Below are 288,358 nucleotides of genomic sequence, written 5' to 3' on the forward strand. Positions count from 1 at the left end.
TTGCTAGGTGGTAGCCTTTAAATCGGCCGCGGTCCGTTAGTGTACGTCGGACCCGCGTGTCGCCACTATCAGTGATTGCAGACCGAGCGCCGTCACACGGCAGGCCTCGAGAGACTTTCTAGCACTCGCCCTAGTTGTACAACCGACTTTGCTAGCGATGGTTCACTGACAAATTACGCTGTCATTTGCCGAGACGATAGTTAGCATAACCTTCAGCTACTACGACCTAGCAAGGCGCCATTACCAGTTACTATTGATGCTGTGAAACATGTACCGTCAAGAGCGACGTTCGCCATTTATGGATTAAAGTTAAGTATTCCACCAGCTACGTCAGTTTTTTCTACAGTCTAATTTCCTAGTCCTATTCCAGACCTCACGCCAGCCTGCGTGCGCTAAAACGCGTGCCTTTCGGCTTCCTCTCATACCGGTGTTGGCTCTCCTGCCAACCCACAACATTTATATCTGCATGCAACTGATCAATTTTTTCTGGAGGTTCATGAATTAAACGAAGGGTATCATCCACGTATCTGATTCAATAAAGTAGGCTGTAATTCTTTGCTACAGTCTTTCTAAGAATCCGGCTTAGCAAGCTTGGTTTATCAAAATGGTTGGTAGGGCGCCTGACAATGGGTATCCCACTCGTAGCCGTTCTTCTTGTAAATTGTTGTAACGTTATCATGATAAGCTGTAATTCACTTGTATTCATATAATTAGTATAGTGTATAGTTTGTAGTGTTTTTCTTTAGTTAATCAAACAAAACAGATAAACTGTTTTATGCGATTGAAACCTCGATATATTGTATGTTATCTACTTATAGAAAATAAAAAGAGACAAAGAAAAATTGTAGCTTATCTCCTCACCAGAGTTATTTAAGCTGCCTGTCGAGTGACGTAAACTTGATCTTGATGAGAAAAGAGTTTTTTCTTTGATACTGACAGTAAACTGTATGCTACCATTTTTCTTTTTTTCTAACATTAAAACTTTTGTGTGTTTTAGTTTTTACCCTTCGAGCACCGCTTAGAGATGTTGCTTGCTGGGGCATGGTCCGACTGCTGCGTCTGGTAGCTTGGGTATGAGTTTGTTTGTACCTGCTTATGTAATGGGTGAATAAATGCGGGTTGAAAACTGTAAGCAGTTCTGATGTTAAAAATAACACGTCTCTATGTGCCTTTGGCTATTTAGGGGCCGAGTATTTGAGTTTCGTTGTTTGAGCTACTCTGAAGGCTACTGATAATTCGTGGTGCATATACTATTAGAGGGATTTGTTTTGAGTATGTGCCTTTTGAATAGCAAGACCTCACAGGGTGCATAATTATACACAATATGGAATCGTTCTAATTGTGTTATTGTGTCGCTAAGGCAACAGATTTTTAATGTGCACTACTGTTATGTATGTTACCTGCTGAAAAGTGTCATTAATAGCTGAGTCAAGGTGCAGCTTGTACTTAGGCTAACCCTCATTGATACATTTTCTCTTAATTTGGCCACAACGATTGTTCACGAACTGCGCGTGGATATACGTTTGTTATTTAGAAACTTGATAAAAGTTATAGTGTCGCTATGTTTTCATCTATCTCAGCACTGGATTTTGTGTTGCAATGAAGACTGGCGTTCAGTGTGGCCGGCCAGTTTACACCGGCACCTTGAAGTTAGGTCACAGGCAGCAAATGTATTAGAAGGGTCTTTTCAGACAACTTGACCTGTGTGTGTTCTGCAAATTAATATTTTTTAGCTACCTTGTCGTCACGACTAAAGCAGGGGTTAAATATTTTCTGATTTTAAAACCTCTTTTAATTTGGTGACTCTTTCTGTGGTTCTTTAATTTATTTGAATCTTAAAGGCTGCTTTTCACCATCGATTAGTATTTTTATTCATTAATACTGATCATTTATTTCACTGCTGTTTTATCATGGGCGCAGTTATTGTACATAATATAGATATTTTATGCATACAGATCCAGTAAACAATAATTTTATGATCTACTTACAAAAAAAAACGAGGGAGCACAAAAAGACATTTCCTTTCACAGGAATTGCATACATAATTTTTGACTGGTAACTTTTTAGTAGTGTAAGTTAAGGTGATGCATCACTCTAGTGTTAAGATGTGACAAAGGTATTAAACATGGCCATTTTTACTGCAATATTTTTTCTGCTTGAGATTTGTCATGTTTAGATATAAGTTATTGCATTTGCTGCTGCTGTTTGCCAGGCATAGCGCTACTGAATTTCACTTTGTATTACTCTGTTAAGCCAGTTTTACTACGGATTTATTTGTCTTGTTTGCTGCGCATTGCCTTATATTAGTTGTAATATTGTATTTGCTGCTTGCTTTGCTACTTTGCATTTTTTTTGTCATTGCTGTTTGCGTTAATTGTTTTGTGCTGCTGCAGTGCGTCGTCCTTTAGTTTAGCATCTGGGCTCAGTAGATTTAAGTTAGATTAAGATGGGGTAGGCTATGTAAGAGAACGAGTTGTGATGAATTGGAAGAAATGTATTGAGAAGCTATAAGAAAATGGTTTGGCCAAAAAAGTATTTTGAAAGAGGATATGAACAAAATAGTAGGGTTTAGGGACAACAGGTTTAGGTAGGATTTTCTTGGAAATAAATGATGAGGTAAGATTTTGGAAAATAAATTAGGTAAGAAATATGTGGACATATAAATACAGAAAACACGCTTGGATTGGACTTTTTTTGGTGGAAAAAAATGTTGAAAAAAGACGAAAGATCTATGGAATGAAGTTTTGGGTTGGACTGCAGTAACAAATCTCACACTGAAAACAAACCCTGTCCTGTACTTTTGTGTTATTACGCTATGTGAATTTGTGTTTGTCCTGTCTTTATGTGCTTAGCTCATAAGATTTATGTTGTAGAGTTTTTTTGATAATATGTTATTTACCTTGTAAATATGCTTAAACATTATTTATTCTCTTTTTACTGCTCATGTGTGAAATTGATGTTTCAAAAGTTATTCTGATCTTTTATGTATGTACATATGTGATAATTCCTGTAACACTGATGTATATGTTTATTTCTATTGTTTTGTAAAGCCTGTATTACTACAAATGTTATCAGTATTGTTATGTTTTTAATGATGTATTTTGTACCTTTGTTATTGTATTCTCATGTTATAATATTGTAATTGACACCAGTTCAGCAAATTATGTAACTTGTAAGTTACATTTCACTGGTCATAGTATATGGACAATATGTGAGAAGTAGGGACTGATAGTGTTTGCACGTGTGTAGATAATTCAGCAAGGGACTGATTAATAGCATTGCTGGTTCTAAGGAGAATTCTAAAAACTTTGTGAGTGCACAAGTGGTGGTTTATGGACTTGCTATATTGTTCGCAAGACTCTTCGATGGTGATTGTGTACCTGCACAGTTGCAACAGATAGCTGCTGGCCGTCTCTACAAGTACTACAGTGGGTCTGCATCTTTGATGGCCCACCAATACCATTATTTCTACGAGGACTGCAGTGGGTCTGCACCTCTGGTGGCCCACCAATACCGTAATCTCTAACAAGACTACAGTGGTCTGTTCTTGGATGACCTACCTACCAATATTCTTCATAACTTCGACTGACTCTGCTGTGGCCCATTACCTGTCTGCATGTCAAGAGTCAGCACTGTCTTTCCATTGGAAGGACAACACTACTTCTTCAAGACTGCATGGAAATCCACTACATCCATGTGCATTTTCTTTTACTGCTCAGACTTTGAGAAAAAAGAAACACTGCAATTTTACTGTGATGAATGATCAGGACTGTCTTTATGGACTGTAAGAAAATTTTAGCTTTTGACCAACTTTGTATCAATAAGTGTGTGCATTTGATTTCTTTGTTATTGCAATTATGATTATAAAAAACTTTTTCGGATCTGTATTGGCCAGTGCCCAAAACAATTTGTAAAATTTTTTGTGGGGAGCATGGGGGCTATGTAAGTAGGCTGTTTAGGTTTTTATATTGGTAACGCCACGTAGCGCTCTGTATGAAAAAATCACTGGCTGTGCTGTGTGCAGTCTGTGGCTAGTTTGGATTGTTGTCTGCCATTGTAGTGTTGGGCAGCTGGATGTTAACAGCACGTAGCGTTGCGCAGTTGAAGGCGAGCCGCCAGCAGTGGTGGATGTGGGGAAGTGAGATGGCGGATTTTTGAGAATGGATAATCTGGAGGTGTGTACATCAGAAACAGTACCTTTGTACGAATGGATGTCATGAACTGCTATAAATATTATGACTATTAAGGTAAACACATTGTTTGTTCTCTATTAAAATCTTTCATTTGCTAACTATGCCTATCAGTAGTTAATGCCTTCCGTAGTTTGAATCTTTTATTTAGCTGGCAGTAGTGGCGCTCGCTGTATTAAAGTAGTTCGAGTAACGAAGATTTTTGTGAGGTAAGTGATTTGTGAAACGTATAGGTTAATGTTAGTCAGGGCCATTCTTTTGTAGGGATTTTTGAAAGTCAGATTGCGTTGCACCAAAAATATTGTGTGTCAGTTTAAGCACAGTCATGTATAATTTTTCTAAGGGGACGTTTCACATATTAAAGAGCGCCAGATATCTCGAGTTCTTTGATCCTTTCTACTCACAATTAACAGATACAGAGAAGCTACATCCAGTATTCCAACAAAATATAGCAACCGAAGCATGGCTCACATCACCAACGTACTCCCTGTAGACAGACTTGTCAGTAGAGGCCTCCGGCACACAATGTCCCCGGAACTGACATAGTGTGATTTTTACTTATGGGACACCAGAAAAAGCAAAGTGTATGCTATTAACGCTCACACAAGAGATGATCTTAAACGGAATGTTACTAAAGAAATTAATAACATCAAGCCTGCACAGTTACAGCGTGTTGCTGTTAACGCCATCATACGAACTCAGCGATGCCTGTACCCTAAGGCCGCCACTCCTGGTACCTCTTATAAACAGGTAACCTCGTGTTTTTAACGGCATTACTATTATCTGTTCTCTAATAAACAGGTGACTTCATGTTTTTTAAGCTATTACCATTTTAGGCAGTTCCATTGCTACTTGAATCTCGGGCGTGAGACGTACCGATATTTCGTGGGACATCATGTACTTTCGAATGCTACACAGGTAGCGACAATACTACTAGCAACAAAGATCATATTGCTCAGATCACCTGAGGCGTAACCTATCGATTAAGTCTCAAAAATATCCAGTGTAACATATTTAGTGTAAAAGTATATGGTTGGGCTCATCATATATAAACAGAATTCACATCACTCTTATCTAATACCAAAAATGAGCTAGTAACCTTACACATTTTTCAGAAGCAACCACCGGTCCACAAACATCATTAAAACGGTTCCTTGAGCTTTTATGCGTGTGATGTATTGCAACAGAGGCATTTAATGTCGTACTATAGACCTCGTTAATGGTCGAAGAGACAATTTGCTCAGCCAACAAACCGGAAAGAATCTCCGCTATCTGGTTGCGGGGGCTGTTCAAACATCTGCTCCTGGGAACGCTGTCGAAGGGGCAGAGTCTGGAGGGGAGGGAGGAAGCAGCAGGGCTAATTGCCTTTTGCTGGATGCATCTGCGGGCGCACCAGCAAGGGGCAAAGGCACTGGCAATTTTCGACACGAAGTTATTGGGCGGAAATTAAACCTGTTCCCCTCCTGTTTCAATACTCTCCATACCCATGGCTTGGACACAATAAACGGCGAGCTTTTAGACCCATCACGCGGAACGGAGTTGGCCTACTAAATGTCATCTCGTCACTTAATTGCGCCTCGCGCCAATCTCGTCCGCTTTCCTGCCCCCTAGAATGACAACGCAGCCATCTTTATTAATATCGTAGACGGTACAGACAGTTAGTTAGGAATTTTTTCATTTCACTTCGCTGTTACCCCTCCCTTCCCCCAGTAAGCTCTGAGATTTAGTGACTACTTTTTGTGCTGTTATTGCAGTTGCCATTGTGTCAGACATCTGTTTGTAGTAGTTGTAAAGTAGCAAAATAGCCCGCTTCCGAGATTACACTAATGTTTCCAAGACCACCCTGAAGATGTGACACTAATGATTCCATATTTTTAATGCTTGCAGAACTGAGTACCAACATTGACTGTGATTGGAAAAAAAATTGTATACAAACAGGAGCTTCAATGGAGAAATAAGACAGCCAACCTATTGCTAACAGTTGTTTGATACATTGCCTAGGTTTCAACACCTCTACGAATATCGTCATCAGAATGAATATTAGATGCCGTAAAGCTACATTGTGAGAAGACAATACTCGACTTTTAGAGCAGACAAGCTGAAGGTTAAAGCAGACAAGCTCAAGTCAAAAATTGAAAACGTTCCAATCTTTGGTACATTTCTAATTTTTAATTTTTTGACTTGTGCATATCTGCTCTAAACTCCGACTACTGTCGTCTCGCAATGTATCTTTACAGCTTTTAAATTTTAATTTTGATGAAGACGTCCTTAGAGGCGTCTAAACCTAAAACACTGCATTAAACAATGATTTTCAACCGGCTGACTGTGTTATTTCCCGTTGAAACTTATATACGCTTGCTGAAAGACAGCCATGTTCAAAACTGTAACAAAAACGAGCTCACCTTTCTGAATCACAGTTTCATTTACGAAGGGCCTTCAATAAGTAATGGAACACGTTTATTCTCTGCCAATTTCACATGAAAAAGTGCCGAACTTGTGGTGCGACATCGTGGAATACTGCAGCTTCCGACTGGCAGCGGTACTATACGTAGCCTTCAAAATGGTGTCTGCAACGGAGGTGTGTTCCTAGCACAGATCTGTCATTGAGTTTCCTTTGACGGAAAACCAGAGCATCGCATTCGTGGGAGCTTGCACAACGTCTAACGAAACTTGGCAGTGAACAAAGGCACGACGAGTCGCTGAGCGAGGCGTCTGTCATCATTGCAACAAGGTCACACAAATCTGTCCGATCCCTCTCGAGCCGGCCGACAGCACACAGCCTTGAGCCTGTGATGCCGGAACACGCTGACAGTCTCATTCGAACTCATCGACGAATCACAATCAAAACACCTCCCTATCTAACTCGACGTCCGTGTTGCTAATGCTGACACACTCGTCCGCCAGCTGGGGAACTCTGAGGTGTGTGCCCACTGGGTTCCTCCCCGCCTAATACAAGACCATAAAGGACAACAAAGGTCTACCTGTGCGGACTGCCTGCGCTTTACCAGGCTGATCGTGAAAATACACTAGTGGGCATTAAAATTGCTACACCAAGAAGAAATGCAGATGATAAATGGATGTTCATTGGACAAATATACTAGAACTGACATGTGATTAAATTTTTATGCAATTTGGGTCCACAGATCCTGAGAAATAAGTACCCAAAACAACCACCTCTGGCCGTAATAACGGCCTTCATATGCCTGGGCATTGAGTCAAACAGAGCTTGGATGGCGTGTACAGGTACAGCCCCCATGCAGCTACAACACGATACCACAGTTCATCAAGACTAGAGACTGGCGTATTGTGACGAGGCAGTTGCTCGGCCACCACTGACCAGACGTTGTCAATTGCTGAGAGATCTGGAGAATGTGTTGGCCAGGGCAGCAGTCGAACATTTACTGTATCCTGAAATGCCCGTACAGGACCTGCAATATGTGGTCCTGCATTATCCTGCTGAAATGTAGGGTTTCGCAGGGATCGAATGAAGGGTAGAGCTACGGGTCGTAACACATCTGAAATGTAGCATCCCCTGTTCAAACTGCCGTCAAGAGGTGACCGAGTCGTGTAACCAATGGCACCCCATACCGTCACGCCGGGTGATACGCCAGTATGGCGATGACGAATACACGCTTCCGATGTGCGTTCACCGCGATGACGCCAAACACGGATGTGACCATCATGATGCTGTGAATAAAACCTGCATTCGTCGGAAAAAATGATGTTTTGCCATTCGTGCACCCAGGTTCGTCGATGAATACATCATCGCTGGCGCTGCTGTCTGTGACGCAGCGTCAAGTGTAACCGCAGCCATGGTCTCCGAGCTGATAGTCTATGCTGCTGCAAACGTGGTCGAACTGTTCGTGCACATGTTTGTTGTCTTGAAAACTTCCCCATCTGTTGACTCAGCGATCGACACGTGGCTGTACGATCCGTTACAGCCATGCGGATAAGAAGACTGTCATCTCGACTGCTAGTGATACGAGTCCGTTGGGATCCAGCACGGCGTTCCGTATTACCCTCCTGAACCCACCGATTCTATATTCTACTAACAGTCATTGGATCTCGACCAACGCGAGCAGCAATGTCGCTATACGATAAACCACAGTCGCAATGGGCTACAAACCGACCTTTATCAAAGTCGGAAACGTGATGTTACGCATTTCTCCTCCTTACACGAGACATCACAACAACGTTTCACCAGGCAACGCCGGTCAACTGCTGTTTGTGTATGAGAAGTCGCTTGGGAACTTTTCTCATGTCAGCACGTCGTATGTGTCGCCACCGGCGTCAACCTTGTGTGAATGCTCTGAGAATCTAATCATTTGCAAATCACAGCATCTTTGTCCTGTCGGTTAAATTTCGCGTCTGTAAAACGTAATTTTCGTGGTGTAGCAATTTTAATGGCCAGTAGTGTAGTTTCTCGGATATCGTCACAGTCCATGAAACATTGGTTCATTACTTCTAACCGGAAACAAACGGAACCTATGGAGTGGAGCCTCACCACCTCACCTGCGATGTTCAAAGCCGCATCCTCAGCCGGAAAAGGCACAGTAACATTCTTCTGGGACTCTGAAGAAGTTATTATGGTTGATTCAATCCTTCATGACGCCACTTCAGCGTGTTCGTCGCCACAAAAAATTGCCAACGTACTTATCACTTCCATGACCACGCAAGGCCTCACAAAAGACTGCACGTCCAAGAGGAGCGTACAATACTTCCTTAGATGGTTTTCCCTCATACATCCTACATCCTGGATCTCGAAACTTCCCACTTCCGTCTGTTGGCACAATGAAGAATTTACTCCGCAGGAAGCGGTACCTGGATCGTAGCTAAAAGAGTGGGATATAGTATGATGTATTGCGATCCGGAAAAAAGTGCTGCATTGCTTGTTGAACGTTCCTTGTCGTTTGGACTTCTGCGAGCCATCGAATGAAGTAGAGTATCGAGAAGGAAGTGCCTGTTTGGTTCGAAGACATTAAGGATTGCCAAATCAGTATGGGATTGAGTTTGAATAGAACGCATTGATATATCTCTGGGAAACTGTTTTACCATATTGCCATCTTTTGGCTCAGGCATGCCACAATAGATAGAAGAGATAGAGAAGATCCAACGGAGAGCAGCGCGCTTTGTTACAGGATCATTTAGTAATAGCGAAAGTGTTACGGAGATGATAGATAAGTTCCAGTGGAAGACTCTGCAGGAGAGACGCTCACTAGCTCGGTACAGGCTTTTGTTGAAGTTTCGAGAACATACCATCACCGAAGAGTCAAGCAGTATATTGCTCCCTCCTACGTATATCTCGCGAAGAGACCATGAGTCCGCAGCTCGTGGTCGTGCGGTAGCGTTCTCGCTTCCCACGCCCGGGTTCCCGGGTTCGATTCCCAGCGGGGTCAAGGATTTTCTCTGCCTCGTGATGACTGGGTGTTGTGTGATGTCCCTAGGCTAGCTAGGTTTAAGTAGTTCTAAGTTCTAGGGGACTGATGACCATAGATGTTAAGTCCTATAGTGCTCAGAGCCATTTTGAGGCCATTAGGATAAAATCAGAGAGATCAGAGTCCACACGTAAGCATACCGACAATCCTTCTTTCCACAAATAATATGAGACTGGAATAGACGGGAGAACCGATAGAGGTACTCAAGGTACCCTCCGCCACACACCGTCAGGTGGCTTGCGGAGTATGGATGTAGATGTAGATGTAGACACACACGCTGAGGAGACGGAAGTCTTGGAACAGCTATATATACAAACACAAATGGCGGTAGTATCATGTACACGAGGTATAAAAGGGCAGCAGACTGGCGGAGCTGTTATTTGTTCTCAGATAATTCATGTGAAATGGTTTCCGACGTGAATATCGCTGCACAACGAGAATTAATAGCGCGGAATGGTAGTTGGAGTTAGACACATTTGATATTCCATTTCGGAACTCGTTACGGAATTCAGTATTCCGAGATCCACAGTGACAAGTGTGACTAAATTATCGAATTTCAGACGTTACCTCTCACCACGGACAAGGCATCGGCCGACGGCCTCCACGTAACAACGTAGTGCTGCGACGTTTGCGTAGAGTCGTCAGTGCTAACACACAAGGAGTACTGCGTGAAATAATCCTAGGAATCAATGTGCTAAACACGACTAACATATCCGTTAGGACAGTGCGGAGAAATCTGGCGTTAATGGGCTATGGAAACAGACCGATGCGAGTGCCTTTGGTAACAGCACGTCGCCTACATCGCCTCTCCTGGGCTCTTGATCACAATGGTTGGACCCTAGATGTTTTTAAACCATGGCCTGGTCAGATGAGTCTTGATGCCTGGTCAGATGGGTCCCGATTTCAGTTAGCTGATGGTAGGTGTCGAGTTTGGAGCAGATTCCACGAAGCCATGTACACGAGTTTTCGACATGGTGCGGTGCAAGCTGGTGGTGGCACGATAATGGTGTGGGCTGAATGGTGTGGGCTGTGTTTACATGGAACGGTCTGAGTCCTCCGGTCCAACTAAACCGATCATTGACTCTAAATTGTTATGGTCGTCTACTTGGAGACCATTTGTAGCCATTCATGGATGACAATGCACCATGCACTGCGCCGCTGTTAACAATTGGTTATGGACAATTCGAGCGAAATATCTGGCTTCGCAGAACTCCTGACATGAATCCCATCGAACATTTATGGGATATTATGGAGACCTCAGTTCGTGCACAATATTCTAGCCCGGAAGCACTTTAGCAGTTACACACGGATGTAGAGGCACTATGGCTCAACATTTCTGCAGTGGTCTTCCAACGACTTGTTGAGTCCGTATCACGTCGAACCGCTGCGCTTCGCCGTGCAAAAGGAGGTCCGGCACGATATTAGGCGGAATCCCATAACTTTAGTCACATTAGTGTGTAACTTCAGGATGGAGAGCAGCGTCATGCTCTAAAACGAATCAGTAGATACTTGAAACACTTGTTCCATTTAAGTTTTCAGTGGCAACCGTCTGAATCAGTGGACGAACAGTGTCATTGTTGATAGATGTAGAGAGAGCTTACTAGAAACGTGATCGGAATGTATGTTATATCCGTACTAGTCATCTGTGAAACAGTATTAGTGATTCTACGTCCACATAACTGACTCTGGTCGTGAAAGTTTGCTATTCTACGTCCACATAACTGACTCTGGTCGTTCAAATGGTTCAAATGGCTCTGAGCACTATGGGACTTAACTTCTAAGGTCATCAGTCCCCTAGAACTTAGAACTACTTAAACCTAACTAACCTAAGGACATCACACACATCCATGCCCGAGGCAGGATTCGAACCTGCGACCGTAGCGGTCACGCGGTTCCAGACTGTAGTGCCTTTAACCGGTTGGCCACCCCGGCCGGCGCTCTGGTCGTGAAAGTCTGCTCACAGTGTGCCACGACGTGCATGTGATAGGCGTAATCGGTGAAAGACGATATTAACCTGTTGTGTCATAAAAAAACCTGCTATGGTAAATAACAGAGGTATTTTATACACTCCTGGAAATGGAAAAATGAACACATTGACACCGGTGTGTCAGACCCACCATACTTGCTCCGGACACTGCGAGAGGGCTGTACATGCAATGATTACACGCACGGCACAGCGGACACACCAGGAACCGCGGTGTTGGCCGTCGAATGGCGCTAGCTGCGCAGCATTTGTGCACAGCCGCCGTCAGTGTCAGCCAGTTTGCCGTGGCATACGGAGCTCCATCGCAGTCTTTAACACTGGTAGCATGCCGCGACAGCGTGGACGCGAACCGTATGTGCAGTTGACGGACTTCGAGCGAGGGCGTATAGTGGGCATGCGGGAGGCCGGGTGGACGTACCGCCGAATTGCTCAACACGTGGGGCGTGAGGTCTCCACAGTACATCGATGTTTTCGCCAGTGGTCAGCGGAAGGTGCACGTGCCCTTCGACCTGGGACCGGACCGCAGCGACGCACGGATGCACGCCAAGACCGTAGGATCCTACGCAGTGCCGTAGGGGACCGCACCGCCACTTCCCAGCAAATTAGGGACACTGTTGCTCCTGGAGTATCGGCGAGGACCATTCGCAACCGTCTCCATGAAGCTGGGCTACGGTCCCGCACACCGTTAGGCCGTCTTCCGCTCACGCCCCAACATCGTGCAGCCCGCCTCCAGTGGTGTCGCGACAGGCGTGAATGGAGGGACGAATGGAGACGTGTCGTCTTCAGCGATGAGAGTCGCTTCTGCCTTGGTGCCAATGATGGTCGTATGCGTGTTTGGCGCCGTGCAGGTGAGCGCCACAATCAGGACTGCATACGACCGAGGCACACAGGGCCAACACCCGGCATCATGGTGTGGGGAGCGATCTCCTACACTGGCCGTACACCACTGGTGATCGTCGAGGGGACACTGAATAGTGCACGGTACATCCAAACCGTCATCGAACCCATCGTTCTACCACTCCTAGACCGGCAAGGGAACTTGCTGTTCCAACAGGACAATGCACGTCCGCATGTATCCCGTGCCACCCAACGTGCTCTAGAAGGTGTAAGTCAACTACCCTAGCCAGCAAGATCTCCGGATCTGTCCCCCATTGAGCATGTTTGGGACTGGATGAAGCGTCGTCTCACGCGGTCTGCACGTCCAGCACGAACGCTGGTCCAACTGAGGCGCCAGGTGGAAATGGCATGGCAAGCCGTTCCACAGGACTACATCCAGCATCTCTACGATCGTCTCCATGGGAGAATAGCAGCCTGCATTGCTGCGAAAGGTGGATATACACTGTACTAGTGCCGACATTGTGCATGCTCTGTTGCCTGTGCCTATGTGCCTGTGGGTCTGTCAGTGTGATCATGTGATGCATCTGACCCCAGGAATGTGTCAATAAAGTTTCCCCTTCCTGGGACAATGAATTCACGGTGTTCTTATTTTAATTTCCAGGAGTGTATGTATTTTTACTAATATATTTTAGCATAGATATTGATTTCTCGTTGTAAGCTCTCTGTTTGGTTTTCACAGAGATATGTGGCAAGGGAGCGACGTCCATTTGGAGCGATCGACAGCCACGCCACAGAACTGGCTGTCTGGCGACCGCATTGCGCAAGTCCACGATCGCTATAAGATGGCTTCGGACGACTACGTCATCGTTTCGACAGTGATAAAATTGGCCAAGTGCGAGAGCAGAATTCGCGTACTCAGGTTTCCGTACAAGCTTCTCTATGTACACACACCAAAAACGTTTTCCACCACCCCGATTCCCAGAACTCCTGAAGATAGACGTTAACTTTGGAAGTTGTATCACAGTCACAGTCCCTTTGTCATTTCAGAGATGTCACAAAACCAGCCCAAAGATGTAAACATCCATGCATGAGCAGCGCCTATGAGACGAAGGGGGTCCGACAGCCGAACAGTTCCAGTCAGTCCACCACGAAGGAGGTACACGGCTCTCCCTGGAGAGTCGATACCGCAGTTCGATCGCGTCTGCATTGTTACTTTGTGCCAGGAAGGGCTCTCAACAAGGGAAGTGTTCAGGCGTCTCAGAGTGAACCAAAGCGATGTTGTTCGGACATGGAGCAGATAAAGAGGAACTGTCGAAGACATGCCTCGCTCAGGCCGCCCAAGGGCTACTTCTGCAGTGGATGACCGCTACCTACGTATTACGCCTGGAAGGAACCCTGGCAGCAGCTCCACCATGTTGAATAATGCTTTTCGTGCAGCTGCAGGACGTTGTGTTACGACCCAAACTGTGCGGAATAGGCTGCATGACGTTCCACTTCACTTCCGACATCCATGGCGTGGTCCATCTTTGCAACCACAACATGCAGGTGGGACCAACAACAAGCCGAATGGACCACTCAGTATTGGCATGACGTTCTGGTTCAAATGGTTCAAATGGCTCTGAGCGCTATGCGACTTAACTTCTGAGGTCATCAGTCGCCTAGAACTTAGAACTAATTAAACCTGACTAACCTAAGGATATCACACACATCCATGCCCAAGGCAGGATTGGAACCTGCGACCGTAGCGGTCGCTCGGCTCCAGACTGTAGCGCCCAGAACCGCACAGCCACTCCGGCCGGCGGCATGACGTTCTCTTCATCAATGAGTGTCGCATATGCCTTCAATCAGACAGCCCAGTCAAGCTGCACGCCTTAGATGCACTGTCCAGAGGGTGCAGCAAAGTGGAGGTTCCATGCTGATTTGGGGTGGCATTATGTGGAGCCGACGTACGCCGCCGGTGGTTATGGAAGGAGCCTTAACGGTTGTACAATGCTTGAATGCCATACTCCGACCGATAGTGCAACCATATTGGTGGACATTCGTCTTCATAGATGACAATTGGCGCTCCATAGTGCACATGTTGTGAATGACTTCCTTCAGGATAACGACATCGCTCGGATAGAGTGGCCAGCAGGTTCTCCAGCCATGAACACTATCGAACATGCCTGGGATACGCTGCAAAGGGCTGATTATGGGCGACGTGACACACCAACCACTCTCAGGGATCTCCGCCGTATCGCCGTTGAGGAGTGAGACAATGTGGACCAACAGTGCATTGACGAACTTGTGGACACCATGCCACGATGAATACAGGCATGCATCAATGCAAGAGTACGTGCTACTGAGGTACCGGTGTGTACAGCAATCGGAACCCTCACCTCTGAAGGTCTCGCTGTACGGTGGTTCAACATGCAATGTGTAGCTTTCATGAGCAATAACAAGGGCAGAAATGATGTTTATTTTGATTTCTATTTCAATTTTCTGTAGAGGTTCCGGAACTCTCGGAACGAGGTGATGCAAAATGTTTTTTGATATATGTATATAGAAAGTTCAACCACTCCAGGAATCGAGAGTCGCCACCATTTTTGTCTTTTGGTAATAGTGGTAAGATGTCGGTCCAGGAGATTCCAAGATTTGCGATAATTTTTTTTTAATTTCAGTAATATAACCGAGACATAGAGTCATGCAAGAGACCTTTTATGTGATAATCAGTAGTTCTCCATTCAAGATGACCGCGTCGCAATGACAAAAGTCAGACATCACTTTTTGCCCATATGACGCGTTTCGGAATTCATCCATCATCAGATATCCTAGAGCGATTACTGCGTGTAGCTATGGCAGGCCAGCTACGGTCGCAGGTTTGAATCCTGCCTCGGGCATGGATGTGTGTGATGTCATTAGGTTAGTTAGAGTTAAGTAGTTCTAAGTTCTAGGGGACTGATGACCACAGATGTTAAGTCCCATAGTGCTCAGAGCCATTTGAACCATATGGCAGGCCACTCTACGAATATTTGTATCACAATCAACTTGAAACGTCACATCTACGTGCAACCATCGCTCCTAAATATCTGGTGATTGATGCATTCCGAAACGCGTCATACGGACAATAGCCTTATTCCTTGTCTGATGTCTGACTTTTGCCACCAGTCAGCCTGAATGCAGAACTACTGATGGTTTTAACTTCGAATTTGACGTAGATAACACATGACAATGGAAATATTCTTTCCGTGTGATATAAGTGAAGATCAACCATTTTCGGATTTTTTCATTCACTTTTATTGTGAAACCTTCATTTGCGCCAAATTTCATCACTTTACATCAAAGGGTAGTCACCCACAAGGTTTTGATGAGTGAGTTTTCGAGTATCAAAATATGTGGTATAAATGGCTGTACATTTTGATTGCATTGACTAAAAAGACAACGTTTATTATACCTCCAAGGAAGGTACACCTTAGAGTGTCTCATCAATTTCAACTTGATTCGTCTATCCATTTCTCAGAAACAAGCGTAGTAACAGACGGACCAACAGACACACAGCCAGATGAGATATAAAAAAAAATCTGTTTGATATAATTGCAAATTCACAATTTTTGGATTTTTTCTTTTGTTTGTATTATGGAATCTTCCTTTTGTCAGATTTCATGTTTCTAGCCCAAAGGGAAGTACCGTGTAGGAGTTGATGGGGAAGTTTGCGAGTATTAAAATATGTAACATAAAAGGCCGCATCATTTGACTGAACTGACTTAGAAACTTCACGTTCGTATACCACCAAGACGCAAAAAATTCAGTAAGTGACATACATTTCAGCTTGATATGTGCACCCGTTTCTTAGAGGAAAGGGTTCCTAACTGTCTGACAGACCGATGGATAACAAAGTGCCCCTATGAGGGTTCCGTTCTTACAGACTGAGGAGCCAACCCCAAAAATTCGAAAGACTTTAAGAAATGATAAGTAATGCGTCAGTTCATTCTTGATATTTCTTCCGAGTAACGTTTATAGTTAAGTTCTCTACAAATTTATGTAAAATGTGTTACATGACAATATAGTTACTCCACGAACGACGAACTACTGATAACCTTTGTATTTACTACAAGTGATTCATCAGAGAAAATTTTTCATTTTAAAATGAGAATATCTAGATGTATGTAGACACGACTGAATCAGCGTGAAAAGTATATTTTATTGTCTTCAAAAAATGTTTTACTACGCGAAAACCCGTAGATAAGAGGCGTTCGATGATTGGTATGATTTTATTGCGTAGAAGATATGTCAGAGCATTGAGGTGTTGGTTCATCGAATATCTCGGCTTTTCTCTGATTAATTGCTCAAAAGGAGTCTGGCAGGAATAGCTAAACAATTCTGAAAGTCTGTTGTAAGGTGAAAGAGACAAACATATTCAGACCCATCAGTATAGCAAATACCATCTATAACGTTTAGAATCTCTGTGGAAAATTACCGTACACCACAGCGTAAACTCTAGGGTTTACGAGAAAAGGTACTTTATAGAAACAATGGCAATTAAAAATAAAATCCCTTTCAAAATGTAAAGCTGATCCGAACATTGGAATTTCCTTAAGCGCATTTAGGACAATGACAGTGGCTTCATAATTATGTGATTGCAGTTTCAGCAAATTAAAACTGATAAAAAGCTACTTAAGGTCAAACATGGGTTAAAAAAGATGGCCGAATTTAGCTGTCTTGCCAACAGAATTTATCACATCTCCTAAACTTGCCGTCATTGACATAATAGAAGAGTTTGCTTCCCTCAAAGCAAAGGAAATTCAAAGTAAATTTATAATAAAAGCAATATCAGGAAAGGTTTATTTTCTCATTCTTAATTACAGCCATTTTCCTTTTATTTCCAATCAATAATTTATGCACTATTTATAATTTATGGTTAGCAAATAAAATCTGTTCTCTATTATACACCATACTAAGGCCAATGAACAGCATCTCGTCATATGCGACAGTGATTTTATTTCACTTTTATTTCTTTGGATAATTTTTTTAAATTTTCAATTCATTTGCTACAATGATTACAAAAGCCACGACTTCTCGTCTGTAAACAAAAGAATGAAGCGTAATTTTCATAAAGCTACGTGTCACGTATATGTTTTCAGCTTCGTTTCTGAAATTAAACGTTTATATTCCACATTAAATAATTTTTCCGTACAATGATTGTCTAACGTGGATGTTGTGTACTCATTACAGAATTCTTTACGTAACTTGACAGTGTACCTACAACAGCTCAGCGACATACCACTAGCATTGAAAATGAAACGAAATGAAAAAAAAATGTCTATTTTGCTCTGTCGCAGTAAAACAAAAGCGTAACTTGATCGAAACAATTGGAACTAGTGCCTAAAAGTAAGAAAAAAGTACCGCATCTAAGTGATCTACCAAAAACACAAATCACGATTGCAGTCAGTTTTTCGTCATATACTTACTATTTTCATCGTACTTTCGCTTTAATTACTGTTGGTAACAGATTAATACTGACGTTAAAGTATATGTACATCTCCATAAAACTCAATACCTTTCATACTGTTGTGAAACAAACTCATATATATTATTCCATCTTTATTAAAATTCGTATTACTAAGCGTATTAGTTCCTTAGAATCACACAAAAGAAAAAAAATTAAAATCCCGATAAGACGTATTTCCTCTGTACAGTGGGTCAGGAAGAGTCTGAAAAGCTTTTAATGGAGCTGGAGGGTAGGCTGAGCTGGGAAATAACTGTTAAGAAAACAATTTTCCGAGTTAATTAGCATTGAGGGTGGCCGTCAGACTGTTACGCGCGCAAATTCAAGCAGCCGGCCAGAGACAGTGTCGCCCAATATATTCTTCGTCTGGTTTCCTAAAACCGAACAACACAGCAATACAGAAATTTGACATGGGACGGTAGTAAGTATAAAGCCCGAACCAAAGGCTGACTAATCTCGCAATATCGTTTCGGACCTCCTTTTGGCCGACGTAGTCCAGAAACTCACGTGGCATGGACTCAACATGTCGCTGGAAATCCCTGGCAGAAATATTGAGCCATGTTGCCTCCTCATCCGTCCATAATTGCGAGAGTGTTGCCGGTACAGGATTCTGTGCATGGACTGGCCCTCTCAATTATGTCCCATAAATGTTCTATGGGGTTCATGTTTGGCGATCTAGGTGGCGAAATAATTCACTCGAATTGTCCACAATGTTCTGACAGGACGTAATATCATCCATAGCAATCCCATTGTTGTTGGGGAACATGAAGCCCGTGAATGGCTGCTAATGATCTCCAGGTAGCCGAACTTAACCATTTCCAGTCAGTGATCGCTTCAGTTGAACCATTCCGTGCAATCACAGCCCACACCATTACCTAGCCGACACCAACGTGCACAGTGCCTTGTTCACTACTTGGGTCCATAGCTAGGTAGGGGTCAGCGCCCCACTCGAACCGTAGCTCTTAACAACTGAAATAGTGTCTCACCTAACCAGACCACTGTTTTACAGTCGTCTGAGGTAAAACCGATGTGGTCACGAGCACAGGAGAGATGCTGATGCCGATGTCGTGCTGTTAGCATTGGCATTCGCCTCGGTCGCTTGCAGCCTTAGCCCCATGACGCCAAATTTCGCAGCACTGTCCTAGCGGCTACATTCTTGGACTTCCCACATTGATTTCCACGGGTATTTAGCGCAGTGTTGCCGATCCATTATCGCTGACAAAACTACGCAACAGCAGTTACACTCCTGGAAATTGAAATAAGAACACCGTGAATTAATTGTCCCAGGAAGGGGAAACTTTACTGACACATTCCTGGGGTCAGATACATCACATGATCACACTGACAGAACCACAGGCACATAGACACAGGCAACAGAGCATGCACAATGTCGGCACTAGCACAGTGTATATCCACCTTTCGCAGCAATGCAGGCTGCTATTCTCCCATGGAGACGATCGTAGAGATGCTGGATGTAGTCCTGTGGAACGGCTTGCCATGCCATTTCCACCTCGCGCCTCAGTTGGACCAGCGTTCGTGCTGGACGTGCAGACCGCGTGAGACGACGCTTCATCCAGTCCCAAACATGCTCAATGGGGGACAGATCCGGAGATCTTGCTGGCCAGGGTAGTTGACTTACACATTCTAGAGCACGTTGGGTGGCACGGGATACATGCGGACGTGCATTGTCCTGTTGGAACAGCAAGTTCCCTTGCCGGTCTAGGAATGGTAGAACGATGGGTTCGATGACGGTTTGGATGTACCGTGCACTATTCAGTGTCCCCTCGACGATCACCAGTGGTGTACGGCCAGTGTAGGAGATCGCTCCCCACACCATGATGCCGGGTGTTGGCCCTGTGTGCCTCGGTCGTATGCAGTCCTGATTGTGGCGCCTACCTGCACGGCGCCAAACACGCATACGACCATCATTGGCACCAAGGCAGAAGCGACTCTCTTCGCTGAAGACGACACGTCTCCATTCGTCCCTCCATTCACGCCTGTCGCGACACCACTGGAGGCGGGCTGCACGACGTTGGGGCGTGAGCGGAAGACGGCCTAACGCTGTGCGGGACCGTAGCCCAGCTTCATGGAGACGGTTGCGAATGGTCCTCGCCGATACCCCAGGAGCAACAGTGTCCCTAATTTGCTGGGAAGTGGCGGTGCGGTCCCCTACGGCACTGCGTAGGATCCTACGGTCTTGGCGTGCATCCGTGCGTCGCTGCGGTCCGGTCCCAGGTCGACGGGCACGTGCACCTTCCGCCGACCACTGGCGAAAACATCGATGTACTGTGGAGACATCACGCCCCACGTGTTGAGCAATTCGGCGGTACGTCCACCCGGCCTCCCGCATGCCCACTATACGCCCTCGCTCAAAGTCCGTCAACTGCACATACGGTTCACGTCCACGCTGTCGCGGCATGCTACCAGTGTTAAAGACTGCGATGGAGCTCCGTATGCCACGGCAAACTGGCTGACACTGACGGCGGCGGTGCACAAATGCTGCGCAGCTAGCGCCATTCGACGGCCAACACCGCGGTTCCTGGTGTGTCCGCTGTTCCGTGCGTGTGATCATTGCTTGTACAGCCCTCTCGCAGTGTCCGGAGCAAGTATGGTGGGTCTGACACACCGGTGTCAATGTGTTCTTTTTTCCATTTCCAGGAGTGTAATTTCGGTCGTTAAGGGAAGGCCGCCGGCCACTACGTAGCCCCTGGTGGAAGGTAATGTCTGAATTTTAGAACTGTCTGCTCTTTCCTGACGCTGTAGAATACTGAATTCCCTAACGATCTCCGAAAATGAGTGTCCCATGCTTCTAGCTCCAACTATCACTCCGCGTTCAAAGTCTGTTAATTCCCGTCGTGCAGCCACAATCACGTCGGAAACCTTCCTCACATGAAGCACCTGAGTACAAATGATAGCTCCGACAATTCACTGCCGTTTTATACCTCGTGTACACGATACTACCGCCATATGTATATGTGCACACCGCTGTCGTATGACTTTTGTTACCTCCGTGTACGCTGTGAGAACAGCTGACACTAATTATTGCATCTGGAGGGGCCGCTCGAATTTGCCTGCGCGAGGTCCTCAGTGACTAACTTCAATGCTAATTAACTCGAAAACGATTCAAAGTATCCAATTTTATCAACAATTATTTCTCACCACAATCTACCCTGCAACACTCTTACAAGCTTACCAGACTGACGCTGACCACCCTCTATGAAAATAGTACCTTAGTACCTCACATTGAGTATAACAGAACGTATATCATTTCCATTCATCTCTCATATTATTCCTCCTTTCCATCCACATATATCATCAACATTGTGTTCCCCTACAAAAAGAAAAACTTCCTTTTCTCTTAATTCCGCCATCAAAGTCGTATAATATTGGTAACCCGGAGGTTCTGTTTTCTATAGCTTTGGTAATAGTTACATTCATCTCGTTTGGGTCTGCAGTTTTAAGAGATCGCAGTTTTCTCGACGAGTAAAATATTTCACAGGCATTCGTTCATGGAGAGTGTTGTGTCTAGACAAGACAGCCTAGACATAATGAGAGGAAGCCGAAAGGCACGCGCTTAAACTCACGCAGGCTGGCATGAGGTCTGAAACAGGACACGTAATGAATGCTATAAAGAAAAGTACGTAGCTTCTGGAATACTTTAATCCACATTTGTAGAACATCGCTCTTGATGATACATTAATAGAATCTCAATATAAATTGAATACGGCGCCTTGCTAGGTCGTAGCAAATGTAGCTGAAGGCTATGCTAACTATCGTCTCGGCAAATGAGAGCGTAGTTGTCAGTGAACCATGGCTAGCAAAGTCGGCTGTACAACTGGGGCGAGTGCTAGTCAGTGTCTCTAGACCTGCCGTGTGGCGGCGCTCGGTCTGCCATCACTGACAGTGGCGAATCGCGGGTCCGTCGTATACTAGCGGACCGCGGCCGATTTAAAAGCTACCACCTAGCAAGTGTGGTGTCTGCCGGTGACACCACAGAGAGTTATACGAACCAGAAAAATATTTCTCAATCCAGTCTTAATAAAATCAGTTCTGTTTTCCTTATATTATTTCATTTACAATATTTTATTGCGTACATACGTCCGCCTCCGTAGCGTAGCGGCAGCGCTACCTGCTATCACGCAGGGGGCCCGGGTTCGATTCCCGGCAGGGTCTGGGTGTTGTGTGTCCTTCATTATGATTTTCATTATCATGGACTCGCAAGTTGCCAAAGTGGCGTCAACTAAAAAGGACTTGCAACACGGCGGCCGAACTCTTCCGAAAGGGGCCTCCCGGCCGTCAATGCCATCCGATCATTTCCATTGCTTGCATACGTCATTTATTCTCAACAATCACTCGACAACTAAAATTACTTAGAAAATAACCTCGTAGCACTTCAGGGCAAAAAGTACGCTTACAGCGTGCCATTCCATCAGCTTGCACTATCTTCATATCACTAAGTCTCAGACCTGAATAGCACACGATCATCACAGTTGGCGCCTGATGGGAAAATGTGTTGTCAAACGTGGACATAAAGTTGTAGATGTCATGTTATGGCACTTTATTTATAAACGTCCGCCTTGATAACTTTAATTGTACATTTCAGAATTACCGGTTTTGACCGCTCCCATCTTCAACCTGTTAGAAAAAGAAAAACATTGAAGTAACTAAGTTCAATTACCCGAAGCAAAATCGAGAACAGACTAAGTGATACATAAGAAATATAAATTTTAATATTATTAACACCCATGCATTCTGCCTGTACATACCACAGAAATATTTTGACGTAGATATCAACGTCACAATCTACAATCTAGGTACATAGTAAGTGGCAGTGATGGCCCGTGATGAAGGTTTATTTATACAAGTGAGGCCAGTGCAGGACACTGATTCTAGTGCGCGTGGATAACCAGTATGGTATACTCAATACTTAAAATGTACTGTTTGAAGCAGTTTCATAAATTGCCTTATATGGCTAAATGAGCGTCTGCCAATAAAACATCGACTGACATAAAACATGTTAAGGTAGAAACCATACTTAACATCTACATCTACATCTATATCCATACTCCGCAAGCCACCTGACGGTGTGTGGCGGAGGGTACCTTGAGTACCTCTATCGGTTCCCCCTTCTATTCCAGTCTCGTATTGTTCGTAGAAAGAAGGATTGTCGGTATGACTCTGTGTGGGCTCTAATCTCTCTGATTTTATCCTCATGGTCTCTTCGCGAGATATACGTAGGAGGGAGCAATATACTGCTTGACTCTTCGATGAAGGTATGTTATCGAAACTTTGACAAAAGCCCGTACCAAGCTACTGAGCGTCTCTCCTGCAGAGTCTTCCACTGGAGTTTATCTATCATCTCCGTAACGCTTTCGTGATTACTAAATGATCCTTTAACGAAGCGCGCTGCTCTCCGTTGGATCTTCTCTATATCTTCTATCAAACCTATCTGGTACGGATCCCACACTGCTGAGCAGTATTCAAGCAGTGGGCGAACAAGCGTACTGTAACCTACTTCCTTTGTTTTCGGATTGCATTTCCTTAGGATTCTTCCAATGAATCTCAGTCTGGCATCTGCTTTACCGAAGATCAACATTATATGATCATTCCATTTTAAATCACTCCTAATGCGTACTCCCAGATAATTTATGGTATTAACTGCTTCCAGTTGCTGACCTGCTATTTTGTAGCTAAATGATAAAGGATCTATCTTTCTGTGTATTCGCAGCACATTACACTTGTCTACATTGAGATTCAATTGCCATTCCCTGCACCATGCGTCAATTCGCTGCATACCCTCCTGCATTTCAGTACAATTTTCCATTGTTACAACCTCTCGATACACCACAGCATCATCTGAAAAAAGCCTCAGTGAACTTCCGATGCCATCCACAAGGTCATTTATGTATATTGTGAATAGCAACGGTCCTATGACACTCCCCTGCGGCACACCTGAAATCACTCTTACTTCGGAAGAGTTCTCTCCATTGAGAATGACATGCTGCGTCCTGTTATCTAGAAACTCCTCAATCCAATCACACAATTGGTCTGATAGTCCATATGCTCTTACTTTGTTCATTAAACGACTGTGGGGAACTGTATCGAACGCCTTGGGGAAGTCAAGAAACACGGCATCTACCTGTGAACCCGTGTCTATGGCCCTCTGAGTCTCGTGGACGAGTAGCGCGAGCTGGGTTTCACATGACGGTCTTTTTCGAAACCCATGCTGATTGCTACAGAGTAGATTTCTAGTCTCCAGAAAAGTCATTATACTCGAACACAATACGTGTTAAAAAGCACATACAACATGTATAGAGTAATAATAGACAGTTATTAGCCTGTCAGATTAAATAAAACATAATTACCTAAAGGCCAGAATAAAAAGTTTAAAATTAACAACACATCCATCTGTCGAAACCATTCAGCATGACAAACAATTAAACGTAACAGTAAGTCTAAGATAATTAATTTAAAAAAACTGACTCTAAATTAAGATCTTCATAGTCGATGACACATTAGGAGTTGTATCACAGTGGTGCCGTCTCGTGGCTCTCCAGTAAGAAGTTCTTGTTTTGCTGTGATGAAGTTTGCGGAAGAAGGCCAAGTCTCTTCACCGGTGGTGGTCGGCGCACACAACCACACTCCAAGCTGCGGCGGTGCTCGACGCTGCTCAGACCAGCATGTTTCTGAATACACTGAAACAAGCATTCAAGATAAACTCATTCTCCTCATTCAGCTTCAGCCCGGTTGGCGCTTTCTTTGTACGTAAACTTCCACTTCTTCCAGTATGTTCAATAATTGTCCTTTACGTTCCTTCTGCTACACTTCGCCGGCCGGTGTGGCCGTGCGGTTCTAGGCGCTTCAGTCTGGAACCGCGTGACCGCTACGGTCGCTGGTTCGAATCCTGCCTCGGGCATGGATGTGTGTGATGTACTTAGGTTAGTTATGTTTAAGTAGTTCTAAGCTCTAGGGGACTGATGACCACAGATGTTAAGTCCCATAGTGCTCAAAGCCATTACAACCATTTGCTACACTTCCATGTTATCCTCCATTCTCTTGCTATATGTTTTGATTTATCCAAATGTGTGCCGAATGTGCTCATGTTTTGGCTATATGTATGTTCACTGAATGAGTCCAGAAATTTCTTCCTGTCTGCCCAACATAAACCAAACTTGTCACAATCTTCGAAGTTGAACTTATAGATACCAGTGTCTCAATATTTATTGCTGTTGCAGCCAGCTTTTTGGTGTAGCCTAAAACAAGATGAACCCTTAGTTTGAAACCCTAACCTTGCGGGGAATGTTTTTCTAGGAATATGGAAGCCTTTTTCGTAGACAGAAAATTATTACAGCATTCTTCGTCTGAAACGTCTCCTATTCCTAGCAGACTTGATGTTTGCAACCTCGCATACCTAGTAGAGCCTATACATGGAGTTACTCTAGGCCATAAGAGATATAACACCTATAAATGGGTTGGTGGGTCTCAGAGGAGCTGCATACTGCACAGATTTCAAAAAGTCGCTTGGCCTGTAGAGCTCGCTATTGCTCAATTTTCTTGTATTCATTCATTAGTGCTAGGATCTTTTGAGTAACTGGTGTCCTCTGTGAGTAACATTTTCCGCTAACGATAGTGTTGTTGGATTGTAGTTTAGGTGGTGCGTATGAGAGAGTTAGTTGTATGAAATCAGGGCATTAAGATGGGTCGACGAAGACTGAATAGCCGAGACGAGTTACGGTCTTACGACGAGCGCATGCCCCAAACCCTCTCTGAAGTTGTTATAATTCTTGGTGTATCGATTTAGATTGTCCAGCGTGCTTACACGGAATAGTGTAACACTCGCGTCATAAGACAACGTCATAAAAGACACTCCTGACCTGTAGGGGCAAAGACGTGTGTCACTCCTTGTTGAAAAATTCGACTTGATATCCGTGAGCAATAGGTGCTGTCGGTGAATACAAGTCCATCTCTAACAGTTCCCTCGCAAATATTGCAGACAATGAAAATTCCAAAGTAGGTATCACGCTCTTAGTGGCACGTAAATATATACTCCTTCTCTGGTTCGGACAGCGCAGACACCGTGCAGCAGCTGACAGGAGGCATCGAGTGTGGTCGATTGGTAGCACACTTGTCTCTTTACACACGACACGTCCGTTGATACAATTACAGTCCAATGAGGCGTTTAACCTTGTAACACCGAAAACGCTGGATGCATGGCACTTGCTACCGATCTATAATTTTTTTGAATTGTATGAAAATATTTGTAATTTAAATGCTTTCTTTCAATAAGTAAGGACATTGCTGCACTGTATGTGTACATTTAGGTAGAAGTCTGTTGACGTTTCATTGTATTTGTGTTTTACTGTGAAACTTATAAGCTCTGGGAAACGCCAAAGGATTTGTGGTTTGCCTCGACTAGCAACGATAATAGCAGTGCTTGTGCGTTGTAAAATCTTTGGCTAGGGGGTTGTTGCTCAGAGAGCGCGGACACAAAGCGAGAGACGGGTTCCAGCGCTTGTAGTGTGCGGAAGTGTGGTGTTAACGCTCTCGCAGTAGAGAATACCATTTCGGCGGCATCATGTACGAGCGCCGGTCAGAAGACTAGTAGCTGGAGGAAAGACAGTGGACGGGCGGAAGAGGCTGTATTAATTACGATTGCCAATTCCTGTAAGATCCTACCGTCTTCAACAACAGCAGCAGTTCCAGCAACACAGATTCGTCGCCGGCTCCGAATTTCGTCGCACGCACAGCACTGAAGTAAGACAGTCCATTGGTAGAAAGTATTAACGGCTAACACAGCAGCACAACTGAATGTGATTTGATTAATGAACTTTATTTAAATAATAATCAGTTAACTTCAGAGCAATTGTGTCCTCATTGCCCCCAGACATTGTTACCAAGCAGGGTCCTTGTTCCAGTTTTTCGTTATATGCTAACCGAAGTTCGAGAATCTATCAATGGAAAAAATCCAAATCAAAAGAAAATGCACAAAATAAGAGCGTGGAAGTTTTATTTATTTTACGTATAGCTTGGAGGACATGGCTGTTTGGTTTGGTACGTATTCTAGTATTTAATTCTGTTCGAGTCAGTAAAAAAGGCTCAGCTGTTCAGACAATAATATGAAATCCACTTTGAAAATTAAGTAACTGCAAAGTAAAAAGTGCTTGCCTTTCTCTAAATTTCTTTGATGGCGTTATGTTGAGGTCTGTGAAAGTCATTGTTCACGTAACGAAGTTCAGTACTAACATACAGTTTAAGTGGATATTTTCAAATAATTACTCGATTGTCTTTTTCAAAGTTAATGACAAACTTTACGTAAAAGTTAATTCTCAGGATTCTTTATCTTTACATACTCACTTAAAATTAGTGTCAAAAAACGTGACAACCTTCAGTTGCCACGTCAGTGTTTAATAATAAATGTTTTTATTTCCCATCATCTTGTATAGGATTTTATATAAATCGCCCGAGTGGGCTGGCGACCGTACTTATTTCCTTTTCGCTAATTAGTGTAACTATTGGATTCGTGATGAGTGGTACCCCTTCTCTGTCCAGTGTTGTTCGTCAGCGAATGCACAAAAGAACTTTCATTCTTCAAAATTGTAGCCCTACTCGGTTCAATTACTTTTTTTTTTTATTTTTAGTAGACTTTTCTGTCAGAGAGATCGGTTGTACACTTTCCCCCTACTTACCGGTATTACTTCCTCGGGAAAGATAGCCTTATCAAATCAGAAAAATTCCATTAGGTATACACGCGATCCGCGGTCATATTTTATATCGCAAGCAGGATAGGTCGATTAGTAAGGGGGAGATTACAACCTGCTCTGTGTGGAGGCGTGTGCATGATATAGTTTAAGCCGGAGGTGGTTCTGTGAGGTTTTGGAGGTTATTCGTACCACGAATCTCAACCAGAATAACTGTTTCCATATTGTCGTTGGTCCTTATTTATAATCTACCAAAACAAGTACAGTGTCCACAACCCTACATGTACAATCTAAGAGAGGACAAAAGGAGGGCGCACCACGATAGATTATCCGAATGGGACGGAAACTGGTGGCTGTGATGGGTATATACAGACAAACAAGTGATTTTAATTTCAGAGAAACTGGATGATTTATTCAAGAGAAAGCGTTTCACAATTGAGTTAGTCACTAACGTGCTGGTCCACCTCTATCAGTTATGCGCTCAGTTGTTCGGCTCCCCTTTGATTGGTAGAGTTGTTGAAGTCCTCCTCAGAGATGCCGTGCCGAATTCTATCAAACTGCCGCGTTACCTCATCAAAATCCCAGCTCTGAAAGCTCCTAACGTTCTCAACTGAGGAGAGATACGGCGATCTTGCTGGACAAGGTAGGGTTCGGCAGGCATGAAGACAAGCAGAAGAGCCCCTGGCTGTGTGCGAGCGTGCATTATCTTCTTGAAATGTAAGCCCAGGATAGCTTGCCATGAATGGCATCAAGACGGGGCGTAGAATATCGTTGACTTACCGCGATGCTGCAAGGAAGGCGCGGATGACAACGAAGGGTTCCTGCTATGAAAAGAAATGGGATCCCAGACCACCGCTCCTGGTTCTTGAACCGTACGGAAGGCGACAGTCAGGTTCCTATCCCACTGCTGTGAGGGGTGTCTCCAGAGACGTCTTCTCTTATCATCGGGACTCAGTTCGAAACGGGACTTAGAAAAGTTCTGCTCCAGTTAGTGAGATTCCATGCCGAACACGTGTCTTAGAAAATTTTACGTGACCTGATATCGTGAGGTGAGGTACAAACAGTTGTTTGTAGTATTTACTGTAAATGACAGTGGTGTTGGTAACACTATAATGTAATTAGAACTAAATTGCAACTGAATGCCAACCGCCTTCGGTTGAATGGCAACCACCCTCATTACGTTACAAATGGTATCGAACACACAGTGTTAACCACAACAACATACTAAACGACACTTGTCGATATTCAAAGGCTGTATTATAACATTAAACCAGTAGGATCTCCTATACTTACGACGTTGTTGTGGTTCACAGTACACTTAGGTACTATTTATAGTGGAAACTTGAACAGAGGTAGGTCAGCAGTCAATCTACTCCTCTTACTGTAAGCTTTACTTACAGTATTCTGCGACTAACACCATTAAAATTCATAGTTCACAGAGAAGATCTGTGATCTTTTGGAAGACTATGCTAGTTGTGCGGAATCTACTTACCATGTAGTGGCGTCACCTGCATATGGCATGCCTGAAGAAACTTATGGCGTGCCTTCTTCATCAAATTAAAGCCTGGATGCGATGTAGTACGGTATTAGTATCGCATCGAGGGTCGAGTAGCGTTTTTGGGAATCATTGTTTTGCTCATGAGAGAGGATTCAAGTTGCCACTGTTCGAAACATCACAATCTCACAAATTTAAAGACTGTCAATTCAAGTATAAACCTAGGAATTATAATTAAGAACAACTCTAATTGGGAAGACCACATAGATAATGTTGTGGGGAAGGCAAACCGAAGACTGAGTTTTATTGGCAGAGCACATACAGGTCTAGGAAGGAGACTTCCTACGTTCGTTTTCTATTATCGCAAAATACGGGAGAGAGTATCACGGGTAGGATGATTTGGAGCTGCACTCTTTCAAACAAAGACTTTTTCGTTGCGCCAAGGTTTTCTCACGAAACTTCAGTAACGAACCTCCTCCTCTAAATGTAAAAATATTACATTGTCACCAACCTACATAGGGAGAAATGATCATCTTAATAAAATAAGAAAAATCAGAGCTCGTACAGAGAGATATAAGTTTTCACTTTCCCCACGTGCTGTTAGGGAGTGGAATGGCACAAAAATAGTCTGAATGTGGTTCGAAGAACCCTCTGGCATGCACGTAAGTGTGAATTGCAGAGTGGTCATGTCGATGCTGTTCTTTACTGCGTGGGTATTAAAATCAAACGCTCCTGTTTCGAGTCATGTTGTACTTATATTCGTACTACTGGTTCTGATACGAGTATTTTTTCATGTGTGTTATGCCTTTAAACTGAGGACAGTAGCGCTATATAATAATATATTTAAATTTGGACGACAGGCTTAGTTGTCAACCAGAACAAAAATTTAACTCTCTTTGGTAATGCTGGATTGAATACGGAATTATACTTTTACTTCATGACCGTGCCGTATTTGGCATAAATTTTTAATATCGTTACAAGAAAATATTTCGCATTTGAGTCGAAACTGATTGTGTGAATAAAGCTACAACATAACTGACAGCTGATGTGCTACATTTCAATCAATGTGCAGTATTTAATAGGTTGAAAAAGAAGTTGCTAAAGATCTAATAATATGCAAAAAATAGCAAACTATCACTGCATTTGATGATCACAAGTTTTCCGTAGTGATTTATATAAGTTGTGGGCCTTAATTAAATTATATTTACGTCCATACTCTGCAAATCACTGATAAACTTATGGAAAAGGGCTTCCATAGGATCCATTCACGACCTTAGCGTGGGAAGGTCAATAGCGTTAACACCTCTGAGCACCCTGTTGTTAGTATAATTTGTCTTTTCGATCCCAAGGGAATCTACACGTCTATTGTTGCATGGTACTCATACATTCATCAATTAAATCTAGTTCTTGAAACTTTGTAAATATGCTTTCGCTGGATAATTTACATCTGTCTTCAAGTATTTGCCAGTTCAGTTTCTTGAGCATTTCTGTGGCACCCTCACATTCGTTAATGAAAAGAGTGATCATCCGTGCTGTCTTGATATGTATATGCTCAATATCTTCTTTTAGGCTATTTGATTTGGGTATAAACGCTTGAGCAGTATCCTAGTACGGGTAGCAAGAGAGTTTTTGTAAATAGTATTCCGCAGCCTAATTGGGTTTCCCTTGTGTTCTACCAACGGACGACAGCCTCTTACATGCTTCAATCGCGAAAAGACTGTCATCGTTCCATTTCATATCAAAGCCAATTGCAACAACTTGGTATGTCTGTGAGTTGACCACTTCCTGTTCTATCTCACTGATGTTGTAGTAGTAATATAGCACGGTTTTTCGTTTTTTGAACTGCAATATTTTAAACTTCTGAACTTTTAAACCAAACGGTCATTCTTTGCAACTCTTTGAATTTTACCAGGAGTGTATTTATGTAACTTTTTTCAGTCAGTACTATATAGCAGGTAAACGCAACATCTGCGAAACGTTTGAGGTTGCTAGTAATATTCTCTGCAGGGCATTAAGTACAAGAGCCATGAACCCAACACAATGGGGTACACTCGAAGTTATTACACATCTGTCGACGTCTCTCCAACGAAGGTAACACGCTGCATCGTCCCTACTGAGAAATTCTCAAGACAGTCACAAATTTCGCTTGATAAACCGTACGATCACAATTTCAATTATAAACATTGTTCTGGTACTGATTAAATATTTTTCGGTAGTCCAGATGTATGTATCTGCTTGGAATCCTCGTACTTTCAGGATGTCACGTGAGAAAAGTGCTACTAAAGTTTCAAGAATTGATGTTTACGGAATCCATGCTGATTGACATGCGCCAGGTAATTGTCTTCGGAACACCTTATGTTTTAGATCAGAAAATAGTTTAAGATTGTACAATAACTGATTGTCAGTATTACTGGACAGCTGTGGACCACTTCTACTTTCATTCCTATAGATGATAGTGACTTATGTTTTTTCCAGCTACTGATCCCGCTTTTTTGTTAGTTAAAACGAGCTTTACCGAATTTTAGCGTTTTTAGTTGTTTCTCAACGTGACTGACAGTAATATATACATCACTTATCTTGGTTGTGGCGAGAATTAAATTGGTCCATAACTCCCGGAATTTCTTATGAAAAAGAAAATTTGGAAACAGTGTTCAACATTTTTAACTTTGTATTAGTATCCACAAATTCAATTTCAGTCACTTCCATGAGCGTCTGGACGGCTGAGTGGCAAGAAACTATAGCTCTGAAAAGGAGAAACTGGGTACGAAACAATTGTACGAGATGCTGATCAGAAATGGTTGAAAATGGTTCAAATGGCTTTAAGTACTATGGGGCATAACATCTGAGGTCATCAGTCTAATAGACTAACCTAAGGACATCACACACATCCATTCCCGAGGCAGGATTCAAACCTGCGACCGTAGCAGCAGCGCGGTTCCGGACTGTATCGCCTAGAACCGCTTGGCCACAGCGGACGGCGCCGTTGATGGTTCAGGCCGCTATGCCATACTGAAACCTGTACACTGTGGTCAGTGTTTCTTCCGGCTTGTGGCACTGTAATTGAGCGGAGGGGATGGCGAAGTTGTTGGACGACGATATCATCCTGACTACTGTTGACTTTGGGTGAGGAAGACGAAAAACAACTGAAGAAACGGAAGTGGTTTTATCAGGCGAGGAAAAACGCAGGGCTGTAGATAGAGAGATGCTGAGTGAAACGCATTTGACTGCCGAGAGATCAATGCGCGATGCCTTCAGTGACTATTGTAGCAGAATTTTGTCAAATGATCTTTCACAGAATCTACATTCTGGTCACATGTGAAGGCTGTTAGTGGCTCAAAAGTGTCCAGCCGCTAACGAAAGAGACAGGAACTGAACCAAAGGGTAGGAAACCAAAAGCTGAAATGGTTTACTCTCTTTTCAAATGTTCCATTACAAAGTAAAACCCAGGAGAAATGCCTTAGTTTAATCTCCATACAATTGAGAATATAAGTGAAATCAGTATTAGTGTTCGTGGTGTTGAGAAACACCTAAAATCGTTAAAAATTAACAAAGCTTCAAGGACCGATGGAATCCCTATCGGATTCTAAACTGAATTTTCGACTGAGTTAGCCCCTCTTCTAATTATAATCTAGTATAGATGACTCGAACAAAAAGCGGTACCCAGTTCTTGGAGAAAAGGTCAGGTCATACCCGTCTACGAGAAGGGTAGTGAAAGTGATCCACAAAACTATCGTCCAATGTCACTGACATCAAATTGTTGTAGAATCTTAGTACATATTCTGAGCTCAAACACGATGAGGTATCTTGAACAGAATGACCTCCTCAATGACAGCCAACATGGATCCCGGAAACATCGATCATATGAAACCTAACTTGTACTTTCCTCAAACGACTTACTGAAAGCTTTTGATTAAGGCAATAGGTTGAACATTATTTCTTGATTTCCGAAAAGCTTTTGACCATGTACCACTCCTACACTTATTGTCGAAAGTACAATCATATGGGGTATAAAGTGAAATCTGTGACTGAATTGACGACTTTCTTGTAGGGAGGACGCTACATGTTCTCTTGGACGCAGAGTCATCGTCAGATGTAGAAATAACATTGAGTTTGCGTGAAGGAGGTGATTTGGTACCCTTGCTGGCTTATGTTGTGTATTAACGTTGCTCTAGTGTGTGGGTCGCATACCAAATAGGACTAACAGGTGATACTGAACACATACAGATAAGGGCAGCACGAATGGTCACAGGTTTCTTTAATCAGTGGGAAAGCGTCACAGAGATAGTGAAGGAACTGAAACGAATGTCTGAAAGTGTCGTTAATAAAAATTCTCTATTTAAACTATACTGAACTGCATGTGACTGCTTTAGTCTTTAATGAAACTAGCATCTGACTGCGTATTTAACTGAACTGAACTTTATCTAACTGCATGAAAATATTGTTGGAAAATTAATACTCAAAATACACATCTGACTGCATGAAAGTTTAGTGGTATAAATAAATGAAAGTCACCAACCTGCATCTGACTACGTCTGTGGACTTAGCTCGTGCACTGCCTCCCGTTTAGCCGATAATAAAACATATATTCAACTCAGCCGTAATGTCATTCTAGATAACTTTACTCATTTTGGCCCTGTTTGTTACTTAATAAAATTCCTGTCCTGATCTGAATAATTTGCCAACTGTGCAATGGCATATAGATTATTTTACTCTGATAAATGAAATTATTAGCTTTAGTCATGGGAACTTTACTTTAATGTACCTTTTGGTTCAATGCAAGCACAGGATGCGGAGAACGACATAAGGTGTGAGATGAAACCTTAATTTTATCTAAAAAATATTTATTGTTCAAACTTTTAAGGCACATGTGAAAAACTAAAAAAAAAAAAACTTCTATAGCTTGGATTTACGAGAAAGTTTCACAAAACGCTTATTTCATCAACAATGGGATTTATATCTAGTTTTTAGACATTATTTAACCCAAGAAAACCTATTTTATTAATTATTCTTTCTAGTTTCCCCAGGTATGTGCCGAGTTTCGCTCAATATGTAGCTTATTATGTGCGTAGCGCCAATTCTTACTCTGATGTCACGACCCGGCTGCCTCCTGCAGGCATCTAGCTCCGACTCGAAACACGTCTGCTGTCTCTTCGCATCTCCTCACCACTACTCAAACTTTTACCGCGTGCGCCTAGCTCTGTTAGCTGTCAAAGATCTTCCTACTCGAAGATGTACTACTCGTCCAACCTTGCGGTTGGGAACTATCGATATTTTTCACTGGCTCTATCCTGATCGAATCTCAGCACATACCTTTCAAGTCTCTTGAAGATGGACGTAAACCGTCCCGAGAAAGTCTGTTATCAAAATTTCAAGAACCAGCTTTAAATGGTGACTCTAGCAATATACTACAATCCCCTACGTGCCGCTCACATAGGTATCGAGAGGATAAGAAGGGAATTTTCCTCTCTGTACAGTAAACTGATGGACGGCATAGCGGAGTTTTATGAATGTTTCAGAATGATAGAAAATTCATTCAACTTGTAATTGAATATGTTGAAAGTTCGTGATCAGAGAAACATACATTGGAGAAAGGCCACCACACCAAAGAGAAATGCTAACCGTCTGCTTGAGGTTAGTAATGTAATTAACACACTCTTTGGCAGTTTATTGGTAATTAAATGTATTAAATCAACAGTCATCATTTTTGACATCTGTTATATTGTCTGGTGCGTTTTGTTTTGTTTCGCGCGATACTGGTTCATTACGGTAACACAGCCGGTGAAAGCTTCGTTTCTTACATCCGTATTGTCTACCTGTTTCCAGATATTTGGCCGTTGCAGATGCTCTAAACACCATATCAATTAATTATTGCGTAGGACGTAGTACGGTTCACAAGATCGTGTGAGAAACCTGCAAGATAATTATGGAAAGTATGACGGATGAACTGATGCCTACATAGAAGAAATGGCTAAGTACTTTTATGATATGTAGACGCTCAGTGTAAATTTATTCCAACTGACACTGGTACAAATGCAAAGCACAGTGATGTTTTTTTCTTTTTTTTTCATTTCAAAATCAGGTAAAGTGCTTCAAAAAGTCTCGTTCAAAGTACCAGCAAATTCTACCATAGCCAAAAACTGATATTGATGAAACATTTCCTCTAAGAACGTACTTAATGACCATACCCTGGGGATGATTTGAACGACCTTATGCATTACTTCAACTCTCGTCTGAGTCGTGGCAGGTGAGCATTTTGAAGCAGTTTTGGTGCATTGTCACCAAAAATTTTTTGTTGTAGATGGATTCAAGCCTCTCCAAAGTATGATTACATAATTATGGCCATTTGCCTACTGCATAACTTTATTAAAAAGGACGATGGAGCTACATATAATTAGGCCAGTCAGCAAATTGATGTGAGCATTGCGGTCGTCAGACATAAAATTTACATTTACAAGGTGTAATGTGGCAGAGTAAATGAAGGTCAATTTCGCATATTATATACGAGTTATAGACATTGTAACGGAAAGGTGAATATGTCACCTAACTACTTACTTCGGCAGTAGTGGGCAGATTTGCCTATAAGTATGTAAAGCAAAAGGGATGACACTCAAATCGATGGTATTAACACAATGCTCCTATATAACGCATGTCAGTGAGCAGAAGGTGAAACAAGCAGTGAGACGAAACGTTGTCTGTGGAAGCCAGCGTGGGAAGACGCAGAGGCCACACTCCGGGAGGCACTACGGAAAGCTCTTACGGGGGGCTTCCTGCGGTGGGAGTCAGCAACCAGACAGGTGACGCATACTGCAGACCAAGTAATGGGCCACCCGTAGTAGGACAGAAAGAAGCTTTAGAAAACTGCGTTTCGAAATTCCAAATGGATAAGAACAAAAAAAGTGATTCAGTTGATCATGTGAACAGCGAATGGTACACATGTGAGCGTGCACGAAACGTCAGATTGGCAGAAACGGGCTAGGAAAGAGCAAAGTGCCGAAATATCGGAGCAGTTCAATGGTAGGGCCCTTGCGATTGGTAGAGATAGTATACACAAAATAAGAGCAACGCTCCCATTGGTTGAAAAAAGCCGTGACATGGAGAATGAAAGAATCCATGTGGGGAGAGAAGAGAGTTCGGCTACGAGAAAGACAAGAGAGATATTTTCAGAGACTCTTCTCTGAACTGGCATCAAGTGCAGAATGGAGCGCATTATGCTCTGTACGACACAGAGGAGAAATTTGAGTGAACAGGGCGTTCACTGCGGCTGACATTCAGCTAGATATTAGCTGTAGCATCATTGAGCTCCCACTGTGGAGAAACGAACCAGCCACTTAGTTAATTGTCCTTGTGGGACTGGGAGGGCATTTTAATATGCACACTGCCTCAGCCATACACGTGCATTTCGCCATATTCCAAAACTAGCGGTGAGTGCATGTTTTCTCACATCACGAGAAACATAGGGAGAATTTCTGCTGAGAAAGTCAGCAAAGGATTAATTAGCTTTTATAGGAATTTCAGTGGGCGGGAGCAGCCATGCAGACGACAGCCCATCGCATCTACGGTAAATACCGCGCTCAGAGGTGTAAACTTGTTAGTTCACCAGCTTGCGTCCACTGTAAACTCGAGCGACCTTGGGTAATCTTTTGCTCAGCTTTTCACTAAACTAACCATCCTCCGTAGACTAGATTGTCATCCTAAATAGTACCTAACTTTGAACCACAATCGGATGATTTATCTTAGTACTGGCCAACATCATGACATAGTCCTAAGAATAATTTTGTAAAGAAACTTCTAGTTAAAATTTACCATTGTGGTGTTTAGGATTCTTTCACTTTTTGAGGATGAGATGCATTCGTTTGACAGGTGTTGTAACATGGTCACATTGTAAACTGTGTAAATGCTTGTATTTCTGTGATAAGTTTGTAACATTAAGCCAAAGTTATTTACAGCTTACACAGGTGTTGTTGATCAGCCATGAACCTTACAAAGGAATCACATTTTATGTGAGAGTAATCATCACTGAACACTTCTCGGTCTCTGCCTTGGTTACCAAACCCCCTAGATACGAGAGTTGTTCCGAAAGTAAGGTCCGATCAGTCCCGAAATGGAAACCACAGTAAAAACCAAAAACTTTTTATTAGCAACAGTTACACACACCTTGCAGCTACTTCTATAAATAGTCGCTGCTATGACTTAGACATTTGTTGTAGTGTTGTACAAACTTCTCTGTATCCTCATCACAAAAAGCAGCCGCCTGTCCTTTCCGCCAATTCTGTACGCTGTTCTGCCTTTCGTTGTTTGTGCCAAAATGATGTCTTCGTAGCCAGCACTTCATGTGAGCAGAGATGAAGATCGGAGTGAGAGAACCAATGACTGTATTGTGGGTAATGAAACACTTCGAAAACGCTACAGGACTTCTTCATTATCCCTGCAGAATGTGGCTGAAAATCGTCGCGGAGAAAGAAACGCATGACGTTAATGTTATGTGCACTACATAGCTTCAGTTGAAATCTCTCACCAGATATTCATACGTGGCGGGAGACACTATTTTTTTAGGAATTTATAAGTGATGACTTTGCGCTCTGAACTGAAAAGAGCGACACAATTGTGCAAAGTTCCATCGGATTTTCACAGTAGTTTCCATTTCACACCAAATCGGACCTTACCTTGCGAATACGCCTCATATAAGGAATTGTTATGTGTAATGTCCTCAGGTTGGTTAGGTTTAAGTAGTTCTAAGTCCTAGGGGACTGATGAACATAGATGTTAAGTCCCATAGTGCTCAGAGCCATTTGAACCATTTTGAAGGAATTGTTATAGCTATAGCCAACACTATCAAAACACTAATATTAATCTTTTGTTTATCTTGTTTGTATTCATTGATGTAAATTCAGAAATACACAAGTTTTTAAATTCCAGTTTTTTTATGTTCCTATTTTACTCCAGAATGTATTCTTCAGCTCTGTGTGAATGTATTGGGGGCTGGAGGGATCATACAACATAGGATTTTCGCGCACTAATTCACGTTTCTGATGATCAATTACTGTACCACAACACAACAACCTGACGCTGCCACTGCAGCGGAGTGAGGAAATATCGGCCGTAAGAGATACGGCGATCAGCATACGGCGTCGGCGGGAGAGCGGTTTGTAGTGTCAGGGTCACGCCACGAGCGAGTAAGAACACTGTCCTTTAACCTCCTAGCTAAATACCGTCAATCACCTCGGCAGCCTAACGGGGTGGTCACGACACTGTCACAACACTGATGTGTATAAAGCAACCTTTATAAATTCTAGTATCACATTACGCTGTGTCTTCATTAGTGGGGTTTCGTTCTAATGGTCTATGTGTGGGTATGACTTTGGCTGATCATTGTCGACCCCACTGGTGTCGAACTTTACCACGTGCAGCAACTTCGAGCTGCACCTGATCGAATTTCGCCGGCTGCCATATTAATATCGGCTGCGGCCCCTGAGCCGCTTGCCGTGACAGCGCAGTCGGCGCCAATAACCGATCGCCGCGCAGCAATACCTCAGCACAGCGCCGCGCGCCGCACGCAGCACGCAGCATCTTTGCTGATATACGGCCCCACGCAGCCCTGCCCCCGCCTGCCGCCGCGGCTTCTACAAATTTATTGCTCCCAGGTTGTCCCTATATGCGGGGGAACACAACGGGGCGTGGAGGAGTGAAAGAGACGACGAATTCTTCTCCGCCTACCCCCCTCTCCGTCTCAACCTGTCCGCTTCCTCCGCGATCACGCTCTCTCACATTCTCAAATCAAGACTCATTTTCACTTTCATAGGGCTCTTGTTACTTATTTATTTCATGTTTCATTTATTAATTTATTTTTCTTTTTGCATCCCGTTTATTCAGCGAATTTTTCCTCGCAATACGTCAGAAACATCTTGTTTGAATAAATGTAATATCTTTTTTTTTTTCCTTTTACGGACAGTTGCTAGGAGGTTTCTTCCTCCTTCATTGCTTTCAATACGCTGTCATCAGAGTATCTTCCAACTAGTAGTAACTAGATTCTCCACAGGCACTCTTCCGTCGCTAATAAGCACATTCCGTCAACAGTGTCCAGTTTTGATAGTCTTACACCAACACTTTAGTGGTAAATATGGTAATAAATTTCTGTTATTTATATTCAGTATCAAACAGTATTTGTTGTCATTGAAAGCACGTTTTGATGTTGAAAGTGTCTTTAAGACATTTACTGGGTTTACTGGTAGTTTCTATTTATTGCCTTTGCATTGGTAATTTCTTTGCTTTGATAGAAAGGTTGTTTGAGAAGATGCATCTACTTTAAACAATGCATCCGAAGAGAAGTTAATCAGACTCCGTGATTTACAAGAAAGTGCACAGAGTCGCCTAATAAAGGAAACTAGATTCTACGTAAGTTCCCTTCAAAAATCGTAACAGTTTCATACTTCTTTACTTCTTTGACATGAAATTTGATAGAACCGTAACTGATTTCTTGCATTTTGAAAGGACGCCACTTGAAATCTAAAATACTATATTTTTCTTCTTTTGGGTTACCTGTGGCAATGAATAACGTTAGGGCAACTGCTCTGTGCAAATTACTGTTGTTGCAGCTGCTGCTATTGAAAGCTAGTAAAAACGCGAGTGTCATTTATAGAGCTGCAAACTAACTACAGGTTAGCTCCGTGTGCAACGAGGTCACGCAATGTGTCTGAAATTTAAATTTCAAATGTGAAAGTTTATCTAGTGAATGACAAATATGTAGAAACTGACGATGACATGTTAAGTTAAATTAATGCTGATGCATTTGAAATGTGTACAGGCAAATTTAGAAAAGTCATTTCAGCCGTTCTGCAGATCGCGTTGGCGCCATGTGTAGGTTTCTGCCAGGCCATATCGTTTAGTTGGCATGGTTGCATTGTTCGTCTTCTTCTCGTCACTGACGCCACTAGGTTTCGCAAGCGCTGTCTGTCTGCTAGCAGCGGTGTTTATCGATATGTAGTTCTGCTGCGCTATCTATGGGGCGACTTTATGCCTCTTCTGTGTGGTGTGAGTGTGCAGTTTGGCTGGGGACGTAGGAGCAGCGAGGACCGCTCAGAGCGACAACACGCCAGGACCCCTGGCGGCGTGTATGGACTGTCACGAGGGTGCAAGTCCTCGTCGGAACCGGATCCTGCATCTTTGAGATCATTGCAATTCGTGTAGAGAAACCTCCACCATAGTTAATGTGGTGTCACCGCCAGACATCACACTTGCTAGGTGGTAGCCCTTAAATCGGCCGCGGTCCGTTAGTATACGTCGGACCCGCGTGTCGCCACTGTCAGTGATTGCAGACCGAGCTCCGCCACACGGCAGGTCTAGAGAGACTTCCTAGCACTCGCCCCAGTTGTACAGCCGACTTTGCTAGCGATGCTACACTGACAAATAAGCTCTCATTTGCCGAGACGATAGTTAGCATAGCCTTCAGCCACGTCATTTGCTACGACCTACCAAGGCGCCATTACCAGTTTATATTGAGATTGTAATTACTGTATCATCAAGAGCGATGATCTCCAATTATGGATTAAAGTTAAGTATTACATCAACTTCGTACTTTATTTATTAGTCTCAACTCCTTTAATTGTTCCAGACCTCACGCCAGTCTGCGTGAGCTTAAACGCGTGCATTTCGGCCTCCTTTAGCAACACGGTGTTGGCTCTTTTGCCAACACATCAGTTAAATCTCGCTATTCTCCAGTGACTTGGGTTCGTGTTACTGCTCATAGTGTTGCCGATTCGAAAAACAGTGAGTGAAGTACCTGGGGAAGGCTGATCTGATTAGCCTTACTGAGCTTCTTATTACTGTTTACTATTTTCAGCTTCTTACACTGTTCTGCCTTGTGGCCGCTAACGCCCCAGTTACCTGCCCTGGGGATTAGTGTATGTAACGGCTGTGTACATTTCCTCGCCTTGCCGCTGCTGTCTAGTGAGGCATGTAAGTTGGACAGCTTCTTCATTGTAGGTTGGGTGGCGTTCTTCTACCTTAGTGGTAGTCATTCCTCATTGTTCTGGGCGCTCAAAGCCACCGGTTCCGGCAGTGGTGTAACTTTACATCATGCATTTGTTTTGTTGGATGTCAGGTAGCCTCACCAAGATTATCATAAGTCTCTTGTTAGATTGCCACTAGTCCGAGTTACCATCTTGTGATCTGAATGCAACTCTTGGCTGCCTTTGTCTTCGCCCGCGAGAGTGTCTTTTGGTGTCACCTTCTCAGAGGTCGATTCCTGGAGCACCGTCTGTCACTGGCCCTTGTGTTTTATTTTTATTGTATTATTAAGTTACCATCATTTGTCTCATCTGTTTGGCGATCTGTTGTTTGTTTTGTTGGTGCCAGTGAACACGAGTTGAAGACACACAACGCAACCATTCCAACGATACTGTCTGGCAGAAACCTACACACGACACCAATGCGATCCGCAACACGGCTCATCACTTTACAAAAGTATTCTTCGTTAAAATCAAGAGCTGCAAAGAAATGATATTACGTATGTAATATACGTTCATCGCAGATTACGAAAGGTAGCACCAACTAAGTTAATCTTTCCCAAATTGTTGCTAATGTTACCGAATTAAGAAAAGTGAACAATCTCGGTGATACCAAATTGTTATAATAGTGTGGAGGCAGCAGCTCGCGCGCAATTAAAGCAGAGAACATTATTTCCTTATTGTAAAGTATTCATGAAGTCAGTCAACAAATCTTTCTTCCTCACGGTAAGGATTGCCATGCCGCTATCTCGGTCGTGTCTCACTTCACGATTACCCAATGCGAAATGTCTGTCTCTGTGACCATCATCATGACTGAGCAACCGACGCAGAGAGTTATATCAGACGCAGAGTGTAGCGGACGATGTGCACTGACTGAGAAACAAAGTAAGCGTGACTGCCGTCTGCGTATCCGAATTAGAGGTCAAGCTGATTTTAAACCAACAGCCCTTTCAGTGGTAGACATCTCTTTTCAATTTGTAGGCAGCTTGTGTTGCCATTTTTATGTGCGTGAGTAACAAAATTTATCAACTGATTTTATTTCATTTCATTTAGTTTCCGTGTTAGATGTTAATGTAATCAGTGTTTTGCTTTCTTTGATAATGTTTTACTGTTAAATTTGAGGTACAACTTCTTCAAAAGTTTATAGAATGCTCAGCACATGTTTTAGGACAGTGGCATATGCAAATAGTATGAAACTAAATCAGATTTGTTTTCACATTGAACATCTTCGTAGCTCCTTCGATGAAGAGGTTATACAAATTTTAATTTTAATTTTAGCTTCAAGTTGTTGTTCTTTAATACCTAACATCAAACTTGGGGATTTTTATGTCTCGTATTGTTCTTCAGTCTTTCCAGTCTAAAAGGGTATTTCTTAGATTCTTTCAGATAAAAGAGTCAAGTATTTTTTTAAATCAATAAAGCCTTTAGATCCCCATTTTTGGTCTGCAATTATTGTAATTTTTAAAAGTTTGGTTCGTTGTGCAATCTAACTTGTCGTTTAAAGTCGATATAAGTATTTTAGGCACGTATGAAATTAGGTCTTTCCCTGTATATTTGGAGTAATCTTTTTATATGACTTTCCTCGTTTCAGTGAAAGCTCTAAATAGCACGAATAATGAATACTCACTTAACATTAGGATATCAAATGAAATTCAAATCACAAAGCGACCGTAGGAGAACTGAGAATATGCATAAAAATGTTTATGCTACGCCCTCATTATGAAACTGTTACATTTACCAAGAACTATCAATTAGCCTGAGTGGGATGCATCAAGAGATCTCAATCCAGTAACGTACTTACAAAAATGCATTAAGCTTTTATTAACATAATTTATCAGTTGCACATATTACACTTCCCACGGGATGAGACTCAGCGGAGAGGTTTCTAGTTTAGTCGACAGTAGTTGGCACAGTTTGTGGTGATCAGAGTCGCAAGGTTCCCATTTCTCCCTTCCTTGTCGGTCATTTCACGAAGATGAAATTTTCTTCCACTTCTTAGTAAGGCTCCACCTCCATGCCATGCGGTAAGGACTTCGGCTACGTAGATGCTTCATGTTTTCCTCCGATCGTGCTGGCTAACATTCAAATATCTCTGCAGTATTGAAATATACAGCAAGAGAAGAAAATGCAGAAGATCCTCAATTTGGAACAAAGATACTAAAATAAACGTTGGCTCTAAGTTGGCGGTGCCTTTAATCAAGACCTAGGAAACTTACAACACAACTTCTTTAGTGGGTGTACTTCAAAATACACAGATTGTGAAAAAATTGATGAGAATTTCAATTGCACCTACAACTGTACAGTATACGAAATTCCCTGGTAGAGTCCTAAGCCTTTCATGTCGTCCGCCACAATTACCTCTCTTGTGCTGATCTCTCCTTCCAAGAGTAGCACTTAAAATCAGCATCCCGAAACTCTGATTTCTCCTACAGCCTTACAGCACAAATTTTCCCCTCTACAACTCCCTATAGTATTAGCATGAAGATAATCCCTGATGACTTAGCACATGTCCAACCATAATGTCCCTTCTTCTAGTTAATGTCTTGATTCGAGTAATCACCAGTGATGCTCAGGACCACATAACTTTCAGCATCCTTCTGTAACATCTCACTTTCTTCCATTCTCTTCTTTCCTTCATCACCCGTTCCACATTGTTCACTAGCGTGCAAGATAGTGCTCCACAACTACACATACCGAAATCTTTCTTTAAAATTAAGACCTGTGTTTGATTCTTGTAGACATTTTTTGTTAAGTATTACTCTTTAATCTTCTGTATTTTACCTCCATGTTTTTTTTTTTTTTTTCGTTTGAGAGACGCAGGAGGAAGCAATTTATCGGTAGACTGTCCTGGGAATGGAAGCCCACTTCGTTGTAACAGTACGCCTAAGTCACGTTGTATTGGGCAACGATTCTGCGTACTGTCTGTCACTACAGTTGGATGAGCTCTCCTTGACGCTTTCGCTCTTACTAAACGAATATGTCACGAAACACGCTGCTCTTCTTTGGATCTTCTCTATTTACTCTGTCAGTCCTCCCTGGCTAGTGTCACAGATTGGCGAGCTGTGTTCAAATATTGGTCGAAAATGTTTTTGTAAGCTACCTCCTTCGTGGGTGGGCTACACTTACTGTTGACTGTCTGACACATTCAGAGGCTGTTACTCGCCTTTCCTACGAATGACCTTTCTTTCCTTTTTTTTTAACGTTCGGTCCCCTTTAAATCGTTCGTTATGCATACAACCAGATATTTAACGGGTGAGACTACTTCGAGTACTTAATAAATTTGAATGGTCCATTCAGCCTGTTTATGCGCAGTATTTTCATTTAGGCTGAGGGTCAATTGCTAGTCCCTGCACCAAGCGTAGAGCCTCCGCAGTTATTCCTGCGTTTCGTTATAATATTCCAGGGTTGCGACTTCCCTAAATGCAACCGCATCCTCCGCCAACACCTTCATTAAGCTTCTAATACTATTCACATAGTCATACATGTATACACTGAAAAATAATGGTCCTAAAACAACACCTTGGACAACGCCCGAAGCTAAACCTACATCTGAAGGTATCTCCTCGTTAAGAATGGCGTGCTGTGCTTCATTTGCTAAGAACTCTTCAGTCACAAAGCTGATTTAATATTCTGTACGCATATACTTCTTCATTAAGGAGCAAACACCACTGGGCTTTCTCGCACGTCTTGCAGGAGTCAAAGATCACGGCATCAACGTTAGCGCCGGTACGGTTATTCGCAGACTTTCATATCCTCTCTGATTTCCTCTATCCATCCTACTTGTTGTTTCATGTTCGAGTTTCTCTATAATTTCTCCACGTGGTGCCCTCCTAATGTGACAAAAAAATACATACTTTATTTTCTTACAGTATATGTAATGGGCTCCAGTTCACTGTATGCCACTTCATTTGGCTCTATACACCATTGGCCGTCTTTTGATATTTATTATTTATGTATGTTGTAGCTATATTTATTTCTCCTTTTAGGAATTTAGTGATCTGTTTCTCTGGATTATTCTGAGAAAAGTTTCACTTTCGCATCTCATCTCTGGTCGAATTTCCGTCTTGTAATGTTTTAATTTAGTTTTGAGGGATAGACATTTGTAGTGTATTTAGACCATGTTAAATTTTGAGCTACTATCATTGTTTTAGTTCTTTCTTGCCATCCAAGTGGTGTGTTATAATTTTTCCTAAGTATTTAACCTCTTTCGGTATTTTTCCTTCGTTGTTATTCACTATTATTTGGTTGATTAGTAGTGGATCTGCTACCATTATCTCAGTCTTTTCCAATGATATATTGAGACCAATTTTTTTTGTGCCATATATTGTAGTCTTTGATTTTTGGTTTCTTGCATGTCAGCCGGCCGGTGTGGCCGAGAGTTTCTAGGCGCTTCAGTCTGGAACCACGCGACAGCTACGGTCGCAGGTTCGAATCCTGCCTCGGACATGGATGTGTGTGATCTCCTTAGGTTAGTCAGTTTTAAGTAGTTGTAAGTTCTAGGGGACTGATGGCCTCAGACGTTAAGTCCCATAGTGCTCAGAGTCATTTGAATCATTTTTGGATGTCGTTAATTAGCGATGGTAAATCATCTGTGAATCCAAAGCAACTTATTTGACCTTTCTTGTCCATATTTCACATTTTGCTAGGTCGGTACCATTCCCTCGATGCCTACTTCAGAGACCAGTTGAAAATTAATGGCGATAAACCTTCTACAAGTCTTAGGCCTGCTGGCTTTATTTAGAGTTTTCACATAAAAAAATTGGGAGACATTCATTTCAGCTCACCGTCATGATCTGAGTGCATTTGACGTTCCTCTTTCTCCTATTACTTCAAAATACTACGACACCGCCGGTCACTCATAATGACCAGAAAGTCATCAGTTCAAGCATTAATAAATGACTGTGAGTCGCTAGCACTTCTTTCATTCCCAAGGTTGATGATCGCCTTCACTCTACATCACTCCATAGCAACTGCTAGCAACTGATCTCAAAGCCAAGGGATTTTTGGAAAGGGGGTTACCTCACGGTGAGATGTAACATTCATTAGCATATGACATCTCACAGCTGGCAGCTTTTTTCAAGAGAGATGGAAATCTATAGGTGGCCATTCGCTTGACCCCTGCCCGGCACATCCGTCCCGGACCGGACCGCACGTTAAAACGAGAAGTTTTTAATAACATTGCAATATATGAATTTTCATGACGCGCCGCCTGTCGTTTGCCATTCCAAATTGCCGCTCCGATGATGTGTGGCGCCGCGGCGACATAATGGGACGTATGATAATGGTGGGCGTATCAGTCGGTGCAGCCGGCTCGTGTCCCCATTTGTATGCAGCGAGATTAATTACTACAATTAATTCAGCGGAACGATTGCTATCAAATTGGCGGATCTTATCAGACCACGGTTCCATCCAAAGTTAAAAACAGCCTCCATGAATCACAACCGACACGCATGTACCAGCTTACCGTTTTTTCCTTTCCTCTTTTTTTTCCTAAGTTCAGATTTGTCCGACCCGTGTATCGCACGTTAGGTTACCCCTAATTTACCAAGCAGGCATCTGACAAATGCGACGTAAACACGTAACTACGTAATATGCGTATGCTCGTTAAGCTAGGAAAATGTGAGAAATAGACTTGTTAAGTACGTTTATAATGCGACCTACATTTCCTATTACTAGTGATTTATGTACAGACAAAGATAATCATTAAAAACGAGTGTCTTCTAATTAGCAGATAAATGGGGTGGTTTTTCGAAGCCAGATGAGAGAGGAAGGCTGGATATACTACAGTGTCCGTCTTCTTCTACAGTTCTTACCTTATACCTACCTCTAATGCCATGGAGGGTACTCGCTGATGTCTTAACGCATGCCCTATCATGCTACCACTTTCTCTTGTCAGTGTTTTACTCATATTCCTTTCCTCGCTGATCCTGCAGAGAACGTCGTCATTCCTAATGTAATCAGTCCACCTAATTTTCAACATTCTTCCGTGGGAAGTGTATGGAGCACTTTTTTATTTAAAGAGGGACAGGTTAATGGAATATCTGCTACGGAAGCCTGGTATAGTTAACAACGCCCTAAGAGGAGAAGATGGACCTTGGTATCTGTTGGGAGGGGGGGGGGGGGGGAGGAGAGGGCTGTTGTATGAGAGCAGAAGCAGAACAAGATTATGGAGAACCTGATGAAAGATCGTTTTGGGTGTAGTTGTAACGTATGGGAGAAAATGTTAGTACGACAATGTAAAGGAAAATGGGCAGCATCGAACCAGTGAAGAGATAAGAGACTTTAAAGATAAAAAAAAAAAAGTCTAAAAAGCTTTTTGGAGACAGTCAAGATGACACCTTATGTTGTGTGCAGAGTGAAATGACCACAAATTGGACAGTGCAGATGTGTTTCCTGTGGTCCTTTGATGTATTCTCATTTAAGATTCTGACCCTAAACATTTTTGGTCATCGAAATCTACAGAAATCCTTAATGGTACAGGAGTGGGGACATTGAGTTTTGAAGATTTACCACACAGTTTTCTTTTCATTTTTTTCTTGTGACTAAGATAGAAAGATATTCCAATTGCTAACTTGGTCTCTAACTCCTTACAAAATGTATAAGTAAGCAGAATGAATAGGCATGAGACGATGTAACGTTCAGTATAAATTTGGAAGGGTATACATATTTGCAAAACTTTCCGCATTTGTTAGTCTATTCATACGAACAAAATTAATTATAATTTCGGACGTATCTGTTTAACTTTGATAACGTAGTGTGTCGTTCCAAGTCACTTACGCATTATGTTAAATTTTCTTACGTAATTGTAATACTGTTAATGATTAACTGTTAATACTACTGATACTTTTTTCTCCATATACTGCAGAGGTTGACAACCTTTTCGGCAGGAGGACCAAATTTTTGAGAGGAGATATCCCCACGGCCCATATTACTAATTTTTGTTTTGTGAACCAAAACAAGAGAGAAATATAAATTTATTTCTAATAGGAAATAAAAAATCTCAGGAAAGAACATTTATTGCATAATTTAATGAAATTCAATATTAGTGTGATGTCTGGCTTTCATTGACTGAACTGAGTCAGTGTAGACATCTGTTGAAACTGTTTCTATACCCAAAGAGTTTTCCAAATGAACATCAGTAATTTGTGTTCTCATTTAAGATTTGATGTAATTCATCTGACTAAAACGAAGTTCACACACGTGTTTCCAAATAATGAAATCATTTTTAAAGTAGGTTTGTAAAACCATTGATAAATGTCCCGGTAGTGAACTCACGTCTACGGAGAATCGCGTAGCAAATGCAGACAGAAAACGTTCCGCATCTGTGTGGTCCGATTGCCTTGACAGTGTAGGAACACGTGTGAAGTTTTTTGTTCGTAACTATTGTTTCATTTGGAATGCGGAAATAAGATCATGCATATCATTAATCTGCTTACAATCCACCACCGGTAGCTGAATGGTCAGCGTGATAAATTGTCAATCCTCTGGGCTTGGGTTCGATTCCCGGCTGGGTTGGGGAATTTTCTGCGCCCAGTGACTGGGTGTTGTGCTGTCCTCATCATCATCCTATCATCCTCATCGACTGCAGGTCGCCGAATTGGCTTCAATTCGAAAGACCTGTACCCGGCGAAAGGCCTGCCCGACGGGGGGCTCTCTCCATACGATTACATAAATAAAATCAGCTTATCTTTTCCTTGGAATCGAGAATCAACATCTTCGAATCGAGAATCAACATCTTCGAACTCCGGGAGTTTCTTTCACTTGCTTCCAAAGAATGACTTTATTTCTTGCTTCAAGTCAAACACTCTTTTAAACATTTTCGCACATGTTAGCCATCTTACTACTGTATAATACGAAATGTCATCATGCTCCGAATTCTAAAACTTTAGAAATTATTCGAACTGACGGTGATTCAATCCCTTCACAGTTTTTACAACTGTGGGGCTCAATGGATAATACAATGACATTTTAGCAACGACGTATTGCCTACTTTGCGGGCCTCGTTTTCAGTCAATTGCACTGCTCCTTCGTGTTTCACAGACATTGTTGGAGCACCATCCATTGTTAGCTCCAATAGGTTGTTAAGTTTTACTGAAAAGTGATATAATGTCAATATAACTGATTCCCTTAAGAGGATACAATGCCTCTGATTCTTTTGTTTTATTAAAATGGGAACCAAACCTCAGACATAAATCGCAACTTGGGTCATACATCTGTGCATTCATCCAAATGTAGAGAATAAAATATAAACTCAGCTACATGATATTTTAAATTAGCTTCAGTTTGTCTCCCACTTTCATCCACACGTCTAGTAGTAGAGTGAAGAGACATACTTATTATTGAGAAATCCTTTTTCTTTTACGGACGCAAAATTTCAACGACGGTGTCTAAGCATTCTTCAACCATTTCGCCTTCTCAGTGTGGCTTTGATTTCTTTGCCGGTATCAAAGGTACTACATAACTCGCTTTCGTATAGCATGTTGACTCTGGATTCGCTCTTGTAAATATCTGCTGTACAGCAGAAAGTTTACGTTTCCTTGTCTAAATTGTCCCTTGTACTTAAAAAACGTAACGTCACGTTTAGTCTCGTAACGCCGTTTCATATTATATTCATTTGGAACCGAGATAGATTCATTGCTTATCAGACATGCAGGTTTTGTATTATATTACACAAAAAAATTGTTTACAGTTCACTTGACTTGAAAAGTTCTCAACCCACTGTAACTTTACTCTTTTTAGGTCCTATTTGCTAACTAGTTGACCTAGTTGACCGCGATACCAACTTTCGTCTTGAACTGAAGCAGACTTTTTTACCATAAGTCGGCAAGTGACATAGAGTCTCAGAGTTTTTTAATTATATAGCCTAAGTATTCGAACTGATCGGGAAAAAACTGAAGGAGTAATGACCGAAAGTAGACTCTAACCCGAAATCCAGAAATTACGTCTCGACTACTATTTGTTTTAAACTTTATGTCTTCACCAATTCACGCTAATGCTTGCAGGGCATGCGACTATGTTTAATAATAATTTTGTTGGCTGTTGTTGGTTGCATTTGTTCGGGACGGACGTCCCGTAACATTCGTTCAAGTTCATCGTTGATCCGTTCACCCAGTTTTTTATTACAGAGGGTAGCTAATTCTCTGACCAAACACCCTGAGCTACCGGCCCTGCGTACATGATAGTCTAGCATCGTGCCACATAGCTACTACGTTGCTCGTCGAGGCAGCGGGCTTTCTTTTGAGTATTACACATATTTGGAAAACTTCATAGTCTGTTCTCTCGAGAATTTCTTACAGCAGTGTTCAACTGCTTTAGGGCCTTTATTTTAGTTCTAAACGTCATGTATCATAAATATAAAAAATTACGTATGCTTTACTTAATCTAGCAGCCGTCCTTTAAAATTTTGACCACCATTTGGACTTCTTTCTTTATTGGGCTCTGAGCACTATGGGACTTAACATCTGTGATCATCAGTCCCCTAGAACTTAGAACTACTTAAACCTGACTAACCTAAGGACATCACACACATCCATGCCCGAGGCAGGATTCGAACCTGCGACCGTAGCAGTCGCGCGGTTCCGGACTGCGCGCCTAGAGCCGCTAGACCACCGCGGCCGGCCCTTTCTTTATTATTATTTCTTAAAACTATTTTACATTTCAAATCGTTAACATTATTAGTTGCTGAAAAGACGAAAGAAAGTCAGGTGTGTGAAGCTGCAGTTTTTTTCTTTTTGTAAAGCAGAATCCTTAAACGTCATCAATAAGATCATATTATTACAATTAAGTGTTTATTTATTTTGTACTACTAAAATTACAAGACGGTAATGATACCGAAACTATTGCTAATGTCGAGTGGTGTACCTACTCACCATAACTGAACACATGAGATGAATGCAGGCCTCCTAAAATTAAATAGTCCCTAAGTTTAGATTTATAATTGTGTTGTTCCATTGTGATTTGCAGAATGACGAAGTCACCCAGCAAATCCCACGAAAACACTCCCAAGATGATAACGCTCCCTCCTCTGGCAACGACCCTCCCGAGGATTGTTGCAGTATGTTTTCTTTCAGACATTTCGCGTGGTACACGCTGCCTGCCATCTTCCGAAGGACCACAAAACGCGATTCATCTAATAAGGCCGTCTGTAGCCACGAAGTGGACGTCCAGAAGCGGTAATGTCCTGATTATTCCAGTCTTCGTCGCCGATGAGCAGCAGTTAGCATGAGTGTATGAACCAGGCGCCTACTGTCTATGTACATTCGCTGCAATGTTCCTGAACACTCGTTCAAGAGACACTGTTGGTTCGTCTGGTAGGCCAACTGCTCAACAACTGCACGTATATTCGCTCGTACGCAACTCAGCAGCCATCATTCACACCTGTCGTCTACGGAACATGGTGCACCACAGTGCCTAAGCACCGGTTTTGGATACCGTCAGTTTGCTTGCTCAGTATACTTTAATCACGGCGGCTTAACTACTTCAGAAATGCTTTCACCCTTAGACGGAAAGCCAAGGGTCATCTCTTTTAGATGTAAAATAACCTGCTCCTTTCCACGTTACGAAAGCTGCATTTTTCCCACGATCCCCCGACACGCTTTATGCACTCTCCACTACTAGTCCTGCCACCTGTTGTCTGTGAGTGGTTACTGCACGCTCGGACGCTAAACATAGGCAGTATATCAGCGCATCTGGAATTAAAAACAACTACACGTTAATGAATTTCTATTCTTAATGGGTGGTCATCTTTTTCTTTAGCGTTTGTCCCTCCTGGCAGCAGAGTCCTCTAATTCGACTCGCTGTCTGCATGTTGTTCTATCGTGGACAATGTCTGAAGATTTAAGGTTTTCATACCTGGGAAGAGGAATTCCCTCTTATGCAAGACACCTATTTCCTCTTTTGTTTCACCCAGACATGTTTCAGCATATTTCGTGGTATCTTCAGTGGATTGTTTTTTCACAGTGGAGATATTTATTAACGACCAGATGCCCTATGTGTTGTTTATAACATTATGTCAAAGTTCTATTCATAGCTAATTGGCAAAAGGGTGGATGTATGTATTAGTTTACGTACCTTACATGATACTATTGGACATTTCTTTTGGTAGTTATTCTGCTACACAATCTACAACTTCTCATCTGCAAACAGCAAAACATGATTTTAATTTTTGTTTATTATGCATTTACAAGCAAAAATGAGTATATATCACGTTTTTCGCGCGTAACTTACGGTTCTGGTATTGTGGTGCTTTCTCATTTGTTGTTGGCGAAGTGAATAAGTAGATTTCTTGATCTGTGATCGCTTGGCAATGGTCTGTCTCCTATTTTTCAAAACATAGGCTGAGTTTTCGCCGCCATTATTTGCTGTTGTGGCTGTGTAGTATTCATTTGTTTCGTAGCGCGTTTGGGCTGGTGAGGCACGCTAGATTGAAGTGTATCTGGCATGTGTGGTATTTTGTTTGTTTGTTTGTGTGTGTGGGTGTGTGTGAGTATGTGTGTGCGTGTGTGTGCTTGTGCTTATGTGTGTGTCTGTCTGTGTGTGTGTTCAGGACTGAGTCAGAGAGAGAGAAAGAGAGAGAGGGGGGAGGGGGAGGGAGGAGGGGAGGAGGGGAGGAGGGGAGGAGGGGGGGAGGGAGAAGGAATTCTTTTTCTCATGCCTAGTTTTGGTGTGGGTGTTATTTGTATAGTTTTTCTATTGTGGCGAAGAGGGTAGTAGATTGTGTAGCAGAATACCTACCAAAATAAATGTCCAATAGTATCACGTAAGGTATGTAAACTAATGCATACATCCGTCCCTTTACCAATTAGCTATAAACAGAAATTTCACATAATGATATAAACAACACATAGTGCATCAGGTCCTTGATAAATATCTCAACTGTGAAAAAAAAACAAAAAAAAAAAACACTGAAGATAGCACAAAATGTGCTGAAACACGTCTGGGTGAAACAAAACAGAAAAAAGGTGTCTTGCACAAGGTGGAAGCCCTGTTCCCATTTCGTAGCAAGCACAGACATAATAAGAAGAAGAACACCAAAAGCTGATTATTTCCATGCCAACCCAGGTATTTCCTTCGCAGCTCTTCAAAAAATTCCGGAACCTAGCCATAGAACTTCAGAAAACCATACACAAAATAAAATTCAACAAACTATGTTTGGCTTCTAAAATAGTACCTCACTATGTAACCATAGCTGTAAGCAATGTCATCAGAAGGACAACTGACAAAAGGTAAGGCTGAAATCAGATGGATAGAGAAAGAAATCCGGTGTTTGTATTTAAAAAAAAAAAAGGCTCTGAATATTGAACTAGCAGATCACATAAATTAACCACCATTCTTTAATGAATTAATGCACAGGGTTAGAACATACACGGATACCATGATAGGCAGAAAACAGATAATCCAACAAAAGAAACTCACCAAAATGATAAACCGCACAAACACTACCAATCCAGCACCAATACAACAAACACACCTTTCACAAATGAGTGATTAATCCAAAAGACATAATAGCAGCTTACTTGAAAATTGTCCCAAACACAATGGTGTCGCACAGGACGGTAGAAAACATCATAACAGAAACTGAACAGACCATAAAGCAACAAGAAAAACTAAACATACCTGAATTCAATGCAAATCAAACCAGGGAACTAGTTTCTGAGGAAATAAGAAACATAATCAAAGAGATCAAAACCAACATAAAAGAAAACGTAAGGACTGCTGATGAAAAAAGAATCCAGAATACTACACAGCAAATTAATGTAATAAAATACCATCATCACAAAATGTAACAAGGGTAATTCAATAATAGGCTTAAACATTGACAAAACATTAGAATTCATCCAAAACAACACCATTACGGAATTAAGAAATGGTTCAAATGGCTCTGAGCACTATGGGACTCAACATCTTAGGTCATAAGACCCCTAGAACTTAGAACTACTTAAACCTAACTAACCTAAGAACGTCACACACACCCATGCCCAAGGCAGGATTCGAACCTGCGACCGTAGCAGTCCCGCGGTTCCGGACGGAATTAAGAAGTGATCCAACAATCCGATACCAAAGTAAGTTACAGAGAACGCTGAAAAACATAGAAACAATTTTCACATAAGCACAGATTAAAGGAATGAAACAGAAAAATCCCAGGGTCCCAACCCTAAAATCATTGTCTAACGTTCACAAACCCAGAATACCTATACATCCATTGATAAATTTTACCAAAGCACCAACATACTACTTAGCCAAACACACAAATACTCTGCTGCAGACAATATACAAAAACATTGAAAACAGAAGTCTAAAGAACTCAAATGGCTCAATAGAAAAAAATAAGAAATTAAAACCTACCAAACACAGCAACATTGATTTCATTTGACATAATTTCCATGTACAAACACATCCCAGCAGAAGAAACCATCAACATCATTGAAAGAAATCTCCAACTGCAAGGAAATATACCCATAAAAACATACAAGAATTATCAGCCATTCTCAGGCTCATCACAGAGCAAAAGTATATCACATTCAACAACAGATTTTATTCTCAACTAGATGGACGCCCATGGATACCCAATCAGTGACCTCCGACATTATCCTGTCAGATAGAAAAACAAATCTTTGACAAAAAAGTAATACCAAACCAGTAAAAACTAATATGTAAGTAGAGATATGTAGCTGACATAATTTGCTTAATACATGAACTACTGCCTTGCATAAAAGAACTTCATGACAACATAAACTCCATCCACCCACAATTACAGTTCACCATTGAAACTCAAAGAGATGAAAAACTTAATCTTTGATCTCATCATGCATGAAAGAAACAACAAACATGAATTCACAATCTACAGAAAACCCACAATCACGAGCACCATTATTCATAACCAGTGCTATCACACCATAACTCACACAGAAGGCTGCTTCAGATATTTACTACACAAACTTAATGCCCATGAAGAAACACGATTACACACAAGAACTGAACACAATAAAACAAATTACACAGGAGAATGGATATGATGCAAAGAGAGTACACAAGATAAACCACAAAATACAAAAACCAACAACACATAACCAAGAAACACACACAAAAACAAACGCAACGCAACACACAACAAATTAACAGACAGTAAGAAACAAATGGCACATAATGACTTACAAAAACAAAGTCACTTACAGGATGGGTAATACAGGGTGGTCCATTGATTGTGACCGGGCCAAATATCTCACGAAATAAGCGTCAAACGAAAAAACTCAAAGAACGAAACTTGTCTAGCTTGAAGGGGGAAATCAGATGGCGCTATGGTTGGCCCGCTAGATGGCGCTGTCAAAGGTGAAACGAATATCAACTGCGTTTCTTTAAAATAGGAACCCCATTTTTATTACATAGTCGTTTAGTACGTAAAGAAATATGAATGTTTTAGGTGGATCACTTTTTGCGCATTATGATAGATGTCAGTAACAGGTAGGTTTTTTAAATTAAAATACAGAACGTAGGTACGTTTGAACATTTTATTTCCGTTGTTCCAATGTGATAAACGTACCTTTGTGAACTCATCATTGCTGAGAACGCATGCTGTTACAGAGTGGTTACCTGTAAATACCATATTAATGCAATAAATGCTCAAAATGATGTCCGTCAACTTCAATGCATTTGACGAAACGTCTCACGACATTCCTCTCAACAGCGAGTAGTTCGCCTTCCTTAATGTTCGAACATGCATGGACAATTCGCTGACGCATGTTGTCAGGCGTTGTCGGTGGATCACGATAGTAAATATCCTTCAAGTTTCCCCACAGAAAGAAATCCGGGGACGTCAGATTCGGTGAACGTGCTGGCCATGGTATGGTGCTTCGACAACCAATCCACCTGTCATGAAATATGCTATTCAATACCGCTTCAACCGCACGCAAGCTATGTGCCGGACATCCATCATGTTGGAAGTTCTTTGAAATTCTGTCATGCAGTGAAACATCTTCTAGTAACATCGGTAGAACATTACGTAGGAAATCAGCACACATTGCACCATTTAGATTGCTGTCGATATAATGGGGGCCAATTATCCTTCCTCCGCACCATACATTAACCCGCCAAGGTAGCTGATGTTCCACTTGTCGCAGCCATCGTGGATTTTCCGTTGCCCAATAGTGCATATTAGACCGGTTTACGTTACCGCTGTTGGTGAATGACGCTTCGTCGCTAAATAGAACGCGTGCAAAAAATCTGTCATCGTCCAGTAATTTCTCTTGTGCCCAATGGCAAAACTGTACACGACGTTCAAAGTCGTCGCCATGCAATTCCTGATGAATAGAAGTATCGTACGGGTGCAGTCGATGTTGATGTAGCATTCTCAACACCGATGTTTTTGAGATTCCAAATTCACGCGCAGTTTGTCTGCTACTGATGTGCGGATTAGCCGCGACAGCAGCTAAAACACCTACTTGGCCACCATCATTTGTTGCAGGTCGTGTTTGACGATTCACATGTGGCTGAACACTTCCTGTTTCCTTAAATAACGTAACTATCAGGCGAAAGGTCCGGACACTTGGATGCTGTCCAGGATACCGACCAGCATACATAGCACACGCCCGTTGGGCATTTTGATCACAATAGCCATACACCAACATGATATTGACCTTTTCCGCAACTGGTAAACGGTCCATTTTAACACGGGTAATGTATGACGAATCACTGGCGGAATGTTACGTGATACCACGCACTTAAACGTTTGTGACTATTACAGTGCCATCTATCACAAAGCAAAAAAAGTGGTCCAACTAAAACATTCATATTTCTTTACGTACCACACTAATATGTAATAAAAACTGGGGGTTCCTATTTTAAAAAAACGCAGTTGATATCCGTCTGACCTATGGCGGCGCCATCTAGCCGGTCACCCATAGCGCCATCTGGTTTCCCCCTTCAAGCTAGACGAGTTTCGTTCTTTATAGTTTTTTCGTTTGATGCTTATTTCTTGAGATATTTAGCCCGGTCACTATCAATGGACCACCCGGTATACTACAGAAACAAGGATTCAACATAGCATCCGAATCAACAACACAATAAAAAGCAGACATGGAAGAAATACCACCAACACTGACAAATACAGCCAGTCCAGTATATACCAACGTACTTGCAACTGCAGTCAGTCTGTATATGTGGGCCAAACATGCAGGAATTTCAGAACCAGGTACACAGAACACCTCAGAGCACCGAAAAGCAGTGGCACACACTCAACATTTGCAGACCACCTGATATCACACAATCAACATCCAACAAACATTGAAACTGACTTACCCGTCCTTAAAACTAGTAGCAGTTTATACAAAAAATTAACTGCAGAAGAAAACTATCACATCCTAAAGTCAATAGCCCAAGGAAAGAAAATATTCAATGAATACACATCACTGTGCAATAAAACCGTCTTCGCCACAATAAAAGAACTATACAAATAACACCCACACCAAAACTACTTATGAGAAAAAGAAAAAAATTCCTTCTCCCCCCCCCCCTCTCTCTCTCTCTCTCTCTGTCTCTCTCTTTCTCTCTCTTTGCCCAAGTCGTGAACACACGCACACACAAACCAAACACCACTCATGCCAGATACACTTCAAACACGTTCGCCTCACCCAACCAAACATGCTAAAGAACAAATGAATACTATATAGCCGCAGCAACACGTAATGGAGGCGAAAACAACGCCTATGTTTTGAAACATTGGAGGCAGACGAGTGTCAAGCGACAATAGGCCACGAAACCTACCTATTCATACGTATGTTTTTGGATATGGTCCGCCTTTAGCAAAACACAATTTTGTTTTTTAACCTTAACATGTTTCACTGCAGTTGCAGCATCTTCAGTGGGCTTTTATTTTTTATTTACGTAGTGCCTTCGAAATCCAATTTTCCTGTGTTCACAGTATCATGGAGATACTATTCTGCACTTACAGGTCGAAAGATTCCAGTCTCAACATCTACCTATTCACTTCGCCAACAACATATAAGACAACACCACAATACCAGGACGACGGTTCAATCCCGCGTCCGGCCATCCTGATTTAGGTTTTCCGTGATTTCCCTAAATCGCTCCAGGCAAATGCCGGGATGGTTCCTTTCAAAGGGCACGGCCGGCTTCCTTCCCCGTCCTTCCCTAATCCGATGAGACCGATGACCTCACTGTCTGGTCTCCTTCCCCGAAACAACCAACCAACCGACCACAATACCAGAACTGTAAGTTACACATGAAAAACGTGATATATACTCATTTGCGTTTGTAAATACACAATAAACAAATTAAATTACGTTTGGCTGTTTGCAGATGAGTTGTTGTAGATTGTGTAGCAGAATAGCTACCTAAAGAAATGTCCAATAGTATCACGTAAGGTACGTAAACTAATGCATACATCCACCCTTTTGCCAATTAGCTATGAATAGAACTTTGACATAATGTTATAAACAACACATAGGGCTTCAGGTCGTTAATAAATATCTCCACTGTGAAAAAACGACCCACTGAAGATAGCACAAAATTTGTTGAAACATGTCTGGGTGAAACAAAACTGAAAAAAGGTGTCTTGCATAAGGCGGAATTCCTCATTCCATTTCGTAGCAAGCACAGACATAATAAGAAGAACTGCAACACCACAAGATCATTAGTTTTCAGAGCGTTGTGCCTAGTGTCTGTAAATCGCTATCTTGGTCGACCCTTTGGTATCTTTCCCATAACTTCCACCGTGTAGGCTGCATTTTCAATGATGTCCTCTGTACGCACCACAGGTCGAAACAAACGCACATGGCTTTCTCGCATTTTTTTCTGGATCGGTTCCACCGCGAAAAGTTTCCTGATTGTGTCGTTCCCATCGTGATCGAATTGAGCGATTCCACCTGTCCATCTGACCCGCAATCGTAGTTTTGCCTCTGTCGTAGCTGGCCAACACTCGGTGCCGTAGAGAGCAAGGATGACAGTTCAGTAGATCTATGACTTAATCCGACGATCACAGGTGAGCCTGCTGTCGTTCACCACTTGATCCAGGTTACTTGTGTCCTTTCGTTGACCTCGTCTGTAAGATGGCCATCGCTAGAGATTTTAGAATCGAGATATTTGAATTCTGATACTCTCTGTGAACGTTGCTGATCCGAACTTCTTGCCGATCTGATGTCATGTAGTTAGTTTTCTTCTTGTTGAGCCGCAGGCCATTCCTCGCGAATCGGCAGTTCCACTCACGGTGTGCTGCTGGAGATCAAACTTGTTCTCCGCAGCCAACACGACATCATCAGAATAGACAATTGTCCAAGGTTGTGGCACGTGCAGCTCTGCTGTGACATTGTCCTTCAAAAGAATTAATAGCACTAGTGATAAGGCCCAGCGCTAGTGGACTCCTACTGTGGTGCTAAAGTCATTTGACGCTCCTGCAGCAGCTCCTTGACTCTACATACACTGTTAACGAAAGGAATTTCAATAATTAGATGTAGAAAGACTTTTATCTGATATGACATTACATTTTGATCCTGTGTGTTCATCCTTATTACAGTATTATTAAGAGATGCAGAGTGCGTTTCACGTCCAGAGTCTATACAACATAATTTTTTCTTCTGTCTTCAATAAAAGTGGTAAGGTAGAGCATTGGTAAGCAGGGCACATGGGCTGCTGAAGTGGATTGCTGACCCCATATCAGGATAAAAAAAAATTATTTTCACCACGTTAATTAAAACAGAACACTGGTAACAACACAATGATTAACTGACGTATCCCAATTGCGGTGATCTAAACCCATTATTGAGTTGTATAAAATCAATGAGAATAATTAAAAAATAGCCTTATGATGCCAACTTTAAGTTAGTAACCAGTTACTTTATACAAATATAACTTTAACATAAATGCAGATCTGAGCTCACTAATTATGAAATTAAGTCAATTATCAGACCTTGTGAATATGAAAAATAACAATTTGTAAAGGCTATTAGGTTTCAAAAATACTCAAATAGCAAGATCTCATAAATACGTGAATTATCTATTATGTAATGATAGCCAGAAATATCTACACAGAAATCAGCACAGTCTAGACGTTTGGCGTTCACATCGGCCGCGCGTCTGAATTGCGTGCTCGAGAGGTCAAGTGATAGCAATAGGCAATAGGGTCTGCACACAGCAATAACGACTTCCACAACACACACAGTATTAATACAAAGGTCACTAATATACTAAAACCAACAGACAAGCACTGCCTAGCACCAAATACAGGCAGAGATGTTAAACGTTATAGTGTGACAACCGCAGTTACCATTAAAATAGTAGTTTATTACACAGTCTCCAATGACGTGAAATTTCACTTGATAAATTTATAAACCACAACTAGCTCAAAGTGATAATGACCAGACAATCCGCACACAACCTTAAACACCAAAGCGCCGTTTCAAGGCGCAGAATAGTTACAATCATGTTTGGCAACAAGTAATAAGTTTCAAATTCCAGATTAAATTAGCGGCTGAAATTTTGTACAGAGAATAAACTTTGATTCATAAAATCGACCACCTAACATATTAACAATAATAACAAAAAAAGAATCCCCGAATATCGGCCGCACTTGTCATTCAAGATAAATGCAACGGAACCAGAGAACAGCGTAGTTACATGGACTTGCAATACTAAGTATTCCGCACCTACAGGGTGTTTCAAAAATGACTGGTATATTTGAAACGGCAATAAAAACTAAACGAGCAGCGATAGAAATACACCGTTTGTTGCAATATGCTTGGGACAACAGTACATTTTCAGGCGGACAAACTTTCGAAATTACAGTAGTTACAATTTTCAACAACAGATGGCGCTGCAAGTGATGTGAAAGATATAGAAGACAACGCAGTCTGTGGATGCGCCATTCTGTACGTCGTCTTTCTGCTGTAAGCGTGTGCTGTTCACAACGTGCAAGTGTGTTGTAGACAACATGGTTTATTCCTTAGAACAGAGGATTTTTCTGGTGTTGGAATTCCACCGCCTAGAACACAGTGTTGTTGCAACAAGACGAAGTTTTCAACGGAGGTTTAATGTAACCAAAGGACCGAAAAGCGATACAATAAAGGATCTGTTTGAAAAATTTCAACGGACTGGGAACGTGACGGATGAACGTGCCGGAAAGGTAGGGCGACCTCGTACAGCAACCACAGAGGGCAACGCACAGCTAGTGCAGCAGGTGATCCAACAGCGGCCTCGGGTTTCCGTTCGCCGTGTTGCAGCTGCGGTCCAAATGACGCCAACGTCCACGTATCGTCTCATGTGCCAGAGTTTACACCTCTATCCATACAAAATTCAAACGCCGCAACCCCTCAGCGCCGCTACCATTGCTGCACGAGAGACATTCGCTAACGATATAGTGCACAGGATTGATGACGGCGATATGCATGTGGGCAGCATTTGGTTTACTGACGAAGCTTATTTTTACCTGGACGGCTTCGTCAATAAACAGAACTGGCGCATATGGGGAACCGAAAAGCCCCATGTTGCAGTCCCATCGTCCCTGCATCCTCAAAAAGTACTGGTCTGGGCCGCCATTTCTTCCAAAGGAATCATTGGCCCATTTTTCAGATCCGAAACGATTACTGCATCACGCTATCTGGACATTCTTCGTGAATTTGTGGCGGTACAAACTGCCTTAGATGACACTGCGAACACCTCGTGGTTTATGCAAGATGGTGCCCGGCCACATCGCACGGCCGACGTCTTTAATTTCCTGAATGAATATTTCGATGATCGTGTGATTGCTTTGGGCTATCCGAAACATACAGGAGGCGGCGTGGATTGGCCTCCCTATTCGCCAGACATGAAGCCCTGTGATTTCTTTCTGTGGGGACACGTGAAAGACCAGGTGTACCGCCAGAATCCAGAAACAATTGAACAGCTGAAGCAGTACATCTCATCTGCATGTGAAGCCATTCCGCCAGACACGTTGTCAAAGGTTTCGGGTAATTTCATTCAGAGACTACGCCATATTATTGCTACGCATGGTGAATATGTGGAAAATATCGTACTATAGAGTTTCCCAGACTGCATCGCCATCTGTTGTTGAAAATTGTAACTACTGTAATTTCGAAAGTTTGTCTGCCTTAAAAAGTACTGTTGTCCCAAGCATATTGCAACAAACGGTGTATTTCTATCGCTGCTCGTTTAGTTTTTATTGCCGTTTCAAATATACCGGTCATTTTTGAAAGACCCTGTACGTCCAAGTGACTTAAGGAACGACTAGTGAAAATCGAAGTGGCAACATGGAGCAATCACATCCAAACATTCCACCACAAAATTGCCCGCCATTTAAAGTTAGTCCAGGAACTCGATGTTTAACATGCACGCCTGGGTATACTCCCGTGCTCTCCTAGGGATTCGAGATAGACACGACTCTTAAACAGAGCCTATGTTGACCGGTGACTACTTCCGCACTCCAGTTCCGTTCGCCGCCAGACCCAGCGGCCGGAATGTCATCACCGTGCGTCCTGACCGACTACTCGCGATGCGCCATGCGCTGTCTTCCATCTGTCACTGCCACCGACCGAGAATCCTTCACTGTTCCCTACTAGAGATGGGGGATGCGCTCTTGAACTAATTCATAGAGTTGAATCTTTCAAAGGAGTGAACAATCAGTAATTCAGAAAAAAAGAACGGTAGCTCCAAACGTTTCCCACGGCAGAGAGAGAGAGAGAGAGAGAGAGAGAGAGAGAGAGAGAGACGGACCATATCAGCGGCGCCTCTGCTGGTCAGAGCACAGCGCACGCCACACAACACAGCCAGCGCCGGCCTCTGCCCTGCTTCTACCTTGGCTGCCTGCATTGTGCACTGCGCCATTGGATTTTGTGTTTCACATATGCCGTGCCGTCTCTGTGCGTCCTCTGCCGCGTGCAGTGAGTGTCTGGCGCAGCTTAACTTCGCATCGCACTCTGTCGGCGATCGTTTCAGTCGCACGTCCTGCCCTCTGGGCACTTGATGCGAGCAACAGGACAGAGAGCCACCTAGCGGATAACATAGGAACTACTTGCAACAACCTGCTCGCAAGAGAACGGACGATTTGTCTCGGAGCGGGTGAGTTCACCGCTCGCCCCACCCTCGGAACTCGCCCGCTCAACGCTCACCCCACCGTCTCGACTCTAGCCAGAGCGTTGAGCAAAGCGACTCAGGTGTCACTCTGGTCTCTGCGGTCTCAGCTCACGCTGTAATACAGCTCGCGGCTCGACCTGCTCGACTCAGCGCCTCTGCATCGGAGTTCGTCTCTACTGGATATTGTTCTTCGTAGTAATACTGCTACGTATATTACATTATTATGTTTTTATTTTATTTTTATTTGTTTAAACTGATCAGATTAGGTTCCTGACGACTCCTCTTACTATAGGATATTTATTATGGACACTCGAATTTACGCTTTAATTACAAGGGAACCGATAAACGTATCGCAAAATGTGATACACCAATATTTTCCTTGTTTTATTCTGCGTAAGGCTATATGCAGCACTTTCGTTTTACAGTCAAATTTATATTTTTTTTCTTATTCTGGTACGGATTTTGCGATTTTAGGCATCTTCGGAAGGAAACGTTCACTTTAAAAGTATATGGCTTGCGATGTATTTGTATGAGGTTAATGAAATTTTAATACATTGTAGCCAAATATATTGTTAATGTAAATCTCAAGTTACAACATTTTCCGATCACCCAAAAAACCACGATAGTGCAAAATAAATCAATAATCAAAAACTTTGTCATATCGTGGAAATTTCAATAAACAATACAAAATTCTTACTCATTATCTGTGTTACTTCAAAATAGGATCAAATAAGATCAAAATACAGGTATAGTACTGGAATAAACCTAATTTAAAGGGCAATGTGCCTTCCATTTATTTTCTGCTGTAAATGAGTGGTGAGTCATGAAAAAGAGCTAATTCATTTCAGGGAGTGAACACTTCTGATCCAATCTCTGAAAAGAACAGTTTTGCCCATCTCTATTCCCTACCGAGTCTCCTTCACTGCCCCCGACCGAGTTCCACCTCACGATCGGTGGCCGTCCCAAATAGAGGGCGCTAGCTCTCGTAACTTCGACAGAGAAACTATGCTGCCAAGAGCATCGCAGGAAGTCACGGCTCAAAAAGCATCCTGAGAGCAGGAATGCGTCAATTTTTTGCGCAACGTTTGTGCGCCTGTCGATTTAATGTCGTTTGTTTGATGTTTTCACTGTCGATTTCAGCGCAGTATTAATGTCCTACAGAGATTTACTGTTGTAATACGCATAAGGTAACTACTGAATATACTGGAATCTGTGTACGCTGGTGTTTAAATGGCCGCGGTTGCTGACAATCCTCGCATTGGCATGTGCATGGAGAGTCACGGCTAGAGGCTACTCATTGTATCGAACGCGGTAAGCTGAAGCACAAATGTCTGCTGTAATCGAACGAACATAATGATATAATGGCCGCGCGGGATTAGCCGAGCTGTCTTGGGCGCTGCAGTCATCGACTGTGCGGCTGATCCCCGCGGAGGTTCGAGTCCTCCCTCGGGGATGGGTGTGTGTGTTTGTCCTTATGATAATTTAGGTTAAGTAATGTGTAAGCTTAGGGACCGATGACCTTAGCAGTTAAGTCCCATAAGATTTCACACACATTTGAACATTTTGAATGACATAGTGAACAGGCAAACATATGCCGTAAAACAGTGCAACGCATAATGGACATGTTATCAGCTGCAAGGGAAGGCGGCGCAGCCTGGCAGTTCGTTCTGAAGTACATAAAATGTATTCACAGTTGCAAATGTGAACAACCACCTTCTGTTTAAGGGAATGATGACGTGACAATCGGTGCCGGACCGGCATTCGAACTCGGATATCCCGCTTCACGCGAACGGTTACCTTAAGCGCTTTGGTTATCCGTGCCTGACCCAAGGTGGACCCAAATTCCATATGTCGTCGTTCCTGCGTCACAACTTGCACTCACACACACACATTATTGCCGTCCAGGGGACGAGATCTTTAATTAAAATTCGCTGCCTTATATCGGCGAATAAATACGGTGTTCCAGTGCCTGCTGTGTCAAGACGAACGATGCAATGTTCCTTAGGTCACTCGTGTATGTGTGAAGGAATATTACATCGTTCTCCTTTACAACGCAGGCACTGCAATGTCGTAATTCATTTTGAGATTTATTTTGCATCCATTAGGAATTGACAAGGACTGTAGAAACGCCATCAGTTACAAATACTTGGTATGTAACCAACCTCTGTACCCGATAAGAATGTTGATGCTGGAATACATTTCCATTGGCTGGATTTGGAGTACAATGAGAGGAAGTGGTGACACAGACTTCCTGATCGCTAGACATAACAGCTTCACGTCTGGACTAAATTCGAAAGGCCTCTGCTGTACCTCGCAGACTGCGGGCATGTAACACTGTTGACGGAGATAGGCTCGTAGAGTGGGAACTATAAATTCGGTGAAAACCTGACTGTTTCTATCGAACCGTGGGCTATAACCGGAAACAGGTTTCACCTTCTTGCTTCTGGTTCCTGTCTACAATCATGACGCTGTAATATGAGCGTACACGTCACAGTCACACTTAGCAAAGAAGAGGTGCCATTGTGCCCAAGGGAGGGAAGCCTGTTCGCATTTGGTGGATAAGAAAAACCTCGATGGTCTCCAAGTCAACGAGGTCAAGCCATTTACATTCGTTGACAGTCGGAAGATTCGTTTATAATTATTACTACACAAACTGTTTGCAGCTGAAGGCAACACGAGTAGCAATGTCTGCGATTTCGAAAATACTTGAGACCGAGATCCATATTTTCCGTCAATTGTAAGCATAGGAGATGAGACGTGCTCCTATCACTTTGATTCGGGGTAGGGAATCTCACAGTTGTCAGCTGTCGATCTCACATTTCCGTGCGCTCCCAAACATGTATGGCAATTATCAACCCCTAAAGATGAATTCTCCTACACAGTCCGTGGGTAGTAAAAACCTTTCTCAAAGTTATCACGTCCGAATGCGGTTTTGCAAAATACGGAACGTATTTTTTTCTAATATAGTATGTATTTATTCCAACTCGGTTAGTCCATTTCTTACTTCCCCTCTCTGTGTCCATCTTCTCCACACCTCTAGCCATCTCCTTCTCTGCCTCTCTCTGACCACATTCTCCACGCCCTTCACCTGTCAATGTCCTCTTGCCTCTCTTTGTCCATTCGTTACTCCCCACTGCCTCTCTCAATCTGTTGCTCCCCACTTTCTCTGTCCATCTGTACCTGCCCTGTATAAATCCTTCTCGTCCTGCCGCTCTATTCCTCCTCACCTCCTGTATCACCTCATCCACCCACTCACTGTGCATCTCCCTCACACTCCATCTCCCCTTTCTCTGCCCATTTTTCCCTCCCCACGTCTTTGTCTCCTCCTCCCTCTTCCAGTCCATCTACTTTCCCCCCTTTCTCTTTATCTCCTACTCTTTTCTTCCTTTGTCCATCTCCTCCTTCACCCTCTCTACCTCCATTTCCTCCTCTTTCCTTTCTCTGTCCATTTTCCCCAATCCCTCTGTCCATCTCCTTCTCCGCAATATCTGTGTGCATTACCTCCTTCCCCCTTTGTGAGTCCATTCTCCTCCCGTTCGCTCCCTACGTTATCATCCCCAAACCGAATAGGAGGTTACTGCTTATTATCTCCTCAGTATTTCTTTCAAGATAGTAATAAATATGTGCATCAGGTTTGACTGAGATAGATCTAAGAATTTAGGATGAGTTCCTTGTCCGTAGCTTGTCTCATACACGCACATGTCACATACATTTCACATATGTTTAATACATTTCATCGGTATCTCTAACGAATTTCGCCCTGCAGGTTCGTTTCCACGCAGCTCAATGTTTATGGCATCATGTAGCCTGAAATTATTGCTGTACAATGATATAATTTTGTAGGTATATTCACCGGCATATGTGAATACTGTCTGCGAAATGTGTTGCCAATAGAGTTAGTAGCAAAGAAGCAATAAATTAAAATTTTGCCTGATGCGGTAGTCTTTCTGCATGAATAGCGAAAATGTTGTATTCCATAAACTTTTTTCGTTTCATCATTTTGTAGGGATCGTCAGTGAAGAAAAGTTTCGCAAAGGTTTGAAATTGTGTAAAGTTTGTTGCAAATCACTAAATGCTCTCATTCTCAAATAGTAGATGGTTAAATTCTCACCCCCACTACTTTGATAAGTAGGTGTTTCTTAACCCCACAGTGACTATTTCCAGACACCTGAGTGATATGTGTACCAACGTTCCTTGTAATCGGTCCCTTGGAGGAGGCGGCATGGAACATACAAACATACATACATTTTTATAATATGTATGAATTTCTTTACAGTTTAGACGGATATAGCAGCTGGTCACTTAGTGCTGAATTGCAGGGTACACCAAATGTTTTTGTGACCAAAATGTTTGAGTAAAAATTTGGCCTTGTATCAGATTTTATCCTCGCCAATATTAAAAGAAATAAATTATACAAGAGGACAAGTTGACGCATATGCGTTCCCTGTGCGGAACCACAACGTCGTCGCAGCAGATTCGGGTCCACGGCTGTGGCTCCCTGGGCTTTCTTAGCGTGAAATATGGGCCGGTGGCCTTCGGACAGTTCAGATTTATTGCCTGCCCTTGACAGTTCGGCGAAACGTCTTCGCATACAAGCAGGCTGAACGCCATGTGCGTCGCAGTCCCATTCCATTCTGACCAGACGTTTCGCCCGCTTGTAAGTAACATTGTGTCACACACGCGGTCTCACGTTCGAATGTATGCGAATCTGTAAGAATGAATTCACCTTGTCCTATCATTCACGCCTTCAAGCTCTGTTTGTGCTAAATTATTTTCGTCTTTGTGATAATGTGATAGGTTAAAGCAGGCAAGAAAGCTCACATATGGTTTGAATGCTAATATAATTTAGGATACGTAACCAACAACAGTTATATTTTAGATTATATTTCGTCTAAATTTTGGCTACAGTGTCAAAAAGGGACAAATAAACATTAAACAGCGCTGGAAACTTGGTATAAGAAAGTAATACAAACGTATAGTTTACGTGACCACGGGGTGAGAATATGTCTTTAGTGATGTAAATTTGTGCATCATTATTAAAATGAAAAGAATATACGTAATTCATTTCTTACTCTTTATCTAACTTTGACAATAAATTACGGTACCACATCTTAATGGTCAGAATATGATAGTTACTATTCTACAAAATTTGATTTAGTAAACAGTTCTCGGACTTGTGAACAACGTAAGACACACAAAATGTTTAAAAAAATTCCACTCACAGCAAATGATACTTAATAGGGATTACAAATGAAGTGCTCAGAATCGAATTAACAAGATCCAGATTCACGACAGTACTCTTCGCACTTTAGATATTAAACACGATATTTTGTTGTTGGATTGTTGTATATTCCATTAAGATTGGACATTGGAAAGTTGGTTTGTTCCGCCAGAATAAAAAATTACCAATCCGGTTTCTTTGTTTCCTGTTCTCTTCAATTACACATAGAGCTGATTCTGAAATGGGATCGCGCATAATTTTTGTGATTTCTTCCCTTTCTTCTATTTTGGCGAAATCTTGTTTTCCGCAAAGCAGTTATATCCTTAGGGGAAACAAAGATATTTTCTCCTGGTTATGGTTTGTGTGTAAATGCCTGTTTACGTCGATCAAGCTCAGATTCAGCCTCAATTTGTACCGATGCACCGTGCAGTTGTGTGCAACTTGCAACGCGTAAAGTTGTGCCGTTCTAAGCAAGTGCACCATTCGTTAGCACGTGAGAATCCTTTCTATGCCTTACGATTGTTTACGTGTCACAAGAATGACAAAATATAGTAGTTCATAATGGTACAAACTTCCAAAGATTTCATGACCCTATGTGACAGAAGAATTAATATTTAGTTTTAGGTGCTCCGGTCATGCCCTGTCTGTACAGCTGCTGAAACTTCCCCCAATTAAGGCCTATGTCTAATAGCATTAAACTTCACTTGGCCGAAATTGTCCTTTTTGCCTGTACTATTCTGCTTTTTATGTCATCCCTCCTCCGTTCATTATTTTTGCTGCCTAGGTAGGAGAAATCCTTCACTTTCTCTGCTTCCTGATCCCCAATTGTACTGTTAAGTTTCTCGCTGTTTTCACTTGTGCTACTTCTCATTATTTACGTCTTTCTTCGATTTATTCCTAATCCATATTCTTCACTCATTAGATTATTCTCTCCATTCATGATCTCCCGTAATTAAGGCTACCTTCCATTAGGAATGTTGGTGCAGCTCAGCCATTGTGATATCATTTATAAATTACAGAGCGCAGCAATCATTCGTCCTGTTTTGTAGGTTATATTTGGCAAATCGAAATTTCGTTTAGTGCCTAGCTATTATCAATGTAACTGACGCCCGAACAACAGGGAACTGACATGTATCGAGACTGGAAAATAATGTGTCGATAATGGCTAGGCACTATCCGAAATCAGGATTTGCAAAAAAAAAAAAAAAAAAAAAAAAAAAAAAAAAAAAAAAAATAAAATAAAAAAAAACTTCAAAAAAGGACGACTGATTGCTGTGCTGTATAATTTATAAAAAAGAATATCCCGTAATTATTCTTCAATTAACATTGATATCTTTTCACATTAAATTTTAATCCTAGTGTGCAACCTTTCTTTTATTCCGTCATAGCTCCTTCGATGTATGGATTGAAGAATAGGGGTGAAAGCCTACATCCCTGTCTTATACCCTTTTTAATCCGAGCACTTCGTTCTTGGTGTTCCAATCTTATTGTTCCCTCTTAGTCTATTTACGTGTTGTGCATTAACTTTCCCTAAATTTTTCTTAGAACATCGAACACCTTCCACCATTTTACACTGTCGAAGCCTTTTCCAGGTGGACAAATCCTGTTTCCGTCTGTCTTCCTTCCATTACCAACCGCAACGTCAGAACTACCTTTCTGGTGGCTTTACCTTTCCTAAAGCCTAACTGACCGTCATCTAACACATCCTCAATTTCATTTTCTATTATTCTGTAAATTATTCTTGTGAGCAACTTGGATGCATGAGTTGTTTAGCTGATTCTGCGATATCTTCGCTCTTGTGAGCTGTTGCAATCGTCGGAACTATGTGAATGATGTTATTCCAAGGCTGATTGTTGCCGTCAGATCACTGAATTTAACGCGCTGTCGGGCTTGGCTAGCACTTAGTTGGATGACCGTCTAGGCCTATCACGAGTGCTGTTGGAACTGTTGGGAAGCGGGGTACAGCCAGCCCTTGTGAAGCCAGATGAGAAGCTACTTCACTGAGATGTAGTGGCTTCATGTCTAGAAAGCGACAAAGGCCAGGAGAGGGGTGTGCTAACCAAATGCCCCTCCACACCTGTACCCAGTGATGCCTGTCGGTTAAGAATGACAGCGCGGTTGGTCGGTATCGTTTGGCCTTCCGTGGCCTATTCGGACGGAGCTATTCATTATCGCAGCGACTGTAGACTCAGTCTCCGCACATATTTTCTCCTAAATCATGATCTACGTCTACATCTGCATCTACATTTACATACATACTCCGCCATCCACCATACGGTGCGTGGCGGAGGGTACCTCGTACCACAACTAGCATCTTCTCTCCCTGTCCCACTCCCAAACAGAACGAGGGAAAAATGACTGCCTATATGCCTCTGTACGAGCCCTAATCTCTCTTATCTTATCTTTGTGATGTTTCCGCGAAATGTAAGTTGGCGGCAGTAAAATCGTACTGCAGTCAGCCTCAAATGCTGGTTCTCTAAGTTTCCTCAGTAGTGATTCACGAAAAGAACGCCTCCTTTCCTCCAGAGACTCCCACCCGAACCCCTGAAGCATTTCCGTAACATTCGCGTGATGATCAAACCTACCAGTAACAAATCTAGCAGCCCGCCTCTGAATTGCTTCTATGTCCTCCCTCAATCCGACCTGATAGGTGAACTGAACTGGCTCTGAGCACTATGGGACTTAACTTCTGATGTCATCAGTCCCATAGAACTTAGAACTACTTAAACCTAACTAACCTAAGGACATCACACACATCCATGCCCGAGGCAGGATTCGAATCTGCGACCGTAGCGGACGCGTGGTTCCAGACTGTAGCTCCTAGAACCGCTCGGCCAGCCGGCAGACCTGATAGGGATCCCAAACGCTCAAGCAGTACTCAAGAATAGGTCGTATTAGTGTTTTATAAGCGGTCTCTTTTACAGATGAGCCACATCTTCCCAAAATTCTACCAATGGACCGAAAACGACTATCCGCCTTCCCCAGAACTGTCATTACATGCTTGTCCCACTTCATATCGCTGTGCAATGTTACGCTCAAATATTTAATCGACGTGACTGTGTCAAGCGCTACACTACTAATGGAGTATTCAAACATTACGGGATTCTTTTTCCTATTCATCTGCAGTAATGTACATTTATCTACATTTAGAGTTAGCTGCCATTTTTTACACCAATCACAACTCCTGTCCAAGTTATCTTGTATCCTCCTACAGTCACTCAACGACGACACCTTCCCGTAAACCACAGCATCATCAGCAAACAGCCGCACATTGCTATCCACCCTATCACTTATGTAGATTGGAAACAACAGTGGATCTACCACACATCCCTGGGGCACTCCAGATGATACCCTTACCTCCGATGAACACTCACCATCGAGGGCAACGTACTGGGTTCTATTACTTAAGCAGTCTTCGAGCCACTCACATATTTGGGAACCAATCCCAAATGCTCGTACCTTAGTTAGGAATCTGCAGTGGGGCACCGAGTCAAACGCATACCGGAAGGCAAGGAATATGGCATCCGTCCGATACCCTTCATCCATGGTTCGCAAGTTATCATGTGAAAAAAGGGCGAGTTGCGTTTCGCAGGAGCGATGAATCTGTACGAGACTCAAACGGCGGTATGTTTGTACGATCCTTCTGCGTGAAAGATTTCTCAAATGCTAAATTTAAACTTTCAGATGGTACAAGAAGTATTGATGCTGAAATCAGATGACGATGACTATTAGGTGGTCATCCCCGCCACACAGCGTCGGCATAAATCTTGTCCGTTGACGACTGGGCTATAGTACTTTACACACATATACAAGGCGGCACGCCTATTAACCCGGACTTACGCAGCACATTGAAAGCACAGCCTGCTCCAATGTTACCTACATGGCAATCCAGTCAGTATCCCAGCAACTATTCGAAACCCTGGGACATGGGGGCGCATCCTAGTTGATTTTGTCTAGCTCTTCCTCAAAGGGATGTGGCTCATTGCCGTGCACACATTTTCTTGGTTTCCTTGTGTAAAATGAATGTCAAATACAACAGCAAGGGAAATAACAGGCAACTGGAAGAAAATATTGGTCACTGAAGGGGCCGCCTACACAATCGTTTCGTACAATGGCCCTCATTTTCCATTCAGACTGCCTCTCGAATTTCGTTCTGATATCAGCATAAAGCACTCTACAACTGGCTGCTCCATTCGGCTTCCAGTAGTGTCGACAACCAGTTCGTTCGCGCTTTTAAGGTACAGTTGGAGAAGTTTCTCTCAACCGAACCGAAGGCCGACGTGCTGACAGTTCCTGCCCTCCCATAGTATCAGTCCGGTGCAGGGATACACTCTGGTGGCAATGCTGCAAGGCCAAGTACAGCAGTTACGTACATGGCGGTCCCAGGATTTATACCATATATCGCCAGAGTCATCCATGGATGACAAATAATCCCAGTGGACGCCAGTTGCGCAGTTCTGGTATGACACATCAACCAGATGCGTTCCAAGCTCAGTGGTTTTAAGCTAAAGACGACAACCACTGTTCCCTGGAGCTGGCTCGATTCTACTTGAGACCTCTGGAAAACTCACATTCCTGACTTCAACGTCTATGGAGATGGTCTCCCATCGAATCGGACCCTCTTGCAATACACTGAATCTTTAGCTGGCTCGTTCACCGATACCTTCCCTTCACTGGTATAGCAATTACAATACAGAGACGATCATTTTGCAGGCTAACGTCTAGCCACGGATAAACGCTGCCCATCGGGTTCCTTGAATTGGCCTGTGCTTAAGTCTCTACCTCACTTATGCCATGCTGTTGTTAGCTGGTGGTTTACTGTATTTCAATCAGACTATATTTGGGATTGCTGTTCTGTGGGTTACAGGTCGTTTTCTTTGACCTGGGCCGTCCGGATAGTTATTCTCTTCGGTGTCCTACAATTAACGACGACCCAATGCAGACCTCAACTGTGAACTGTCACGTGATTATACTGTATCAATACTTTCTTTGTGACAAAGCAAGTGTTGCAGCAGAGCAAGTGTAATAAGCTCAATTTTCTGTCCAGGTGATGCTCGAAGCTGTATTTCTTGTGATGACTGTTCAGTTCCCTACATTTGTTGCTATGAAATCACTACGCCTCTCTACAGTGGCCATACTTACGGCTGGAGATGACATCTATCTCCCGTAATGGCTTTGTTCTGTAGGCTTCATACAGGTGTCTTGCCTTGAAATAGTTATGTGGTACTAGTAACTTCATTAAAGGAATTTACTCTTTACAAAACGTTCCAGAACACTCCTTTACTGAGCGGGCCATGTTGTGTGGGTAATTAAACCACAATAAAGACGGTCACGTCATCTACAGTCACCACAACAAACTTGAAACTTGCCAAGGTTCTTCCTAAGATGTCTTTCAGAAGGCGATAGTCGTCCTTCGTTTTTTTAGTGTCTTTTATGAAGTTTTCATTTAAATACATTTTTATGCAAGGAGTTAGACGCTTTCACAATACCGTCGCAGTCAAACATTTAACAGAAGGCATAGTACCCGCAATTTGCCTGGTCAGAGAAAACGCTCAAAATCTACGTCATAGTAGATATAACGATCCCTCAAGACGCTCCCGTTTATTTACTGCATCCGTCTCTGTTCTGCCTCACGAGATAGTGCCGCTTCCCGTAGTTTAAAGTGGTTGTCATTTCAGGTGTTCATTAATTATGCTGTGTGTATAATGAGCACCATAAAGACTGTGACTCTCCGGTAACTTTTCACTGTTATCTAGGGCGCCATTCTTCTTCCTATTCATGTTCCCCTTGATAATGTCTTATCTGCCCACCAGTGTAGTTGAGTCTTTATTACGTAACCCTCTTTTCTTACGGTCGCCTTCAGTCCTTACGGCGCGGTATGTTGTCACAACATTTGTCTTCTGGAACGGCGTATATTCTGTCTCTGATCTAGCGAGGAAAGCCTCGGGAGACTGCTGTGGGTTCCTGAGCTCCATAACTGTGTAATAAGACCTTAATTTCTCTTAAGAAATTAATGATTCTCCTGCCAAAAATAGCTGAGTTTGCATCCCCAGCTGCAGATATATGTAGAGGTTCGTTTCATAATGTTAACACCATTTCTATAGTACAGTGTTAAAACTTGAAGTATACTCGTATCTTTCAACAAACTAATTTACACCTATTACTAGCTCGATTTTATTGGTAGGTAGTTCGTCCCTGAAGAATAGCATTACTGATTTTTCAAAAACCGGTGAAGTCTTTCGGTGATCCCTTTTGATACACTTGATCGGTTTCATTATATAACCTATTTTTACCTAATAATATAATTTAACTTGTGTTTTCTGAACGTATTTTCAACAATTTGTACATTCGAATTTTCTGATTAGCTACATATCTTAGTGTATCGATGAAACCACTTCTGATATTACAAAATGGAAATTCCCAGCGCCCGCTATGTTCCAATCCTTACAGTCGCAAGAACTGAAGCTCATGCTAGGCACCCTTAGTCTAATTTAAATATTACTTTATGAAACCTTTTAGCATTCCAGAATGTTTACACGTATCTAAACACCACTAGAATTTTTAACCTACTATTTTATTAATTACATTTCGCTTTAATAGACATCTGTCTTTAGTCAGTCTCCTGTTGTGCTTCTTGATAGTCAAGCTTGTATGCTCTATGCCTAAAGTCACTATATTGTCAGTGGGATCGAGCCAAAACCAGAAAGTTTACAATGCGAAAGTAGTGTCTCTTATGGAAGGTAATTAGGAAGCGCTGTCAATGTACATTCACTGTAGTCTTTCTCACGAACGGATAGAATGATATTATAAGATATCATGGCTCCAGTTGCTTAGTACATTTCTCACAGTGACCCGTTTAACAGTTTAAAGCACTGCAAGTATAAGTAATGTTGCTGCCAGTCCAAGTGAATCGTGTAAAAGAATTAAAATCTAAAACTTACACAACTGTGCGGGGTGTGAAATTTTCTTGGGGCACGAAATGGGAGTAGTATTATTTCAAACTGATGACATATACAAAATATTAGTAACAGTCTGAATAAGATGATTATGTTGAACATGGCAGTATATAATGGTATTAACTAACAACAACCTATGTAGAATTTTCTGTCCCGATATGTATGTGTTCACACTGCGCTCAAGTCGGATCCATTGCAGTTGCGGTACACTGATAGTTACCCTGAGCTTCATATGTGTATGCAGTATTATGAAACATGTGGATCTCTCTCATCAAAAAATCAATAGGAATATGAATGAATTGTTACCGCATGCTGATAATTTTTACATCTGAACCGTCTAGTTACAACTGAATGAAACACAGTTTTCGTGCCACACGCGTTTCGCTTTTATTTTTTGCAAGACATCTTCGGTGGCCTGCAATATAAACATATTTTTTTGTTTGTTACATATACTTCTGGTAGTTGGTTTTCTATGATGCAGTAACAATTTTATATTCTATTTACAGGTTCCGTGGATGTTATTCTACAAGTTGTGTTTTTGTTCCATTTTTGACGCTGTCCTTCTTATAACTGCATAATTGATAACTGCCATTTGAAATTTTGTTGGTGGGACTTCACAGCGCCAGGAATTTGGCACTTGTTTTGATGATATGCTCCTGTTCTTTTAAAAAAAAAACTGCCGACTGTATTGCCAAATGACGAATGTTATTGTCAACTATTGACTTGTGGTATCTGTGATGTGTGTGTGTGTGTGTGTGTGTGTGTGTGTGTGTGTGTGTGTGTGTGTGTGTGTGTGTGAATAAACACTAGAATTCAGGATAAAATATACTGATACAGAATTCGATTGATATCATGTTGTTGTTGCTGTGTTTGCATTTTACAGTGTCCGTGTAGTTCGATGCAAATATCGTTGAGACATGCGAGCTGCAGTAGTATTAAACAAATGAAATGTATTCGCAATTTGTTAATACGATTATGCATCAGCTGTACCATTTACTAGATATACACGAAAATCTATGTCGGACCAGGAGTCTAGCTTACCGCAAGCGCTCGTCTTAATCACTTCGGCTTCAGTAAACGCCTCCCGGACCGATCCAGAGTTCTGGATGTCCTAGTGTGTCGTCCCATACTACTTGCAAATTTTGTGATTCCAGAACAGGAATGGAGAATGTCTTGCTCGTTTATTTTGCCTTTGCTTTGACATGAAATAGAGTTGCTGTAGTGTCTGTATTTCATTGTATTTGTGTAATTCGATGCAAATGCTCTTCAGACATGAATGAATGATATTGTTTTGAAAATTTCAGCACCCATAAAGACACATAGAACTGAGTGTTGTGCAGAATAGCGAACGATCGAGATGCGTACAACAACAGTACATGACTCTCAAGCATTAAGGGACATATGAATAACATACGTATTACCAGTATGACTTTGCAGTGTGAAACACTGCTCCTCGAAGAACGTGGATAACAATAACCCAGAGAGAAGTGATTCCAACTGCAGTGAAGAAATATTGAAGTTGGCCCTTCAGTTTCCTCTCTTGTGAGACATGAAATGGTACTCCTTACTCGTTCAGTAAAGAATAGCAATAAAAATAAAACAAACAAAAAATAGTGGGAAGTTTCAGTGTGCTATGTCAACGTGAAAAATTTAAATAGCAGCCAGTGAGTGAGTTTCATTAAGTGAGGTATTTGAGATACCACGGTATTTCATCTCCTGAGGGCACAATTATACGACAGTGATGTGTCTCTAGACGCTATGGATAGCCATGTGCGTCAGATAGTGATATCGAATATACTGTTCAAACATCACGAGAAGGGGGTTTATGCTTGGAAGAGGCTTGGAGACAAAGGAATGTACCATCTGGAAAGCATCATAGACAGAGATTACGCAATCAAAATTATAAGGCATATCCAGAAACAGATATAGATTCAGATAAAATTTTAATGTAATAATGAAGAGTAGGCTGAAATTTCTGCCTCAAGGCGAATTAATGTGGGAAGAAGCGAGATAGTGAACTACAGCAGAATGATGATGTCCTTTGATTTATCTGTTGCTGTAGGCATTGCGGTAACGAATACCACAAGTGCCAGCACAAATGAAGAGGAATGAACGTCTCTAGAAGTGGCCATGATAGAAGGTGGACAGAGAAATATTGATACAAGAAAGGTAACTATTAACTTAATTTAATTAACTTCTCAAAAAGAAGGAAATATAAAAAATTAGGTAAAACCAAAACATCACAATATCTGTTATCTGGAATCAAAGTTAAAAGGCAATGCAGAAACGATCAAGCCAAGTGGCTGCAGGAAAAATGCGAATAAATCGAAAGAAAAAAGGTCGTTGGAAGTTCAGCTTGGGTAGAAATCTCAAAACACACTCGGTGAAATTATGGCAAAATTGTTAACATTATGTGTGCAAGAAAATCAGACGACAAAGTAAATGTTCGTACTGCATTACTGCCCGCATACTGCGTCTGGGACTGCTAGGCTACTTTGGTGGCTCGCGCGTAGATGAATATGAGGAGAGAACACCATTTTTTTTTTAGGCGTTCTGTCTTCCTCTCCAGTTTTATCCTTTATAGCTCCCTCTTCTACCATGGAAGTTCGTGGGTGAGAGTTAATCCCTGATGTCTTAACGTCCTACCATCCTGTCGCTTCTTCTTGTCTGTGCTTTAAATATAATTATTTCATCGTCGATTCTTCGAAGAACCTTCTCCTTGCATAACTTTTCAGTCCATCTAATTTTCAATATTCTTCTTGAACAACACATCTCAAGTGCTTCGATTCTCTTGTTTTCCAGTTTTCCCGCGGTCCATGTATCACTATCATACAATTCTCTACACCAAACGTTCAGTCTCAGACATTTATTTATGCTAGTTCTATTCTCTTGGGCAGGAATGCCGTTTTGGAAGTGGCAGTCTGCCTCTTACGTCCTATTTGCTCTATCCTTCATGGATTATTTTTCTGCCTAGGTAGCAGAAAACCGTCATTTTATCTCCTTCGAGATCACCAGTCCTAATGTTAAGTTTCTCGCTGTTATCATTTCTGGTACTTCCCATTACCTTCGTCTTTCTTCTATTTACTGTCAGTCCATATTGTGTACTCATAAGACACTTCATTCCGTTCAGCACATTTCTAATTCTTTTTCGCTTTCACTTATGGTACTAATGTTACGAGCGTATCTTATCACTGACATTCTTTCACCTTGAATTTTAATTCCACTCATGAATGTTTCATTTCCGTCATTGCTTCTACGATGTATAGTCTGAACAGTAGTGGCGAAAGACTACATCCCCCTCTTACACCCCCTTTTAATCCGAGTACTTCATTCCTGGTCTTCGAATCTTATCGTTCCCACGTGGCTCTTTTACATATTGTATGTTACCCATGTTTCCCTGTAGCTTACTCCTATTTTCTCAGAATTTCGAACATCTTCTACCATTTTACATTGTCGAGCGCTTTTTGCGGGTAGACAGATCCTGTGAGAATATATTGATTTTTCTTTAGACTTACATCCGTTAACAACCGTACTGTCAGAATTGCCTCTATGGTGCCTTTATATTTCCTAAGGCAAAACTTATCATCATCTAACACACCCTCATTTTCATTTCCACTCTTCTGTATAATATTCTTGTGAGCATCTTGCAGGAGTGAGCTGTTGAGCTGTTTATGCAATAATTGTCACACTTGTCGGCTCTTGCAATCTTCAGAATTATGTTGGTGATGCATTTCCGAAGGTCAGCTTGTATATCACCAGACTCGTACATCATACCACCAACGTTTTATTGCCGCTCCTCCCAGAAAGTCTGTTGGACGTTGTGTATCGCTTCTCCCTTATTCGATATAAGTCTTCCGAAGCTCTCTTAAATTCTGATTCTAGTACAGTATCCCTTTCCCTTCTCATGGACTTCTGTTCCTTCTTCTGTCACATCTTCACGCAAGCCGTCCCCGTCGCAGACGCCTTCAGTGTACTCATTCCACAAATCTCCTCTCTCCTCTACATTTAACAGTGAAATTCACATTACACTCTTGACGTTACCACCCTTGCTTTCAATTTCAGCGAAGTTTTTTTTTTTTCTATATGCTGTGACATTCGTTTCGACAGTCTTCTGTTTTCTTTCTTGGATTTCTTCACGTTTTTCATGCTGCCGTTTCGTCTTAGCTTCCCTCAACTTCCGATTTAATTAATTTCTAAGTGACTTACATTTCTGATTGCCTGAATGTCTCTGAACGTTCTTGTTCTTCCTTTTCTCATCGGTCAACTGAAGTATTTCTTATGTTAGCCATGGTTTCTACACAATTACCTTCTTTCTACGTTTTTCTTTCCAAAATCTGTGATTATCCTTTTTAGATATGTTCATACCTCTTCTACTGAACTGCCTATTGAGCTATTTCTTGTCGTAATAACGTCAGGGAATTTCAAGCGTATCTCTTCATATTTTTTAGTATTTCCGATTGCCACTTCTCTGCGCATGGATTCTTTCTGACTTAAACTTCAGCCTAATCTTCATCACTACTTAATTGTGATCTGGGACTATATCTTCTCCAGAGTACGCCCTGCAGTGTACTATCTGATTTCGGATTCTCTGTCTGACTACGATGTAATCTAACTCCTATACTTTTGAAAACATACCTTCTCTTCTTGTGATTCTTGAACAGAGTATTCGCTATTACAGGCTGAAAATTACTACAGAACTCAGTAAGTCTTTCTTCTCTTTTATTCCCAGTACGATGCCCATATTTTCCCATAACTCTTTCTTCCACTCCTTCCCCTACAGCCGCATTCCAGTCCCTCGTCACAATTACATTTTGGTCTTCCTGTATGTATTGGATTGCCCTTTCAATATCCTCATATACTTCCTCTATCTGTTCATAATCAGCTTGTGACGTCGCCATGTACACCTGTAGTATCGTTGTCGATGATGGTTTGCTATCGATTCTGATGAGAACAACCAAATCACTGAACTGTTCACAATAGCTCACTCTGTGTTCTCACTTCCTTTTCATAACGAAATTTACTCACGACATACGATTTTCTGTTGCGATTGATATTACCCCCTACTTGTTTCACCAGATATCCTTGCCCTCTATCCCTTTCACTTCACTGAACTCTCCTATACCTAGATTGAACCTAAGCATTTCCCTTTCCAGACTTTCTAGCGTCCTTACCACATACACTCTTCTGATATTCGACACCCCGCCTGACAGAAAGTGATCCTTTCGTTATATATTCAAACTTTTTCTCAGGGTCGATTGCCCTTGCCCCTTCGCTGTCCCTGTAATGCAATGGTTTTCATTGGCTTCTGATTCCTTATTCCGTTGATTACTGCTGATTCTTCCCACCTCAAGGGCAAGAGAGTGCCCTGAACATCTATCCGCTGCTCCGCCCTCCTTTCCAAGGCCGTTGGCTGAATAAGAGTGACTTATTATGACGGAAGTCTTCAACCGCCATTGCTGATAACAGTTGTTCGAAGTATAAGCGGCGGCAGGTTTCGAACCAGGGACCAAGATCATATTGGTTACTAGTCAAAGACGCTGCCCCTAGGCAGGATGAAAGGAAAGAGTTTCCTGAAGGCTATTGCGAGGTTGGGGAACTGTCTGATGACACGACAGAAGAAGAATGGGAGTTAGTTTGGAAGTTCTACAGGACTCGGTATTAATATGAGTTTGACAGAATTCGAAAGACTTGATTTTATATGTGGGGGCAGCACTGACAACATTCCTTCAGAAAATTTAAAGCATTGGTTGAACTGAGAGGTAAACTGAAATTCAAGTTAGTACACTCCTGGAAATGGAAAAAAGAACACATTGACACCGGTGTGTCAGACCCACCATACTTGCTCCGGACACTGCGAGAGGCCTGTACAAGCAATGATCACACGCACGGCACAGCGGACACACCAGGAACCGCGGTGTTGGCCGTCGAATGGCGCTAGCTGCGCAGCATTTGTGCACCGCCGCCGTCAGTGTCAGCCAGTTTGCCGTGGCATACGGAGCTCCATCGCAGTCTTTAACACTGGTAGCATGCCGCGACAGCGTGGACGTGAACCGTATGTGCAGTTGACGGACTTTGAGCGAGGGCGTATAGTGGGCATGCGGGAGGCCGGGTGGACGTACCGCCGAATTGCTCAACACGTAGGGCGTGAGGTCTCCACAGTACATCGATGTTGTCGCCAGTGGTCGGCGGAAGGTGCACGTGCCCGTCGACCTGGGACCGGACCGCAGCGACGCACGGATGCACGCCAAGACCGTAGGATCCTACGCAGTGCCGTAGGGGACCGCACCGCCACTTCCCAGCAAATTAGGGACACTGTTGCTCCTGGGGTATCGGCGAGGACCATTCGCAACCGTCTCCATGAAGCTGGGCTACGGTCCCGCACACCGTTAGGCCGTCTTCCGCTCACGCCCCAACATCGTGCAGCCCGCCTCCAGTGGTGTCGCGACAGGCGTGAATGGAGGGACGAATGGAGACGTGTCGTCTTCAGCGATGAGAGTCGCTTCTGCCTTGGTGCCAATGATGGTCGTATGCGTGTTTGGCGCCGTGCAGGTGAGCGCCTCAATCAGGACTGCATACGACCGAGGCACACAGGGCCAACACCCGGCATCATGGTGTGGGGAGCGATCTCCTACACTGGCCGTACACCACTGGTGATCGTCGAGGGGACACTGAATAGTGCACGGTACATCCAAACCGTCATCGAACCCATCGTTCTACCATTCCTAGACCGGCAAGGGAACTTGCTGTTCCAACAGGACAATGCACGTCCGCATGTATCCCTGGCCACCCAACGTGCTCTAGAAGGTGTAAGTCAACTACCCTGGCCAGCAAGATCTCCGGATCTGTCCCCCATTGAGTATGTTTGGGACTGGATGAAGCGTCGTCTCACGCGGTCTGCACGTCCAGCACGAACGCTGGTCCAACTGAGGCGCCAGGTGGAAATGGCATGGCAAGCCGTTCCACAGGACTACATCCAGCATCTCTACGATCGTCTCCATGGGAGAATAGCAGCCTGCATTGCTGCGAAAGGTGGATATACACTGTACTAGTGCCGACATTGTGCATGCTCTGTTGCCTGTGTCTACGTGTCTGTGGTTCTGTCAGTGTGATCGTGTGATGTATCTGACCCCAGGAATGTGTCAATAAAGTTTCCCCTTCCTGGGACAATGAATTCACGGTGTTCTTATTTCAATTTCCAGGAGTGTATATTCAAACTTTTTCTCAGGGTCGACTGCCCTTGCCCCTTCGCTGTCCCTGTAATGCAATGGTTTTCATTGGCTTCTGATTCCTTATTCCGTTGATTACTGCTGATTCTTCCCACCTCAAGGTACAAGAGTGTCCTGAACCTCTATCCGCTGCTCCGCCCTCCTTTCCAAGGCCGTTGGCTGAATAAGAGTGACTTATTATGACGGAAGTCTTCAGCCGCCATTGCTGATAACAGTTGTTCGAAGTTTAAGCGGCGGCAAGTTTCGAACCAGGGACCAAGATCATATTGATTACTAGTCAATGACGCTGCCCCTAGGCAGGATGAAAGGGAAGAGTTTCCTGAAGGCTATTGCGAGTTTTGGGAACTGTCTGATGACACGACAGGAGAAGAATGGGAGTTAGTTTGAAAGTTCTAGAGGACTCGGTATTAATATAAGTTTGACAGAATTCGAAAGACTTGATTTTATATGTGGGGGCAGCACTGACAACATTCCTTCAGAAAATTTAAAGCATTGGTTGAACTGAGAGGTAAACTGAAATTCAAGTTAGTTTTTAGATCCCAAGAGAATGAAGACGTACCACCACACTTTCGCGAAAATATCGTCCATGAAGTAGTAAGAGAAATTTTGTACGAGAACGATCTCATAAACATAAGACTTCAAATACCCACTTTGTTGGCGAGAATAATAATAGATTAATGGAAGGGAAAACTTGGAGGCCTTCATATGGTCGTTAGCTTGGCTTAAGTTAAGTACCGGAGAGGCTGTTCAGTCGCGTCTCATAACGGAGGTCAGGCTTTTCGCGAAAATATCATTCATGAAGTAGTAAGAGAAATTTTGTACGAGAACGATCTCATAATCAACATAAGACTTCAAATACCCACTTTGTTGGCGAGAATAATAATAGATTAATGGAAGGGAAAACTTGGAGGCCTTCATATGATCGTTAGCGTGGCTTAAGTTAAGTACCGGAGAGGCTGTTCAGTCGCTTCTCATAACGGAGGTCAGGCTTAAGAGAATCAAGACACGTTAACATAACGAGCTCGCCTAGAAACAGTATTCGTCAATGTAAATTGATGTAAGATGCTTGAAAATCTCAGGTGTAAGCTATAGGTTAAGATGGATAATATATACTGAGGTGACAAAAGTCATGGGATAACAACAAAAACAAGTACAGATGGTTATAGCGTCGCGTTCACAAGGTATAAAATTGCATTGCTTTGATGGAGCTGTCATTCATACTCAGATGATCCATATGAAACTGTTTTCGACGTAATTATGGCTGTACGACAGAAATTAACAGACTTCGAACGTTGGAGTGGTAGTTGCAGCTGAACGTATAGGATATTACATTTCTGAAATCATCAGGGAATTCATTATTCCGAGATCCAAAGTTTCAAGAGTGTGCCGAGGATACCAAATTTCAGGGATTGTCTCTTATGACAGGCAACGTTGTGTCCGACGACTATCGCTTAACACCCGTTAGTACAGTGATGCAAAATTTGGCGTTAATGGGCTGTGACAGCAACGACCAACGATTGCCTTTGCTTACAGCGTGACATCGTCTGTACTGCTCTCTGGGCTCGCGACGGTATTGGTTGGGCACTAGACGACGGGAAAACCGTGGACAACAGAGACCTTATTCACCTGATGGTTGAAAAGGGGAGTGATCCAGACCCCGCGAAGCCATGAGACCAAGTTGTGAACATTGCACTGTGCCAGCTGGTGATCGCTTCATAATAGTGTGGTCTGTATTTACATGGATCGCCTGAGTTCTCTGGTCCAACTGATCAGATCATTGACTGTCTAACACGGGTTATGTTTGGCTACCTTGAGACCATTTGCAGCCATTCATGGACTTCATGTTCCAAAACACACATGGAATTGTCACCGGGCCACGAATGTTCTTGATTTGTTTGAATAACATTCTGAACAGTTCGAGTGAATGATTTGGCCACCCCGTTCACCGTCATGAATCCTATCGTACATTTATGGGACATAATCGAAAATTCACTTGGTGCACAAAATCATGCACCGGAAACACTTGCAACTATGAAGACCTATAGAGGGAGCATGGCTCAGTATCTCTGTAGTGGATTTCCAACTACCTGAGTCTATGCCATATCGAGATGCTGCACTACACCGGGAAAAAGGAGGCGCTACGCTAGATTAGGATGTATCCCACGACTTATGTTACATCGTTGTACAACATACAGTTGATGAAAAAGTGGAAACGATTAGAGTGAAAGACCATAAATGATGTGCTAGTTGAAAAAGGTTTAAGACAGCGATGTGGTCTTTATCCCCTACTGATGAACCTGAACATCGAAACGCTGTCGGGCTGGGCTAGCACTTAGGTGGGTGACTATCTCGTCTGCTGAGCACTGTAGGCAATCGGGGTGCACTCAGCTCATGTGCGGCAAACTGAGGAGCTACTTGACCGAGAAGTAGCGGCTGCGGTCTCGTAAACTGACATACGGCTGGGAGAGCGGTGTGCTGACCATATGCATTAATTGGAGAATAACGCCCACGGTACTAGATGGCACTAGGAAAGGCAAAAATTGTACGATAGGACAGAGAGACAGAAACATGTCAGGAGGGTAATTGAAGATGTAGAGAGATGTCGTACTGAAACCATGTCGTGTAGCATTGTCCTGGAACATCACACGCCATGTTGTCTGCTCAAGTAATGGCAGTAGTTGGGAAAATGCGCTGCATTGTGCATGGATTACACTTCTAGTGATTGTCCTGAGACCTACGGTTAGACCAAATTACTACTTACTGGCTACTGTAATGATGCCTGAAATGACGCACTATGCACGATGAGTAAAAATAAAGCGTGAACCAGTGTGGAACACCAGTCGTATTTCCTACGCAAAATACAGGGCTATTACAAATGATTGAAACGATTTCATAAATTCACTGTAGCTCCATTCATTGACATATGGTCACGACACACTACAGATACGTAGAAAAACTCATAAAGTTTTGTTCGGCTGAAGCCGCACTTCAGGTTTCTGCCGTCAGAGCGCTCGAGAGCGCAGTGAGACAAAATGGCGACAGGAGCCGAGAAAGCGTATGTCGTGCTTGAAATTCACTCACATCAGTCAGTCATAACAGTGCAACGACACTTCAGGACGAAGTTCAACAAAGATCCACCAACTGCTAACTCCATTCGGCGATGGTATGCGCAGTTTAAAGCTTCTGGATGCCTCTGTAATGGGAAATCAACGGGTCGGCCTGCAGTGAGCGAAGAAACGGTTGAACGCGTGCGGGCAAGTTTCACGCGTAGCCCGCGGAAAATTGGCTCATGGCACAACTGGAGATCGACAGCGCCGACTTCATCTTTCAACAGGATGGTGCTCCACCGCACTTCCATCATGATTTTCGGCATTTCTTAAACAGGAGATTGGAAAACCGATGGATCGGTCGTGGTGGAGATCATGATCAGCAATTCATGTCATGGCCTCCACGCTCTCCCGACTTAACCCCATGCGATTTCTTTCTGTGGGGTTATGTGAAAGATTCAATGTTTAAACCTCCTCTAGCAAGAAACGTGGCAGAACTGCGAGCTCGCATCAACGATGCTTTCGAACTCATTGATGGGGACATGCTGCGCCGAGTATGGGAGGAACTTGATTATCGGCTTGATGTCTGCCGAATCACTAAAGGGGCACATATCGAACATTTGTGAATGCCTAAAAAAACTTTTTGAGTTTTTGTATGTGTGTGCAAAGCATTTTGAAAATATCTCAAATAATAAAGTTATTGTAGAGCTGTGAAATCGCTTCAATCATTTGTAATAACCCTGTATTGTGAAACACCGTGCATTCCATCAACACAATTGCGCTACTCCCCTACAGCTCCACAATTCTACGCTTAATAATGTATACATAATTTATAGTTGAAGTTTATTTCAGTCAGGTTAAATTCTTTCCACCTCCGGTTCTAACCACTGCTTTCGGGATGTTTCTATCGGTTATTAGTTCAGCGCTGGAATCAGATATCCTGACTCTGTAACTGGCCACTAAACGAACAATCCATTCTGCCAAAAGAACGAAAATCACACAAAAGGAAAACTTGAAGCAGAAAGTACACTAGATAATACGTGACTCATATACAGCAGGAAGAAAACTAGATAACAAGTGATATGCACTACCGCTAACTATACAGCACACGAAATATGCTGCAGTATTTTCGCAATGGTTACCTCGCGATATCTGTATATGAGTGCTGAGCCAGTTTAGCACTTGTTTGGTATCTAGCGCAAAATACGATCTAATGTAACGCGAGTTGCCAGTTGCTTGATGTTGGCAGCGGCCGCTTCGGTGACTGCACAGTGGCGCCGCCTCGTATAGCGATGAGGTGACGCGCTCCCGAGGAGTCCGCCCGTGAAGCGGAACAGTGATGCTGTGTACGCTGGCATCAGTCAGTGCTCGTTGTGGAGTTGTGTGCAGAGTCCGTAAGGCGTGTGGGTGCAGCCGTGATAACGCTGATGTCCGAGTCTGGTAGAGGCAAAAGCAATTCTCACTCACGTAAGTGCAGCCTGTATGTCACCTTGCACAGCATCGCTTGTGATTTACGTGACACGATGGTGTTTTGGTAAATCTATTATCTGTTGGACGTCAAACGTACTCGGTTATCTTGGGACGAGGCGTGACGTAGTACACTCTGCAGGATGGTGGCCGCAGATGAGGGGGTCGTTTGTCGAAACAATTGACACAAACAGCTGGACGCGTCGTCTGGCAGGCCGCTGTTTGCAAAGGGTGAGCATCGCGCGAGTTCTGTGCATGGGCTGTTCACTTGAAAATGAGGTGCGTGTCTGGGTGACTCCCTCTGCCTGTTATTTTTCTAAGGATTCACCTTAAATACCGTTTGTAAATTTTATTGTGGTTTTAATTATCAGTTTCTAATGCCCATTTTGCTCTCTGCTTAACTTCTAATCTTACGACGAGTTGTGGGACTAAAATTTCTTGTTTACCTCATTGTGAACTGTTGTACACTACCACGGCTTCATGATTGTTAGTCATCAGTGCGTAAGATGCTAGCTATAAAATCATTTGTCTGCTGTGGCGCAGCAGCAGAGTTATTGAGATTACTGTATAGTTCGGCTCAGTTAAGTTAATGAAGTTGAAATTTTGCAGTGAGTCAGTGTTATTTACATGCTCTTAAAGAATTCATTGCCTACAGCGGAGATCGCAAGTCTTAAATTTTACTTGTTACTTAGTTTTTTATAAGGTTCCTAGTTTTAAAGATTTTTCTTATTATCTACAGTTAAACTTAAAGGTTTTATTATTTAAGGTCTTGCTGCTCCGCTGTTAAAAGCAATCCTCAGAATTTGACGGTCTAGGTTATTTGTGGCCGATTCTGGCTGGCCTTAAGGTTTTATGTTTTGCATCTTTTACAACGTACCTTCTCTCTGTTTCATTTCTGCCTTAACTGTCCAAGGGACAAATTCAAGTGTCCATTCCCTGTGAGTAGGATCTGCAGCGTTGTAAAATTAAATTTGAAGTGTTCTTCGTGTTATGAAATGCTAAATTTTGTAATGACATGTTGTCCTCGATGCTCATTGATTCACTTGTGCTGGGTGTGTTAAATATTGTACAGGATCAAGAAAGAGACAGTTTAGTCTTCTTAAGGGGGGACAGTGACAGTCTTGCACTGATATGTTTGTCAATCCATATCTCTGTCGTTTTTGTTTAAGAACATTGAAATTTTGCATATTTTCGTATAGGGATCCAATATACTTTCGACAATTTTTACAATATTTTAATAAAATATTCGTGCTGTGAGAGAATTTTGGAATTTTTGTTACATTATTATTTTAAGGCACACTTTTTCATTATTTCAAGGCAAATTTGGCAAATTTAATCTATGGTAAAATAATCTACACTACCAAATGTACAATGAAGTGCAGTAACAGTTTGGTAAATTATTTCTATCATTTTCTTTGATATTTTGGGTTTGAACAATTTTACGGGAAAATTTACCATATGCTATCAACAATAGTGCTATTTATAATGTCTAGATGAAAATTCTGTTCTAGTTAAATATTGCTTCGATGTAAAAGGTTAGAAGTGTAAAATTTCAACGAACTCATTCCAATACTTTCTGATATGTGTGTTCTAGAAAGGAGAAAACCTCTAGTAGCAGAAATATCATTTTAAAGTTTTTATGAAATATTTAAAAAATTTGTAATCATAACTTAGATAAAACTGACCATGTCCATATTCCAGTTCTTCCTCATAATCTTCTGCAGCTCTATGCTCCTCCGCTCCTTTGTTTCGCAATTTTTTGTGCATTTGGGTTCTGCGTTTTGCCATGCAGACGTTTTTCTAGCAGTTTCTGGTGAAGCCAGTGCTCTCAAAGTTGGTTTAATGGCCATTTCAGCCTCATACGGAAGGCTATTTTTATGTCCGTACACTTCCCCACTTTCCTTGCTGTTCAGAGATTTGAAAAATCCATGAGAACATTGGCCATGTTGAGGTATATCATTTGTCGATAAGTAATGAAAAAAATGACCCATATTATCCAAAACTGTGAGGTTATTTCTAATTGCAGCATCATAATAGACTTGCAGGCTGTCTGTTCTCTTCTTTGTTAGTCTGTTTTTACCTCCCAGTGCCTTCCCATTCTCTAGTAGCTTCCATTTATTATACGCAACAAGGTTTCTGAGTTGTCCACCCATCATCTTCTGAATATGACCTAAGCACTCCAGTTTCTTAATAGAGCAGCCTTGTCCGCAGGGCTGACGTTCAACCACGTCCTTGAAAACACTAGAGTCACCATCTCCTAAATACTGTGTGTATCTTACTCCATGCTTTCTCAAAGACCTGTGGAAAATTAGTTTAATGCCAGCAGCTTCTATCCAACCACTGGAGCCCACATAATTCGTGATACAAGCAGCTTTTTGAGCTTCTTACCATCCTATTTCTTTACTTGCATCATCATATTTCTTGTGCAAGGAACGTGCAGATCAATATTTAGACAACACATGTAAGTCTACTACTTTTCCAGTGTCGACACTAGTGACTGTTGAAACTCCAAGCAGTGAAGTATGCCCCCCTCTTCATCCAGTCACTGTCAGAGGAAACTGCTGTATCTTGCACCACAATCGTCTTGAGTTGTCCCTTGGACTGCCCTTTCATGCTCTCTTCACTTACCTCTGCAACTGCATTGAGGAGAGTAGTAATCATTGGAATAAATTTTAGGGATGGACCAGGAAAGTTCATAATACCATAAGCAAGCCTCATATTGAGTTCATACATTTCATTACTGGCCTTCGATGTCTTGAATGGTGAGTTAGCATCACAGTTTTGACATAAAATGTGTAGTGTGCAAATCAAACCAAACTCTCTTCCCATCATGCACACCGACCGAGGTGGCGCAGTGGTTAACACACCGGACTCGCATTCGGGAGAACGATGGTTATAACCCGCGTCCTGATTTAGGTTTACCTTATTTCCCTAAATCACTTTAGGCAAATGCTGGGTTGGTTCCTTTAAAAGGGCACGGCTGAACTCCTTCCCCTTCCGTCCTCTTATCTGATGGACCGATGATCTCGCTGGTTTCCCCGAATCACCCAAATACCTCCCCCCCCCCCCCCCACTGCCCACCCATCATCCATCAAATTCACATTTCCTCTATAAAAAAGCACTTGCAGGCTTTTGTAAGTGCCTGTGTCACCAATTCCAGATCAAAAGTTCTGAAACCTGTATTTATGTCATGATTTGTTTCTTCTGACACAATACCTTTCCCAAGTTTTAGTTCAGATGCTTTTGGAGACAATCTAATGTTTGCATCCGCAGCCAGACTCTAATCTCAATATACGTACATTTTTTAAATGTGCCTTACCAAGCCTAGGCATTGTAAAAAACGTTCGATATGTTCAACCTTGAACAAAGAACCACACAATAAATCCAACTTCACTAAAATTCCACAAAATAACCCAAAACTTGTTTATGAAGATCCGCAGCCTTCTATACAATACTGCTTGGACCACAAAATCACAGCTTTCTAAAGTTATATCTTCCAGGTTCACACGCAGAATTGAGCAAGAAAATTTTTACTTCACTGGGTACCTGGAAAATTGGGCATGCTGCATTAAACTGCTTAGTGTTTTTTTTTCATACCATTTGTAGTTCGAATTTCAGTGAAAAGAATTTGGATAATAATCTTAATTAAATTTACTTTCAAATAAGCAATTAAAAGAAATTGTGATTTTTTTTTCATGACTTCTGTCACCGTCTTCACTTAAATACCTTCTTGCCCTACACGCATAGCATTCATCCCAAGTCTTTGCTTCACACCAGGTACAATGGAACAGTAGCTTGTGTAATCTACTCGAGCGCAGCCTCCGTAGTTCGCTTATGAATCTAAAGTCCACTACTTTCATTCCACGGATCGAGCCGAATCAAATATACAGCGTGTCTCTCCTTAAGAATCGTCAGCAGTGCTGGTGGTTTGGCAGATATTTGCGATTTCATTTTTGCAGTGGGAAGCTATTAGTACTCATCACGTCTTTCATTCAGCACCCACTGTCGACAGAAAGCGTCGGTTTGTTTCCCGCAACAAACAAAATGATTTTCAAGCGGAATTTGGCATGCCCGTCGTGTAGAGCTATCCCGGTTTAGTCTAGTTTATTTTAATGATATATGGTTACAGGGACGTAAAACAAAAACATTAGCCAGTACCCCGATATCAACTGCACTGCCCTGGCCAGCCATATTACCGCCAAACATGCAACGCTACTGAATCGCTGCTGGATTGCTATTCTTCGTGTTCTACTGTCCCTGTTAATACATAACGATAAAACGAATGTCGATGTAGAGTATTATAGAAGCTCTCTATCGAACGGACACGAAGAATTCCAATTTAAAATAATTTTTTTTCTAGTTGGGAACGCACCAATAATTGTTCGGGTTGTCTACACCTACCCAATGCAGAAACGATGAGGACTGTTAGGAGAGTATCTCCGAAGAGTGGTAATATTATTATTTAGAATGGTTCTTTTCTGCTCCAGCAGTCGAATCGTGGGCAAAGAACAGTATTTGTTCTTCAAAAGTCTTCTTCAAAATGTAATTACCTAACTTGATTCAAACATTCTCACTATCCGTTGCTTGCTGTTACTATGCCGAGCCGTGATCACCATTAACCCCAAGATCAGTCAGTGCGAATAATTCTGGCTGGAGTGTTAATAATTCTCAAGTGTAGTAAATCATTATCTGTGTAATTAGCGATCACTGTAGTCACATTCTTAATAAGAAAACTAATTACTCTTCAGAGATATACTCTGTCTTGTCCATATGCTTCAAAATATTTCTATATTCAAAGTTCATATAATTTCGGCGTGATCTCGTCAAGTCAGAAATTCACCAGCCCTTTCGACAGGCTTCGTAGTAGCTGTTAAGGTATGTCCAAACGACGCTCCTTTCGTCGTGCGCAATTGCAGATGCACTTCCAGTGCATGGAGAAAAGTGTGTGGAAACAACGCATTTGCGCGTGGGTGTTGTCGTGCCCACACGTTGCCTCATTGTGCAAGCAGTCTGCTTTGATTTCCCTTCTTTGATTGGGAGCTTCTGTTGCGTTTATTGTGATAAAGAGGCGAGAGAAAAGGAAAACACCAAAGCGACTGTAGGTAAAGAAGCATCTAAATTACAGAGGTGCGAGAAATACGAAGTGATGACAACGTTTAATTTGCAAATTTCAAAGGAGGTCACAGCGAGATTTTAGATTTTCTGTTTGTAAATCTGCAAGGTAAAAAAGATTTTGTTAGGTACTATGTAGCGACTTATACAGCAGATTCAACTATTTATTCCTCATTTCAAACCAAAGGATTTTAGTGATGATTCTTGAAACATAGAAGTATTGGAGACGTCTTTCGTCGTTATGGGAGAGTTAATTAACTTTTAATGCGTGAATTGTATTTTATTCGTCTGTACAATGTTAATCACGAAAGCAGTTACGTAGATTAACAGAGTAGCACTCGACAAATTTTGGAATTTCATAGACCCCAGAATCACCTACGGCAACTGAGCTTTTTTTTTTTTTTTTTTTTTTTTTCAAGATTGTATTTTTGGCATCATCTATATCCTTCATTTCAAGTTTCAGTAGTTTTATGAGGAGCGTAACATATGCCATCAGTTCTTTTATTCAAATGTCATGCTCCCCAGTTCTGATTTTAAGTCACTATACCATGGGTATTCGTCCACAGTTTTCATATAGGTCTAAACTTGTTATAAATTTTTGGCTTATTATTCTTAGTTTTTCTACTTCTAAACGTACAGTATCTTATTCTTTATAAAAATGTGATCGAGACCTTATACGTAATACTTGAAGCTCAAGGCAACAGATCTCGAATTTTTATTCAAAAAACCTTCAGAAGGGCACTCCATATGACTTTCTTCATTGCCTTTAATCATCTATTAACTTAAGCGTGCTTCCTTTGGAGTCAACAGACATTATTGCGCATACTTAGCATCACAGCATAACCTCAACACAGTATATGGTCAAACACACATGGGCCTCAGCTCCCTGTCGTCCGCTAAAGAGGGCAAAGATTCCCACCGAAGTCGGGTAGCAATGCGCCTTATGCGTGGCCTCCATTTCCAGGAAATTACGCACGTACAAATGCGCGAGTGTTGTATTACTTTGTTTCAAATTTTGTCTTCCCTAATGCAGCCTCCTACAGACTCCAGAAGCTATATTTCTGATTCTTATAGTGGCCACCTCTCTAATATAAATAATAAAGTACGAATTGGTATGGCTTTATAAATTTTCTGATGTGTGTCATTCCTTGTTATACCCTTAAGCGTTCTTCTTATTGTGCCAAATATACGACTTCCTTATGGACTGAAATCCCACTTGCTATTCTCCATTCCTCCGGTATCTCATATTTTACCAAAGATATGTTAAACTGATGTAGCATTCTTCAAGGTAATTCCTCCGTGTTTAGTCAATTCCTGGTTATTCTCGGATTTCAGGTTCTTCAGAACTTTTTTTAAAACTGTCCTAAACTACGACAGTACACTAAAGCATGATTTCATGATTCATGGACAATGTAAACAGTATCGCCTCGTACGACATTCGGTCATCATATATGGTGACATGAATAGCAAGAGGTTTTGTAAATAAAGTCCAGAAATCTGAGATGAGCAAGCAGCCGTGACACGTGAATCCTGAAAACTTGGATATAAATCAAGAGGTGAAAAAAAATTAACCGCAACATTTCTCAGCAGAAATTAAATATTGAAAGCAACGGGGCAGATGTGAAAGACCCGAAACTCCCCTTTTACAGCGTCAACAGCTTCTGGTGCCGTGCTACCAATTCACCTTTCTGAAAGGGCACAGCTCGGGCCAGTGCTGCGCAACTTTGCTGAGCACTCAGTGTCATCGCAATTTGTGGTGACACACGCACGTGCAACCACCTAGTCTGTTATTAGTGCGTGGCGAACGTCCCTTGGATGACTCGCAACATCTGCGAATGTTACGGTACTGAAAATCTCCAACAATAATGGCTCGCTAGCGATCCAAACTCACCTGAAATTACTGTTAGACGTTAGAGAAATCTAACTAAGATAATAAATGCTATTAAAATTTCATCCTCCAATCAGAATGAATTGAAAAGCATTTCAGTTTATACAAATATGTACTCTATATGATCTAAAGAATCCAGGCCCCCTAATAGCAGGCGCTAATATGGAGTGCGTTCCCCCATCGCCTTACTAATGGACTGAATCCGCTGGGAGACTTGCAATGAGTTGTTTGAATGTCTATGGATGAATCACGCTTCAATCTCCCTTAAGATCCGAAACAAGAGAAAGTTGTGATGTTAGACGCTGGGATTTGCAATGAAGTCATCGATCTTACTCAGCCTCGAAGGTAGTCCGCTGGGTTCAGGTTGCGACTCTCGGCAGACCATGCTATACCGGTATTACAGTCCACAACCATTTGTCTCATAGATGCTCCTTTTTGGCAGGTTGCATTGTCATGCTGATAGAAAGTAGGTGTTCCTCTTCTACATGCAGTACACAATACTGTGTACTGTGTTCAAATCCTTCTAAATTCAGGACTTAATGCAATAATTGTAGTAAAACACCCCATACTATAACACCAAAACCTCTTTATTTCACTTGTGGGACTCCACATGATTGCTGTTAAGCGGTATGGAGGCATTTGCCAATCCTAAACTTTCCCATCGAACTGCCGAAAGATAGAGAATAATTCATCAACCCCAATCATTTGTTTTCAGTCAACCACTTTCCAGTGGTGTCACTCTTTACACCACCTCAAACGTTTCTTAGTACTCTCTACAGAAATATGTGGCTGATAAGGAGCTGCTCGAACATGGTAACAAATTCTGTTTAACTTCCTACTAACAGTCATTTTGCTAGCTTTTCTGGTGGTACCATTTTGCATCTCGGAATCGATTATTTCAGTTGATTTCATGCGACTTTTTACGACCACCGTCCTTAGTATTGTGCACTTTGCTATAATAGGCTTGAAATATCAAAAATGGTTCAAATGGCTCTGAGCGCTATGGGACTTAACTGCTGAGGTCATTAGTCCCCTAGAAGTTAGAACTACTTAAACCTAACTAACCTAAGGACATCATACACATCCATGCTCGAGGCAGGATTCGAACCTACGACCGTAGCGGTCGCGCGGTTCCAGACTGTAGCGCCTAGAACCGCTCGGCCACCCCGGCCGGCCGCTTGATATATCCCTTTCATATTTGTTACTCATGTGTCATAGAGTGACACGTTCGAAGTCACCAACCGACCCATTCAGCAGTCACAGTTTCTCTTCTGACAACATAAAAGCCACACCGCCTCCCTTTCATTTAAAATGGCGGGTCCGCCTCTCCTGACATCTAGTGGTCAACTCCACATTACATGGGTGTGTCTAGGTACTTTGGATCAGGTAGTGTATTTCAAGACGACAACTGTAAAGATCTAGTTCATTTAAATACAAGCTTTCCAGTTCATAGGTGAAATATGTAACGCAAGAATACGTAAACGCAAAACAGTTAATCAACAGTAAAAAGAAACAATTAAAGCATGTTTTGTTAGTAACCTTTCCTTTGATGACGTATTTCTGCCCAACAGGCAATCTACGCGGCCAGGCTTTTTCTGCGTATTAAAACGACGATTGCATGGTGGCTTGAGTCAATTTGCAGTTCTAAGAGTTTACTTTGCGTAGATAAGACCTTCTTAATGTTGCCTGAAGCTCTGTACGAATTAGCATTGTCACACCTCGCAAATCCATCATATCTCTGCAGCTCAAAAACACCTCAATTTACTGGAATTAAGAGTTTTCAATAGGACCTATCTAGCACGCATAGTATCGCACTGACGAAAATTTTTCCTTTGATGAATCTGCGACAATTTTTAAGACTGTGTGTAAAAAATGAGCACTGTTTCGTGAGTTTATCACTGTCAAAGTAGCGGAAATTTTAAAACACCAGCATTTAAAAATATATTTATTACATGAAAACACTAACTTGCGGTCTGGTCGACTGATAATCGGAAAGATGTAGAGAGAACAATAATGTGGTTAAAATGTGTTTAAGGTTATTTGTTCCTGATCTGATCGTGGGTTGAATCCGCATCACATGTAATTTTATATTTCTCGCAACAATAAAATGCTTCGACGAACTAATTGTATACGGCCCTTCTGAAGATTTAAACGAAATACAGTGGAATCCTCGTAGAGCTGGTGCATGAGAATTTATACCGAAGTTAATTTAGTTTATACTTCAAATAACATATTAGTGTCCTAATTAAATACTTTAAGTGATATCATTTAATCAAAAACCACCATAGTTTCATTTTCAAAATGGAATATGACACCTGCACTCGGTTGTTGGTGAGGCTACGATAACACGCCCTTTTAGGAATTTAACAAGCCAAGGTGACTATTCATAAAAACTGAAAATAGTTAAGTGTTTCGAAGCGTATCGGTAAGTATTGTAGGTGGAACAGATACGGGAGTGCAGGAAGCAGCACTACCTTGAGAAATTTCCTCGCTCTCTGTTGACTCCGAGAAACTGGAGGCTCTGACAGCAGCAGCGTGAAGACTCCAGCAGTCTAAAAACTGCTTCGCGAGCATCACCAAACGTCGCTTAGCTGGTGCTCTGAATTGAAGGCGCCTAGCTCTTCTGCTTTGTCATGAACCAAGCGCTTAACAATTGCAACTTTCCTCTATGGTATTATTATGAATGCACCTCTGGTTTACCCCTTTCCATACCCAACTCTCTTTTTAAGCCAATGGTGAATTAAATTCTATACTCTCATTAATTTGAATTATCGGACGATAGAAAAACATTCTCCAAAAATTTATAGGAAAAAGCAATAGTACGATCAAGCGGGGCATGTTTCTTTTCGGCTTAATTGCCCTCTGACTTCCTGACAGCTAGAATGAAATTTTCACTCTACAGCGGAGTGTGCGCTGATATGACACTTCCTGGCAGATTAAAACTGTGTGCTGGACCGAGATTCGCACTCGGGACCTTTGCCTTTCGCTAGCAAGTGCTCTACCAACTTTTTTTTTTTAATCTCATTTCGTTCGTTCCGTTCATTGTATCTGCTCTGGGCGGACGTCGAAAGACACCCGTTTCAGTTCGTTGTTGACCCATTAACTCAGTTTTTTTTATTACAGAGGGCAGCTAGACCTCTGACCGAACACGCTGAGCTACCGTGCCGGCGGCCAACTGAGCTACCCAAGCACGACTCACGGCTCGTCCTCACGGCTTTACTTCTGCCAGTACCTCGTCTCCTACCTTCCAAACTTAACAGAAGCTCTCCTGCGAACCTTGCAGAACTAGCACTCCTGAAAGAAAGGATATTGCGGAGACATGGCTTAGCCACAGCCTGGGGGTTGTTTCTAAGGCTAAGTCATGTCTCCGCAATATCCTTTCTTTCAGGAGTGCTAGGTCTGCAAGGTTCGCAGGAGAGCTTCTGTTAAGTTTGGAAGGTAGGAGACGAGGTACTGGCAGAAGTAAAGCCGTGAGGCCGGGGCGTGAGTCGTGCTGGGGTAGCTCAGTTGGTAGAGTACTTGCCCGCGAAAGGCAAAGGTCCCGAGTTCGAGACTCGGTCTGGCACACATTTTTAATCTGCCAGGAAGTTTCCTGACACCTGTTTGAGAAATATAGTGCATTAAAGCTCGTTCTTATCTTGCTTTTATTTACTAAAAATGCTTGAAAAGATTAAAAATGTAATAATCATAACAAAGTTGTAATTATTGTAATTCTAAGACATGGTGCAGACTCCAGTTTTTGTGAAAAAATTTGAAAGTCTTTTCCCTTAGCAAGACATAAGTGCATATTACGCAATTTGCTGCAGTTCTGCCATTGCAACGGTAATATTGTTTTGCTCGTGTTGAAGAAACTTTTACCACTGGAGGCCACTATTCTCATCGTGTCACTTGTGGAGACCTGGTTTCCGATAAAATTTGGCATATATCTGATTTTTGTTTGATAACCAACTCATCTAACAGTGGTTCACACTCTTCTGCCCGCCTTTTTCTGTCTGGTGAAACCAAGAAAGCCTTTTTCTGACTCATCCTAAAGTTAAGCAGGTCCGCCATGCTCTTTTCCACGGTCACGTTTTTACAGCAGTGCCCCTACGTAGCAGTAACAACACAAGTGTCTCTATGACGTGCAGTAAATGCTGATGCCACGCTAATAAAGTCAGAATCGTCGATCACACAAAGAATCGGACCTTCCGTTAAACCAGCATATAACAAAGGTAAAGTGCATCAAAGCTTTCCCATGAAAAAGTACGAAATGTAGTATTGGGGCGAGCACACAGCCGTGTCTGTTCTAGGCTAAAGTTACACGTTAAAAACATAAACTGAAAAATCATGCTAGGGAAAATTTAACACGATGTTACTGCGCATCAACATGAGATGACTAATAGCTGTCGATAGCGCCACAACACAAATTAATTTCTTTACGACGATAGCCAACAGATCTAAGACCTATATTTAACGTTCATATTGGAGTTTTAAGCTCTGTTCCCCTGCTTACAAAAAAAATATTAAATTTAAAATCGTCTGGGTTGTTAGGCCGCATCATATAGCCTCCTACAAACACAAGGTCCTGAAGAAGATCCCAGTAGAGGTGTCGAAACGTCAATCGTTCAAAGAAATATGGTGATAAATTAAACACTGTACAAAAATTGAGCCAAGAGTAACACAACTGACACCAAACACGCACAGCAATATTACAGCACTACACAGAATTAACAACCACACAACAGAGATTTCACAAAGAACACAAGATCAAGAAACCACAGCAAAACATGGCAGACACTTCATTTGACAAGAAAACAACAAACAGAACGAAAAACTTTACGAGATAACAAGGTGTAAATGTGGCATGTAAAAGCCGATACACTACTGAAATACCCTTCACCACCATGGATACATTCCATGTACATCGGACCGACATGCTGAAATTTCAGGATAAGATACTCAGAACATTTAAGAGCACTGAAAAGTGACAATGCACGTTTCTGAACTGTTGACAACCTCATTAAAAACAACACCATTCCACTGGCGTGGAAACTGACCTCCAGATCTTACAACACAGTAATCATTTCTACCATTCTTTAAAAATAAGAGAATTTTACCACATCCAGAAAGGTATCACACATCGCAACAGACTCATCAACGGTCAAACGGTAGTTTGCAATTAAATGTTCAACACTTTCAGCGAAGTATCAAACAACACACGTACACACAAGCAAGAAAACAAGCACACAGAGACACACACACACACACGCGCGCACTCACACACACGAAATGAAAAGAAACGGAAATAATTCAAATTTCGAAGCCTTCATTCGGAAACAAAGTAGTGAAATGAAACAAACGACCGTCAAACCGCACAAGAAACTCAAATTGTGTAGTGAAACGTGTTCTCGAGCCACAATAACATAAGAAAACGTGGCGTACACCAACGAACAGGAGGAAATGCGAGTAAATTCTGTTAATATATGAAACGTAACCCACGAGTAACAAACCACACAAAATTCTTCTCTATGCCAAGGCCTCACCAACAACTTTTATCGTTGTCAACACGTCATTCTAAATACACAGACAAGAACAAAAACACATTTAGCAGGCAAATAAAAACCAGCCAGAGCGCATGGAAGCTAAATACCGCAAAGATAAGACTAAAAAATAAAAACGGAGTGCACGCCACGTAACATCCCTAATGTTCGCTGAAGACATAGTGTCTTAATATCGACACACAGTGTAAATAAAAATTTAAGTGCGTAAGTTTTAAATAACAGCAAAATCCTATGTAACACTTTTCTTACCTACTGTAAATTCTTTATGATTGTATTTCAGGAAAAATATACGAAAAGCCAACTGATGATGTCAAACCAGTGGTGAAACATGTTAGGGACTTAAAGCAAAACAATAATAGAGTTCTTGCTGAAAGGAGGACCCATCTTTAATTCATTTTCAATTTAACGTAATTACAAGCTACTAAGACAGTCAGTTACATGTGCCATGATCCACTGGAGCTGAGTGCCATAATAAACAAGAGAAATACGCATTGCAGAACGTGCAAAATCGTTGCAATTCGGGTGGAATCAGGGCAAGAGACTCCATCAGGCAGAAGAAGATTAAAAACCAAAGTCACAGAAACGTGTTGGTGTGGGAGTGAAGGCATTGAAGAGACAAAAAAATGGCAAAACTGAGGTTCCATTGAGAACCGCGGTGCCGCACAGTGCGTCATCCAGCACGTCATATCGGCCGCCTGCCAATACAGCGCGGGGGCGCAACAGGCTGTTTTCTGTTGCTGGCACACTCCGAGGGCCCTCCGTCAATAAAAATACGTCGGCGTCCTCATCCTCAATGCTCCTAGCGGTGAATGCGAGTCAGCGAACACGTCAGCCGGACAGGCAGAAAAACGGTAATGATTTAGCGAGCGACACGTCCGACCTGTTCGTCCGGGCAGGCAGCTTATTGCGCGACACTACGCTCGTGATTGATTGACCTGTCGAAAATAGCCGAATGACGCTTCGTCAATTGCAGTCTCCTCGGGTGTCCCAGTTCACACACACACACACACACACACACACACACACACACACACACACATTTGAACGCACACGCGCGCGCGCACACACACACACACACACACACACACACACACACACACACATACAGACAGACATACACGTCCAGACGCACGTCATGTACTCACACCATCAACCCCCACCCCACGGAATTTCTCTCTCTCTCTCTCTCTCTCTCTCTCTCTCTCTGTCACGGACACATCATGAACACAAACGCATTGAATGTTTACGTACGCTGCTCTGAATGAACAGGAATGCGAATTACACCTGCTCTCGTCCTCTCCTAGCCATTGTTAAAGTGTCAGAGTGTGCTGCAGAAGCCATTCGTTGTGGTGCAAAAAGATACGACTTGACGTGCCATGATTTACGATGCTGGTCTCAAGACAGATATATAAATCATAATTCCGGGGAACGGTAACTACCCAGCACTATGCCTCATAGCATAAAGCCTCATCAATTTTGCAAGTTACAAGAAACCAACATATTTGAACTAAGTGCGCTGTCAGTATTCCTCTACTAATGTCAGCGCACTGCTCATAATATAATAAGGTTCCCACCAACAATATTGAATCATTTGCCGCTGTATGTTAGTCCACAACTGCTTTCTACTTTTATTCATACGCTTTTGTCAGTAGCGTCAAATGTAATCCGTGTTTATATTGGAAACACTCCTTTAAAATAATTTAAAAGCATTTTCTAATGTCATAAACATACAACTTTATAAGAAGTAAGTTGTGGGACTCTTTTCTGGAGGACGTAAGCAAATATTTGTCTGACTACGTAAAACAAAAACATGTTTATACTTTGCTACCATGATGCTTTATTCTGTTTTAATAATGTTTACAAATACCAAATGATTTTGTATGACACCTGTAGTCGCCGGTTTATTGTTTTTGAGTGTCTCTTATATTAAGCGTTTGTGAAATACCTTCCTCCCCTCAACTAACACATATCTGCCCACTCCTATAGAATTTATTGTTTTTTTCTTCTTCTTTCATGCCCTGCTCAGTTGGTGCACGAATTTTGACATTTTGTCTCTTTTGTAAGGTTCTATTTTGATTTTCCATTTATCACTCACTTGAACTCTGTCACGAATTTTAGTTTACTCTGTTTCTCTAACATTGGCATCATCATTTCTGATGACTATTTATCAATGATGGTTTACATGTAGTGTATATGGGTTGATTATTGCGATATTTTACGTGTTTTTCGAGTGTGGACTGTTTGTTTTCAGTTTTCCAACATCTTACAACTGCATTCCAGCCTACACGAGAGTGTTGGTGTCTGCCAGCTTCATAAAATATTTCTCTGTCAACTGTTGATATTTCCGCGTTACCACTTACTGTACAGCTCTGTCAGTCGCTCGAGATATCCGACATTCCAGCGCGGATGAGATATTTCCAATCCTAGAGAATTATTGAATTGATTAACCAATCTTAGAACATTACGACATACACTGATTTATTACTAGACTTTATAAAATGAAAACAAGTTCATTAATACACTCCTGGAAATTGAAATAAGAACGCCGTGAATTCATTGTCCCAGAAAGGGGAAACTTTATTGACACATTCCTGGGGTCAGATACATCACATGATCACACTGACAGAACCACAGGCACATAGACACAGGCAACAGAGCATGCACAATGTCGGCACTAGTACAGTGTATATCCACCTTTCGCAGCAATGCAGGCTGCTATTCTCCCATGGAGACGATCGTAGAGATGCTGGATGTAGTCCTGTGGAACGGATTGCCATGCCATTTCCACCTGGCGCCTCAGTTGGACCAGCGTTCGTGCTCAATGGGGGACAGATCTTGCTGGCCAGGGTAGTTGACTTACACCTTCTAGGGCACGTTGGGTGGCACGGGATACATGCGGACGGGCATTGTCCTGTTGGAACAGCAAGTTCCCTTGCCGGTCTAGGAATGGTAGAACGATGGGTTCGATGACGGTTTGGATGTACCGTGCAGTGTCCCCTCGACGATCACCAGTGGTGTACGGCCAGTGTAGGAGATCGCTCCCCACACCATGATGCCAGGTGTTGGCCCTGTGTGCCTCGGTCGTATGCAGTCCAGATTGTGGCGCTCACCTGCACGGCACCAAACACGCATACGACCATCATTGCCACCAAGGCAGAAGCGACTCTCATCGCTGAAGACGACACGTCTCCATTCGTCCCTCCATTCACGCCTGTCGCGACACCACTGGAGGCGGGCTGCACGATGTTGGGGCGTGAGCGGAAGACGTCCTAACGGTGTGCGAGACCGTAGCCCAGCTTCATGGAGACGATTGCGAATGGTCCTCGCCGATACCCCAGGAGCAACAGTGTCCCTAATTTGCTGGGAAGTGGCGGTGCGGTCCCCTACGGCACTGCGTAGGATCCTACGGTCTTGGCGTGCATCCGTGCGTCGCTGCGGTCCGGTCCCAGGTCGACGGGCACGTGCACCTTCCACCGACCACTGGCGACAACATCGATGTACTGTGGAGACCTCACGCCCCACGTGTTGAGCAATTCGGCGCTACGTCCACCCGGCCTCCCGCATGCCCACTATACGCCCTCGCTCAAAGTCCGTCAACTGCACATACGGTTCACGTCCACGCTGTCGCGCCATGCAACCAGTGTTAAAGACTGCGCTGGAGCTCCGTATGCCACGGCAAACTTGCTGACACTGACGGCGGCGGTGCACAAATGCTGCGCAGCTAGCGCCATTCGACGGCCAACACCCCGGTTCCTGGTGTGTCCGCTGGGCCGTGCGTGTGATCATTGCTTGTACAGCCCTCTCGCAGTGTCCGGAGCAAGTATGGTGGGTCTGACACACCGGTGTTAATGTGTTCTTTTTTCCATTTCCAGGAGTGTATCTTGTTGATCGTAAAGAAAAATCAAGGAACGTTCAAAGGATTTGTCGACCAGCAAAATGCGTCCGACAATGTAAAATGGTGGAAGATGTTGAAAATTCTGAGAAAATTAAGGGTAAGCTATAGGGAGAGACGAGTAAAATGCAATTTGTACAAGAGCCAAGAGGGGATGCTAAGAATGGACGACAAGATCGAAGTGCTCGGATTATAAACGGTGTGAGACAGGGATGTAGTCTATCGCCATTACTCTTCAGCTTGTACATAGAAGAAGCAATGATGGAAATGAAAGAAAGTTTCAGGAGTCGAATTAAAATTCACTGGTGAAGGGATGTCAATGATACGATTCGCTGATGACATTGCTATCCTTAGTGAAAGTGACGTAGAATTACATGATAGACGGACCAAGGGGCACATCAAACGCAGACTAGCTCTGGTAAAAAGGGCATTTCTGGGAAAAAGAAGTCTACTAATTTGAAACGTAAGCGTTAAACTCAGGAAGAAATTTCTGAGAATGTACGTTTGGAGCAGAGGGTTGTATGGTAGTGAAACATGCACTGTGGGAAAAACGGAACGGATGAGAATCGAAGCATTGAGATATGGTGCTGCATACGAATGTTGAAAATTAGGTGGACTAGTAAAGTAAGGAATGAAGAGATTCTGTGGACAATCGGAGAGGAGAGAAGGATGTGGAAAACCTGACAAGGAAAAGGGACAGAATAATAGAACATCAGTTAAGACACCAGGGAATGACTAACACGATACAAGAGGGAGCTGTAGAGGGCAAAAACTGTAGAGGAAGACAGATTGGAATACATCCAGCAAATAACTGAGATCGTAGGTTACAAGTGTTAGTCTGAGTACTCTGAGATGAAGAGGCTGGCACGGAGAGGAATTCGTGGCGGGCCGCATCAGACAGTCAGGAGACTAATGACTAAACAAAAAAAAGAAAAAGGAGAAAAGAAGGACCCTGACAAAATCTTTGTTCCCAACATAGATGTGAGAAGACTTGTAAATACAACTAGGTTTTAAGTACGGTTGTCGTATGGTTTCAGAAGCCACACGGAAACATCTGCTGGAACAGTTTTTAAGACTTTTTTGGAACCTGTGGTTCCAAAGAAACTTGTTTAAGCTACCAGCTTCACGCAAATAATTTTACAAAAAGCGGCACTTCTGGATAACACCGTGAGATGATCATTCATTCATAACAAACTGAAACGACACGCTCAGGGCCTGACTAAAGTCGCAGAAAATGGGGAATTCTCAGTCTTCAGAAGACATAAAAGGTGCGTCTGAAAAGCTCGGTGCATCAAGTCAGAAAATAAAGCAAGCAAGTGTTACAAACAAAACACCTTAACTGCCCTTCAAATTAATCACTATCAGCTACAACTTAGTTCTGATATCGATTGTCAAGCTGTTAGTAACAGTCAGTTAATGCTTCTTGTGGAGTCGCTCGAAGCACCGTGGACGCACGTTGTCGGATGTCCCCATCCTGACAGGAGATGAGAGTTCGTGCTACCAATATGGTGCGGTCACCGGGTGACAGTCAGTGGCATGGTGTTCATCTTCTCCCCAATTTTCATCGGGTAGAAATTCGTAATGGATCAAGTCCTTGCTGTCGAAAAAGGAGATCAACAACGTCTTAATCTTGGGTTTTGTGTAAGCCGACATGTTTTGGCAAGCGGGGAAGCGGCGCTCACCATGGCACTGTCTGTCACTTCGTCTGCGGATCGTGCCTTACAATCGGTCGCGGGAAGCAGTTGCAGAACATTACTAAACTGACACATCACAATTAAAAATATATGTGAGAGTCGCAGTATTTGGATCTTGAACTTGATCTTGAACTTGAGAGTGTGTATCAAATGATGTTTACATCAGAGAAAAACACTACTGGCCATTAAAATTGCTACACCAAGAAGAAATGCAGACGATAAACGGGTATTCATTGGACAAAGATATTATACTAGAACTGACATGTGATTACATTTTCACGCAATTTCGGTGCATAGATCCTGAGAAATCAGTAAACAGAACAACCACCTCTGGCCGTATTAACGGCCTTGATACGCCTGGCCGTTGAGTCAAACAGAGCTTGGATGGCGTGTACAGGTGCAGCTGCCCATGCAGCTTCAACACGGTACCACAGTTCGTGAAGAGTAGTGACTGGCGTACTGTGACGAGCCAGTTGCTCGGCCACCATTGACCAGACGTTTGCAGTTGGTGAGAGATCTTGAGAATGAACTGGCCAGGGCAGCAGTCGAACATTTTCTGTATCTAGAAAGGCCTGTATAGGACCTGCAACATGCGGTCGTGCATTATCCAGCTGAAATGTAGGGTTTCGCAGGGATCGAATGAAGGGTAGATCCACGGGTCGTAATACATCTGAAATGTAACTTCCAGTGTTCAAAGTGCCGTCAGTGCGAACAACAGGTGACCGAGACGAGTAACCAATGTCACCCCATACCATCACGCCAGTATGACGATGACGCACACACGCTTCCAATGTGAGAACACCGTGATATTGCCAAACTGGGATGCGACCAATATGATGCTGTAAACAGAACCTGGATTGATCCGAAAAAATGACGTTTTGCCATTCGTGCAGCCAGGTTCGTTGTTCAGTACACCATCGCAGGTGCTCCTGTCTGTGATGCAGCGTCAAGGATAACCGCAGCCATGGTCTCCGAGCTGATAGTCCATGCTGCTGCAAACTTCGTCGAGCTGTTCGTGCTGATGGTTGTTGTCTTGCAAACGTCTCCATCTGTTGACTCAGGTATGGAGACGTGGCTGCTCGATCCGTTACAGCCATGCGGATAAGATGCCTGTCACCTCGACTGCTAGTGATACGAGGCCGTTGGGATCCAGCACGGCGTTCCGTACTCCTGAACCCCCGATTACATATTCTGCTAACAGTCATTGGATCTCGACCAACGCGAGCAGCATTGTCGCGATACGATAAACCGCAATCGCGATAGGATACAATTCGACCTTGATCAAAGTCGGAAACGTGATGGTACGCATTTCTCATCCTTACTCGAGGTATCAGAACAACGGTGGAAGAGTGGAAAGGTTTGAGTACGTAAGGGGAATGAGAATGAATAGTTATCAAAGCAGCCAATAAGAATGCATCATGGAAATTATCATTAGGTAGAACCAAGAAGTGATGGCTAGACGGAGTTAAAAACTGCTGAGGCTGAAGAAATGAGAATGCTGGGAGAAAACTGTTGTGTTAGAGGTGAATGGAGAACCTTATCAAGTAACCCGCGCGATCCACTAGTCCTAGTCGTGAAAAATAAGTATTACTCCATTCCGTTGCTATTGTAGGTGAAACTGCCGCTCAGATAACTATTCTGTAGCTAGAACACCAGCCTCTACGAAATTCAGTTCACATCAGTGGCATAGAAGAAAAGCCAGTCCACATTCAATTGTGCCTGGCAGCAGACAACAATGACTGCTACAGTGACCTGGCTGAGTAAAGAAGCCACTTTGGTTTCCTCTGTTGTAGAGAATATTCAAATACACTACCTTGCTTTGTCGGCGATTTTCGTGGTGATAATTACGCACGCTTCTCTGCAATGAAATCTCTGAGTTCGATGAAAGGCAAATCATAAATTCATTTCCATGTATTTAAAAAAGTTTACAATGTGACAATTTCTACAATGCAGGTAGAACGTTTTGTTTTAGCCTTGAAAACCACAGTGTCTAGGTTATTTAATGTCGTATTTAAACAGGATTTAGAGTGACGGTGCCCAATCGGCCATAGTCCTGGGGGGAGGTGGTTACTTTGGCCAAACATGCATTTTGTAATGTTTTGGCCTTGTTTCAAGACAAAGGAATTAATAATAAGAGGATAATGTACATAAAGTAAGTGTACTACTGTGTATTAACAACCTGGTGAATAGCTACGTTCTCTTATTATAGATGTATGTCAACATGTCACGAAATTAAGAAAATCAATGTGACAACCATGCGATATCCTAGCTGTGCAACAGGTATTGGACTCCCTAAGAAAAGGAAAGATGGCGTTTGCTACAGCAGCAAAAATATTCGGTAGTTCGAGAAACACATATAAAAGAAAAGCTCTTAGAACCCGTAATGCAACAAAAGATACGGAGATTTTCGGGAACTTCGGACGTGTATTCAGACAAGAGCTAAGAGTAAGGACTCCTTAACGCTATTTCTGACAAGGAACAAAGTTAGTATGGCATATCAGTAACTGATTTACGACACTTGTCATTTCACATTGCTGAGAGGAAAAATGTAAGCCCTTTTGTAGACTTTCACTGAAGCTCACTTTTCAACTAGAAAGTGAGGATTTGTACAATACTGCAGTTGTGTTATAGTTACGGAATGTATAAAGCTTCTGTACGCATAGTTCATATACTTATACACAACACGATGTCAGAGAAAAACTCTTTTCTCACGGTGATATTTCTAGCCAGCTATTTTCCTTCATTGTCAGAGGCTAAGAATGACTCTGCCAAAGATTCTCAAACTCTTTAAGAGTCATGAATTTGATCGGTAGTAGGTTCCAAAGTCTTCACACTATAACCAACATTAAGATTAACTGTACGGAAAATTCTGTCAGCACTGCCGCTGTCTGGTATAAACAAAAATTCTCTGGCCGTCGCTCAATGATAATACCTCCAAAGCAGAATTCAAGCCTTTCTGCGTCATTCTCTGAGGTTATTTTAGACAACAGCGGAATATTTATATACAAATTTTACAGTTCTTATATTCATATATGTCGCCTCTAAAATTGGCCTGACGTTTCAGTCCATAGCAGTAACTGAACGCGGCATTTCACCAAATAATCGTGTTACATTTGTTTCGAAAGCAATATATACTTTGACATGAACCATTTTACTACTCTCTAATCTCATTACCCAATTATCTTCTACGGCTCGTATCGAACTGATGCACGATGCCCTATTTTTGGAAGCTTATGAAACTTTATCCAGGTGCTACTGTGTTCCACAGTTCCACGTACAGAAAACCGAAATGTCTGAGACACGTTATTTGGATCTCTACCGCTCTGCCTTATTCCTTCAATTCTGATTATCTGTAATGATCACCTATTATGGAATTACAACGCTAGTATCATGCAACGTACCTCCCTCTTCCTGGCATAATTATAAGTTAGAGCTATGTTTTCAGAACAACTACTTGATAGTGTTAGACATTTTCTGTCAGTTTTCCCCTATTTTGACAACATTTCCCCAAAGAAAAGTTCCATTTACTTTATAAAGCGAGTTTTTCTTGCGCATTTTAATATATTCTGTGGTTTCTTAATGACTCATCTTACATCCAAAATAGTTTAAAGTCTTTCTGCACTTTTAAACTATGACATATCCATACATCGTGTCCTTTGTTTATTGGTTGTCCATAGCTCGATTCCATTACCCCTGCAGATGATTATTCTAAATTTACAATTATCTTCCACTGTAGTAGGAGGGCAAGGGGAGCACCAGTTCATTTTGTTAGTGCAACTTGCCTACATCAGGGGCAGGTATGCCCTCAGGGGCAAACCTACTGTTCTCCTTCGATTGACAGGTACTTAACCTATTGTTCTCCATTAATTTACAGGTACTTAACTTATGGTTCTGCCAAAAGGATCCTTCCTTCCGATTGACAGACACTTAAACTATGCCCCCCCCCCCCACACACACACACACAACCACTATCATTCCCCCTCCCCCACCCACTCCACCTTCACTGCTACAGGTACACTTTCAGGTCTGAGTCATTGGAATAGCTGTCTCCCTCTCACTGTTGTCAGTTTGATTGATTGCTTAATTAAACTGATCAGTTAATCAAACTCTCCCCCTCTGGTATGCCCCCCTCCCCTCCCACTCTCCCTCCCGGAAATTGATGGGAAGAAGACTCAATTGATCGATCATTTTGAGGGAAAACGATTGCTGTGTGTGGAATATTGTTTATTTAAACAATGTAATGCATTGAAGGCAATGTATGGAATATATGGACATTGGTAGAGAGGAAGGATCTCATAACAAGAAATTAAAGGGTATATTTTTTATTTATAAGATATTCAGTTTGTGTGGCTCGGATTTCTCTTGCTAGTAATTCTTTGCTGTTTGGAAACATGTAAGTCTTGCAAGAAGTAATTACATGGAGCAAACACGTTGCATAACCTAATGTTCGGCACTGTGCTGTGGGTGTCTTAACTTAATGTTTTGTCAGCACTTAATCTATTGTTCTATTAAGTAGTTTTCCATATCACCCCCATTTTCTTAAACTATTGTACTGCCTTTGACACCAGATTAAGTAATCGGTTATGTCCACCCACCATTTTCTGGTACATTTTTCGAATTTCACAGGCTCTAGAACGCCATTTCTTCCACCCCCTGGAACTATAGTACGGCATTTTGCATAAAAATTAGCGCAGTGTTCTGCACTTAACCTGCTGTTGTGCTCCATGTCACCTAATCACGCACAACCTCCCATTAACTACACTCCTGGAAATGGAAAAAAGAACACATTGACACCGCTGTGTCAGACCCACCATACTTGCTCCGGACACTGCGAGAGGGCTGTACAAGCAATGATCACACGCACGGCACAGCGGACACACCAGGAACCGCGGTGTTGGCCGTCGAATGGCGCTAGCTGCGCAGCATTTGTGCACCGCCGCCGTCAGTGTCAGCCAGTTTGCCGTAGCATACGGAGCTCCATCATAGTCTTTAGCACTGGTAGCATGCCGCGACAGCGTAGACGTGAACCGTATGTGCAGTTGACGGACTTTGAGCGAGGGCGTATAGTGGGCATGCGGGAGGCCGGGTGGACGTACCGCCGAATTGCTCAACACGTGGGGCGTGAGGTCTCCACAGTACATCGATGTTGTCGCCAGTGGTCGGCGGAAGGTGCACGTGCCCGTCGACCTGGGACCGGACCGCAGCGACGCACGGATGCACGCCAAGACCGTAGGATCCTACGCAGTGCCGTAGGGGACCGCACCGCCACTTCCCAGCAAATTAGGGACACTGTTGCTCCTGGGGTATCGGTGAGGACCATTCGCAACCGTCTCCATGAAGCTGGGCTACGGTCCCGCACACCGTTACGCCGTCTTCCTCTCACGCCCCAACATCCTGCAGCCCGCCTCCAGTGGTGTCGCGACAGGCGTGAGTGGAGGGACGAATGGAGACGTGTCGTCTTCAGCGATGAGAGTCGCTTCTTCTGCCTTGGTGGCAATGATGGTCGTATGCGTGTTTGGCGCCGTGCAGGTGAGCGCCACAATCAGGACTGCATACGACCGAGGCACACAGGGCCAACACCCGGCATCATGGTGTGGGGAGTGATCTCCTACACTGGCCGTGCACCACTGGTGATCGTCGAGGGGACACTGAATAGTGCACGGTACATCCAAACCGTCATCGAACCCATTGTTCTACCATTCCTAGACCGGCAAGGGAACTTGCTGTTCCAACAGGACAATGCACGTCCGCATGTATCCCGTTCCACCCAACGTGCTCTAGAAGGTGTAAGTCAACTACCCCGGCCAGCAAGATCTCCGGAGCTGTCCCCCATTGAGCATGTTTGGGACTGGATGAAGCGTCGTCTCACGCGGTCTGCACGTCCAGCACGAACGCTGGTCCAACTGAGGCGCCAGGTGGAAATGGCTTGGCAAGCCGTTCCACAGGACTGCATCCAGCATCTCTACGATCGTCTCCATGGGAGAATAGCAGCCTGCATTGCTGCGAAAGGTGGATATACACTGTACTAGTGCCGACATTGTGCATGCTCTGTTGCCTGTGTCTATGTGCCTGTGGTTCTGTCAGTGTGATCATGTGATGTATCTGACCCCAGGAATGTGTCAATAAAGTTTCCCCTTCCTGGGACAGTGAATTCACGGTGTTCTTATTTCAATTTCCAGGAGTGTAGAAAGAAGTAGTTTTTCGAGACGCTTGCAGTTTTTTTGGAGACACTTGAGCAGGAGAGAGCACAGGGCAGAAGCTGAAGTAACGTGTGCTTAGCAGACCATCAGTCACTCTAACTTCAAGTCACTTAGGTTCAGTTTTGACTTGCGTAAGTTTACGCAACAATGTGCCAAGAGACTTATTCTCATGAGGGAATAGGTGTGATTTGACGTAACCTAATATTCATTATTAATTAATGTTAATTATGATCTAATCGCCCCCGATGTCCCATATCCCATATATACTGCCTTTTTTGGCAGAAAAACCTACAGTAAAACAAAAAGTCTGACGCCGCTATGGTTATGATAACAGGACAGTTCCACTGAAGGTAAAAAATTACGTATGCATGAATGGAAGGAAGTACGAATTAGGGAAAGGCTTTAACCAACCTTTACAGACTGAATGAATCCCACAGATTTATGTGTGATACAGTGAGTAGGACTGCAAGGTGGGCACTAGTCCATTTTGTTAGAGCAGCATGCCTACATCAGAGGCTGGTATGCACTCCGGGGCAAACCTATTGTTCTCCTTTGATTGACAGTTACTTAACCTATTGTTCTCCTTTGATTGTTGTGCTAAAAGAATCCTTCATTTTTATTGACAGGCACTTAACCTATGGTTCCCCCTCCACTAAACCCCTCCCCCGACACTGCTGTAGGTACACTTGCAGGGCTGAGTTATTGGAATAGGCCCCCCTCTCCGCTTATCAATTTGATTGACTACTTAATTAAATTGATCAATTAAGTAACGTCTCACCCTCTGGTATACCCCCCTCCTCTCCTGCCCTGCCCCCTCTAAACTGATGGGAAAAAGACTCAATTAATCAGTCATTTTGAGGGAAATCGATAGCTGTGTGTGGAATATTGTTTATTTAAACAGTTTAGGGCATTCAAGGCAATGTATGGAATATATGGAAATTAGTAGAGAGGAAGGATCTCATAACAGGAATTTCGAGGGTATATTGTTTATTTATAAAAAATACAATATATGGGGGTTGGATTTCTGTTGCTCATAATTCTCTGCTGTTTGGAAACATAAGGTCTTGCAAGAAGCAGTTACATGAGGCAAACATGTTGCATAACCTAATGTTCGGTACTGTACTCTGGGTGTCTTAACCTAATGTTTGGGACTTTGTCGGCACTTAACCTACTGTTCTATAAAGTGGTTTTCCATATCACCCCAATTTCCTAGAACTATTGTATCGACTTTGATAACAAATTAAGTAATCAGTTATGTCCTCCCACCATTTTCTGGGACATTTTTCGAAATTCGCATGCTTTTGAAACCCACTACTGGCGCATTTTTCCTCTTTGTCACACACCCCCCTTAAATTATAATACTGAATTTTACACAAAAATTATGAAAATTAGCGTAGTGTTCTGAATTTAACCTGGTGTTCTGCTCCACATCACCCAATCACGCACACCCTCCCATTAACTATTGTACCGCTAACACAACGCTGATATAAAAAAATAAGCAAGTTAATTAAATCGATATTCCCTACATGTATGAGGTAGCTTTTCTTAATTCGCAGTACCCTATTGGTCGGTCAAATCGATGCTTTATAGTTTAAGCAAAAGATCGCTACTAAAAAATGGGCTCCAATGTGCGCAGGTACCATCCGCCGCCCCTGTCCACTGGACTGCACAGGAGGCTACCGCACACACTCCCAGAAGTCGGGATGCACCCATGGCCCCCATGGCCATCAGCTGCCAAGCCACACGCAGGTCCCCATTCAGGTCACTCATGCATGAGGCGCGGCATCTCTTTCATTCTTGACACCTAAGAAATTCCTCTCGAAAAACGTGATAACCTAGGCACTGTTAATGACGCGACCGGACAGAGGCAAAGACCTATTTGCAGAGCGCAGTCGCTCTAAGGGCAGATGCCCTTCGACACCATCACAAAGCGCCGACGGATGCAGGCAAGCGCGTCATCATTCTGACGCAGGTGAAAGTTGGGTCCATTTTCAGGGAATACAGTTAGAGTTCTTCGAGTGTTCCACCGACTCCAAGGCGCCCTCACGTGCTCACGTGCTCCCCATACGAGAGATTCTCCTGGACAGCACGTGTTTTTAACACTGCTGACGCGATACCTGTGGATACCGATGTCACAGAATAACACAGGATGAATTCCTCCTAGCAAACGTGACAGGGCAACCCATTTGTCACTGAATGTACCCATCAAGCTGCTGCTGCTGCTGGTGTGGAAGCACCGTCTGCTGTGGATTTCTGCAGATGAGACATTCAGTGCCAAAATTATATTATACAGAACTCTGTATTGCACTGACAGTTAAACACCGCAAAAGTTGTCTACAGATCATCAAATACATACAAGCAGCAGCAGTGGCAGCGACAACAGGGGTTGCAGCTGCTCCAGCAGCAGCAAGTGTACCAACAACGGTGGCTGTAGCTGCTGCTGCTGTTACCACTCAGATTCATCAATTAGCCGCTGGATGTATGCTGAAACAATAACACATGTAATCAGTACGAAATTATTTTTGAAAAAGTTACCTTTATCGATTTTGATGTCTCTCGAAATCATCTACGGCTCGCTGGTCACACCAGTAGTGTAAAGAAGGTATATATACTTACAATTCTGCCAATGCTGCTGATGATGGAGCAGCTGATGCCACTGTGTCTGCTGTTGCACGATAAGGTTCATACCATCCACGCTTTGGTGTTGGTGGATACGGCCTGAAACTAAAGAAGAGATGGCTTAAATACTATGAAATTCATAGTGGAGGAGGAAAGTTATAGCTACCGATTTCAATCTATACTTATCAGGTAATTCCCCATACTGCTCTAAAGGTCTCTGCCGTTTGCCGCCACTGGCACTACCGACGGTGCATGATGCCGCTGCTGAACTTTTCATCTATTGCACATAAACTGGTAACACGCACGCAAGAAATGAGGAAACATACTCGCGCGAGCGAGAACAAGACGACAGACTTTCCACCATGGTGGTTGACGAAAGAATGAGGAGGAGGGGGCGTAGAATGGTCTTGATATACCCTCCACCTCATCAACCCACCACTTCCCTCAGGGAACCAATATAAACGCTGGACGAATCGGTGCCAGTCTGACGACGCTGGACAATTTTGTGATGGTCTGCGAGCACTGCCCGTGTCCAGCTGGCTGTGGAATTCTTCCTATTTGACAAAACCGAACGTAAGATTTCACGATAACTTTACGTTCAGCATCCTATGTATCTAGAGCCGCTACAATTTCTAACAAACCTGGACATTTCCCACAAACTGACTAAAAATGGACCTAATTTGGGAAGGAGAAATCGGGCAAAGCGGGCTACTTCACTATAGCTTACAATAGCGAAAGATCTGAGCAAATGCTTCCTTTTGTTGCTAACAGCTACAGTTACCTATTTGTGCCGGGTGTTGGCCCTGTGTGCCTCGGTCGTATGCAGTCCTGATTGTGGCGCTCACCTGCACGGCGCCAAACACGCATACAACCATCAATGACACCAAGGCAGAAGCGACTCTCATCGCTGAAGACGACACGTCTCCATTCGTCCCTCCATTCACGCCTGTCGCGACACCACTGGAGGCGGGCTGCACGATGTTGGGGCGTGAGCGGAAGACGGCCTAACGGTGTGCGGGACCGAAGCCCAGCTACATGGAGACGGTTGCGAATGGTCCTCGCCGATACCCCAGGAGCAACAGTGTCCCTAATTTGCTGGGAAGTGGCGGTGCGGTCCCCTACGGCACTGCGTAGGATCCTACGGTCTTGGCGTGCATCCGTGCGTCGCTGCGGTCCGGTCCCAGGTCGACGGGCACGTGCACCTTCCGCCGACCACTGGCGACAACATCGATGTACTGTGGAGACCTCACGCCCCACGTGTTGAGCAATTCGGCGGTACGTCCACCCGGCCTCCCGCATGCCCACTATACGCCCTCGCTCAAAGTCCGTCAACTGCACATACGGTTCACGTCCACGCTGTCGCGGCATGCTACCAGTGTTAAAGACTGCGATGGAGCTCCGTATGCCACGGCAAACTGGCTGACACTGACGGCGGCGGTGCACAAATGCTGCGCAGCTAGCGCCATTCGACGGCCAACACCGCGGTTCCTGGTGTGTCCGCTGTGCCGTGCGTGTGATCATTGCTTGTACAGCCCTCTCGCAGTGTCCGGAGCAAGTATGGTGGGTCTGACACACCTGTGTCATTGTGTTCTATTTTCCATTTCCAGGAGTGTATTTTTGCTCTCTCGATGTCCCCAAAACTGCTGGTAAGCCAGTGGAAATGAACACCCCTAGCTCTAACATTGGGATATCTCGTCTAAAGCCTGGCGTGCTCATTGTACAAAATAATTTGATCATTTTGGAAAGTTGCAACTTCCGACGAATGGAATCTTACCTTCCCGATAGTTTGTGAACGCCGACGAACCGTAATACAGTCTCTATTTTCCGCTTATACTCCTTGTGGGCAGTGATTTTAATAGCGGCGCCAGAGAGGCGACAGAAAGCCACAAAGCTGGTCCTAACAGTGGAGTTTCGGTCTTCCGCGAATTACGAAGCGATGTTGTCCTGCCAAGGTGCCTGGAGTTGCACCGTTTTGCAGCATAACGCTCTGATGCCTCTGCCCACTATGACAATGGAGAACAGCAATTTTGAGACACTCTATAGAAAAAAGCGCTGGAGACTGGTGGTAGACCACACCAGCCCAGGCGCCGCTAGTTCGTACAAACATTAATCCTCTGAAACACAGAACCACCAGTCCACCTGAAGGACCAAGGCGAAACGGCCCGCGACCCTCGTCTTGGAGGTCGACCGGTTCCTCAGACGCTGACCTGGTTTCAGCAACCCTGTCCTACAGGCACCCCTTGGCCACTACTCTGCCGTTGTACCCTCCAACTACACAGAGATTCAGTAGGGCAAGACATATTACAATTAGAAATCTCAGGAATCATCACTACTGTCCCTTAAAAATTAAGTCCTACATTACATTCTCGATGATAATATCTACCTATCATGTTAGTGATTTAGTAAACATGCGTAATTAGAATTAAGCGTCATGCTGGCTGGAGCCTGACGAATCTCAACACGTTTAACAAACTGTCCTTGATTTTGGTTCCGTTGAATGTTTGCTATTTATACCCACATAAGTATTTAAATACGAGCACTTTGAAATTTAATTCTTTTTATATGTGTTTTGAATGTTACATTAGGCGTGAAAACGTCAATAGCTTTTTATGAGTCTCAGCTACGACAGTCATTGATGTGTGCATAAGCCTTCAGTTTTTCATATCACTTTTTAAAGGGTTTCTATGAAGACCCTTTAAAATTTTTTAAACTTATATACGTTTAATTATTTGTGCTCTTGCCTACGCTTTTAAAGCATCAATTTTAAATGATTTCAAGTACCCTGCTAACCGCCCCGTTTTGCCTATGTTTCCCCTCCGCCTGTTTGTATCCCTTCCCCCATTTTCCCGTCACACTCCTCTCCCATAACCCCCATATAACAGCAGAAGGCGGTATTGTAATATCTGTCTTTTTACCATATGACGATAACATGCACGTTCACTAAAATACGTTTGTTGAATTCATAACGTACAAAGGGACTTGTCAAGTGCTCGCATCAGCCCATCACTTACAAAACGCAATTGCTCAAATTTCTAAATTTGTATAATTTTTTTGTTCATTTAGTTAATAAAAGGATTAATGACAGTGATGTTAATAATAGTATAAGAACTGGTAATAGTTTTCTGAATAACATTTTTCAAGCCACGTTAGTGACATTTAAACTCGAAGAACTCTGACTGAATAGCAGATCACGGAGGCAGCGAAAGCTACTCCCCGAAAGAAAACCACATGTTTAGGTTGAGAGCTCTAGGGTTAATGATGTGATGAGAGAGCTAAAAACCAAGTACAAGAAAGAGACTGAGACTGTGATAGGAGACTGAGTGTTTACCGTCTTATGAATCTAGAGAGGTGAATAATTGCTCCCTGAAAACTTTGCAGATCGAGTCAGAAAGAGAAATTTTTGGCAGTCAGCAACGTTATAGAGTGATGTTGAGATGATTTTTTACTTTTCTGAGAACATATACATCTCCCATGTTTTTCTCATTGAAGTATTACGACCTAGGGCGAAAGGGAAAAGTTTCAAAAATTTTGCTGATGCCAAATCAGTGATAATGCGGTGGCCTTTACGACTGTCGGCAAGCTGGATGCAGTGAAGTGGCCGATAACATTATCGTCACAGTTGAATAGCAGAAATGCGTTGCTCATTAGATACAGAGTGGCGACACCATAATCGAGAGTTTGAAGTACTTGTCTTTGAACGAGCTTCATTTTGAACTCTACATGACAGTTATTATTTAGTTTTGCTTCTACGAGTATCTTGTAGTGACAGTGTTGCAATGCTGCAAATTGTAGACTCAGTTACACAGGGTGAACATTAATAAAACCAACAAACAGCAGGGACGAATTCCTGACTGGAAATGAAGGAAAAATAGGGCCTATGAGCATGTGTCCGGAATTGCATAGAGGCCTCGGTATAAGGCGCTGACGAATGAAAGTTCCTCTGACCTCGTTCCCTGTGTTGGATGTGTGTTGCAGGATGTGTGATTGACCCAGTGTACTGTAAGCAGCAGAATAATACGGTACTCATGTCAGGAACAAGCCGTCATAGTGTTACTCTACGGCCAAGTAGATGGAAATGGTCGAGATGCAGCAATATACCAAAGCAAGTACCCTCACAGACGCCAAACATGTCACACAAGGTTTCAAGCTGTCCTCTGGCTTTTTTTTTATCATGGGTCTTTTCAGACAGACGAACGTGTAAGAAGTTGAAATGTTGTGTGAGGTGGTTAGTGTCTGCGAGGATACTTGTTATGGCACATCCGAACTATTTCTCAGCCGTTTTCATCTGCTTGGCCATACACAAACACCATCTCGGCTTGTTCCCGACATGAATACCGTCCCACTCTTCTGCTTACAGCACCATGCGTCAATCACACAGCCTGCAATGCGCAACGAACACACGACACTTGGTCAGAGAAGCTGTCATTCGTCAGTACCATCTACCGTGGCAACGATGCTTTTCGGGACAAACATTCATAGGAACATTTTTCCTCCATTTCCAGCCAGGAATCCGTGCATGCTGCCAGTCGGCTTTAATAATGTTTACCGTGTATAGGCTGATCAGTACTATGAGCAGGTTTCCCGTTCTCGAAACAGATTTTAATTTTTGTACCACTTAAGACGAAATGGAAAGAAAAGAGATACAGTGTGGAATGATAAAAGTTGTATGAGCAATTGATATTCCTTTAAGGTCAGGTTCACTGAGTGTCAGATTCATAGTCTCATCACAATCAGAACTTGACTGACAAAGTGTTTATTTAAAATATTGCGTAGCGGTCATGAAGAATCAATGTGTCGACACTACAAACGTTACTTGTAATTCAATATGCTTTCTTTGTCTCCTTTCGCAGACTAATGGAACGATAATTAAACTGACAACTATATTGCTTGAGGCGTTCCCGATGGGATAGTTGTGAACACGGTTCCCTGCTGAAACGTCAGGCGTCGTTGTGAAAACTACACAAAATTTCGTCTTCGAAGATGACTGTCAGATGCGGCGAACACACGGCTCCAACTATGACCGAAGCGTCTTATTTATCACAGTCAGAGAAGAAACTACACAGGTGTGAACGTACCAGATTTCGGCTACCAATAGCGCAAGTTTGCTGATCGGTGGCAAGAGAGACAACTACGCCACATGTCGGCCGATGAACGCACGGACAATGGCTTTCAGTCATACTGTGCGCTACCGTCGGCTGCCCCAGCGCCCTGTGCCGGGAGCCGATTGCCGGAAGTAAATACGTGCCTTCGGTGGGGCCCTATTCTATATCGTTCATACCGATCGGTGTAGTAGGTTAGTCTCGGTAGTGACGTCATTTTTGGTTCTTTATCGAAATATCCTATTCAGTAAGTTTCTGAGACTTGTTACCGAATGGCCCTCCCACCGATTTTACGACAATTGTACCGAGAGGTTTTGGATTTCTGTCTAGCCCTGTCGATCGGCGAGCTGTGGTGTATGTACACCTATTATTTTATATTTTAAACATATTTAGCGGTTTTAGCTTTGAATTTAGTGATTGTGTTACTAAAGAATCACCAGAGGACGCATCAAGTAGGAAAATGAGTTCATAATAGACTATTCTCCTTTGTTAGAAATATGGTTAGGTTAGGTTGTTACTGTGAATGATAACATCAAACAAAAAGTTTTCGATCAATATTCTCTCAAAATACGTGTTATTTTTATACAAATAAGAGTTTAACGATCATTAAATATCAAGATATCGGCTCTGCTTACGTATATTACACGAGTGTGAACTTACTTTACTAATTCCTTTGTGTACTTTTTCCCTCAAATGGGTGAGTTACTAATTATCGAAACGTGTTTACAACTTTCAAGTAACAATGGAAAGCAATTATGTGAAGCCTGATATTGGAAACCTTCCAAACTATCATGCATTTATGACCTACGCAGCACCATTTCTCAACAAAGTGAGCCGACGTTCCTCTACACAATAGTACAGGAATCTGTTGTTTGGCGTGGCCAAGTGGTTAGTGCGCGGGAATACAGTATGAGAAGTCACGGTATTCGCTCATGGGTGGATGCAAAATTTTTTTCCTCTTCATATATTTAACACGTTCTGAGACCTTGTTATTCGTGTAAGTTAACATTTTTGTGCAATATTCGTTATTACTTACATGTAAGAGCGCACTTCCTCAGTAATGATTTCGTGATTTCTGTGTGTTTAAAACACGAAATATGAAATTGTTGGAGATGAAATTGCTGTGAGTGAAATAGCCGACAGTAACCTTTATATTTTTTCTTGTCAGAAATAATTCAACATTTTTCCCGAATATGTTGAGATTTCCGAGTATGCAGTTAGACAGGAATCTAAGAGCACAACTTAAATTACTGGGAATGTAACTACCACCAGTCATCTTCGTAATCTTGCTTGTCACAAGCATTTATCTGCAATCGAATCCTCAACTACAGTAGACAGAGGTGAAAGATCTCTGCCGTAATATTTTTAGACTGCAACACCACATACGAAACATCTTCATTCATGACATGCATGTTATAAGCTTCGACGAACTGCAGGGGCTCTCTAAAATGCGGTTTTATTTTCAGTTTTGTTTTTAAGACCCAAATCTTTGACGTATCATATAGGGAAGTGGGCTACTTAATCATATCGATCTCTAGTGGCAAGTTATAACCACTTTCTCTTTATCTTCTTATTCCTTGAAACTCTCAGAATCAATTATCCGGGTGTTTTTATAGTTGTATTAGTACAATGTGGTACTACACACTATTCCCAACTCATTTTCCGAAACATAAAATCCAAAACACGATATCAGGTGGATGAGAATAAGATGACATGATGAGGCATTTACGACAATCTGCAGAATACAGTCAAATACGCTATCGTTATTATGCATGCATGGAAACATGCGGTCACAGATACTGTAAAAATTTTTACGCATTTCAGCTGACAAGGGAATCTCCCCATCGCACTCCTCTCAGATTTAGTTATAATTTGGCACAGTGGATATGCCTTAAAAAACTGAACACAGATCAATCGAGAAAACAGGAAGAAGTTGTGTGGAACTGTGAAAAAATAAGCAGAATATACCAACTGAGAAGTCCATGGGCAACATAGGCAACATCAAGGATGATGTGGACACAGGAAAGCCGTGGTCCCGTGGTTAGAGTGAGCAGCTGCGGAACAAGAGGTCCTTGGTTCAAGTCTTCCTCCAGTAAAAAGTTTAAATTTTTTTTTTCAGACAATTATCAGAGTTCAGGCACTCACACATAATCAATTTCGCTCTGCAAAATTCCAGGACATGTTCAGATTTGCTTGGACACATGCAGGATTTGACGGTCTACACACGGAAAAATTTGAAAACGTTAAAAACATATGTTTTGACAGAGCACAGAGAAAACTGTGCGACTGAGAACTGTTGCATTCATTTGTGTAGTTTATGTGACACACTCTTATGTTTTCATCACTTTTTTGGGAGTGATTATCACATCCACAAGAAAACCTAAATCTGGAAAGATAGAAGAATATTTTTACCTATTCGCCAAGTGTGCAAGTTAGCTGGGTCGACAACATATTCCTGTCACCAGTGTCGTATAGAATATAACAGACGTGTTTTCCTGGATCAAATGTTTTCGGTTCCCACTGGAAAGGCACGTCCTTTCGTCTACTAATCGCACGGTTTCGCGATGCAGTCGCTCGAGGGTAGACTTGAACCAAGGACCTCTAGCTCTGTAGCTGCTCACGCTAACCACAGGACCACGGCGCTCCTGTGCCCATATCAACCTTGATATTGCCTATGTTGCCAAAGGACTACTCATTTTGTATATTTTGCTTCTTTTTTCACAGTTCCACACTACTTCTTCCTGTTTTCTCGACTGATCTGTGCTCAGTTTTTCAAGGCCTATCCACTGTGCCAAATTATAACTAAATCTGAGGGGGGTGCGATGGGGAGGTTCCCTTGTGAGAATCATGGAACTGGATATACTGCACCTGATACTGTTAAGGAGGAGGCAAGGGCGATGGAGGTGGGCACGTCAGCTTGATGGAATGCGGCGTCATGCGTTATGGCAACGTAAACGCAATTTTCAGTACATGGAAGAATAGCGCGACTGTCTCGTCTGCTAGCCGCTTTGTGTTAGTGGCGCTGTGTGCGCTGCATTGCGCATGCTTGGATCTGCGGCCGCTTGCTTTTGATTGACTTGCCTGACACAAGCCGACTACAGCGCTTGGGTTCTCTAGGCCCGAACGGTATCGCTACCGAAACGCATACTGAATAACGCATTGACTCTAATTCGAGTACTAGACCGTTCGGTGCTCTTGAGTACCGAAACGATCGGCACAATGGCGGAAAGATACAGAATAGGCACCTTGGCGCGAGCCTGTCTTCGCCACTGTCAATCAAATATCTACGTCATCACCGCATTGTCATCTCTCGTACCAGCAACTGTTCTTTTCGTGTTCGCTATGATTTTTAACATGGCCAGTGCTGGATCCCATACCATGCTGAATTGGTATCCTATGTACCTGTTTAGAAAATTAGTCGGAATGTGAATTTCCAGTGCTTCCTTAATAACACTGTCCCAGGACGAAAGCGTCGGCATATTTTTGTATTCCATGATATGTCCTGTACTGAGGCAATGCTTGACCCCTGCTAATTTCCCTTGCTGGTCCAGACATGTGTGTCGTCGATGTTCGACATGTCTGTCCTCCACGGTGCGACAGGTTTGTCTAGTGTACGAAAATTCTGATCTAAAGGAAATGTCGTAGTCACCAGGCCTTCTTAAACGAAAATCAAATTTCATTGAGCCTAAAAAAGCTCTCCATTTTGTTGGTGGACGAAAGAGGGATCTCCCTATCTTCTAAGAAACAAAACCGTCGTATTGTAAAGCGACATTCCTATTTGTTCATCACTTTCTTCCAGCTCCTTACTTTCTCTAGCATGCGCCGGAAGTAAGGCACGGCGAATCTTCCTTTCAGAATATCTATTCTCTTAAAATACAGTACAGAGGCGGCATAGCTCATCACTGAAATTGCCAGAATGCGATATGGATCGTGCGTCAACTAAATTTCCCGCGTTGACGCCTCCAGATCTTCTTCTCTGATTGTCATACGTAGGAGGCTTCGTTCACAGCCTGAGCAGTGCGTTTGCCGCACCTGAAGATGCGCCGACAAATTATTGTGGAGTTTTCACCACGACATCTGTAGTCTCGGCCAAGAATCATATTTACAGCAGTGACGGGTTGTTAGACGTACACACATTTTCCGAAAGCAATTGTATAGTGCACTGCGGAGCATAGTTAATGTTATCTACATTTACATCATTATACAGGCTCCAAAAGCCGCCGTACGGTGCATGCCGAGGTGTATCTTGTACTACTGCTAGTATCTCCTTTTCTTGTTCAACTAACAAATGAACCGTTGGTGAAATGACTATGTATGTCAGAACTTTCCATAGTGGGTGTCTCGACACCAGGGAGTGCCGGGTAGTTGCACCAAGGGTGGTGCGAGACTAGTAAACGTACAATGTCAAACAAATGAAAAACTTGTGATTAAATAAAACAAATGTACTTCTCTTCTTTCAGTGTAACGTATTAAACGAGTGGCTGGTATGCAGAATTCCACTATTTCGTGCATGAAATTTTCAATTATGGCACTAAACGTTGTAATGTTATTGCTTTAATTTGCTATGAAAGCGGTGCTGGTAGACAATAAAAGCGGGTTAAAAGCTGAGAGCTATCTGAGGAAGTTAACCTTGCATTGCTGAGCAACTGTTTCACCAAGTATCCAGTCTAGCTTACCAAATTCCCAACCAGACTAACATTAATTATAATCTTTTAATAGCCATACGACAACTGGTGTCTTATTTAGGACTGTGAAAATATGAGTTTGTAATCTTACGGAACACATCAAATATGGAGCCAAGATTGGGAGACTGCATACAACACTGCATTCATAAAATAACACACGAAGAACGTTGAAACATATGCAAGAGGATATTAACCACAAACAACCGATTAAATTTTCACCCAAAGAAGTTACGTTCGTAGCGCAATCCTGTCCGTCATGAAGCTACCACACACTGGTATACTAAATTCATACTAACTCTCTGTGAAATCTTCAGGAAAAGAATAGCTGAGGGCTATTTGATGCTTACACCACATGCTTCACGTGGTCAACTTGGTTAACACAAAGAGTGTAACTCCACAGTAATTTTGATAATTAAAATAAAATACATTGAAACGCAATTTACTAAAGAAAAACCTCGAACTGGTTACTATCGTCTTACTATTAACGTGATGGGTCAAACAACTGTATAAGCACGTGGTACTGGTCTCACAAAGTACCCCCCACGTGGGTTTGTAACGCCGGAAATGTATATCTTCCCATTTCCATCTATTGTATTATAATTTTTTTCCTTATTTTTGTTACCTGAATATATGACATTTCTGTGTCTTTGCATATTGTAATTGTTTTACTATTTGTATATATATATTTATGCATTTATGTCGATGTATAATTGGTTTGTTTCGTAAATATTATTTGTATTTTTACGCTGGGTCTTGCCTAGGGAAAACTGCTATCGAACGATTACATCGATAGGTCGTGTGAAGAATCAAAGTGTGTAGGATCTCTGGTAGTGTTAACTCTGTCGCGTGGAGCGCGGACAGAGAGGAGTCTTGCTGGAGTAGCGAGTGGAGCAGGTGTGTTATGTGAAGCTCGCGCGTGTTGCCGCGCTTTCGGGGTTTGGCAGCATGTAATTGCGCTCGACTTGCGATGATAGTTTCTCACACGGTGTCGCGGACGGGAAGCATTAGCTGGCGCACATCAAGAGCCCGTTTCGTCTGGTGACCGTGTCCAGCTTCTGCAACAGCGACGGCCGACAATGAGTGACTGTCGCCACCTCCTCGATCGACGGCTTCAAACCTTCAATCAACCAACAAGGAAGACTGGAAACACGTAAAGTTTTAGAACTGTATGGCAGACCTCAGCTTTTCTAACTTTTAAAATTGTTGCATCACAAAATTACAGCAACTTAGCATGAACATTTGTTGCTCATCGTCCCAATTGCATTACCAAGCAGGGTCCCTTCCTTTTCCGGTATGAACCCGAGTGTCGTAGAAATTCAAACGCCAGCATCATTCCACTTCACTACTTTAATTTCAAAGTTCAGTTAAAGTATTCATAGCTGGCTACAATATTCAGATTACACAAGCACAAATTAAGTTACCGTATTTTAGCTTACCTGTGACTGCAGCTCAGCTTGGTACGTACTAAATTTTACTATTGTTAATTGTTCAGAATCATTTAATTCAAGTTCAAAGTTAAATCTCTTATTCCTAAATTGCGTAGATTCAAGTAGCTTTTGAAATGATTGTTGAGGTAGTCCAAGACTAACCGTATTTTACTGAATTTCGATGTGCTTCAGAAAGAAAGCTCACTATTAACTTCAGTCACTAAATTAACTTCCGATTTTCCGGTTTTATTAATTCTTTTGCTAAGTTAAGTCAGAGTGTAGCGAAATTTATTACTTCTGACAAACTTTCAGTTTTCACACTACACTTGTCAACCTTCAGTTGCCACGCTTCTAGTGCTAATTATATGTGTAATAATCTTTCTTTTTCAGTTACTATAGTAATTGTCCTTAGGACTGGCGACCGTAATTTCCCCCAAATCTCTAATATCTAATTACTGCTAGTTGATTGTTAACGTAACGGCCGCACATTTACTTTCTTTATTAACTTTACCCCTTTTTCAAAATTAATTTCCACCAGTTTCATTAGCATTTTTCCTTTCATTTAGATGTAACCCTTTCCTCCCTCTTTACCGACAAATTAACCTCCGTGACGATTGCTTTTCCATTAGGTACACGCGATTTAATTTTTCACTGTCATTAAGGTCGATAAGTGAGGGGGAGGTTACAGGTTGAACATAAAGAAAAGTTGCTATATTGAAAAATATTGTCAAGATGAGACGTTATAATCTCACGCACATTCGCATTTAAGATTTGTGATCTTAGTTAGAGTTACTGATCAACAGGTGGTTCCACTTTGCTCACAAAGTAGTGACAAAGCAACTACCGGAAGATATTCTGAACTTCACACGCGAATTACACTGCATTGCAATTTAAGATTTAAGATAAATTAGATATTTTAGAGCTAAACCTAAAATAAAGGCGATTAAATTTTCAGTTAGTCTGAACTTAAGAAATCCATTGTCCTATGGACTTAGCAGACACGCGCTTAGCCGGAGATCTTACCACTTCAGACGCTCGCCACGGACAAACTGCCCTGGTCCCTTCCTGAGGGTGGCTCACAAATACAAACGGAAGTGGCCAGAGGGGCAGCATCCTATACCAACATGACAAGGGACGGACAGGACCATACTAAGGATAGAAACCTCTTTGCTTTTAGAAAGCGTAGCTACCTGTTCTGACGTTGGTCCTACTGTTCTCTAGCAGGCAGGCTTGTCTGCTACCCTCAAGCATGCAACTAGAAACACATTTGCTCATTCATCCTCTCACACAGAAGGGAAGGGGGATGACAGTATCTCATCATATACAGTATATAAAAGAAAGTGGATGTAGGTTCCGTATGAGACTTTGTGACATGAATTACATATAAACTGTGTTTTAAAGTGTAGTAGTGTGACAGATCGTTCTTGTTTATGTGTAAAAGTAACACGTTCCACTACTCAGTCTCCTCCCAGATAGTCAGAAACGCCACAGTAAATTTAGAAGAGGAATTTATGCCGTAAATGACAACAGATTTAAGAAATTAACATGAAAGGAATCCAGCAGAGACCTTTCAACGTCTCTCTTCTACTGGTGTGCTTCGGCGCTCTCCATCAGCCCATGTTTTAACGAAGTCTTCGGGCGGTGACAGTGGGAGATTGAACACTTTTCATTCACTCCGTTTCCTTATGTCGATCGTGACAAGAGTCATTATTTTATTTCTTCCAAAGAGATATAGTTTACAGAAGTCATCAGAAACAGATAAATTTGCTGTCAGGAAAAAAATGGTAATTTACGAAAGATCTGTTACAGAACAACAGTCAAACAATGTGTATGAAACTTCAGAAGAAACAGAACAATCAAACTGTGCTTGAAAGCTTGAGGTAGTTATTTGAGGAAGTGCGCGTGGATTTGTAACTCTTGTCAAACTGAAGTGAATCATTGAATTCACAACAGTATTGAAAAGTTTTGTATCGGTGAAAATGTATTTAATATACAATTATTCTACACTTAGGAGTGAAATGCAAAAAAAAATTTCTTTAAAATCTCATAAGGAAACGGACTGAATGAAAAGTGTTCAATCTCCCACTGTCACCGCTCGAAGACTTCGTTAAAACATGCGCCGAAGCACACCAGTAGAAGAGAGACGTTTAGTGCCATAATTGAAAATTTCATGCACGAAATAGTGGAAATCAGCATACCAGCCACTCGTTTAATACGTTACACTGAAAGAAGAGAAGTACATTTGTTTTATTTAATCACAAGTTTTTCATTTGTTTGACATTGTAAGTTTACTAGTCTCGTACCACCCTTGATGCAACTACCCGGCACTCCCTGGTGTTGAGACACCCACTATGGAAAGTTCTGACATACATAGTCATTTCTCCAACGGTTTATTTGTTAGTGGAACAAGAAAAGGAAACACTAGCAGTAGCACAAGATACACCTCGGCATGCACCGTACGGCGGCTTTTGGAGTCTGTATAATGATGAAAATGTAGATAACAATAACTATGCTCCGCAGTGCACTATACAATTGCTTTCGGAAAATGTGTGTACGTCTAACAACCCGTCACTGCTGTAAATATGATTCTCGGCCGAGACTTGAGATGTCATTGTGACAATATTTTGTCGGCGCATGTTCAGGTGCGGCGAACACATAAGTGAGGGTCGTCCACATTGGGCGGAAATACGTAATTGATAAAAGTAAACAAACATCACTCTCAACATAAAGTTCAGATTATTTTTTGATAAGACAGGTATGCTTTTTTCCTACATAAGTGAAAACTAGAGATACAATTAGTAACGGCACACTTGTCTTCACTGTTCTAAACCTTATACGGACTTTAAAGAGCGACAATAGCGTCTCAGGTTCTGCTGTAATGCGCAAGGCAGGGGTTGCCTACAGCCTTGTGGACAAAGCAGGGGATCGGCAGTAGGGTACTGTAACATTACGGCTGAAACCGTTATTTTAAGTCCTAGGTATTCCAGAAGATAAAAGGTTCAGTGCAGTGAAAACAAGACTGCCACCAATAATTACACTTCTAGTTTTCATTTCGGTAGAAAAAATAAAATAAAATTAAAAGCCAGCCGGAGTGGCCGGGCGGGTCTAGGAGCTACAGTCTGGAACCGCGCGACCGCTACGGTCGCAGGCTCGAATCGTGCGTCGGGCATGGATGCTTGTGATGTCCTTATGTTACTTAGGTTTAAGTAGTTCTAAGCTCTAGGGGACTGATGACGTCAGCAGTTAAGTCCCACAGTGCTCAGAGCTATTTGAACCAATAGCAATGGAGGGTGAAGCTTTGACAATTCGAACCACTCGTGGTGTCGAAACGTCAGTAAAATCATCCGACGAACGGCGGCCGAAGAACCCGAGACAGAAGTCAATAGGCAGTTTGTCAATAAGTGGCCATGAAAGCCTTAACAATATTGTATCAGATGAGAATTTGCGTCTGACGGGAGACGTGCTAGGGTCGTATGAGCAGTTGCGCTGACCACCGTGACCTGATGGCGTAGTGGTCAGCACATCTATCTAGTAAGCAGAAGACCTGGGTTCAGATCCCATCAGACACGTGTTTTCAAGTAGCCCCGTTCATATAACGTATTTTAAATGGTGATTAAATGGATGACATGTACTACATAGTCAACGACTCCGACACTAACTGCAGATAATGTGATCTTTCGTGATACATCTACTGAAGAACACGGTTTTAAAATCACGAAATCATGGTCAGGGCTCAATAAACCTGTGTTTTGCGACTGGTTGGCTGTTATTTCTGATCAGTTGAAGCTAATTGCAAGCAAAATTGCTGAAACACAGCCACGTTCAAATTCTTGACGTAAATGTCTTTAATTCCTTTTTGTTTTGAATGTTTTGTGTGTAATTTGGGCATGTTCGAAAGAACAGAACCTCAAATATAAAACTATTTATTAGAACTGTAAAGTCACCCATCCCGATCACAAAGAATGAGAATACCAGCGAAATCAAGTGACGTGCATGGATATTTCTCACAGCCTTGTTGGATTTACAGGATAAAACGATCGACACTAAATTGACGGCATCCGGGAAAGCAATACCATGAATTGTAGGAGCCTGGCAAAGCTGGCGCTGACTTCCGGGTAAGATCCACTCACAATACGGCGCGAGGGCTGATACGGAGGGTTGTCTTTTGTTTTCCCGCAGAAAGGGAGGCGGGGAACATCTGGAGCGAGCGGACCGCCCGCAGCTGGGTGAAGGAAGACGCGGGATGTAATGTGACATAAGGAAACATTATCAGACGGGGACGTGTGGCCGCCACGAGGGCGTCCGCCATTGTCTCGCCGGGAATTGCTTCCTCGTTCGGCCAGTGTGGCGTAGGCCCGCCGGCGGAAAGGAAAGAGAAACGCGAAGGGCAAAGGGCGGGAAGGGTGTGCCAAATAAAAGGGCAGGACGGTCCGCGACGCGCCCATTTGCACAACAACGGGCCCCGCTAAAAATATGATTCCATAAATTATGCGTAAGCGCAAAGCAGAACAGCGGCCTACCGGCTTAACGACGTTAAGAATAAGCCGGTTTGCGCGAAATAAAATTTTTCACGTGAGTGCACACTACTTTTTCTGTTCTTCTTGCGCGTCTAGTTGCCCTTTTTCGGCTACCTCCATTCCGTTGCAACACACGTTTGTACAGCTATTCTTGTGCCGATTATCTTTATAGCGGTGGCACGTTTGCCGTACGCTCAGTGTTTACGAGAATGTGTTCGCCGATTAAAAATTAATTTTTTTTTTCCGCAGTTGGAAATTCAGATTTTGTCTGAGTTTGTACATTTCGACACATCAGCGAGCGCAACAAATCTGTAGCTTCATCTTATTCTGAATTATGTGCTGTAATGTGTAAATGGCAGATTAATTCGACCGAAAGAACAAATCATGTTAGTGTACTCAACAAAGAGTACGTGGTGTACAATAGCGACGTTACTCAAGCTTTCATATCCATATTCAGCCATCCAGTAGTTGAGGTTGAGAATACTTAGTACCTTGCACCAATTCTTACATATAATTTCAAATCATTACCAAACTAGCAACTCACACAAACTAATGAAAAGAAAAAAAAAATATCGCTTGCTACAATTTCGCTTTCACGCAGTAAAACAACGGCATGAATCACGACCTTTACTCCATTACTACTAACTATACCCGCGATACATTTTCCAGACGCTGTTCCCATGTAATACTAATGTACTGCCAAAATTATAACACTGCACGACACCTAGTTCAGGAGAGATGACATCATAAACACGCATATACGTGAAAAACTGCCGCATTAACATGACTTTTAAATTTATTACTTCTTTGATATTAACTTCATTCGCAACATATATCTCCGAATATATCCACATAAGTCGCTGAATGTACCTGCAAAAATAAATGATTGTACGACACACAGTGTAGGAGATATGACGTCAAATAATGACAGACGTGAAAAAATGCCACATCATGCATGCCGTTTAATTTTATTACTTCTTTCTTACTAACCCTACTCGTACCACATTTGGCAGAAAGTACCTATATATGCCACTGCATGTGCCTACGAAGGGATATGATTCTACATAATTCAGGAGATATGATGCCAAACGAGGTGCGAAATACTACCACATCATGTGTGACTTTTTAATTTATTACTTCTTTACTGCTAGCTATATTCTCAAAACTTCGCCTACGGTAGTAATGTATACTGCTAAAATGTACCTCCAAAATTATGTCATTTTACGGCACTTATTTCAAGAGGTACGATGTCATAAATATTGAGTAGCGTGAAAATGAAACTGTAAGGTGAAATTCGCTAGAGATAGATGCGAAATGTGTGTGGAAATGGGTGCAAAATATAATAGATACATGTGAAAAATGGACTGATAATTGAGGTAGGACTTACAAAAATCAAACACTCTAACAGTATGTACTGGGCTAGAAACAGTGTTCGACAATGTGGAATGGGCTAAGATGTTCAAAAGTCGCAGAAAAATAGGTTAAGCTATAGTACAAGATGGGTTATATATTGTTGAGAGAAGTCATGGTATACTTCCCAGTATGGTGTCGAACTTTCTTTTGCTCAGCGCAGTGCAGTATCTCGACATGGCATGGAGTCAAAAAGTCGTTGGAATTTCCCTGGAGAAATACTGTCCCATGCTGCCTCTATGGCCATCCATAATAGCGGAAGTGTAGCTGGTGCTGGATTCTGTGCACGAACTGATCTCTAGGTTACGACTCATATTTGTTCGATGAGATTCGTCAGCTCATTCACTCAAGTTGTCCAGAATCTTCTTCAAACCAATCGCATGGCGTATTTTTATCCATAAAAATTCCGTACTGTTTGGGACCATGATGTCCATGAATGCCTGCAAATGGTCTCTAACTAGTCGAACATACCAGTTTACCATGACTGGTTCAATAGGACCAGGGGATGCAGTCCATTCCATACAAAATTGTATATAACCATTGTCCACACCATTGTGAAACCACCATCAGCTCGCACAGCGTCTCGTCGACATTTTGGGTACACGGCGTCGTGGGTCTGCGCCACACTCCGACTCTACAATCAGCTCTCACCATCTCATACTTTTCCAGTCGCATAATGTCCAAATAATAATGTCACGAGATCAGAAGAAGTACTCCATACAATGTAATGCTGTGAGGAAAGGCTGTCGCGTCGGTCGTCTGCTGCCAATTAACGCCTAATTTCACCGCACTGTCGTAACACATAAGTTCCTCGTACGTCCCACATTGATTTCTGTTGTTATTTTTGCAGTCTTGCTTGTCTGTTAGCACTAACAACTCTACGGAAACGCCACTGTTCTCGATAATTAAGTGAAGGGCGTCGGCCACTGCGTTGTCCGTGGTGAGAGGTAATGCCTGAAATTTGGTGTTCTTGGCACACTTAGCGGATCTCCGTATGCTGAATTCCCTAACTAGTTCCGAAATGGAACGTGCCATGCGTCTAGCTCCATCTACCATTCCGCATTCAAAGCCTCTTGTTTCTGCCATAATCAAATGGTTCAAATGGCTCTGAGCACTATGGGACTTAACATCTGAGGTCATCAGTCCCCTAGAACTTAGAACTACTTAAACCTAACTAACCTAAGGACATCACACACATCCGTGGCCGAGGCAGGATTCGAACCTGCTACCGTAGCAGTCGTGCAGTTCCGGAGTGAAGCGCCTAGAACCGCTCGGCCACCGCGGCCGGCTGCTATAATCACTTAGGAAACTTTCTCACAGGAATCGTCTGAGTCCACATGACAACTTCGCCAATGTACTACCCCTTTATACCGCCATCTGTTTCAACAAAATGTAGTATTCAAAGAACTGTGAATAACGCCCGAACAACAGGGACTTACATGCATCGAGAATAAAAAATAGCGCATTGAGAATGGCTAGCTACTAGCCGAAATCTGTACCTGCATAATAAAATCTAAAAAGGATGACTAATTGCTGCACTCTATAATTTATAATGACTAATTGCTGCACCCTATAATTTATAAGTCACATACAGTAGCTGAGTGCATCCACTTCCCGAATGGAAGGTAACCTGGTTAACACAGATAGCGGGGGAAAGAGGGACAAGAAAAGAGGGATGGTGAAACGAAAAGCGAGAGGAAGGATGAGAAGAGGGACAGAGAAAGGGCGATGAGGAGGTGGCTAGATAGAAGGGGACGATGAGATACACAAGGAGTGGGTGGAGGAAGGGACGAAAAACAAATGAGCGGAAGGTGATGTGGTTAGAGGGGAACAAAGGGAGGAGGAGGGAATGCACAGAGGAGGAGAAGCAGATGGATAGAGGGAAGGGGAGGAGCTGCTGGACAGAGAGAGGTATTTAAGTTGGCTAGAGAGGAGTGGAGGAGGTTAACAGAGATGGGGAAGGAGACGGACAGAGAGAAGGCGAAGAAGTAGATACAGCGGAATAAATACATACACAGCCAACGCCAATTACTCTGCTAGTTTTATGGACATAAATTTCCGAATTTCTCAGCTGCCTTCCAGAGAATAAAAGCAGCAAATCGGAAACCGTACGGAATTATAGGATACTGAATGAAGCTTTCACACTTACCAGTCAGCTTGCCTACTGACCGTCTGCGAAGAATATTTTAGGCAGGTGAAGGTGCCCACTCACAGCCAGACTGTACCTGCCGCCAAAAACAAAACATAAACGTTTCGAGAGTGCATATATGTGACAGGTGTCCCATAAACTTCTATCTGTGAAATTTGCACCCGCAAGGGGCAAGGAAAGGTCAAGCTGAAGGCATCATCATGACAGCTGACGTAGAGGACTGCATATGCTCTAACAGGAGGAGTAATGCCCAAAATTTACTACAATGGGAATCAGTGGCGGATACAGAAAAACCTCAAGTAGGGGGAGCTAAAGATATGTTGAGATACCTTTACTTTCACCGCAATAAAAAATAATAAAGTAACATGCAAAGCTTAAGAAAAGTTTAGGAATCTTCTCGAAAGTCACTGTTACTGGAGATACACGCATACGAGTTCAGTCCTAATTCTTCAGTCCTAATATTTCTTCAGTCCTAATATCCTTCAGTCCTAATATTCCTCATTCTTCAGTCCTAACACCCCTGCTTCTGAATGTAAACTAGCTTCCTATCCGGCGAATAGTCCATATTTATAACGAAACATATCGTATGTTCTCTGTACAAGAAAACAACACTACATTCGTAATTTTTCTCGGATTCGAGACAGAATAATGTATCGAGATCAACAAAATGGCCGCGACTTTTCTCGGACGTATGTGTTAGCTATCTATCTTCCAGACAGAAACGTATAAAATACGATGACGCGGACGCGAGAGCTACATAGGAAAGTACAACTACTCGATAACTCGATCCACTCGAATCGACTGCCGAGAGAATCGATCGAATAGCGTGCCGGCTGACTGGCGGCGGCGGCGGTGGCGGCGGCGGCGGAGGCGGCGCGGGTGGCAATGCGGGCTGTCCCGCAATGAGGAGTATCCACCACTGATGGGAATTGATCACAATTTATTTTATTTCGTTTTAACTTTGGATGGGATCATCAGAAACAACAGAAAACTTAGAAACCAAATTACAAACATGAAACTTAAAAATCGTTTCTCTTCCACTTGATTAATCATAGTTTAAACCAAGCATCAAATGAAATCTAGTCCATATCTGTAGATCATCACATGATACATGTAACGCACAGATTAGTCTGCTTAAGATTTTACGTGAACATCTCGTTACCTTTATATCTACGAGCACCATGTTGCTCCTGGATATGTGAAGATGGCTGTGTTCGAAAGGCGCCTAATTACGAGCAGTAAAGACCTTCTATTTTTGAAGCATAGCTTTTTGCTCAGCAACCTGTCCAGCGTTTATACAGTGCCACTGTCAAGTAGGCGGAAATGACTGCGGAAATGACTGTTAGAAACAGCACAACCTTCCCCCCGCCCTCCCCCCTCTCTTTTACAAACTCGATTAATTGATTGGACAGTCGGGCATGGATGTGTGTGATGTCCTTAGGTTAGTTTGGTTTAAGTAGTTCTAAGTTCTAGGGGACTGATGACCTCAGAAGTTGAGTCCCATAGTGCTCAGAGCCATTGATTGGACAGATCCTGCAGACGTGCTTTCGTAATCATGGTGCCAGCTGAAATACTGATAATGATGAATTCAGACTTTCTCCGTATCGGCCCAGCTTCTAACATGAGAACGCATGGCGTTTTGAGTCACTGCCACTATTCGCACAACGGCCTCTCTTAAGCGGCTTTCTCCACCCACTTTCCGCCTACTGGCCGCCTGGCCCAGGTAAGGTATTTTGCTCACCGCCGGCCTCCTCTTTGACCCTAAGCGAAAGGAGGAGGTGGCTTTGACCATAAGTCCATATGCAGGTACGATCGACTAAGCACTGCTTTCCAAATTTATTCACACAGCCACGTCGCTGCCCTCAGCGTTTATGCCTCCCAATCCATCTCTCCCTCTCGCTCTGTATTTTGTCATCTCCACTGTGGGCCTCGTGGGTACAAGTTATCTACAGGTTACGTATGCAGTTATAAGAAAAATTCTGTAGCCGGCCGCGGTGGTCTAGCGGTTCTAGGCGCGCAGTCCGGAACCGCGGGACTGCTACGGTCGCAGGTTCGAATCCTGCCTCGGGCATGGATGTGTGTGATGTCCTTAGGTTAGTTAGGTTTAAGTAGTTCTAAGTTCTAGGGGACTGATGACCACAGATGTTAAGTCCCATAGCGCTCAGAGCCATTTGAACCAAAATTCTGTCCACAATTTACTCATGTAAATACTAAATGTAGTAATGTGGAACACAGAGATCATGATCTAAAACATAGACGTTAATCTGACTGACAACTTTCTTAAAGTACAGAGTAGCGTGCCACGCCGACATTTTGTTGGGGGTCTGCTATTCGACCCTTTTCGGCCGCCGAGGCAAAAGGTTTGCCTGTTCCTAACAGATACGGAACTCGCAGGAAGGTTCACACGAAACATTAGGCGGATGCCTGTAGAAACTGAGGGAGAAACTCTCCTTGACAGGAAACTATTATCTGGGCACCGGTCCACCGCGAAGTTGTAGAAGCTCTGATGTAAGTCTCTGAGACAGTGTACTGTAAGCTCGCGAAGAACAGAGCTTTTCTTTGCTCATGGGTAGAGGAACCAACGGTGCTCAACCCGTCTTCAGCAACGTGCCTTTCTCTGTGTGAAACTAGTGGTCGAGGTTCCCAGAGCCCGTTGGTATACCTTCAGGAGTCCCGAATTCCCCGAAATGATATCATTTTAGCAATCGTAAACGTCCAACACAACATAAACTCAGTCCCGACACCGCAAAATAACTCCATGCAGTTAGCTCCCATTGAACTCTTTAACAAACATCATGTCGGTCACCGTATCACCCTAACTGGATACAGGTGCCTTGATTGCCTGCTTCCGACTGATCTAAATAAACAGAGTGAAGTGAAAGTTAATTCTAGGGAATTGACACATTTCGACGGCGGAACACGTGGCGTGTTTTCAGCGTATACAACTCTTTATTTCCATCATAACTGTGAAACCTATCTTTCTTTTTAGAAAAGCATTTTATCCTAGCTATATCATGTTAAACTCTGTGGCTGTTATTCAGTTAGTTATTGCTGCTGAAAACCGCAACCGTCCACAAAAACTTTTAAGAAAACTTACATTTTAACCATTGCTGGTTTCGGCCAATCATGTCAATTTTCATATTTTTACGCCATTTTTTACAAAATAATATATTATTCGGCAGCGTGTCCCCCTCTCCTGCCATGCATAAGAACATATGCGTAGTCAGCGCCACATCATACGCTGTGCCGATGGCTTCAGTAATATAGAAAAATATTACAACGTGCAGCAGATGGTAACATATACACTTTCATCTTTAGTAGTGAGAGCTGTTTCGTCTTGCTTTCGTCAGTCTGCATTTCTGGGATGATGGACATACAATAAATCCTTGTTGTAGATGACGTATTGCTTCCCCCTCTAACAACACTTAATTTTGAACAGACTGTAAACCACTTACGTGTATCTACTCTCCTGCTATAAATGACCATAAATAACTTGGAATACTAATTTTTTCCAAAAACATCCTGTACAGTTGAAATACAGGTATGAAGGGCATATTTTCCGGCCATTGACAGTTTCTTCCAGTGCGTCGAGAGAGTGGCACATCATTTTTGAAATTTCTAGGTCAGCCAATCTATGTCTGCAGAATGTGTTCCTAATAATAACAAATATATTGGGGAGTTGTCGTAACTTAAACGACAGCAGTAAATAATTATCTAGTTATCGATACAACAATAGTGAACGTATCAGGAAGTAACAGCACAATGGGGATGTTATAAATTTTGCGTGATCTGTTACAGCCAAGACGAATGTGGCAAAGAAGGAGAATAAATATTGCCATTGTTTCGTCTGTTTCGGTTTCGAAACAATGTTCTTTACTCTTTTTTCTGTAGTTTTGGTTTAATGTTTTGACTACTTGACACCGACAGAGTGCTAGACTTCAGACATTTGTGATCAGCCAGACTATGAAACACAGTCCTGTTGGGAATTACGTGGCACGACAGCCAAATAATAGGATGAACTATTTACTACCAGTGTAAGTGCTTGTGGTCGGATGAACTTCTGATTCAGTTTCGTAAATAAGTTTGCTGGGCTTTATTCCCAGTGAAAGTTCTTTAACAGAGTCCCAAATTTCTACATTTTTCTCCAGTTTTTAAATTAGTTCCCTAATTAAGCTAACAAGTAGTGGATTGCGCAGCAGAACAAGAAACGCTGTTACGACAACGCTTTTCTGTAAACCATTCCACAAGTACAAAGCCCGGTAATTAAAATGAGAGACTTCTTCCGAGTCTAAGCCGGTTGACGAGCTAATTAAGACTCTTAAGGGAAAGTTCTGTAGGAGAAAGACAAAAAAATTCCTCTCCACATCCTTCCTTCCGTTGGTCCCGCGACGAAATCTAGCCTGGAGGCCCTCCCGGAGGCACTGCGCAAATAGGCAGCGACAACAGTTTACCACAAAGGAAGCACATAAAGTTTCAAAGACTTCTCTTTTACTTTCGGTATCTCTTTGATGCACCACGAAGGTGTGATAGTTCAAAATAAAGTAGTGCTGAAATGAAGTACCGGTATTGAAAGAAAGTACTCTTAAAGAGCGATGTGATAATGGAAATTAAAAGGCCTACACTCTCGGAAATGCCTATGCTTATCTAACTTCCTTGTTTGCTTTTACTTAATGTGACTTCAGTATCAGAATGCCCTCTGATGGAAAAATGTATCTAAATTTTTTGTTTGTTATTTATGTCGTAATTTATTTACGTATATACATTTAAAAATAACGTTCTGTAAAGTAATGCAAATCTTACTTTTTTTTTACTGGATCATCCATTGCGACCTTAAAATTGTAATCATGCAAAACATGGAGAAAAGTCCCTTCGTAACGAAACTGGCTTGGTAGGAGTAGAAAACGTGGGTCGAGCCATCGAACTATAAATCTCCTTTCTGGCAAGAATTGGTCGTCGCTAGCGTTCGCATATCGAGTACTGAATGAGGTAAGAAGGGCGGCAAGATTATTTCATATAGACTCGGAGCTGGAAGAATTTAGGCTCATCGTTCATGGCACACGTTGATTAGCTGTGTACTACGAAAATCCAACTTTAAGACGAGAATTTTCGAATAACCGCATGAAATCGCTACAGACACGATCTAAGCCTCGAATAATCGGTTGAATACTGTGTAGTAGCGTGGACTAGTTGCGCGGTTTCTTATCCAATAATACGTTTATTTTATTTAAGCTTTGTGTCGAGCACCAATCTTTTATCGTTACCTAGCCAGCATCCTATTCGAAGTGCTACTATTATTCCGAGTATCCCAATTTACTGAACTGAAAATATAATAAATTTCTTCCTTTAATTACATTTAATAAAGTTTTTATCGGTTTGTAACTCCCCGTGTTTTTCATAAAAGGATAGTTGAACTTCCACCAGTGCAGAATTGCAACAATGTGATGTAAAGTGTTTTGCTCAAAACTTGCTCTTATTGTAAAATCAGAACAGAATCCAGTTTGTTAGCAGGAAACTATGATCATTCAGAATAGTTCACTAACTAATAGACTTCAAGAACCAGGGTTAAAAATATTTGTTGTACACGGCTGTAAGTAATAGTGATTATAATTTCGTTTACATGTAGTTAAAAAGTGTATTTTTTTCTATTGTGTCTTTACTAAAATGTTCAGTCTTGATCTGATTCTACTGACAGATTGCTTTCTGCTCCCCCCCCCCCCCCCTCCACCCGCTTATCGTTGCGTCAGCTTCACTTTCCACATTACAATAACTGCTTAAACGAAGTGCCACTACCAATCTTATAGCATTTGTATGCTGCAATAACTAACTGATTACAATTAGTCAGACTGTGACAGATTTATGGATCACAGGTCTCAAAAAATGTTCAAATGGCTCTGAGCACTATGGGACTTAACATCTGAGGTCATCAGTCCCCTAGAATGTAGAACTACTCAAACCTAACTAACCTAATGACATCACACACAGTCACACAGGTCTCATATGAGCTATATAGCACAAAGATGTTATCCTTGAGAACAGAGAACATAATTATCACAAAACAGTTTCAGTGACAGTATTTCTTAATAATTAGGCTGATAAAGGGACCTCAAGTCCAAGTTAGTAGTGCCCCACCACCAGTCAAAATTTATCTGGAATAATCATTAGCTTTCTGCTTCAATATACAATTAGTTAATGTTACTGATACCTATTTGTTGCCACTGCGTTTTTATACCCATTCTGTGTTATTCATGCTAAACCACTGGTACGTTTCTGGCTGAAGAGAGTGACTATCGCGTACCTCTTCTGTAAAAGATAATTTCAGTACCTAGTAAATTCCAATACAACTGAAGTTCTTTATAAACAGTGCTAGTACTTTGTACAAACATGCCTAACTATGCTGGCGACCGTTTCCTTTTACGTAATCACAGTCCATTGTATTACTAATAAAACCTTGGTCCCAGTCCCGTTTATTTTGCTGCTGCTGCTTTCAGTAATAATATTTCGAGAAACGCTACAATCATCTTTCAGTTACGCACTATCATGGTCACATTAAAATCCTCTCATAGGTGTAACATTATAGGCAAATTGTTAATTCTGTGTCACCCGGCAGTGTCATATTCTCCTGAGTTAGAGGCCTAAATGATTGTAGTACTGTTATAGCATCAGCCAATTGATAGTGACTTGCTGTTAAGCACAGCGCATTACATCGGGAGTAGGGAAGTGGATCAGCTGCAGTTTGAGTCTACCCAGTGAATTAACGACCATCTGTCTGGTCCACTATCTAGCGAGAATGTCATTTTAGGTATTTTTGCACACTCGTTTGCGCAAATGTCTCACTGGTTTCCAATCACCATCTCAGAAAATACGATACTCGGCTAAAATAGGATACCATAAAGAGCAAACTTTAAACGATTCACCTAAAGATAACGAAAACGGCTATTCTACCACAGGTAATTGACGACTGTGCGGCAGAGAGAACATCTGGCCTCAGAATCGAAATAAACTATTTACAGATCATGAAGTAGCAGTCGCAGCATAAAAGTCTGTGTCAATCTCAGGTCTCGCATGCTACGATCTCTATATTCGCATAATTACTATGTAGACACTATCATAAAGTAAACAGAATGTTGTGATAACTTTGAGGAAGATGTTTTTCAGCTATACTCACATAGAAGCGAATTTCTTTTGCCATTTCAAATGGCTCTGAGCACTATGGGACTTATCATCTGAGGTCATCAGTCCCCTAGAACTTAGAACTACTTAAACCTAACTAACCTAAGGACATCACACGCATCCATGCCCGAGGCAGGATTGGAACCTGCGACCGTATCGGTCGCGTGGTTCCTGGCTGAAGCGCCTAGAACCACTCGGCCACAACGGTTGGCTTTCTTGCGAGTACTTAGTTTTAGTAATCCTTCGCTTCATCTCACAGGTGAATACTTCTAGCGTATTTATCCACAATCAAGGATCCCTACTACGTGATGCTGACTCAGTAGCGTCGTGATGTTTTAGTATTCGTACCTGTTTTAATTAAAGTCGCACGTATATTTGCATGTGCGAACAGAAAGAGAACTTTTCATGTAGTGTAAACAGTCATTCATTTCCTGCGCATACTCCGGATCTCTTGTTGGTCAGAGATGCCATGTTAGCTGTGTTCAGTAAAAACAAGTCACAGTGGGGCTGAGTACAACCATGTATCGACGGTGGTCTAGTGATAAAGGGCTTAGCAAAACAAAGGGTCACATACACACTGCCATGGAGACGTTCGGGGGCACTTACGTATAGGACGTGGCGTGTGATAGACCTCGCCGCTGCTGCCGCTATTCGAGTACCTTAGGTAACGTGATGCTTTCCTGAGAGAGCAAGAATTAATTTGATATTCACTTTTCTCATTGTTTCTTCCTCTCAGTTTAATTATCGGAAGCAATTCCATAATCCAAGCTGAAAAGCTTGGCCGTCAACAATTGCAAGGGAAAAGCTGTTTGTTTTGAGGTTTTTGTACATTGACGTTAAAATAAAATATCATAATTAAGATGTACTTAAAGTGAGGCCATTGTGATTATATTCTATTCGGATAGACCGTTGCTCCGAACCATTTCTAATTAGAATAACGAAGTGTTTCTTGAATCGTAAATTCTATCCAAAATTTTAATCTTGGAAATGCTTCAGTGAGTATTTAACATTGTTTGCTTCCAAGCTGAATGCATTTAATATGGACTGCTATAATTTTGATAGTTTCCGTTAACTTACAACTATTTACTTGCCGGCTGTGGTAACGAAACATTACTTGAAACCTCTCACAAATACAAATTTAAAACATGCAAATAGTTTCATTTTATGATACCAAGATTTACATGATCAATTTCTAAAATAATGAAGCATAATATCCTAAAAACGTAATCTGTGGTTCAGCACAATATAAATTAAACTTAACTGTCGCCTTACTACAGCATGTAAACCATGTTAAGGATAGTCCCTAACATTTCTGCTATCTCACTGTGACGTAATTTGTAAGGAACTTAATATTGTTTACTTGCTTAACTAATTATTCACATTTGCTTGACGAGCAGCACCTTCTGAATCGCATCTTTGTTCAGCGACACATTCAGAATCCTTATCTGTGCAGAAGTTATCCACATTATCCTTGGATTTGTACAAATCGACCCTAAACAGCATCTTCCTGGCAGGAACACCGTACACGTTACTACTGATAGAATCCATATTTTTGGCACTTACCACTGTTAATAAGCGCACATCCTTACACATCGTTAGTGAGAACTTGAAATTAGAGACACAACTGCCATTTTTCGGTATATCGAGTAACTATTGACCAATATACAGAGTCACAAATTATTATTTTTTGTCAAGGCTTTAATTTTTTATGTATTTTTGTCTCTTGCTTAAGAATATATTATGACATAAGGATTTTACAGAATTGCAGTTTCAACTTTTGTTTAACCTATAATACTTCTACAGGAATTTACTCGAAGAAAAGTATCTGTAACTATCTTAAAATTAAATCATTAAAGAAAACGGTGTATTTATTACCGTGTCAACATACAACAAGGTTTCTGGCACGAGGCAAGTCCAACTCAATTATGACTCAGGCTCGCTTTCTTTTGCTGCTGAAATGTGATCTTCGATATTGCCTTATGTGTTGCGACTCCTCATTGACCTACGAGGTGCATTCAAGTTCAAAGGCCTCTGATTTTTTTTCTCCGAACTGCAAAGAGATAGAAACATGCGCATTGTTTTAAAATGAGGCCGCGTTCATTGTCAATACGTCCCAGAGATGGCAGCACCATACGGCAGATGGAATTTTACCGCCAGCGGCGAGAATGAGAACTGTTTTAAATACTTAAAATGGCGACGTTTTCGTTACTTGAACAGTGTGTAATCATTCGTTTTCTGAATTTGCGTGGTGTGAAACCAATTGAAATTCATCGACAGTTGAAGGAGACATGTGGCGATGGAGTTATGGATGTGTCGAAAGTGCGTTCATGGGTGCGACAGTTTAATGAAGGCAGAACATCGTGTGACAACAAACTGAAACAACCTCGGGCTCGCACAAGCCGGTCTGACGACATGATCGAGAAAGTGGAGAGAATTGTTTTGGGGGATCGCCGAATGACTGTTGAAAAGATCGCCTCCAGAGTTGGCATTTCTGTGGGTTCTGTGCACACAATCCTGCATGATGACCTGAAAATGCGAAAAGTGTCATCCAGGTGGGTGCCACGAATGCTGACGGACGACCATATGGCTGCCCGTGTGGCATATTGCCAAGCAATGTTGACGGGCAATGACAGCATGAATGGGACTTTCTTTTCGTCGGTTGCGTCAGTGGATGAGACGTGGATGCCATTTTTCAATCCAGAAACAAAGCGCCAGTCAGCTCAATGGAAGAACACAGATTCACCGCCACCAAAAAAATTTCGGGTAACTGCCAGTGCTGAAAAAATTATGGTGCCCATGTTCTGCGACAGCGAGGGCGTAATCCTTACCCATTGCGTTCCAAAGGGCACTACGGTAACAGGTGCATCCTACGAAAATGTTTTGAAGAACAAATTCCTTCCTGCACTGCAACAAAAACGTCCAGGAAGGGCTGCGCGTGTGCTGTTTCACCAAGACAATGCACCCACACATCGAGCTAACGTTACGCAACTGTTTTTTCGTGATAACAACTTTGAAGTGATTCCTCATGCTCCCTACTCACCTGACCTGGCTCCTAGTGACTTTTAGCTTTTTCCAACAAAGAGAGACACTCTCCGTGGCCGCACATTCACCAGCCGTGCTGCTATTGCCTCAGCGATTTTCCAGTGGTCAAAACAGACTCCTAAAGAAGCCCTCGCCGCTGCCATGGAATCATGGCGTCAGCGTTGCGAAAAATGTGTACGTCTGCAGGGCGATTTCGTCGAGAAGTAACGCCACTTTCATAGATTTCGGGTGAATAGTTAATTAGAAACAAAATCGGAGGCCTTAGAACTTGAATGCACCTCGTACTTCATAAGCCATCAATACTCAGCTAATATCTCAGTGCTACAATTACCCTTATAACACCTTTCTCTCTCTTTCATGTCCTTGTGGAACCATTCTGCACTAAAATATCCCAAGTCCTTAGGGATAAAGTTGAGATGACTATGAAGAGAAATTTTCGATACCTATCAACATTTCGTCCACACATTTCTTGTGATCTTGGTACTTTATGTTCCCCAGATAACAGTTAATCGCAGCCTTCAGTCCCACCCAAGCCATTTTTTCCTCGTAAGTTATCATGTCCTTTTACGTCTGTCTGTCATCTATTCCGTGATCACAACAAGTTTTTTTTAATGCCTCCATGTTACGTTTGGCAGTGTGCTTTGTTTTTTGTTTTTCCATATTTTGTCCGCCACCTATATGAATTATATCATAGGCGCTATTCGTGCACGGGCATTAGGAGCCTCTCGTAGGTGACGAAAATAACTTGAAGGCAGCGCAGTACCACGACAGTATAATCAAAGCTATTGTCCAGCTCACTGGTCAATACTCCGGAAATTGGTTCATCTTTCAAGACGAAAATATTCGAGCATCTCGCGCCGCATTTGTGGTCGCTTTCTGGGAAGAGACAGGTGTCTGTCTAATACAACAGACCATAATACAGGTTGGTCCATTGAGCGTGACCGGGCCAAATATCGCACGAAATAAGCGTCAAACGAAAAAACTACAAAGAACGAAACTTCTCCAGCTTCAAGGGGGAAACCAGATGGCGCTATGGTTGGCCCGCTATATGGCGCTGCCATAGGTCAACCGGATATCAACTGGGTTTTTTTAAAAATAGGAACCCCCATTTTTTTTACATATTCGTGCAGTACGTAAAGAAATATGAATGTTTTAGTTGGACCACTTTTTTCACTTTGTGATAGATGTCGCTGTGATAGTCACATACATACGGCTCACAATTTTAGACGAACAATTGGTAACAGGTAGGTTTTTTTAAGTTAAAATGCAGAACGTACGTACGTTTGATCATTTTATTTCGGTTGTTGTAATGTGATACATGTACCTTTGTGAACTTACCATTTCTGAGAACGGATGCTGTTACAGCGTGATTATCCGTACATATCACATTAATGCAATACATTCTCAAAATGATGTCCATCACCCTCAATGCATTTGGCAATACGTCTAACGACATTCCTCTCAACAGTGAATAATTCGCCTTCCGTAATTTTCGCACATGCATTGACAATGCGCTGATGCATGTTGTCAGGCGTTGTCGATGGATCACGATAGCAAATATCCTTCAACTTTCCCCTCAGAAAGAAATCCGGGGACGTCAGATCCGGTGAAAGTGCGGGCCATAGTATGGTGCTTCGACGATCAATCCACCTGTCATGAAATACGCTATTCAATACCGCTTCAACCGCACGCGGTCTATGTGCCGAACATCCATCATAATGGAAGTACGTCGCCATTGACTCATGCAGTGAAACATTTTGTAGTAACATCGGTAGAACATTACGTAGGAAATCAGCATACATTTCACTATTTAGTTTACCATCGATAAAATGGGGACCAATTATCCTTCCTCCCCTAATGCTGCACCGTATATTAACCCGCGAAGGTCGCTGATGTTCCACTTGTCGCAGACATCGTGGATTCTCCGTTGCCCAATAGTGCATATTACGCTGGTTTACGCTACCGCTGTTGGTGAATGACGCTTCGTCGCCAAATAGAACGCGTGCAAAAAATCTGTCATCGTCCCGTAATTTCTCTTGTGCCCAGTGGCAGAACTGTACACGACGTTCAAAGTCGTCGCCATGCAATTCCTGGTGCATAGAAATATGGTACGGGTGCAATCGTTGTTGATGTAGCATTCTCACCTCCGAAGTTTTCGAGATTCCCGGTTCTCGCGCAGTTTGTCTGCTACTGATGTGCGGATTAGCTGCGACAGCAGCTAAAATCCCTGCTTGGGCATCATCATTTGTTGCAGGTCGTGGTTGATGTTTCACATGTGGCTGAACACTTTCTGTTTCCATAAATATCGTGACTATCCGGCGAAAGGTCCGGACACTTGGATGATGTCAGCGCCGGCCAGAGTGCCCGAGCGATTCTAGGCGCTACAGTCTGGAACCGCGTGACCGCTACGGCCGCAGGTTCGAATCCTGCCTCGGGCATGGGTGTGTGATGTCCTTAGGTTAGTTAGGTTTAAGTAGTTCTAAGTTCTAGGGGACTGATGACCTCAGATGTTAAGTCCCGTAGTGCTCAGAGCCATTTGATGATGTCGTCCAGTATACATAGCACACCCTCATCGGGCATTTTGATCACGATATCCATACATCAACACGATATCGACCTTTTCCGCAGTTGGTAAACGGTCCATTTTAACACTGGCAATCTATCACGAAGCAAATACCATCCGCACTGGCGGACTGTTACGTGATACCACGTACTTATACGTTTGTGACTATTACAGCGCCCTCTATCATAAAGCGAAAAAATTGGTCCAACTAAAACATTCATATTTCTATATGTACTACACGAATATGTAATAAAAATGGGGGTTCCTGTTTAAAAAAACGCAGTTGATATCAGTTTGACCTATGGCAACGCCATCTAGCGAGCCAACCATAGCGCCATCTAGTTTCCCTCTTGAAGCTAGACGAGTTTCGTTCTTTGTAGTTTTTTCGTTTGATGCTTAGTTCGTGAGATATTTGGCGCGGTCACTATCAATGGACCACCCTGTTTATTCCGGCTTGGATCCGATTCCACTAGCATGGGAGCGATTGAGACAAGCAATACGTCGTCGCAGAAACACTCAATGAAGCACCAATCAGCCTATAAAGACAAGGCAGTTTTAAATAAGAGGTACACATAAAAGCAGAGAAGAAATATTTTCTACGTAGACAAATGAAGGCATACGTCAAAAATTGCGAATGGCTTCAGCCGCATCATCTCGACAGCTTTGTGAATAGTATGCAAAGGAGTATCAAACCTTTTTGCAACGCATGAAGTAGAGTAACATGACTCTGACTGGAGTTCAGCAGTAAATATTGATTTCACTTTCTTTTCTTGTACCAATTTAAGTTACAATCTTTGCTACCCTTGAATCTAGGCCGACACACTTTCGCAGATGCGCAATGATGCCAAACTCCTTTCCAGATATTTTTGTGGTTTATCCGTGTGGCCAAACTATTTGCACAATAAACAAAAATTAAGGAACTACTTTTCGGGACTCTCAGCGGAAACAGTGACCTTGCGTTTAAACGGAAAAATGGCAATGCAAAGATCGGAAAAAAACCTGAAAAAAAGATTCCATCTTTCTTCACATTTCGTTGGAAATACCTAAAGAGCTTCCCATCTTTAAATTCACAATCTCACATGAATGTGGAAGTATTATTTTTGCTTTTTAACATTAAGTTGGTATTGCATCAGGCTGAGTTGACAAAGCATAGACTTGGTAGATGAATTAAGGTTTCATTTACAGGTCATTCTGCACATGAAACGGAATCTTTCCATTCCATCGAGAAATAATTGCCTTCGTAGTGCCAAATATTTCAGTCATGTACGCTAGTACTTCGTAGCATTCTACCTACTTTCGCCAGTTCACGGCCATTTAACTGTTCCGCAGTTTTCAGCTGTCTGCTTTGTTGTTTGTTCCCTGCGTATACAACCGATCGCTTCCGTCAAAGCCATTGTGACGCAGAGGACAGATCGCGTGTTTCTCTGTGCCTTCCCGTCACGAACAAAGGGTAAGTCAGCGAAACGGATACAGTATTCATAAAGAGCTCTGAATTAGAAATGGGACTGCTAAGGACCTTCTAGAATGTTTAGCCGTGTTGCGTCATCATCATTACTGTTTACTGCACTGGGCATTTTGCAGATCACTGACGAAACATAGTTTTTTCATTTTTATTTCAGACGTTTTCTCATAAAATCTCAACTCTTACAATTTAATCTGTTGGTGGAAAGTGCGATGTTTACAGTTAGAGAGCCAGAGGTTCTGGAGGACAAAGTGGACTTATCTACAAGAAAGCGTATAATGTTTTTTCGTTTCGTGAATCTTATGAAAGAACAGAACAGATGAACGTCGTGCATATCTCTCTCATGTATATTTCCAACTGTCAAGTTCGTTGCCATATTGTCGTTAAGTTAATGGTCTTAAATCTCTGTTAATTTGACTCAAGCGTCATCACAATATTAGTGAGACCGCAGTTCCCTTAAGTTCAGCTTAATGAGATGCTACTTAACGAAATTTTTTTCTAGTGGTAACGAACCAGTTTAATTACCTGACTTTATTAAGCAACCACCTTTGGAGCTATATTTCGACAATACATACTTTCTTTTCTAATAGTAATTTCAGTATCCCCTGTCTTCAAAATGCATAATTTGATTTATTTTGCAGTGATTCTTTATCCTAATGGGAGTGCAGGCGTGGCGGTCCCGCTTCCAATCCAAAGTAAGATACCTCTGATAGCTAGAAAACATATCTGGTCTTCTTTTCGTTCTACATCAGTAAAGAATATACATTTTAACACTGTTCTGCCTCTATAGGCTGTTTGGTACTTTGCTGAGTTTTTGTTAATTAAATGTTTTCTTATCTTATCTTCCCTTAGTCCATTCTTTTAAGTTACGCAAATTAAAGTACAAAATCCGATACTTTTTATAGTTCATTTCAAGGTGTTCATGCGTAAGCTTATGCGCTCCATCAATTTACACTATTTAGAAGAAAACAAGCCCTTGCCATGTGAGTTTCCTGTACCATCGATAAGTCTCCACACACTATGTCACAGTTATATTTAAAAACGTTTACCCCACCTCTTTTTATTCAAGTTATCACTACTGTAATCGAAATAAAATTAATTCCTATGAAATATTTATCGACTCTATTAAACACAGAGACCGTCTTAAAGACTGTACTATGATCATTGTAAAGTAAAAGAAAGAGAACAAAGATCCGCTTGTGTACTCTATAATGAAAGGAACAAACAATGGCGAAATCAGTCATTCTATTTTTATCCGCGTTCGCAGATCTGATGAGATATAATACGAGCTGCGCACTGTCTTTTGTGGATTGTTGTGTGGAACAATGAAAATGAAAGAGTTTAATTTGAAAATTCAGAATTTCCTCTCCAGTTACTTAAACATGAAAGTTCAGAACTGTTACAAAATGTAAGATAAATACGGAAGCTTTCCGTTTGGGTGTAGTGATTAATTCTAGTTACCAATTACAGCAGTATAAATTATCATTCGTTAAATACGATAGAACCTGCAATCACTTTCATTTATTCAGAATCCGATTGTCTTTTCGAACCTTAAGATTCATACAGATGAAGAAATTATTAACGAGGTCAGAGAATAGAACCAAATGAATTATTTCTAAGCAAACTGTGGGCCGTTGCTTTTTTTAAAGGAGCAGTAGAGATTTTTCAATAATTTATTAATTGTATCAAAGACTGTGTGTAAGTCAAAGATAATTTTTGGGTCCGAGTTACAACGTTTATCGTAGCGACAAGTGAAGTAAAGAGCACACAGTGCTATTTTACGTGCCATCTGAGATCTGAAGTAATTGAATCACAATTGAAGACTGAAAAAGTAAAATTCAAAGCGATGACCGTAAAACACGATACGTGGACAGCAAGGAGTTATAAGCTTCGTAATGTTACCAAAAAACGAATGATTACGTTCATATTGTTTTATTATATGATGTTTTCAAAATGTATATTATTTCTTATGTTTCATGTTAGGAGTGTGGCAGTGGCAAAAGGAACAGTCCTTCCGTCAAGAAGCAGCCATCGTTGTTGGCTTTCACAGGCGTCGAATGGACGGCCGTTTTCCAAAGGAAACATCCTGAAGAAACGCCCCCGACTCAATGTTAATTATGATAATAGAAGAAAAATTGCCTTTTGAATTGTAATAAAACTAAACGATGTATTCAGTTCACATTGAGCTTTGCCCACGATTATTAGCAGCTCACTGAAACATTTCGTTATAGTTTCAGTCGTTGTTATACTACCAGAGCTTGGAATAATTGTGTAATAAAGATTTAAGAAGTCAACGAAAATTGTGTAAAGATTTTAAATTCTACCCGAAGAATAGTCTCGTGAATTATTAATCTAGAGAAAAGTTCTCTACACTTAAGTGAACTTTTGTAAATGTACGTTGAAGCGTTATGTAACATACGTATAAGAAGAACGGAATTGTAATACCTCTGAATTATTGCAGTTACGCTACTGAGTTGGAGGTGACTTTATTCCGAAATATCTGAGTACACGTGTTATTAGCGATATTTTCCAAACCTGGACTGATTTTACCTCGGTTTTCAAATGAAATGTTTAACTATAAAAAACCTCAATACACATTTCCGCCTTTGTATTGTACATTATAGTAAATTTTCAACAAGTGTAGTGAAATTGGGGATTAAATTTACGTTCAACTGAGAATATTACACCATAACCAGAGTAGAGTGAAATTAATAAGTTATTTCCCAGGAAGTGATATCTGTGACTTCATATTCTACAAAATGGTAGGCAGAACGGAAGAACGTTAGCAACTGCAAAGTTTAACGATCAGTCAACTGGTAAATGTCTTAAAACTTTTATTGAAGTACTGAAAGACCTTTATATACTTTTGCACTTGATCTAATAGTCAACATGTTTCAATATTGGTATTGATCCTGTAATTGGTGTATTAAATTTACTTACGATCTGACGCTGATGAAGCAGAAATGTGGTGTTCATTGATGAGACAAGCGCTATAATCAAGCCCAATACTGATTTAGGAACAGCGAGAAGAACAATCAGAAAATTCAGAATAATTTTTGATAGCGGTATGTTAATAAAGAACTCGGTTCATCCATTGTAAAAGGTAGGATATATCAGGAAATCACATAGTTTAGATCTTCTCAATCGTTTTCTGCGTGTGATCGCTAGTTTTTGTTCCTTGTAGGAAAGCGTCAAAACGTTTGTAGGGATAACTTCCTCGAACCTCGAGTAGTGAACTGCTTAACAAACCTGGTGTACCAACAAAGACCAGTTACAGTCTGAAAATAATACAAGCAATCAAAAGTAGATTACTTCCACTATGACACGCGGCTTAACATGACTTCTGCATAGGACAGAGTAATATGTGAAGATGTGGATATTGTTGGAATCCAGAAACGTGTTTAGAACAGACATAAAATAATAGAAGTATTCTCTGGCCAGCGCCGAGCCAAGCCAAGGCAGGCTCGTGCGAAAAGTCAACACTGAAAAACAAGGTGTGAAATCTGATATCGCAAATAGCGTGGCACGCAACCGCGGCCATGCCCGAGTCGCCAACTCAGCTGCTTGCGCTAACCGAGAAAGGAGCATAACATTTTGTGAACCACACACAGTGGACTGACAACGCGTAAATCATACGCAAGGACTACATTTAGTAAAATGAAGATGCAGAAAGTAACCATTTGAAAGCCTGAACTGAAAGGTGGGTACACTGTGGCGCAACGAAGAGTTCTGATGGTCTCACAAAACAAGGCAGCATTCGGTCATACTTGACAGAGGAAAACGTTATTGCCTCCGACAGACAGCTACAAATAGTCAGGCTTCTGAGCCCTTCATATGTTGAAGTGCAGTGAGCCAGTTCCGAGGCGGGACCTGTGACGCACTGTCTACCATTGGCCAGTTGACTGTCGCCATTGTGACAGCAGCCAACACGGTCTGCTGACTCTGCTGTTCTGAGCTGGCTCCTACTCTTCCACTGATGTAAAAACGCGGAGCCTTCTACTGACTGCACACTGAGGGGGGCCAGACTGACAGTGTTTTGCACATTGTCGATGTACTGTTTTCTGAGGAGGTGTACCAGCTGCTACTGGCCCCTGGCTTGCATCTGCATACGGACAACAGCGTCCATGACCTTCTTCTGGTGGTGCTTCCATGACGTAACTCTGTATAACTACCACCGTCGTTTGCATAGCTGCTGGGAGCATAGTGCTGCACAGTCTTCGATGTACACGCTTGCACCCTGTCTAGCGTCGCAGCCAAATGGGCAAAGCCTGGCACCAGGTGAGCTGGCTACGTTGCACAGGGTCATTGTGCTGCGTTTAGTGCAGTTCTGACCGCGACGCACGCCCTTACGATGGATAAGATGATCGTGTCACCGTGTTCCTGTCCTGCGTGCTCGTTTCTACTGTTATCGCCGTTACCGCGGAGAAGATGGTTCATTGTTGTAAAACCAATATCATAAATGTTTAACCACTAACGCTGTTTCATTAGCGCTCTCGTACGCCCGACAGGTTCTTTCTAACTCACTACATGCTTCGCCATCCTGCAGCTGTAGGGCTCATCCCTCGCTCTACAGAGTGAATCAGCTGCCCCTACATATCTAGTTTTATGCAGCCTGGAATGGCTAAACACATGCGCCACGTTACACACACAGAAATACGCTTGTGTTACAAGTAGATTCAGAGTATATACACTCCTGGAAATTGAAATAAGAACACCGTGAATTCATTGTCCCAGGAAGGGGAAACTTTATTGACACATTCCTGGGGTCAGATACATCACATGATCACACTGACAGAACCACAGGCACATAGACACAGGCAACAGAGCATGCACAATGTCGGCACTAGTACAGTGTATATCCACCTTTCGCAGCAATGCAGGCTGCTATTCTCCCATGGAGACGATCGTAGAGATGCTGGATGTAGTCCTGTGGAACGGCTTGCCATGCCATTTCCACCTGGCGCCTCAGTTGGACCAGCGTTCGTGCTGGACGTGCAGACCGCGTGAGACGACACTTCATCCAGTCCCAAACATTCTCAATGGGGGACAGATCCGGAGATCTTGCTGGCCAGGGTAGCTGACTTACACCTTCTAGAGCACGTTGGGTGGCACGGGATACATGCGGACGTGCATTGTCCTGTTGGAACAGCAAGTTCCCTTGCCGGTCTAGGAATGGTAGAACGATGGGTTCGATGACGGTTTGGATGTACCGTGCACTATTCAGTGTCCCCTCGACGATCACCAGTGGTGTACGGCCAGTGTAGGAGATCGCTCCCCACACCATGATGCCGGGTGTTGGCCCTGTGTGCGTCGGTCGTATGCAGTCCTGATTGTGGCGCTCACCTGCACGGCGCCAAACACGCATACGACCATCATTGGCACCAAGGCAGAAGCGACTCACATCGCTGAAGACGACACGTCTCCATTCGTCCCTCCATTCACGCCTGTCGCGACACCACTGGAGGCGGGCTGCACGATGTTGGGGCGTGAGCGGAAGACGGCCTAACGGTGTGCGGGACCGTAGCCCAGCTTCATGGAGACAGTTGCGAATGGTCCTCGCCGATACCCCAGGAGCAACAGAGTCCCTAATTTGCTGGGAAGTGGCGGTGCGGTCCCCTACGGCACTGCGTAGGATCCTACGGTCTTGGCGTGCATCCGTGCGTCGCTGCGGTCCGGTCCCAGGTCGACGGGCACGTGCACCTTCCGCCGACCACTGGCGACAACATCGATGTACTGTGGAGACCTCACGCCCCACGTGTTGAGCAATTAGACGGTACGTCCACCCACTATACGCCCTCGCTCAAAGTCCGTCAACTGCACATACGGTTCACGTCCACGCTGTCGCGGCATGCTACCAGTGTTAAAGACTGCGATGGAGCTCCGTATGCCACGGCAAACTGGCTGACACTGACGGCGGCGGTGCACAAATGCTGCGCAGCTAGCGCCATTCGGCGGCCAACACCGCGGTTCCTGGTGTGTCCGCTGTGCCGTGCGTGTGATCATTGCTTGTACAGCCCTCTCGCAGTGTCCGGAGCAAGTATGGTGGGTCTGACACACCGGTGTCAATGTGTTCTTTTTTCCATTTCCAGGAGTGTATTTCGTCAGTTCGGCGCTTAATACACTATTTACATCCCGGTTACTTCGTTTTAAGCATTAACTTCGCTCTTTGTTGCACACAGTCACTTGCGACGACGAATTAATTTCACAAGCTTCGACATTGTTGCGAATAGAGCAGTGATCCAGGTACTGTCAAATATTTTTCATTCCGGTCTTTGAACACAATATTAATTTTGCAAAATGGGTGTGTGGATGTTTTTTATTCCGGTCTTTGATCACAATATTAATGTTGCACAATGGCTGTGTGGATGATGTGGCCTATTTTACACCGTATTTTAGTTCTACATGACAATGCTTTGTCGAGTGTATTTCTATATTTTTACGATGCCATTACGGCTTTATCACGTTAGGATATGGTGTAGAACAGATATGAAGATAGTCATTGCTCACAGAAACCGGTCATCGCCGAAAAACTTCTTATTTCGATCAAGGACAGGAATAAAAAATATTTAACATTTGAGGAGGAATTAACTTGCTTACATGATAGATAGATGTAGATAAATGTCCTAAAGGATTGATATTTTGTGAGCGGACTGTACTATCTGTCACGTGATTTCAGAAGCGTTTGCAACATGATTTTACTGGCTCAAAATTGCTCTCAGCACTATGGGACTTAACTTCTAAGGTCATCAGTCCCCTAGAACTTAGAACTATTTAAACCTAACTAACCTAAGGACATCACACACATCCATGCCCGAGGCAGGATTCGAGCCTGCGATCGAAGCGGTAGCGCGGTTCCAGACTGTAGCGCCTAGAACTGCTCGGCCACCTCGGACGGCATTAGTTTATTGATTATTAGTACCAGACAGTTAGCCAGTAGGGTAATATCGACTGCATCAGACAATTTCGGCAAGTTTAGCTCACTCACCCTGTATTTTAATATGTCGTGCATGGTGACGGGATGTAACAAAAGGCGAAATTAATGATTGAAACGATGTAATAGTGACGCAGTATGTACTCTGATGTATTTCAAATATGTGCATGTTCCCATCAGTGTAGCGAGGCGAATGTAGTTAGGCATCTGAATAACCCTGTATAGCTGGTTACCAGCCTTGCTACCACACATCGAAACCCGTGTTGAAAACCTATTGGGAACATTGCTCCTTAACAACTCCTCGCATTCCACAGAATTCCCGAACCGAAATCAGCTGGGTTTAGGTTTCGTTTATGAAACTCAATTTTGTGTGTAGGTTAACATCAGAATTCAATTAGAAACGTAGTGGTGCATACCGCAAAGTTGTATTAATTATCGTCCAAGGGAATTTAAAATTAATTAGTTCCTGCCTAACTAGTGAAAGCTGAAACAGAGAATTTAATAGATGCGTTATTAGGTTCCTCTAAGTAAACATATGCTTCGATACCTTGTAATATCGGACGAAAATAACATCAGCAGTATTCTCCATTTGAATATTAGTGCAAGAAACGAAGTTGAGAGTTTTGTGTTCTGTACATGACGAGATCATGATAGAGGACATGACTGAAATATCATATGGAATCGTCAGCAGATATTTTTTACTTTCCACAACACTGAATTCACCTGGAAGAAACTGAGGAATAGCCAACTTAGACTGAAAGGGCAGAGATATGAATACCGTGCTACTCAAATCAGAGTCCAGCAGTTGATCTTTGAGCTACCATGCTCCAAAAGCAGTATCTAGGAAACGTCTTAATTTCTGTGTGAAGTCTCAGGCTGATAAGAGTTCCAATGGCTCTGAGCACTATGGGACTTAAGTTCGGAGGTCATCAGTCCCCTAGAACTTAGAACTACTTGAACCTAACTAACCTAAGGACATCACACACATCCATGCCCGAGGCAGGATTCGAACCTGCGACCGTAGAGGTAGCGCGGTTCCAGACTGTAGCGCCTAGAACCGCTCAGCCACCCAGGCCGGCGGCTGATAAGACATTGATGATGATGATGAAGTCCCATACTCGACAGAGCGTAGGGGAACAATGCGGGAGATCCGCACCGCCGTACTAGTAAAGGTCCAAGTGGAGGTGGTTTGCCAATCCCTTGATCCGACCGTAATGGGGATGAATGATGATGATGAAGACGACACAACAACGCCCAGACATCTCGAGGCAGGTGAAAATCCCTGACCCTGCCGGGAATCGAACCCGGGACACTCTGTTAGCGAAGCCAGAACGCTACCGCGAAACCACGAGCTGCGGACGATAAGACATTATGTCTTTTAATACCGTTTTTTTGTGAAAAGTGATAACTTTGCCTTGTGAGATATAAGGCAAACCTACGTTTCTTCCATTTGTAGACTTAAGGAAAGCATTTGGCAACGTTGACAGAAATAAAGCATTTGAAATTATTAAGCCACAAACGTTATTTTATAGGTAACCAAAAGGTATTTACTACCTCTAACCAGACTGCAGTTATAAGAGTAGCAGATCGTGAAAAGGAAACAGTAGCCTATCTTGGGTATTAATCTATTGGAAAGGGAACTACATCTGAAGCAGAAGAAATTAAAGCTTTATTTGCCAAAGATGTCTTAGCAAACTTGTATGAGATTCCCTGGTTGTTATGGCGTCTGCAGTTATTTTCTTTTTATTTTTTATCCTTTCTTTCTTTTTTCTCTCTTTTTTTTTAGAGTAAACATAGTAAGAACTGAGTGGGGAATTACAGAAAAATACTAGAATCAAAATTGTGTTCCTTAGAATTGGGAGAGTAGGAGTGGACTCTAAAAACCATATGAAGCTCCGTGTGAAGTTATTGAATGTTTACCCAAGATCTTCACCGTCAATATGAAAGATACTCAGTATTTATATTGATCGACTGTATATAGTCCGATTCTCTTCAGATAATAATGCACATGAGAATCAAAAGGCATCGAACGACCTGCTGGTTGACCAGAATACGAAGTCTTTCCAATTGTTCCTGAGTGTTTGGTGAAATACTCTTTCAAGTTTGGAACCCATCTTTCAGTGATACCCAGGGAGGGGAGAGGAAGGGTGATATGGAGTATGGAGGGGGGAGTCTTGGGAGGACATGAAATGTAGTCAATGACAATCTTTCTAAGCAGTTTTTAAGTGTACACTGTGGCGGCACAGCCCCCAAGAAGGACCTTTGGGAGTGGCCGCACCCGAGTGTCCTGAGTCAGTTATGTCCTGTGTGCCAGCTGCCGGCGCGCGAGATCACATTTGAGAGATAAGAGGGGGTGGTACCAAGCAAAGTGGTGCCTGAGCGTGATTGCTCTCAGCTGCAGCATATTTGTTCTTCGTCCGCTAGAGGTCGGCGCTCTTTGAGCTCTGCTATTTGAGCCGAAACAATGTATGAGAAATTCTGATGCTAACAGTCGACTAACTCGCTCTAAAAGCCCGTGGCCGGTATTTCCAGCGGCCGAAAGCCTTTGGGTAGAAATATGGTGGAAACGGCCTCCATGAGAGGCAATTGGACCTTGTTAAAGACTGAAAGATCAATATATTGGAATAAAATGTGAAACTATTAAGGTACTGGAATGCCATTACCAAGGAAACTAACGGAAAATTATAACGAGTACAAGGGTATAGGTGCCCCCTCGGTGCGATGAATAGTTTTGAAGTTATTCTGTGTTAAAGAACTTACAAACTGTATGAACTTAAAAAAATGTAACTCGGTGACAACCAATGGATGATACTGAAAAACGTCAAGGAGGAATCGCTAAAGATATCTTGAGCTACCTTTACATTTGCCGTAGTAAAAAAATAATCAAGTCACATGCAAAGTTTAAGAAATGGCTCTGAGCACTATGGGACTCAACGTCTTAGGTCATAAGTCCCCTAGAACTTAGAACTACTTAAACCTAACTAACCTAAGGACATCAAACACACCCATGCCCGAGGCAGGATTCGAACCTGCGACCGTAGCAGTCCCGCGGTTCCGGACTGCAGCGCCAGAACCGCACGGCCACCGCGGCCGGCAAAGTTTAAGAAAGTTTAATTTAAACGGATTATACACATATACAAGACAATGCCATCTTATGATGTAAACAAGTTACTATTGTGGCTCTCTTCCTTAAATGATGAATTCTATGCCCCTATTCTTGCTGGCAAATTGGTTAATTACATCGTAAATAGGACAATCAATGTCAGGGTTAGTGATCAGCAGAACTAAGCCATTAAGTCGATCCTCCTCCATTGTCGGCCTCAGCCATGGCTCTGTACGCCGCTATATTGAAAAACTTCTTTCTACTGTAGCAATAGATGCAGTTAGACAAGAAAATTCGGCGTATAGTCCCTATTTATGAAGATACATATCGAAGGTTCTCTGTACAAGAAAACAGTAGAATATTCGCGACTTTTCTCGGACAAATGTCAGACAGAATAACGTATAGAGATCACTAGACTGAACGCCACTCTGCTCGTAGCTATGTGTAACCTATCTATGTGCCAGACAGAAACGTATACAATACGATGACGCGGACACGCATGCTACACAGGAAAGCACAACTATTCGATAACTCGATTCACTCGAGTCGACTGATGAAAGAAACGAACGAATAGCGTGCGGGCTGTTGAGCGGGGCCGGGGCGGGTGGCAATGCGGTCAGCCTCACAAGAGAGATGAGGAGGGGGGAGGGCTGCGCTCTCCCAGCGCCCCACATATGTATCCGCCACTTTTACTTCATCGATTTTCGTACGGGAAGTGTAGAGAATTAAACCGAACTGCGATAAACACTAAAATTTTATTTATAATACTTGTATATATAAATAGATTTATTTTTTAAGATGATCAGGAAGCAAATGCGCTTGATTTGACTGATGTGACCTATGTGAGAGTATAAATACATGGACGCCAACCGAGCGAGATGGAGCAGTAGTTTGAACACTCGTCACGCATTCGTGAGGACGACGGTTATAGCCTGCGTCTGGCCACCCTGATTTAGGTTTTCCGTGATTTCACTATATCGCTTCAAACAAATGCCGTTTTGTTCCCTTTGAAAGGGCATGGCTGACTTCCTTCCCCATCATTTGGTAATTCTATGAGATCGATAATCTCGCTGTTTGGTGCTCTCCCCCAAACCAACCAAGAAGGCCGCCATCTTGGCTGAGGCAGGCTGGTTTGCGCAGTTTTCTCGAGCAGTCTCTGTATGAGCAGGATAGGCGGCGAGTGAAAGTGCCGAGCTGTGGACTTAAAAATTTTCGCGTGTGTCGCACTTGAACATTTGTTAGAGCTGTCGCCTTTGAGTATTTTTCCTTCGGGGGACGATTCTGAAGTCTGAAATTTTACTACCAATGTTGTTGTTGTTGTTGTGGTCTTCAGTCCTGAGACTGGTTTGATGCAGCTCTCCATGCTACTCTATCCTGTGCAAGCTTATTCATCTCCCAGTACCTACTGCAACCTTCATCCTTCTGAATCTGCTTAGTGTATTCATCTCTTGGTCTCCCCCTACGATTTTTACCCTCCACGCTGCCCTCCAATACTAAATTGGTGATCCCTTGATGCCTCAGAACATGTCCTACCAACCGATCCCTTCTTCTGGTCAAGTTGTGCCACAAACTTCTCTTCTCCCCAATCCTATTCAATACTTCCTCATTAGTTATGTGATCTACCCATCTAATCTTCAGCATTCTTCTGTAGCACCACATTTCGAAAGCTTCTATTCTCTTCTTGTCCAAACTATTTACCGTCCATGTTTCACTTCCATACATGGCTACACTCCATACAAATACTTTCAGAAATGACTTCCTGACACTTAAATCTATACTCGATGTTAACAAATTTCTCTTCTTCAGAAACGCTTTCCTTGCCATTGCTAGTCTACATTTTATATCCTCTCTACTTCGACCATCATCAGTTATTTTGCTCCCCAAATAGCAAAACTCCTTTACTACTTTAAGTGTCTCATTTCCTAATCTAATACCCTCAACATCACCCGACTTAATTCGACTACATTCCATTATCCTCGTTTTGCTTTTGTTGATGTTCATCTTATATCCTCCCTTCAAGACACCATCCATTCCGTTCAACTGCTCTTCCAAGTCCTTTGCTGTCTCTAAAGTGTGGATTCAGACTTGTAATAGTTTCCAGTTAGCATCTGAGAAGTTTAATATGAATCTGAAAAAAGCTGGACTTAGTAGGAATCCAACTGAGATATTGCCTGGTTATTTACATTCTCGCATAGCATAAACATTCCTCTATGGAAGTTGATTAAACTTGTTGTTGCGGGTCATAAGGAAAGTAAATCTATGTCGTGACATTGAAACCCTTTGTGAGTTGTGAACATTATAACGCAAATCCGTGCCTGCAATCAGTTGAATAATTTGGGCGGATGCAATGAGTTTTTAGTTGGTCGCTAGAAGCTAACGCAGCCAAACTTAAGAAGAATCCAGGCTTTCACTGTGGCCCGTGACGGTATGCTATTAACTACACCTTTAATAAACAGATAATTGGCACGGTAATGCTTGGGGCTCAGACCTGTTTCAGTGATCTGTCGGACATTGACTTTCAAAAATATTTGTTCAGTTCTGTACTTAAATCTTATTACGTTTACATTTTCAAGTTAGCCAGTGCACATAGCAATTAGTGAACAGTGTTGTACAGTCGCAATGTTCACTTGTTTTTCGAATATATCTTTGCAATATTGTTTGAAACTCTCTTTCTCTTACCACATCTTCATTCTGTTAATTAAGAGCAACGATTTCAAGTACTACAAGGAGAGTCATGAAGTTTAAATGTGGTATTTGCTTTATTTAAAATTTTGTACTAGAAAATAGATAAACGTAACAAAAAGTCACCTCCAGGTTACATCCTGAGGCATCAAGGGGTCATCTCTTTGATAATGAGTAGGAAGTGCTGTGGGTAAAAACTGTAGCAGGAATCTAAGACTTTAGTATGGTAAGCAGGTTCGAAAGGATGTGGGCTGCATCATTTATGTAAAGATGAAGAGGCTTCCAAGGGAGCGGCTAGCGTGGAGTGCTGCACAAAACCAGTTTTCGGATAGAACATCACGAAAACAACATGGCAAACCTAGATATGTGAGAATACAGTGTGTGAAAGAAGGCACAAGATTTGAAATGAAAGGGATGGCGGAGTTTGTTTCAACGTCGACTATTCCTTATAGTGATTAGACGTCAGTTGGCATACAGGTCCTCAACAGACGTGGAATATACGGAACCAGAGGTGTGGCCACTTTGCGCATGCGAGGCACGGAGCCGCTAATATGACACGAACGCGGTCACCTGGGAGACGTCCCGGCGCCTCAAGCCGGAGAACCGGGCTGCGGCGTCGCGCACTAATCCCATTTCGCGCTGCCCCGTCACAGCGACGCGTGTCCCTGCTTGTCACACTGACAAAATGTGTGATTTCGCGTCACTGGCTTTTAGACGCGGAGCACTACAGCATGTCCCATTGTCAGGGTTGCTAATTCCGTTACGGGTCGTTCAGCAGAAGCTTACTATAACAGTAATCTCTAGCATACAACCGTGCAATAAATATAACGGTGACAGATCCAATGGCAGTAGTGATGTTTTGAATTGTCACTTTCCAGTACGAGTTATTTCTGTGAATATTACTTTTCGGCAATTGCGATTTTTAGTTGGGACACGTCACGGTGTAAAATCGCAGTTTTCGAGTTCACAACTTGTATTCCTTCTCACAGTACCAACGTTAAAACGCGATCTCTGCGACTCTTGGTATTTCTCCAACTTCCCCGATTTATAACAGAAGATCTTACATTGTGATTAGTCGTAATCAGCAACTAGGAGGCACTCGCATGTATTTCTGCTAACTGGTATTTCTGACTAGGCAAAGTGTGACAGTGCAGCAGAAGCAATAATGTCTCGCCTACAAAGTGCGCAAAGTGAGAACGCCAACAGCGTCGTGATAGTCGTTGTGTAATTTGAAAGGGATGATTAATGAAAATGAAATATACTGTGAGTGAGTAAAGAAAATTCAATTTCCCTTTTGTTCAAGACGTCCCATACCCCTAAATTTTCTGTCAACTAATTACTGAGAAAGACTTGGACATGTCTTTTAAGGTTGATGATATGCAAATGAAAAGAGTAGGATGTACAGGTTTTAAGTTACAAGTTGACGTCAGGAATAGCTTCAGTGCAATGCTAGAAGATAAACACATATTTTACTTGTGTGTTGTAGGTAGTCTTAAAGAAAAGTCCATAAGTTACGTACTGTACACCGCCTTGCAATTTTCGTAGCTCATGAACGATATATGAGTACCGCACGCATCAACATACTCGTGGGAGCCTTCTCCATTATCTAACTTACCTTTCCTGAATTTACCTTCAATTTTAGTTTTTACGATGAAAATGCGTTAAGTGTGATTAAATATCGCGGAAACGTAAAGATTAGGCTAAATTATAGGTCAGTCTGTTACAAAAACCTCTAATTAGCTTTCACATTCTTTCGCTTCATTGACTCTCGATCGAATTATCACCTTTCACTGTAACGTAGACTTCTTGCCGGCCCAAGATATTTGACGGTTCAATATCAACTCTACTCAAACATATCTGTGCTGCTGCCAGGTAAAACACCAAATTGGCTTCTTTGTCATTTCTTAGAGCTTAGTCAGGTTATACATCCATGATACATGAGGTTTTTATAATAAAGTACGAATGTTAGTCAACAGATGGCACACAGCGTGGAGCGTTAAATGCTACTTTTGGTTGCTACTTGCCCTTCCAGTTGCGACTCGCCACGACAATTGCCGCCAAACTAGACAGCGTGGCATTACAGCCGTGGTAGTATGTATGAACTTCGTCCAACTTGCACCGTTGAATGTTAAATGTTACTTTTTGTTTCTAGTAGCGACTTCCTACTGAAATCTTATGCAAAGTCAGTAGTGTGGCACATGGCAGGCCGGAATGGTTCAAATGGCTCTGAGCGCTATGGGACTTAACTTCTGAGGTCATCAGTCCCCTAGAACTTAGAACTACTTAAACCTAAATAACCTAAGGACATCACAGCCATCCACGCCCGAGGCAGGATTCGAACCTGCGACCGCAGCGGTCGTGCGGTTCCAGACAAGCGCCTAGAACTGCTCGGCCACCCTGGCCGGCGGCCGGAGTGGCCGAGCGATTCTAGGCGCTGCAATCTGGAACCGCACGACCGCTGCGGTCGCAGGTTCGAATCCTGCCTCGGGCGTGGATGGCTGTGATGTCCTTAGGTTATTTAGGTTTAAGTAGTTCTAAGTTCTAGGGGACTGATGACCTCAGAAGTTAAGTCCCATAGTGCTCAGAGCCATTTGAACCATTTTTTTTGGCACATCGTTCTTAAAAAGAAGTACCTAATTAGGTCAACAGATGGCACATGGGACTGATAGTTAAATGGTTATTTTAGTTGCTACTACTAGCAATCGTAGCCAGATACTGTAAAGTCGCTATTGTGGAAAACGTGAGTTCTCAGTGATTGTGATTTGTAGCTCAGACGTGATTTATTGCCCACCTCTAACTGGCAGATAGTAGCTATTTTCATTCTAGGTGTACCCACCATTTGTCACAATATAGCTTGTTAATCGTCTACGCACTTCAGTTACCTACGTAGATACTGCTGAATACCACTGTGTGAGTATATGTTGATAGGATCCATTAGGTGCTTCCTCACTGCCTGACAAAAGAGCGAAGCACCCTGACCATACGGTCGGACATCAATGCAACTTCGTACACTCACATATCAGGGGCGAGTATGTAAATGATTACAGTTTGTTTATCTGTGGCAGGTAGAACGGCCACCAGAGTGTAAAATCATTGTTGGCGTTTAGTTTCGTTGCGAGACCTGATAGGGTTGAGTGACTACTGTAAAGCACACGTAGATGTCGTACACTCGTGTGAGACAGCGTTATCAATACCAGACAGAGACTGACATGGGCCCCCTAGTGGGTCTCCACTTTGGCGGTTAATCGAATCGTGTAATACCCAGATCTGTGGAGCATTCAGATGTGATGGTGGCACGATGTCGGACTTACCTGAAACGCGTAGGAAGAAATACTAGTCGTCAGGGTTCCGGTCGACGACTTTCGACCACCGTAAGGGGCGTTAGCCGTATTGTGCACCACGCACATAGGCACATGCCGTCTGAGAACAGATAATGCAATCGCTGTAACATTCTGTGTCATTCTGCGTTACTGGTTGAAGGACGGTAACGCGGACAGAAGTTCCATTCTTGCAATTTTCCGAGAGTTACTTCTGTCGTCAAGGTATTGGGAACTTCCGAGTGTGACCTCAGGGGAACTCTCAAGTTACAGCCGTACTTCACGAACATCCTGCGTCCTCGCATGTTGCATCTGTGGTGCCAAAATTCAAAAGAACAGTGCTCGTCTACCTTGATATTGATGTCCTCCCGTTTCCGGCAACATTCTGAGATGTGTTCTCAATAGTATATGTATGTGCGAACCTCTTCATCCCAGAATAAAACTTACAACCAACTTTCACAATTATTTCTTGGTTGCATTCCAGTTTCTGTCGTCATCTACAAATTCTGCTCTATACAGCTCTCTCTAATACCGACAGACTTGAACCACAATGTCCTTCCACGCCGATTCCTTTCACATCATAGTTTATTTTATCACACTGTTTAATCACTAGCATCCTTCTCAAAAACATCACTTCTCAAATGCTCAGAATTCTTTCACTTAGTGGCCCAAGTCATCCCCAATTCACACCTTAGGTTTATCACTAATTTTGTTTCTACTACTCTTCCTTACTTTTATATTTCCTTTTTTGATGAATTTCAATCCAAACTCTGCGCTGATTCCGTTCAACAGATCCCGCAACTCTTTATTAGCTTAACGGTGGATACCAATGGCGTCAACGAAGCTGATGAGTGACTTGACACTAAATATCAACTACTCTTCTATTTTCTTCTTTGCTTCCAGGATATACTTACTGACGGTGGATTTTGTTTTCTTGCCATAGAATACACAGGAACCTACCTATCGAATCGGATAAAGCGAAAATTTTGATGGGATGCAAATATAGGAACTGGTTTTTGTATATTTTCATCATCATCATCATCAGGATCTCTGAAACCACGACACTGGTCGACTGCTGTGTGCTGGTGTATGAGCATCTGTGGAAATCGATTGAAGGACAGTAACAACGCCGGCCGGGGTGGCCGAGCGGTTCTAGGCGCTACAGTCTGGAACCGCGCGACCGTTACGGTCATAGGTTCGAATCCTGTCTCGGGCATGGATGTGTGTAATGTCCTTAGGTTAGTTAGGTTTAAGTAGTTCTAAGTTGTAGGGGACTGATGACCTCAGAAGTTAAGTCCCATAGCGCTCAGAGCCATTATAACCTTTTTTTTTTTCTTTGACAGTAACAACGAGTAAGCTACAAAGTATTGGCCTGCCCACTCTGTAGAGCATGGTAGGCTGCGACATGTGGAATGTCTGACGACGGGGTACAAAGGTGGTCGGACCGCAGCAGACGATTGTAGACGTCGTAGGGTCACCGAGATTGTACAGCGGACCAATCGAAACATATCACCTTGTCGAATGAATCGCGTTTCTTGTTAATCCAGGTCGATGGTGTGTCTTCATGCGGCGTTATCGACATCTTCACCAACATCTATATCTAGGGGAACGGATGCTCAATAAATGCACCCCGCCACGAACACAGGTCGGTTGAGGCAATATTATACTATGACGACCAATAACTGAGATCCCATGAGACCTGTGGTACTAATCGAAGGCTCCAGGACAGCAACTTGAACAGCACTGCGAACCCTCTGCATCTCTTCAAGCTTAATGTTTACCCTCATGAATAACGCATCTTCCAACAAGATAAACGTCCTTTGGGCGCGATTGTGCTCCAGTGTCTTGAGGTAGTAGTGAATTTGTTTTAATATTTGGCCACCATATTCACCTGACCTGGACGGGATAAGAGCATATGGGATTCTATGAGATGCCAGCTTCGTGCTCTCAAACTACTGTCTCTTAACTTATAGTAACTCCGTGGTCTGTGTTTCGATATCTGGTGCCACTACCTCTGAAATCCTACCATGGACTTGTCGAATCCATCCTACGCAAAATCACTGAAGTACTGAGTACCAAACAGGGAACAACATTCTAAGCTGGCGATCACAATGTTTCAGCGTGTCATTGTATAATTACTGTGGAAGTTTCCCTCAAAATACGGGAATAACTAAAGTGAGCAGTTAAGGATAAATACGAAAAGACACTAATGCGGACAATTATCAGACGAGCACACATAAACCGAAGAGATATTGGGAAGCCGATCATTTGAGATACTGGATTAAGATACCCCATTTGCGACGCTGTGCTGACACTATCTTTATCAGGGTTATCCATGCAGACTGATAACCTACAAGTGGATAAAATGCCATGCACATGGTCAGCTAATGGACTTTATTGAAATCAATGGAGCGTAGTCCAGGAAATGACGTCCACATTTATTGCTAGATAGTGCAACAACTGATAAGACTAACGGGCAGGGCTATGTAAGTGTGGAAAATTTTGCCAAAATAGCATAAAATTTGAATGTACAATTCTTGGCAATTGTATTTCTTGCAAGAACGTAAATCTTCTTACCCGTGATTCTTTTAACTTTTTCAGAATTTACAAGCAGATAGGACCGGCTGACTTAAGTTATCGGTAACTTGCGTTTGATTTAGGATGAAGAAAGCAAGAAATTTCCCTTTCTACATTTCGTTTTAATATGCAGTGCCAACAAGGTAAGAGATAACAGACGGACCAACCAAGCTCACGAAATTTAACCAATGTACATACTACATTTCCTAGTAAGCTCTATATGATTAAGGTGACACCAGGAAATTTTGCGAGGTAAAAAAAAGGAAAAAGTAGCCAAAATAGGTAAAAATTACCTCCAGTCACGTTGTGCAACACACTAAATGGCACGGAAATGATATACACTGAATAATATTGGTTTTCTACGACTGAATAAAAAATTATGCTAAGATCGCAGATGAGTTCTGTGTTTCGAATTACATCTATTACCTGTAATCACACTTTTTCAGTAAATATCACGTCCCAAACATATGAGGTCAGCTGCTCTGGCTGACCATGTCATAATACTAACAGTATGCAGTCATGACATGATCAGGTACATGACATGCACATGTTTATCATATGAGCAGTAGGTTCTGGCCACTTTTCGAACCAATACAGGCACATATCATAATAACATAACATTTTCCGTGAGGTGTAACCTGTACTGTGTTGATTACTTCCACCAGGTATCTTCCATTTTCTACATACAATAATTTTGAACTACAGAACAAACTGTCTTCTGGCCTCAGCAGTTGCCGCTCCTACATATTGTGAGTTTGTAGCTGACACATCCAACTAGCTAAGCTCTGTATAGCAAAACAAGCACCATAGTGCAATCTACATTCCAGCGTACAGCACGCAGACATCAGATATAGGAAACACCATTAATAGAAAAAAACAAACCTTACGTACTAATAGTCTTTAAATTCACATGGAGATATTTTACCGTGAGAAGCCAAAGAAAAACTTTAATAAACACAGTACAGACATAATAAAAAACACATAAAATTACGGCCCCTGACGTGAAGTGCTAGTATTTTTTTTTTTAAGAGGAATACACCTAATATAAAAATTTCATGCCTGCGTGTTGTATGCTGGAATGTAGATGGCACTATGGTGCTTGTTTTACTATTCAGAGCTTAGCTAGTAGGCTGTGTCAGCTACAAGCTCACTATATGTTGGAGCGGCAACTGCTAATATTCTGAATATTCTGTAGTTCAGAATTATTGTATGTAGCAAAAGTGAAGATATCTATTGGAAGTAATAATCACAGTACAGGTTACACCTCATAAAAATGTTATGTTATTATGATGTGGGCCTACGAGGTTCCAATAGTTTGGTATGTACGAGATTCTGTACATTTGTATGTTTTCCTACTTCTGTTTTCTTTGATGGTGGTTATAAATAAGGCCACATTTCTCTTAAGATCCTCATGTCTAATGGTTCTTATGTATTTTTAGCGCTGAAGATGGTCACACAGTGACCAAGATCGATCTGTAAAATAAAGGATTTCATGCTTTACGACACATGCTGCCATTTATCCAAAATATATTGACAACAATACGGCCGTGGTGTACACGATTCCCAACGGAATAAAACGTCTTCCAAATGTCTTAACAATCCTGATAATTTTGCAAAAACAGACATAATGTCTTATGGGATAACAGCAATCAGTGATTTTATAATGTTGCTTAAAATCCTTCTTGATTGCAAAAATATTTTTTATTATTCATATGACCGGTTTCTGTTCATTCAGAACCATCTTCAGATCTGTAAAAATAATTATACTAATTTACCATTTCACGGAAGCAAATGTTTTTCATCCTATCTAATCAACATCAAATGTACCATAACGTACCTGATATTTCAGTTACAGGAGTAACCCGTCCAAATCCAGCAACTTTCACATGCTACGTCACATAAAATTGGTTGGCAGCGTGCACGTCATTTATATTAATTATAGCACTATTACCGACAGGTGGCGTCTGGTACATTTGTTACATTCCATTTGTACATACTGTATTCAGTAGATCTTTTTTATATTAAAAATATTTGGCTAAAATATGTAGATGTCAAAGTTAAAATCTGTACTTGTCAGGATTAAAAAACAGTAAAATTATCATTTTTATACGATCTAAAAGCATAGGGCAATTTATATATCTATGGTGCTGGTGTGGGGCCCCGTCAACGACGCCAGGCGCTGCACTCGTCTTCCGGCTTCTCCACCGTGCACCATCTCTCGTCCCTCGGCCTGGATCTCCACACGCAACAGTTGTCATCTTAGTAGGTCGTCATAAATGTTAAAATAGGCGTTATGATTGAATTCGTTTTGCTCATTGACGATTGAATCCGGATCTTTATTTTTGTGGGTGTATATTTCGATCTCTTCCAAAATGTTAAGAAAACGCCCCTTATGAGCTCTATGCAGGATTTCTAAATTGTTTTCAATATTCGTGACTGAGTGCTTTGTCGCAGCCATATGCGCTCCAAAAGCTGTTTTGTTTTGAGAGTAGGTGCGCTCCCTGAATCTGGTTTCAAAGTTCCTACCAGTCTGTCCTATATATTGTTAACAGCAGTCATTACATTTGATCTTATATACACCTGAATCCTGAAATTTATTCCTACTATTATATATTCTATGCCGGAGCTTCAATTTTAACGTGTTATTTGTTCGAAACCCTATTTTAACGTCGGATTTACGAAAGCATCTTTCAATTTTGTCTGCAATTCTTCCATTGTAAGTGAGAGCTACATATTTTTTCTTGTTGTTCCTCTAACTGCTACTTGACTTCCTTCTGTTTGTTCCATTTGCTTCTTCTTTATCTTCCTATAAATATTCATCACCTGCTTACACGTATATCCGTTCGCTACGGCCACTTGTTTTAAAATACTTAACTCATTTTCTACTTCCTGTTGGCTTAGTGGCAATCTTAGTAGCCTGTATACCATCGAAGTAAAATATGCCCATTTGTATCGCGGTGGGTGACAGGAGCGCTCATTGATAACTGGATCTGTACACGTAGGTTTTCTGAATATGCTAAATTCATGCTTCCCATCTTTCTTTATTAGTGTTAAATCTAAGTAATCTATACGGTTGTTTTCTTCAAATTCCATGGTGAATCTAATTTTCGGGCGTTGACAGCTCATTTTTGTGCTAAGTTCTCGATATCATTTTTATCTCCTTTGTATAACAAAATGGAGTCGTCAACATATCTCCTGTAATATACAAGTTCCTCAGCGATATTAGGATTTTCATCAAAGAATTTGTTTTCTAAGTGATTTACAAAAATGTCAGCCAGCGTCCCAGCTAAACTGTTCCCCATTGCCAGCCCGTCTTTGTGTTGATAAATTTTACCATTTAAAGTAAAGTAATTGGACGACAAGACGTGTTCCAACATTTCCACTAGTTCAATCACTTCCCCCAGTGCCAATTTACCATGAGTGAGGAGATTGTTCTTAATGATCTCAATCGTTTCTTTTACGGGAATGTTTCTGTACAGATTGGTGATATCTAATGAAGCTAGTGACGCATTCTGAGGTATAAGTACGTCTTTAATTTGCTCGGCAAATACGTAGCTGTTGCTAATGTTGAAAGTCCGCCGATATGTATATGCCGCCTTCAATCTGTTATTTAGCTCTTTATTTAATTTATAACTTGGGCTGCTGGTGTTATTAACGATTGGGCGAATCGATTTTTCTATTTTATGGAGCTTTATTTGTGACCGTAATTCGGGGATTCGCGGGTTCATTACTTTCAGTTTAAATTTTTCCTCCTCTGTGAATAGAAACACACTGTTATCTATTTGTTTCCTTATTTCTGTTTGAAATTTCTTGGTTGGATCTTTATTGACTTCTACTATTCCGTTTTCCATAAAGAACTTTTCAGTTTTCTCTATATAGTCTGTATCGTGTATTAAAACCATAGTGCCGCCCTTATCTGCCTTTGTGACGATAGCCTTACGTGATTCTAACTTCTTATTCAAGCCCTTAAGAGTTAGTAGATCGTTTCTGTTCTTGTGAGCAGAGTGCATTTCATCTATAATCGACTTCTTTACTTTAATTGCCGTGTTTGTCTGTTCGTATCTATTCATATTTGCGATATCACATGCAATTTTCACTTCTGCGATAGTCTTTTTTATTGTATTTGAGTTAATTGCGGGATTTAGGTTATATTGCAGCCCTTTATTTAAAAGGTTCTGCTCATCCTTTGTTAATTCTATCTCAGTTAAGTTCACGACCCTCTCACAAAAAGTATGCAACTTTTTATACGCCGTTTCGTTATAATATTAAAATCTACACCTAGGTTAAAAAGCTTCTTCTGATGTCTGTTTAGAGTTAATTCTCGCTCCCTGTCAATTCTATTTTCAATCTCTCTGCTTACGTATATGAACTGTAATGGAGAGAAAATGTCACCTAAAATCAAGTGAAGATTAAAAGCTTCTCTATTTAACTTGCCTTTCATTTTATATGCTTCTCGAATTTGAGTTTTAATCCATAATATTTCACTTTTACGTTTTACTATTTGTGCTATGTTTGACATATTCCTGATTTTTACTTTTGCGTAATTGGGAGTAATCCCTGCGTCTAAGCATGTTTTGTTAAATTTTATTTTCAAGTTTTCTTTCATTATCTTTGTCCTAATACGTAAGAACTTCGTAATGTATCCCGAAGCCTGACGTGGCACAAACTTCGCAAAAACAGACATAATGTCTTATGGGATAACAGCAATCAATGATTTTATAATGTTGCTCAAAATCCGTCTTGATTGCAAAAAAATTTTTTATTATTCATATGACCTGATCGGTTCATTCAGAACCATCTTCAGATCTGTAAAAATAATTATACTAATTTACCATTTCACGGAAGCAAATGTTTTTCATCTTATCTAATCACATCAAATGTACCAGAACGTACCTGATATTTCAGTTACAGGAGTAACCCGTCCAAATCCAGCAACTTTCACATGCTACGTCACATAAAATTGGTTGGCAGAGTGCACGTCATTTATATTAATTATAGCACTATTACCAACAGGTGGCGTCTGGTACATTTGTTACATTCCATTTGTACATACTGTATTCAGTAGATCTTTTTTATATTAAAAATATTTGGCTAAAATATGTAGATGTCAAAGTTAAAATCTGTACTTGTCAGGATTAAAAAACAGTAAAATTATCATTTTTATACGATCTAAAAGCATAGGGCGATTTATATATCTATGGTGCTGGTGTGAACTTGTTTTCCTCTACGGTCTGCTTCCGTGGTTCGCGCCATTTTGGTGTTGTGCCGCGGTGCGCTCAGTCGTCTGATGTCCATCGCCGCGAGCAAGAGGGCCGCACGAATTCAATCATAACGCCTATTTTAGCATTTATGACGACCTACTAAGATGACAACTGTTGCGTGTGGAGATCCAGGCCGAGGGACGAGAGATGGTGCACGGTGGAGAAGCCGGAAGACGCGTGCAGCGCCTGGCGTCGTTGACGGGGCCCTCCTGTGCGGCCCTCTTGCTCGCGGCGGTGGACATCAGACGACTGAGCGCACCGCGGCACAACACCAAAATGGCGGGAACCACGGAAGCAGACTGTAGAGGAAAACAAGTTCACACCAGCACCATAGATATATAAATCGCCCTATGCTTTTAGATCGTATAAAAATGATAATTTTACTGTTTTTTAATCCTGACAAGTACAGATTTTAACTTTGACATCTACATATTTTAGCCAAATATTTTTAATATAAAAAAGATCTACTGAATACAGTATGTACAAATGGAATGTAACAAATGTACCAGACGCCACCTGTCGGTAATAGTGCTATAATTAATATAAATGACGTGCACTCTGCCAAGCAATTTTATGTGACGTAGCATGTGAAAGTTGCTGGATTTGGACGGGGTACTCCTGTAACTGAAATATCAGGTACGTTATGGTACATTTGATGTTGATTAGATAGGATGAAAAACATTTGCTTCCGTGAAATGGTAAATTAGTATAATTATTTTTACAGATCTGAAGATGGTTCTGAATAAACCGAAACCGGTCATATGAATAATAAAATTTTTTTTTGCAATCAAGACGGATTTTAAGCAATCCTGATAATGTTTAACACATAGAGTGCTACGTTCTTTTATACAAATGACCAATTCTCTTGTCTTATATGCACATCATATACGTTGACGGAACAAAATCACAACACCAAGACTTAATTAATTTTGAGTAATGAAATTACGGAAATACATTTCTCTAGGTACCATTTTTAAGTGACTGACAATGCAGAATCACTGGTTAATTTAATCGCTAGATAATGCATTGTAAATGTGAAATTACGATATGTTAATAACCGATGTAGCCGCCAGAATGTTGAATGCAAGCATGCAGGTGAGAGATGTCAGTTTGAGCGATGGTGTTCCATGCCTGTTGCACTTGGTCTGTCAACTCTGGGCCGGCCGAAGTGACCGAGCGGTTCTAGGCGCTTCAGTCTGGAACCGCGCTACCGCTACGGTCGCAGGTTGGAATCCTGTCTCGGGCGTGGATGTTTGTGATGTCCTTAAGTTAGTTAGGTGTAAGGGTATACGGAACGCCCTATGCTTACAATGTTAAATTGAGCTAAAAGTTAGGAACATTTTCTCATTTGTTATTTGGACGACACTCTTGATTTTTTCACAGAACGCAGAGATATGTTCTGCTTTTATGCTGAATTATTAATTTTGAAAAAATAATGTATAGTTTTTCAATTATTTTATTTTTGTAAATGTTAAAAAAATGTATACATTTTAACAAGTATTTATAATTTACATCCATTAATACAAAATAATTCCTCATATCTTTTAATTCAGATATATTAGAAGGTCTTAAGGAACAACTAAGGAAAATTTCATCTTTCTACTATAAATAGGCCCTGGGAAAATGTACCTTGTACACAAAAATCTAAAGTTACGGGAAATTAGCTTCAAAGTTCTTACTTCAGTACAAGCCTGCTCCATAGCTTGTATCATCAGAATCGTCCAACAGCTTCCTCATGATGGCTCTGCTATGCTGTCTAGCCATCTTTGAATATATTTTTATGGCATTATCTGAAGACCTGAGCCGTTCCTTGTCCAAACAAAGCGTAGCTGCGGCAGTTCGTAGTCCTACACAGAGCCCCAACTTCTGCAAACTTTGCACTTTGTTATATTGCCCTGATTGAATGATGAAACAGCATCATAAACGCCAAAGTGAAGTGTGTTTATACCCACAAACACAGTTATAGGTAGTCTACTCCATATCACATGGTTCACACACTCATTTGGATTTTGAGTCCGGCCATGAAGACATTTCTTTAGTAGACTAATATCTGCGAGGTCTCGGAATATTGGTTTTATTTCATCCATTAAGGCAGGTGGCAGGTGATGAGGGTGATTGTATTGTTTCTTAGTTACCTTGCCTCTGTTGTACTTGTACCAACTATCGTCTCCTTTTGGACATAGCCCATGTTGGGGATTCTCATTGTTTGAAGCTGTATGAAAAAACATAGCCCAGAGTGCTCTTCTCATTAATTCTGCATCTGCTGTATTCTGTCTTATTGCTATACCATAGCATTTCTGAATATGATCTATTGTAGCATCTGTCAGTCTATTTTTCCATCTAAAGTTTTTCCATCGCTCAATTTCTTGCCTTTCATGCTAGCCTTGAGCCGCCGAAGTCTTAATCCCATCCTTTTCTGAACATGGCCAACACACTCCAGTTTGGAAATTTTCACATCGTTACCATAGGGTCTCAGTTCCTCAATTTCTTTGAAGGCCTTTGAGTCACCATCTCCCAGATAATTTATGTATCTAACGTTGTACCATTTTACTGAGCGTCGATAAATACTTCTTACACCAGCAACTTCCATACCACCACTTGACCCATAGTAATTTGCCATGCACTCCTCTTCATGTTTAGTTTTCATTTTCTCCTTGCATCTGCAATGCTTGGAAAGTATTGCCACATCAACTACCTTACCAGTGTCTACACTTGTAGCTGTTACTACACCATTCAGAGATGTGTGGCCTCTCTTCTGCCAGCTTCCATCAAAAGCTATGGACAAGTCTCTGCTATTATTATTTTCAACAACTGCTTCCTCAACAGCATCTTTCACGTTTTCCTGTGCCACATCTTCTACAGCAGAGCCTATTGCAATTGTGTGTTTGTTAAATTTTGAAGGTGGAGGAGGGAGGTTCATCACACCACACAACATGGCACCTGCAGCCCTGCCCTTTCCTATACACCGTAATCCATAACCCAGTCTAATGTTTACATCGTATAGTTTACCTGTATCTGCAGTAACATGTGAGGAATTGAAGAAAGTAACACTGTTTTTGCAATAACTGCACATCAATTCTAATTCACAAGCAAGTCCTACATGTAAGTTTGTTTTCAATGAAACACCACATTTTCCACATTGTTTGCACCACACATTGTTCTCCGAAACGTTTGATAATAAAGAGACGTTAATTACCTCACATTTTGTAGTCCCAACATTTAGTTTCTTGTATTATTCTTCAATTCCAGCTAGTTTTCTTCTTGAAGCACTTTCCGGTGTAGTGGCAGCAGCATCACTCAATGTATCACTACCAGTGTTGAGGTCAGTCGCTACTGGGACATCAGATACTGATGAAGATGAATCAAACGAATTTTTAGTACACTTTGCTTTCCTGCGCCAATGACCACGCTTTCTAAATACCTTCAGAGTAGGTCTTGGCATGTTGAAGGAAAGAAAACTCAATGACTTCTCCACATACGACTTTCACAACAATGACATGGATGTACTCACAAAGGAAACAATACAAATGGTGCAGAATCTATTGTCAACTTCTAGCAGTGTAGCCAACAGAAATGCTAACTCTCTTGTGCTCAATTATATCTCTGGCAAGGCTGTCTATATCAGGTACATTTCGCGTCTCATATACAGTACAAGGTGCAGAACATCGCGTGTCGAAATTATTTTAAAAAATTATTTAAAATAGTTCTATTCACGTCATCCAAATATTTTATACATGGTATTAAACGGGACAGTCTAAATTTTTCGGAAATGCATTTACCAAAAAATCGAATTTTTCATCGAAAAACTCATTCCGTATACCCTTAAGTAGTTCTAAGTTCTCTAAGTTCTAGGGGACTGATGACTTCAGATGTTAAGTCCCATAGTGCTCAGAGCCATTTGTCAACTCTGGGACGGTTGATGCTCTTTGTGGATGACGCTGGAGTTGTCGTCCGATGATGTTCCATATTGTGTGCTCGACTGAGACAGATCTGGTGATGGAACAGTCCAAGGCAGTATGTCGACACTCTGTAGAAAATGTCGGTTAGAACAGGGTTATTTGGACGAGCGTTATAGTGTTGGAAAACACCTGACGAGCGTCAGAGTTCTGGAAAATAACCTCTTAATGCTGTTTATGGATGGCATCACAAGAGGTCGAATTACCTAACTCACGTACAAATTTGGAGCCATTAGCGTTGCTCTTTTCACAATCATGAAACCAGGTTTTAAATTGTAAGACATTTCCAGGGGCGGATGTGGACTCTGACCACAATCTATTGGTTATGAACTGTAGATTAAAACTGAAGAAACTGCAAAAAGTTGGGAATTTAAGGAGATGGGACCTGGACAAACTGAAAGAGCCAAAGGTTGTACAGAGTTTCAGGGAGAGCATAATGGAACAATTGACACGAATAGGGGAAAGAAATACAGTAGAAGTAGAATGGGTAGCTTTGAGGAATGAAATAGTGAAGGTAGCAGAAAATAAGTAGGTAAAAAGACGAGGGCTAGTAGAAATCCTTGGGTAACAGAAGAGATACTGTACTTAATTCACGAAAAGAGAAAATACAAAAATGCAGTAAGTGAAGCAGGCAAAAAGGAATACAAACGTCTCAAAAATGAGATCGACCGGAAGTGCAAAATGGCTAAACAGGAATGGCTAGAGCACAAATGTCAGGATGTAGAGGCTTATTTCGCGAGGGGTAAGATAGATACTGCCCACAGGAAGATTAAAGAGACCTTTGGAGTAAAGAGAACCATTTTTATTAATATCAAGAGCTCAGATGGAAACCCAGTTCTAAGCGAAGAAGGGAAAGCAGAAAGGTGGAAGGAGTATATAGAGGGTCCATACAGGGGCGATGTTCTTGAGGACAATATTATGGAAATGGAAGAGGATGTAGATGAAGATAAAATAGGAGATATGCTACTGCGTGAAGAGTTTGACACAGGACTGAAAGACCTAAGTCGAAACAAGGCCCCAGGTGTAGACAACATTCCATTAGAACTACTGAGAGCCTTGGAAGAGCCAGTCCTGACAAACTCTACCACTTGGTTAGCAAGATGTATGAGACAGGCGAAATTCCCTCAGACTTCAAGAAGGATATAGTAATTCCAATCCCAAAGAAAGCAGGTGTTAACAGGTGTGAAAAATACCGAACTATCAGTTTAATAAGTCACAGCTGCGAAATACTAACGCGAATTCTTTACAGACGAATGTAAAAACTGGTAGAAGCCGACCTCGGGGAAGATCAGTTTGGATTCCGTAGAAATGTTGGAACACGTGAGGCAATACTGACCCTACGACTTATCTCTTAGAAGAAAGATTAAGGAAAGGCAAACCGACGTTTCTAGCATTTGTAGACTTAGAGAAAGCTTTTGACAATGTTGACTGGACTATTCTCTTTCAAATTCTGAAGGCGGCAGGGGTAAAATACAGGGAGCGAAAGGCTATTTACAAATTGTACAGAAAGCAGATGGCAGTTAAAAGAGTCGAGGGACTTGAAAGGGAAGCAGTGGTTGGGAAGGGAGTGAGACAGGGTTGTAGCCTCTCCCCCGATGCTATTCAATCTGTATATTGAGCAACCATTAAAGGAATCAAAAGAAAACTTCGGAGTAGATATTAAAATCCATGGAGAAGAAATAAAATCTTTGAGGTTCGCCGATGCTATTGTAATTCTGTCAGAAACAGCAATGGACTTGGAAGAGCAGTTGAACGGAATGGACAGTGTCTTGAAAGGTGGGTATAAGATGATCATCAACAGAAGCCAAACGAGGATAATGGAATGTAGTCGAATTAAGTCGGGTGATGCTGAGGAAATTAGATTAGGAAATGAGACACTTAAAGTAGTAAAGGAGTTTTCTATATTGGAAGCAAAATAACTGATAATGGTCGAAGTAGAGAGGATACAAAATGTAGACTGCCAATGGCAAGGAAAGCGTTTCTGAAGAAGAGAAGTTTGTTAACATCGAGTATTGATTTAAGTGTTAGGTAGTCGTTTCTCAAAGTATTTGTATGAAGTGTAGCCATGTATGGAAGTGAAACGTGGACGATAAATTGTTTAGACAAGAAGAGAATAGAAGCTTTAGAAATGTGGTGCTACAGAAGAATGCTGAAGATTAGATGGGTAGATCACATAACTGATGAGAAGGTATTGAATAGAATTGGGGAGAAGAGGAGTTTGTGGCACAACTTGACTAGATGAAGGGATAGGTTGGTAGGACATGTTCTGAGGCATCAAGGGATCACCAATTTAGTACTGGAGGGCAGCGTGGAGGGTAAAAATCGTAGAGGGAGACCAAGAGATGAATACACCAAGCAGATTCAGAAGGATGTAGGCTGTAGTAGGTACTGGGAGATGAAGAAGCTTGCACAGGATAGAGTAGCATGGAGAGCTGCATCAAACCAGTCTCAGGACTGAAGACCACAACAACAACAACGAGCGTTGTTAGGCACTTCTCCCAGAAATGTGTGGCTTTCTCCCTAAGCACAGTCATTGTTCTAGGCTTAAAGCTAGTAGCACTTTAGAACACACAAGTGGAGCGATGGTCCCTGTCAAACTGTCTTGGGTTAGCCGTAGTTGTTCCTTCGCAGCACATGGTATCAGCCTAAGTTTAGTTATGGTTGACAAACTGCCTATTTGTTCCTGTCTCGGGTTCTTCGGCCGACGTTTATGTAATGATTTTACTGACTTTTCGCCATTGTCGAAGCTTCACCCTCCATTGTCGGTGGTGAGTGTGAAGCTTTGAAAATGGCAACCACTCGTGCTGGTGAAACGTCAGTAAAACCATGAGACGAACGTCGGCCGAAGAACCGGAGACAGAAGCAAACAGGCAGTTTGTCAACAACTGGCCACCAAAGCCTGAACAATTTTATATTAGTTGTGGTTGTTACTTTGCGTTTCCGGTTCACAGTCACATAACCAACAGTCGACTTCTGCAGCTTCCGAAGAATTGTTATGTCCTTGATGCATTTTTTTGCTCGGCTGACCTTAATCAGTAGTCTACCACCGGCGTATGCGACTGATTTTGCTGTTACTGCTTCTCTACTGAGTACTCAATATCTCCTACCTCATGTTATGCTGGCTAGTCCGCTCCTCGTGACCTCTAGTGGCTAATTTCGCATTACATAAGGGTGTCTGACAGAATGAGGGTGACTACTTATGCCGGAAGTCTTCGACCTCCATTGATGACTATTAAGCAACGAAGGGGTTTCAAATCGGGTCCAAAGATATTTTCATTACTACTCTAACACGTCACCCCTGGGTTGGGAAACCACCCAAAAAGAAGGTAGGATCAGGAATGATAAACAGCATGAGGATGGAGGAGGCAATGGAATATATTACATTAAAGTCACACAATGTTTATCCACAGGACGTGTGCCCTGGAATTAAACAAATGTCACGATGATCTTTTCATTGGAAAAACATTACGGACTAGTCACCCATTCGCAAGTCCCGGAGAAAACTGTCAAGGAGGGGGTGACCACAAGAAAAAGATGGAACGGCCAAGGGATGGATTACCTTCTACAGGTCGTGGCGCGGAATGTCAGAAGTCTGAACGTCGTAGGGGACCTATAAGATCTGAAAAGGGAAATGAAAATCCGCTATTGAGACACAGAGGTAGTCAGTGAAGTGAATGAAAAAAAGACAAGGATTTATGCTCAACAGTGGCAGAAAATATTATAACTGGAGTATGATTCGTAATGAATAGGAAGGTAGAGGAAATGTATTTCTGTGGACAGTTCAGTGATAGGTTTGTTCTTATCAGAATCGACAGCAAAGCAACAGTAGCTGATAAACATGCTGATGTCGACATCAGTAGATGAAGAGAGAGAGGAAGTGTATTAGTATACTGAATGGGTAGCTCAGTACACAAAGGGACGTAAGAACCTAATACACATGGGGTTTTGGAATGCTGTCGTAGGGAAGGAGTAATAAAAAGGGTTATGGGAGATTATGGACATGATACTAGGAATGAGAGAGAGGAGAAAGACTGAGTTCTGTAACAAATTTCAGCTAGTAATAGAAAATATTTTGTTCAAGAGTCACAAGAGAGGGAGGTATACTCGGAAAAGGCCGAGTATTACTGGGAGATTTCGATTAGATTACATCATGGTGAGGCAGATATTCAGAAATCAGATATTGGCTTGTAAGGCGTACCCAGGATATGAGCGCACAAGCTGTGGGGGGGGGGGGGGGGAGGTTAGAGCGGCAAGTTTTCCTCCGCAGAGCATGTGGCTGGTGGTTGCCACGGGCCCGTGGCAAGCGGCTAGCGATTTCGCGGCCTTGGAAAAACTCGAGTGGAAGCTTGGCAAGGGATCATATTGCCGTGTTTTTGTGCTTGGAGGCATTTATATGCCAGAGAAAAGATGTAAAAAACAGAACTAAGAGTGACACGGAGGTTCGAGTTGGCAGTCAAAGACAGAAAAGTATGTAAAGCTAAATTTTCTAGACGTGCCATAAAATATATAATAGTTTAAAAGTTATTGTCTAAAAAACTGTAAATTTATGATATTTCAAAAGCTAATATCTTGGCAATGCTTTGGCCGTTTAATATGAAGTAAGTGTTTACGGACGTGACTAGTGCAGCTGCATCCTCAATCATAGCCGATTTAGCAGAATATGTATCATTTTTGAATGACAGGTAGGAATATGGGATTCGACTGAGAGAAACTGTGTTTTCGGTAATCAACAAATTTAAAGAGACGAAACTAGTGACAATATTGTAAAGTTTAAAGAGGCTGGTGAATAATTAAGTATGTATTTTTATTATTTTAATTATGTTTAGTGTCAAAAGTATAGGAAAATCAAAATCACCTCACAAGAACAATTTTTTGCCAAAACATTGGACTTTAAATTGTTATTGACAGGAAAATTTCCAAATTTTTCAATGTATCGTATGTGTTTTTGTGTTTAGTTTCAGAATATTCGTAATTTTTTGGTCAAACATTGTTTTGGGTTAGGCAGTCGTTTCAAGGGTGTATAGGGCGGCCATCGTGGCAGTTGTTGAGTTGAAGATACGCTAAGAGCAGGACGTATTGGGTTGGTAGCCACGATCGGAGGCCAGTATGTATGTAGCGACGTTCGATAACGATGAAGTTGAGCGCAATGTAGTGGTTTAGGACAGCTGACAACAGTGTATTTTGTGAAATGTGAACAGACTGTCGAGTGTACAGAATATGGATTGAGAGTAAATCGAAGAAAGACGAAAGTAATGAGAAGTAGCAGAAGTGGAAACAACGAGAAACTGAACGTCAGGATTTATGGTCATGAAATGGATGCAGTTAAGGAATTCTGCCACCTAGGCAGCGAAATAATGCATAGCGGACGGAGCAAGGAGAACACCGAAAGCAGAATACCCCTGGTAAGAAAAGGCATTCCTGGCAAAGAGAAGTCTACTAGTGTCAAACAATGGCCTTAATTGGAGGAATAAATTTCTGAGGATGTACGTTTGGAGCCTAGAATTGTATGGCTGAGAAACATGGAATGTGTGAAACCTGAACAGAGGAGAATGAAAACATTTTAGGTGTGGTGCTTGAGACAAATGTTGAAAATTAGGTGGGCTGATGAGGTAAGGTATGAGGAGGTTGTGCACAAAATCGAAGAGAAAATGAATATGAGGAAAACACTGACATGGAGAAGGGACTGGTGATAGGACATCCGTTACCACATCATTGAATGATTTCCACGGCTCTACAGGGAGCTGTAGACGGTTAAAACTGTAGACTAAGCAGAGATTGGAGTACACCCAGCAAATATTTGATGACACAGATTGCAAGTGCTAATTTGATATAGAGGTTGGCACAGGAGAGGAATTCATGACGGGTCACATTAAACCAGTCAGAAGACTGATGACTCCAAAAAAATGGCACGACGAAATTAACCGAAATGTTGAATCACGCAAAGGGAGGCGACGCCACAGTTAGTAACAGAAGAGAGCAAGGCATTTTTCCAACTGGGACGATGCTGAGCGAAAATGAATCTTCTCGGCACAGATACAGCAATGAGCATATAATGCCGAAACCGTATTCGGAAACCATAGTTACGAGACCCCCTGCGGGTTCGGGGGTTAGAATAGGCCCGCGGTATTCCTGCCTGTCGTAAGAGGCGACTAAAAGGAGTCTCACATGTTTTGGCCTTATGTGATGGTCCCCTCTCGGGTTTGACCTCCATCTTTCTAAATTATTCCGAAGAGCGAGCCAATTGGGGAAGGGCGCCTTACGTGGTGCACTGTATCCGTCGTGCAATTAGACCTTTAGCCGGCTTTCACGTCGTTGCCATGGTGTCCCGCTCGTTTTCGATCTTTAGGGCGGGGATACGTCCCTGGGTGCGATTACCACGCTGCCCTTTGCAGTGTTTCTTTTAACTGCGGCGACGACCTTGGACAGTTTTGCACCTAAGATCCAGCACGGTAGCCAGTCCGTTGTGGTGGGGCCGCCATGTACCCTCTTGGTTGTAGCCCCCTGACAACACAGGGATCGCTCTACTGATGCCTGCGCCGTTAACTCCCCACGTATGCCAAGGAGTAGATGCCTATCCTCCTGGGGTATCAGGACTCCCGGCAACGGCCATCCTGCCAGGTGGCCTTTGCTGTGGCTGGGTGGCGCCCGTGGGGAGGGCCCTTGGTCGGAGTAGGTAGCATCAGGGCGGATGACCCGCAATGAAGCGTGGTACATCATCTCTCGCTGGCGGCCAGCCGCCAGCAGTCTCTAAGCGTTCTCGGGCTCAATTTAATGCTCAGAAGTACGATCCGAAAACGTTCCCCTCCCTGGCCACGCCGTGGGAAGAGCGTAAGTCCCAGGATGGAGGTAACAGTTATTCGCCCCGATTCTTAGTTTGCACGAGAGCTGATGGGGAGTCTTTTCTCTCCACAAAGCCTCAGTTCTTCGTCGAGCATTTAGAGGACAAGTTTGGGGAGGTGGAGGGCTTGTCTAAAATGCGCTCTGGCTCAGTACTGATACAAACGGCATCCTCCGCCCAGTCACGCAGGTTACTTGCTTGTGACAAGTTGGGGGATGTTAACGTTACTATTACTCCACATAAGAGCTTAAATATGGTCCAGGGTGTTATTTTCCATAGGGACCTCCTTTTGCAGTCTGATGACGAGCTGCGCGCCAACTTAGAACGTAGAGGTGTTCATTTCGTCCGGCGCGTTCATCGGGGTCCGAGGGACAATCAGGTTGCTACCGGTGCCTTCATCTTGGCCTTCGAGGGTGATACGTTACCGGAAAAGGTCAAGGTGATGGTCTACCGATGTGACGTCAAGCCCTATATCCCTCCCCCGATGCGGTGCTTCAAGTGCTGGAAGTTCGGCCATATGTCTTCCCGCTGCACTTCCAGCCTCACATGTCGAGAATGCGGACGCCCATCTCATCCCGATACTCCATGTGCCCCGCCTCCCATCTGCGTCAACTGCGGGGAGCACCATTCACCTTGCTCGCCAGACTGCAGAATATTCCAGAAAGAGCGCAAAATCATGGAATATAAGACCCTGGACCGACTGACTTATACTGAGGCCAAACGGAAATACGACCGATTACATCCAGTGAGAATGACAACTTCCTACGCCGCTGTTACAACACCTGTGCTAGCCCCATCAGTTTCGCGCCTTTCGGCCGGATCGACGAGTGGTACAACTCCTCCTGCCCCCTTGCCAGTGGGGGCCTCTACCCACCGGGTTGCTCCTGTGCCACCTACCTCAGGAGCAACACCATCCCCCCCATCGGGGACGTCGGTCCCCGCTTCTACGCCGGAGAAGTGTCCAACTTCTTCGGCTTCTCACGCTCGCAAGGGGTCCCTTGGGTCCCTCCCTTCCCAGGTTTCCACCGGCGGGAAGGCTGACGATAGACAGTGGCGTAAGTGCCCACAATCTGCAGGTCGAAGGGCTTCCCGATCCTCCTCAGTCCCGGAGACTGAATCGGTGAAGCCCTCCCAGCCAGTTAAACCCAAGGAGCAGCGTGAGAAATCAAAGAAGAGCAGCTCTAAGCCCAAGGAACGCGCGGTGGTAGCCACCCCATCGCAACCTTCTAGCTCTGCGTCTGAGGACGCGGTGGAGATTCTGGCGTCCGCTGAGGACCTCGATCTCGCCGGTCCCTCAGACGCCGTGAATAGCAATAGCACTAGCACGGGTGCTCAATCGGAGGCAGCAGGTGACCCAGCGGCGTAATCTGCCGTCCCAGTCCCGGCACGCCTTTCTCAGCCATGGACAAAACCATCCTCCAGTGGAACTGCAGCGGTTTCTTCCACCATCTAGCTGAGCTCCGCCAACTTATCAGCCTTCACCCTTTCCTCTGCATTGCTCTGCAGGAAACTTGGTTTCCAGCAATGCGCACGCCCGCCCTCCGTGGCTATCGGGGTTATTATAAGAACCGAGCAGCTTATGAAAGGGTGTCTGGTGGCGTCTGCATCTATGTCCTTAACTCACTTCACAGCGAGTCTGTCCCTCTCCAAACAGCTTTAGAGGCTGTCGCTGTTAGGGTGTGGACGCCGCAGGCTCTTACCATCTGCAGTCTTTACCTTCCACCGGAGGGTGATGTCGCGCAGCATGTCCTGGCTGCGCTGATAGCCCAATTGCCGCCACCTTTTTTATTACTGGGCGACTTTAACGCCCATAACCCTCTGTGGGGTGGGTCAGTGGCAACAGGTCGAGGCGCCACCGTTGAGCATTTATTGTCGCAGCTCGATCTCTCGATTTTGAATGATGGTGCCTCCACACACTTCAGTGTGGCGCATGGCACCTACTCCGCCATTGACCTTTCAATCTGTAGCCCTAGCCTCTTACCATCTGTCCACTGGAGTGTGCATGACGACCTGTGTGGTAGTGACCACTTTCCGATTTTTCTGTCACTACTACAGCGTCACTCTTCTGGGCGCCCTAGCAGATGGGCTATGAATAAGGCTGACTGGGACTTGTTCTCCTCCACTGCCGCTATTGAGCCTCTCTCAACTGATGCCATTGATGTGGTGGTTACATCGGTCACCGCCGGCATCGTCACTGCCGCCGAGTCTGCCATTCCCCGTTCTTCTGGGTCCCCTCGGCGGAGGGCTGTGCCTTGGTGGTCGCCTGAGATCGCTGAAGCGATTAAGGATCGCCGGCGGGCACTCCAGCGTCACAAGCGACATCCCTCCATGGACCACCTTATCGCCTTTAAACGGCTGCGTGCGCGGGCCCGCCTCCTTATCCGCCAAGGCAAGAAGGAGTGCTGGGAGCGGTATGTGTCCACCATTGGACTCCATGTCACTCCATCGCAGGTCTGGGCCAAGATTCGACGGGTCTTCGGCTATCGGACCCCTGCCAGCGTCCCTGCGCTCTCACTGAATGGAGCAGTTTGTACTGACTCCGACGTCATTGCAAACCGCTTAGCAGAGCATTTTGCTATGAGTTCCGCTTCTGCGAATTACCCCCAGGCCTTCCGCTCCATTAAAGAGCGGATGGAACGTCGGAGCCTTTCTTTTCGCACCAACGCTTCTGAACCCTACAACGCTCCATTCAGTGAGTGGGAATTTCAGAGTGCCCTTGCCGCTTGCCCTGATACCGCTCCCGGGCCAGATCGCATCCACTGTCAGATGCTGAAACACCTTTCAGTGGACTGCAAGCGACGCCTCCTCGACCTTTACAACCGTCTCTGGGTCGAGGGTGAGTTTCCATCGCAATGGCGGGAAAGTATTGTCATCCCCATTTTGAAACCTGGAAAGAACCCTCTGGAGGTGGACAGCTACCGCCCCATTAGCCTCACCAACGTTCTTTGTAAGCTTCTCGAACGGATGGTGAGCCGGCGCTTAAATTGGGTACTGGAGTCTCGGGGCCTTCTGGCTCCGTCTCAGGGTGGGTTCCGGAAAGGCCGCTCCGCCGCCGACAATCTGGTGAGCCTGGAGTCGGCCATCCGTACTGCTTTTGCCCGCCGTCAGCACCTGGTCGCTGTCTTTTTCGACATGCGGAAGGCGTACGATACGACATGGCGTCATCACATCCTTTCTACGCTTCATGGATGGGGTCTTCGGGGCCCTCTGCCGATCTTTATCCGCAATTTCCTGTCGTATCGTACCTTCCGCGTGCAAGTCGCAGCCTCCTATAGTTCCACCCACGTCCAGGAGAACGGTGTGCCACAGGGTTCTGTTTTAAGTGTCTGTCTGTTTTTAATAGCCATTAACGGGCTCGCTGCGGCCGTGGGAAATTCTGTCTCTGCTTCCCTGTATGCTGACGACTTCTGCCTTTATTACAGCTCTACTGGCATTGCAGCTGTTGAACGTCAGCTACAGGGCGCTATCCGTACGGCGCAGTCTTGGGCTGTAGCGCATGGGTTTCAGTTTTCGGCAGCCAAGACCCGCGTTATGCATTTCTGCCGGCGCCGAACAGTCCATCCTGAGCCGCGGCTTTATCTTGGCGACGAACTCCTTGCTGTGGTGGAAACCCACAGGTTTTTGGGGGTGGTTTTCGATGCCCGGTTGACTTGGCTGCCTCATATCCGGCAGCTTAAACAGACGTGTTGGCGGCATCTCAACGCTGTGCGATGCTTGAGCCACACCCGCTGGGGCGCCGACCGCTCTACCCTGTTGCGGCTCTACCAGGCGTTAATCCAGTCCCGTCTGGATTATGGGAGCCTGGCTTATGGCTCAGCATCCCCATCTGCGTTACGGGTGCTGGACCCAATTCTCCACAGCGGGATACGCCTTGCCACTGGTGCTTTCCGCACCAGCCCTGTGGACAGTGTGCTAGTGGAGGCAGGTGTACCCCCACTGCGGTTCCGGCGCCAACGTTTGCTGGCCGCTTATGCTGCCCATGTTCTAAGCTTGCCCGGGCATCCAAATTATCATGTCCTGTTCCCGCAGTCAGTCGTCCATCTGCCAGACCGTCGGCCCCGGTCGGGTTGTCCGATCGCTTCTCTGTGGGCTTGGGTTTTTCCCTGTTCCACCTCCTTTCCGGGCGCCTCTGCGTACACCCCCGTGGTGTGTTCCTCGCCCTTGCCTTCGGCTCGACTTGGCACAGGGCTCGAAGGACTCGGTCCCTCCAGAGGCCTTCCGCCGCCGCTTTTATTCCATCCTGGCCACGTATCAGGGCTCTGGAATTGTTTACACCGACGGTTCGATGGTTGCTGGTCGTGTCGGGTATGCGCTAACTCTAGGGGACCATTCCGAACAACGGTCCTTGGCGGCTGGCTGCAGCGTTTACACTGCTGAGCTAGTCGCCATCTTTAGAGCCCTAGAGTATATCCGCTCCTGCTCAGGTGAGTCCTTCGTTATCTGTAGCGATTCCCTGAGCGGTTTACGAGCTCTCGACCAGTGTTTTCCTCGTTCTCGTCTGGTGATGGCTATCCATGAGTCCCTGCATACTCTTGCGCGTTGCGGCCGCTCTGTGGTCTTTGTGTGGACCCCCGGTCATGTCGGTATCCCGGGCAATGAACATGTTGACCGCCTGGCGAAAGAGGCCACGAATAAACCATCTCTGGATGTTGGCCTCCCAGAGGCTGATTTGCGGGCAGTCCTCCGCCGAAAAGTTTTTGCGCTTTGGGACGCTGAATGGCGCGATCGGATTACACCCAATAAACTCCGTGCCATTAAGGAGACGACGACTGTGTGGCGGTCCTCCATGCGAGCCAACCGCAGGGACTCAGTCGTCCTTTGTCGGCTCCGCATTGGCCACTCCCGGCTAACACACAGTTATTTACTGCGCCAGGAGGACCCTCCTGTATGTCGCTGCGGGGCGGCTTTGACGGTGGCCCACGTTCTGTTGGCCTGCCCCCTTTTAGCTGTGGTCAGGCAGACATTTGCGCTGCCTGATACGCTCCCTGCCGTTTTATCCGATGACCCTGTTATGGCTGCCTTAGTTTTACGTTTTATTCGGGCAGGGAGTTTTTATTCTTTCCTCTGAGTGTTTCTGTTTTATTTTATTTTTTGTTTTGATTCTGGCCTTTGGCCTATGATTTTACACTGATCTTTTAATGTGTTTCTAAGTGGTTGGCTTTTCCTTTTTTATTTCTATGGTCGGCCAACCACTGTCACACTCTGTGTGGTTTTAGTTCGTTTTGTCTTGTCCTTGTCTCCGTTTCTTTTGTTCTGTATCGTCTGTGTCTATTCTGTTCCTCGTTTTTATTCTCTGTGGATGTTCTTTGTCTTTGGAAAAAGGGACCGATGACCGTAGCAGTCTGGTCCCTTTCATCCCCCAAACCAACCAACCAACCATAGTTACGAGAAGTTTCTGTCCATCTCTGTCGTTATTAAAACTTGAACAGAGCATGTTTAAAAATCGAAGATTCCAAACTTATTCTTCAGAGAAGGATATCCCACATTCGATAGTATTCATAAAAAGTTTTAGGAACATCTTTCCACAATCGTGGAACTAGCATCACGAAGTACAGTTCGTTGTGTCGCACACAACCGGCGATGCTGCCTTGTGGGCAAATGAGGTTTTGGTTTGGTGTGATACGTGCAAGTATTCGAACGCAAATTCACTGCTAAATTTTGGACTGTTAGCTAAAAAGAAAAGTTGAGAAAAGAGATTTATAATCGTGACTAATACAGTCCCAAGATAGGAAGCTTGCGGAAATATTTCGAGCGCTACATTCATAAAACACGGTATTGGGACGAACCTATCTCACCTAGCGAGGTATTGTTGTGGTGTCACCGCCAGACACCACACTTGCTAGGTGGTAGCTTTTCAATCGGCCGCGGTCCGCTAGTATACGACGGACCCGCGTGTCGCCACTGTCAGTAATTGCAGACCGAGCGCGACCACACGGCAGGTCTAGAGACACTGACTAGCACTCGCCCCAGTTGTACAGCCGACTTTGCAAGGAACGGTTCACTGACAACTACGCTCTCATTTGCCGAGACGATAGTTAGCATAGCCTTCCGCTACAGTTGCTACGACCTAGCAAGGCGCCCTTACCAGTATAGATATTGAGATAGTACTTATGTAGCAACAAGAGCGATGTTTTACAAATGTGGATTAAAGTTAAGTATTCCAGAAGCTACGTACTTTTCTTTGTAGCATTCATTACGTATCCTGTTTCAGACCTCACGCCAGCCTGCGTGAGTTTAAGCGCGTGCCACTCGGCTTCCTCTCATTGTGTCTAGGCTGTCTTGTCTAGACACAACAATTGTGAATAGTGAAAGCCGACTTATCTGTCAGTATTCGAGAAAACTGATTTACGTACTAGATACCGACCCTGAATACTTTTTGTCAATAGTTGATATCCTAGATTTAATGCAAGTCTTCAAAAAATTAACGAAAAAGGGAATAACCTAAATTTTGGTGGAAATCATAGGGAGAATAACCATAATAATGGATACAAGCAGAATAGGAACAATAATAATTACAACCGAAATAGAACTGGCTATGGAAATGGAAGAGGGAGCGGAAATAGAAACTTTGTGTGTCAGCTAGCTTATTTCACTAATTTTAATGAGAACTTCCACTCATACGCCAACCAGACTTCAAACCAGTACGAAGAACCCAAACATAATAACCGCAAAAAATATAACAGTTGTTATAAAAATGGGAATTATCTGCATGATAATAAAAAATGAATAGTTGAAGGCGCCATGATTGCGGTCAACATTTTTGGTATCCTTCTGCTGCTGCTGTTGCTACTGAACAACATTTACTGATGGAACAATAATTAAATAGCCACAGTAATAACACTTCACTGACCCCAACTAGCTCAAAGTTGTGGCCGTAAACGAGTCATAGTGTACCAATAGTAGATGTTACGGAAGAATGTCATAACGGACAGATTCATACGGAAAAGTAGAGACAACCAATCTTTGCTTCCAAGGCTTGTTGCAGGGAATGAATGAGGTGATGATGGAAACCGAGTACTAATGTTACTATATAATGACTGCATAAAGTTAAAGGATATACTTAACAAAGAACTCAGAAAGCGTTAATCAGACAAAGACAAGATTGTAGAGGCTATGATTAAGGTATCTGTCAATGATTTACCTGTAAATATGCTAATAGATACTGGAGCTATTACGTCAGTGATAAGTTTTACTTTGTACAAGCTACTGAGCTTAAAAAGTAATGTTTCGGTTTTTCCGATTCAGAAATGTAACTTTACTGGAGCTTTTGGGTGGCAGTCACAGTCTATAAAGTTTCATATACAGGGCGATGTTGTAACTGAGAAGAAAGCTCTGAGACGCAACTTCTCGGTATTGAATAAATTATCAGTTTCTTGGGATGGGATTTCCTGAGCAAGACGAAAACTGTAATGGAACCCTAGAAAGGAATATTAGTTTTAGAAAGTGAAGGTAAAAGTATAAGTCTGGGCCTCGTGAAAATGCTGGAAATTCACAGTAAATGCTACCAACTAATTGACAAAAAATGCGTCAGTCTAGTTAATTTAGTTTATGATGCCCATAGTCGGAAGGAGGTAGAGACTTGATAAGTTATATTATTGTCACTGAGTCCACGTATCTGACAGAGGAACAACAAAAGAAATCTGGTAATCTGTTGAGTAATTATTTAAGGTATTTGACGATAGGCCTGGAATTATAAAAGGTTACATCGACTATATGGAAGTTTATCCCTGTAGAATCTTCTGTCGATATTCTAGCCCTGTACCTTGGTCCAAAAAAGAAGCAATAACCAAAGAGATCCGTAAAATGTTAGGTTGGCAGATCGCTTAATAGTCAGATTCTACATACAGCAGTCTGTTGGTGACTGTGGCCAAGTCAGATGGTAGTATTCGCTTGGTTTTGGAGGTGCAACACATTAACAAAATAGTAGGACATATCTGGATGTAACTGAAAAACTTAGAGGATCTATTACAATGGAAGTTTATCCCTGTAGAATCTTCTGTCGATATTCTTACCCTGTACCTTGGTCCAAATAAGAAGCAATAACCAAAGAGATCTGTAAAATGTTAGGTTGGCAGATCGCTGAGCAGTCAGATTCTACAGCAGTCCGTTACTGACTGTGGTCAAGTCAGATGGTGGTATTCGCTTGGATTTGGAGGTGTAGGATATTAACAAAATAGTAGGACATGTCTGGATGTGACTGAAAAACTTAGAGGATCTATTACAGAAATTCTACAGGGTTAAATACTTAACCTCCACGGATGTAAAATTCTAGCACTGGCAGGTTAAAATAGAAAAAGAACCTAGGAAGTACGCAGTCTTCATCTTCTCTGGTGGGAGTTACCAGTTTCGAGTTATTCAGTTTGGTCTAAATGTGAGCATAGGCGTTTTTGTCACAGCATTGGATACTGCATTGGGACCAGAGCTGCTTAATAAGTTACTCTGGATATAGACGATCCGTTAAAAACCACAGAGAGGTGAGAAAAACACTATGAATTACTAGTAAGAGTATTTGAGAAGTTCACAGAATTCTGGGTTACTACAAAACTGATGAAATCTAAATTTTGTAAGAATTAGATTAAGTTGTTAGGTCATGTTATAATAACATCAGGAATAAAACCAGATCGTAAGATGTGATCAGGAATTTCTAACATCTCATTAAGAAGAAACAACAAAAATCATTTTTGGCTTTACTTCGTTTCTCCACAAATACGTGCTCAACCAGTTGGCAAACAATGATAAGTTGTTGAGTTTATTACAGAAAATAAGCCGTGGTACTCGCCACCTCTATGTGCAGAAGCATATGAACAAATAAAAACTGGATTTGTAGAATCAGATGTTTTACATCACCCAAATGTTAATGAGGATTTTTGCTTGGTCGCTGATGTATCGGTAACAAGATTAGGTGCTTGCTTATTCCAGGTACCTGAGAATGACGATCAACAGGAAATCACAATGAGAGGTTTTGCAAACCAGATTTCGTCCGACTGCGAGAGATGTTACACTGTAACGGAATCGGAAGTACCTCTAATAAAATGGGCTTTCGAAAAATTTAATTTTTTCGTGTATGGCAAACAAATTAAAGCGTGCAGTGACCAGCAGGCATAAAGCTTTTTATTATGTGTCCACTACTCCATGCTAGGCTTGCCAGATGGGCGTTCATAGTGCAGAGTTACGACATACAAATAATCTATGTAAAAGGAAAGGACAGTATCGTGGCAGATGTTCTTTCGATACTACCACAAGGTCCAACTAAACTACAAGAAATAGCAGAGCAGCCTTCCAGCTTTAGAGGCTTACTAGTTAAAAAAAAATTCGGCAACAGTACAGAGACACGGGTAGGAACATGGCTAATTTAGAAGATAACGACCATCAGTGGAGAAAAATTAAGCAAACCTTACTTGAAGATTCTTTACACACAAATGGAGAAAGTAGTAGAAGCCGACCTCGGGAAAGATCAGTTTGGATTCCGTAGAAATACTGGAACACATGAGGCGATACTGACCTTACGACTTATCTTAGAAGATAGATTAAGGAAAGGCAAACCTACGTTTCTAGCATTTGTAGACTTAGAGAAAGCTTTTGACAATGTTGACTGGAATACTCTCTTTCAAATTCTAGATGTGGCAGGGGTAAAATACAGGGAGCGAAAGACTATTTACAATTTGTACAGAAACCAGATGGCAGTTATAAGAGTCGAGGGACATGAAAGGGAAGCAGTGGTTGGGAAGGGAGTAAGACAGTGTTGTAGCATCTCCCCGATGTTATTCAATCTGTATATTGAGCAAGCAGTAAAGGAAACAAAAGAAAAATTCGGAGTAGGTATTAAAATCCATGGAGAAGAAATAAAAACCTTGAGGTTTGTCGATGACATTGTAATTCTGTCAGAGACAGCAAAGGACTTGGAAGAGCAGTTGAACGGAATGGACAGTGTCTTGAAAGGAGGATATAAGATGAACATCAACAAAAGCAAAACGAGGATAATGGAATGTAGTCGAATTAAGTCGGGTGATGCTGAGGGAATTAGATTAGGAAATGAGACACTTAAGGTGGTAAAGGAGTTTTGCTATTTGGGGAGCAAAATAACTGATGATGGTCGAAGTAGAGAGGATATAAAATGTAGACTGGCAATGGCAAGTAAAGCGTTTCTGAAGAAGAGAAATTTGTTAACATCGAGTATAGATTTAAGTGTCAGGAAATCATTTCTGAAATTATTTGTATGGAGTGTAGCCATGTATGGAAGTGAAACATGGACGGTAAATAGTTTGGACAAGAAGAGAATAGAAGCTTTCGAAATGTGGTGCTACAGAAGAATGCTGAAGATTAGATGGGTAGATCACATAACTAATGAGGAAGTATTGAATAGGATTGGGGAGAAGAGAAGTTTGTGGCACAACTTGACCGGAAGAAGGGATCGGTTGTTAGGACATGTTCTGAGGCGTCAAGGGATCACCAATTTAGTATTGGAGGGCATCGTGGAGGGTAAAAATCGTAGGGGGAGACCAAGAGATGAATACACTAAGCAGATTCAGAAGGATGTAAGTTGCAGTAGGTACTGGGAGATGAAGAAGCTTGCACAGGATAGAGTAGCATGGAGAGCTGCATCAAACCAGTCTCAGGACTGAAGAACACAACAACAACAACTTGAAGATAATGATCCAGTTACTTTTGAATGCATTACGGGAACAGCAGTGATCAATGTCTTGTAAATAATTACTATTAAAAACAGTCTTGATCACGATTTATTTAACAAGGTGACCGGTTTCGACCACTACTGTGGTCATCTTCAGACCATTGAGTAGGAACCCCTTTCTGTTGTGATTCTCCAACAGAAAGGGGTTCCTACTCAATGGTCTGAAGATGACCACAGTAGTGGTCGAAACCGGTCACCTTGTTAAATAAATCGTGATCAAGACTGTTTTTAATAGTAATTATTTAATGATCCAGTTGTTGAAGCGAGTACAAACTGTATGCTGATGTATTATTCTACAAAAGTAGCGATGTAGGTAATAGATGGAAAGTTTGCATCCCCTTGTAGTGTCTTTTAAGTTTCATTTGGTTTGCTAATTACGGGTGGGGACATTTCGGACTTCAAAAGTGTACTGCCAAAATACTTCGGCTCTGTTATTATCCAAACTTAAGGAGAAAGGTAACTACTGTGAGCCGTGGCAGCTCATTTCATCTCCTACCTATCGATAAATTGTATATGACGTCTCACCAGGGGGGTACGGATTACTCGCCTGGTCTTCGAAAGTGGCCGCTAAAGCCACGTCTGGTAGAGGACTCCGAAGAGCGCGGCGCAGGCAGCTGACGGGTGGTTTCGTCACACATGGAGCCGCTGGAGGCAGCAGTGCTTGGAGCAACGGAACGCAGTGCGGGTCGGCACTGCGTCTTTTCCGAGTCGTCGTTCACTCGTCCTCGCCAGGACCGGCCAGAAGGCAGCGGTGTGGTTCGCTTATGCTGTGCGCAACCAGTTATTCAGCTTCGTGCACCGATTTCTCTCTCCACAAGCTTTTTGAACAGTTGTTCGTGTTTATGTTCACCGAGTCTTTATGCATGGCTTGTTATCGGGCTTGATTCTAGGACTACTGTATTGCCCTGTCTGTTCTGTGCCATTTTGAAGTAACTCGTGTTAATCCGCTGACCAGAGTTCTCTCTCAAATAAGTTTGCCATGGTTAATGTTGTAATGGTTATGTAATGTTCCCAGCTGTTCAATCATAGTTACTTCAGGCGACTATTTCTTATCTGATTTAAAAAAAGAAGAAAGTGTTTTTTTTAGTTATCATGCAAGAGAAGCAGCTGTTTCTGAAATTTAAATTTTGTTTCCCCGGTGTGTTAGAAGCTCGTGGGCTCTCTGGGCTCACGATTATCCATTCGTTTAAGCATGTTGTGAGCTCCAGCTAACGCACTTAGAAAGTTTCAGGAAGAGTGTTCTGTCTTGGCGACTTCTTGCCACAGGGGCGTAACTATCTTGTGACTGTGTGCACGACTCTCGAGCATTTCCTATCGCAGTTTGCTATCTGTTTGCAGTAGCGCGTCCTGCCTCTCTGTGCTCAGACTGAATATCTTATGTTACCTGAATTCCACTGTCAACGAAATTTTGATTAACTGCCTTCCCACAAGATTTTTCTCTTTAACACACTTTGTACTCTTGTTTTCAGTGTTATCGAAAATTTCTTTGGTGTAAACATTTTGTGTCATCCCTAAAGAGGACGTTTCCTTTGTTATTATGTATCATTTGGGTTTCTGCCTAATGTCTTGGGCTTGAATTCTCTTGAAGAATGTATCGAGAACACTTTTAAATGTTTTAATTGGCTGGTTATTTACAATTGTTGAATATAAATATTTTAAAAAGGCCAATGTTTTTAAAATGTTATTTCTTGAATTTTATTAGAAGCTTCCTTATCACGTCAAAAGGGTAAACCTAGCGATAAATGTAGTAGAATGCAGCTACATCGTATCATTCCTACAAGACCATTGCAATTCAGCGGCTGTCTCATTCACCATTTTAAGAGCCTTCATGTTTGTAATGGCAAATTCAATTTTCCTATCTATTTTTCAAAGGGGATTTGTTTTTACTAAGAAATATATTAAAATAAAAGTTGTTGCTCAAGGATAAATGATGGTAGTTAAATGGGATATCATAGTTCACTAGAAGCTTGCATACCATGTCAAAAGGCTAAACGTAGCGATAAACGTAGTAGGATGCAACTACATCGTATCATTCCTATAAGACCATAACAGCTGGTACTTTGTGATGTTGCTGGTGCACTGCTATCGGTCAGAGGTGGGATTAAAATGTTCTAGCACTTTATGAGTTATTTACTAAGTGTGTTAAGTTGTAACCAGTAAGAGTTCCAACAGCTACGGCCATTAGCAGGCGGCTCGTTCAAGACTATATCCCACAGGTGGGAAAATCCGACGCAGCCCCAATAAGAGAAAATTGCGAATCGATAAAAAACTAGGACGAACCAAAAACATCCGAACAGTGGAGACAATTCTTCTGAAAACCCATCCTAAAGCGTCACTTTAAAATTTCAAAATAAGAAATGGCAAACTCTCTTTTCTGGGCCGTATGTCATTCGAGATATCCCTCATGAACGAAGCTCTCTGTTCACTCACCCGGAAACAAGGAAAACAAAAGGCCTTTTCCCCACAGAACATTAAAAGATTTTACAATTAAAGTTGTCTCTTGTTCTGTACATTGACTAAATAGTAGCGACATACTTTTAAACAAATCGGTTTTTTGTGTCAGCTGTTCTATATTTAAGTAGCTGTTCCCTGAAAAATGTTTTATGATGTATAGTTTTAACTAAATGATTGGTTGTTCAAGAGCAGTAAAAACTGCAGAGAAACAGATTTTCATGTCAAATTTTGAAAGGATTTTGAGTTCTCAGTCCTTAGTTAAAGTTCTAATGCTCATGAACTGCTGGTTTGCAGTTGGAATATTTAGCTGCTACTACCTGAACAAATTTTCAGCTTTCAGTTATATCATGACCTTGGTAATAAACTGTTTTAATGATTTTCACAACGAGTCTAAAGCTCTGTAGTAATCTGATAGAGGCATAAATAGCTTTCATCTCTGACTTGATTTCTTTTTTTATTAAATGACAGTTAATGTTCTCACAATTCATGCAATACTAGTTATTTATTATTTCCAGTGTGAGCAATATATTACTGATGCATGGGTGCACATGTTGCGCAGATAAGATTTATGTCTGTTGATGAGTTAAACATAAGATCGAAGTTCGATTTAACCTAACGTGTGTTATTTTCACTTAATTATATGAGACTAGTGGTTTTGCTCGCGGTAAAAGTTCTTATACAGGTTAATCGCGAATACCAGCGTCTGCTAAGCCCTCAATTAAACTGTTGTCACTGCTTATGTGTACATTACTTTTTGTGTACTCAATCGGGTAACTTTAAATGAGTGTAATTAATTGTGACTAATTCTGCTGTGAAACTACGAAAGGACTCGTTGACACGCGCCGAAGCATAAATCGTAACAGAAATTGTTCTTACAGTCATTGCAACAATGCACGAGTTCCTTAACTCAGGTTGCGCACCAGACAAACAGAAGAAATGTCGCGAAAAATATATGGGGCTTGTGTTTACTAAAAAAGAAAGCAATATATGGACTGCGTAGATGACACGACGAAATGTGAGGTGCTGAGCAGATCTGAAGTGGACGTTTCGAATAACATAAACTAATATATAACTGTATGTGTTCCTTGGTGTTCTTAGTGTTGACAGTAATCTCACAATGTGTACGAATGTTGCATGTTCACACTGATGAAGTGCTGGAAGCTGCCCAAGAACGGCCACCAACAACCGTCTGTAGCTTGTGGGAAGAAGGTCTAGAGAAAATCAGCCCTTTGGGCTTTTAGTTCTTAAACTGCCAGCCACAGTCCCAACGGGTTCGCGTATCTGCACCCTCAATGTTCCAGATCATTAGTCTCCAGCAGACCAGAAGAAAGCTCGTGACAAAGCCAACACAGAAAATTCTAAATTATTGTAGAAAAAAGAAAATCCTGTGAAATGGCTTGAAATACTTGGAATACTTACGGAGCACTTGTTAAGCTCGTATTGTATTAGGATGGAATATTTAAGATCTAATAATAATCTTGCAGTGGGCAGTCACCAGTATGCTTAAGTATGTGTTAAATATTTAATTATGAATAAGAAATTGACCTTCGGTACTGAGGCCAGTGATCCAATCATTCACTGCGCCAGGCGGGAGGGCAATGTAGCCACACTTCGACTACTTAAGCCGTAATTTAAAAAAATAAATAGTTTAAGTGACATATTAAGTATTAGTTATAAAAAAGAATACAATAGATTACTAAGAGAGTTATGAAAAAGAAAACAATACATTACTAAGAGAGCAAAAGGAGTAAGAAGCATCTCGATTACAATTCGTTTCTTTGTGTTAATCTACAACTAAAAGAAAGATAGTGTCTCGCTCTGACTCTGTTCAGATTTGTTTTGTATGAACCTTCTCCGTTAGCACTAATCACTTCGATATGATGTGTAATTGTGAACCAGAGGTTGAATCAATGCACTAGTATTATTACCCGATTTATTCCAAAAACTAAATTAGCTATATGATCGTCGTTGTGATAAATCAGTTAAGGAAATAGAAAGCCTTATTTTCGGAGATAGTCAATAACACTGAAATTGTTAACAGATAAAGAATATTGACAGCGAAAAACATTAAACCAATAATATTTTATATTAGTTTTCTGAAAATTTTAACGTAGTGAACATTGTGCTAACCTATAGTCCATTGTTCAATAACCAGTCACTATTGACTGTCGGTCTAAGCATCTCTGTGCGCTGTTCAAAGCAAGCCTTCAAATCATTTTTGTTACCAAAAATTAGTTATAAATGCAATCAAAGTTCATGTTCGTTTTCTAGGCCCAGGACAACAAAACCAGATACTGAAAGACATTTTCTGTCTGATTAAGTTCTGTCAGGGTAGTAAATCAACAAAGTTTAGTTCACGATAAAAGTAAACTGTATTTATCCTGGATAGTTTTGTCTTCTTCCTCGTCCCTTATACAAGTCGGTTTGTTCTTCATAAATAAATCTACTGATGGAAAGTAACATGGAAGAAGCCACGTAAGCGCATTGAAATTTTAATACCACTATCAAATAAAAAATAGCCAGAACATCAGATTCAATACAACTGTCGGAGACAACAAACGATTTGGAAGAGCTGTTGAACGTAATGGACAGTGTCATGAAAGGAGGATGTATGATGAACAAGAACAAAAGCAAAACAAGGAATTAGTTAGGAAACTAGATGCTTGAAGTAACAGATGAGTTTTGTTATTTGGGCAGCAAAATAACTGATGACGGTCAGAGTAGAGAGTATGTACAAAGCAGACTGGCAATGGAAAGAAAAGCCCTTCTGAAGAACAGCAATTTGTTAACAACGAATATAGACTTAAGCGTCAGGAAGGCTTTTGGAAAAGTATTTGTACGGAGTATGGGCATGTGTGGCAGTGAAACACGATCGGCAAGGAATTTCTACAAGAAGAGAATAGAAGAATCTGGTACCTGGTGCTGCAGAAGAGTGCTGAAGAATAGACGGGCAAATCACGTAACTAATGAAAGGCTACTAAACAGAATTGGAGAGAAAAGAATTTTGGGGCACAACCTGACTAGAAGACGGGATCGATTGATAGGACACTTTCTCAGACATCACGGTATCACCAGTTTACTGTGGAGGAAAGTATGTGGGGCAGAAATGGTGAAGAAAGACGAAGATATGAATGCAGTAAGCAGATTCTGAAGAATGTAAGTCACAATATTTATTCAGGGATAAAGAGGCACGGACAGGATAGGGCAGCATGAACACCAGCATCAAAACGGTTTTCATACTGAAGACCACTACATCATACGTACACATGGTTAACGAAGAATTTTTCTGTTTCCGAAACAGTAAAGTTCTCTGTGGGGAGGGAGGATGGAGGGTGGAGAAGAAAACTGGAGGACTCAACCTGCGGCGTGCAAGGAGGAAGAGAACTTACGTCGTACACAAAGTTACGGCGCTGAAAGATGGGCGCACAGAGCAGACAAACGGACTCGCAGCGGCCACTAGGAGCGCTCGCGTCATTGGCGGCTGCCTGGCGTGCTAATTTAATTTTTCGAGCCCCGTTACGCTAGGCTTCACACCGCCACGTTTTAATACTGTTTAACGGAGAGCAGCACAGCCCTCCTGCCGACTCTGCAAATTGCGCTCAACCCCGAAGAGAAACCGACCCCAGCCCCGTCGCGTCGCTTCCAAGAGCCGCTTCACCAGCAAACCCTTCCCCCCACCACCTCGAGCCGTAACCACTGCGCCCGACGAAATCCGGGACTGCGCAATTCGTGACAAGGCTCTCCATTTCTCCTCTCCTCTCGGCCTCCGCCCCCCTCCCCTCTACTGCATCCACTCTTCTCCCTATTTACATGCGCCGCGGATGTATCTAGAGAGAAGATTGAGCTCCATCAATCAGATAAAGTAAGCCATTTTTAAAACAGAGTGGGAAGTTATTTGGGAGGCGGGCGCTGCCTTTCGGCAGGGAATTTGCATGGTAAAAGCCTGGGGCCTTATTAGGCGCCTGCTGGCCACGTCTGGAGGCGGGCCAGCGGCGGCGCACACAGACGCAGAAATTAGCCCGCGTCTTCCCCCCCCCCCCCCCCCCCACCAATTCACTGTATGTCAGGGCACACGTCCTCCACTGCGTCACCGTCGCGCAGGGTTCTGAAGTCCACAGTCTTTAAGAGCAACTGTGTTTTAATTTCTCAGTGCCTAAACACTAACAAAATTTCACACAACTCTGCGAGTACGACGAAGCTGCACTTCCCATTTACACGAAGAGTATTTCTCGACTCAACACATGACTACTATTTTTTATATGTTTAAACTGAAACAATTGTCGACGTAGCCAAATTAAATACATATTGAAGTACACAGTGAACCAGAACTCCACCAACGAAACTTTATGGCAGCATCAGGAAAGTTCTCTTAGTACACTGACGGAAGACAATGACGGCATGAAAATATAATTGATGTAGAGTAATGAAATTTCGGGAAACATCTGTCTAGGTAACATATTTAAGTGATTAACATTGCAAAATCACGAGTTGTGCGCGGCTCGTCGTCTTGCGGTAGCGTTCTCGCTTCCCGCGCGCGGGATCCCGGGTTCGATTCCTGGCGGGGTCGAGGATTTTCTCTGCCTCGAGACGACTGGGTGTTGTGTGTCTTTCATCATCATTTCATCCTCATTCGCTCGCAAGTCGCCGTAGTGGCGTTAAAGAACTTGTGGAGCGGCGGCCGAACCGCACCGCGAGGGGTCTCCCGGCCACCAATGCCATACACTCATTATTATTGGTATCAAGAGTTAATGCATGCTTGAGATAGTCCATTTCCAATTTAAAGTTGTGGTGCGTTAATAATGGATATAACCGCCATAAAGCATGCAAACGTGCATCCATTGTGTTGTACAGGAGCCGTACCACACTAGTGGGATGGAGTCCCGCGCCTGTTGTATTTGGTCGGTCAGTACAAGCACAGCTAATGCTGTTCGTGGATAACGTTGAAGTTATCGTCTGATTATGTCCTATACGTTCTACGCTGGAGACAGCTCTGATGATCTAGGAGGCCAAGAGAACACGTCGATACTCTGTAGAACATATTCGGTTAAAGCAGCGATATGTGGGCGAGCGTTATTCTGTTGGAAACCCCACCCAAGGAATGCTGTTCACAAACTTCAGCACAGCGGGTCGAATCACTAGACTGACGTACAAATTTTCAGTTAGGCTGTATGGGAAACCACGAGAGTGCTCGCGCTGTCACACAAAGTAACCCCAAATCATAACAGGTTGGCCTGGGTTGCCGAGCGGTTCTAGGCGCTATAGTCTGGAACCGCGCGACCGCTACGGTCGCAGTTTCGAATCCTGCCTCGGGCATGGATGTGTGTGATGTCCTTAGGTTAGTTAGGCTTTAGTAGTTCTAATTTCTAGGGGACTGATGACATCAGAAGGTTAGTCCCATAGTGCTCAGAGCCATTTGAACAATTTTTAGATCATAACTCCATGAACAAATGCAGCGTATGCGTCACTCAAACCTCTGCCCTGCCTTCCAATGATATCCCGCTTGATACCAGTGAAGTAGCAAATGGCAGTGGTTTGAAGTCAGTGGAGTGCACTCTATAGGGTGTCCATGTAGTAACCGACTTGTACCAGTTGTGCCACTGTGGTACCAACACCTGTTCAAACTTCTGCTGCAAATTCAGTAAGATGAGCCAGAATCATACAGCGATCATGATGGTCTTCCCTCTCGGTAATCCCAAATGGCCGTCTCTGCCCGCTCTTGTAGCTACCGTACACGCTCGTGACCTCCGCTGCCAACAGTCATGTACAATGTTTACATTCCTGCTAAGTCTTTCTATAGCATCGCAAAATGAATATCCAGATCCTCGGTGGCTTAACTCAGTGGGGTCTTTGTTTTTTTAAAGCCATTCTTAACTCACATCAACTCACCACGTTCACTCTCGAAGTAACTAACTAATTAACTAACTATCGTTACAGCATGTATTTAAAGAAAATCTGATTTGCATTATCATAGTGCTGCTACTAGCACCATTCTTATGCGACCAGCGTTAAAATTGAATACTCATGTTGCAGATGTAGCACCACGCCTATCACCCTTCATTTATGTCGCACAATTCCTTCTTCCTGATACGATTTTTTTTTCGTGTGTTTCTTTTGTACAAGTGACCCTGGTCTCCTTTGAATCGTTACAGATTAATGACATTTCCTCTGATAGTTTACCCGCTTATCTTTGTACCAGTATTGCGCAGCAAACATTGAAACAACGATGCAAATTTACTTTGTGGCTTGTTGGGAAACAATCTTGTTCCATTCAATCACGAAGCTTTCCGTTCACAACAGGATTGTTCGCTTTACCCTTCGCCCTCAAGCTGCCATTCGCTACTATTTGGTTCTCTCTCAGGTTTGTTGTTTCGGCAGTATTAGTTGCACATTGAAATACAGAGCATTAGGAATATGTTTACTGATGAATTGTTGTCCGATATACACATAGTATGTGGATTCACTGAACACTGGGCAAGAGTGGAATATCAACGCTTCGTTGCGCTGTTTAGAGTCGTGCATCTACATCACAGTCAGCAAGCCATACACTGTTGTATGGCGCAGGGTACTTCAGGTAACACTATCTGATCCCCCCAACTCTATTCCACTCGTGAACAGTGATTGGCAAGAATGATTGTCGGTTAGCCTCCGTATTGGCTCTAATTTCTCGAATTTTCTCCTCGTGGTCAATACGCGAGATGTACTGTATGTGAGGGGGGGGGGGAGGGGGGAGTAATACACTACTTGCCATTAAAATTGCTACACCACGAAGATGACGTGCTACAGACGCGAAATTTAACCGACAGGAAGAAGATGCTGTGATATGCAAATGATTAGCTTTTCAGAGCATTCACACAAGGTTGGCGCCGGTGGCGACACCTACAACGTGCTGACATGAGGAAAGTTTCCAACCGATTCCTCCTACACCAACAGCTGTTGCGTTGCCTGGTGAAACGTTGTTGTGATGCCTCGTAAAAGGAGGAGAAATGCGTACCATCACGCTTACGACTTTGATAAATGTCTGATTGTAGCCTATCGCGATTGCGGTTTATCGTATCGTGACATTGCTGCTCGCGTTGCTCCAGATCCAATGACTGTCAGATGAATATGGAATCGGTGGGTTCAGGAAGGTAATACGGAATGCCGTGGTGGATCCCAACGGCCTCGTATCACTAGCAGACGAGATGACAGGCATCTTATCCGCATGGCTGTAACGGATCGTGCAGCCACGTCTGCCGCGCTGGTCTCAGGTGCTGTACTCATGGACTGTGCGGCTAGTCCCGGCGGGGGTTCGAGTCCTCCCTCCAGCATGGGTGTGTGTGTTTGTCCTTAGGATAATTTAGGTTAATTACTGTAACAGGTTACGGACTAATGACCTTAGCAGCCAAGTCCCATAAGATTTCACACACTTTTGAACATTTGTCATCGGACGACAACTCCAGCGTCATCCACAAAGAGCATCAACCGTCCCAGAGTTGACAAATGGCTCTGAGCACTATGGAACTTAACTTCTGAGGTCATTAGCCCCCTCGAACTAAGAACTACTTAAACCTAACTAACTTAAGGACGTCACACACACCCAAGCCCGAGACAGGATTCGAACCTGCGACCGTAGCGGTCGCACGGTTCCAGGCTGTAGCAACCCCGGCCAGCCTGTTATGATCTGGGGTTACTTTGTGTGACAGGACGAGCACTCTCGTGGTTTCCCATACAGCCTAACTGAAAATTTGTACGTCAGTCTAGTGATTCGACCCGCTGTGCTGAAGTTTGTGAACAGCATTCCTTGGAGGGGTGGGGTTTCCAACAGAATAACGCTCGCCCACATATCGCTGCTTTAACCGAATATGTTCTACAGAGTATCGACGTGCTCTCTTGGCCTCCTAGATCATCCGAGCTGTCTCCAGTGTAGAACATATAGGACATAATCAGACGATAACTTCAACGTTATCCACGAACAGCATTAGCCGTGCTTGTACTGACCGACCAAATACAACAGGCGTGGAACTCCATCCCACTAGTGAGGTACGGCTCCTGTACAACACAATGGATGCACGTTTGCGTGCTTTATGGCGGTTATATCCATTATTAACGCACCACAACTTTACATTGGAAATGGACTATCTCAAGCATGCATTAACTCTGGATATCAATAATATTGAGCGTATGGCATTGGTGGCCGGGAGACCCCTAGCGGGGCGGCTCGGCTGCCGCTCCACAAGTTCTTTAACGCCACTACGGCGACTTGCGAGCAAATGAGGATGAAATGATGACGAATGATACACAACATCCCGGCCGGCCACACGAACAGTTCGACGACGTTTGCAGCAGCATGGACTATCACTTCGGAGACCATGGCTGCGGTTACCCTTGACGCTGCATCAAAGACAGGAGCGCCTGCGATGGTGTACTCAACGGCGAACCTGGGTGCACGAATGGCAAAACTTAATTTTTTCGGGTGAATCCAGTTTCTGTTTACAGCATTATGATGGTCGCATCCGTGTTTGGCGACATCGCGGTGAGCGCACATTTGAAGCGTGTATTCGTCATCGCCAAACTGGCGTATCACCCGGCGTAATGGTATGGGGTGTCATTGGCTACACGTCTCTGTCACCTCTTGTTCGCATTGACGGCACTTTGAACAGTGGACGTTACATTTCAGATGTGTTACGACTCGTGGCTCTACCCTTCATTCGATCCCTGCGAAACCCTACATTTCAGTCGGATAATGCACGACCGAATGTTGCAGGTCCTGTACGGGCCTTTCTGGATACAGACAATGTTCGACTGCTGCCCTGGCCAGCACATTCTCCAGATCTCTCACCAATTGGAAACGTCTGCTCAATGGTGGCCGAGCAACTGGCTCGTCACAATACGCCAGTCACTACTCTTGATGAACTGTGGTATCGTGTTGAAGCTGCATGGGCAGCTGTAGCAGTACACGCCTTCCAAGCTGTTTGACTCAATGCCCAGGCGTATCAAGGCCGTTACTACGGACAGAGGTGGTTGTTCTGGGTACTGATTTCTCAGGATCTATGCACTCAAATTGCGTGAAAATGTTATTCCGTATCAGTTCTAGTATAATATATTTGTCCAATGAATACCCGTTTATCATCTGCATTTCTTCTCGGTGTAGCAATTTTAATGACCAGTAGTGTATGTGGTCCAACTTCTCCTGAAAAGTGGTGTCTCAAAATTTCAATAGTAAATTTTGGTGGTTGTATGTCACACGCTTTTTACTGCTGTGATGGGATTTGCTCAGAAAAAATGGTAAGAGTGCTATCACACTGAATAAACTACTACTCTGAAACCAACAGCCAGTGATTACAAGTCACTGATGCCAAAGTCGTAAATATTCTGTTACAGTCTCTGAAATTTTGTTGCTGTGGTTTGGGTTCTCCCTGTACGTTTCACGCGAACAGCGGAGTACACTAGTATGAGCAGGAGGGGAAAACCAAGAGAGAGTAAGGTGTCGCAGTGTAGTGGGTGAACAAATTGGTCTGAGGTGGCACGATCTTACATAAGAAGATATAAGTGTGTATATTTTACGAGCGTAGTCATATGAAACGTACAATTTCTTCGTAAACAATAGCTTCACTGTTAAGAACACGTTAATAAATCTTCAGAGTATACAAAAAATACAGTTCATCGTTTGACATCATACTATGGATCATTCACTGTCAGTATTTCCGTCCACAAAACACATTTCGAAAATGCCTCACCCTAAATTTCTTCATTTTTAGTAGCCTCGTCTGTTTCACTTGCACTGGAAAAGTCAAATGATTGACTGTCGTCTTCACTTGCGGAATCAGTAGTGCTTACATCACTATAACTACCAATATTCGAATCTGTGCTACATTCGACATTTTGATCGTGTCCAGAGCTTCGTCCAGAACACCTTCACTTGCAGTGTACCAATGTTCTTTTAATGGAAACAATTTGTTTGTCTACAAGTTTTAATATTGTGTCCATTATGGTCACACCATGTTTAGAAAAGAAGTTATGGACTCTTGCAGTATCAACGCTACAGGATTCAATTCTGGATGGTATAGAGGAAAACATAACACTGTATTACCATGTTTGGTTAAAATACTGTCTTTTTTATAACTGATGTGGCCTAGTTTTTTCATTTTGATCAGTAAATACTACTGGGCTATGTATGTAATTGTTGGAAGGATTTCCCCTTTCCGTAAACCAATACATAATTTCTCTCCTCGTGGAGTTAGATGCTAGAGTACGAGTCACTTGCTTATTGCAGTAAGGGGTATTATCTATAATGAGAACAGTGTGAGGCGGTAGACTTACTATCCTTAATTTGTCAAGCTCATATCGCTGCTACTATCCCCTTTTTCTTACTAGAATTAATTCCTACGTAGTATTCAGTAAAAATTACCCTCCCCGCCAGCATTGATGATGATAATTTTGTCTCCTTTCGAAACAGGTTCCATTATATCCAGTGCTGAACTGGCCCTTTACGGTTCATTACTGTGTGACAAGTGTGAACACACATCTTGTGCTTATAGGCAACTGGACGACACTCGCATCTGTACCCTCAGATATCTTTAAGTAAGCTGTTTGCTTTGCTCTTATTCTACCGTTCGTGGGGAACTTTCCGATTATTCTCCGTCTTCTTCCATCTAAACCCTAGAGCGTGAGGAATTTTACTATGTGTTTTTATATTGCCTTCAGCATTTATTTAACTCCTTTTCTGAATTTCCTTCAACGTGGGTCTTCTTTTATCTGTAATGCAGAAATTATTCACCATGCGGCGAACAACTTGCTGATCAAAATGATCTAAACTGGCCTTCTAATATTTTCATGACCTTCCTTATGAGGTGCTGAAAATGTCGAGGATTCACCTGCCCGGACTCTCTCCAGTTCTGCTGATTCGCCAAACGGCAGTAAGGGATACACCAGTTGACTCGGTAATTCTTTTCAAATTGGATCTTTGTTTCAGTGGAGCACCAGGCACAGTTTCTTTCTTCATAAACTGGTAGACGTTTGCATCCACTTCGCGTGTTCGACTATGAAGTACTTTGCCCTTTAACTTGCTTTGTACTGGTAACATCTTCACCTTAGAAGGCCTTGTCCCAGAGTATTTACTAGTGAAGCGACCCGTCTGACTCATCAATAACATGTCTGACGGTGGCTGACGACTGCGAATTTTTTTTATGATGTTCGCGTTTGTCTGCATGAACTGTACATACTGTATCTTATTTTTCTTTTGTTTCTCAAATGCCAAATAAACACACAGCAAAGGCTGTGGAAGACTCAATTTCATCGCCATAAAGATTTTATGATTACGTTTCATTCATGCGTAGGTGTATTAGTTGGCACATTAGGTAGGCTCTGAGCACTATGGGACTTAACATCTATGGTCATCAGTCCCCTAGAACTTAGAACTACTTAAACCTAACTAACCTAAGGACATCACAGAACATCCAGTCATCACGAGGCAGAGAAAATCCCTGACCCCGCCGGGAATCGAACCCGGGAACCCGGGCGCGGGAAGCGAGAACGCTACCGCACGACCACGAGCTGCGGACATTAGGTAGGAAATTAAAATGAAACCTTCAGGCGGGTTAGTCGGAGTTCACATTTGTTTCATTAAAAGGATTGCAAAGCATGTCCCGAATTCTCAGACCGAGCGAGGTGGCGCAGTGGTTAGCACACTGGACTCGCATTCGGGAGGACGACGGTTCAATCCCGTCTCCGGCCATCTTGATTTAGGTTTTCCGTGATTTCCCTAAATCGTTTGAGGCAAATGCCGGGATGGTTCCTTTGAAAGGGCACGGCCCATTTCCTTCCCAATCCTTCCCTAACCCGAGCTTGCGCTCCGTCTCTAATGACCTCGTTGTCGACGGGACGTTAAACACTAACCACCACCACCACCACCGAATTCTCAGAGAAATATGTTTATAGAACTTGCATTGTCATGCCAGAGTAGAGTCAGTTTATTCTTTATAGAGTAATAATTTGTTGTAACACCTAGATGAACGGTTTTCACACAGTGTTAGAAATAGCTGTCAGTTAGTGAAATTACATTTTCAACAGATGGGTTTGTGTAGTGGGGGCCGACCGCTGTGGCTGAGTGGTTCTAGGCTCTTCAGTCCGGAGTCGCGCTGCTGCTACGGTCGCAGGTTCGAATCCTGCCTCGGACATGGATGTGCGTGATGTCATTAGGTTAGTTAGGTTTAAGTAGTTCTAAGTTCTAGGGGACTGATGACCTCAGAAGTTGAGTCCTATAGTGCTCAGAGCCATTTGAACAATTTTTTTGTGTAGTGGGGGCTCATTTACATTGCGTAACCGTTAGTCATTGTAAGTATTCTTGTGAATCATTCTTTTATGCAATCTAACTTACGGATACTCTAACTCATTTCAGACTAATTTCAGTCGCATTACTAAAAGTAATTTACATAAATAAGATGATGTTCAAAAGTAGGGTGGCTACGCCGATTCCAGATCTGAATCTGTAGTCGGAATTTTAGAAGTAAGACAGTTTTTAGATTGCTAGCCAGAAATTCAATTACACAGTTTCAGCATACAGCTCCCAACTATACGGGTAACTTTCAACGTAGCCAAGCATATATTTTACGTTAGCGCGTTCCTCATTGTCATTTGCTGGTCTTGCAGGTCTAACTTGATACGTTGACTACTGATGTATTTTTTTTTCTTTGGAACATGTGTCAAATGAAACCTTCTTGGTGTATTCTAGCAACGCCTGGATTCCATGCCGTGCGATTGGAAATTTTTTTCATAGAAGTTTCACGCTATCTAGTGCTTACGAACATCAACTGAAAGTTTGTCAGTTTTCAGTTACTAAATTTTTGCGTTTTTTGCATTTAATTGGAATAGTTAAAGTGCTGCTTAATATCAAATGAAAGTGATCCGTGACATTCTGCATTGCTCTTGGGAGGATAGTTTCCCTGTCGAAGATAAGCGCTTTGCGGCGTCCTGGTTGGCTAGCGCCCTCTATTTACGACGGCCGCAGATCGCGGGGTGAGACTCGGTCGGGGCAGTGACCGAGGGAAGAGAGCGCACGGAGCATCGCGAGTAGTCAGTCGGCTCTTGGTGTACTGCGAGGACGCTCGGTGTTGACGTTCCGGCGCCTGAGTCTGGCGGCGAGCGGAACTGGAGTCCAGAAGCAGTCACCGGATAACATAGGTGCTGTTTAAGAGCCGAGTCTATCTAGACTCTTGAGGAGGGCGCGAGAGTTTTCCGTGACGTCAAGCTAACCGCGAGCTCCTGGTCTAACTTTAAATGATGAGCCATTTTGTGGTGGAGTCTTTGGATGTCATTGCTCCGTGTAGCTACTTTGATTTTCGCTAGTTATTCTTTAAACCACTGGGCCATGGGTCCGCGATACTTGGTACTGCAAGTGCATCTAACTGCACTCTTCCCTGGTTCCGTTCCATTACAAGTGTGACCGACATTCGGCGATTCCTTTTTTTAACTTTATTATTGTTAATACGTTAAGTGGTGAATTTGTTAGTCAAAGTTTATTCTCTGTGTAAAACTTCAGCCGCAAATTTAAATTGGAATTGCAAACGTCTTGTTGTCAACTAATATAGTAACAATTTTGCGCCGTCAACCGGTGCTTTGGTATTTAAGGTTGTGTGCGGATTGTCTGGTCATTATCACCTTGAGCTAGTTGTAGTTTATAAATTTATCTAGTGAACTTGCACGTCATTGGAGATTGTTTAATGAACCATTGCTTTAATAGTAACTGCGGTTGTCACACTATAACGTTTAACATCTCTTCCTGTACTTGGCTCTACCCTGTGCCTGGCTGTTGGTTTAAGTATTATAGTGAACTGTGTACTAATACTAGGTTTGTGTGTTCTAGAAGTCGTTATCGATCCTGCGTATTGTTATCAATTCAACTCTCGAGAAATGGTTCAAATGGCTTTAAGCACTATGGTACTTAACATACACTCCTGGAAATTGAAATAAGAACTCCGTGAATTCATTGTCCCAGGAAGGGGAAACTTTATTGACACATTCCTGGGGTCAGATACATCACATGATCACACTGACAGAACCACAGGCACATAGACACAGGCAACAGAGCATGCACAATGTCGGCACTAGTACAGTGTATATCCACCTTTCGCAGCAATGCAGGCTGCTATTCTCCCATGGAGACGATCGTACAGATGCTGGATGTAGTCCTGTGGAACGGCTTGCCATGCCATTTCCACCTGGCGCCTCAGTTGGACCAGCGTTCGTGCTGGACGTGCAGACCGCGTGAGACGACGCTTCATCCAGTCCCAAACATGCTCAATGGGGGACAGATCCGGAGATCTTGCTGGTCAGGGTAGTTGACTTACACCTTCTAGAGCACGTTGGGTGGCACGGGATACATGCGGACGTGCATTGTCCTGTTGGAACAGCAAGTTCCCTTGCCGGTCTAGGAATGGTAGAACGATGGGTTCGATGACGGTTTGGATGTACCGTGCACTATTCAGTGTCCCCTCGACGATCACCAGTGGTGTACGGCCAGTGTAGGAGATCGCTCCCCACACCATGATGCCGGGTGTTGGCCCTGTGTGCCTCGGTCGTATGCAGCCCTGATTGTGGCGCTCACCTGCACGGCGCCAAATACGCATACGACCATCATTGGCACCAAGGCAGAAGCGACTCTCATCGCTGAAGACGACACGTCTCCATTCGTCCCTCCATTCACGCCTGTCGCGACACCACTGGAGGCGGGCTGCACGATGTTGGGGCGTGAGCGGAAGACGGCCTAACGGTGTGCGGGACCGTAGCCCAGCTTCATGGAGACGGTTGCGAATGGTCCTCGCCGATACCCCAGGAGCAACAGTGTCCCTAATATGCTGGGAAGTGGCGGTGCGGTCCCCTACGGCACTGCGTAGGATCCTACGGTCTTGGCGTGCATCCGTGCGTCGCTGCGGTCCGGTCCCAGGTCGACGGGCACGTGCACCTTCCGCCGACCACTGGCGACAACATTGATGTACTGTGGAGACCTCACGCCCCACGTGTTGAGCAATTCGGCGGTACGTCCACCCGGCCTCCCGCATGCCCACTATACGCCCTCGCTCAAAGTCCGTCAACTGCACATACGGTTCACGTCCACGCTGTCGCGGCATGCTACCAGAGTTAAAGACTGCGATGGAGCTCCGTATGCCACGGCAAACTGGCTGACACTGACGGCGGCGGTGCACAGATGCTGCGCAGCTAGCGCCATTCGACGGCCAACACCGCGGTTCCTGGTGTGTCCGCTGTGCCGTGCGTGTGATCATTGCTTGTACAGCCCTCTCGCAGTGTCCGGAGCAAGTATGGTGGGTCTGACACACCGGTGTCAATGTGTTCTTTTTTCCATTTCCAGGAGTGTATATGAAATAAAATCGTTATAACCTCTGGATAGTTTCCGTTAAGATGTTCATACTGAACAGTTGGCCGCGGGACCTGATGGGAATTATTATGCACTGTATTCATTTGGATGGGTTCGTCCATAAGCACAACTGGCGCATTTGGGGTACTGAGAATCAACATTTGGCTACCAAGAAGTTCCTTCACCCTCAGCGTAAGACTGTGTGGTGTGCAGTGTCTAGCCATGGGATAATCGGTGCGACATTCCTTGATGGCACGGTGACTACCGAATGGTGCGTGAAGGTTTTGGAAGATGATTTCAACCCAATTACCCAAAGTGACCCATATTTAGACATGATGTGGTTCATGCAAGACGGAGCTCGACTCATCGAAGCAGGAGAGTGTTTGGTGTCCTGGAGGAGCACTTCGGGGCCACATTCTGACTCTAGGGTAACCAGACACAACTGGCATGAACCTTGATTGGTCGCCATATTCTTCAGAGCTAAACACATGGTAGTAGTTTTTGTGGGGCTGTATTAATGATAATCTGTACAGCAATAATCCCAAAAGTATTGCTGAGCCAAAAACAGCCTTTCAGGAGGTCATCGCCGCCATAGATGTCCGACACGTCAGCGAATGATGTAGAATGACGCTATGCGTCTGCTCAACGCCTTCGCCAATGATGGCAGGCATCTCTAATATGTTCTGACCTAAATCCAAATATCTGTAGTGACGTTTACATGTTGAATAAAGTGTGTGCACGCAGTACTTTTTAACTAATTTATGTTTTTCTTTTAATATAGTCCAATAATTTCACCCAGCACCTGTGAAGAATACAATACCTAAGAAACACGGAGTATGTTCGAACAGTTCATTCCGGTTCAACATTCCTATACAGTTACAAGCCCCGAACACACCTATGTTGGCGAGGAAGTACTTAAAAATATAGTCGACACACATTTACAAAGCCCAGCTGTAGCATCCACCCCACGTAAAAGCATCCTACATTGCGACTGCTACATGATTTGCGACAACGTACATTGAAAGATGCTTCCGTTATATGTGCACTTCATACGGTACGTATATTTACAGAAACCGCCTCGACGAAATAGAAAAAATACAAGATCAACCAAGCAACAAACCCTCCAACTGTCGAGTTATCGAGTCATTAGGTCTTATGATCTTATTCAGTTATAAAATCATCACATTTAACTGAACAAGAACGATACTGAGGCTCGTGAATCTGACTACAAATATTATGGTTGAAAGTAGAACATTTTAAAGCAGAGCTAGGGAAAATTCCTTAAGGTCTAGCGTAACAGTGTTTGATAGGACACCCTCCATTGCCAACCCGCGCAACCTACATTTTTTTTTTTTTGTTAAATCTCTCGATATGATACATAACTATCAGGAATCCACACCAGGACATGCTTCAAAAGGCTTTTCGGAACTACACTGCCGGAAAAAACAATAGTACACCTATAAATACGACGCCGATTTTGATCCGATGATGGCATATGCCACCTGGGGGACAGTCGATGTACTGATAATGGTTTCAACATCGTCCTCCAACAGGCATCGTAGTGGCATAGCTACCAGCGCGCCATCTGTGTCTATGCTGAATAGGGAACGCTAGTAGCCACAAGGCTCTGTGTGGTGCAACCGTGTGAATTAAGCGGCCAACCCTGGCACGGAGATACACTCGTGCTTCCTAGAGCCAGCTGAACGAGTTTGAAAGAGGTCATTTTGTGGTCTTTCAAGTGGTGAGGCGGTCCTTCCTGAGAAATGCTACACATGTTGCACGTTCAGCGCCAGCTGTGCAACGATGCTGGTATCAGTGGTCACGTAAACATTCTCACACCCATAGATGAGGTTCTGGATGTCCACGCAGCACGGACGACCCCAAGGATAGTCGTATTGTAAAGACAGCAGTGGCAAATGGTACAGGTACCAGAGCACAGGTAAGAGGGCTTATGAGCCCAGACGTGTCAACAAAAACTGTTGCTAGCCGGTTATTGGCAATGGGTCTACTGGCACGCATGTCTCTAGACCATTTTCTACTCAAGCCACAGCATCGACGTACATGGCTCGATTGGTGCTGTCAGAGAAGATGGAACAGCCCGCTATGATCTTCAGCGATGAAAGTTGATCTTCAGCGATGAAAGTCCATCCCCTTTGCATGCAAATGATAGGTGCTAATATTGTTAGACTCATTCATTTGATGTTCTTACAGCAGGGAGATGATTTATGCTTCCAACAGTATAATGCTCGCCCACACACACACACACACACACACACACACACACACACTGCCCTTGAAACTCAACCTTCTCTGCAAGACGTGCAGGAGCTGCTGTCACCAGCATGATCTCCAGCACAATCTTCAATCGAGCATTTGTGGGATATGATGGAACGACTAGTGACTTGCGCGACCCATCAACCAACAAATCTTACAGGACTACATGAACATTTCGGACAGTCATTGACTACATTGCCACCCGTGATGGCTACACGACATATTAGTGCGGGTGTTGTCTCATGGGCCGATACCTGGCACCTCAGAACCGCTTGTGCTATGAACCTGTAAATATAATCGTTTCATTTTCTTCATATACTCAAATGTAACGCTGACTCTTGAGTGAATCTGAAACTTGTAGAAGGATGCACTACTTTTTGATTAATTTTCCTAAACCAAAAATGTGAAGATATACAGAAAACGTACTTATTTTTTGTCAGTTTAATGAAATGGGAAGGGATGAAGATAGAAAATCAATACAAATTTCACATCAATTCACTATTATTTAAATCAACATTAACGCAGTTTGACCATTTAAAGAGGATTAATTTTATTTCATTTCTCTTTACAATTCTATTTACATTTTCAATAATGATGAACAGAAGACAACAAGGGAGAGAACAACGTCCATCATCCCCTATGTAAATCACGCCATAAACAGCAAGAACGGTTGTTAGTGCGAGAACACGGCTATGTAGTCGTGCATGTATTTCACTCAAAATCTTTCAAATGCCTCTGATCACTATGGGACTTAACATCTTAGGTCATCAGTCCCCTAGAACCTGGAACTACTTAAACATAACTAACTTAAGGACTTCACACACATCCATGCCCGAGGCAGTATTCGAATCTGCGAACGTAGCAGTCGCGCGTTTCCGGACTGAAGCACCTAGAACCTCTCGGCCACAACGGCCGGCGTATTTCACTCATCCTCTATCTTGTATGTTGATGAGATGTTTCCTGTTAACGTTGTATTGAAGTAGTTGGATAGACAAATACTGCTGTCTCAAACAATCAGTAATTCTGTTCACAAAGTGTCAAAGTGGAAGACTCGTATTCAACATAAAATTCCAGCGGTGGAAGACACTAGATCGTCTTTGTAGCCGAACTTGGTAAAGGAGATTCAGTCTCGCACTGGGACGGTCGCAGGAGTGTGTCCAGCACATATGTGGAGTGTGAGGAAAGTAACCACACTGCTTTTTATCTACCAAAGTTTTTATTTTTTTCGAACTATAATATGGCCCCTTCCAAAGTAGTTGCCTTCGGCAGCTATAGAACGGCGGAGTCGTTGTACCCAGTCCTGGTAGTAGTGATGCAAGGCTTCATCTGGTAGGCCCTTTATGATGTTGGTCACATGCTTCGAAATTTCCTCAAAAGAGGTCCTGCTAAGAACGGTTATAATTTCGGAAAAAGAAAAAGATCAGATGAGTAGAGGGGCTGCCGAACAAGCTTGGCTTATTGATATTCTAATCTCCGTGGTCTTTTGAGACTGGGCGTTGTCGTGGTGGAGCATCCACTTGTCTGCAATGTCTCTTCACACTCTGCTCACCCTTTTCCTGTGCATTTCTAGAATGTCTTTGTGAATCACTTGGTTGATAGTTTGTCAGGAAGGAGCAAAACCTTTTTGCACGCTACCTCTACTGTCGAAAAAGCAGTTCAGCATTGCTTTGATCTTTAGTTTCCTCATTCGAGGTGTGTTCGGTCGAGGTGATATTGAGTGTGCCACTCCTCATTTTGCAGCTTTTTTTCAGGGTCGTACTCAAAAATATGGTTCAAATGGCTCTGAGCACTATTGGACTTAACTCCTAAGGTCATCAGTCCCCTAGAACTTAGAACTACTTAAACCTAATTTAACCTAAGGAGATCACACACATCCATGTCCGAGGCAGCATTCGAACCTGCGACCGTAGCGGTCGCGCGGTTCCAGACTGTAGAGCCTAGAACCGCTCGGCCACCCCGGCCGGCTCGTACTCAAAAATCCAGGATTCATCACCTCTGATCACACGAGTGAACCATTCGTGGCCATTGGCATTCCTCTCAAGAAGATCAACGCACATCTTTCTTCGATTGTCCATCTGCTCAATTGTGAGATTTTTCGGCGCCATTTTGGCACAAACCTTTCGCACGCGCAAACCTTCGGTGAAAACTTGATGTACGGTAGAAGTGTTTAAATTTAAAAAGGTCACCCACGATTCTTATTGTTAAACGTTGGTCTGATATCACAAGAATACGCATACGTTCGAGGCTTTCGTCGGTTTTTGAAGCTGAAACTTTCCCTGAACAAGGTTTATCTTCAACATGTTTTGAGCCTTCCAAAAGTGATTTGCGCCAGCGAAAAACTTGTGTTCTTGATATGGAATTATCCCTGTTTCAACACTTCTTGGGTCACACTCGCTGATTCCCGAAGTTCAACACAAAACTTCATGGCATAACGTTGGTCCAACTATCGCTGATCCATTTTCATAACACATAACGAAAATGCAACTTGACTGATGGCACCCTCTAAAAACCTTGTAATGGCTGTATGGAGCTGAAACTCGTACTCAGTATCTAGAAAGCATGAACACACCGGTCTACACAAGTAGAACAATGCACTGTTACCAGATCGTTCACTGTGTTGCCAGTGTTTTTACTTTTCTCACATTCCTCATGTTGCTGTCGGGACGGCCAGTAGCGTTTCTGAGATCTTCTAGTACCGTCGCCTGCACACTGTAGACACCTGAAATTTAGGACCAAACACGGGTAGTAGGATACAATTGCCTATAACGGGGCTAGATGTTACATAAAGCGGCTCCCTGCTCCCTCAATGTACGGGTGCAGTAGCCCGGCAACAGTCACCTACAGAGGGCTGAAACCCACGAGTGTCGGCACGTACGTGGCGCGGGCGACGCCCTGAGCTGTACGCCGGTCATTTGTCACGAACCAGGCGCCGCCGGCAGCCTTGCTGCCGCTGCCGATACAGCACAAGTTGGTAACAAGTTGGCGCGAGCAGCGAGCGCCGGGAAACACGAAACACGCCGCCAACAGCAAGTACAGTAGTTAGCGCGCGCGCTCCCGCACCCACCTTGCGAACCGGAGGGGCCGGCGCGGCGCCGCCTGTTTTAGCAACTATGTTTGCACTTACACAGTTCTCCGGCGCTCTCCGGAGTTTACACCAACAGAGGGAGCTGCCGCCTCCACTCAGCTCCGCCGGGGCGGCTACCTAGTTACTGCCGTGTTACCGATACGGCGCTGTCCCTCTCAAACAGCATGTAATCCAACCGTGAAGGCAGTCCAGATCGTTTCTGTACTGCACAAGGAGGAAGGGATACAGCAGTTGCCTTCTCAGCAAATGCCACTTACTCGTCACATTTTGTCGCGGCATCGTTCCAATGAAAAGGGACTTCGAAAGTTTATACACAGTGGTTAAAAACCATTTAGAAAGCTTGGAAGATTGTTCCAGGGAAGGCTGTGCTGGAACATAATTGTTTGGAAAAATGTAGCGTATGTTGCACCATTTCTGAGTTATTTAGCATTGACCTTAGCTAATCAGATCGTCGCATGCCCGATTTTAACAAGCCTGCCAGAGGCCAACAACTTCTTCGTTTGCTTTCCTCGAGCATTGCTTTTTCTCACCTAGCTTCAACTATCACATCCGAAAATGGCACACATTTCAATTAGTAATGAACGATTCAACAAGTGGTAACTCACGCACCCACAGATATCTGTGCATTAATGAAAGTTAGTGCTTGCAAGTGCTAGAACTCGCTCGTGCCACGACTTGATTGGCTTATTTCGACATTAAATACTTCGGAAATGCTGCAACGTATTGCATTTTTCTTAACCATTATTTCTCATCACATTCTCACATGCAACGCCCTTTCAAGATCTTCAGGCTGTTTCTGACCATTCTCTCTGTTCTTTAAATACACTCCTGGAAATGGAAAAAAGAACACATTGACACCGGTGTGTCAGACCCACCATACTTGCTCCAGACACTGCGAGAGGGCTGTACAAGCAATGATCACACGCACGGCACAGCGGACACACCAGGAACCGCGGTGTTGGCCGTCAAATGGCGCTAGCTGCGCAGCATTTGTGCACCGCCGCCGTGTCAGCCAGTTTGCCGTGGCATACGGAGCTCCATCGCAGTCTTTAACACTGGTAGCATGCCGCGACAGCGTGGACGTGAACTGTATGTGCAGTTCACGGACTTTGAGCGAGGGCGTATGGTGGGCATGCGGGAGGCCGGGTGGACGTACCGCCGAATTGCTCAACACGTGGGGCGTGAGGTCTCCACAGTACATCGATATTGTCGCCAGTGGTCGGCGGAAGGTGCACGTGCCCGTCGACCTGGGACCGGACCGCAGCGACGCACGGATGCACGCCAAGACCGTAGGATCGTACGCAGTGCCGTAAGGGACCGCACCGCCACTTCCCAGCAAATTAGGGACACTGTTGCTCCTGGGGTATCTGCGAGGACCATTCGCAACCGTCTCTATGAAGCTGGGCTACGGTCCCGCACACCGTTAGGCCGTCTTCCGCTCACGCCCCAACATCGTGCAGCCCGCCTCCAGTGGTGTCGCGACAGGCGTGAATGGAGGGACGAATGGAGACGTGTCGTCTTCAGCAATGAGAGTCGCTTCTGCCTTGGTGCCAATGATGGTCGTATGCGTGTTTGGCGCCGTGCAGGTGAGCGCCACAATCAGGACTGCATACGACTGAGGCACACAGGGCCAACACCGTCATCATGGTGTGGGGAGCGATCTCCTACACTGGCCGTACACCACTGGTGATCGTCGAGGGGACACTGAATAGTGCACGGTACATCCAAACCGTCATCGAACCCATCGTTCTACCATTCCTAGACCGGCAAGGGAACTTGCTGTTCCAACAGGACAATGCACGTCCGCATGTACCCGTGCCACCCAACGTGCTCTAGAAGGTGTAAGTCAACTACCCTGGCCAGCAAGATCTCCGGATCTGTCCCCCATTGAGCATGTTTGGGACTGGATGAAGCGTCGTCTCACGCGGTCTGCACGTCCAGCACGAACGCTGGTCCAACTGATGCGCCAGGTGGAAATGGCATGGCAAGCCATTCCACAGGACTACATCCAGCATCTCTACGATCGTCTCCATGGGAGAATAGCAGCCTGCATTGCTGCGAAAGGTGGATATACACTGTACTAGTGCCGACATTGTGCATGCTCTGTTGGCTGTGTCTATGTAGCTGTGGTTCTGTCAGTGTGATCATGTGATGTATCTGACCCCAGGAATGTGTCAATAAAGTTTCCCATTCCTGGGACAATGAATTCACGGTGTTCGTGTTTCAATTTCCAGGAGTGTAGCTGGAGAGGAACGAATGCTGGGACATTGAGACTTGGGTGGCAAGGATTTACAATGGCTCTTACGATGTCTGAAGCAGGAATCTCGCCAAGGAATACGAAACTATACATATGAGATATACAGCCTTTAAACGGGAGTGTATCGAAACCTGCGGGACGCTCTTTATTGTCTTTCAAGTACCCATCGTCTGCAATGAGTTTACTGGTATGGCACTGCGCAACTCATTCTCTTATATAGCCTACCCCCTCCTAAGCTAACTTAAATCTACTGAGCTCAGATGCTAAACCAAGGGACTAGGCAATGCGGCAGCACAAAACAATTCACACAAACAGCAATGACAAAAAATGAAAATTTGCAAACCAAGCAGCAACATATATAAATTAGCAAAGCAAATGCAACATTATCGCTAATATGAGCCAATGTGCAGCAAAAAGGAAAGTAAATCAGTAGTAAAACTGGCTTAACAGAGTAATACAAAGTCAAATTTAATAGCACTATGCCTGGCAAACAGCAGCAGCAAATGCATTAACTTATACCTAAACATGACAAAGCTCAAGCAGAAAAAATATTACAGTAAAAATGGCCATGTTTAATATGTCACATCTTAATACTAGAGTGATGCATCACGAGAACTTACTCTAGCTGACAAGTTACCAAATCGTAAAAAAAATATTTTATGCAATTCCTGTGAAGGGATATGTCTATTTATGTTCCCTCGTTTTCTTGGAAGTAGATCATAAAATTATTATTTAATGGATTTGTAGGCATAAAATAACTATATTAATACATCTATTAAATTTTATTTTAACCAATGCTGCAGTGCAGCTACAAACTAGATATTAAACAAAATGAGCAATCTCTCAACTAGAAAGATAATAGATGTAAAATGTTCCTCATCATTTCATTAGGCATTTTAGTAAATATCATAAATTAAGAGCTCCACAGTGTAATCATATATTTTCAGGTTTGAGCACGTCGTATTTGTGATGCTTTCTACAAAGAAATGTCAATAGCGAGGATAATGGCCTCTTTTTTTTTTCACCTAATAAATGTTTCTCCAGGCGGCTGGCACAGCTGGGCGTCCACAATGTGTCAAGGTTACTTAGCTTTCTTACCGAAATATTTACGACAGCAGTTTGCGCTGCAGTGACAGTCTCATAAAAAAATTTCACAGGTCCACAATTAATGTTGCAAATGTGTAGAAACAAAATCCCATAAATATAACAGTGTCGTCGGCATTGTAATACATTCACGCATTTACACACATTCCATAACTCTTAAAGTACGATTCTTGGTTTCCAACAACCTTTTTCACAAATCAGAGTCCCTAACCATTACTCATTATTCCTTACCTTATTACACATATATATATTCGTCGACACTTCATCAACATTTCATCATAATAAATACATAGCATAATCAAATTCCTTACATAGCATCAGCTTATTGATCATAAACATACCTCAACAGCATAATACACATCGTCATCGTAATAATGACATCATAATACCTCATTCAAATCTCAAAAACGTTGTAGCTTTCTGTAATAATTTCATAACCTAAAAAAATTCTCTGCTCATTTCAATTGTATCATCTACCTCAAACGTACTTTAAAATCATGATCCCATACCAAATACAACATTCAAAGCTCTCATAGTATAACAATGGTTCCAAAAAAATATGAACAGTTCATGAAGTACAGACAAAATACAATTTCATGAGTCTGAAATTAACCAACTGTGTAATTACGTAAACATCTGTCACTGATGTAGTAAAATAAATGTTTGTCTCTCTCAGTTAAATGATCAGATAGCTGTGTAATTTATGTGTTAGAGAAATATGGTACCGATGTTAAAGTTGTATAAGCAAATACCATATTACCTTGGGCTCCTTGTGCTTGCCAAACACATGATACACAAAGTAGGCGTGTGCCCCCTGAGGATTAATGTAATTATACCCTCAGGTGTTACAGATTATCGAATGAAATATATCACGGAAAGCCTTTGTATCTTTGTAATTCAAAAATCTTTAAAAATAAATGTTCTAAGTACACAATTAATCACTCAAATACGTGTACTGTAGCGCTAAATTGTGTGTCTTGTTGTAACAAAATCTCTGTCATTACTTAAGGATAAAAAATGTGCCAAGTGTCGTAATTATCATCGTCCATAAGCAAAGTTCTGTCGAAGTCAATGTACTTACCTCGTAATAAACAAAAGTGAAATGCTATGCGTATAGATATTGTAGTTATTACATATAGTACCGTGATCAAGAAAGTACTTCACTGTAATGTATTGTTGTGCTACAAAAAATTCTGTCTCATTGTAGCTATAACACAAAAGTTACTGCTAAAACATGTTTTACTTTCCAGAAAAATTCAGAAAAACTGTGCAGATATATGACAGATACACCGCAAAAGCAACAATGTAAATTGTGTCACATATTAGTATCGTATATAATCGTGTAGCTATCAAAGAAACCAAATGCTAAGTCATCTTTAATCTCAAAGAATGTACTTCAATTAAAGAATATCTTTTCAAGTAAACCAAAATGTTACATTAAAATATCATTAGCAGTATATGTTCTGAGTATATATATATAGCAATATTCGTTACGTAATATTGCAACTAACAAGCAAGAATGTACAAATAACAACACTGTGTCATCTGTTCACTATAACAATGCATTCGTAATTTCTGTTTAAATAAGTTGTCTTGGTTCTTGACTGGATATTTAACTTCAAACATTGTTGCATGTTAACAGTTTCTAAGTCTGACATAACATACTAGTAACGTGAAGTGAAAAATTTGTGGCAAAGACAAAGTTAAAAAGCAGATTATCTTTCAATAAACTGTTCTACATGTGATATAAGGTGTAAACCTTTACTCTTCCTAGTACGCAGAGTTTCAACTTCAACGCAATTATCATGTGGTATACGCCGGATTCTGTAAGGTCCACTGTAAACTAGAAAGACTTTGTGACTCAACTGTTTCTTCTTATGTGACAATGAATGAGCTTTAATGAGAGCTTTCTGACCAATATATAATTTCTTTTCATTTGCTTTACCGTGTAGTTTCCTCCTTTTGCTGTTGCAGATTTTATATTTTTTATTGCCAAATCAATTATGTCTTTGTGTCGAAGTTTACGTGTATTCGGGAAAGGTACAAGCTCTCTGATTCTGTTCGGCGGTTCTTCATTCTTCAGTACAAGAATAGGTGGTAAAGCAGTGGAGTCATGAGCCATATCATTCAGCACGTTTTAAAATAAGTGTAAATATCTGTCCCAATGCTGATGCTTTCTGTGACAATAAAGTCTGCAAAGCTTACTGAGTTCTTTCATAATCCGTTCAGACGGGTTACAATGTGGTGAGTACAATGAAATAAAAAAAGGTTTGATTTTATGATTTCTAAGCATGCGTGACCAAACAGCAGATCTGAATTGCGGTCCGTTATCTGAAATGACTTTTCTAACGTTTCCAACTTCACGTAAGAAATTTTTAACAAAGGCGTTGGATACAGACCGTCCAGTGGCTTTACGTAACGGAGAGAAAGTAACAAATTTTGAAGTAAGTTCAACAGCGACTACAACGTACGAAAATCCATTCGATGTTCTGACAAGGGGTCCCAAGAGATCAACAGCAGCAAATTCTTTTAATTTAGAAGGAATGACAGGAAACAACGGAACACGATGGTTTAGCCTTTTGACAAAGTTTACAAATAGACAAGTCTCTTCGGATTCTCTTTTCCATATTGTTAAAGTAACAAGTCGTTCGAAGAATATGATAACATTTTCGTGGACCAAAATGTGCGTAGCTGAAATTAATGTACTAAATGATCGTATTAACAAAATCGTCAGGAATGCAAAGTACACATAGCTTGTCATCAACAGTGCAGCGTTTGAACAGTATGTTGTTTCTAACTAGATAATAATGCCGAATCTGTGTGTGTGTCTTTTCATGCCATTTGCTTTTGATGTCTTTCCAAATCGGATCTTTATCTTGTTCATGAGCAATGTCCTTTAAAGATGTGGTGATGAAGTTTTCAAAAGCGACTTTCTGGATGTAAAGAATACTGAAATTTTTCTCTAGGTTGTCTTCTATGTTACTTTTCACAAGCCCACCCGGTGCGCGTGACAGTGCGTCTGCAACAATGTTCTCTTTGCCGGGAATGTAGACTGCTGTGAATTGGAATTCTTGCAGAAACAATGCCCAACGTTTTAATCTGTCATGATTTAATTTAGAAGACATTAGAAATTGTAATGCACGATGACCACTGTATACTTTTACGTGCTTACTAGAAGGCCAGAAACGGAATTTGTTAAATGCCCAAACGATAGCTAGAGCTTCTAATTCAGTAACGGAATAATTTTTTCAGATTTTGTTAGCACTCGGCTAGCAAAAGCATTGGTTTTCTGAACAGTAGTGTCATTTTCTATGGATTATTGAAATAAATGGGCACCAAGACCGACTTTAGAAGAATCTGTGCTAAGGCAGAAATCTTGTGATCTGGATGAGCTAGTATTGGCGCGTTAAGTAGCGCTTCTTTCAAAGAATTGAATTCCAACTGTGCTTGTTCGTCCCAGTTCCTAATAGTATTTTTTCCAGTGGGAGAACAAAGTTTTGGTGTAACTAGAATTTGCATATTCAGAAAACGACGGTAAAAATTTATGAGACCTAGAAAACGGCGGACTTGTTTTTTTGTGGATGGAACTGGAATGGCTCTGATTGCTTCTAACTTTTCAGGATCCGGCTGAATGCCTTCAGAAGAAATAATATGTCCCAAAAACTTCACCTTTGTCCTACCGAATTCAGACTTTTCCAAGTTAACTATAATTCCAGATTCTGCAAAAATATGTAACACGCTGTTGAGGATGCGATTATGTTGTTCCCATGAGGCTTCTGCTATCAGAATATCGTCCACATATAAGGTGATGTGACGTTTTAAGAACTCAGGTAATATGGAATTTAGTCTACGAATGAATGCTGCCGAAGAAATGTTCAAACCAAAAGGAAGTTTCCGAAATTGATAACAAACGACGAAACAAAGAAAAGCTATGTATTTTCTACATTGTGGATGAAGTTCGATCTGATAAAAGCTGGATCTGAGATCAATAGAAGACAACACTTTTACACCATTAAAATTTTGAAGAAGTTCTTCCATCGTTTGCGGCTTGTCTGTTTCAGGCATGATGATAGTATTGATTTGTCTCGAATCTAAGACAAGCCTGATCGATCCATTTTTCTTCTCAACAGCATGTAATGGATTGTTGTATGAGTTTACTGAGGCTCAATAATGCCCTCGTCAAGCATAGATTGTGTTTCTGTTCTAACACGGTCCCAATAATGTGCTGGAAATACGTATAGTCTAACACAAAATTTAGTATGCTCACGAACACGAAATTGGTATTGAAATCCCTTGATTGTTCCTGTTTTGTGAGTAAAAACTGTGGAATGGGCTTGCAAAATCTCAAAAAGGTTCTGCCCATGAGTGTCATTACAGTTCTCAATTGTTTGAATTTTATTCTGAATTAACTCATTAGTACCAAATATGCCGTCGATATCATCCCTGTCAGTACTTGCAGAGTGATTGTTAGTGTCTAGTTCCGTCGTAAATTCCGAACGGTTCTCTAACAGAAGGTAAAGCCGATTAATTTCCTCGTCATGGTTTGAGAGCCAATCTTCAAATTTCAAAGCTATTGACTTACCTTCTTTCTCTAAACTTATTTCAGTATCGTGAAAGTTTAAGATTGCTTTGTATTCATTCTAAAAGTCTACTCCCAATATAATTTCCGTCGACAATAATGGAACAATAATAGAGTTCATAGAGAAGCTGTGGCTTTGACAAAATATTTCTAAGTTGGTTTGTTGGCGTACATCTAAACTTCTTCCAACGATTGCACCTTGTAATTTAATCTTAAGCAACGGAAGTGTGGGGCAATCATTCGATTCCTTGCATTTGCTACAGGCTGTTTCACTAATTACTGAAATGGGACTGCCAGAGTCAACTACTGCCGTAAATTTTATGTCATTTACTGTAATGTGAATCACAGGATATGCAATGTTGCTATGTTTTACATCGTGTTCCTGGAGTAAGATGTCCCTAATGTCTTCCATTTTTATGTAATTACTAGCCACGGCAGCTACGTCGTCAACTTCATAAGTACGTTTTGTGGCTGCCAGCTGTGTGAGTCATTGCCTATTGTCTCTTTGTTGGCGCGCGTCGTTATTGGGATTTGGAGATCTAACTTTTACAAATTCACATTGTCGAGAGGTGCCTGTTTGAATCCCGCCAGTTCTGATGAAATTCAGTTCTGTCGTTTTGTCGGTAGTTTACATAGTTTCTTTTTTGTCGGTCATGTTGTGGAGAATTTCTCCCGGAATCGTAACTGCGTGGTGGACCGTTGCGTCTGACGTTATTCTGTCTCCCTTGATAATAATTGTTTTGATTCCCATATTGTCTGTTCCTCTGATTGTCTCTGTGATAGTCATTACCGCGGAGAGGTGATCTTTCCCTGTAATTCTTACTACTCTGCCAACGGTCGCCATGCGGGTGGTGTCTGTTTCAGTCACGATTTACGTTGTAAGAATAGCCTTGTCGTGTCCAGTTATTATTTCTTTCGTTGCGGAATTGTGACGGATGTGACCTGTAATTGTTGTGTTCCTTTTTTCGCGTCTCGCGATTGTCAATGTCAATTTCCAATTCTTGTAAGAGTCCCTGAAAAGCTTCAGTGTCGTCTTTGCAACATCATGCCAAAATAATATGTCGTAAATGTTCAGGCAATTTGATTAAGCAAATGTGGATGAGTTCTGAGGGGCTGTATGGGTTTGACAGGTACTGATTCTGGTGCAACATGTCTTCAAAGTATTTCACAAGACTGAAAAATTCAGATTGTTCGAAATGTTTCATCATTATGATGCTATGTGTAGCTTGAGACCAGTATGCTGAGAGGAAAGCATGATAAAAATCTCCTTCACTGTGACAATCGTGAATTACCGATCACACTCTTACAGCTGGTTCATTCTCTAAATAGCCACACATAAATTCTAATCTGTGCTCTAATGACCAGTTGGGAGGAAAACAATGAGAGACTTGATGAAGCTACGCCTGTGGGTGAATGTCGTTGTCGGAATTCTTGAATGTTTTGAATTTACATGTAGTAATAAACAGCTTATAGTCAAAATCATCATGTCGGCGAGTCGCATGTCGGTCATTGTTACGTTGTTTCGGCGGTTCCATCTCAAAATTCGGTGTACCTTGCCAATTTATTTCATAATTTCCGAAGTGCCCTGTGTTATTATTTTGTGGCTGTTCCGTATTTCTAAGTCCCTCTTCCCGTATCGGAGCGCGAGTGTCCTCTGAAATATGTAATTCTTGAATTACCTGTGTCAACTGATCTTGTACTTTCCGGATTTCTCTTTGGTGTTGCGCATTAATTTGATTCAGATTTTGTTTGAATTTCATAATTTGTTCGTACTCTTCTGTATCATTAAAGACTACCGGTCTTATGTCATTCAGATTATCATCTACCTTCGTAGATAAATTATTTAGCTGACCCGAAAGTTCGACTACTTTCTCTGATAATGAACTAATTTTCTCCATGTGTCTTCCTGAACCAATTTTCAGAGTATCTACTGTGTCCTTTAAGTTTTCCTGACTTTTTGCAAGTTGTGTAACCGAATCGGTAGATGCAACTGAGTCAATTTTAGCCCGCGAGGTCTCGTGATTTTTATGAACAATAGTTTGCAGTTCTTTGATGGCTGCTTCGTGATTCTGTAATGCATTTTTATGCCGCGAAAAAATAGGTTGAAAATGCTCACAAATTTGTGTTTTTACTTCATTACAGACTTTTTGACATTTCGATTCGATGTTATGTAACTCAGTAGTTAAATCTTCACGTGTTTGTTCAAATGTTGTGTCTAACTTTTGTAGCTGTTGTTGTGTTTGTCTCTGATTTTGTTCCATCGTGTCTAACTTTTGAAGATTTTGTTCCACTGTGTCTAACTTTTGAAGCTTTTGTCCCATTTGTTGTATTAATTGTAACAACAATGCACTGGTGTCTGAAACATGTTCGCCAGTGCTTATCGGCAGTAAATTTGCACCGGCCACATTCACATTTTGACAAACAGAAAATGTGTCTTGACTTATTTGAGAAAAAGGTGAGGACCCAAAACCTGGGTCTGCAGTATTTGCAACATTGTGTCTTGTCATTTCGGATTCCTGAGGCGAGCTGTTGCCGACTGATTGATCGATAATGCTTCCCTGTTCACTAATTGTTTCACTGTCTACACCATTGTTTGCCGCCCGCTCCATTTCCCTATTCATAATTACCAAATTACTACTTTGAATGTCTGTTAATTCATTACACAGTGGTGCTGATAAGCTACGCTCGTCGTCACTATCATTTCTCAATTTACTTACGAGCCTAGTGTTATGTTTCTCAGACGCCATTATTGTTAGAATAGTTCACACGACAACACAGAAAAGCACAATTTGAAGAGCAAAATAAAAAAAACACATTAACATAGCACTGAAAATAATATCTCGTTAATTGCAAGCGCAGCTGCGAAATACTTGGTGCAAATCTACATGGATCCCACAACTGCTTTGCTGTACAACAATGAAAAACTACAACTACAAAAGAAATTCTCTCTATAACTACGCGCTAGGAATAAGCAATAGCTACAATAATTACAGAAACTACAAGCTAAGAGTCGACATATGAAACGTCCCCTTTGAAAAATTTAGAATGACTGTGCTGATAAACCTCTTACGTTATTCGATTTTCAAACAGCTGAGCAGAACTGAACGTACTCAGACATTTCGCTCTTTTCTTATTCTGATCAACACTAAACTGACACACAATGTTTTTACCGCAAACGCAATCTGGCTTTCAAAAATCCCTACAAAAGAATGACCCTGACTAACAATAACCTATACCTTTCATGAATCACTTACCTCACAAAAATCTTCGTTACTCGAACTACTGCAATACAGCAAGCGCCACTACTGCCAGCTAAATGAAAGATTCTAACTACTGAAGGGACTAACTGCTGATAGGCATAGTTAGCAAATGAGAGGTTTTGATAGCGAACAAACAATGTATTTACCTTGATAGTGTTCAAACGTCATAATATATATATATATAGCAGTTCTGTCCCTGATGGACACACGTCTAGATCATCCGCTCTCAAAACTCCGCCATCTCTCTCCCCACATCCACCACTGCTGGCGGCGCACCTCCAACTGCGCAACGCTATGCGCTGTTAACAGCCAACAGCGCAACACTAATATATCCCAACAATGCAAACCAGCCACAGACTGCACACAGCACAGTCAGTGATTTTCATACAGAGCGCTACATGGCGTTACCAACATAAAAACCTAAACAGCCTACTTACAGCGTGTACAGGTACAGTTGCCCATGCAGCTTCAACACGATACCACATTTCATCAAGAGTAGTGACTGGCGTATTGTGACGAGCCAGTTGCTCGGCCACCATTGATCAGACGTTTTCAATTGGTGAGAGATATGGGGAGGGCAGCAATCGAACAGTTTCTGTATCCAGAAAGGCCTGTACAGGACCTGGAATTGCGGTCGTGCATTATTCTGCTGAAATATTTGGTTTCGCAGGGATCGAATGAAGGGTATAGCCACGCTTCCAATGTGGGTTCACCACGATGTCGCCAAACACGGATGCGACCATCATCATACTGTAAACAGAACCTGGATTCATCCGAAAAGATGACGTTTTGCCATTCGTGCACTGGGGTTCGTCGTTGAGTACACCATCGTATGCGCTCCTGTCTGTGATGCAGCGTCAAGAGTAACCGCAGCCATGGTCTCCTAGCTGATAGTCCAGGCTGCTGCAAACGTCGTCGAACTGTTCGTGCAGATGGTTGTTGTCTTGAAAACGTCCTCAAATGTTTACTCAGGGATCGAGTCGTGGCTGCACGATCCGTTACAGCCATGCGGATAAGAAGTCTGTCATCTCGACTGCTAGTGACACGTGGCCGTTGGGATCCAGCACTGCGTTCCGTATTACCCTCCTGAACCCACCGATTCCATATTCTGCTAACAGTCATTGGATCTCGACCAACTCGAGCAGCAATGTCGCGATACGATAAACCACAAAAGCGATAGGCTACAATCCGCCTTCATCCAAGTCGGTATCGTGATGGTACGCATTTCTCCTCCTTACACGAGGCATAACGACAACGTATCACCGGGCAACGCCGGGCAACTGCTTTTTTTGTATGAGAATTCGGTTGGAAACTTTCCTCGTGTCAGCACGTTGTAGGTGTCGCCACCGGCGACAATTTTTTGTGAATGCTCTGAAAAGCTAATCATTTGCATATCACAGCATCTTCTTGCTGTCGGTTAAATTTCGCGTCTGTAGCACGTCATCTTCATGGTGCAGCAATTTTAATGGCCAGTAGTGTATGTATTGAACTGGGGACCTAGAATCGACGGAGATGGCTCATCCCTGTCGTAGCCCTCAGGGGTACACAACCCCACAACAGGCTATAGCAGTCCACTCACCCCACCGTCACCCCACACCGAACCCAGGGTTATTGTGCAATTCGGCCCCCAGTGGAGCCCTCCCTCCGGGAACGCTTTCTAGCTTTAAAAGGTTTCAGCTTTTCACATTTAACCAAATATAACATTGATGACGATAATTTATGGCAATGTTTGCCGACAAGATAAAGAATGCAACCTTTAACACTAGATTGCGTACTCACGGCAGTTCTCCTTGGCCGTTTTTTGGTACGACTTGGAAAGAGAGAAAAATTAATGAATGATCGCCGATGCGTCGGTTCCCGATTGTGTTCAGGAGACGTACAGATTGATTGCGCGAAAATAGTTTCTCAAATGACCTCTTAACCCGGATTGCTTTCACGCAATCAGACTCTTCAATGAAATTACCTAGGGGACCTATTTGAATAATACAAAAAATTGGAAATAAATGCAAAACAGTGAAATTTTGTAAAAAAAAATTGTCAGATCGGAAATTGAACACATCAATGGTCTCCTAAATACAATCGAGACACCGCGATAAAGGGCGAACCTATAACAAAGTTTATTTAAACATAAACATTATTTGTCGTTAATTTACAGAAAAGAATAAGCATAGATTTTCTGTACAGTGAAGCATCAATATATTGTCAAAGAACAAAGGCGTTAAACTATAAACATTAACAAATTTACAATGAATACAAAACTTACATTTTTATGTTTTTCTCATACATGGAGCAGTCCAACAATCGCTGCTTTTGTATGTGTGATATTTTGTAAGAATTAAATGTCCTTGCGTGCGCGTATTATTTTTTATCGTCACAAGGTTTACAAAAGCGTTTTTTTTTCTTGGTGATAACGTGGTTTTTCACACTAAATGAAAAATAACTTGTAGCGGTGCAACACAACACGTCTTAACAAGTCGGCAACCAAACATCAAAGGTATTTAAGTACATGTTAACATATCGACGACCAGAAGTACAACTAACTATAAAGACTGTAGAATTTTCCTAACCAATGATAAATTGTTCTTTCTTCTGTTTCGCAGCTTCTTGCTATCAAGCGCTGCGGCAATGATTTTAAATCTCTGCGCCCAGCGAGTCATAGTGTTTAAAACTACCTTTTAAACGCGGGCCACGCGTCTTGGTATAGGCGCACGTTATAAATAGATTTCGTTTCTTTACTCTCGCGTTGTCATGCTTAGTATCATTACAAACTACAGCTCGATGGCTGTCCTTTTCTCATATGCAAAATGTCTGAATTCCAATAATATCACAGCCTCATTCCAGATGAATGTAACCCAAATGTTTGCATGGTAGAGTAATTATTCTCTACGTGTATGTGGAGACAGCGTTTGCACCGCATTCGCCAACATAGTGTAACTGAGGCGGAATAAGAACAACCAGCCCGCATTCGCCGAGGCAGGTGGAAAACCGGCTTAAAAAACATCCACAGGCTGACCCCACACCGGACGTCGACGCTAATCCGCAGGGCGAATTCGTGCCGGAACTGGCATGTCTTCCCGCTCTAGAAGCAGTGCGTTAGACCGCACGGCTAGCCCGGCGGGCTGAAGAACCAGTACAAGGGTGATCTTCTCTAGCATCTACAGCTTTCCTCCATGGCTCAGTAGCACCGCACATTTACATGCTTAGACCACACCCACTTTAGCACAAGCCAATCACAAGCTAGAGCTCGGCATTCGAAGTTGGGAGACCGTTCCCCTACTCTGCATACACAGTGACTTTAAAAATTAATTGGAAGAAAAGAAAAAAAGATTCAGATTCGTGCCCTCTTTCCGACACGTTTACACCATGTCTCTGCTAAAAGCATGACTTGGGTGGACCCACAGCCCTCCATAAAAAGATCGCTATCTCTCTTGTTGCGTCCATTACGAACATTCTAAAGAAGGGCCGTAAAGTCGCTAAAAGCCTAGTGCCTTCACAAATATGTTTTGTAGCAGAGTCTTAATGCCTGTGTGCCACTGTCCTTTCCCACGGAATTCGTAGAAACTCTCAGCCATCTCACCTGCTTTCTATCTAATAAGGGCCCATAGTCAGCTTTATTGCTGGCCATCAGCAGAGCATTCGCAGAATGCGTAGTCAGAGCTGCGGTGAGTCCTCAGCCCTTGTCAGCCCACCTGGACGTGGCCACCAACTGACCGGCACCACCCCCTGTGTCTGCACAATTAGACCAGGGGACTTGGCTGTCGGCAAACGTTTTCACCCAGATGCTACAGGAAAAAGCTCCCTTGGCTCCGAGCTGCCGTGCGATTTTACTGCTGACAACTCGGCACCCTCCTTTGAACACAGATACAACCTACCACTGTGCCTTCTCTAGAGCACGCAAGCAAGAGCATTAACTACTGCCTACCATTTCATCATATGAATGAGTTGAGATCGTATCAAATGTAGAAACCAAGTAATAAAGGTCACAAAATTTTGTACGTGGCTGCACGTTCAGAGACCGTGAATAGTTACAATTGAAAGAAAACAACCCTCGGTCACTAGTTTTGACTAATTAAGCGGGTTTCGTGTCTTCCTCAGAATTTAAATCAAAGAATGGTCTATAACATGGTCACAGAATTATGACTAAAAACGAAAGGGTGTTTCAAAAATGACCGGTATATTTGAAACGGCAATAAAAACTAAACGAGCAGCGATAGAAATACACCGTTTGTTGCAATATGCTTGGGACAGCAGTACATTTTCAGGCAGACAAACTTTCGAAATTACAGTAGTTACAATTTTCAACAACAGATGGCGCTGCGGTCTGGGAAACTCTATAGTACGATATTTTCCACATATCCACCATGCGTAGCAATAATATGGCGTAATCTCTAAATGAAATTACCCGAAACCTTTGACAACGTGTCTGGCGGAATGGCTTCACGTGCAGATGAGATGTACTGCTTCAGCTGTTCAATTGTTTCTGGATTCTGGCGGTACACCTGGTCTTTCAAGTGTCCCCACAGAAAGAAGTCACAGGGGTTCATGTCTGGCGAATAGGGAGGCCAATCCACGCCGCCTCCTGTATGTTTCGGATAGCCCAAAGCAATCACACGATCATCGAAATAGTCATTCAGGAAATTAAAGACGTCGGCCGTGCGATGTGGCCGGGCACCATCTTGCATAAACCACGAGGTGTTCGCAGTGTCGTCTAAGGCAGTTTGTACCGCCACAAATTCACGAAGAATGTCCAGATAGCGTGATGCAGTAACCATTTCCGATCTGAAAAATCGGCCAATGATTCCTTTGGAAGAAATGGCGGCCAAGACCAGTACTTTTTGAGGATGCAGGGACGATGGGACTGCAACATGGGGCTTTTCGGTTCCCCATATGCGCCAGTTCTGTTTATTGACGAAGCCGTCCAGGTAAAAATAAGCTTAGTCAGTAAACCAAATGCTGCCCCATGCATATCGCCGTCATCAATCCTGTGCACTATATCGTTAGCGAATGTCTCTCGTGCTGCAATGGTTGCGGCGCTGAGGGGTTGCCGCGTTTGAATTTTGTATGGATAGAGGTGTAAACTCTGGCGCATGAGACGATACGTGGACGTTGGCGTCATTTGGACCGCAGCTGCAACACGGCGAACGGAAACCCGAGGCCGCTGTTGGATCACCTGCTGCACTAGCTGCGCGTTGCCCTCTGTGGTTGCCGTACGCGGTCGCCCTACCTTTCCAGCACGTTCATCCGTGACGTTCCCCGTCTGTTGAAATTTTTCAAACAGATCCTTTATTGTATCGCTTTTCGGTCCTTTGTTTACATTAAACCTCCGTTGAAAACTTCGTCTTGTTGCAACAACACTGTGTTCTAGGCAGTGGAATTCCAACACCAGAAAAATCCTCTGTTCTAAGGAATAAACCATGTTGTCTACAGCACACTTGCACGTTGTGAACAGCACACGCTTACAGCAGAAAGACGACGTACAGAATGGCGCACCCACAGACTGCGTTGTCTTCTATATCTTTCACATCACTTGCAGCGCCATCTGTTGTTGAAAATTGTAACTACTGTAATTTCGAAAGTTTGTCCGCCTGAAAATGTACTGTTGTCCCAAGCATATTGCAACAAACGGTGTATTTCTATCGCTGCTCGTTTAGTTTTTATTGCCGTTTCAAATATACCGGTCATTTTTGAAACACTCTGTATGATACAGAGTATAAGTACGGAATCATTGTGAAAGACCTGTACCACGCAAGTAACGAGCAGCCCTTAGTGGCTCGCCATCATAGTTTTCCTTATCTTAAATATCTTTGTAACTAATGACATTTTGGCATATTTATTATTTTTTAAATGACATTTAATTACTTCCACTCTTTCACGATAATACCGTACTTATACTCTGTATCATACGTTTTTAGTCATAATTTTGTGACCATGTTATAGACCATTCTTTGATTGAAATTCTGAGGAAGACACTCCTAGCAGTGTTGAAACCCGGTTAATTCGTAAAAAATACTGACAGAGGGCTGTTTTCTTTCAGTTGTAATAAAGATCACCTTCCCTATGAACATAAAGCAGCATAACACACTACCAAAAGTGATAGTGCCCTGCCATCTCTCACTCTAAGACAAATAAATATGTATGTGACGTTTTTGTGCATACAGACGAATGATTACAATTTCAGATAACTTGTAAGATTTATTCAAGATAAAGAGCTTCTCACATTCAGCCAGTAATGCCACGTTGGGGTTTGGGAAGACAACCTGTAGAAACTCACATAGTGTGCGAGCGGGTAACATGATTATCCCAGTATGGCTTATCATGAAGGGCAACAAAACGGGCTGTAGAATATCGTCCACTTACCGTTATGCTGTAAGAGAGTCGTCGATGACAATCACGGGGATCCTGCTATGAAAAGGAATTGTACCCCACACCATCACTCATTATTGTCGGACCCTACATGTACATCTACATCCATACTCCGCAAGCCACCTGACGGTGTGTGGCGGAGGTTACCTTGAGTACCTGTATCGGTTCTCCCTTCTATTCCAGTCTCGTATTGTTCGTGGAAAGAAGGATTCTCGGTATGCCTCTATGTGGGCTCTAATCTCTCTGATTCCATCCTCATGGTCTCTTCGCGAGATATACGTAGGAGGGAGCAATATACTGCTTGACTCTTTGGTGAAGGTATGTTCTCGAAACTTTGACAAAAGCCCGTACCGAGCTACTGAGCGTCTCTCCTGCCGAGTCTTCCACTGGAGTTTATCTATCATCTCCGTAACGCTTTCGCGATTACTAAATTATCCTGTAACGAAGCGCGCTGCTCTCCGTTGGATCTTCTCTATATCTTCTATCAACCCTATCTGGTACGGATCCCACACTGCTGAGGAGTATTCAAGCAGTGGGCGAACAAGCGTACTGTAACCTACTTCCTTTGCTTTCGGATTGCATTTACTTAGGATTCTTCCAATGAATCTCAGTCTGGCATCTGCTTTACCGACGATCAACATTATATGATCATTCCATTTCAAATCACTCCTAATGCGTACTCCCAGATAATTTATGGTATTAACTGCTTCCAGTTGCTGACCTGCTACTTTGTAGCTAAATGATAAAGGATCTATCTTTCTGTGTATTCGCAGCACATTACACTTGTCTACGTTGAGATTCAATTGCCATTCCCTGCACCATGCGTCAATTCGCTGCAGATCCTCCTGCATTTCAGTACAATTTTCCATTGTTACGACCTCTCGATACACCACAGCATCATCTGTAAAAAGCCTCAGTGAACTTCCGATGTCATCCACCAGGTCATTTATGTATATTGTGAATAGCAACGGTCCTATGACACTTCCCTGCGGCACACCTGAAATCACTCTTACTTCGGAAGACTTCTCCCCATTGAGAATGACATGCTGCGTTCTGTTATATAGGAACTCTTCAATCCTATCACACAATTGGTCTGATAGTCCATATGCTCTTACTTTGTTCATTAAACGACTGTGGGGAACTGTATCGAACGCCTTGCGGAAGTCAAGAAACACGGCATCTACCTGTGAACCCGTGTCTACGGCCCTCTGAGTCTCGTGGACGAATAGCGCGAGCTGGGTTTCACATGACCGTCTTTTTCGAAACCCATGCTGATTCCTACAGAGTAGATTTCTAGTCTCCAGAAAAGTCATTATACTTGAACACAATACGTGTTCCAAAATTCTACAACTGATCGACGTACGGCGGGCGACAGTCAGCTTGCTACCCTCCCGCTGCCCGGGGCATCTCTAGACACGCCTTTGGACTGGTATCTAATAGACTGCGTAATAGAAGAGAACACGGTCCGTAACAGGCTGTAATGTAGACAGTCATTATTTAAATCCTATGATTAGCTAATTTTGACAATTTGTCATTTTCAAAGCACCTTGCAAAATACCTACTTACATGTGTACCATAATGTACTGCATGTCGTAACTGTCAAATGATTTTTCACTATATGTAAAAATTTAAAAACAATTTGACAGTCACGACACTTAATATGTAATATCACACACGTAAGTAGTAAAAACTTTGAGGTTCGCCGATGACATTGTAATTCTGTCAGAGACAGCAAAGGACTTGGAAGAGCAGTTGAACGGAATGGACAGTGTCTTGAAAGGAGGATATAAGATGAACATCAACAAAAGCAAAACGAGGATAATGGAATGTAGTCAAATTAAGTCAGGTGATGCTGAGGGAATTAGATTAGGAAATGAGACACTTAAAGTAGTAAAGGAGTTTTGCTATTTAGGGAGTAAAATAACTGATGATGGTCGAAGTAGAGAGGATATAAAATGTAGACTGGCAATGGCAAGGAAAGCGTTTCTCAAGAAGAGGAATTTGTTAACATAGAGTATAGATTTAAGTGTCAGGAAGTCGTTTCTGAAAGTATTTGTATGGAGTGTAGCCATGTATGGAAGTGAAACATGGACGATAACTAGTTTGGACAAGAAGAGAATAGAAGCTTTCGAAATGTGGTGCTACAGAAGAATGCTGAAGATAAGGTGGGTAGATCACGTAACTAATGAGGAGGTATTGAATAGGATTGGGGAGAAGAGAAGTTTGTGGCACAACTTGACTAGAAGAAGGGATCGGTTGGTAGGACATGTTTTGAGGCATCAAGGGATCACAAATTTAGCATTGGAGGGCAGTGTGGAGGGTAAAAATCGTAGAGGGAGACCAAGAGATGAATACACTAAGCAGATTCAGAAGGATGTGGGTTGCAGTAGATACTGGGAGATGAAGAAGCTTGCACAGGATAGAGTAGCATGGAGAGCTGCATCAAACCAGTCTCAGGACTGAAGACCACAACAACAACAACAAGTATAAATATTCCATGGTGCCTGTAAATAACGTTTAAATGAGGTAATCGAATTATTTAAATAAATATCGTCTACATCACAGCCTACTAGGGACCATGTCTTCTTTTAGTAAGCATTTGGAGTCTATTGATCACCAGAAAAACAAACTAACACTATGTCTTCAGTGATGAGACCAACTTCGAAACGAGCCCCGATGAGCAGCGAGCTTGTTTGGAGACACCCCAGAAAGACTTCAGGGTAGCAGCAAGACAGTCGCCCACCATCCGCGCAGCGCAGCGGTAAATCGACGATATTCAACGTCCCGTTTTATTGCCCTTGGGGATAAGCTGTCCTTGGCGTATGTTCCAGCAAGATAATGCCTGATCTCACACTATGTGAATTTGTGCTGGTCGTCTTCGTGCATGTCAAATCCTACCTCACCAGCAAGTTCACCAGATCTCTCCGCAACTGATAATTAAAGGAGCATTATGGGCAGGGACCTCCAACCAGCTCGGGATTTTGACGATCTAACACGCCAATACGACAGAATTTGGCTCAATAGCCCACAGGAGCGCATCCAACAATTCTATCCATTAATGGCTATCCGAGTATCTCCACAAAAGCCAGTATAACGCGTTATTGGCTTGTTTAATTTGTGTAGCTCTATCTATTGTATACATCATCCAATCTTTTGACATTGTAATCATTTGTCTTTACATGTACATCACGTCTACCAGTTACCACAGAATTCGGACAAGTCCCTCGTGGTGCCTTTTCCTTTTCATTTTCTTCCTCTGAGCGTATTCGAGGAAATCAGATCACACTATCTGATCAAAAGTATTAGACAAGCCCTATGTAGTGGGGTATTGAGGACTGTGAGGCGGAGACAAGCATTGGCAGCAGAATGGAGCGTTCTGTAGACGTCAGCGACTTCGAACGTGGACGACTTGGTGGATGTCAGGTGAGTAACATATTTATGGGGGACACCTCAACATTTCTCAAGAATCCCAAGTCGACTGACGGTAATGTCACTATGAAGTGGAAAGGCGAAAGACCAACTGCCGCTATTCTAACACCTGGCAGACCTCATGTATTGACGAAGAGCATTGCAGAGGGCCGTTGTAAAATATTTCCTTAAACCAGAGGGGAGACAAACACTCGCGAGTTCCAGATTTCTGTCAGCAGTCGTGTTACACAGTGACTGTGCGTAGGGAATTGAAACGAATGGATGACAATGCTCGAGCAGCTCGTCATAAGTAATACATACCTATATTAAATACTCAATGACGCTTCACGTGATGCGAAGAGCGACGTCGCAGGACAGCCCAATACTGGTAATGAGTGATCTCTAGTGATGAATGAGACTACACTCTGTGGCAATCCAGTGGAAGCATTTTTGTTTGGCGAAGGTCAGCGTTACTTGCCATCATGTTTAACGCCAACAGTGATTACGAACAGTTGGTGTTAATTATGGAGGTGGTACTGGTAGTTAGGTTTTGGTCCCACTATTGGGATAAAGAAAACGCTAAGTGTGGAAGTCTGTCAACATATTTTACAGCATTGTGACTGCACACAATAGAGGAACACTTCCTAGAAGATGATCCTAGTGACAATGTAGCCTGTCATACAGCAGCGTCTGGGAGGCAGTGGCTTGTGGTCAATAATATATCTAAAAATGACTAACATGCCAGGTGTCGCAACCTTCACCAATGGAGTACATACTGGATGCGTTAGAACGTCGACTTCGTTTATGATCCAAGTACCCAACATCAGTACTGCCATTAGCTTTGGCTCCATAGGAAGATCGGGCTGTCAGTGCTCCACACACATCCTAACATTTCGTTTGAAAGTCTTCTCAGCAGAGCTGAAACCATCATAAACGTGGAGGCTGGCGACACTCCTGGTTAGTGCCCAATTGTAGAATACTTTTGGTCAGGTAGTGTATTCATGTCACGGATGCACATCAGGTACTTATTGTGCAAGACGTGTTGGTCTCCTGACCCTCATTGCTTACATATTTCGCCATCACAATCATATTCCGCACATCAAGATGCTTCATTCAAACCCAAACTCGATCAGATATTGTCAATGTTGTATGAATTCATGTAAACGATATGCAAATAACAAGTAAATCGCAAATGCGCACCCAGATTGAAATACTCGAGGCTGGCGTACACACACATATTCCAGACATGACGGTAACAAAAGCTTTTAGTTCAGGAGAGGCAAACCGCATGCCAGGAAGCTGATCCCTTCAGAGGACGAGTCAACCTATCTACGCCAGCCGGCAACCGCCCGTAGAGCAACCAGCGTTTGCCCGAGTGAAAGGGAGAACGACCCCGTGTTCGGCTTAAAAGCAGATTCCGCTACATTGTGTGGGAGCGCCCGGCCTACGCATTCTTTACAAACATAGCATGCAGTTTCAGAGTTTTTCACAGGGAGACAGCAAACGCCAAGCGCCGATGCTACAGATTTCCGGATTGGTCGCCTTAAACGAAATGTCATTCTCCTGTTTTAGAAGAGCAATGCTGTTGTCACTCTTGGAGCGAGTACACATAACGAGAGCGTGTGCGCTCGTACGTGTACTCAAAGAGCGAGGAACAAGTCTCTCCTCAGTACTTCACTAGGAGAGCACCTCTGTCAAGAGCAAATCGGAATGCGACTCTATATTGAGTCCTTGCGATTAAGTGTTGTTCACTGTGTTTACCGTCACACTTATTGTGCGGTGTGAACGGACAGAGTTATAGTTAAATGCCTGCGAGTGAATTTTTGAGTGGCATCGCAGTGGACTGGTTATCTGACAGGTGTACCATGACAATAGTTAGACTAGGGGCGAATAGGAGTCCTTGACTTCATCAAGGCGTAGGGAGAGACTGATTGGCGAAGGTCAATCCAGATCGAATGAGAGTAATCTTATTCGTCAGCAGCGAGCGGCGCAGACTGCAGTCATCGCAGATTGCGGTATTGTGCGCTACAGCTCTTGCGAGCCCCATATTTCCTCCACAACAGTACACTTCACTGCATTTCACATGCAACTGCCTCGACCGTACATAGCAACATTCTAATGGATAATTATTCAAGTTGAGTAGGCGCGGCTCTCAGCCATTCTGCCAAGTCAATAACAATCTTAAACTTTGTATAGAAATTTCATTAGCGAATCCTATCCTTATGAGGCAACTTCACATTCCGAAAAGAACCTGGAAATAACTTGTTCAGTTCATAACTAAAAATGCCATTGTGATTTCTCAGAATTTTTGCAAAATAAATAATAATTTTCGTTAGTTTCATGTTTTTCTTACACTAACTAGCACTACTCCAGTACCCAAGTATCCCACTAGTTACGTAAGAAATTTTGTGAATTTTTGTGTCATTTCCTTACAGCGGACGACTCCATAAGATGTTTATTGCTGAAAGTTTTTCAGGCATTTCTCTTTAGAACGTTAGTAGCGTCTGTCTGACTTCTGTAGTAGTGTGGGGGTGGAAATTGCGTCTTGCAGGAGCCACAGGGTAAAGGGTACATTTCACAGATTAATCCGTTTCCAGAATGGCAGAATAGCACCCACGTCGCTCACAACTGGAACAATACTTTCGCCAGGAAGGCTTCCAGAATCACGCCTCTTAGTTTCCGTATCGTCTGAGAACACGGAAACTACTAACTTCACAAGTAAATAGCTAATTGTTCTTTCGTAGCTTACTTTTAATTTCTTAATATTTGTTATTCGAACCTAAATCAACATATACATATTCACGCGAATGTCGCGTTCAAAGCTAGAATCATTCTACTTTTAGCAGACCTTAATTAAATATTGTGATACCGTATCGCAACATTACAGGAGTCATTTTTTGGCGTCGTCCCAGGTTACCAGTGCGGAACACAAATAAAGTTCCTTACTCAGCATACTCATTCTTTCCCTTCTAAGGCACATTCCTACGAATTATTTTTCTTGCGTTAAAACTGGTGTACGTACAATGGTTTACTGTTGCCTTTGGTAGATATTTGTAGAAGAGATTCGTTCCAAACAAGTTTCAGTTTTTAAAAAAAGCTTCCACTATTTTAAAAAGCTTGACATGTTTAAGTCGTGGAGTATGCGATCTGTTATTCTTTAGAAGCTTTTTCGTGTTGATCGCAAACTATATTTCAGACAATTCGCAATCAATACTAATCATAATTGTATTTTAGCCTCCGTGTTAGGTAAAGAACTTTCAATGGGATTTCACATTTATTCACCATTTTTTGCCTTAATTTAGCCACCATTTTACCATTACATTGTAGGAAAAACAAGGACGCTACGTTGTATTGACTTGTATTGCGATTGGCTGAATATATATATCTTTTGTAATTGACGTCATCACCGTAGCTTTGGATTCGATGATGCAACAAATTATCATTATATATGATATTTGCTAACTAGACTTACGATCTCACCTGACAAGCCATCAATCGTCGACTTCACTCGAAATGGAATAACTTAAGTGTGCTACACCTTCCATTCATTTAGGTCGTTAACTTTTTGTCATCTGAGAATTTTGCTCTAAAGCAACCTTAATTGAAAAAGTCATGAACAACTGCTTATAACAAAGACTGAGAATCTGCCAAATCTATTAAGGGTTGTCTCAGGAGTTTCTAGAGGTATCGACTCTAGATCAGGTTTGCCTATTGTAATGTCTGATTTACTAACTTAGTGCTTTTACGTTGACTCAAAAATATGCAGTTTAGAGGAATTACATCGTTTCTCTTTCCCATGAGTTCCACACCGACAAATGGCATGCTTGTGGAGACTACAGAAAATCCTCTTAACATCTGGCAGCAGTTATTGATTAATATTACTACAACTACAGGAGGGCACACGAATAGGTGACAAATTTTAAGACTGAATAAAAATTGTACATATAGTTACATTTCATTCAATTTTATTGCAATGTCATCAGTCAGTTCTTTTCCCATCTAGTGTTTCGCCATGGGCGAGCGTGGACGTTTATGTATTCAACAGCTTGTTTAGGTGGTTCTGTATGCTGAACGGTAAAGTGCCTCAGCAACGAGAAAAAGATGTAGAACAACGTTCCACATGCGTTGGGCTCCATCAGGGAATACAATTCTCTAACGAACGAAAGAATTTGAAGAAGAAGGAAGTGTTTTTGGAAGGGAAACGGCCTCGGGCAGCGACTGTTGTTTTCTGGAAAACATCGCAGTGCTGCCTTTCGCCATTCAATCAAGCACCGTGGAACCCGCATACGTGGCACGGGAAAAGCTCGGCTGCAAACCGCAGATCCTATCGAATGCTCGTGGGCAAGTTATTGGTGGCCGGCTTACCTGCCCTGACTTAAAGTTCCGGTTAGCGTAACCCCGCTGACTTGGTTTGTCTGCGGCCGACGATTCCTTAGTGCCGCGAGTGCCGTTTCCCACGGTTTGCACAGTTTAAAACACTTGTCTCCGTTGATTAAACTGTTAGCTGTATCTTGTTACGTTTCTGCAATGACAGACTCAGAACATTTACGCAAGCGATAGGCACTTGATGTTTCCGCAATTAATGCCGTTTCCTATATCAAGACAATGTTCAGCAACAGCAGATTTTTTGACCGATCTAGTCTTGTGTGACGTCTGTGTTCAACTCACATTGCAACACGTCCCGCCGGTGACACGGGATCTTTTATATTATTGGTTTCCTTAAGCCTAACTCGACCTTTGCCGAACGCATCACAGTTTGCAATCGCCATGGAAGAGAAATTTCATTTGGGGTTTCTTAAGGACTCTGCTGGTGGAGAAGGGCGGACCGCCAACGTAGGACATTAAAACAATACTAGATGTTTTCTCAGTTTCTTTTGTAAGTCTAACGAGTGCTGATCGGAGTGCTTCGAGAATCTAGTCATCGGAATACGGTATCTGGACAAACACAGAGCGGAGGTCTCTGGGCTTTGCTGACAAACTCTCTGGAACTGAGATAGCTCGAGCCATACACACACACACACACACACACACACACACACACACATATATATATATATATATATATATATATATATATATATATAACTGCCATGGAATGATAATGAGCAGCTGCCACGTGGAAATATTTTGCAGTTACACAAGACGATCCGACATTACGCCAGTTCAACTCTCAAAAGTTTATTACGTCGGGAAAGCCTCAAACTACACAGTTATTGTAATAATTATAATACTTACAAAATGCAAACACTGTAGATCATAGAAGCAGCAGATCGGTAATTCGAGTACCCTAGTTAGTAAGAACCCTTGTCGATCTACACTCCTGGAAATTGAAATAAGAACACCGTGAATTCATTGTCCCAGGAAGGGGAAACTTTATTGACACATTCCTGGGGTCAGATACATCACATGCTCACACTGACAGAACCACAGGCACATAGACACAGGCAACAGAGCATGCACAATGTCGGCACTAGTACAGTGTATATCCACCTTTCGCAGCAATGCAGGCTGCTATTCTCCCATGGAGACGATCGTAGAGATGCTGGATGTAGTCCTGTGGAACGGCTTGCCATGCCATTTCCACCTGGCGCCTCAGTTGGACCAGCGTTCGTGCTGGACGTGCAGACCGCGTGAGACGACGCTTCATCCAGTCCCAAACATGCTCAATGGGGGACAGATCCGGAGATCTTGCTGGCCCGGGTAGTTGACTTACACCTTCTAGAGCACGTTGGGTGGCACGGGATACATGCGGACGTGCATTGTCCTGTTGGAACAGCAAGTTCCCTTGCCGGTCTAGGAATGGTAGAACGATGGGTTCGATGACGGTTTTGATGTACCGTGCACTATTCAGTGTCCCCTCGACGATCACCAGTGGTGTACGGCCAGTGTAGGAGATCGCTCCCCACACCATGATGCCGGGTGTTGGCCCTGTGTGCCTCGGTCGTATGCAGTCCTGATTGTGGCGCTCACCTGCACGGCGCCAAACACGCATACGACCATCATTGGCACCAAGGCAGAAGCGATTCTCATCGCTGAAGACGACACGTCTCCATTCGTCCCTCCATTCACGCCTGTCGCGACACCACTGGAGGCGGGCTGCACGATGTTGGGGCGTGAGCGGAAGACGGCCTAACGGTGTGCGGGACCGTAGCCCAGCTTCATGGAGACGGTTGCGAATGGTCCTCGCCGATACCCCAGGAGCAACAGTGTCCCTAATTTGCTGGGAAGTGGCGGTGCGGTCCCCTACGGCACTGCGTACGATCCTACGGTCTTGACGTGCATCCGTGCGTCGCTGCGGTCCGGTCCCAGGTCGACGGGCACGTGCACCTTCCGCCGACCACTGGCGACAACATCGATGTACTGTGGAGACCTCACGCCCCACGTGTTGAGCAATTCGGCGGTACGTCCACCCGGCCTCCCGCATGCCCACTATACGCCCTCGCTCAAAGTCCGTCAACTGCACATACGGTTCACGTCCACGCTGTCGCGGCATGCTACCAGTGTTAAAGACTGCGATGGAGCTCCGTATGCCACGGCAAACTGGCTGACACTGACGGCGGCGGTGCACAAATGCTGCGCAGCTAGCGCCATTCGACGGCCAACACCGCGGTTCCTGGTGTGTCCGCTGTGCCGTGCGTGTGATCATTGCTTGTACAGCCCTCTCGCAGTGTCCGGAGCAAGTATGGTGGGTCTGACACACCGGTGTCAATGTGTTCTTTTTTCCATTTCCAGGAGTGTACTTTTAGCTATGCCACATGTTTTGCACAGTTATAGCCCTCCCTTTTTTACTATTCCTCTGGTATCTGCTTCTAGAAAACTCAACTATATTATGAAGACGTTGCACTGAAGACTATTTGCAAAGGGAGACTCATGAGTTCAATACAGTATAGATGGCATCAACCCTCATAAATTTTTGCCGATAGATGTAAGACTATTTACTGATATACATACGAAACGTATGTCAGGAGACTTTCATATATACAGATGGGACCTTGCCATTATTAAGGAAGCTGTGAAATACGAAATAACCAAATAGTCAAAATCCTTACTGCTGACACACAGTAGAAATTCGTTACAAAAATTAATATATCGTAACTGCAGAAATATAGTAGTCTGATGGCAGTTACGAAATAAATAAATGTTGAAGGTTACTGGATTCTTACAAATTATCCTGCAATAGTCAAGATCGCAAAAGTTAATTATAACTGTTTTTAACTAGTTTCGGCCAAAACAGCAAGCCATCTGCATTTCTGAAATTTTGTAAAACTTACACATAACGGAGAGTAGAGTGTGACAAACAGTCATTATGACAAACGTCACATCACGTCAATACAAACCAAGTCAGACACGTACAGCAACATTTGTCATATTTGGTATGTATTGACTTTGCGAAACTTTTGCCATATTGATCGCGTCACTCTACTTTCTCTCATTCCAGTTCCACATAAAACTTTATACCTGAAGCTGGCTGGCTGTTAGTAATTAATATAAATAAGTTTTTCGCTCTTGACTAACAAACGATTATTTATAAGAATCCAGTTACGTTTAAAATAAAACGTTTTGAATGAAATATCGGTGGCCAAAACTAAGTACCAAAACGTTAATAGTTACGCAGGCTACAGCAAACGCTACCTAAAAACTTCCAGAATTCCGTGCATAAAAACATCATTCTTCTGGGAATCTTACTTCGGATTCTATTGGTCTTAGAAAGACAAAGTGAAGTGTTTTGATAGCCCATGGGCTAGGGACGATTTATGTAGCCAACAGAAGGATCGTCTTAGTGTCACTGTCCTACAGTATATGAATATTTCACAATTCCTCCTGCTTATTTAAAAAAAGAGCAAAACGGTTGGCTCTTTTTGCATTTGATGCAGTCCACGGTGCGCTTTAAGGCGTTAATGCAGGCTCAATTAGTTTACCGGTGATTCCTTATCAAACAACAAAAAAGGGATTTTTTGCAATTTTTTCGCACCACCAATGAGCAGCTAATTCCAAGATTGCTGTGGGCAGTAAATGGCTGACATTTTTGTGATATAGTTGTATGTTTCCAGTCTCGAATAAAATTGAAAATTTTCTTGATATCTTCATCCCTTTCCTAAGTCCAGACGTTCGAAGTTACCCAACTTCTACACACAAAGTACGTACATAAATTCTAAATACTCTAAATAATAAATAACTGCTGAAAATTGCTCAAAATTTTTCGCGTTATTCTCAAGGCATTTATTTATAAGGGAAATATTGCAGTTTTGAAAAATCATTATTAGTTCAGGGGCAATTCCTTAAGAAACCATAGAAAGAGCTTTACATTACCATTTTTCGTACCGAAACTGAGCCGTGGATTCCAAGAATGCTACGCAAAGGAAATGGCTGTAATTTTCACTCTATATTTTTAAGATCTCGGTCTCTAGCTATCTTGAAAATTTCATTGATATATTTATCTTTTCCAGAGATACAGAGATACAAAGTTACTTTACGTGTACGCGTAAAATACGCACGTAAAATCCTTTGTGGTACGAAATCTAAATAATAAATAGCCGCAGAAAGTTGCTCAAATTTTAATGTTATGTTCCCTAGGCATTTATCTAGAAGTGACACCTTTCCGTTTTCAAAGATATTAACCATTATTGAGAAACACACCAAAAAAGTGTTGTTTTTTTTTGTCCCAAAACCGAGCCGCATATTCCAAGACGGATATGTACAGCAAAAGAGTTCCATTTTTACGACGTATTCCTAAGAATTCGATATCGAACGCCCCTAAACATTCTCTTCATATGTTTTCACATTTCCGAGATGCAGAGGTTCAAAGTTACCCTGCATCCGGCCTCAGGTATAAAATTAGTTTTCCTGACGCATAAACATCTTTTCATATGAGTGAAATGACCTCCAGTTGCAGGAAAATAAAGGGAACCAGTTTAAAAATGCTCCAGTCGTAACTCAAAGTATTAGAATATTTCCTGTTTATTTATAACACTTCGACTGAAAAGTGGGATACCAGTTGCCTCATTCTACCTTCGACAACACTTTTAAACATTTTCCCAAATATTTTGGGATGATAATAAGTTCACGCTTTTTTCGCGAGAGGGAAGAAGACAGTGGCAGTGGAAGACGCTGGAAGATTGTAGACAGTGGTTGTGTTGTAGAGAAAGCTAAGGAGACATGACCGTGTGAGAAAAAAAAAGGGACGGAGTTGTAGTGGAATATAGTTGACAGTGACAGAACAGTGCTTGAGAAAGAGTGAGAGAGGCAATGCCATTGTTAGAGGAATAAAGACAAGGAGAATGTGGAAGTTGGTGGGAGCCAGTGATTATTAGAGGAATTGTCTATGACAATAATGAAGAAAAAGAGTAAGATAGTGACAAGGAGACTAAACAGCAGCAGTGGGAAAGAATGAAGGAGATAGTAGCAGTAAGAAAGACCAACAGGGACACAGTGTCACGGAGAAGAGGCAGTAGTAGTATGAGAGAACGAAGGAGACTGTGGCTGAGACACAGGAAACAATGACAGAGGGATACACAGATATAATAGCATTCACTTGGGCTGAATGAGTAAGTCGGAGTGGATCGGTATGAGCGAATTACAGCGATGGACTAGCGGGTGTGAGCGAGTTACAGTTAGGGGAACTTGTGAGAGTGACAAGTAAGCTGCATGTTAAGAAGAATTCGAAAGTGTTCATATGCCAAAATATTTGCAAAAATTTTAACGTTGCTGAGGAAGGTAGAATAAGACTTGTCAGTCAGAGTTTTTTGAGCAGGAGCATAGTCGCTTTTTTTGTGCTCCAATAAGAGAACTGTTCCATTGGTTTAAAATAGTTTGAGATTCGCGTTGGAAACCCACAGCCAAAAAGTGGCAGCTTTTAGAACAATATCACAAAAATCCGTATCGGAAGCATTGTGGAGGAGGAGGAAGGAGGAAGAGATTAGTGTTTAACGTCCCGTCGACAGCGAGGTCATTAGAGACGGAGCGCTAGTTCGGGTGAGGAAAGGATGGGGAAGGAAATCGGCCGTGCCTTTCACAGGAACCATCCCGGCATTTGCCTGAAGCGATTTAGGGAAATCACGGAAAACCTAAATCAGGATGGCCGGAGCCGGGATTGAACCGTCGTCCTCCCGAATGTGAGTCCAGTGTGCTGGGAAGCATTGTTTTACTTTATATGATCTTATTCCTTTGAAATAATTAGTCCGCAAATTGGTTAACTAAACGTGTAGAGGAACATTCTGTTCCAGAGTTCAAATTCAAGAAAAGTCTTTTGTTTTTAATTGAATCTGTGAAAAAGGCATTCCACGTCCATCATTATGATGCGCTTATGTTTTTCAAACCACAGGTTAAACTCAAGGACGATCTGAGCTACACCAAGGATGTCGACCACATCCACATCATTCTGGCATATACAAAGCACAAAAAGGACAAAAATAGAAGCACAAGGAACTTGGGAAAAAAAGAGTCTCACCCTCCACTTCAGCATTTGTATTTCTGCCTGATAACGATCACACGATTTACACAACGTTACCTTCTTATTTGTGTCATGCAAACTGTTTTACGAATGAATAAATCATCTGGCATTGTTCGAACATCAACCGATGTAGAAACGAATATAATGGAACTCCGCTAACTGTCACTACTAACTGAACTCCAACGTTTCAATAAACACCTCTGTACTTTTGGCACTTCAGCAAGCCTTTTACGTTCAACAATTGTCGTAATCTGTGTTTGTTAGGGAGGATTACTGTTCTGTGTTGCTGACTGAGGTAAATAAATAATTTGTGCACTGATAAGTTCAAACTATGGGGTAAATCTCACAGTGTCGATTTTAATACATTAAGTGAACCACAGTTCCCGTCTTATAATGTGTCTATGAATTTTAGGGTCAAATTAACGCATCAGAGGAAGAAAAAATACAAAGACACTAATCGTGTGAAATAGCTGGGTTTTAATTTCAGAACATTTCGTCCGATAATTTTGTGACTCTCCGAAAGAGTGTAATGGCGAAAGAAAAATTTTACTTTTTATAGTATAATGTAAAACCAAACGCAGTAATCTCCACAAGACTGTTTTCCTTCTGTTAGAGTGTTTAATTTCCTCCCTAAATGCTATACTCTACTCTCATTTTCTACTGATATGACCTCTAAAATACTAATTTGTTGGTAAAGTTTTGTGTTTAGAGGGCTTCGAGTGACTGAATAGCTAACAAACAAGTATCAGCCAATAGTTCCGTCGGTCACACTAATTACATTCACTACAAATTACTAAGGTCAGTGCCCCACCATCCTTATTATTATGTTACGTTTAACATTTTAATTACATTTTCTACCTGGTGGCAGCAAAAAACCAAAATGTCTCATCAGATTAAAAAGTGCCTGTAATCTATGTGAAGAGAGCAGAGTGCGACTAACAAAAACGGCTTTTGTTTGTGTCATAACTCCTAATAATGTTTGCAAGAACCTTCGGTACGTACTAGTAAAGTTAATTTCTAATCCTTCGCTTGATTAATAATTTGTTGAATGATAAGTCAGACTCTAAATTGTAAAATGTTCGCTCTATAGTGTTAAAAACGCCAGGAAACAAAGTTAGACGCATTGTGTTTATTTGATACCAAACACTATATACAGTAGCACAGTAGGAAAAGTTATTCGGTCTCTTATGTCTCCACTATGAGTGTAATTATTCGATACCATATTCCAAGCGAGGTATCAGTTCATGTCCACTTGCTTCAATTTTATAGTGTATTTTTATGATTGTCAAGAGTGCTACACTAAAAGTTATAAAGAAGAAATTTATGTTTGAACTAATTAATTATAATTTCCATCGGAACAGCTACTGAAATACTGATTACTGCCTAAAAATCCACAACCTGATAAATATCTTTTCGTTTACCAGCACACTTCGTCATCTACGGCCATCACTTTCACCAACTTTGGATAATGACATTGGTTTGCCTCTATAAAATTTTATCTTTACATAGTGTTGCAGTGTACGCTGTTTCGGTAGCTATGACGACTGCTGTTTTTTCCGACTCTAAATTTAGCAGATGGACATATGTGTGTGTCTCAACTGATACTTGGAATCGTAACAACTGAACAATGGTATCTCTGCACACTGTGTACGTATTTATATGGAGCCATCAAGATAAATTATTAACATGTCAGTGTTAGCATTATACAGTCATGCTTCACGGCACCAGTTGTTCCGTTAACTGGAGGAATTTCGATTCTGTCATGAGGAGAGCGATTTGGACATTGAGATGAATCGCCATTGGAGGGTTTGTTGATTGTATCTAATGGACAGGATGGTCGAATCGTGTTCCATTACAGTGAAATGTCACGCTTGTCGTGTCAATTATGAACGGACACGTTGACTGCATTAATACTGAGGCAATATAGGCTTTCACTGCCTCTTATTAGTCAAGAAGTACCATCCAGTGTAGGACATCGTTGGACAAGAGGAGTGTACATGCTGCCATGATGCCGGTTATCGACTAAACTACTACATAGCTTTAGTTACAAAGTCAGGACTATGACAATAGCCTGACAATAAATAAATGACACAGATCTTTATATCACAGAGTAAAAGAAACAATCTAGTGTTTAGGGGTAATCAATTCTTGACTTTCTCGGGACAAATTGTTATTCTGTTACTGTCCTAACTCCTAATCAGTGGTAAGTCAAATCTGTTCATGATTAACAGCATGTTAGGGATTTTGTCTTTCGAAATGTTTTTGATACTAACACATTATCTAAACTGGGACATCTAGAACTCTTCCCAACTCTTGGAGTGTACCTATTGGCCCAGTCGGTGTCCAGATGACTGTATGAATAACAAAGCTGGCTGCGGATCTTTCTCGTTGTGCTTTGAAATACCACTGCAGTCCTAAATGTCACTATTACACAAAAACGTGAAATCTACGGCTTATACATAGTATAAATAGTCACTCGTACTGAATACCTCTTTAGTAGGTTCAGCAGTACAAATCGGTGAGGAACTCACGAGTCAGTGTTACTACTACATAATCTCAATAACAGTAACGTGAAGCGCATTCTCTCCTCGTTAAATCGCTTACACTGAGATTTTCAGTAATTACTTAAATATCTAGATTTAACTATTGTTAATTTGTCACAAGAAACGTTTAACGTTGACAGTTGTAGCATTTAACGATTTACATTAAATATTCATTATATGATAGGGATCAGTATGAGAACAAAATCACAAGATCGTAATTTCAGAGTACTGAACAAAGATGCTCTTGGTTGTTAATGCATACCGTAAAACAACTTCGGTTATTCCTCTCCTATCACGATGAGATTCTGACAATCCGCAGCGGTTCCATGAATGTTAAAAACAGATTAAACTCATCTATTGTGGATACTGAAGAATACTACAAATGTACATTCATTGGACATAAATGCAAATAACTGCGACCGGTCACTTGTGAAATATTTCATTATTCCTTTGAAGTAGATTTCGAGCCTTTTCAGCCCCTTCTGAAGTTACATCTGAACAGACTCGGAAACTAGTTCACGGAGATAGAGATACACTAATTAGTAATTGGTCATTGTTATCTATGTTTGTATCCAGTTATGCAATTATGTGTAAATCTCGCGTGGCTGTTTCCAGTTGTACTTCACTGTATATCCTCAAAGTTGCAAACATATTACTTCTTATTGTGAGATAGTACAATATTTAATATTTGGATTGAGTTATTCGAATAATTAGACTCTAATTAATGTAGAACACACAAAAAGAAATCTTGGGAAAATAATAAACTAGTTTTCCTTAAGCTGTATCAGAAGTTCATTAGCTGGTAGTTTGAAATTTATGTTCTTTTAACTGACACCAGCAATCTTCATCAGAAATGTATCCATAGTTATCACTTCAATCTGCTTATCACTGCTTTAGTTGTCTTACTTAAACTAAAGGAAAGGTTGTATCAGTTCCCAAAGTATTTCATAATTAAACAGTATTATTCGAACGTTTTAAAAATCTGAAATATTACAACAGTTCTAATAGTCGACCTAACTGCTATCCTATTGTCTTTTTCTCTCTAGCTTCTCTTAAGTTCCAAATTCTGTTAATGATGCCACTGACTGCATTATCCAAGAAGATATGGCTCTATATTAACCACCTGGTAAGACCATAAGATTTTTTGAATATAAAGTCAGTTTCGTCACTCACACTGACAACACTACACAATCACCAACAACGAAGTAACTTCGATGTGGACTAATCCACAATGAAAAGTTGTTTGGCTCCCACCGAGTAATATCTTTCCAAGGTAACAAAATTTTATCTGTTTTGATTATCGCAGCTCGGTGTTATCACTTTTGCTTATTGAAAGCAGGTTCGACTTCAAAGGTTAATAAACGAGATCCTATTACTACGAAATTGGTGTTCTTGATATGAAGAACTAGATGATGATGGAACAATGACAACTCTATTATTATTATTATTATTATTATTATTATTATTATTATTATTATTACTTCTTCTGTCAACTGTCATCTGGCAAATATGATACGGCGCCCCAATAATCTCTCTTGTGTGCTACTTCTTCATCTCATGTCCTCACCCAGCATGCGCATCTGCATCTACAAGCATGCTCGGTAAGCCACGTATGATCTATAGCAAAGAGTGACTACTGCAGCTAGTCATTTCATTTCCTGCTCCACTCTCAAATAGAACAAGGGAAAAACCACTGCGTATGTGCCTCCGAACGATGCCAGTTAAACTTCTTTTAACAAACCTTCGCGAATGTCTACCTTCTGTTAATTGATGTTCGTGGTCCTTAAGAGAAATGCACTCTGCTGGCAGTAGCTGAGATGTTACACATAGCTTATCATCCTGTCCCTCCCCATGTTCTATGGTCCACGTGTCCTTTTCCTTGCAGATTCTATGGAAACCCCCTCACTTCTTAATTTCAACATCCTTCGATATTATCCCATCTGAAACGCTACAACTCTCCTCTTTTTCGGTTTACCCACACTTGAAAATTCATTTTCGTTTACATTCCCGTAAGTAATTTCCTCAAATTAAGACGCCATTTCGTAGTAGCAGATTTCCTTTGGCCAGGAATTTTCTTTTTACCTGTGCTTCACCGCTTTTTGTGTCTTCCTTGCTTCGACCGTCATGTAGTGTTTTGTTTCCAAAGTGACACAATCCTTCACTTCGTCTTCGGCGTAATCTCTAATTTCGATAGCAGGTTTATCCATGATCTAATTACTGATACTTCACGTTACTTTCGTCGTCCTTCAGTTACTGTCAATTCACATACCGCACTCTGCCTGTTCATTTCATCGTGTAATGCTCCAGCACTTTCAATGAACACAGAAATGTCATCAACAAATCTTATCACTGATGTCCATCCCGGTTGCATTTTAATATCTCTCCTTAAACCTTTTTTCCGTCAGCACTTCTACATACCGAGTTTAATTTGCGTGGACTGCTTCTGGTGTTTTATATTTTTGTTCCTTCTTACATGTTATTCCGTCTTTCTCGATAGTTTGCTGAGAGATTCGAGCGTATAGCGTCTTTTTACGTTGTCACCAGATTTTGTGAAGATGTCTTGAATTTTCACAAGTCTTGCTTCCACTATCAAGGCCAACGCGAGAACTGCCTTTTCCGTGGCCTTATCTTTTCTAAAGTCAAACTAACCGAAGTCTGTCAAAAATTTTATTTTCGATTCTTGGGAATAATATTCATATCAGCCACGTCGATGGATGAAAGTTCTAGCTGATTATGGGGAAGTTACCGCACTTATCTGCCCATGTTAGCTATGAGATGGTGTGGATGATGTTTTTGGGAAAGTCTGATGGTGTAAGTAAAATCTCACAGATTCTGCACCCCACCGACCCAAGACGGTTGTTGCCACTCCTCCTCATTAATGTAGAGTCAAACCGAGTGTTATCAGTACCTACTGCCTTATGCGATCGGTAATCTTCCAAAGCTCTGTTAACACTAGAACAGCGGCAGGGGTCAAAGTGACTCCTATCATACGTTTCTCGTTCATTGTCATATCCAATTTATTTACTTCGTTAATGAAATTATAAGACTTTTTCTAATTTTTTCTACTCTTATTGAAGATGTTTTAGTAATTACAGAATATTTTAATTTTCTTCGCCATTTCATTCTGTATACCTAGAATCAGGACCGCCTGAGCTTATGTTGTGTCACTCAGGCAGTCTGTCCGTGAAACACGTTTTCAAACATAAATCGTCAGCGTGGGCTTCCTGATGAAGAAGTGTTAGATCTCTCAGAGAATTCCGTAATTGGATCGCAAATTGACTTCACTGATGAAGTGATTACTTCGTACCTGACACAAGTCAAGATGAAGACATTGTGAACGGGGGGCGATTAGTGGAAGAGGATACAGATGCTGATATACGTCAATCATCACCACAGCATGTACAGTGAGAAGCGTCTACAAAGATGATTGCAAGGGATGGAACGGCGTGGGAGATTGGAAATTATTCATCATTCTGGAAGGTTATCAGCTGTAAATGTTCTGAAGGAGAGAGGAGGTCCCACTGCTTATGTCTGCCAACGAGTAAACAGCCCTGTCATCAGTGCCTTCTGTCTTACTTTTGATGGAGGAATGCTACATCTCATGAAGCAACACACAGAATTCAATGCTCGAAAAGTACTAAAAAACAATGACAGGACAGTGTCACCTGAGGAACTGGAGAAACCATAACGCTCTACAATGCAACAAAGTACGGGGTGGATGTGGTTGATCAAATGACCCATAAATATAGTACGAAGGTTGCGTATAGGAGATGGCCAATGCATGTCTTGTACAGTATACTGGACTTTGTTTGCAATAAACGCATGGGCTATCTATAACATAGTAACAAACAAGAAAATGGAAAAGATGAAGGTCATACTTCAACTGGAAAACGAACTAAAGGAAACGGAAGAGCAATAACATCAGGCGAAGGAAGAGGACATGGGACTGAAATCACCTAGAAAGTGGAGAAAGTGCCAAATCAGCCTCTGCAAAGGCAGCAACCCAGCCAAAGCTGTGTTAAGCGCCGAAAAACGTGAGCGTAAGACAGAAATCACCTGTGCTAAGTGCGTCTAGCACCTTAAAATGAGTTGAGTAGAAAGTAATACAGAGCTGCTTGTAAAACTCATGTGAGTGTAAAATGGACCAAATGTAGTAAATGCGTCTAGAAGGTTGTATTAATAGTTAATGAATTAAATCTACAGTTAAGAAACTTGTTACCAGTAACAACAATAAATTTCTATTAGACATTGTTGTTCAAATAAATTGGAAATTGTTATTTATAACTGTAAATAACTATTGTGATTACTAGAATTAAAGTCTGGATTAACAAACACTAAGAAAAGTACTTGTTCAAGTCAAATATGAAAAATTATTCCGATTTAGGAATGTCAGAAACTGCGCCGTTCTAGTGTTAAACTCGGACCCTAATACTGGATCTCCTACGTCTCACAGAATGTCTCCTTTGTTGTAACCTGTCAGCAAACTATTCCTCTCGCTCATAAAGGCCTACCATATAATCTTTCCTCCCATCAGCTCTTTCAAATGGTTCAAATGACTCTAAGCACTATGGGACTTAACACCTGAGTTCTAAGTTCTAGGGGACTCATCAGTCCCCTAGAACTTAGAACTACTTAAACCTTACTAACCTAAGGACAACACACACATCCATGCCCGAAGTAGGATTCGAACCTGCGACTGTAGCGATCACGCGGTTCCAGACTGAAGTGCATAGAAACGCTCGGTCAGAACGGCCGGCTCAGCTCTTTCCTCTGGCTTTGACACAAGACCTGTTATTCAACTGCTACTAATGGGCTTTTTGCTTTCATGCCACCCAGCTTCTTTTACATTTTTTTATACGCTGAATCAGTCCCGCCGACGCTATTTCGTATAAAATTTTTTCATATATGTTTGCCAATGCAAGATTTGTGTTCTGCGATTCGCCTCTCTCGCTCTCTCTCTCTCTGTCTCTCCCCCTTTTCTTTTTTTTTTTTTTTTTTTTAAAGGTGTCCATTCCTGTCCAACTGAAGTGCAAATTGTTGTGATTTTCATTATCATTATACACTCCTGGAAATTGAAATAAGAACACCGTGAATTCATTGTCCCAGGAAGGGGAAACTTTATTGACACATTCCTGGGGTCAGATACATCACATGATCACACTGACAGAACCACAGGCACATAGACACAGGCAACAGAGCATGCACAATGTCGGCACTAGTACAGTGTATATCTACCTTTCGTAGCAATGCAGGCTGCTATTCTCCCATGGAGACGATCGTAGAGATGCTGGATGTAGTCCTGTGGAACGGCTTGCCATGCCATTTCCACCTGGCGCCTCAGTTGGACCAGCGCTCGTGCTGGACGTACAGACCGCGTGAGACGACGCTTCATCCAGTCCCAAACATGCTCAATGGGGGACAGATCCGGAGATCTTGCTGGCCAGGGTAGTTGACTTACACCTTCTAGAGCACGTTGGGTGGCACGGGATACATGCGGACGTGCATTGTCCTGTTGGAACAGCAAGTTCCCTTGCCGGTCTAGGAATGGTAGAACGATGGGTTCGATGACGGTTTGGATGTACCGTGCACTATTCAGTGTCCCCTCGACGATCACCAGTGGTGTACGGGCAGTGTAGGAGATCGCTCCCCACACCATGATGCCGGGTGTTGGCCCTGTGTGCCTCGGTCGTATGCAGTCCTGATTGTGGCGCTCACCTGCACGGCGCCAAACACGCATACGACCATCATTGGCACCAAGGCAGAAGCGACTCTCATCGCTGAAGACGACACGTCTCCATTCGTCCCTCCATTCACGCCTGTCGCGACACCACTGGAGGCGGGCTGCACGATGTTGGGGCGTGAGCGGAAGACGGCCTAACGGTGTGCGCGACCGTAGCCCAGCTTCATGGAGACGGTTGCGAATGGTCCTCGCCGATACCCCAGGAGCAACAGTGTCCCTAATTTGCTGGGAAGTGGCAGTGCGGTCCCCTACGGCACTGCGTAGGATCCTACGGTCTTGGCGTGCATCCGTGCGTCGCTGCGGTCCGGTCCCAGGTCGACGGGCACGTGCACCTTCCGCCGACCACTGGCGACAACATCGATGTACTGTGGAGATCTCACGCCCCACGTGACACACCGGTGTCAATGTGTTCTTTTTTCCATTTCCAGGAGTGTATATACCGGCGTAGTGAACTTCAAACGTACATCGTCATTCCTCACTGACTTAGTGTCCTACTTCTTTACACATTCATTCTTCTTAGTCATTCTTTTAAATTTCAGTTTGGTATACGCCGTTACTAAATTGAGATCTGAGTCTGTATCTCCTCCTTGGTAGTCCTCAAAATCCAAAATCTGTTATTGACGCAGAAAAATGTACTGATTGCCTTGCCAACAGACTTTTTCTATCACTTGGTCACTTGTCCCTATTCACTATTAACAGAATAAAAATGTGATCTCCGTGCCGACCTGATAGGTAGTGTCTGGCAATCAAATACAAATGAAGATCAGATAATATCTTACAAGTTAGTTTTCTGAAGCGTATCTTCATACTGTTCCATTGACACAACGATGACATTAGGAGGAGGATTTATAAAAGATTATTTTATAAGGAATAGCTTAGGCAGCTTCTCAAAAAATTCCATTCAGTCAAGGGTTTTTACTAGTTGTTCGGTTTTACTATAAAGCTATAAAATATTAAGAACACCTCAAGATGGATAAACGATCTATCAGCCGCCGTCCAACAGATATTAGCTGAACGATTCCCTTTGTATTGTGCTGAGATTATTCAAGATAATGTCAGTTTACGGATTGATTTCCAACAAGTGAGAAGTATTTTAGCCCTCTGGGAACCAAGTATTAAAATACACATTGCGATAAACAATTTGAGAGAAATGCTGTCCATAAAGTTACAGGGGCAGATTCGTGATAGCTGATACTGAAAATATACAGTTCCATTGTTTGTTGTAAGAATATGTGAGGTTCATTTCGGAAGCTAAACTTTTTTAAACACGTAAGGAAGAAACCTGCCCCATGGCGAAGGAAATAAATTTTGTCTTATACCAGCCATAATATTTTGTGTCACAGAGGATGACTTTTTCTTACATTTATCAATATCGCCACGTATTCTCCTTTATCAGTTTCAATTAAAGCGAAATAAACTCAGGAGTAAGCTAATCCTATCTTCCCAGAAACCGTTGTGGTGATGGGTACATTATATCAATGAAAATCTGGAACCATGTATCTTTGACAATAATTGTAACAGTCACCTCAGCTGTTTCAAAACTTTGGTCGCCTGCGAAGAAGATTTTTGCTGGGAGGAGGAACTCTACAAGATATCATAATCTGTTTAAGCTCACAGCTGTCACCTATGTTTCGACATATGATTGTCAGTGTATTGCTTTCATTACACTTTTTAGAAGCTGAGTTTTCTAAGTTTATATGATCCGACCCAAATCAGTTGACATTTTGCCCAACAATTCATCTAGATAGAATTGGCAAGCTTCCTTGTTATTACCAAGAGGCGAAAACATCAACTGCACTCTTCCTCTGTGTCATTCTTGAAACGATCAGTTCTTCACTCTTCACTCTGTGGACCTGTATGAAGCTTTTCCATACAAAAACAATAGTGCTCACAAGCTCCTGTGAAGTCTGAAACAGATGGAACAATTTCTTTACGATTTGTTGTAACTAAGTGATTTCTAGTAACTTAGTAGTTACTTTTAGTTTCTAAACACTGGACATGAAATTGCGTTTAGCTTCGGGCAACCGTCTTTGCTCAATCAGAAACTGTGGTTTCTTCACCGATCCGCAAAGTGAAAGAAACACTGGTCTCGATTGACAAGATACATACAGATCGTTATCATTCGTCCTGACCTCCTTGTTCAGTACTCATTAAATAGGCAGCAATGAATTTTACATTGGTACGTTACTTCTGGAAATGTCATGTGACTGTTATAGACACTTTTCCCGTTGACATAAATGCTCTTCTGACCCTTTCTTTTCAAACCTCCTTTACAAAATATTTGTTACAGATGTGTCACTGGACTTCCAAAAAGCAACACACTGTCACCCTTTTACGCAATGCCACAGCAACCTTGAGGCAGCACTTCTCTTCAAACAATCATACGTTCAACGCATTAAACGTTAAATGATAGATTTGTGAAAACATACGTGGGTCTAATCTATTTGAAGACGTACCTCTTCCTCTGAAGAAGATTTCTGCTTGGACTAGAAACCTTATTACATTTTGCAGTCTTTTGAAGCAAACAAGTGGCACCTTTATTTGATTATGTGGTTATCAGCGAACGACTGTAAGGGAAAAGGTAAGGGTGTCAAACAAAAGAAATCCACGTGCAGGCCTAAGTATGGGTTTTGAGTGGGATTGAAACTGCAAAAAAAGAAAGCTTATTGCTAGGAAGCGCTCTAGCTGCAAAGCAACGTGCTTGTCATGGGTACAATAAATAATAGGGTATTTATTCCTGATTAGATTAGAACTTAATAATGTTACTCAAAAATGAATAGTTTTCAAGTTTTGAGCATATAACCAAGGTACTGAGTTTTTCAAAACTGTTCATATTCTTGTAAAATATTGTTTCGAGCAAATTCGGAAGCAGCACCTGAAGAAACATGAAGGTGGAATTTTTAAATTTTCCAAAACTTTCTGGTCGCCATATGACTGCATCATGAATTTCAAGAATAGAACGGCAACGTGGAACTGTATGTCGAGAAGGTACTGTGCGAAACGCGTTAGGCAAACAACAGCCATCTCACTTTTGTCACTTTAATCTTTTCGTACCCTACGCACGTTCTGCGGATGTTCCTCGTCACGAAAGCGGATGATTCTTGCGGCCGATATTTCCACAAGACTTCGCCCTGCAGTAGAGAACAGTCGAACACTTCGAAGTGATAGGCTTCCGTTACTTTGAGAACAAAAAGCGAGACTGAATCGGACGCAAGAGAGGCATCTGAGGAGCACCTCTCCCTCCCTTCCCCCGCTGGATTTCGAGCTTTCTTGTATTAACACGGATAGGAGGAGACAAATTCAATTTGAACGTCTCAATCGAGTTTGCTGGTGAATGGGAGGTTCGCTGTCGGCCCTCCAGCGCTCTCCAGAGTCAGGTATTCGGCGAGCAAAGGGGCCTCCGGTGTTCCCCAGGCTAAACACGTATTTTACAGACAATATCCGGCGGCTCCTGCCTATCCAGGGGTTGCCAAAGCCGCGTGGTGTTGTTTCGCTACACGCGGCGAGCGGAAGGCGTAGGCAGCACGCGACACCGGAAGGCATATCGCTAGCGCAGCCCCACCGGCACTCTTCTTACACAAGCGTCAGCCCTCATAGTATCGACACATATCTCAAGTAAATAAAGAAATACAGGTTGTGACACCTGCATACAGCACTCGCTTGTAGCTCTATTCTTTTTTCTTTAAAATGCCGTAACACTTGCCAGAAAATGTTTTCTATTAGTAATTTATCTTTTTTTGTAAAGAATGCTGAGAACAGGACTTAAAATTATGAAATATTCCGGTGAATCCTCCTGCTTCTCCCTCCAGCTCCCTATAAAAACTGAGATTTCTTAGTAAAATTAACTAAAAAAACTATTTGTAGAAACGTTTCTATAAACCGATAGTTTTAGTTCACACATATGACTACTAATTTTTACGAACTGATCATCATCTTCAGGCGTGACAAATTATGAGTGATATGCAACATGTTACTCAACTGAGTAATATGTTTCGTACCATTGAATGCTGTTTCAAGATCGGTACAGTGCTTTTCGTCTTATTTCACTGTTTATGACTGCATTACTCTTCACAATTACTCTTCACGCTACTCATTAATCACATCTTAATATAATTGAAACTAGTGATCATTTTTCCCAATTTGCAACTGAGACTGTTAAGATAAATGTTAGAAAACGTAGTGTTGCGGAAAATCTTACATGAAAGATATTGTCTGTTATCGATGTTGTATTTCTCGTACAAAAAAATAAAGTGCTCTTCATGTTTAGTTACCAAGGTAACAAACCAATATTACCTCCAGCAATTGCAGTAATATATTTTACCATTCATGTTCTTAGAGGACGTGGTATATTTACGAAACTATTAACTTACGTTTCGTACGCATGTACGGGAAACAACTTCAGGGATAAAACTGGGTGAACTCTGAAGAAGTCTACCGTACATGGGAACGAAACTTCAGTAAATAGTCTTACATACTGACCACGGTGTCTCACTCCTGGAGGTTTCATACAACTAAATAACGTTCATGAAAACCTTCATTGCATAATTAAAGCAGCTTTCCGCTGCTGGGTTCATTTTGCCATAACAGCATGTTTCCCTTACGAAATACGTGAGCTCTGAATTCTGTCGTAAATATTCCTATGAAAGTAACCTGTTCCTTGAATCTTTTCCTTCAATAATGTAGACTGATAATGCTTGAAATTTTTTCCAATTGATCTTCATGTACTGTATATAACAATGTGACAAAAAAATTTAAAATGTTCCTCTCAAGAGCCAAACAACTGAAAGAAGGAATTAATTCATAGTATAACTAATTGTGTTTTAAATAATATTTTATACGCCAGTGTCGTGGTTATGGCACTAAAAACTGAAAATAATTTGAAATATCAATATCCGAATTACGTTTAATCTCTCTAGATAAACTAATCATCGCCATGAGACGTCGGGTGTCAACAAAACATGAATTAATAAGGTAGACATAAGAAATAACTGCAGAACATGATAATCGACGGCTGTAGTTAATTTCATGTTCCTTGGATCATTTGCACGGTATTCGAGCATTTTGAAATCTTAAGATTTGAGAACGTGAGATTTTCTTCTCAGCAGTACCTGTCGATGTTTGATGACTGGCAACAACAATCCCGGTAGGCGACAGAATGTCGGTGTCCACTGCTCTTCGAGGACTGTGGGCTTTCCCAGTCTGTAGAAGGGATCTATTGGGATCTGTGGATCACTTAATAGACGAGTATAATTCTGCTCAAAACAAACATATCCTGGAGAAATAAGACGCAAATCGTATTAAACGCCTACCATAATAGTGAATTTCGTTGTTGCCCAAGGATATTGTCATATATGTTCACAGTGGGCATTGAAACCTGGTGACTCGAGAGATCAGTATATATATATAGTTTTGCCGTTAAGTGAAAACGTATAGTGCTGTTTCGCATAAAGTTCTTGCAGGATACGCCATCTCCAGTGGTAAATATTCCTCAGCACCTAATGCTATCTAACAAACTGCTGATATTGACGGTAGAACGCAAGTTGTTATAGTGTACAGTACCTTATTCCATTAAGATCATAAGCGCTTTCTGCGGCTTCGTTCCAGGGTTAAATAAAATGCATTTATTCAGTTCGTAGAGAAGTCAGTTTTGACGTTTCCCGTGGGTTATTTTTCGATAGCACATACTACAGTCTCGCATACAAGTGAGGGTACTGTAACTGCCTTATTTGACATATGTTATGTATTGTAAATCTGCTACTATTAATCTTTTACAGTTCTGTCAAACATTAACGCAGTACGTATGTATTTTTTGTTTCTGTAATATTTTTTCTTCTCTTTTAACGTTCCACGTCTCGGATTATGACTTCGTGTGTACAGATGCAGTGTGATGCATTAAATAAAATTAGTACTGTTATTTATTGTGCAATGTTATGTATATAATATCGTTGTAATTTTAGGAGCTCTGGCCCGTTAGTGAAATTAATATCTGTGAATAATATTTCGAAGAGACAGCTGAGGAGCGACTGTGAGCTTTGAGGAGTGGTAACGGTGAACGGAGCTAAACACCACGATCATAACGTACGGTTGTCATTAGCGGCAATAACCGACGTATTGTCTGGTTGAGTACACTCAGAGCTGTACCGGAATATACGGCAGTGCTGGGCTTCTGAACAGTTTAATTTTGGTGATGGACAAGTAAACTGGCGCACTGCAAGTCGGGCTTCATATTCGACCAACCGTCTACTGTTTCTTCTGAAAATTTATGTTCTTAATATTAAAATAAGCCAACTAGCACTGTTCTGTTCCGTCTACAGAAACAGTAAATGTTTGGTTCAAATGGCTCTGAGCACTGTGGGACTTAACTGCTGTGGTCATCAGTCCCCTAGAACTTAGAACTACTTAAACCTAACTAACCTAAGCACATCACACACATACATGCCCGAGGCAGGATTCGAACCTGCAACCGGAGCGGTCGCACGGTTCCAGACTGTAGAGCCTAGAAGCGCTCGGCCACTTCGGCCGGCAGTAAATGTTTATTATGGTGTATTTTGACGGGCGAGTGGTCAAAGAGACAATAGAAGGTTGACTCTAGAGTTCCAACAACACTCTTATCAAGTAGGTAGCCTCAGCACGCACATCTCTACAGTCACACTGTCGACTGTCAACTGACTTTCCAATGCTGGGAGGCGTCAGTACGAACTCGCATCGATGAATATTGAAGTATATGACGTACGTGCAAGTGAGTTTTCGATTTATATTCCAACCGCTGTCCTCCAGTAACACCCCAAATGAAAATTACATTTGTGCTGTTAAAGGCGTGACAGAACGTCACGTAGTCGTCTCTTGAAAAAGAGTGTTGACGTAACGATTATGCTGAGGACATCAGTGCACCTTTGCTTTATTAATTTGCGGTAGTACAAACACAATAATTTAATGTTTAATGCACTGGGCGTAAAGACTGAGCAATTTTGCTCTATTGATTCTGTGAGCTCACGTTATAAAGGACAGTGTCCATGAAGCGATAGAGGCATCTATAATTAGTTAACAACGACTTGAAGTGGAAACTGTTTATAGTTCCGTTATTTCAAGCTAGGTCATCAATTATGTCCTAGCTCTGTCATTAACTGTAATCATAACAGGGATCATTTGCTTCTTTATTGATTGCCCTACTTTAATTATTAATGTACTCACGCAGGACATTCTGAATACAGATCTACGTAACTAATAGTAATAAGCCAACATACTTTATATATACTAGCCTGGTGAAAGACGTTTTCGTATAACGAAGTTGCAGTGCCTACCCTCCCCCATATTCACCTTCATTGTTACACCGCCTCTAGTACAAATAATACTTGTGTATATGTGTCTACTATCTTTTTTTTTTGTTGTGGGTAATCAGTGTCCTGACTGGTTTCATACGCGCCGCCGTGAATTTCTCTACTTCTCCAAATCAAAGTAGCTAGCCGGCCGCTGTGACCGAGCGGTTTTAGGCGCTTCAGTCCGGAACCGCGCTGCTGCTACGGTCGCAGGTTCCAATCCTGCCTCGGGCGTGGTTGTGTGAGATGTCTTTAGGTTAGTTAGGCTTAAGTAGTTATAGATCTAGGTGACTGATGACCTCAGATCCATTTGAACCATTTCAAAGTAGCTCTTGCAACCTACGTCCGCTTACTCTCCAGTTCTTACCCTCTACAGCCCATTCTAGTACCATGGAAATTATTCCCTCATGTCTTAACAGAGTCGTATGTTAATGTCCCTTCTTCTTGTCAGCGTTTACTGGACTCGCATTCGGGAGGACGACGGTTCAATCCCGTCTCCGGCCATCCTGATTTAGGTTTTCCGTGATTTCCCTAAATCGCCTCAGGCAAATGCCGGGATGGTTCCTTTGAAAGGGCACGCCCGATATCCTTCCCCATCCTTCCCTCACCCGAGCTTGCGCTCCGTCTCTAATGACCTCGTTGTCGACGGGACGTTAAACACTAATTTCCTCCTCCTCCCTCTTGTCAGCGTTTTTCGTATTTTTCTTTTCTCTCCGAATCTGCGCAGAACCTCCTCATTGCTTACTTCATTGATAAAAATGATTTTCAACATTCGTCTCTACCATCACATTTCAAATGCTTCGATTGCCTTCTGTTCCAGTATTCCCACAGTCCATGTTTCACTACCATACAATGCTGTACTCCAAACAAACATTCTCAGAAATTCCTTCCTTAAATTGAGGCCTATGTTCGATACTACTAGACGTCTCTTGGGCAGATATTATCTTCTTGGCAGTGCTAGTTTGCTTTTGGTGTTCTCCTTCCTCGTTCATCACTGGTTATTTTTCTGTCCAGATAGCACAATTCCTTAACTTAGCGACAGCAAGCTCCATGTTACGTTCCTCGCTGTTCTCATTTCTGCTACTTCTCATTACTTTCGTCTTTCTTCCATTTAATCTTAGTCCGTATTTTTTACCCATTAGACTGTTCATTCCGATCAGCAGGTCATGTAATAGTTACGTACTTTCAGTCAGCATAGCATTGTCATCAGCGAATCGTATCATTGAAATCCCTTCACTTTGAAGTATATTTCCACTATTGAACCTTACTGTTATATCCATTATTGCTTCTCCGATGTACAACTTGAACAGCAAAAGCGAGAGACTAAATCCCTGTCTTACACCATTTTTTATCAGAGCATTTCGTTTTTCGTCATCCACTATTATTATTTCCTCTTGGTTCTTGTACATATTGTATGATACCCGTCTCTCCCTATAGCTTACGCCCATTTTCCTTAGTATTTCTAACATCTTGCACCATTAGACATTATCGAACGCTTTTTTCAGATGGACAAACCCTATGAACGTGTGTTGACTTTTCTTTATTATTGCTTCCATTAACAATAGATCGCAAAGTCATAACTGACTCTCCTAAAGCCAAACTGATCGTCATCTAACACAACCTCAATTTTCGTCTTCATTCTTCTGTACATTACTGTTGTCAGCAACTTGGAGTCATGAACTGGTAAGCCGATAGTGCGATAATTCTGGCACTTGTCAGCTCTTGCAGCCTTCGGAACTATCTGGATGATATTTCTCCGAAAATCAGATGGCTTATCACCAGTCTCAAACGTTCTTCATACCAATCTGAATAGTCGTTATGTCGCCACTTCCACCAATGATATTAGAAATTCAGGTGGATTCTTACCTATTCCTTCTGCCTTATTTGAACTGAAGGCTTCCAAAGCTCTTTTTAAATTTGAGTGTAGTACCGGATCCCCTATCCCTTCTATAGTGACACCTGAGTTTTTTCTTCTATCCAAAGCTCTATTAAATTCTAATATCGGGTACCCTGTCTCTTCTATATCGAACCCTGTTTCTTCTTCTATCACGTCAGAAAAATCCTCCCCATCATGGAGGCCTGATTCAGCATGCTCTTTCCACCTATCCACTCTCTCCTCAGCATTTAAAAGCGGAATTCCCATTGCACTCTTAATGCTACCACTCTTCCTTTTAATTTCACCGAAGGTGAAACTTTTCAATATGCTGAGTCAGTTTCTCCGACAACCGTCCCAGGTGTTTTTCTTCACATTTTTCATGCTGCAATTTCTTCTTAGCTTCCCTGCAATTCCTATTTTTTTCATCCCTCAGCGACTGATATTTCTATATTCGTGAATTTTCTGGAACATTTTTGTACTTCCTTCTCACATCGTTTAACTGAGGTACTTTTTTGTTATCCATGGTTTCTTCGCAGTTACCTTCTTTGTATATGTGTTTTTCTTTTCCAACTTCTGTGATTGCTCTTTTCAGAGATGTCCATTCCTCTTCAACTGTATTGCCTACTGAGCTATGCCTTATTGCTGCATTTATAGCCTTAGATAACAGAAGAAATATTGAATTTAATTGATGAAAGGAGAAAATATAAAAATGCAGTAAATGAAGCAGGCAAAAAGGAATACAAACGTCTCAAAAATGAGATCGACAGGAAGTGCAAAATCGCTAAGCAGGCATGGCTAGAGGACAAATGTAAGGATATAGAGGCTTATATCACTAGGGGTAAGATAGATACAGCCTACAGGAAAATTAAAGAGACCTATGGAGAAAATAGAGCCACTTGTATGAATATCAAGAGCTCAGATAGAAACCCAGTTCTAAGCAAAGAGGGGAGAGCAGAATGGTGGAAGGAGTATATAGACGGTCTGTACAAGGGCAATGTACTTGAGGACAATATTATGGAAATGGAAGAGGATGTAGATGAAGATGAAATGGGAGATACGATACTGCGTGAAGAGTTTGACAGAGCACTGACAGACCTGAGTCGAAACAAGGCCCCGGGAGTAGACAACATTCCATTAGAACTACTGACGGCCTTGGGAGAGCCAGTCCTGACAAAACTCTACCATCTGGTGAGCAAGATGTATGAGACAGGCGAAATACCCTCAGACTTCAAGAAGAATATAATAATTCCAATCCCAAAGCAACCAGGTGTTGACAGATGTGAAAATTACCGAACTATCAGTTTAATAAGTCACAGCTGCAAAATACTAACACGAATTCTTTACACACGAATGGAAAAACTGATAGAAGCGGACCTCGGGGAAGATCAGTTAGGATTCCGTAGAAATGTTGGAACACGTGAGGCAATACTGACCCTACGACTTATCGTCGGAGAAAGATTAAGGAAAGGAAAACCTACGTTTCTAGCATTTGTAGACTTAGAGAAAGCTTTTGACAATGTGGACTGGAATACTCTCTTTCAAATTCTAAAGGTGGCAGGGGTAAAATACAGGGAGCGAAAGGCTATTTACAATTTGTACAGAAACCAGATGGCAGTTATAAGAGTCGAGGGGAATGAAAGGGAAGCAGTGGTTGGGAACGAGTGAGACAGGGTTGTAGCCTCTTCCCGATGTTATTCAATCTGTATATTGAGCAAGCAGTAACGGAAACAAAAGAAAAGTTTGGAGTAGGTATTAAAATCCAGGGAGAAGAAATAAAAACTTTGAGGTTCGCCGATGACATTGTAATGCTGACAGAGACAGCAAAGGAGTTGGAAGAGCAGTTGAATGGAATGGACAGTGTCTTGGAAGGAGGGTATAAGATGAACATCAATAAAAGCAAAACGAGGATAATGGAATGTAGTCGAATTAAGTCGGGTGATACTGAGGGAATTATATTAGGAAATGAGACACTTAAAGTAGTAAAGGAGTTTTGCTATTTGGGGAGCAAAATAACTGATGATGGTCGAAGTAGAGAGGATACAAAATGTAGACTGGCAACGGCAAGGAAAGCGTTTCTGAAGAAGAGAAATTTGTTAACATCGCGTATAGATTTAAGTGTCAGGAAGTCGTTTCTGAAAGTATTTGTATGGAGTGTAGCCATGTATGGAAGTGAAACATGGACAATAAATAGTTTGGACAAGAAGAGAACAGAAGCTTTCGAAATGTGGTGCTACAGAAGAATGTTGACGATTAGGTGGGTAGATCATGTAACTAATGGGGAGGTATTGAATAGGATTGGGGAGAAGAGAAGTTTGTGGCACAACTTGACTAGAAGAAGTGATAGGTTGGTAGGACATGTCCTGAGGCATCAAGGGATCACAAATTTAGCGTTGGAGGGCAGCGCGGAGGGTAAAAATCGTAGAGGGAGACCAAGAGATGAATACACAAAGCACATTCAGAAGGGTGTAGGTTGCAGTAGGTACTGGGAGATGAAGGAGCTTGCACAGGATAGATCAGCATGGAGAGCTGCATCAAACCAGTCTCAGTACTGAAGACCACAACAACAACAACAGTCTTAGAGAACTTGAAGCGTATTTCGTCATTCCTTATTACTTCCGTACCCCACTTCATTGCGTATTGGTTCCTCCTGACTAATGTCTTAAACTTCAGCCAACTTTTCATCACTACTGTATTGTGATCTGAGTCTATATCTGCTCCTGGGTACACCTTACAATCCAATATCTGATTTCGGAATCCCTGTGTGACCATGATTTAATTTAACTGAAACTTTCCCGTATCACACGGCCTTTTCCAAGTTTACCCCCTCGTCTTTCGATTCTTGAACAGAGCATTCCCTGTTACTAGCTGAAACTTATTCCAGAACTCAATTAGTCTTTCTCCTCTGTCATTCCTTGTCCCAAGCCCATATTCTCCAGTAACCTTTTCTTCTACTCCTTTCTACAACTGCATTCCAGTCCCCCATGACTATTAGATTTTCATTCCCCTTTGATACTGCATTACTCATTCAAAATCCCGATACACTCTATCTTTTCGTCGTTAGCATGTGACTTCGGCATGTATACCTGAACTATCACTATCGCTGTTGACGTTGGTTGGCTGTCGATTGTGATCAAGGTAACCCTATCACTGAATTGCTCACAGTAACAACCTCTTTTCCCTACCTTTATATAAGGAATCCTACTCCCGCTATACCATTTTCTGCTGCTGCAGACATTACCCTATATTCATCTGTACATAAATCGTTGTTTTTTTATATTTAACTTCACTGACCCCCACTGTACCTAGGTCGAGCCTTTGCATTTCCTTTTTCAGATTTTCTAACTTTCCTACCAGGTTCAAACTTCTGACATTTCACGCCCCAACTTGTAAAACGTTTCTCTTTCGTTGATCATTCAATCTTTTTCTCGTGGTCACCTCCCCTTTGGTAGACCCCTCTCGGATGTCTGAATGGAGGACTGTTCCTGAAACTTTTGCCAATGGAGAGACCATCGTGATACTTTTTAAAATATAGGTCACATGTTCTGTGAATGCACTTAATAAATCTTTAGTGCAGTGGTTTCTATTGCCTTCTGCATATTCATGCCTTTGATCGATGCTGATTCTTCCGCCTTTAGGAGCAGTTTCCCACTCCAAGGGCAAGAGAGTGTGCTCAAAATTCGTCTGTCCCTTCGCCCTCTTTGACAAGGCCGTTGGAAGAATGAGTGTGACTTCGTGTTCCGGAAATCTTCGGCCGCCAGTCCAGGCGGTTTCATATATATTCAAAATTTATATGGTGGCTGGGTTCGAACCTGGAACCGAGGACGTTTTGATTAGTTATCATAGACGCTATCCCTGGACTACGCATGTACGTTGTATACTAGAAAATATTACAGGCAACTAGTCCAGAATACACACAGTCTGGTTAGGGTTGTATTAAATAAACAGGTTCGTGGCGTTTTAATTGCAACGGTTTACGAGGCGATTAAGTGAAAATCGTGGTCACAAAACCTTTGAGGGTTATCTGAGAAAAGTAGAGTTGAGGTTTACAAGCTAATTGACAATGTGCGCGAACTTACCAGCTGCGTATTTACTTGTAGGATATATTTACTTGTAGGATATATTTGTTTGTGGGACACTGAGGAAATCGTTATAGAACACAAAGCCGAATGAGAGGCCCTTCAACTTTTCATTAACCAGTCATAACCGAACTGTAGTGGTAAATCGGGATAAGACAAAATAAATAATAAGAAGAAGTTAAGGCCGTTACAGTACTGCGATAGATTAAGAAAAGGAATCGCCTTACGAAGGAGATAGGATCCAATTCCGTTCCGCCCTTCTGCATTTAGGCTTCCTGGGGTTTCCCTGTGTCGATACTGCTAGATCCTTTGAACGAGTACGCCAATACGCCTCCAATTTTTCCCATACCTGGCTTGTGTTCACCTTCGAATGAGATCATCGGCTAAGGTCGTGAGAGATGTACCTTCCATTATGTACGCTTATAGAGAGGAATGAGGAGCATCTTGGTAAATGTTGTGTACACATTGTTCAGCATCTTCTTGGATCTCACCTGTTCTGAACGCATATGGTACTCTGAGTACCACGTTATAACCTAGGACCCATAATTACAAACAGCATGATACACTAAGGCAGTTCCACGTTCATAGAATGCACATCGCGCAGTAATTGCAGTAAAATATTCAGAATTATCAGTTAGTACTTTTCCACTGAAGACGACTGTTTATAAAAAACAGTTGATGGAGCCGAGCTGAGGTCATCTTTTGTGACCGATGAATTTCACAATGGTTGGCATTCATCTTCGTTTAAGACATATCTGCACAAGGTGTTCAAGATTTTAGTTTGGTCAACAGAGTTGTTAATATGAAATACGAACATCAGTACTTTATGCTGAGTGATGTTCTTTCGACTTCAGCTAGCTGTAGCGCCGAATCAGTAAAATGTCGTACACGAACATTTACCGAAGGCCAGGCACCATGGAGCTTACAATGATATCTGCTCGCTCGTCACATCAACAACACTCAACTAGTGCTGAATAACATTAAGTTCAAACTGATCAGTAACGAAATATCAATTTAATTACTCAATGAGTAGAGATTATTAATGTTAAACTTGATTTGTAAACTGCCATATTTCACAGTTTTCTGAGGAAGTGAATCCACAAGCATAATATATATCTGTTCACACTCGTCGCAGGTTGCAGTTAGGTCATTCTATAGAGACAAATTAAACAGAATGCCCTAAACGACTGAGATCACGCTGTGATCAACTTTTAATAGATAAATTGAAGAAAAGTAGCAATACTTCATTGACATTGTTCACCAATCATTTGCTGTAGCTGGTTAACTGTGAACCGTTTCCTCGACAAAACTTGCAAGCGAAAGTGTCTACACTTACATAAAAACGCCATGGTTTATATACTCTGGAACTACTGTAGATCCACATGTTCGTGTCCAGAAAATCAGCAAGGACATCCAGAGTCTAGAGGCTATAAATGCCATCTCGATGGTACGTTGTTATCACATATATACCATCTGATACGTAGAAACGCCCTAACTCCACTTACCGTGTACGTACACTCCGCCCAGTTTCCCTTAATGAAATTTTATTGATTATCACTTAGCTCTTGGCATTCATGGTAGCATGCTGCAAAGCTAAAATACCTCCGTCACGATATACCTCCATTCACACGAGGCTAGACCGTTTGAATCACAGCAAGACATAATTTTGCCACTACAGATCTTGATAGGTCATTTTCTCATGAAAAATGCAGTTCTCGAGAAAGCCAACAGATTAACATCATTTCATACATAAATCTCCTTTCTTAATGCTCATATTATATTACGCCCTCTTGTTTTGCCATTTTAGAGTTGTTTCATAAGGCATGTATTTGTTATGTATCTTTGGCCTTCTAAAATGGTGTATGTGCTGCTCATAGAAGACTGATATACGTTTAAAGACTGGTTACAACTTCTGAGGGCATAATATGTACAATTAAACCTTGCCGGTTTGTTGCTCGCTATCTTTTATTTCAGTTATATGCTGACGTATTTTCTTTTTTAGGAATCATATGCTTCATACGATGTTGCCTGCGTCATAACATTTACTGTCTTTCTTTTGGACTGCATTACTGCTAATCTTATATTTTCAGTTAAAAATCTAGTGTCAGTAAAAGTTTTATTCATTTCTTAATGACTTGTATAAGGGTAATCAGTAGTGAAGAGTCACTTTGTATCTCGATAGTACTAGAATAACGTTGAACTTACACTCATGTGGAAAACAGGTTCCCATGGAGGGAGAGTTTCACTAACAGTACTGCGGGTCAAACTGATATAGAGTGGTGTGGAATTCGGCTTAAAATTCTCTTCTGTACGGTGAGTTATCCGATATGATCTCCATCAGTACCTCTACACACTTCCGTTAACGTAGCAACGGAAAGGAGCTAATCATGAGAAAAGGCGGAATTTTGTTGATTGATTTCTGAGCAGATTACTGTAAGACAATGGTTTGCCAGAAAATTCATCTTCAGTGTCGAGGCGCACTTTCACTTTCATGGACTTTTCTTTATTTTAATGAGGGAGGAAAATGTTAATGGAAACTGGTATCGTGTGATGATAGATTTTTTGTGGCCACATTCTAATAAAATAGTTGTTGCAGAGAGAAGATTTTAGCAAGATGGGGCCCCCTATCACACTTCACGCGTAGCAATTGGGTAGCTCCAAGAGATGTTTTCGGATCGCCACATCTCGCTTGATGGTGACCAACAATGACCACCGAACTCAAGTGACTCAACTCCTTGCGACATTTTTCTTTGTTTGTTAGCTTAAATCATTGGTGTATGTCATTCAGGATTCTGTTAGCGAAATACAAGCGCAGTCGTCTCAGGTTATCACAGTGACTTTCAAAGAGCTCTTGCCTGCAGTGCAGTAGAGGATTTCATATGCCTGCCTTCATGTTAAATACCTGAGATGGGAAAATGTGGTCAGCGTATTTATGTATTCCGTAAATGTGCTACGAGAAAGCGAATTTCATAATTTGATACATCGATGCCGGTGCACTTTCTGGAGGATACTACGAAAACCATTCCGGAATTTGTTATTTAGGAAAACCACAGAAAACTTGAACCAGGATGACCTGCTAAAGATTAGAGACTTCATCCAGCCATATCTATTTGAGAAAGAGTACAGTCTACCCCGAGGAACAATACTTTATTTATTATTGAAAATAAGTTATTTCATAATTGAAGAAGCTAGAGAGAGAGAGAGGGAAAGAGAGAACGACTCACCACATCAGTAATCCGAATGGGTTGCATGTCGTTCGATGTGATGTACGTGGATAGGCAACAAAATATTACAACATCAGAAAAGAAAGAGCTCACAAACAGAGAAAGTCAGTAATGCACTGATCCAACTCTGCCCATATTATAACAGTTATTCGGCTTGTAACTGAGTGACAGACTTGCTGGATGTCCTACTGTGAGATGTCGTGCCAAATTCTGTCCAAATGGCGAGTGAGAGCGTCAAAATTTCGAACTGGTTGGAAGGCCCTGCCAGCTTTCAATTTGGGAGAGATCTGGCGACGCGGCTGGTCAAGGTAAGGATTGTCAAGCACTATGAGAAGCAGTAGAATCTCTCGCCGTGTGCGAGCGGGCATTATCTTACTGGAATGTAAGCCCAGAATGGCTTGTAATGAAGGGCAACATAACGGGACGTAAAATATCGTCGACGTACCGGTAGGCTATACGGGTGCAATAGACGACAACAAAGGGGTGCTGCTATGAAAAGAAATGGTTGCCGGGTCGTTTATGGTGGACAACAGTCAGGTTGGTATCCCGCAGCTGTCTGGGAGTCTGGAGGCATGTCTTCAGCCTGGAATCTCAATGACTGGAGTGGAATTGTCTCCAGCGATGAGTCCTGCTGTGAACTGAGTCCCCATAACTGAAGGAGATATGACTGGAGACTCCCCAGAGAGTGGTGTGGTACTAACATGACTGACGCCCGCCTTACCGACCGACAGTCATGAGCGGCGGTCTGAGATGCCATTTATTTTCATGGAAGGACCGCTTTGGTTGTCACCGGCGGGACCGCTACAGCACTGCGTACGTCGACGATGTTCTACTCCTCATATAGCTGCCATCGTGGAAAGTCATCCAGAGCTTATATTTCAGCAATATAATGCTCGCTGGCACACGAGAAGAGTTTTTACTGCTTGTCATCGTGCTCGCAAAACCCTACCTTGCCCGGCAAGGTCTCCGGACTTCTGCCATATTGAAAAAGTTTGGAGCATCCTGGGCAGGATCGCGATTTTGACAATCTAACGCGCGAATAGTATAGAATTTGGAATGGCATTCTTCAGGAGGATATCCACCTACTCTATCAATCAATGCTAATTGGAATAACTGCTTACATAATGTGATCAAAAGTATCCGGACACCTGGCTGAAAATGACTTACAATTTCGTGGCGTTCTCTATCGGTAATGCTGGAATTCAATAACATGTTGGCACATCCTTAGCCCTGATGATCGGTTTCACTCTCGCAGGCATACGTTCCATCAGTTGCTGGAAGGTTTCTTGGGGAACGGCAGCCCATTCTTCACGGAGTGCGGCACTGAGGAGAGGTATCGATATCGGTGAGGCCTGGCATCCCAAACGTGTTCAATAAGACTCAACTCAGGACTCTGTGCAGGTCAGTCAGTTGAAGTTGCTCAGAACATCCATGTAGGCCTGTGTTGTGATAGTGCCACGCAAAACAACAAGGGATGCAAGTCACCTCCATGAAAAACACAACCACACCATAACACCACCGCCTCCGACTTTTACTGTTGGCACTACACACCCTGGCAGATGACGTTCACCGGGCATTCGCCATACCCACACCCTTCCATCGGATCGACTCATTGTCTACCGTGTTTCGTCACTCCACACAACGTTTTTCTGCTGTTCAATTGTCCAATGTTTACGCTCTTTACACCAAGCGAGGGGTCGTTTGGCATTTACCGACGTGATGTGTGGCTTATGAGCAGCCTCTCGACTATGAAATTGAAGTTTTCTCACCTCCCGCCTAATTGTCATAGTACTTTCAGTGGATACTGATGCAGTTTGGAATTCCTGTTTGATGGTCTGTATAGACGTCTGCCTATTACACATTACGATCGTCTTCAACTGTCGGCAGTCTCTGTCAGTCAGAACAGACGACGACGGCCACGACGTTTTTGTGCTCCACGTTTCCTTCAAGTTTATACTTCACTACCACGTCGGAAACAGTGGACCTAGGGATGTTTAGGAGTGTGAAAATCACGGATACAGATGTATGACCCAAGTGACAACTAATCCCCTGATCATGTTGGAAGTCTGTGAGTTCCTCGGAGAGCACCATTCTGCTCTCTCGCGGTGTCCAATGGCTTCTGAGGTCGCTGTTGTGGAGTACCTGGCAGTACGTGTCCGCACAATATCCCTAATATGAAAATCGTATGTTTTGAGTGGTGTGCGGATACTTTGGATCACATTGTGTAACGGCCGGAGATTGACAAACGTGTTACTGACTTGCACCATTTGTGAAGCTCTTTTCTCCCGAATAAATCATCCAGCTTCTCTGAAATTGTGATCATTTGATTGTTTATGTACGTCCGCCTTCTCGCTTCCCGAGCACGGGGTCCCGGATTCTATTCCCTACGCGGTCAGGGATTTTCACCTGCCCCGAGATGGCTAGGTGTTGGTGTGTCGCCTTCATCATTATCAATTAACCCCATTACGGTCGGAGGAAGGCAACGGCAAACAACATTCATTAGGACCTTGCCTAGTACGGCGGTGCGGGTTTTCCGCATCGTTCCCCTAGGCTCTGTGAAGAAGCATGGTACTTCATGTCCATTCCATATATGTACACTACATACATCGATTTCCGTCCCATTCGGCTAATTACTGGGTGGAGCGCCTTTCAAGGAATCGTGTTACATATCAAGTGGCTCGCACACCGTGAGGAGCTCTGCCTGTATGATGATGTTCAGTGCGATCTGGTAACATTACTTCTCCTCGCAGCCTCCACACACGGATGCGTGCACTGTGGTGCTGTATACTACCCAGGGCCTCGTCTCAAAAGGCTACGTGGTGTCAACACAGTGTCCATTTATGTCAACTCTCATTTATCGGCTCTCGCTAATTAGAAAAAATAATCTCCGTGCCGACTGTCCATTGTGCTCCCGACATCGTCGCATTGTGCGTGATCTTGCTTCGAACAATTCCGTTTCTTGACTCGAGGTATATGTCGTGGCTGTGCCACCCGGAACTGTCGGACTATGAGTATGTCAAAGGCACTTTGGGCGAAAAAAGTCCTTCATGACTTAGAGTTTTCTAATCCTGACACCATCGATTCCATATTCACAAAATGGTCTTGAGATACCAACAGCGCAAACAGCAGTACTGCAGAACCACTCTCGCTACACCGCTATCCTGCCATTATCGATGTTGTAACATGTACCGATGGACGTTTCTCGTTCTTGCGCGAGGCATAGAAGATTTTCACAAAGTAGCAACATTTAAAAGCGGTTTCTGAATGAGAAACTACCAGAGTAATATTTCCTTGCATACAGAATGTAGGTGGTGTTACTCCTACCTACTGACGCAGTCGTCCTGAAGTGCTAGTCATTCCAGTGTTGCTGGACGCAGTATACATAATTCCAGTCTTAAGTATGTTGGATGCTGCCAGTTTTAATTACAAACACATACAGTGTAATGGATTTCTCAAATAACTTGCAAATTGCTTTAAGTTTTGCTGCAGAACGGTTGAACCGTATGTACTGAGAAACCCTATTCGTACTTGGCCAGATACATCCCTGACGGCGGCTCTTCCTTGGCCACCCTTTGACCAGCACGATTGCAGGCGTGCTGCAGCCAGCGGTGGCGGCTCAGCCCCCGAACAGTGGCGGAGCTGGTGTGCGAGAAGGGCGGAAGGGACGCTCCGGACGTGACGCGCATACTGCAGCCCGGGCGCCCCGCCGGCTGAACAAAGCCGGGGGATTTGCCTACTGACACTGTTCGTTCCGGGCCCGCCCATGCGTTCTGCCCCCCTCAGGGGTGTTTCCCTTTTTATTCACTTATTTATTTTTGTACAACAAACGCCTCGATGCGCGTCGGAATTGAAGATCCAATTAATTTCTGACAAGGGAATCCTAATACAGAAATTTCCAGCTTAACGAAGTGAATCCTGTCAGGAGGTAAACAAATTTCCCTCCCAGTACGGTATACAACTTCATAGCTGCCACCGTTAGCTGGTGGCGTCAGCCCCTTGAGACAGCCATAGTCTCCTTCATTTACACTTCTGAACATCTATACAGACAATATCGTTAAAAACTTGAGTAAGAGACGTATCCAGCAACGTACATTCCCGGGAAAACAAATTAGTACACCTGGAATGACGGAGTCGATTATGATCCGATGACAGCATCTGCCACCTCGGGGATAATACAGTGTGTTTCAAAAATGACCGGTATATTTGAAACGGCAATAAAAACTAAACGAGCAGCGATAGAAATACACCGTTTGTTGCAATATGCTTGGGACAACAGTACATTTTCAGGCAGACAAACTTTCGAAATTACAGTAGTTACAATTTTCAACAACAGATGGCGCTGCGGTCTGGGAAACTCTATAGTACGATATTTTCCACATATCCACCATGCGTAGCAATAATACGGCGTAGTCTCTGAATGAAATTACCCGACACCTTTGACAACGTGTCTGGCGGAATGGCTTCACATGCAGATGAGATGTACTGCTTCAGCTGGCGGTACACCTGGCGGTACACCTGATCTTTCAAGTGTCCCCACAGAAAGAAGTCACAGGGGTTCATGTCTGGCGAATAGGGAGGCCAATCCACGCCGCCTCCTGTATGTTTCGGATAGCCCAAAGCAATCACACGATCATCGAAATATTCATTCAGCAAATTAAAGACGTCGGCCGTGCGATGTGGCCGGGCACCATCTTGCATAAACCACGAGGTGTTCGCAGTGTCGTCTAAGGCAGTTTCTACCGCCACAAATTCACGAAGAATGTCCAGGTAGCGTGATGCAGTAATCATTTCGGATCTGAAAAATGGGCCAATGATTCCTTTGGAAGAAATGGTGGCCCAGATCAGTACTTTTTGAGGATGCAGGGACGATGGGACTGCAACATGGGGCTTTTCGGTTCCCCATATGCGCCAGTTCTGTTTATTGACGAAGCCGTCCAGGTAAAAATAAGCTTCGTCAGTAAACCAAATGCTGCCCACATGCATATCGCCGTCATCAATCCTGTGCACTATATCGTTAGCGAATGTCTCTCGTGCAGCAATGGTAGCGGCGCTGAGGGGTTGCCGCGTTTGAATTTTGTATAGATAGAGGTGTAAACTCTGGCGCATGAGACGATACGTGGACGTTGGCGTCATTTGGACCGCAGCTGCAACACGGCGAACGGAAACCCGAGGCCGCTGTTGGATCACCTGCTGCACTAGCTGCGCGTTGCCCTCTGTGGTTGCCATACGCGGTCGCCCTACCTTTCCAGCACGTTCATCCGTCACGTTCCGTTGAAATTTTTCAAACAGATCCTTTATTGTATCGCTTTTCGGTCCTTTGGTTACATTAAACCTCCGTTGAAAACTTCGTCTTGTTGCAACAACACTGTGTTCTAGGCGGTGGAATTCCAACACCAGAAAAATCCTCTGTTCTAAGGAATAAACCATGTTGTCTACAGCACACTTGCACGTTGTGAACAGCACACGCTTACAGCAGAAAGACGACATACAGAATGGCGCACCCACAGACTGCGTTGTCTTCTATATCTTTCACATCACTTGCAGCGCCATCTGTTGTTGAAAATTGTAACTACTGTAATTTCGAAAGTTTGTCCGCCTTAAAATGTACTGTTGTCCCAAGCATATTGCAACAAACGGTGTATTTCTATCACTGCTCGTTTAGTTTTTATTGCCGTTTCAAATATACCGGTCATTTTTGAAACACCCTGTAGATGTACTCACAATGGTTTCAGCGTCGTCTGCCAACAGGTAGCGTAGTCGCATAGCTACCAGTGCGCCATCTGTGTCTACCCGTTAATAGGAAATGCTCATAGCCAATACGCTTTGTGTGGTGCATACTAGTGAAACAAGCAGACGACGATGCCACGGATACGCACTCATGCTTCCTACAGACAACTGGGCAAATTTGAAAGGGATCAAGATGAGTATGTTCCTTTCGAAGAACAGCTACACACGTTGCTACACCTATTGCGCAATGATGCTGTTATCAGTGGTCACGTGAACATTCTGATACCAGTAGGCGAGGTTCCGGACATCAAAGCAACACAGACGCCTGCCAGGGTCGTAGTATTTTGTGAGTGTAGCAATGGCAGATTGTACTCCCATCACAGCACCGATAAGAAGGCTTGCGGGTCAACATATAGTGTTGCGAACTGGTTATCAGCCGTGGGACTAAGGGCACGCAGCCGGCCGGTGTGGCCGTGTGGTTCTAGGCGCTTCAGTCTGGAACCACGTGACCGCTACGGTCACAGCTTCGAATCCTGCCTCGGGCATGGATGTGTATGTTGTCCTTAGGTTAGTTAGGTTTAAGTAGTTGTAAGTTCTAGGGGTCTGATGACCACAGATATTAAGTCCCATAGTGTTCAGAGCCATTTGAACCATTTTTAAGGGCACGCACGCCTCCAGCCTGTCTTCCACTCACGCCACAGCATCGACGTGCACGGCTCAACCGGTGCCATCAGAGGATAACTTGGAAGATGGAATGGCGCGGCTTGGGTATCAGCAATAAAAGCAGACTCGGCCTGAGCGCGTACGACGGTGGTTTGCGCGTGCGACGCAGACCTCATAAGCGGTGTCTCGTACAGTGTTTTCGTCCACGACACACTGCCCCATTCCAGATCTTTAGGTCTGTGGTGCAATAATCTCTCGTTTATCACTGGTGTATCTGGAGGGGACGCTAACCTGCGCTCAGTAAGTGGAGAATTTTATTAAACCCATTCAAAAAGTGGTTCAAATGGCTCTGAGCATATGGGACTTAACATCTGAAGTCATCGGTCCCCTAGAACTTAGAACTGCTTAAACCTAACTAACCTAACGACATCACGCACATCCATGAACAAGGCAGGATTCGAACCTGCGACCGTAGCAGTCGCGCGGTTCCGGACTGAAGCGCCTAGAACCGCTCAGCCATCGCAGCCGGCATCTAAACCAATTCTTTTGCCTATCTTGCAACATGGTGATTTGTTGCTCTGACAGGATAATGTTCGCCCACATGCTGCTCGCGGGGCTCAACTTACTCAGCAAGGCGTGCAGCAACTTAAGTGGCCAGAACGATCTCCGGATTTTTCTCCAACAGAGCACTTCTGGAATATGATGAGAAAAGAAGTGACTCGTGCGACTCGTCAACCAACAACTCTTACAGAACTACGTGAACAGGTCGAACAGGCGTGGAATAACGTAACCCACACGTATCCACCATCTGTACGACTGGCTGGATACCAGAGTCAGTGCTTGCATTGCCGCTCGTGGAAGCTGTACCACTTAATAATATGGGTGTTTCAGCGTGGATTGATACGTGGTGCCTTAGAACATTTTGTGCTATTGAACTGTAACTGGAATAATTTCATGGCCGGCCGGTGTGGCCGTGCGGTTCTAAGCGCGTCAGTTTGGAACCGCGTGACCGCTACGGTCGCAGGTTCGAATCCTGCCTCGGGCATGGATGTGTGTGATGTCCTTAGGTTAGTTAGGTTTAAGTAGTTCTAAGTTCTAGGGGACTGATGACCTCAGTAGTTAAGTCCCATAGTGCTAAGGTCCATTTGAACCATTTTTTGAATAATTTCATGTACTCCATATACGCTTTTGGAGCAATAAATCTCGAATGAATAGGAAACCTCTGAGAGGGTGTACTAATTTTATTTCCAGTAGCGTCGCTAAAATAGCTAAGTGCATTACTATTTGCCTTTAAGAACATTAAAGTACAACAAAGAGCAGTTTGCCTATATTTAGTTGCTGTTTGCCTATACCACCCACATAAACAGTATAATCTCAAGATGTCGTTCCATAAGAGGAAAAATCATGGACTTTCCAGGTACGTCTAACACAGTAATTAATGACAAAATAATTTAAAAGGTACAGCATTTTAAATACGAATATTTGAGCTAGTACACGACTTATAATATGACGAACATTCAAAGTTACATTAATGTCATGCAGTATGTGGAACACGGAACAGAACACAAATACAAAATCTTTGGGGGTAAATAAAGAAAACAGAAAAGATTTAGCAATAATGAAAAGCCTGGAAACGATTTAAACGCAAGAGCTATTAATGTTGAAATACGTAAAGGACAGACAAGTGGTAACTTATCGGGGACTAAAGAATACCGAAGAAAACGCTGCCATACAGCCCGAAAGGAAGGAAAGACACAGGTCGACTAAAGGAAGCGGTTAACAGGAACTTTGTGAGGACGGAACAGTACGATGACTGAATAACGACGAAGGAACATCTCCACAATGCACTAATGAAGAACGGATATTCGTCCGCCGAAATAAAACGTGCGTTGAGGCAGCCACGCAGAAATCATACGGACGTACAGGCTACTGCAAAATCTAAGGTTTTCCTGCCGTTTGTCAAAAATGTAACGGAAAGAATAGGGAGGATCTTGACGAAGCGGAATATTACCGTAATTTACAAGCCCGCCAGGAAGATACAGGAATACCTTAAGCCTGCCAAGGACGCTCGCAAACCATTGGAAAAAGCTGGAGTGTATAGGATCCCATGCAGCTGTGGTGATGTTTGTGTGGGTACCACTAAAAGAACGGTTTCTAAACGTTTGGAAGAGCACAAGGGAAATTGTAGAAGAGGAGAAACGGAACGATCAGCTGTTGCGGAGCATGCTTTCCAGCCAGGGAACCACAATATTCGTTTCGAGGAGACGCAAGTACTAGCGGCCAGAAGCGGATATTACGAAAGGCTCTACAGGGAGGCAATCGAAATCGCTAAACACCCTAATAATTTCAACCGAAAGGAGGAGGGCGTGAAATTAAACGGGATATGGATGCCGGTGTTAAAGAAGATGTGTACCACCCGTCCACTACAAGGTGATGGCAACGGAGATCGACGGCGACGAACAGCGACCAATTGCACTGACGTTTTCAAAACACGTGACGTCACGCCGCGGCGTGGGAGCGCGCGGTCACGGAATTTAGCGGCAGTCAGTAGCGAGCCAGTGGGTGTGTTGGACCTTCCATCGAGCTACGGACCCCCTTGAAGATGTCTCCCGCAGTCGGAGACGAAACGTTGGGAATCGACACAGAATTCATCAACCGATCACGGCATAACAGCCCGGATAATTATAATGGACATGATATTTCCGGCCGTGAAAGTCTACATTTTAGTATTATCGATTTAGATTTGGTTTCCATTTCGCTACCGATGATATGGTGAATAAAAAGTAGTCCTCGTAATTAGACGGGAAAACTGAATGTACTTGAAAATCACTGTAAAATATCTTAATGTTTCAAGAAATGCCAGTCCACCATAGACGTTCATTAATGTTATTATAAGCTCTGTTGTTAATAATTTTTTAAATTTTCGTAACATCTTTCACCCATGTTATATGATTAGATTTAGAAAAATCAATAGGATGCTCAAGGTTTTGTGAAATAAATTGTCTGAAAATACAAAATAAAACAGATTAGACAAACATTTGACCCGTCTTTGAATGATAAGCCAAAGATGTACAGCAGCTGAGATGTTCACACATTAGTGACGTAAAGGAGACCACTGAGTGAACTTTCACCACGAAACATCCTCTACACTCTTGAAAGTTCTAATATTGTCAGTTAAACATTGAGCTTTAAGTTCTCAATCGGAATCTCATTTGCGGCACATGATTTCGACCAATCATTCAAAGGCATGTCAAATGATTCTCTAATGTGTTTTATTCCTTATTTTCAGACAAACCATTTCGAAAGGCATTTGACCGGTTTTATCCAACTTCTTTTTCATTTCTTGCAAGTTTCGTTCAGAAGTCTGTAAATATAATATTTTAATATTGATCAGTATTCTGTTATTATTAAGACTATGCAGATCAAGAGAAAGGAGAAAAGTTTCAATTTATTCTGTAAATTGATATTTTTTACCCTTGGTTTACATAGTTAGCAATAGCTGCTCATGAAATCTTTCAGTTTTACAAGGAACCATAGTTAACGTTTCTCAATTACTATGATTAGTATCAAGCAATGAATTCTTTTCTTTTCTCACAATAGACCTCATGCTCGTCAATTTGGTATCCCGTTTGTCTATTTCCTACTCTTAATTTGTTAATTAACATTCGAACAAAATGCATTCCAAGGAGTTTTGTTTGACCAAAAAAATCTCGTGAGTCAACTTTTTTGTATTATTAATAAAAAATCATACACAGAGTATAAGAAAACAGTCTGCTATAATAAAATGTAATACTTTCGAAAAAGGAAGTATCTTCGCAATTAAAATTTTACAGATTTGAAGAGTAACATAGACGATGTGATTCGAAACATTTGAATTGCTTAGAACAAAGTAAAATTTTATTCATTAACATTGTGTGGTAATTAAATGTGTATAACGCGGACGGCTCCAGTATCATCTAATGTTGTGTATTGGTGGTAGGTTTTCCGCGACCGTCCCTTGAAATACCTATTACACAGGACGTGTACGTCTCTGGTCTCCTCAGCGCTCGCTATCTGACATGCAGCTGACTAAATAAACATACTTACTTTCATCGTAACATACTAAACGATTTGCTTTAAATAATGCAATGTCACCTAACATCATTCCGGAACGTGGAGGGCCGAAAAGTGTAACATACTACAGTATTCAGTGGTATTAAATGTGCCACACAAACGGGCAGTGTGCGACGTACGACCAAATGTTTTACGATAACTGATATTGTTTCCTTTCGTGTCGCCGTAGTCATATCTTGGCCGTCACTGTTATTCCCCGATGCACGGTCTGACGAGTGTGTTCGATCGCGCGGCAATAAAAAGAGATACGAGTGGAAACACGGCGGGAGGGCCTGTGAGTCGCTCTAGGACTGTGGGAGTAGGGGTGCGGGCGGCCGGGGGCGTGCCCGCCGACTGGGGTTGAACAATGCGGCCCGCATCAGTCACGCGCCGCCCCCACCCGCCCCCGATAAATCTGGCGCGCGTCCCACCCGGCTGGCACGCGCCGCCCCCGCCGCTGGCGCTGCCGCTGCCTCCACCGCCGCCGCCGCTGCCGACCTCGGCGCCCAAAAACACGGACGGCCGTGGGGGCTGGGGGCGGGAGGCGGCCCTCGCCGGTTCATTAGCGGCGCGGCGGTCGGCTGGGGGCGGCAGCAGCGGCTGAAGCGACGAGTCGAGTACGGCTAAAGGCCAGACCGCAGGGACGGAGCCGAGGGTTCGGCCAGGTATGGGCTGTGATCCATCCTGCTGGAATCCCGCAAATTCAGACGTCCGCTCTGACGGGCATTCCGGGAATTGCACCTGAATACGAGGGTATTCGCCGTACAAATACCTCTCGATAGTGGAGAAGCGAAACATCGGTTGCACACTCGGCGGATGACAGCACTGAACGTATTCGAAAACTTCGTTTTTCTGTATACACCGCTTGTTTACACCCACACATTTAACTCTACGTCAGTGTGTGTTTAATTTGTGGCTGAGGGTAATTCATATTGTATCGTACGCCTCTGTCAGCCACCGATGCTTTTTCGTTAGCGAACATGACTGGAATGTCGAGCACCGAGATTTTCCCTTGTGAGAACACTGGAAAAAGTTGCACTCAGCCACGAGGTGTCAAATGAGGAGCTACTTAAATGAGAAATAACGGATCCCAGATGCTGAGGGAGTTAGATTAGGAAATGAGACACTTAAAGTAGTAAAGGAGTTTTGCTATTTGGGGAGCAAAATAACTGATGATGGTCGAAATAGAGGAGATATAAAATGTAGACTGGCAATGGCAAGCAAAGCGTTTCTGAAGAAATTTGTTAATATCGAATATAGATTTAAGTGTCAAGAAGTTGTTTCTAAAAGTATTTGTATGGAGTTTAGCAATGTATGGAAGTGAAACATGGACGATAAATAGCTTGGACAAGAAGAGAATAGAAGCTTTCGAAATGTGGTGCTACAGAGGAATGCTGAAGATTAGATGGGTAGATCACATAACTAATGAAGAGGTATTGAATAGAATTGGGGAGAAAATGAGTTTCTGGCACAACTTAACAAGAAGAAGGGATCGGTTGGTGAGACATGTTCTGAGGCATCAAGGGATCACCAATTCAGTATTGGAGGGCAGCGTGGAGGGTAAACATCGTACCGGGAGACCAAGAGATAAATACACTAACAAGGGAACCTCCCTATCGCACCCCTCTCAGATTTAGTTATAAGTTGGCACAGTGGATAGGCCTTGAAAAACTGAACACAGATCAATCGAGAAAACAGGAAGAAGTTGTGTGGAACCATGAAAAAATAAGCAAAATATACAAACTGAGTAGTCCATGCGCAACATAGGCAACAACAAGGAAAGAGCAAGAGCGGGAATGCCATGGTCCTGTGGTTTGCGTGAGCAGCTACGAAAGAAGATGTCCTTGGTTCAAGCCTTCCCTCAGACGAAAACTTTAACTTTTTATTTTCAGTTTATGTGACAAACGCTTATGTTTTCATCACTTTTTTGGGAGTGATTATCACATCCACAAGAAAACCTAAATCGGGCAAGGTAGAAGAATCTTTTTACCCATTCGCCAAGTGTACAAGTTAGGTGGGTCGACAACATATTCCTGTCATGTGACGCACATGCCGTAACCAGTATCGTATAGAATATATCAGACGTGTTTTCCTGTGGAGGAATCGGTTGACCTATGACCTTGCGATCAAATGTTTTCGGTTCCCATTGGAGAGGCACGTCCTTTCGTCGACTAATCGCACGGTTTTGCGGTGCGCTCGCAAAACACAGACAGTGAACTTATTACAGTGAACAGAGACGTCAATGAACGACGGACAGACCATAACTTTGCGAAAATAAAGAAAAAAAACTCTTCAGCCGAGGGACAACTTGAACCAAGGACCGCTTGTTCCGCAGCTGCCCACGCTAACCACGGGACCACGGCGCTCCCGAGCTCACACTATCCTTGATGTTGCATATCTTCCACATGGACTACTCAGTTTGTATATTTTGCTTATTTTTTCGTAGTTCCACACAACTTCTTCCTGTTTTCTCGATTGATCTGTGCTTAGTTTTTCAAGGCCTATCCACTGTGCCAACTTATAACTAAATCTGAGGGGGGTGCGATGGGGAGGTTCCCTTGTAAGCAGATTCAGTTACTCAGAAATAAAGAAGCTCGCACAGGATAGAGTAGCATCGAGAGCTGCACCAAACCAGTCTCACGACTGAAGACCACCATAACAACAACAGATCAAGAATACCGATAACTTCCAGGAGAGCGGTTTGCTGACCCCAACACTGACATGGTGGTCGGTCGGTCCCAGTTGACCCATTAGGGCCACAATGCAGAACAGTACCTTTACCTTACATAACCATCTACAAACAGCCATCAAAGGGTTTTCATCGGGCGATATTCCTTTTCCTCCTTCCTCCTCCATTCCCAAAGCCTCCCTACGCCTCCCCCCTCCCCCTCCCCCCTCCCAAGCGTACACGTCGCCATTCTGTTCCTTTGGCTGTTGCTACGTGGGAATAGGAACATGGGATTGTATTTTCTTCTTTACGTCGCAGGCCATCCTCATCCCTCGTCTCCTTCTTCCTCACACTTCTTCCAAGATCTTCAGTTTCTTCTTGTCCACTAAACTGGTGACACTCTATCTTTCCCTGCATCCTCCTTTGTCGTCCACCTCCAACATATTAGTATGTGTGTTTGCTGCTCCAAATTTCATTTACCTCCACCTTGATCCCGAATTCCGACCAATCCTTTCAGAGTTAAACAACCCACTTGGTTTCTCTCTTTCCTTTTCAGCTCTTTGTTGCTTCCCATGCTCTTTTAGACAGACCTATGGTAACCACTGAATTAAACACACACACTGTGCATCTATCAGACATGTGTCTTGTAAATTAAAAACTGTCATGATGATATCTCCATTGGCAAAAGATTTGCCCCCCCCCCCCCCCCCAAATTCGGATATCCAGGAGAAAACAGCCAGTGGGGTGACCACGAAAAATAGATTGAATAATCAACGAAAGGATAAAGTTCTACGATTTGGGGCGTGGAGTGTCAGAACTTTTAACTTGGTAGGGAGGTTAGAAAACCTGAAAAGGGAAGTGCAAAGAGTCCAGCTAGATATAGTATGGTTCAGTTAAGTGAGATGGAAAGAAGACAAGGATTTTTTGTCAGACGAGTATAGGACAATATCAATATGAGCACGAAATGGTATAACTGAGTAGGATTCGTTATGAAAAGGAAGGTAGGGCAGAGAGTGTGTTACCGTGAACAGTTCAGTGACAGGGTTCTCCTTATCTGACTCGACAGCAAAACAAAACCAATAGTTCAGTTATACATGCCGACGTTGCAAGCTGAAGATGAAGAGATAGAAGAAGTATATGAAGATAATGAACGGGTAAAGCACTGTGTAAAGGAAGTTGAAAATTTAGTAGTCATGGAGGACTGGAATGCAGTTGCAAAGGGAGGAGCAGAAGACAGGGATACGGGAGATAAGGCCCTGTTATTAGGACTGAAAGAGGAGAAAGATTGAGTTTTGCATTATATTTCAGCTAGGAACAGCGAATACTCTAGTCAGGAATCAAGAGTGGAAAAGGTATACTTGATAAAAATAGGAAGACAGAGATTCCGAAATCAGATACTAGATTGAAAGGTGTATCCAGGAGCAGATACAGACTCAGATCACAATTCAGTAATGGTGAAGAGTAGGCTGAAGTTCAAAAGATTACTCAGGAAAAAATCAATAGGCAAGGAAATGTGGTACGTAAGTACTAAGCAATGAGGAGATACGTTTGAAGTTTCCTACAGTGACTGATAGTGCTACAAGGAATAACTCAGTAGACTGTTCAGTTGAAGGGTAATGGACATGTTTAAAAAGGTCAACCGCAGAAGTTGGAAAGAAAAGCATAGATATAAAGAAGGTAAATGCGAAAAAATCAAGGGTAACAGAAGAAATACTTCAGTTGTTCTATGAAAGAAGGAAGTACTAAAAGTTTCGGGAAAATAAGGAATACATAAATATAAGTCACTTAGGAATGAAATACATAGGAAGTACAGGGTCACAAAGGCGAAATGCCTACACGAAAAATATGAAGAAATTGAAAAATGAATGACTTTCTGAAGGACTGACACGGCATACAGGAAAGCTAAAGTAAACTTCTCTGAAATCAAAAGAAAGGTCGGTGGCATTAAGAGTACAATGGGAATTTCACTGTTAACTGCCAAGGAGGGAGCAGACATGTGGAATGAACACACTGAAGGCCTCTGTAAGGAGAATGGCATGTCTGATGGTATAGAAGAAGAAACAGAAGTACATTTAGAAGAGATCACGAATAAAGTATTAGAATCAGACCTTCAAATTGCTTCAGAAGATAGCATTCCATCAGAGTTTCTACAATCATTGGGGGATGTGGCAACAAAGCGATTATTCACGTTGGTGTGCAGAATGTACGAGTCTAGATATATACTATCTGACGTAAAACATAATCCACACATTTCCGAAGAATGCAAGAGCCGAAAAGTACGAGAATTATCGCACAATCAGCTTAACAGGTCATGCATCCAAATTGCTGACAAGAATAATATGCAGAAGAATGGAAAATAAAATTGAGGATGTTTGGTGTGCGTACTGTAAGACCTTCGGTACACACACAATCAGATTATTTGACTTGTAGCTCTAACGAAGTAGGTGAGTGTCAGCAATATGTCTCGTGGTCTTATCGTGGCGTGTGTATCTTCTGCCGTTAGGTCAGACGATAGAAATGCCACTTGCATGCTTAGATTAGCAGATTGACGGTGACCAACTTTAATCAGAACTTGATTAATTTTCACAGGCATTTATTAAAATAATAACAAGCATACACATTACGTAACTTGATTCTGGATGCTATTTACAATTGACAATCATAAGTTCCTTTGGTTTTTGTACGTTAATCTTATTCTCACATATCTCGGACACTTGATGAAGTGTCTATACATTTATCTTCATGGCTATGTACAGGAATATGATAATCTTCTTAGGTGCTGACTGAAACTTGACTGTAGACTGGTACAGACTAATGCAGACTGGTACAGACTGGTGCAGACAAATTCAGACTGACTAATCGGAGGTCTGTACACTTGTTATAATACCTCGCGCATTCAGGTATCA

The sequence above is a fragment of the Schistocerca cancellata genome, chromosome 6 (genome assembly GCF_023864275.1).
Source record: "Schistocerca cancellata isolate TAMUIC-IGC-003103 chromosome 6, iqSchCanc2.1, whole genome shotgun sequence".
NCBI classification, from domain to species: domain Eukaryota; kingdom Metazoa; phylum Arthropoda; class Insecta; order Orthoptera; family Acrididae; genus Schistocerca; species Schistocerca cancellata.